Below are 266145 nucleotides of genomic sequence, written 5' to 3'. Positions count from 1 at the left end.
CTGCTGCCGCCACGCGCCCCGTTCTTCCAGGTGGTTACCCCCACGTGTCCATGGCTCCGCCCCCAGGCGCCGTTCTCTAGCACACTCGCCAGCGAGGCTACCAGTTGAATTCATAGCCAGTGTTTCCTAACCCAGGCCACGCGGCTGCTCATCACCGCGTGGCCACAGGGGGGTGACCCCTCGCTCTGGCATGGCCCTTGGTTTTTCCTGGAGTTTACAGCTGACTTTGCCTTTTGCCCTTGTCCCAGGTGCCACGGCAGGCACTCTGCTGGCGGTCTGGTTTCTCCCCGGGGTGGAGGGAGTATCTCCCTCCAGGCCTTCACCTGCCATCCCCTCCCGGGCCGGGCACGCGACCGTCCCTTCACAGCTGCCCCTGACTGCCCTTCACTGCCCAGTCTTTCTTGGGGTTTGTATTTCTCTCTTTCTGGGTTCACGTCCAGTTTTAGCTGAAGCACATTCCACTGTCTAAAAAAGGCCCCGTGAAGAACCAGCCTGTGAGCCCTCGAACGTCAGCAGGTCTAAGCCGCGTGGCCGACTCCAGAGTGAGTGTGCAGCCGTGTCGCGGTTCCTCTCCTGACCCTGAGGCCTGAGGTCGCGCCACGAATGTCCCACGTCGTGCCAGGCACTCGCCCAAGGGGGTCTCCAGCTCTGGGCAGTTCTCAGCGCCATTCCTCGGCAGCTCCCCTCTCGTCATCACCGTCGTCTGCTTTTCTTCCTGGAGTTTCCTGAGGCAGGTGTTGGCTCCGTGCTCGTCTGTTGCTCTTCCGTTCTTGTCTTTGTTGTTGTTGTTCTTTCTGGAAGGCTTCCTTGACCTTGGTTTCCAGACTTCCCATCGATTTCTGTGACTTCAGCAGGCCTATCTTTAGCTCCCGGGGCTCTTCTTGTTTCCTGCCGGCTCCTTTTTCATAGCACCCTGTTCTTGTTGTATGGCCCCCTCTGTCCCCGTGAGGACACCAGTTGGATTTCCCGTTTCCATCTACTCACCGCAGTTTCTGCTTCCTCTAGAATCATTTCCACTTTGTCAGCATTGGCACCTCTTCCAGACACCTGGTTTTCTGGTAGTGTTTACCAGGGAGGCATGGAGGCTGGTGGGGTGCTCTGTTGAGAGAGGGGCCGTCGACTGGTGGGTGTGGGTGATCAGGCAGGAGCCACTCTGCACGTCCCAGAGGCCATGGCAGAGACCAGGGCCGTCGCTCCTTGGGGTCCACCTTGGGCAGCCCACGGAGTGGGACGCTTGGGCTGAGGCAGCGGTGCTCGGGGGGTTGGGGAGCCCAGAGCCTGCGCTGGGCAGGGGGCTCGGCACTCGGGGGGTCGGGGAGCCCAGAGCCTGCACTGGGCAGGGGGCTCGGCGCTCAGGGGGTCGGGAAGCCCAGAGCCTGCGCTGGGCAGGGGGCTCGGCGCTCGGGGGGTCGGGGAGCCCAGAGCCTGCGCTGCGCAGGGGGCTCGGCGCTCAGGGGGTCGGGGAGCCCAGAGCCTGCACTGCGCAGGGCGCTCAGCGGCTCATCCGCCGCAGGGGCTGCTTCCCCAACAAGCTCTCTGGGTCCCTTGGGGCTCGGGGCCTGCCCTGGTCACTTGGTGTGGCAGGCGGCGGTCTTGCACGCTGTGCCCGGTCACCTGGTAAGCCCCTGAGCGTCCTGCTGGCTCCCTGTGGTCACTGCCCCTCCATCAGGCTCTGCGCCCACGTCTGAGGCGTGGGGCTGATGGCCATCTCCTCGCTGCACTGGAGACATGTAGCTTAGCCCCCAGGAGTGAGGGGTGTCGGTGCCTTGGGTGTTCCCAGGAGGCCCGCTGGCGCTGGGCGCGTGTAAAAGCTGGGTGCCAGGATGGACAGAAAGGGCCTCCCGCGACAGCCCTGCACGACCCACGGCCCTGGTGCGGGAGTGCTCGGGGCTGCCTCTCGTCTGCCCTGCGCTGGGGCAGGGGGGTCCCTCCCACTCCGGGGCTCGGGGCCGGGTCACACGGGCAGCAGGGCGCTCTCTGGCCCGCCAGCACCACGCACCCACTTGGTGGGAGGAGGGGACAGAGAGCCAGGTTTGACGTACTTCCCCCAACGTCAGGATCCAGGCTGTGGCTGACAGCTCTTCCCATTTAAGGACAAATAATGAAAGTGGGGCACCTTGGTCAGGAAAGGGGAGAGGCCGTGGCACGCAGGACCTCCTTGCCAGCAGGCCTCCCCGGAGCCTCCCGTGGACACACGGTCACCCGGAAGTGGTAGCCTTGGCCAGTGGCAGCGCCTCGGGCTGAGGGTCCGGGCCCCCCGCTTGCCTCTGGCCGGGGCGCTCCTTGGGCCTTGCCGCTGCTCCCCACCGTCTCCCTTGCTGGTTGCTGCCCCACCCGAGCGCTGCCGCTCAAAGCCCCCAAGCACCCTGCCCGGGGTAAGCCCGTCTCGGAGCGCAGACCACCCCGGTCAGGAGCGTTTGGGAAGACTTGGCCTTCCTGGGTCAGCAGGAGCAGGCTCCCAGTCCCGCTGCCCCTCGGGTCAGCGGTGACCGCAGCAGTCCAGAGCCAGGACAGGCTGATCCCCAGGGTGAGCGGTCCAGAGCCTCCAGAGCCCAGCGTTGTCTTCTCAGAGCTGAGTAAGTCCTGCTCTGCAGAGGCTGCCGCTGGCTTCCTTGCCGATGCCGACAAGGGCCGAGGGCTCAGGAGCCGCAGAGGCGGCAGCCCATCAGCTCCCACCACGAAGACCGGCCGACCCCTCGGCCCGGCCCTGGGGCTCCCACGTCTGCCGGCGCCCCCTCGCCACAGCAGCCCCGGGGCTGTCCAGCAGGCTCACCTCTCAGCCCAGATCACCCAGGCCCCAGCAGCACACGTCCAGAGAGGGCGTGTGTACGTGTGTGTGCGTGCCCACAGTGCACGCCCGAAGTGTGGGCCCCGGGCGTGGGCTCCCACGCTGCAGTGGCCCTGCCGGAGGCGGCCAACAAGAGCCTCGCGGGAACGGTCAGCTTCGAGCTGACCGCAGAGGCAAGGTCCCGGGAGGATGGGGGAGGGCGGGAGCCAGCTGTCTGCCCTGCCAGGCTCGGCATCCGGTCCAGGACAGGAGCGGGCAGTGGATGGCGGTGGGGTAGGCTGGTGGGCCTGGTGGTAGCTGTGTGGCAGCAGGGCCTGGGCCCTGGCGTGGGGCATGCCCCGCCTCTGGGCCCCCCAGGGCAGGGGCATGTCGGCCAGCAGCCGGTTCCTCATTAGCGTCCACTGGGGACGCGAGCCGACCGTGGCCGCTGCCTCACAGTAGCCCAGGACCCTGACAAGCCGGGCCATGCGGACAGAGGCCCCCAGGTAATTAGGCAGCCAGTGTTTGCTGGTGTGCGTGGTGGAAGGAGGAAGTGCCTGCTGAGTCCCTGCTGGGTGTCGGGTATGGCCTGCACCACGGTCCTGGGGCTGGACCAGGCTTCCGGTGTGGTGTCATCAGCGCCACCCCTCCCCCCCGCCGCCTGCCCAGTGGGGCCCCGGGGAGGTGGGCGCCGTGGAAGAGCAGGTGCCTGGACAGGGCGGGGTCCCAAGCCCTGCATGCCAGCAGCCCAGGCTCGGCTCCAAGGCCTGCAGCCCGCGCACCCCGCGTCCCGCCTGTCAGAGGGTGCTCTTGGGTCCTCGCTTGCGGCGGCTCCAGTGCACTCCGCACTATGTCTGCCTGCGGCCAGCTGGGTTCCACGGCCCCGGCAGCCCCCGACGCCACGTGGCGGGGTCTAGCGTGCGCCTGGACCACAGGGTCCAAGCAGGGCCACGCCCAAGCCACCCTCAGAGCACGCGGGTGGGTGCGCTCTGCACCCAGGCCCCCCGCTTCTGTGTGGCCAGGCCCCCTCCACCCACCCCACCCCCATCACCCTCTGGGTAACTGCCTCCCAGGTGCGTGTTGGCTGGAAATCGGGGGCTTGAGGCAGGGCTGCTGGCTGAGGCAGCGGTAGGAGCTTTGGCTCTCTGCGGCTCAGGCAGGCCTTTCAGTGCCCGGACCCCCGAGACTGGCACGCCTGCCAGTTCCTGGACTGTGAGCGGGTGCCCCACCCGCCACCCCAAAACCGCACCCCCTCGCCTGTAAAACAGGCAACACGCTAGTCCCCCGGAGACCGCCGGGCCCGTTCACCCCGGGTCTGCCCGTCACGGGCTCTGCCCACAGCGGGCCTGTCACCACCACTGCTCAACCCCGTGTCCCACACCCTCCTGCCACAGGGGGTCACCTTGCCCGCTAGGGATCGGGTCAGCCCATGCCCCCCCACCACCCACCCCCAAGCTGGGCAAGGGGCCCGAAACGGCCTGGCCACGTGTGCCGCACTGAGCGTGTCTGTGCCTGCCGGCCGGACGGAAGGTGGGCGGTGAGGATGAGAAACAGCGATGACCGAGGGGGACAGATGGACGTCGGGGGCGGGCGGTGAGCCTGTCGCGGGTGGGGCCAGCAGGGATGGGGCACGGGCGCAGCCACGCTGGGGAGCCGTGACCCTCTGCGGTGCGTGGACACCTCCCCCACCCGAGCTATTTCTGGCCTGGTTAAGCTGGCTGTGGCCTCCTGTTCTGCCTTGTAACCGTGGTTGGCGATGTGACCCTCCGTGGGACATTCTTGGTGCTCGAGAGGGTCCTGGGCGGATGCTGCCCAAGCCCGCCACAGACCACCAACCCCAGGCTTCAGGACCCGTGGCCAGCTGCCCACACCTCCGAGCCTGGGCCCTGCTCCAGGAGTGGCCACGCCGGCTGCCCTTTGGGCCGGGACTGCTGGTGCCTCCTGCCCCTCCCAGCCGTCCTGTGGCTCCTTGTTTCGCACGTGTTCCCCAGGACCTGCTCTGAGTGGCAGCAGGTCACAGCTTAGCCTCTCACTGCCTCAGCTTCCTAATCTGAAGGTGGGCTCACACACCGAAAAGAAAATGGGTTCTCGTGCGACTCCGACTCGGGCCTTTTGTACCAGCTGGTGGGCCCTCGCGGCAGCCTGCGGAGTGTGTGTCACAGCCTCTCCGTTGCCGCAGGGAGGCTCTGGGCCTCAAGGCTGGCAGCCCTGCGCCATCTCTTCGGTGCAGATGGCCTTGGAGGCCGCGCCAGGCCCGACACCTCCCAGCCTCCCAGCCTCGTCAGCCAGCCAGGAAGAGAGACCCTGAACAGCGTCTGGTCCCCAAGCCCCCGCCCCCAAGGCCCCAGGGGCTGGTCCTCCCCTGAGTGCAGCCCTGAGCCACGGACCACGGCTCCAGAGCAGGCCTGGCCTGAGCTGGAGGCGCCCCTCTGCGGGCAGAGCACCGGAGGAGACCCCGGCCATTCTGTGCGGAGGCCCCGGGACAGGAGGGCTTGGCTTTGGGGGAAGCTGAGGGGGCCTTGGCCTGGATGGGACCCAGGTCGTGAGGCTTGCAGGGGCCTGAGGGGGCCTGCTGGCCTGGCTGAGACACAGGTCGTGAGGCTTGCAGGGCCTGAGGGGGTCTGCTGGCCTGGCAGGGACCCGGATCGTGAGGTGCAGGGCCTGAGGGGGCCTTGGCCTGGCAGGGACCCAGGTCGTGAGGCTTGCAGGGCCTGAGGGGGCCTTGGCCTGGCAGGGACCCGGGTCGTGAGGTGCAGGGCCTGAGGGGCCTGCTGGCCTGGCAGGGACCCGGGTCGTGAGGTGCAGGGCCTGAGGGGCCTGGCGTGCCGTACCGTGGTCTCCGTGAATGAGGCCCGCGCACGGGGCGGTTCTCTCACCTTGTGTGCAGGAGGCCAGCCCCCACTGGGGTCCAGTGGGGCCAGGGCAGTGGGCGGCCAGCCGGAGCCTGGGGGGGATTGAGGGGAAAGAAAGGAGAGGCAGGTGAGCAGGGCATAGCCTGAGAGCATCTGATGGGGGCAGACCTGGAGGCCTGGGAGGCCAGGACAGCGGAATCCAGCACAGAGGGGCAGCGGGACAAGGGGATGGGCTGGGAGACAGTCTGGGGACAGCTGAGGGACGGGGGGTGGGGACGCCTTCTAAGGTGGGAGGGATTAGGTGAGTGGTGGGGTCCAGGCCCTGGGGCGTGGCCAGGGGCAGCCTCCCACTACCTGGTGGGGCCCCCCACGTTCCAGGGTGCCCGCCGTGATTATGAGCACATAACCCAAAGTTGGGCTTGATTATCTCATAAAGAGATGCCCCCTCTGCTTGCTCAGCAGAGGGGTTGCCATGGAGACCAGCGGGCAGGCCCCAAGGGGGCCAGGCCAGAGCCAATTACCGCGGCTGAGGCGAGGAGCGGGCCCACCGCCGGCCACTGTGCTGACAGCAGGGCCCGTGCAGAGGGACCGACCCTCAGAAGCTGGTTTCCAGAAAGCCGCCGGCTGGGCGAGGGGAGCCATGTCTGTGTGCCTGATGCCTGCCTCCTGGCAGGGCCCAGACACGTGGCCCGTGGCCTGTGGTCCTCTGGAGGCCCCTCATGGGGACGGCCAGTTCTGGTGGTGAGCCGACCTCAACCCAGACAACTTCACAGACCGTGGCTGCCGGCCTGGGAGCCCCGGGTCAGGGGGCGAGGGTAACAAATCTCAGTCGGCAGGCATGCGGCGGGTTGGTCACGCCGGCGGCCCAGCCGTGGTGGTGAGGTCCAGAGTCCGGCCTGATGAGGAGGACCTGCCCCCCGCCCGGCCCCCACCCCAGAGAGGCCTCTGCCACAAGGTTTTAGGAGCAGGAAGTACCGTTTTTATAGCACAGGCACATTCTGCGGTAACAGCAGTGAGAGGTCCCGGAGCTGGCTTCACCGAGCCCTGCCTCCCAAAGGGGGCCTGGAAGGAGACAGTAGGGAGGGGATGCCAGCTGAGATGTCACCCCGGGGACCTCCTGTGTGCTGCCAGCCAGGGAGGGGCATCCAGGGCTTGCAGGGGGTGGGCCTGGGACTTCCGTGTCCCCAGCAGCCAACAAACGGACCAGCCCCAGTGGACACACCCGGCCTGCTGGGCCTCTGGGCTTGGGGCAGGCGTCGGCACCTGCCCAGGCAGAGAGGACCCAGGAAGGGGTGGGAGCCCAAGGTCACAGTCCTGGGTGGGGGAAGCTGGCCCGTGGTCCTCTCCTTTCTCCTTCCCGGCTTCAACCCCAGCACTTTGCTGGCCTCGGGTCTGCAGAATCCTGCTCTTAGCTAGCTGCCAAGGAAGGTGTTAGCTGTCAATGCAGGTGTTAGCTGTCAACGAAGGTGTTAGCTGATAACTCAAGTGTTAGCTGATAAGCCGTAACCCTCCCAGGGGGATTCACATTTTAATAGACTCACTCCCGAGGCAGAAAGAACCTCTGCATTCAAAGCAGAGGCTCTAATGGTGGGGTGACAGGCAGGGAGCCCAGTGCTGGGCATGTGACCCTACCGGTGAGCCCAGCCTGGGGACAGCACCCAGGAGCGCTCTCCCACCCACTCCAGGTCTTGGGTGAGGCCCCCCGATGGGGGAGGGAAGAGGGGAGCTGCACCCCCTTGGCTGGGGCGGAACCCCTGGGAGAGTGTCTGGGCGGGAGGGTTGGGGGCAGCTGGACTGGAGTTAGCTCCTCGCCTGGGAAGGAGACAGAAAATGAGGCGGAGGGGAGGAGGCGGAGGTTCACCAGGAAGCATGCCTGCCTGGAGGGGCTCTCGGGAGGGGCTCTCGGGCGGGGCTGCAGCACCCCCAGTCCTGGACCTGCCTGCCCCCTGCCCCTGCCCTCAGGGCTCCTGATCCAGGGGCTGGTGGAGCAGGTTCCTGGGTCCGGCTGTGGGACCAGACCCCAGCTGAGGGCCGAGGGGCTGCAGCTCCCAGCTCCCGAGGTGGTGAGGCCCCCTTGGAATCCAGACAGGCCTTGGCTCCAGGGGCTCTGGGTCACAGCCCCACCCTTCCTGCAGCCCGCGAGGACCTTCTTGGGGTGGGTGGTGCTGCTGCAGAAGCTGTCAGAAGACAGGCCTGGACATGAGCGGTAGCCCCGGGCTTGAGGCGTGAGTGGGGCCCACCTGGTGCACCAGTGTTTGCCAGGGGCTTCTCTCCCCGCCTGGCCTGTGAGCTGCTGGTGCCGGGACTGCACACAGGCCCACGGGCTGTCTGGCATCTGCAGGTGTGAGTGTCCATCCCAGGAGGCCTTCCCGTGGACCCCAAGTGGTGGCTGCGGCGTGGCAGCTCGTGTCTTTGAGTCCCAGGTGGCAGTCAAGATTTCCCGCGGAGCTTGAGACCCCTGGCGGGTTTGGGGGTGCAGCAGCTTCCTCATGGCGGGTGGGGCAAGGATCCCCGCACTAGAGGTCCCGGGGCAGAGCCCCTCCTGCAAGCCCAGACCCAACAGGGCCCCGCCCACTCACAGGGACTGCAGCCCCTTCCGCACAGCCCCGCCCTCGCCGGCCCCACCCACTCACAGGGGCGGAATCCCACCTGCAAACGCTGGCCCCGCCCCGCCCCCCTCATCGCCCTCCCCTCTGCCCACAGGAAGCCAGCTGCTGGCCTGGGTGCTGTGGCTGCAGGCGTGGAGGGTGGCGGCGCCCTGCCCAGGCGCCTGCGTGTGCTACAGCGAACCCAAGGTGACCACCAGCTGCCCGCAGCAGGGTCTGCAGGCTGTGCCCGCCGACATCCCGGCCGCCAGCCAGCGAGTCTTCCTGCACGGCAACCGCATTGCGTACGTGCCCGCCGCCGGCTTCCGCGCCTGCCGCAACCTCACCATCCTGTGGTTGCATTCAAACGCGCTGGCCCACATCGACGCGGCCGCCTTCTCCGGCCTGGCGCTCCTGGAGCAGCTGGACCTCAGCGACAACGCGCAGCTGCGGGCCGTGGACCCCGCCACGTTCCGGGGCCTGGGCCGGCTACACACGCTGCACCTGGACCGCTGCGGCCTGCGGGAGCTGGGCCCCGGCCTGTTCCGCGGCCTGGCCGCCCTGCAGTACCTCTACCTGCAGGACAACGGGTTGCAGGCACTTCCCGACGACGCCTTCAGCGACCTGGGCAACCTCACGCACCTCTTCCTGCACGGCAACCGCATCCCCAGCGTGCCCGAGCGCGCCCTCCGCGGCCTGCACAGCCTCGACCGCCTTCTGCTGCACCAGAACCGCGTGGCGCGCGTGCACCCGCACGCCTTCCGGGACCTCGGCCGCCTCATGACGCTTTACCTGTTTGCCAACAACCTCTCCGCGTTGCCCGCGGAGGCCCTGGCGCCCCTGAGGTCCCTGCAGTACCTGCGGCTCAACGACAACCCCTGGGTGTGCGATTGCCGGGCGCGCCCGCTCTGGGCCTGGCTGCAGCAGTTCCGCGGCTCCTCGTCAGAGCTGCCCTGCAGCCTGCCCGCGCGCCTGGCCGGCCGTGACCTCAAGCGCTTGGCCGCCCCCGATCTGGAGGGTTGCGCCGTGGCCTCGCGGCCGGCCCCTCCCATCTGGACCGGCGGGCCTGCCGACGAGGAGCCTCTGGGGTTGCCCAAGTGCTGCCAGCCGGACGCCGTGGACAAGGCCTCGGTGCTGGAGGCTGGGAGGCCCGCCTCGGCCGGCAACGCTCTCAAGGGACGAGTCCCACCCGGCGACAGCGCACCGGGCAACCGCTCTGGCCCCCGGCACATCAACGACTCGCCCTTCGGGACCCTGCCGGGCTCGGCGGAGCCGCCCCTGACCGCGGTGCAGCCTGAGGGCTCTCAGCCCCCGGGCTCCCCCACCACGGGCCCACGAAGGCGGCCGGGCTGTTCCCGCAAGAACCGCACACGCAGCCAGTGCCGTCTGGGCCAGGCGGGCGGTGGCGGTGGCGGGAGCGGCGGGGTGGAGGGCTCAGGCTCCCCACCCGGCCTCGCCTGCGGCCTCGTCCCCCTGGCTCTGACGCTGGTGCTGTGGACGGTGCTCGGGCGCTGTTGACTGGCCCCTGAGCGCAAGGCCTCACTCAGCAGCTGGGTGTGTGTACATACGGGGTCCCCTCGCACCACCAGCCAGCCGGCCGCCCGCCCTCCCTAGCGGCGCTGCCCACCGTCCGCCTGCCTGCCCTCCCCATCTCCACCCGTCATGTTTACAGGGCACGGCGGGGCGTTTGTTCCAGAACGCCGCCTCCCGCCCGGAACGCAGTATATAGAGATATGCATTTTATTTTACTTGTGTAAAAATACTGGACGATGTGGAATAAAGAGCTCTTTTCGTAAGCTGTGGCCTCTTAGGCTAGGGGGTGCTGTGAGCCAGGGGAGGGGGGTGAGCCGGGAAGTGCCGCCCCGCCCCCGTCACGGCACCCGGAGGCCCAGGAAGGTGCGTGGAGGGGGAGTGGGGAGGGGGGCCTGCTGCAGGTGCTGTGGCCTGGGTGGGCAGCAAGACCCCTTTCAGCCCAGCACTTGTGCCAGCAGGGACCTGGAGCGCTCCGGCCGCCGCCCCTCCAAGCCCTGCTGGCCTTAAGGCCAAACCCCATGTGCCTTGGCCCCCTCCCTCCTGGCTGCCCTGACAGCAGTGTCTCCAGCGCAGACCACGCCCAGCAAGACGAGGCTGCCTCTGTGGGGCCATCTGCTCTGGGGTTGCACGGAGTCCCTAGCGGTCCCGGCCTCCCAGCACCACTTGGCTGCCCCCACCAGCTCCCGTGTGGGTTGGGGGGCCCCAGAGGACCCTGCAGGTAGGCTCGGGGGGCCCTGACGGAGCCCTAGGCCGCGAGAGGCCCACAGGGGCTGTGTGCCGCCCTCACCCCTGGGTCTGGGGGCTGATGGCAGAGCCGGCGCTGGGCCTGCGCGCCACACGCCCGCACCATTCTGTACACGCGTGCACTCACAGGCCGGGCAGGGACCACACGTGTGCTCACACGCAGCACCGGCAAAAATACCAACACGCACGTGCTTCCGAAACCTAGACCTAAGGACTGGAGCTGGAGGAGCCGTGTGGCCACCTCACCCTCGCCCGGGGCGGGGCCTGGGGAGCCGAGGAGGGAAGGGCGCAGTCCACTGGGGTGGGGGTGGGGGGTGGTGGGTGGCGAGCGTTGCCGTGGAGCCAGCTGGCTGCCTGTGGGCACGGCTGGGGCTCCAGAGCCCAGGGGAGGGGCAGCGGACCGGGTGTGCTCAGCAACCAGCCCCCGCTCCCCCTCCCAGGCCCTCCGCGCCCCTCACGGGGGCTCAGACCCCCACCCCTGCCCAGGCCCAGAGCAGAATCGGGCTGCTGTGGGGAGGGGATCTGTCTGTCAGGTCCGGCCCCTTCCCCTCCACGGCTGGGTCTTCCCACCACCTTCCTGGTGGCTAGGAAACTGCAGGTGCCCATCTGCACAGAGCTTGGAGGCACACCTGGGCTCCTTGCCTCGCACACCTCCTGGGATGGGGTGGACACTGCTTCTCACTGAGAGGCACCTGTCTGCCCTTGGGGCACTCCTAAGGCTGACTATGTCTGTTCCCACCAGCTGACCCTCAGGTAGGGGCTCCTCCCAGCCCCCAGGACAGAGAAACCCAGGCCACAGCGAGCAGGGAACCAGGACAGGGCTAGCCAGGCCTCCGAGGGTGAAGCTGGTGGACTGGGGGCGGGGGTGTGGTCTCGTGGACTTTGTCCCCATTCTGATTTCCCGAAAAAGCCCATCTGACCGCTGCGAGCACAGTGGAGACTCATGGGTGGGCGCACAGGTCTGGCCAGGCCCAGGTCAGATGGGGCCCAAGAGGGATGGGCATGTTTGAGCCGGACCCAGCAGAAGGCAGCGGTGGGCAGGGCTCCTGGCCCTGGTGCTGAGCAGCCTGCACCCGAGGCGGGGGTGCCCGGAGGAGCGGCCTCCGTTGTCAAGGCCTAGGAGACATCTGGGCGGGGGTGTCGCGTGGGCTGTGCAGGCTGAGCTCAGGAGAGGGGCCCGGGCTGGAGGACAATTTGGGAGTTGTGAGTTTGGGTGATATTTACAGCCCAGGAAGCAATGACATCACCAGCTGGCGCTGGGCCCGGGGCAGCAGGCTCAGCTCCTGCGTGTCCCACCCAGCCTGGACCCCCGCCCGTCACCGGGTCCCCAGGGGTCAGGCCCACTGGACACTGGGAGCCAGGTAGGGAGCCGACTCAGGCCGCGAGAACAGCACGAAATGTCCACCGCCCCAGGCTGGCTGCTGGTTTGCCAGGGCACTCCTGGCCCTCGTCCAAGGGTGGCAGGCCAGCCACAGGGCAGCGGCGCACGCGTCCCTCATGGCTCACAGCCCTTCCCGTCCCCACCCAGAGTGGTCAGGGCAGGGCGACCCCGGGGGCCTGGGCTGGCAGGGGCGGTGGGAGATGAGCAACCCTCTCGGGTGCTGGGTTCAGGCTGGGCCGCTCCCAGGGGTCACTTCTCTGCCGGCCACGAGCTCGGGACCTGGGAAGGACAGGGTGGCCTGCCTGCGGGCCTCTGGGGGCTGAGGGGCCCCGGGACAGCCCCACACTGCCGCCAACCTGCAGGGCTGGCCCAGGTCCCCAGACACAAGCACCCGCCCCCATCTGTCTGGTGCCCGGGGCTCCGCACAGTAATTGGAAGAAATATCAGGATAATCCTTGAATTAGTTCTGAAATAATAGAAGTAGTAGAACGTTCAGCAGCTGATGGTGGACTGATGTCCACGGAGATGGAGAACATGTCAGGAGCACCTCTACGGGAAAGAAGCGTTTGTTGGCAGGTAAGCTGGGCCCCAGGGCTGCAGGGCAGCTGCCCTCTACAGGCAGGGTAACCTGGTCCTGCCTTGGCCCCACAGAGCCTCTCTGCCCCCACACGCTGCCCTGAGGCTACCCTGGAGCCCTGCACGCCCGGCCCACCCTGTGCTTGTCCTGGGGGGGTGGCGACAACGGCATCCCAGACGCGGCCCTCCCCGCGTGGCCAAGCTGGAACCCTGAGGGGTGTAGTTCCCCACTGCTGCCCACCCAGTGCCCAGACAGCAGCACCTCCTCCCAGCACCCTCTGTTCATGTCAACACTCAATTCTGACATTACCCCCTCCTCCAGGAAGCCCTCTGGGATCGGCTTATCCCTCCCCAGCCAGGTGGTCGTGGAGGTCCTGGAAGGCACCCACAGGGCCCAGACCCAAGGGTCCAGGAGGTCCAGACGTGGGGCCTGGGCTGGGGCAGATTAGCACACCTCACTGGTCCTCGGTTTCCCTCCTGTCACCAGGAATGAGTAAACCCCCACAGCAGGGTCCCTGTGACTCATGGAACCTCTGTGAGGGGGGCCCAGGCCGAGCCAGTACCAGAAAGACTGACTCCTGGGCCGCTGAGACGGCTGCAGCCCCCAACAGAGGGTGGGCAGCCCATTCCAGCCACACCATCTGCGAGCTGTCCCCCCAGCAGACACCCCCGCCCCCCAACCCCACAGGCCTGTCTTCTGGGCCTTCAGCGCTCTCATTTGGATTCCCGGGCTGTGCAGGCCACAGTGGGGCTGCTGGGGCCGCAGCTGGAGCACCCACCAAGCGTCCCTTTCTTCCTGCAGCCAACGGCACCCCAGGCCAGGCAACAGGAAGTAGATGGACACTCAGCCTACAGCCCCCGTGGGAGGCCTAGGGTCCTTCATGCTGGCGTTTCCCAGGCTGAGAGCTGGGGGCCAGCAGGGGTGCGACTGGACTTCGGGCGCCTGCCCCTTTGGCTGCCTGGGATGGGTGAGGGGAGGCCAGCTGTGCAGTCTGGCCTGCAGAAGCCCCCCAGGGCGAGCCCCGTGCCCCCCCCCCCAGGAGAGGCCTGGGGCCCTGGCCCCTGCTCTGTGGAGATCGCTAATTAAACCCGCCGCTAACAACTCAGGAGGCAGGAGGCTCTGACCTGTTGTCACAAAGGGCTGAGCAGAGATTTGTGGGCCATAACGGAGCATCAATCTCGGGCAGGGAGGATGGGGAGGCAGACCCTCCCCTCTGGCGTGGGCCCAGGCTGCAAGGGCGCTCACCGGGGACAGAGGAACGGTGATGGGAACCATGTGGGGTGACCAAGGCTGGGCTGGGGAAACAAGGCCAGCCCCCAAGGAGGGTCTGGGGATGGGAGCCAGCGACCCCAGGTCAGGGGCCGCACGGCGCACACGATTATTTGTGAAAAATGATGAAACAGAGACGAACAGTGGGACGGATGCAGGTCTGCCAGGGGCTTCCAGGGCGCAGCTGTTGTGCTGAGTCGGAGGGGTCTCTGGGCCTCGGGAGCTTGGTGCGGGGGGGGGTCCGCCTCGGGACCACCAAGGCCTCTGAGAACCAAGGGGGGCTTCATGGCTGAGCCCCCCGAGGGGCCCCTCTGCCCACCAGGAGCAGCTGCAGCCGCAGCTGGCCACCTCCAGGCTCTCACCCACCCCCGTTCCTGACTCCTATCCTCCCACCCCAGGGACCCTGTCCTGTCTCCCCTCTGCCGGCTCCCCGGGCAGGGCCAAGGGCCCCTTCACGCACCCGTCCACCTGCTAGCCATCCCCACACACCGTCCATTCTTCCCTAAACAGGCCCCACTGCTGGGGCCAGGGAGGGGGCCCAAGGCTCTCCTCTCACCAGGCCAGTGCCACCAGGACACACATGGCCTCCAGCCCCAGACCCTCCAGCCCCGGACCCCCAGGCCAGCGGGGGCACAAAGCAGCCCCGAGGCCACGTCCTGGGCCAAGCCTGACTCAGAGTGACCACCCAGGCCGGGGCGGGGGTGCTGCTTTGCCCACCCCCATGCCCCCTGCTAGGTCCAGGCTGTTTGAGGGACCTGGCTGGGCACTCACCTGTTCTGCTGGGCACAGACACACCCAAGGGGCAAGATGGCGCCCACCTTGCTCTCCCCACGCGGGTGAACTGGGCCCAGTGGCGTCTGCGGGTCTCCCACCCATTAGGCGCAGTCTGTGAAAAGCAACCCCAGTTAGCACCACCACACAGAAGTGCCCAGTGCTGCGCTCCAGAAATAGGGCGTGTGCCCAGGTGAGAGCTACAGGAAGTGAGGGGGCGCCTGGCGCCCGCCGTCCCCACAGCAGCGTCCCCGGGAGCTGCTGTGTCCTCACCACTGTGCTGGGCACCGGGCAGTCGGTGCAGCGTCCGGCTCCCAGCGGTCTCCACCCCACGAGCCCTACCGATGCTCCAAGACCCAGATCAGAGGCCACCTCCTCCTGGAGGCCGGCCCTGACTGCACCCACCAGCCCCGGAGTCTGAGCCCTCATCTGCCTGCGGACAGAGCCCTAGCCGTGTTAGGTCTGGACTCAGCCCAATCCTCCATGGCTGGGGGGGATCCTAGCCTCCTGCCTGTGATGAGCCAGCACTGAGCCTCGGCTGCCTCGAGCCTCCCTGAGAAGGCCTTTCTTGGTCTGGAGGGGGGTGTGGGAGCAGTCATGCCTGAGCAGCACCGCCTTCCTGGGACCACGGGGCAGCCTGAGGCGGAGCGGAGCTCCCAGAACGGACAGTGCCATGCGGGGGGCCTCGGCCTCCACCAGCCACGCAACCTGCCGCCCTCCTGGTCATGGAGGGTCTGTCTCCTGCAGCCTGGCTGGGGCCCAGGCTCGCCTGTCACCTGTAGCCCGTGAGGGTGGGGCAGGGTCTCCCTGGGGAGCCTGGTGAGGGGTGCTGGGCAGAGGGAGGTGACTGGGCGTCCCTGGAAGGATGCGTCTGGAGGGTCTGCCCATCCCACAGCCTCTGGGGTCTCCAGGCCCCAAGACAGGCAGCTATCTTTCCCGAGCCATCCCCTTTCCCGAGCTCGGCCCACAAGCTAGAGAGACTGCAATGAAGCATCCGACTCGAAAAGTCGGCCAGACGGCACTGATGAGAGGGCGGGCTCGTGTGGGGGTGCGGGGACCTGAATTCGGGGCACCAGATCTGCCTCATCTGTGGGTGAGAGCACAGGAAGTGGGGCTCAGGGGAAGCCCCATTAGCCCAGCCCCTGCCCGCTCAGAGCCAAGGCCATGGGACGCTGTGAGCAGGGAGGCAGCCGGAGAGAAAGGTACAGTGCCCCCTGCTGCAGGCCTAGAGCCCAAAGAAGGCCCAGCCCTTCCCTGGGCCCCTGTGGGGGGCCTGGGTGGGGGTCTTATTCTGGGGGCCTCACAGACTCCCCCCCCCAGCTGGGACACCCCCCAACCCCATCCAGGAGCCCCCACCCCAGCCAAGACCTCCCCACCCCAGCCAGGACCCAGCAGCCGTGCTCTGTGTGTGGGCCCTCAGTCCTGAGAACAGCAGTTCGTCTCCCCTTCCAGGTCCCCGCAGGGACTCGGAGCTGGCAGGGTGGGTCCAAGTGGTCAGAGAGCTGGCACCTCGTCACAGCCAGAGCTGGGCACACAGGGGGTGGCCCGTGGGCAGAGTGGGGGGCTTTGGAGTCAGACATCCCCTTGGAACAGGCTGCAGGCACGCAGTTGGGGGCGGGCTGAGGACGGGCCTTGCCAGAACTGCGCCCACAGACCTCCAGGAGCCCTGGACCCCTCCTGCCGGATGGCGATGGAGGGAAAAAGGGTTGGGGCAGGACTCTGCTGAGGCCATTGCCTCCCCAGAGTGTCCCCATCACAGCATGGCCATGCCCTCCACGGTCCTGCCCCTGGCACCAGGGAGGGCACGGGCCAGTCTGGAAGCTGTGGCCAGCTGTTCATTAACCAGGAGACTCGCCAGGGATGGCTGGCAAGTGCGCCACCCAGAGGGAGCTGAATGGGGACGGCGCACCCACGAGCCCACCAGTGCTTTCCTGGTGACACCACAGGGGCAGAGGGGGTCCCTGGGCCCAGGAGGCCCCGGTGCCTCTGTGTCCTGGTCGGGGGCACTGTGCCCAGCACTCACCCCCTGTGCCCCTGGCTGGAGGCTGGGCCCCCAAACGGCACGCGGGCTGGGCAGGCGGGGTGGCACGTGGGCTCCCGGGGGACAGCTCGCGCCCCCCGCCCCCCAGCACAGTCACCACAGTGTGTGCTTCCCACCTGCCAGCCCGGAGCCCGGAGGGCGCCCCTGCCTTGGGTGGGCCCACCTGCCCTGCCCTGCCCCGCCCCACCCCACTCTCCCCTCTGTTTGGGCCTTCTCCCTGACACATCCACACGGGCACCTCGGTGCCCACTTGGTCTACGTCAGTGTGATCTTTGCTCACTGGAGCCTGGCACCGCAGAGGCCTGTGCAGCCCGAATAGCTCCTGGTCTCTGGGCACCAGAGGAGCACGGGCTCCAGGGCGGGGGGCAGCCTGGGGCTGGGGGAGCTGCCCCAACCTTCCCTGCTCAGGCTGCTGGGCCAAGCTGGCGTGGACGGTTATCACTGCGAGGCAGCAGGACACAAGAGCCCAGGTGCTCCGTCCGGCAGGAGCACAGCGGAAGGGAGGTGGCTGGGGTGGGGAGGGGCCAGCAGACTGCAGACCCAGGGGCCGCCCCGCCAGACCGGGCCTCGCCTTTCCCTTCTGTGAAATGGGGTGATAGGGAGACCTCCTCAGGGAGTCCCCAAAGGGCCTCCAGGCTGGTTCCTCCGCTCAGCAGTGGGTGCTCTCCAGGGACCTCGCGACGCGGGCCGGGTCTGCGAGGAGCCCCTTGACATGCAGGTGGACTCTGACGCACCCACAGCGTGCACGGCACCCACACGTCCCCTGCCCATCAGCGCGCCACCTTCTTGCACAGTTGCGTGTCTGGGGCTCCTCTCTTCCGTCCTAAGGCCCTGCCTGTCGCCCCGCAGCCCTTGGCTGCCCCTGGCACATGGGCTTCCCGGGCCTGACAGTGCGACCCTGGGCATAGCCCCCCAGTCTGCCGGGCACCATGGGTTCTGGCCCCTCACTCGTGCTCAGCCCTGGGCTATGGTGATGGTCAGGAGGGCCGTCCTGGTAGCCTGGCCCCCATTTGCCTGGCATTAACACTATAAGCTGCTGCAGAACCCAGGCAGATCCCTGCCCCCAAGGACAGGCGCTGCAGTGACTGTGGGGCATGGTGGAGGGGGGCCTGGGCTGGGAGGCCCACCAGCCTCCAGCATCCACAGCTGGAGCCTCCACAGGTCTTGGGGCTTCTCTGGAGAAGGAGGAGGAGGAGGCAGGAGGAGACCCCGAGTGTGTGCACACAGTCCTGCTTTCAAAGGCCCATGGTCCGCCACGGCCACGCTCCAGACCCAGGGAGTGTGCTCCAGATGCCTGCCCTGTGTCCACGCAGCTGAGGGAGGGGGGCACAGGCCTGTGGAGCTGGGCGAACTTGGGTGCAGCCCGCGCGGGCTCCAGGCCTTGCACCCCCACTGCATGCCCTCTGGGCACAAGCTCCCCCCTCATCTGGCCTGTGCTCAAAGCCCATGGCCTCAAGGGGCCTCCCCACCTCCCCAGGACGGGGCCCGGAGGCCTCAGCCTACGGGACCTGGACCTGGGGGCTGAGACACCTCAGGGTCACGGGCACAGCCTCCGTCCATCCTGAGCCTCACACAAAGAGCCGCAGGGAGGCTGGATCCACAAAATGGCCACCCCAGGGAGCCGCTCAGACACGCTGACTGTAAACAGCTGTTAGTTTCTTGGAGAGCAAAATAAATTGTTTTAACAGCAGAGCCGTTATTCTCTGTGCAACTTGGGGCCAAGGGCCCTGGGAATTCCACACCCTGCTCCAGCTCGCACCCTGGTCCCGCCCCTGACAGTGAGGCCGCTCAGCCAGCCCAGATTCTGGGTGAGCCCGTCCAGCCTGGGCTGCTTCCTGAGGCCCTCCGGGGCCCGAGCCCAGCCTGGAGCCCGATTCCCCACCTGCTGCAGGGACACGGTCACTGCCAGGAGCGCCCCCTCCTCCCCTCCACCTGCACCCCACCCACCACCGCGGTGCTGGGGCCTCTGAGCAGGCCCTGCCTTGGGGACCACACCACTAGGCCCACACCCCAGGATGCTGTGGGCTGGGGCCACGCCAGGCAGGCGAGCAGCTGCTGGGGGCTGGTGATCCCTGCTGCAGCCCTGACACCCACCCGCGGCTCCTGCAGCCCCTGCTCAAGGTTCACGGCCAGTTCTGTGTTTGTCAGTGAACACGCCGCATGAGGAACACGCCACATGAGGAACACGCCAAATGAGAGACACACCTGTGTGCCCCCGCAGTCACGGGGTTGGCCCGCCTAGGAGGGAACCCTGCCTCAGTCTCGACTGGAGCTCCCCTCCCCCCAGACCCTGCATGGCACCCTGGCCTTCAGGCACTAGGAGCACTCCGCCAGGGCCTGGCCGTGAAATGCTGGCCAGCCAATGACCCCTCTCCAGGCCAGCCGCCAATGCACAGTCCCCCATGGGAGGCTTGTGCCCTCGTCACCCCGCTCTGGAAAGGGCCCTGGTGTGGCGCCCTGGGCTGGGCAGAGGGTGCTGGCCGGGGATGGGTCTGTGCAGGGTGAGGCAATCTCGGAGCCACGGACAGAACAGCAGCTCAGCCCACCCACCCGCCCTCCTCGACTGAAAAACATCGTCGGGCCGGCCATACAGTCCTCAGTAAAGACGGGAAATCCATACTGGGCTGAGCGATGCTTCCAACGAGGTCAGGCCTGCTGTGGGGGTGGGGAGGCAGACAGGGGGGGCAGGCCAGGCTCCCGCCCTCACCGCTCAGAGGCTGAGCCCACACCCTCGTGCCTCGTGAGGCTGACCTGGGCCGTCCCAGGGCCAGGCCCCACCAGGCTCCACTGGCCCTTGGGGAACCCTGGGGTCAGGCCCTCGCAAGTGGACAGCAGGTCCTTTCCCCCACCCTGCCCCCGCCCACTCCAGCATGGCAGAGTTTCAAAGGCTGCTGCTGGGTGCCCCCCACTGCTGCCCGCCCGAGGGCACAGCTCATGCCCGCAGCGAGCTGTCACCGTGGACACCACCTGCACCGCCCGAGGCTGCCAGGGCCGCTCAAAGTGCTCCTCTGGCCCCGCACCCTTCGGCCTGGAGGGGCCGCTGGCAGGACTGGCATCCTGTGTCCCTAAGGACCCACCTGGAAGGTGTGAGGTCAGGCTGCATGGTGTTGGGGCTCAGTGGTGTTTGTGAATGAATTGAATGAGTCAGTGAATGAATGAATGAGTGAGAGAATGAGTGAATGAGTGAATGAATGAGTGTGTGAATGAATGAGTGAGTGAGTGAGTGAATGAGTGAGTGAGTGAGTGAGTGAATGAGTGTGTGAGTGAATGAGTGAATGAGTGAGTGAGTGAGTGAATGAGTGTGTGAGTGTGTGAATGAATGAGTGAGTGAGTGAGTGAATGAGTGAGTGTGTGAATGAATGAATGAGTGAGTGAGTGAGTGAATGAGTGAGTGTGTGAATGAATGAGTGAGTGAGTGAGTGAATGAAGGAATGAGTGAGTGAGTGAATGAGTGAGTGAGTGAGTGAGTGAATGAGTGAGTGAGTGAGTGGTAAGTGAATGAATGAGTGTGTGAATGAATGAGTGAGTGAGTGAGTGAATGAGTGTGTGAGTGAGTGAATGAGTGAGTGTGTGAATGAATGAGTGAGTGAATGAATGAAGGAAGGAATGAGTGAGTGAGTGAATGAGTGAGTGTGTGAATGAATGAATGAGTGAGTGAGTGAATGAAGGAATGAGTGAGTGAGTGAATGAATGAGTGAACAGGATAAAAGGGCAAATCCCCACGGGTCCTCCAGCCCCAGGTAGTGGCCAGAACTTGCGCTCCAGGCCCCACGCCCAGGGGCCCCATGGAGGGCTCTGGCTTCAGCTCTGTTTGGGGCTCCTGTGGTGCCTGCTGCCCGCTGCAGGGTGCCCAGGGCCTCCTGGGTCCACCTACTGCCCTGGGGGCAGGATGTGTGGTGCGGCCTCTGCAGGGCAAAATCACGCTAGCCAAGCATTCCCATCAGTACCTTCCCCGCCGAAGAGTCCAGCCCTTCTGACGCAGTGGCAGTGGGCAGTTCTGGCCAACGGCCTACGAACAGTGCGGCCGGGCACGTGGGGCTGGGCGCCAGGCCAGGGGCTCCCTCTCACCCTCAGCCAGGGTCCAGAGAGGTCCCAGCTGTCGGCTGCCCGTCGGCCTGGGTGGGCAAATGATTTTGGCCCGGGTCCCCCTGTAACAGCAGGGTTCGCATGAGCAGAGCAGTGGGAGCTGCTTGCTGCGGTGTCATCTGCCTGACACAGGGTCAAGCCCTGGACACAGAGACAGGAGACAAGCAGGGTCTGAGGCTGCTGGGGAGGCGCGGACGAAACGCCCCCTCCTGGGGCTTGAAGCCGGTGTGGCGGAATCTGATGGGCCAGCCGGCAGCATGGGTGTGCAGCCGCGGCCTCTGGGCCTTTTGGGGCAGGGACGGGCCTTGGGCCATGTGTCAGTGAGGTCAGCCTCTCCCTCAAAAGCCAAGGCCCCGTGGTCCAGCCTGGCTGGTACCGTGGGCAGTGCACCCGGCTGTCCTAGGGCCTGAGTCATCTGGCCTCCATCCCCCTTCCCTCCTGCCCCAGGTCAGGCCTCACCCCACTCCCCTGGCCAGGCTGCGGAGGGGTGGGGGGTCCTGGCAACCAGCGCCCGCCGGTCACTCCTCCAGGCCAGGCCGTCCCTCATCCCCTGCTGGGTCCTCAGCGCTCGAGCGGCCTGCCTGGCACACAGCAGGTGCTCACCTAGCAGCCTTGAGGGGGTACCTGGTCCCCCATTTTACTCAAGGGGACAGCAAGGCTCAGGCCCCCTGCCCCAGCCCTCGGGCCAGGCTTATCAGGGAGCCCCAAGACCCCACGGAGGGCATGTCGCCTGCAAACGCATGTTTTCATTAGCAAGAAATGAATAATTAATACCACGGCGCCTTTGAAACTGTTTTGGTTTTTATTTTAAATCTTTTTTCTTCTATGTATAGAAACAACACTTCCGTTAGAACCAAATTTATCCTTTCATAAGCACTATTTAATAGTTACTTACTCCTCCCTAGGCTCCCTGGGGTGGCCTGACAGGCCGGTCAGCCCCCACCCGCTGCCCAGCCTCCTGAGCACACAGTAGGGCTGAGTGCAGAGGGCACGGGCAATGGTGCACCCTTCCTGGAGCACGCCCCCCACCCCGGGTCCTCTCTCGTCGCCCTCCCCAGGCCTGGGCTGGGGCAATGGGTGGGTGGAGCCCAGGGCCAGGTGGCCCTGCAGAGTTCCAGGCACAAGCAGGTGCCCCTGGCAGAACAGCACGTGGCGGGCGGGCCCAGCGAGCCTTGAGGACGTGCGCCCCTGCTCCCTCCACCACTGTGAAGCCGCCCTCCTCCACGCACTGAGCTCTCGACTGAGCTGGTGGCCTGCACCATCAGCTCAATGAGCGGGGAGTCAACGGGCAATGACTTCTCGGCTCTGGGAGCCCATCTTCAGATGCTGTTACGAGACAACGATTTCTTCAACTACAAGCCGGGGAGCGTGCAATCAGTAGCACAGCCTCCGAAAGCACCTCCGCCGATCTGAGGCTCCACTGGCCCAGGGCACGATGCCCCGTGTGCCCACAGAGGGGTCAGGGGCAGGCGTCACGGCCCCACCTCCGTCCCGCCGTCTGTGGCTAGAGCGCAATGCTGAACAAAAGAATTGGGGCGTAGACATTTTTCTTCTTGCAAAACATGGTCATTAATTTTTTAGAGTGTGCGATCTTGTCCTCAAGAAAACACAGGAAAAATGAGTCGTCTGCTCCTAATAAACATTTTCTAGATTAAGTATCTGTAACCCTATCAATTATTTACCTCCATATATGGAGAATACACAATTTGTAATAAAACGCAGAAAGGGTTTAATTTTTCTGCATAATATATGAAATTGAGTTTTTGACTAATACACAAATAAATTGACTCTAATCCCTCCCTGTCACAGTGTACGGTAGTTTCAGGTGTAAATCTCTTAACTTTATACATGTTTTCAAAAAATTAATCTCCAATATTTAAGGACCAGCATAAATCTCCATAATGGGGCATTTCAGCAGATTCCCATTTGTAAAGCCTGTCGTTTCCCACGCCCCGCGGTCATCACCAGCACACGCCAAAGTCACACCAGGGCTCCCCAAACACTCGCAGAAGCAGAAGCTCACCATCTACGGAACACATGCCGAGCTGGCTGCAGAAGGCACAGGCCAGCCCCGCACTGGCGGCCGAGGGCTCAGCGAGAGTCCAGGCCCCGGCCCGGCCCCCGATGGGCTAACGGGAGGCCAGGCCACTCCTGCAGGCCCTGCACACGTGAGCAGGCAGCAGACGAAGAAGCAGGACTAACACCTGTGGCCCCGAGGAGACGTGGGCTCCAGAGCGCCTGCGGGGGTCGGCGGTGGGGGAGGGGCTTGCCTGGTCACTTCACAGTGTCGGGGTGCAGGGGGGCCCTCTGACCCCTGCCGGGCTGGACGGGGAGTACAGACTGGACTGAGGAGCAGAGCACAACCCCCCGTTGGACGCTTCCGTGGGGTTTCTCACCCTGAAGCAGAGTCGGGTCCACCCGGTCAGAGGGTACAAGCCCAACAGTACTGGGGCCTGGGGTCCGGCGTGGGGACTCCCCCGTCAGGAAGGTTCACCAAGGGGAGGCATGGTACCGGGGGCCCAGGCACTCAGTCCTGGGGCCACCTGGAGCCCAGCGGTTCTGGAAGGCGTCCCCGGGCCTGGGAGTTCACAGCAGAGCCTGCACTCCTAGCCCGCAGGACTCAGCGTGGCGGTCCTGCTGGCCCCAGGAATGGGCTGCGGGCCCCCAGGGCTCAGGCTCCGTCCAGGCGCCGTCCACAGCCTGCTCCGCGGGAGGTCGCAGGAACCCCTTCCTCACAAGTGCCCAATCCTTGCAGAACCAGAGAGGCTGCCGCGTGTTTGAAGACTGAGACTCAGCCCTCGAAATCAAAAGCAGGATGTCCGCCCACCCGTCGCTGCAGGACACAGAAAGGCCAGGTGTCAGGCGGCAAAAGGCATGCTGCAGACACAGGCCAGACACGGGCGGGGCGAGGCGGCGCGGCTCCAAGTCCCAGGAGGTCCCTGGGGCCTCCAGAGTCGCAGAAGCAGGGAGCAGGCTTGCCAGGCTGCAGCGGGGCTTCACATGTAACGGGTGCCGGCTTTGGAGGCGACTGCTGATGGCCGCAGGACAGCCTGAGCATCTGTGCTGCTGAGCCGCAAGCCTGAAAACGGCTCAAATGGCAAGCTTTGTGCTACATCTTACCACGTGAAGGGGCTCCCCTGCTGGCTCAGACAGTAAAGAATCTGCCTGCCGTGCAGGAGACCCAGGTTCGGTCCCGGGGCCGGAAGGATCCCCGGGAAGCGATCAGAACTATCCACCCCAGTGTTCTCCCCTGGAGAACTCCATGGACAGGAGAGCCTGGTGGGCTGCAGTCCACAGGGTCTCAGAGTGTCGGACGTGACTGAGTGGCTCACACACTTTACCACGCTAAAGATAAAAGAGCCGTCTTCCCTCCAGACACCGCCCTTCACCTTGGAAGTCTATGTGCCGCCCACGTGTTTAAAGTTCGTAAAAATAGTCCGGGCCTCCATTCTAGGCTGAGGCGCCGGGTCATCTGCTGAGAGGGCGTCCCAGTTACACAACCTCTGTCTCTGCATGCGGGTCATCGTGGCCGCAGGACGGAGGCCCAGGTGGGCCGGCGCCAGCTCTCCCGCAGCTGCTGGAAGGCGGGCGCCCCTGTGGGAAGGGCCCCACATGGTCCTGTCAGGGAGGGGTCGTGCCAGGGTCCCGGCTGGTTGGGGGTGGCGGTTAGCAGCCCCTGACCCAGGGCTCCCCACGCCTTCTATTTTCTGTGTTCTGATGTTTTGTCACGCTCCTCACTGCCCCTGGAGCGACCACCCCTCGCCCCAGGCTAGCCAGCTCCCAACATTTCATGCACAGCCAGCCAGTCCAGAGCCCCTCCGTGGGGTTCCCACGCTGGGGGCCACGTCCCCACTCCCTGGTTGCCCAGGGGAGGGGCCAGACAAGCAGGGACGCCCTGGCCTCCCGAGGCCGCTCTCCCAGCCTCCCGAGGCCACTCTCCCAGCCTCCCTGCCCTTCCCGCAGGAACAACAGAGGCTCCTGCTGCAGTGTCCCCACGTGGCCCCTCCTCTCGGAACCCAGGAAGAACAGCCCTCTTCCCGTCGATGGCAGTCTCCCGACCTGCTGGCTTTGCCATCGCTACTGTTCAGCCACACAGTCACGCCCGACCCCTGTGGACTGCAGCACGCCAGGCCTCTCTGTCCTCACCATCTCCGGACTTTGCTCAGACTCATGTCCACTGAGTCGGTGAGTAATAATACCTGAGTAATATTAGTAACAAGACCTACATTTAAAACAGGCAACCCGCCGAGATATGTGGGCCATGGAGGGGGTGTCATCTGCAGGGGTGAGCAGGGGTGCAGGGACCTCATCCCTCTGGGCCAGCCCCCCTCAGGTGGGGGCCCCCCAGGGACCACTGGCTCCCCAGGATGGTGTGTACAGTGGGCACAGGGCCCTGGGCACTGGGGGTGGGAGGACAGCCCTGGGCACTGGGGGCATGGGGCCCTGGGCGCTGGGGGCATGGGGCCCTGGGCACTGGGGACATGGGGCCCTGGGCGCTGGGGGCACGGGGCCCTGGGCGCTGGGGGTGGGTTAGATCAGGTGGATGCATTCCCCTCACCTCGGTCCGCTGGGTGGAGGCATGTTGAACAGCAGGGGACTCTGCCCAAAGCCCCAGGGGGCTGAGATGAGGAAGTGGGGGACCCCCAGAGCCTGGGGTCCAGGACGGGCAGGGTTGGACCAGAGCTAGGACGGAGGGGATGCTGGGGACAGGCTCCTCCTGCAGGTGCACCTTGCCCAGCCCAGGGGCCAGTGGGAGCTGGGCTTTCTGTGGTCAGCCCCTGCCAGGGGAAGGGGCGGGGGAGGGCGGGGGAGGGTGGGGAGGGGTCCCCCACTGCACAGCGGGCACAGCTCAGGAAGGCCACCAGGAGGCTGGGTTGCCAGCTGGACCTCAGGGGCCTGGGCGTGTCCTTGGGCCTGGTGGCCTCTCACCTCCGGGGCAGCCCTTGAGTCTGTCCAGTGGCTCAGACCTCAGGGCCCTGGCCTCGCTGGACACAGGCCAGGTCCACTTCCCGACGTCGCCTCTCCCGGGCTCGGGATCCACCACCAGGCCTGAGGCGCCTCCGAGACTCCTGCATCTGGGTGTGGGGCCCAGCTGGGCAGGGGGACAGAGGCTGGGCCAGGCCCAGGCTTGAGGTGACAGGCGCGGGCAGACTCAGCTGGGCCCCCGGAAGCTGTCATGCTACGGACCAGTCAGTCGGGGAAGGACAGGTGCATCCAGCGTGTGAGAGTGAGGTCCCACCTCGGAGGACAGCAGCCTCGCCCACCAGGGGTCACCCACCCCTAGATGGGCGTCCGGCCTGCCAGGTGTGGTGACGCGGGACAGGCAGCAGCTGGAAGCCTGCAGAGGACGGAGACGCCGCCCCGTCCAGGGAGGGAAATTGAGGTTCCAGGGACACGGGTCTTGACCGAGGAGGAGCCAGGACCTGCTGTGGAGCCTCAGAGGGGACCCGGCTCTCAGAGCAGGCTCCCTCCTCAGGGAGACGAGGTGGGCTGTGAAGGAACCCAGAAACGGCACAGTCACCCCAGCAGTGTCCTGGGGGCAGAGGGCTGCTGAGGCCAGGGAACTGAGAGCCCCAGAGGGCCCGGTTGCACAGGAGGTGGGGTTGGCAGGCAACTCCCCCCAGGCTCAGATCCACGCCACCAAGGACAGCCAGGTGCCCCGGGTTACTGCAAGGCCTGCAAGAAGGTGGGCATCGCCAAGTCCAGGCTGGACACACCTCCCCGTGCCAGGCCACCCGCCCCAAGCCTCAAGCTACCCAGTCCTCCTTGTCTGGAACCTGGGGACGCATCCAGACGGCAGCCACGGGTAGGGTGGAGCGCAGCCCAGCACCCACGCTGCGTGCTGGGTCCCAGCCTCCCCCACGGCCGCCTTGGCTGGACTCCCAGCCTGTGCCCGCCGATGCTGGCAGGACCCTGGGGCTGCAGGGTCAGCAGTGCCCTGGACAGCCGCCTGATGAGCCCAGCAGCGCCCTGAGTGCCCGGGAGCACAGCTCTGGGGAGGGTGAGGCTGAGGCTGAGTCGCCCTCCACCGTCTGAGACGTCTCATCGCTTGACTTGGGAATCACAAAGAGCTCTGCTTCCAGCCTCTTCAGCTGCGTCTCAGGAACTGAGGAGCAGGCACGCTGGCCAGCGAGGGCCTTGGACGTCAGACTCCTGGGTCTTCCCAAGCACGCCCGTGCTCGCACAGTCTTGCATCCTGGGGGAGCAGCCCCAAGCAAGGTTGGAAGGTGACGGGGGACGGCCTGTGTCTCCCCACCCGGAGATGCAGCTAGAGGCTGCAGGCAACACCTGGCAACAAGGTGGAGTCTGGGAGTGGTGATGGCAGGGTGGCTGCAACCCGAGGACAGGGTACAGGGGCCTGAGCCAGGCCAGGCCAGGCCCATGCGGGGCCAGGGGTCCAGCCCAGCTCCCAGCCCAGCCACCAGGCACCCACCAGATGCCCGTTGCGCAAGCAGAGCCCTGCCCCGTGTCCCCCAGCCCCATCCACCAGTCACTTTGCGCCCCCCACCCCCCAGCTGGAGCCGGTTCCCTGAGTGACAGCAATTAGGGCCGAGGCGGCAGAGCGGCCCGCGGCCCTCGCAGCCTCTGACGCGGGCAGCAGCAGCTCCCCCGGGGGACGCGCTTGGATCTGCTGTAAAAATGGAAACATCCCCTACGTGAGACACAAGCTGCCGGCGAGGAGCCTCCACTGCGAAATCTCGCACCGAGAAGGGCGGCGGTGGCCAGAGGTGTGCCAGGCAGGAAGGCAGCCTGGGGAGCCGAGAGCCCCAGGAGGCGGGGTGCAGGGGAGAGGCTGAGCCCCCCAGCCAGACAGGGGTGTGCCAGGCAGGGAGGCAGCCTGGGGAGCCGAGAGCCCCAGGAGGCGGGGTGCAGGGGAGAGGCTGAGCCGCCCCAGCCAGACAGCCCCACCTCGAACAGCCGTTTCCCCAAAACACCAATGGAGCCAGCTCCGGGCTTTCCACGCCTGCCTGGAGCTGCTGGAATAGTTGTGGTGGAGATAGGCGTGCTGGCACGGAGGGGCGGGGGGCATCCAAGCCTGGGAGGGGTGCTCCCCACCCCACTAGCCCCAGAGGCACGGTGTCCCCAGTCCAGCCCTGCCTCCCAGTGAGGACAGAGCTCAGCCACAGCGTCTAGGGCCCAGGGTGGGCTGAAAGCTGGCCAGGCTGTCCAAGAGCCGGGGGACTCGGAGGAAATACACACAAGCCAAGCACACAGGACCTGGGCCTGAGGCCCCCGGCCACTGTCAGGTTGGCCCAGGGCGCCCTGGGGCCCCCGCCTGGTAGCGCAGCCCTGGGGCAGAGGCAGCCCTCTCCCGGCCAGGGTCCTCTGTGTCGCACCCCCTCCTCCGAGCTCAGCCCCTGGCTCAGCGGCTCTGAGCTCCCTGACGGCTGAGTCGGTGCCAGTGACCTCCCGCTGGCTGATGGAGCCGTGTTGTGTGTGCGAAACTCCCCCCAGCAGGCTGCTCTCACCCGCTCAGGATTCACAGCTCAGCCCAGTGCCTGCTTGCTCTGTAGACGGTGGGCTGCAGGCCCTGGGTGGTGTCCCTGGGGGGCCAGCTGTGGCGGGCCTCCATCTGCCTTCCTTGGGGCGTGGGCAGGGGCTCACAGCAGGCCTGCCCTTTTGGCACTTTCCACATGAGACACCGGTTTTCACAAGACCCAGGGGAGGGGAGGGCTGTGTTCCCCGCACCCTGCGGCCCATGCCCAGCTCCAGGCTGGTGAGGACTGCTCGTCTGAAGGCCCCTGGCCTCTGGGCACATCACCACCCACGGCCAGGAGCCGGGCATTCCAGCCTCAAGACAGACCAGGGGCTCGGCCGCCGGTCCCGTGGGCTCAGCCAGCTTCTGGAGCCCACTCCTAGAGGCAGAGGCCATGGGGATGCTGAGGATCAGAGGTCAGGAGGAGGCTGCAGACAGGATAGGGCCCCTCCCCCTCAGATCTCGGCCCCCAGACCCCCAAGGCCTGGAGACACCTGATCCGTGGGTGACTGGGGCTGGGAGGAGACAGGCAGGGATCACGACCCACCCGCAGGATCCAGTGCTGGGGGCAGACGGAGGGGCGGGAGCTGTCCACAGGGCCCCTGCTTGGGGGGCACAGCCGGGGGCAGCAGGCCCCTCGCCAGCAGTCTGGGGACCAGGCGGGCCCTGCCCAGGGGTCCCCCTCGGGGCTCTGAAGGCTTCTGTGCCTTTCCAGCCAGTCTGACAAAACCCTGAGGGTGAGAGCACCTGGGAACCCCTCAGGGCTGGACACTGTGGTGGAGCGATGGACCTGGCGGGCCTCCCCTTGGGCAGGGGCTGCCAGCCCCTCCAGGCTCCAAGCAAGGCACCAGGCCGGGGGCAGCAGGGAGGCTGGGGGCCACGCTGGGCTTGGCTGTCTCTGGCAGGGCCCTGAGGGCAGCTGCGTCCGCAGGGGCCACTCGGGAGCCTGAACTCCAGGGGCCCATCCGGGAGCATGCAGCGGTGTCTGCTGGGGCCGGGGCTCGCTCCACGCCCTCTTCGGGTCGCAGACGGTCGGCCAGCCACCTGAGGGCAGCCCCTGTCCAGGCCCGCGCTTCCGACCGCCTCTCACCCCCGAGCCCTCGGTGCCCAACAAACAGGTTTGTGGATTTGCGCTGGGGCTGATCTGGGTCTGGGGCCCCCACAGCCGCCCACCTGCCTGTGTGTCCATCTGTCCGTCTGTCCTGGACACCAGCTCAGGTAGGCAGTGGGCTGTTGCCCCTGGTGCCCCATCCCAGAGGGCCTGGCCTCAGGGTGCCCACTGCCCTCCCTGTGACCCATGGGGCCCGCGGGGAACATTGGGGGCCGCAGTCCTGTGGGCCCCCCTGAGGACAGCGGGAAGGGGCTGCCAGAGACCACTGGGTGGGTTGGTGTTGTCTCACCCAGGGGGTTAGCAGCCTGGATGTTAACCAGGGGTCAGAGGGCTTCTGTGCTTCATCACTCCCCTGCGTTTGCTCTGCTGGTCGGCTTGCCAAACGTGGGGGAACCACGCCCGGGCACGCCCCACAGGCGCCTGTCCCCAGGCCTCACCCCGGCCAGCTGGGTCACCGCAGCAGGGCTTTACTTGGGGGGCAGTGGTGGAGGGGTGTCTGTGATGAGTTCAAACCTCAGAGGCCCCAAGGTCAATGCTGCTGACACCAACCAGCAGCCCCCCAGGCCACAGGGCCTTGGAGCACCTGCCCCCTGGACGGCCCCTGCCAGGCCTCCTGGGCCCTTCACGGCCTCCTGAGCTCAGCCCAGTGAGGTCACGCCCAGCCCTGGCTCATGTGCCTGTCCTAAGCCCATCAGGGAGGTTGGGCACAGTGGTGACAACACCCTGGCCACTCAGGGGCCGTCCTGAGCCCCAGCCTGGGTGCTGTGCCGCCCAGGGCCGCCTGACGGGCCCACAGCGCCACAGCCGCATGCTCAGGCCCAGAGCCGGGTGCGGGGAGGGGCCAGCCTGAGTGGATCCTCGCCGGGCCCCTGCCGCAGAGGGCGGCAGGCGGGATGGGCTCCGCGGAGAGGAAGACGTGGGTCCTGAGCCAGCCAAGGGCACGTGCTGGGCTCCACACACCCGGCCCAGACTGTCAGCGCCGCTGCCGTGCGCCCACGAGGACCGCCAGCCCCTGCCGCAGGGCCGGTCAAACGCGAGTCAGTGAGTGAGCAGACGCAGAGTCCCCCGCCACAGAGCACGGCCACCGCTCAAGGCTGGGGCCGGCCCAGGGTCCTCACCCAGCCAGAGGAGGGGGCCGCCACACGGCCGCAGGGCTGGAGCCGGCCTCTCGGTCCCCAGGGCCGCCCGGCCCGGGAGACGATCAGCTGATGGAGAGCAGCGTTTAAGTGCCCAAGGGAAAAGAAATCAATTCTCCCGGTTCCACTTTAATCCATCAGTTCCATTCCTGATGAATTTCCTGGTGCCCAGCAGACACAGGGGCCCAGGCTGTGGAGGCCTCAGCCACCCCCTCACACGGGGGTCCAGGCTCACAGCCACCCTCCAGCAGGGACCCCTCCAGCTGCCCACCCCAGCCTCAGCTGGGAGGGTGGGGGCCTGAGAAGCAGGAGGGTGCCCCTCCCTGACACCCTCCCCTCCGGCCCAGGCCTGGACACCACACAGAGCATCCAGGTCCTGGACAGAAAGCCGGGCCCACCCTGCCTGGCCTGAGCCCCTGCCTCCCCAGGCACGGCTGTGGGGCTCCAACTCGGGGTGAGAGTCAGACCCCAGCTCCAGCCCCCCACCCGGCCGCGGGCCCCTCACCGTGAACCAGCAACACTGCGACCTCGACGGGGCCCGGATTAAGCGTGTTGATTCAGCCGTCGCGCCCGGCACCGCAGAGGAGGACGCTGGCACCGGGGCAGGGGATTAGACTGCAGTCAATATTTGTGCAGTCAAACTGAGTCTCACCCGAGGGCTGTGTGTGCTCTGGTTAGCTTTGCGGTTTCTGCTGCGGGCGGACAGCCCAGCGAGGAAGCCCTTGAGGGGCCCGCCTGGAGCCTGACCCAGGCAAGGGCAGCTGGGCTGGGCTGGGGGAGGGGAGCGGACCCCAGGGTGGGGTGTCAGGCTGAGGGGCCCGCCCCATCCACCCTGCGTCCTGCTGGTCCTTCAGGAGAGGGGTGCGCTGGTCTCCCAGCAGGGAAGGGGCTCCGGAAGACCCAGGCTGGCCTCCTCCCGGGTGGTATGCTGGCCAGCGCTGCCCGCCTCCAATCCCCAAAACCCAAACGGGATTAGCTGTATTTGGACAGCAGCAAAGCTGCTCACATCTGAGCCAAGAGGGTGCCAGGCTGCGTGAAGGGGACCTGACGGGATGCAGCAGGAAAACGGTGCTAAGTGGCAGCAAGGTCGCCGGCACAGTCTGCCTGGCTCGGCTCGGCCCCAGGGACCCCAGCGAGCAGACACCATCTCCCTGGGCCGCCGGTGCCCAGGGCTACACGTGGGGCTGGGATGCCCGGGAGAGGGCAAGGTGGCTAGGGTGAGGTCCCCTACTGCGCCCAGGACCCAGCAGGTGGGGGCGGGATGCGTGCTTTCTTATGACGCCCCTCCAGCATCTGGGGAGGCGGAGGCCCTGCGGACCAGACCCGGTCCCTGGCCCTGAGCGCAGGCCTGGGCCTGGAGGGGACACTGGCAGGGCAGGGGAGCGCAGCCTGCGGGCGAGGCTGACCCTACAGTAGCGCTCGGGGGGGCCGTTCACCTCACCCTCCCGGCCCCCGTCCCGGGCGCCACAGAAACCCACCATGAAACGCTCCAGACACGTGGTCCCCAACAGCAGGCTCAGCAGGAAAGAGGGCAGGGCACGCAAGGACCTTGGTGCGGCCTGGGCTCCTAGAGGCCCCCATCCCCACCCGGTGGCTGCTTGGGGGTGCTCCGCCCTTAGGCAGGGGAGTGGCCCCCAGGCTGCAGGAGATGGTGGGGGAGGGGCAGGAGAGCTTGGGGATGAGGGCAGGGGTGCCCCGGGGGGGGTCTCCTCGGGGTGGGGAGGCGGGGGCCAAGACTGCCATCAAGGGGAGCTGGGGGCCCCACAACCCATCCCCACAGCTCACGCGGCCGAGAGCAGAGCCCAGGGCGGGCAGAGACCATGTCCAGGCCCAGTGGTCAGGGTGGGGGTCACCAGGCTGCCAGAGCTGCGAGGTTGCTGGGTGGTGGACGGGCGCCAGACGGAAGGGGCAGCAGGCTCCAGCGCTCTGAACTCTGCCCCAGGGGCCCCAAGTCGGTCCCCAGACCTCTAGGGTCCTCTGAGCTCTGCCCCGGGGCCCTGAGCCCGGTCCCGGCCCTCTGGCTGGCCTCCCCACTCTCCGTGGCAGGCGCACGACCACTCGCTCCCGCCCGGCCGGCCTCCCTTCAGATCCCAAGGCACCAGGTCGTCAATTATTCAGCTCCTGCCTCCCGGCCTCTCTCTGCCAGTGCCTCATAAAGTCGGGAAGATAAATCTCCCCTCCGCTGCTGGGGAGGCTGGTGAGACCCAGGGCCCCCTCCGCTCTTAGACCCGTCCTTCAGGGCGGGAAGCGCCGGGGGCTGAGGAGGGGTGTCCCTGCTCTCAGGATTGAGCCCGCCTCCCAGGAGGGTGACTTCTCCGAGCATCTAGGATCCTCGAGCGCAGGGTGAAGGCAGGCGCCCGGGCCGTGCCCGGGCCACACCAGGCTGAGCGCAGGAACAGGCCATGCCCTTCCAAAGGCAGAACCACGGCCGCCACGGCCACGACCACCGCCCAGGGTCAGGGTGCGGCGGGACACTCACAGCCCCAGAGCCCCGGAGAGCCGTGTGTCCCAGGGAAAGCAGACAGACTATGCTGACAGGGGGCTTCCATCGGCCCCATCCCTGCAGAGCCAAGGCCCGCTCCCCACGAACATCACTCACAGGCCTTGGGGTAGCCCAGCGGGGCGCTCCCGGACACCACAGCCCTGGGCGGGGCGGGGTCTGTGCCTGGGGGCGGTGCCTGGTGGGGGTGAGGGGCGTGTCCCGGGGTGGGTGGGGGCGGTCCCAGTGTAGGTGGCCGGGGAGCAGCGGGGGCCCACTCTCAGAGCCCCTCCCTGTGGACCGCCTACCTCTGGGGCTCAGGGCAAGACTGAGCTCCAAGTCATGGAGCTTCCTGGACAGCGGACCCTGTGCCTGCCGAGCGGAGCTGCCTGGCCACCCAGAACAGGGGTGGCCCCCACCAGAGTCCCCCGACCCCCCGGAACAGGGGCCGGGGGGCCGCCCCATCCCCACAGTTAGCAGCAGTGAGTGACGAGCCCCCACGACTGCCCAGCTTGCTCACTGGCCCCCACCCCGGAGACGGGGGACCCAGCCAGCCGTCCCAGGAACGTGTCACAGCCAGGCAGACATCGGACAGCCTGGCCCTCTCCCCAGGGCTGACCCCAGCCGCCGGCCACTGCCCGGGGCAGCTCCCTGTATCCCACGCTCAGGCGCACATCCAGCTTCGGGCGCCCACCCCTGAGTCCCTGCCTTTTCCTGGGCCTCGGGCCCCGTGCTGCCAGCAGACCGGCCCCCCGCCTCCCTCTGGGCCCTGGCCTGAATGCTGGGAGCATGCCCAGTGCTGGCATCCGAGTCAGCATCGTGCCACCCTGCAGACTCGTGGACTCGGGGGCCTCATTCTGGCCTCTGTCCTCATGACCTGCCAAGCCTGCTTCTCCCGACCCTGAATCATCGGGGTTTGGGGCGAAGATGGGCCAGTCCACCACACTCAGCCCCATCTTGCCCAGGCCACGCCCGGTCCCCTCCTCGTGGGCCGCAGCCACTCTGCACGTCACTGCCCTGAGGACGCCCCCAGCGCTGCCACCTTCCCCACTCCTGGCTCCCAAACGCCTGACCCGGGGACAAAGCGGGCCTCCACAGAGCACCACCCACCCTCCACCACCCAACCGGATGAGGCCCAGCAGGGGCAGCCGCGGCTCTGAGAGTGTGCGGGGGTCCCCGGCCCGCTCCGCGCCCCCCCACCCACTCCGACCGCAGCTGTCCCCTCAGTAGCCGAAACTCAGGCCGTGGGAGGCAGTTTCCTCTGAGACAAGGGGTCCCAAATCCTGGGGGCCCACAAACAAGGAGCCAGAGCCAACAGGCAAGCCTGACCGCGGGCCGAAGGGGAGGGGCTTCCTGAGGACAAAAGCGGGGACGCTGGGCGCTGGATTCAGGGGCTCAACTGGAACCACGTGCTGGAAGGCCAGCGATGAACCCGGCAAAGTCCCAACACTAACACGACAGGAAGGGAACACCTTGATGGTAGGAGCGCCAGGCGTGAGCAGACCCGGGGGGCGGGGCCTGCAGCCAGCAAACACCCACTGCCCACCCGGGAGCCCCAGCTGCCCTCGCCCGCCGCCCGCTCTCCAGGGGGGCCCATCCACAGCCTCCAGGGCTCGGCAGGCCGGACATCCGCCTCCCAGGTGGTCAGGGGCTGAGGCTTCACCCGAGGTTGGGGGGGCCTTTCCCCTGGAGGGGTGGCCAGGCCAGTGCCTGACTGGGGGGCACAGATGGAAGGAGGGAGGGACAGACGGCATGTGGAGGGGCGGCTGGTGGATGAATGGGGGTCGGTGCAGCCGCTGGCCCCTCCCCCAGCCTGTCCCGTGGCCCCTCCAGGAGCTCTGAGGGGCCCTCTCTCTGGGAGGCACACACTCCCTTTGCCGCAGCCACATCCCCAGTGGCTCCAACGGTGAAGCGTCTGCCTGCAACTCAGGAGACCTGGGCTCGATCCCTGGGTAGGGAAGATCCCCTGGAGGAGATGGCTACCCTCTCCAGCTATTCTTGCATGGAGAATCCCATGGATGGAGGAGCCTGGCGGGCTACAGTCCCTGAGTTGCACAGAGTAGGACACGACTGAGCGACTTCACTTTCCTACTTGCCTTTCCTACCTCAGCACCCTCAGCCCGGCCCCTTGCCTGGGGCTGCAGGCCGACCTGCTGCTGCCCACCCTCTGGTTCACTGTGTGGAAGGACAGAGCCCAGCGCGGCCTCCATGAGTCTTACCCCCGCCCTGCCGCTGGTCAGTCCCCACCCAACTCCCCAGCCCCTGCGCATCTCAGCCCCTGCCCGTCTCAGCACTCCACTGCCTGGTCTGGCTGGGGGCTACAGCCCCACTAGCTCAGGATGCCTCTGGCTACATATATTGAACCTAAAGCATCGGCTTACATGTTTGTTCAATAGCCATAAACTCCCAAAGTTTTATGGGGTCGTAAAACCGCTGCCTCGCTCCCGCTGTGGCAGAGGAAGTGTGGCGCACACAGTCTGGCTTCCCTGCTAATGGGGCTGTGCAAGTGATTTGGGCTTGTTGGCTGGAAACATCATGTTTGCATTTCCCTAACTGTCGTAAATAAAGCCACCCGTCAGAGCGCCCCAGACCTAGCCTCAAAGTTCTGGGAGAAGAGGGGAGGCCGAGAGCGCTGGAGGCCCCCCCAGAAGCCTGGAGGGGGGTGAGGAGGGTGGGAGACAGGGAGGGACACCGTACCCCCATCAGGTGGCCTGGAGTGGTCCTGCCCACCTGCGTCCCACCCTCCAGGATCGACTCTGAGTGCACCCTCTGAGGTCCGGCTCCAGGAAGGTGTGAGCTCAGAGGCCCAGCTCTCAGCTGGGGAACACGTGCACCACGGGGCCTGGAGCCAGCTGGGGGGTCAGACTCCTTGGGGGAGGAAGGGGCTGGGCTGGAGGGGCCAGGGCAGGCAGAGGCTGCCGGGAGGGTGCAGGCATTCGGGAGGGCGCCACATCCACGCCACGTCCAGGGCTGGGCCGGGTGAGTGCGGAGGGGAGGAGATGGAAGCCCCCTGTCCTGGGGGTGCCCTGTCCCAGGGGTCCCTGTCTCAGGGGCTCACTGTCTCAGGGGTTCCCTGTCTCGGGGGCTCCCTGTCTCCGGGGGCTCCCTGTCTCGGGGGCTCCCTGTCACACGGGCTGCAGAGATGGCCCCAAAGAGGGGTCTTCCACTGTGGCCTAGACCCTCAGCCACCAAGCCCACTACCCACAGGAGACACCTAGACGCGGCTGGCCTGAGGCAGGTCACTCAGCCTCGGCCAGGAGAGGGCTGCGGGTTGCCCAGGTCTCCCGCTCTGCAGGCAAATTCTCCACCGTCTGAGCCACCAGGGAAGCCCTAGCTCCCGCTCACAGAGGCACGGCCCCCGCACTGGCCCCTGGGTGGGCACACAGCTCCGGCTCAGTGGGGGTGCCCAGCGAGTGGGTGACTTTGCCCTGATCCTTGTAACTCTGCTATCGAGCTGGTCCTCAGAAACACATCGATTTGCCCGAATCAATATTTATTGCAGCTTCAAAGGCTGGGGTAGGGGAGCTGCGGGCTGATGAATGGACAGCTAAGCAGCCCACTGGAGGCCACCCTGCCCTGCGGGCCTTGGACGCTGCTCACCCCATCCAGGGATGGAGCAGGGTTGCTGTGCCTCAGACACCCCGGGGTCCCGGACCCTGGGGCCGTCTGCTTGCTTCTGAGAGCACCTGGGGAGCCAAGGCCTCTCTTGGCCTCGGCCCACGCGTGTGCGAGGCCTAGAGGCTCGGGGCGGCGTGCGCCGGCCAGGCCCGCGCGGTTGGTGCCCTCCCTGACCTCCCCAGGCCGCTGTGTGGGCGGAAAGTAAAGGCGCAGCAGGTGCTGCCGCAAGAGCCACCGGGGAGGTGAGCGCGGGTGGTGGAATCTGACGTCTTGAGCCCAGAATGCCTGTCAGAAACTCAAGGCGCTTTACTGGACACTCACCCTAAAACAGCTCGTGACAGCCACCCATAAAGACACGAGCTTCTTTCTCATGTCTAGCGCAAGAGGCTTCTGCCTTTACAAGCCCCTCTCTTCCCCAGAGAGCTCTGTTTTACCCCGATCTCTGTCCTCAGAGTAAACTCTAGTGTTTTGCGTCTTGGAAGCCCAGGTGTGGCGACATCTCTGGGAGGCTTCTTGGAGGAGGAGGCGCATTCCTGGCCACTCCCGGGATCCGACAGGTCAATCTTCAAAGAAGGATGAAAGCTGGGAGAAGGCCAGGGCCTGGCAGACCGTGACCATGTCCTGGGGTTCAGTCTCAGTGGCTCCCACCTCCTTCCGGACCGTGCCAGTCCCCAGTCCTGTGCGGTCCTTAGGGCAGGTCTCCGGCTCCTGCCTGCTGACCCATCAGCGCTAACACTGCACCCCAGCATCTCGGTCTTCCGGATTAAATGAAGCTGTGCCCAGGGCCTCCTTCCAGGAAGCCGGGAATTCTGACTCCTCCTTGGCGGGGGCTGGGAGCAGGGCCTGAGAGGCGGTGGTCCTGGGCTTCAGGGCAGTGAGACCCCCAGAGCCCAGCGTAGCCTCAGGCAGAGCGCCTGCCCCGGGAGAGGGGTCAGGCAGGCCCTGGCCCCCGAGGGGCGCACATGCGGCGGGATGCAAGTGACCCTCTGCTCCAAATACGCTGCAGGCCCTCATGCCAGCCCCTCCACCTGTGTGGGCCGTAGGCTCCGGGAGCAGCCGCCTGCCAGCTCAGGGCGCCCCAGACACCCCAAACACTCCTTTCCTAGGCGCCCTCTGGATGAATATATGTGCGAAGGTTAGCAGGCACATAACCAGCACACCTGGACACGGCTGAGGGTACAAGCAGACGTGAGGCCTGGGGGAGCCCAGGGCTGGACAGGCAAAGCCACGGCCACTGTCTCGAGCAGGAGCCAACGGGCCTCCACCTCCCGACAGTGGCCACGGAGGCCCATGTGCCGGGGCAGCAGGGGGTTCCTCGCCCGCCCCTCCCCTTCCCCGCCCCCTCCCACCCCTCCCCGCCCCCTCCCACCCCTCCCCGCCCCCTCCCACCCCTCCCCGCCCCTTCCCTCCCCGCCCCTCCCCTCCCCTCCCCGCCCCTCCCCGCCCCTCCCCTCCCCGCCCCTCCCCGCCCCTTCCCTCCCCGCCCCTCCCCGCCCCTCCCCTCCCCGCCCCTCCCCGCCCATTCCCTCCCCGCCCCTCCCCGCCCATTCCCTCCTCGCCCCTCCCTGCCCCCTCCACTCTCTCGCTGCCCCGCCCCGCCCTCTCCCCATCCCACCCCCGCTTCCCGCCCTCTCCCCGCCCCTTCCCCGCCCCCTCCCCACCTCTCCTATCCATCTCCCCACACCACCCGCTGCCTCACCATGCCCACCACCAAGGCTCACTCCACTCCATCCTGCATCCGCCCACCCGCTTCACTATTGTTTACTGGAGGGTTTTCTTCAAATGGACTTTTTTCACTTAAATGATTATATTTTGAAAGGAAATCTCACAGCACCACTGGAGATGGAAAACAAGCCTTGCAGGCGGCGAGTAAAAGGCGTCCGTACAAACAGAATGAACACACGCTTGTCAGGAAACTCCACGAGGCACAGACCAGCAGGTCTGCAGCCCTGGTCGGAGCTGGGGGGGACAGTGGTCCCAGCACGGGGGTCCCCACCTGAGGTTCAGAGGGCCCTTCCTTCACCCAGTGGGCATTAATGGGGCACCTCCTGTGAACACTGTCTAGTGGGCCCCAGTTCAGAGGAGGCATCTGGGGATTGGAGACCTGCAGCCGGCTCTTTCCTGAGCAGCTCTGGCCTCACCCCGAGCCCACACACAAGGCCCAGGACAGAGCTGGAAGACAGCAGGCCACACCTGGCAGCACCCGCCACAGCCTGGGGCAGAGCCAGGAAGGGGGGGGGTGGTGCTCCAGGTTAGACACAGTTAGAGGTCCCCTGTGCTGGGAGGGATTGGGGGCAGGAGGAGAAGGGGATGACAGAGGGTGAGATGGCTGGATGGCATCACGGACTCGATGGACGTGAGTTTGGGTAAACTTCGGGAGTTGGTGATGGACAGGGAGGCCTGGCGTGCTGCAGCCCATGGGGTCGCAAAGAGTCGGACACGACTGAACAACTGAACTGAACTGAACTGAGTCTGCACCCAGAGGTGGCCCCACCCAGCTCCAGCCATTGGCCATGCCCTCCCTCCAGGCCTTAGCAGCACCTTGACAGAAGCCCCTCTCAGTTCAGTTCAGTTCAGTCGCTCAGTCGTGTCCAAATCTGCAACCCCATGAATCGCAGCATGCCAGGCCTCCCTGTACATCACCAACTCTTGGAGTTCACTCATACTCACGTCCATCGAGTCAGCAATGCCATCCAGCCATCTCATCCTCGGTCGTCCCCTTCTCCTCCTGCCCCCAATTCCTCCCACCATCAGAGTCTTTTCCAATGAGCCAACTCTTCACATGAGGTGGCCACAGTGCTGGAGCTTCAGCTTTAGCATCATTCCTTCCAAAGAAATCCCACGGCTGATCTCCTTCAGAATGGACTGGTTGGATCTCCTTGCAGTCCAAGGGACTCTCATGAGTCTTCTCCAACACCACAGTTCAAAAGCATCAATTCTTTGGTGCTCAGCTTCCTTCACAGTCCAACTCACATCCATACATGCCCTCTACCTGAACCCAAAAGAGGAGAGAGGAGATGTCCCCCTCCTACATGGAGTCACTTCCTGGGTGGCAGGCTCTGTCCTTGGTGTCAACAGCCAGAGGCACGATTAGGGGGGCGGCACCAGGACCAACCCTCCCCTCCCCAGCCCTGAGCCCACGGAGGCCCCTTGCCTGAGGGGCTCACTGGCCTCACCTGCTGTGTGCCGCTCCGAACACTGGCAGCCCGTCACTGTGCCTTGCGCGGTCCCCAAGGTGCTCCCTGGATTGGTGGGGTCGGAGGTGGACCCAGAGTGCAGTAGAGCGGACACACCGGGAGCCAGGTGGGCCTTTGCGGTGCCATCCTGCAACCACGCGGACTCTCACCCCTCGGGTCCAGCCCCAGACCCCTGGGTTCCTGCTGAGTCTTTCCGCTTGTAATGGGCCCCACAGGGGACGCTCCAGGTGAAGGCGAGGCCAGGCTGCCGACAGCCCCAGGCGCACCTGTGGGGGCCCCACCTTAGGGGAGACGGCACAGAAGCAGCGAAGCTCTCACTTCCCAGAGGCGGTGTTGGCAGGGTTGTGAGCGCGGCCAGGTCCATGAGACCTGTGGCCTGCCGGGAACCAAGCACAGGAAGGAATGGGCATGCTCCTGTGGCCCTTCACTCCTGGGCCCAGCCCCCCCTCCCCGTGCTCCCCAAACCCCCAGTGCTCGCCCCGAGTCTCCCGGGGACCCTGCCACCTCCGGATCTCCCCTCTGGGTTCCCTGGAAGCTGTGCTCCATGCCAGCTGGGAGCAGCCAGTCATGCTGAGAGCCATCTGTCCCCCTCTGCACTGGACGCCCCAGGCGGGATTCTGTGCCAGGGACTCAGAGCAGCTACCTGTCTCCGTGCCCAACCTGAGCCCCCGAGGCCCTGCACCGGGGGCTCGGAGGCGGGCACTGCCCTGGGGACCCTCGAGTCTGCTCAGGGGAGGGCAGGGCCAGACACCGGGGTGAAGACCAGCGCCTCTCTGAATGGCTAGATCCAAGGGACACCGCCACCGGACCTCGCTGTGCTGCCTGACCGCCTCAGACAGGGCAGCTGTCCACAGCCATGGGACAGGTGGGCAGACCAGGGCAGGGACCGCCGGGTGCTCAGGACGCGTCCTGGCCCAAGCCCAGCCAGGTCACAGGGGGTGCAGCGTCCACGCGCCTGGATGAGCTCACGCGGCCCGAGGGCTGGGCGGACACAGACCCGCCTCTAGGGCGGACACGCGAGCTCAAGAAGGAAGGACTTTGTCACCCAGAGGAGCGAGAGGCGGAGGCTCGGAGCAGAGAGAAAGGGCTGGGGCAGCGCAGCAGTGGGAGCAGCCTAGGGGACCAAGGCTCATGGCCCACCGCTCGGAAGAGGGGCCTGCGGGCACAGGCCGGCTGAGCCCGGCCTCTCTGGGGCACAGGCCGGGCGCAGGTCTTCTGGGAAGGTTCTTTACGCTGAGCCTCTGGGAAGCCCTGCCTTCGCCCCGCCCCGCAGCCCTCCCCCTCGCCCCGCCCCGCAGCCCTCCCCCTCGCCCCGCCCCGCAGCCCTCCCCTCGCCCCACCCCTCACTCCCCTCGCCCCGCCCCATCACTCCCCTCGCCCCGCCCCATCACTCCCCTCGCCCCGCCCATATCCCGCCCCCTTATTCTCCATCGCCCCTCCCCCTCACCCCTCCCATCGCCCGCCCCCAGTCTCCCCTCGCCCTGCCCCTCGCCCCGACTCCTTGCCGCCCCCTCCAGGTCTAACTGGCCGAGGCATCTGCACGGCCGGTCTCACGGCCCCACCCTGGGCACCTCAACTCCCCGGAGCTCAGGGAGGGACGCCGAGGTCCAGAGACTCCCCAGGCCGCGCGCGTGAAGCTGAGCTGGGGCCCCGCCCGCTCCAGGGGCTCCGTCCAGGAGGCGGGCCCTCAGCGGGCGGACCCTCCTGCCTTTTGGACACCTCCCTTCCTGGGGGTGGGGTGAGCAGCGCCCAGGACACGCGCAAGTGCGCGAAGTCTCCGTGCAGAGTGCGGGCTCCTCCAGGCCTGCTGTCCCTGCTGCCTCCTGGGGGACTGTGCGCCTGCCCCTCTGGAGCGCGCTGCACCCGCCAGCCGGCGGGGCTGATTGATGGGCAACCTCTTCGTGCAGCCCGAGCCCGAGGACATAGCCCAGCCGCATAGATCTCAGCCCCGGGGCCTGGCTGGCAGGGGGCGACGCTGGAGTTAAACGGTGGCGTCACGACGAACAGCCTGTCAGAGGGTCCAGAGTGGAGCCCAGCCCAGCGGACACGGGGCTCTCTCCCCTCTGGGGGTCCTCGCTGGCCGCAGCAGGACCCCAGGTGCCCTGGGGGTGTCTCCCAGAAGGTGCCGGGTCTGCCTTTCCCCTCTCTGTCCCCCACCTGCCCCACCCTCCCGCACTTCACCCCCAAAACCAGCCCCCCACCAGCGTGGGGTCAGGGTCGCTCGGAGGACATGCAGCGAGACGGGGAAGTGTGCAGCCCGCATCTGCAAGGGCTCGTATGTCCCGGTGTCGCCCCTGAGGCCAAGCTCCCCATGTTTCCGCGTGCCCACCCCTTCCAGGCGACCTCAGTCACCCTGCCCCCTTCCCACCCCCCGGCCAGAGCATCCTCCACCCTTCAGGGCACCCAGACCCTGGGCTGATAGGATGAGGAGCAAAGCCCACCCAGTGCCCGCAGTGTGACTTGAGCTGACCGGTGCGGGGGGGGCACCCATGAGCCCCAAACCTGGATGCCAAGCTCCACAGCTTATGCTTTGAATGACAAGACCTTCTCCTGGGGGACACAGCTGAGCCTCCAACCCCGACATGGTCTGAAGATGAAGACCGCAGGGCCCATGGGAGGCCTACTGGCCTGCAGACAGACACCTCCAGGGCCCCGCAGAGGTTGCATGGGGACCCAGGCGCCTGGCCACGGGCTTAACACGCAAACCTCTTACTGGGGCAAAACAGAGCCCAGGTGGACTCCACTGGATCAAAAGCCCGGACCTTGCACCAGGAACAGTCAAATGGCTAGCCCCAGTGCTAGTTGCTCAGCCATGTCTGATTCTTAGCAGCCCATGGCCTGTAGCCCACCAGGCTCCTCTGTCCATGGAGTTTCCCCACCAATACTGGAGTGGGTAGCCATTTCCTTCTCCAGGGGATCTTCCTGAGCCAGGGATCGAAGCTGGATCACCTCCATCCCAGGCAGATTCTTGACTGTGAGCCGCCAGGGAAGCCCGAATGGCTGCTGTCTCTTAATTGCCCTGGAGCTCCCTGTTTTGTAACTCAGTAATTGTGATTTTGTTTTCTTATTAATGTCATTGTTTTAAACCTCCTCCACGCTCTCTGCTGGGCCTCAGGGTGCAGAGCGGAGGAGGCACCGCTAAAGGGGGGGGGGGGGAACACGGGAGCAGGATCTCAGGGGCGGGAGAAGCCTGGGTGGATGAGGGCTGGGGTGCTCAAGACATGGGGACCGCTTGGACAAGGGCGGGAGGTGTGGGCTGGGTCTTTCCTGAGAAAGGGTTTGGGTGCTGAGGGGTTGCGGGGCACAGAGTCAATGTTGCCAGTGGCAGGGACAGGGGGTGTGGAGGAGCATGAACTTGACCTTGGATGTGTCACAGTGAGCTGAGGGGAGGAGTGCCCAGTGGCCCAGGGAGGGGGCAGAGGAAGAACTCAGCCCGAACAGGGGCGGCGGCTGCCTGTGGGGGTGGCGAGCCTTGGGCCCACAACATTCCAGCGCCCCCCCCCCGCCCCCGCCCCAGGCCCCAGGGAGCTGCCTGCATTGGGAATTCGGGGCAGGTCCGGCCTGCTGCTGTGTCGGAGAAATGCAACACGATTAATTAGCCCCTAAAAAAAGCGTTTGAAGTGTTTATTGCAGGACGGAGCTCCTGGTTTTATAAGCAGATGGGGAAATAAAGTGGTGGGGATGACAAGCCGGGAACAGCTGCACAGGGACCCGGAACCTAATTCATAATTCAGCGGACTAATCAGAGAACATCTTCTGCCAGCACCGTAAGGAAGGGACGTGAGGCTGCAACTCATGAGCCTCCCGCGCCCAGCCCGCGCCCGCCCCGCCCCGGCGCTGCCCCAGGTACCCACATCACTGGGCCAGAGTTTTCTCTGCAACCCAGTTACTCATTCACTCTTTCCAGGAAGGGGAGCTGAGCCCCAGGGCGCCTGAGCCTGGGGACCGGGTCCTGGCAGGCACGCAGCCCCTCACCCAGGGCCAGGGTCCCCCAGCCCTGGCTGCAGCGACCACTGAGTTTGCCTGGCTAGCAGCTGGGGAGGGGACGGGAGTCGGGGTGGAGCGCTCAGAGCACCCCAGGGCCCGGGTAGGGGGACCCAGGGTGGGGAGAGGGCTGAGGTGGCGTCAGGGGTCTTGGGGTACAAGGGGCAGTTCCAGGGCTCCCACAGGGAACAGGACCATTGAGCATCAAAGGCCAGCTCCCTCTGCATCTGCCCCTCCAGCACAAGGCAGTGTTCGCAGCAGGCGAGGCTGGGGCGTGTGCCAGCCTCTTCGCTCCGTGACAGGCGGGTGTGGGAGCTGGGTGCCCCCGCCCTGCCGGCCCCGCCCCTTCCAGGGCTTTGCTGAGCACCGCCCCCTGGACCTTCACCAGCAGGCCCTGCATCATGGTCCATGTGCCCCTTGTGTGCCTGGCACGCGCCCTGAGCAGCTCATGGCCTCCCAGGCAGACAGACCAGCTCAAGCGAACGTCGCACGAGCCTTCTCGTGAACACAAAGCCACAAAGTGCTGATGCCGTAGCAGAGGAAGGCCCACTCGGGGGTCCTGGGGGCCTGTGGGCTAGGCTTGGCGGTGTCCGTAGGAGCTCACTGGTGAGAGGGGGCCCAGTCACCATCCTGCGTGCCAGCGGGCCTGGATCAGATCTGGATTCGGGTTAGAAAGTGAGCCGAGTCAGACCCGGGCCCCACCACTCGGGCCCTCTGGCCAGCCCAGCTAGGTCTCTCTCAGAAAGCCAGGCCCCTGGGCACCATCTCTCAGCCCATGGACCGCTCACCTCCCCTCATGCTTGAAGGGAGAGCAGGGGAAAGACAGGTACCCAGGTACCTGCCACAGGGCCAGACAGGCCCAGAGACCACAGGCTCTAGGGCTATGTTTTAGCCCCAGGCTGGCCCTGCCCCTCCTTGCAGCCAGGCCCCCAAAGCCCACATCTGGGGTCCAAGCTGGCCACCTCCCATTCTTCCTGTGCCTGCCAGGGGGTCGGGCTCCCTCCCGCAGGGAAGGGGGTGACTCCTCCAGCCTCGGGCTCAGGGCTGGGACCGTCCCAGGGCAGCTCAGAGCCCTGGTGTCTGGGCGGAGGGTGGGCAGCGACGGCCACTGGCTGGACGCCAGCTCTGGCCCCACAGTGGGGCCCCCCCTGCCACCCCCCCCGACCTCTGCCCTCTGCGTAGGGCTGCCCGGCCCCCACCTGGCCGTTGTGGGAGCCCAGCCCCAAGGCAGCCTGTGCCCACGAGGTGGCCTTCCCACTGGTTCACTCCTCTGCCACCCAGTTCCTCCTGGAATGGGACCAAGACTCAGGGGTGACAGGCCCACCAAGCAGGGCCCCCTCGGCCCCTGGCAGAATGCCCGTGAGGACTGCCGTGATCAGTGGGCCATCAGGGCAGGAATGCCTCGAGCCGGCTCCCAGCCCTGCCATCCCTGCCCAGGGGTCCTGCTTGGAATGGCTGGGTCCTAGGGTACAGGGCTCCCCACCATTGGCCTCTGTGCCTACTGCCTGCCCCCGGGACCCCCACTTCCAGGACCTTTTCCCAGTGATGGCTGCGGGAGTCCAAGACAGCGGAGGGGCACCTGTTTCTGTGATTTTGCTCTTCTAATTTTTCTGCATTTCCTGTTCTTTCTTACAGGGGCACGAATTTCTCAGGAAATCAGAACAGACAGTGTCAGCAGGGAGAAAACAAGTCCCCTCAGGAGGGGGGAAGCTGGCGGGTGCCCTCCAGGGCCCAAGGGTGCCAGGCTCCCTTGTGCTGGGCCCTCCAGCATGTGGGCCTGTGAAGGGCCACTTCCTGGGCCCAGGTTGGGTGCTGTCCCTGGGTGCGGCCACCCACCCATTCATCCCGCCGCCTGGTGTGGTCCGGGCCTGTCCCCAGGGACACGCCAGCCTCATTTCACAGCCACTGCGACGATCGCATTAACTTGTATCTAACAGGACACAGACGTGGAACAATTCCAGTTTAATTAGGCATCAGGAAGCTGGGCATTAATTAAAGTAACAGAGTCAGCATAACACGGGCTGGACCAACCGTGAAGGCTGCAGGCAGCGTGCAGGGTGGCAGGCTCAGCACAGAGAGCATGAGCCCCCGACCCCTCAGCCCTGCGTCCTCCACCCTTGGCCGCCAGCCAGCCTGCACTGCGCACTGAAGGCCAGCAGGTCCTTGCGTCCCGCACGCCAGGCCCCGCAGCGCTGGGGCCCACCCTGGAGGAGCCTGACCCCCGCCCTGGGCACAGACCATGCTCAGCACTCCCGCCTCCCACTGCCAGTGGGCACAGGGGTACAGGCGCGGGGATGGGGGCCCAGGACTGCAGACAGAGACGGGACCCAGGCAGCCAAGGCCCCCTCCTGCTCTGCCCAGCCCCTCACCTCCCGCCCCCTCACCCCTGCCCTAGTCGACAGTCTCAGCACGGTAAAGTGTTTGCTGCACGAATGAGAAGTGCGTTACTCGACTTTTTATTTTAAGGGCAGGAGAAGTGAGGGCTGATACTTTTTTCTCTAAGGACAAACAGAAACCAGATCAGGTGGTTTCCTTCCCGGAACCTGGCTGTCTCCCAGGGTCCCTCTCCACCGTGGGCTGCCCTTGAACAGGCCCAGGGGTCGCTGACTGCTTCTCCCACCCAGCACAGGGCCACCTGCTCCCTCCTGGACGTCGTGGATCTGTGGAAGTGCCCTGATCTCCATCCTCACTCCCCTGGGGAGGCTGAACCTGGCGGTTTGACCCAAAGGGCCCAGAGGCCCGAGTGTCCCAGCAGGTCACTGGCCATCGGCCATCTGATGAGCTCCAGGCCCCCAAACCTGCTTGAGTGAGAGGGTTCTCGTCAAGGCCACAGGGCTGACCGAGTTGGGGCCGTGGACTCCCTGTGAGATGACTCAGCCAGGGGTCCCCACTGCTGCCACCGCCCCCGGGGAGCCACCCCAGGAGGCACTCGTCTCAGAAGCTGTCCAGCCTGCTAGCCAGCCCCGCTTCTGTGAGCACCACGGGGATGCCAGCCAGGGAGCGGCAGGGCCACCCGTCCCAGGAGAGCTGGACAGGGCTTCCGAGCCGGCAATGGGTGGCCCCGGGCCAGAGCACAGGAGGGCCCCGGCCGGCTCTGCGCTGAGACGAACGGTGAATGCCCCCGTATCGACGTTTCCCATAATGATGACCGTATTTTCCCCATTGGTCAAGCCCCGAGTCGATGGCATTTGAGTAATCGGAGATTAATTTTAATTAAGTCTTAGAAGTTTTGTGACTGTGCCTGACAGAGGATGCCTGTCCATGGCTGCAGAGGGGACGGCAGGAGCCTGCCCGGGAAGGGGGCATCCGTGGGCCCTGGCATCCCCGGGGCCTGCCGTGTCCTCTGCCCTGGTCTGCAGAATGAGCCTGGGAAAGAGCCTGGAGGTGGGTCGTGGCCGGTGCTGGGGCCTCCCCTTCCAGCGCAAGTCCTCGACTGTGAAAGAAGGTGATAACGCCCCTGCTCCGTGTCTCAGGCCCACCCTGCAAGAACGGATGCCATTACTTCTCCGCATAACCTTGTGGGATCACCCTGAAAATGAGCTCCAAGCCTCCTTCTCCCCAGACCTCCTCTTCTGGGTTTGCCACGGTCCACAGGGTGGGCCAGCCCGGCCGCAGACCATGCCCACAGCTGCTGACCGCAGGACACAGACCCCTCACCTGGGTCCCCTGCCAGGTCCCGCCCACCCTCCAGAGTGTCTCACGTCAAGGCCAGGAGCCGAGGACCCTGCACAGGGCTCCACACCAGCCCCTCAGGGCAGCGCCCCCCAACCCCGGGGACTCCAGGTGCCTCCCACCACCCACCAGCCCACTGACAGTTTCAATGCCTCAGAGGTGGGAAGGTCATTAGCAGAAATGAATTATGAACGAGGAGGCCTCGTTAGAGAGACCAGTGAATCAGCTCTCTCACCCTGAGTCCCTAAGCACGAACAGGGAAGCTCTCAGGGGAGGATCTGCCAGGCTGCAAGGTGGGGGGGGGGGGGCCTGGGCACCGAGGACCCCACGGGTGTCTGAGCCCCAGGGCAGAGCCCCAGGACTGCCCACTTCAGGGCCATGGGGACCCCAGTGCCACCAACTGGCTGACACAGGTCCTACCTGCTGAGACTGTGCAGCTGGCCGTGGGCCACATCTCCCCACCCCAGACCCTGACCGCAGCCTGGGAGCAATCCCCCCGCAAGACTGACCCCCAGCCAGGGAGCCAAACGAGTCTCAGAGTTGCCGACACCTCCGGACAGAACCACGACAGGCTAACGGTGGGGCACTGGCCAGGGGTTGTTCAGAGCAGTGACCCTGGGCCAGAGGTCAGGAGAGTCTGGACCTGAGAGCTTGGGCTGTGGACAGGACATGGGTGGGGGAGCGGCCAGGGGCCAAGCTCCTGCCTTCGGGCCTCGGGCAGCCCCAACCCTCTCAGGGCCTCAGTTTGCCTGTCCAGGGAGCCCTTGGGACAAGGCTGATAGACCAACAGGTTGGATAGACCGAGAGCCTTCAGAGCCTGCAGCAAGCATGATTGACTTAATTCCTGATAAGGGTTTTCACAAGACTGTATCTTACATCAATTGAATGCAAACCAACCACTTTAATTAAACTGAATCCTCCCTAGATTGGTGGAGGGAGGTGGAGCCCCCCACAGCGGGAGACCGGTTTCGGGGCCGGGGGTGGGGGGTGGGGGGTGGCCAGGCCATGGAGCACCTGCTCACCCCCCCTGTGGCCAACTGTCTGTGCTGAGCAACAGGGGTCCCCGCCCAGCCCTGCCTGTGGGCTGCGGTCTTCTCTCTGTCTCTCCACCTGCTCTTAGCTTGTGCTTTGAAAACTGTGAACTCTCAGCAGAGCCTTAGGAGAAGGCCTGAGTGGCCATCCACCCGCCCAGAGCAGGGCCAGGGGCCTCCCTCTCCCACCACTGCCTTGGGGCTGGCTAAGTGGGAACCACTGGCTCTGGATGGGGGACTGGGTGCCTCTGAGGGCTCGGAGGAGGGGAGTGGCTCAGGTGAGCCTGCCTTGAGGCTAGGGTGACGGGGCCACACGGCAGCATCAGCTGGGAGTCTCACCAGGTGGGGCCAGAAACCAAGGTCGGGAAACACCGCCAGTGTCAAGGTCAGCAGGCCCCCCAGGGCTGTGGGCTTCCTGGCTCTCCAGGGCTGGCAGGGTCCAGAGACGCAGGCGACCAGTGCCAGGGCTCTGTCGCCTGGAGCTGCCCTCCTCCTCACCCTCAGGTGAAGTCTTCCGGAGACTGCAGGCCTGTTGTGTTATGGCAGCACTGAGCAACCACTCACACTTTAGTGAGAATCAGTGGGTTGATCCAGGAGACTGAGCATCAGCCTAATGGCAGAGGGGTGCTCACAGGGCCCAGAGTGGGAAGAGGCCCAGAGGCCGCTCCCACGGGGGCAGAGCGTGCCCCTGTCTACCGGCCCTGAGACCCGGGACACTCACAGGGCCCAGAGTGGGCGGAGGCCCAGAGGCAGCTCCCATGGGGGCAGAGAGCGCCCCTGTCTACCAGCCCTGAGACCCGGGACACCCACAGGTACTGGGCGGAGATTCCTGGGCTCACTGAACAGACCCGACAGCCCCTCCAAAAGCCCCAAAGGGAGGGAGACATGCTCCAGTCACCTGGCCTAGTGACTGGGCAAGACCCCTCCGCCAACCTTCTGCAGGCAAGCATGGGATCCTCACCCTATGTATGTGGGTAACACACATACCTGGGGCGCAGGCCAGGAAGTGGGCAGCAGAGGGTCCAGGGAACCATACCCGTGTGTCGTTCCAGGATGACTCCCCCAGCTCACCACCAGCACCGAGGTTCCTGCAGTGTGCAGGCAATTCTGATGGGCTTTTGTTTAACTTTTTCTTTACCACAATCACTTCGGAAACTATTAAGTGCAGCTGTTCATCACTAGGTAATTATTATCTGCTCCTATATTAAGCTTCTGGCCACCAAGAGTGTCACAAAGATTTAAGATCTTTACTTGTTAATAGTGTTTCCCAAACACAAGCGAGGTTTAATACCCCTCAATATGTCCCCTGCCACCGCCACCTGGGTGAGGCAGGGAGGGCCCCCACCACATGTGTGCTCTGGGCCCTGGGCATGACCCAACCCTCCCCAGGTCCACTCAGCACCCCAGAACCCTGAGCCGGGAGTGGGGCCCCCTCCCAGGCTCCACACCCACCACACCTGCCGACTCAGAGGCCTGTGACCAAGGTCGACTGCATAGTGGCTGTGCAAGGGCCCGGCTCTCCCCAGGTCAGCTTCAGCCCTGTGACCAGCAGACCAGGAGGAGCCGTGATGGTGGATGTGATGATGGTGGAGGTGATGGTGGTGATGGCGATGGTGGTGATGGTGGTGGTGGTGGTGGCGATGGTGGAGGTGATGGTGGTGATGGCGATGGTGGTGGTGGTGGAGGTGATGGTGGTGGTGATGGTGATGGAGGTGATGGTGGTGATGGTGGTGGCGATGGTGATGGTGGAGGTGGAGGTGATGGAGGTGATGGTGATGGTGGAGCTGGTGATGGAGGAGGGCACAATGGGGGATGAGGTGGTGAAGGTGCTGGCAATGATGGTCACGCCCATGGTGTCAGCAGTGATCGTGGAAGCGGACCCTCTGGGACGCAAGTTTCCCAGACAAATGAGGTTTTGCTGCTGTCCTTGCCCCAGCTGCTGGCCGGGTGCCTGCCTGAGAGCTGCCCTCGGAGGCAGCAGGAGAGAGAGCCTTGACAAGCCCTGACAGGGCAGTGGGCTATCCTGAGCTGACAGAACATTTAATCTTAGTTAAAAATAAATAAGTTCAACTATGGGAAAGGGACGTGCAGCCTAGTGTTTACTGCAAGTGAAAGGAAGGTGATCACTCTGGGAGAAGTCCACTGGGCACCAGCCCCTGCTGTCAGGGGCCCTGGGCCTGGCGGGAGGGGGCCAGGCCCCCCGCCTCTGACCTGGGGCCTCCCTCCACCCCTCCCACCCCTAGCTGGTGAGGTCACCTCCCCAAAACCAGCACCAGGGAGTGCCAAGACCCCGGGCAGCATGGCTGATGAGCAGCAGAGAGCCCCTGCTCATGGTAATTAAGTGAAACGTGACGCCTTCGCCAGGGAGGAAAATCTCATCTTGGAAACACAAGTCCAGAGCAGGTTCAATTTCACCCGAGGGGCCATAAAACCCTTTTCCAATCACCTGGAGCCGTGGGCTGCCAGCGCCGTTAATCCTGGGGATGTTATTTAAAGCCGAGACGTCACTCGGGGAGAATCAGGCCCAAGCCCCACAAGGAGCCCCTTCGGTTTCCACAGGGGCCCTGGGAGCCAGACACAGCCGCCCGGGGGTGTCCTCAGCTGCTCCGGGTTCCCCCAGCAGCCACCAGGCCGGCAGGGCCCCGCATGGACCCACCGTGGGTGCAGCTCCGCCCCGCCCGCCCCCCAGACTTCCACCATCCCAGACTCTTTAAAAGTCGTTTCCTTGATTACCAAGGGTAACAATGAAAACATGTAATTGAATCCCCGAGAAATTGCCATTCTTATAACCTGTGCCCAGTTCCTGGGGTAAATGAGTGGCTCCCTGTACACAGCAGGGGCCCCACGGAGCCTCTGCCAGGGGTGAGCCTGCCCCCTGTCACTGATGCGGGCCCCGTGCTATCTCCCGGTTGGGGGTGGCGGGGGCCTCCCCTGCTGGAAAGCCATCAGTGGTTGGAGCGAGCAGGGTCAGGGTGGGTCAGGGAGGGCCGCAGAGAGCTGGCCTGGCTAGGGGGAATGGGGGCTCCCTACCTGCCACCCCCTGCTGACCACCTGCCCCCAGGAGCCAACTGCCCAGCAGGCCAGGTTGGGCACCCAAGGGTCCTGGGGCATCTCAGGTTGGTGTCAGCAGGGAGGCTGGAGAGGTGACCAGTGCTGGAATGGTCATCAGCTGCTGGCTGGTGGGTTTGGTGGGTAAGGTAAGGGCCTCTTGTGGCTGCGTGGCTGCTAGGTGGGTGACTGGGTGGCTGGCTGGCTGGCTGGCTGGCTGGCTGAGTGTTGGTCCCTGCTCCCTGGGGAGGGAGAAACCCCCAATCAGCACGGAGCCTTAGCCATCCCCAGCCTGCCCACTTCTCTGACTTGTGAGGCCCACCCCAGAGCCACGATGGCCCACAGCACCCCCACCAGCGGTCGGTGCTGCGCCTCAAAACCCCACCTCACCAGGACACAGCCTGGCTCCAAGGAGCAAGGGCTGGGCCCCCAGGGCTGAGAGGTGCAGGCCTTGGGGCCTGGTCCCACATCCAGAGAGCCTGCCCTGAGCAGCCCCAGGCTCCGTGTCCAGCACACACGCCAACACCGGATGTGTCTGCCTGACCGGCTCTGAGAAGGATGAGGCTCTGAGAAGGATGAGCCCGCGTGTGGGCTACAGGTGGTTCCAGGCTTGTTTCTGTGGCAGGACCGCAAGGTCACCCAAAAGCAGTGGCTCTGCCCGAGGCCCGGCCGGCCCCCACCTCAGGCCCAGGGCGGTGGGCACTCAGCGCAGAGCACCCCCACACATACCCCACTGCCGCCTCAGGGGCTCCTGGCTGCCTGGCCAGCTTCCCAGGCACCTTGGAGACGCTGCAGGCGACTACCTCCTGCCCACTCTGACCCCCGGGAAGTCCTGGACACCGGCCTGCCCTGCCCCGAGACAGGCTCTCGCATCCCTGTGCCTGGGCCTCACAGGCTGGAACTGAGCCCCCCGCCAGCTGAGTGCCCACTGACAAACATGCAGCCCGGGGCCAGCCCGGGGCCACCAGAGGGTCCACACCCCGCGGAGTGGGGCGGGGAGCCCCACCACAGGCACCCGCACCCCGGGCAGGGAGCAGGCGAGGGGCTGAAGGAGGGGGGTGAGCCCCAGGGCGAACCCCGGGGAGGCGCTGGCAGGACACGGTCAGACCCCCACGGGAGCGCAGGCCCAGCTGCGGAGGGCTTTGTCCCCCGCACTGGCAGATGCAAGCAGGGGTCGCCCGCCGGGCCTCAGGGTCCCCGAGCCTGCAGCCCTTCTGTCGGCCTGTGCGGCCATCTGGTGGTGGATTCTGGGACCTGCACCTGGCCGGCCTAGAGAGGAGGGACTGGCCTCCAGAGCCAAGGAGCCTTGGCCACGCGGTCTCTGCCCCCCACCTGACTCCGGGCCTCACTCACCCCTCCACGTCCACTCCCCAGGGGCAGGGATGGACAGCATGGTGCCCACGCGTCCTGGAATCTGGCCCCAGGAAGGGTTTCGGGAGGTGACCCCAGCTTCGGCTGGCTGGGCTGGCTTTCCGGGCTCACTGTGGGCTAGCTCACCATGGGCACGGGTGAGCCCAGCTGTCAGGGACCCTGGCAGCGCAGGGGTCTCTGGGCAGGTTCTGCCCACCCGCCTGGGTGGGGCCTCAGCATGGCTGCCCCCAGCCTGCAGCCCTCAGCACCCTGCTGACAGTGCCCTGCGGCGAGGGTTTCCCTTGACACTTGTATTCTCTCTCTGATTCTGAAATAAAAGATGCACAGTGGCTGTCCAGAGGGCTCCAAGGGAGGGAAGAGGAGTGGGCTGCCCACTGCACGCCCAGGGAGCCGCTTGGTCACCCGGGGTGGGCAGGCACGCCCAACCCCCAGCCACGGCCTCTGAGACGGACCAGCCACAGGAGGACCCTACAGGCACCTGCTCGCCCTTCAGCTGCACCCCACTCCCAGGGCCCAGCCCGGCCTGCTCCCTCCCTCAGGCCGGGGCGGGGCGGAGCAGGGCCCCCCAGCAGGCAGTGGCCGGTGTCCACTCCCCTGCAGCGCGCTGGCCCTGGTTTGGGCCAGTCAGTCCACAGGCCACCCCCCTCACTCAGCCACTCCTTGTGGGCCCGTCTTCCTGAGGGTCTGGCCACTCCCTTGCGCCCCAGGAGGGCACCAGACCAGCCTTGGAGCCCACGAGGCCCAGCGTTGGGCCAGCAGTGTCCGGCACAGACTCGGACCCCCAGGCCCTGGGAGTGGCCTGAAGGGCCAGAGATGGGGGGGGTCCCCAGCCTGGGGCTGCCCCAGGAAGCCTGCAGGCCCAAGGATCTGATGAGGGGGCGGGTCTGTGTCAAGGGCCTGCCCTGGGGGTGAGAAGAGGGGGTTGCCCCTGAAGGCTGTGGCTAGCCCAGGGGCCCCGAGCCCCACGTGCCCCAGGCCTGTTGACCCACTTGGGAAGCAAGCCTGGGGCCCTGGACATCGGGGCCACAGAGAGGCCAGGCCGGGCAGCAGGTGTGCGGCCTCTAGGCCTCTCCCTCGCGGCCCAGCTCTGTTCACAGCGCCAGGCTCCCCGAGGCCCCCGAGCATCACAGCACCTTGGGCAGGGAGCAGCCGCCATGGCAACTGGCGTCCAGGGAGGCGCGCTGCCTGGTAACAAGGGCCACGGCTCCCCGTGATGCTCGAGCCAGCCCAGCTTCCCGCTGCGGCACGGAACTCGGCCACAGGGACTCACCCCGAGCCCCTAGTGAGCCCCTGGGGCCTGGGCTCGATTTGGGCGTGTCGGGGCATCCACACGCCAGTGAGATCTGCAGGGCGCTCTGCCGTGGGCACGTGCGTGTGTGCACACGTGCCCAGCCATGTCCAACTCTGCGACCCCGTGGCCTGTCTGTGGAAATACCATCATAGCTGGGGTTCTCTCTGAGAGCCCCCGCCCCCCGGGCCACGCCCAAGCTCAGGGCCGCACTGCGAGGACCACAGGGACGGGGCGAGCAAGGTTTCAGGGTGTGGGGTCTTCGGGGCTAGGTTCCGAGGCACCAGCAAGCTTCCCAGGCAGGGCACAGAGAGGCACAGGCTGCGTCCAGGAGCACGTTCCAGGCGGCTGGGGGAGGCTCTGGTGCCACTGGGCGTCCCAGGCACCCCCTCCTGCAGACCAGCCTGGTGGCCCAGGTGAGACGCAAGGCCGCTGCCAACAATTCCCAGGGTGTCTTTGCTGTCAGTACAGGGACCCCCGTCTCCACGAGGAGCTCCTCTCCCCCACATTGAACATTCCCCAGCACCTGCTGGCTCCTGACGGGACGGTGCCCCCACCTCACCCGGGGGGTGCCATCTTCTCCAGTGGGGTGTGGGCTCAGGAGGCCATGGGGGCCTGAGTCGGGGTCCGGGCCCGTCTTTCCCGGCCCCGTCTTTCCCGGCCCCTCCCAGCAGAGCCTGTTGCTAGTGCCCAGATGCACCCCCAGAAACACAGAGCAGCCTGCTGGGCCCAGGCCACGTGCGTCCAGCTGGGCACAGCCTGTGGACGGTGCATGCCCCTCCTCTGTGGGTGTTCCGCACTCAGCGGGGGCGCCAGACCACCAGCAGACGAGGGGTATTGACGGACTTCTTCAGACAGGAAGCGGGGGCTGGCCACACCTGAGTGTGGGCGAGGCAGGGCTGCAGACCCGGGCTGGCTAGGGGGAGGCTCAGGGGGCCGCCCAGCTCGTGGGAGAGTCAGCAGGTGGCAGGGGACCCACAGGCAACTCCCCAGGCTGGCCCCTCCAGACGTCTGCCCTGAGGACTCCCTGGCTGCTAATGGGGAGTAGCAAAACCCTTAACCATTCCTAGCAGGAAGGCCCTCCAAACAGAAGACCCTCAACAAGAAGCAGCAGGAAGTGAAATCTCCCCTCCTCCCCCAAAATCCACTTTGTCCCTAAAGGAGGACAGGAAGCTCTAAGAAAAGAATGGGGAGAGGCAGAAAACAATGGAGGCGTCCTGGAACGTTACAGCAGGGTCTCCCACAGGGAAGGGCCTGAGTCTGACCGGCCCAGCCTCACAGGCAAACAGCCTGAGGTCAGAGTGAGCTGCCGGCTGATCCCCAGGGCTCTCCCAATCTAGCTCCCCACACCAGAGGCTAAAGCAAACACCCGTCAGCCGGGCCTGGTCCACTTGGCTGGCCCCACCGTGTGGGTCTCTGTGGTCTCACTGGGCTTGTCAATCCCCTCCCGGGAGCTGGGGACCCACCGGACGACCAGAGCCCCCCCTTCCCCGAGACCTGGAATCCAAGAGCAAGGTCACAGAGGATCCAGAGAGCAGCGAGAAAGTCATCGCCCGACACATCAGCGTTGTTCAGACCTCCTGGTAAGAGCCCACAGGCCCAAGCAGGCCCCCTGGGTTCAAGCTAGCCCGGAGCCCAGGGTCACGTTGCCGAGGGTCAAGGACGCAGGGACGGCCAGGGTCTGCAGCTGTGTCCCCCGCACGGGCACTCAGGCTTCCACCAGCCCTCCTTTCTGAGGAAGCTGCCTGCGGACACACTTCTGTGAGGCGAGGGAGGAAACCAAAAGTGCGGGCTGTGAGCTGGGGGCGCCAGGAGTGGGGGCGCCGTGGAGGGCGGGGGTGCATCCATGAGGCTGTTAGGAGGGGAGGGGAATCCGGGGGGAGGGTGGGGTGCCGGATCTGGCCAGCGCTCTGCAGTCCCTGAAAAGACCCCTGAAGTGGCGAAAAGTTGGACCAGAGTCCAGCCACCGAACAGGCCGTGGCTGCAAGTGGGTGACTCAACTTTGGTTAACAGTCCTTGTGGGACCACGGAATGTTCGATAAATGACTTAAAAACAAAACAAAACAAAACAAACCTTGGAGATTCACAGGTGAAAAGGTCAGGCTGCGGGATGATCTCTTCTGGGTGGAGAGAGGCATGGGCACTGCCTGCAGGAAGGCCTCGGCGTGGGGCTCTCTGGTGGGGCAGGGCCACACTGGCCTCCTGCTGCTGTCTGACTTTGCTTTTAGCTCCTGTCTGCAGGACCTGCCGTGCAGCCTAGGACAGTAGCTGATGGGATGTGGCGGGAGGGGCCTGGTCAGGCCCGCTCCAGCCACCGCCCCAGCCCATTATGACCTCCCTGGTCCTGCCCAGGCCTTTGTGACAGCTGCCCCTGAGGTACCTGGGAGCCGTGACACCCAGAGCTCCCTTAGTAAGAGGGTGGCAGGACCGGCCAGGGACAGCCTCGACCTGGGGTCAGGAAGGGGTCACAGGGAGGAATGGAGGGGCCGAAAGCCCTGGGGCCCTGTGGCCACACTCGCCCCCAGTGCCTCCAGCCCCCAGCGCCGGGCAGCCGTGGGGGGTGCCTGGACCCACCCTGCCCGGGGTTCGCCAGGTGGCCCTGCGTGGCGCCTCTCAGCCCCACCCACTCAATGGAGACTGCCAGGCCTTTCTCAGCCCTGGGGACAGGGGGTGGGGGACCCAGGGTCGGGGGCGAGGTACCCGGGAACTTCATCACGAGCGAGGACGGCGAGCTGCAGGGACAGAGGCCGCGAGACCCAGCAAGGATGAGACAAGGACAGACGGACACCAGGCTGGGGTGGGGCTGGGCCCTGCACTCCAGCCACGAGCAAGAGCAGAGGGCTCCCCGGCAGGTGGCAGGGCCCACCTCGGGGCCCCGGCCCTGCCCGTGCCCACCCCTGATCCCGGGCACAGGGGCCTCAGCCTCACCCAGGGCAGACCCCCCCCAGCTTCAGGGCATTCCCCTGGGGCCCGCAGAGCCGTCCTTCCTTCAGCTGGAGCAAGAGAACCAGAGTCTGGTGAGCACCGGGCCCCAGCCCTGCCAGTCCCCGCGCCCCACACCCGGGCCCCGCCAGGCCCTGTGCCCCGGCCCCTCCCCAGACATGGCTGGCTCCATCTCCCCATCTCTGCCCCACCCCAGAAGAGGCAGAACCAGGATCTGCGGGAGCAGCTGGGGGCCCTCCTGGGGCCGGGGCAGCAGTTCCTGCCCTTGTGCCCGGAGCACTCGAGCTGCACGGCCCTGGCCTGGGTGAGTGCGGGGCGGGGCGCAGCCCCGGCAGGACCGTGGGTGGCACTGTGGAGAGCCCTGTGGCTCCATGCGCTCCCCCCACCCCACTCCCAAGCAGTCCATGACCACGGACGCTGCCGATAGCCTTGGGGCTGAGCCGGGGGCTCCTCCGCAGCCCCCTGAGCAGGCCTGCGCCCGGCCCCTGGAGGACAGGGCCCCTCTGCACCTGCTGCGGCAGGAGCTGTGCAGGGGCGAGGAGTCCTTCGTGCAGCAGTCCCAGGTGGGCCGGGGGGCCGGGGAGGGGAGGGGACAGGATAAGGCGGGGCCAGGGCTGGGAGGGGAGGGGACGGGGCGGTGGGGGGAGCGAGGAGTCCGTGATGCAGCCCCAGGTGGGCCCGGGGGCGGGGCCTGAGTGGGGCCGATGTGGGGAGGGGCGGGGCCGGGGTGAGGGGAGGAGTCGGTGCCTCAGTCCCTGGCGGGGCCGGGGGCGGGGCCGGGGGCGGGGCCGGGAGTAGTTTCTGCAATAGTCCCACGAGGACCCGGGGGCGGGGCCTTGGAGGGGCGGGGCCGGGAAGGGGGAGGAGTTTGTGCTGCAGTCCGTGGTGGGCCGTGGGCCCAGGGGCGGGGCGGGGCGGGGCCGGGATGGGGCGGGGCCAGGCACTCGTTCCGGCGGCAGTCCCGGGTGGTCCAGGGGGCGTGTCCAGGAGCGGCGGGGTCGGGGCGGGGCGGGGGGGCGGCACCGGGGCCGGGGAGGGGGAGGAGTCCGTGCTGCAGTCCCCGCTGGGCCCAGAGGGTGGGGCGGGGCGCGGTGGAGCGGGAGCCGACCGCCCTCCAGCCCTACCTCGGCCCACACTACGCCCCCTCCCCAGAACGAGCTGCAGCAGATCCGACTGTCCTTTGAGAGGAAGAAAATGGCTATCACCGAGGTGCCACCTGCAGGGGTGGGTGGGGGCGCCGGGCGGGGGCTCCACCTGTGGAGAGAGGCGTCCAGCACGGGTCCTGCTCCATCCTGAGGGCGTGACCCAGCCTCGCCCCTCCCACCAGGTGTGGGACGGCGTGGCTGAAGTGCACATGGCCCTGAACAACCAGGCCACTGGGCTCCTGGTAGGTCCCCAGAGGCTCGAGGCCCAGAGGATGAGCGGGCGGGGAAGGGGCGGGCGAGCAGGACCCCCACTCTACCCTCTCTGGCCCCCAGAACCTCAAGAAGGACATCAGGGGCGTGCTGGACCAGATGGAGGACATTCAGCTGGAGATCCTGGGGTGATGTGGGGCTGGAGGCCCGGGGGCGGCAGCTGGCTGAGCTGCGATGGTGTCTGGGTCAGGGTGCGGTGGACCCGTCCCTGGCCGGTCCCCAGTTCCCCAGCGCCAGGGCAGTGGTGCGGGCTGAGGAGGGGGTATACCTATGGTGCTGACTGCAGCACCCCCGCCCCCCCAGGGAACGGGCCCAGTGTCGGACCCAGGCCAGGAAGGACCAGAAGATGGCATGCAGAGGGGTAAGCCCCCACCCCCACCCCTTACCCTCCCAGAAGCCGCGCTTGGGCAGCGGGGGAGGAGCCGGGTGAGCAGGCCTGCCCTGACCTCACCGGCTCGGCCCCTCCTCCGCAGAAGGCACGGCTGCAGCTGGGATGCTCCGAGGGCCTCAGAGGCCAGCTCTGGTAGGTGGCGCAGCCGGCATAGGGACCGAGCCCAGTGCCCAGGGCCCACCCCCCCCGGGCGCCCCGCCCCCTGACCACCGCCGCCCGCAGGCTGCTGGCCCTGAGGCTGCTGCTGGGCGCCCTGCTGGCCTGCACCGCCGCCTACGTGTACGTGGTCGACCCCGCGCCCTTCGAGGGGCTGGTGCCACCCCTGCTGAGCCGCGCCGCCGTCTGGAAGCTGCGGGCCCTACTGGGCCCTTTCCTGCGCCTCGAGGTGGACGGCTTCCTGCCCTTCTAGGCCGGAGGCCCAGCGGCCCCAGCGAGGAGGAAGCCAGCAGGCCGTCGCGGCCCCCAGCGCCCAGCGGCCGCGCCGGCCCCCACCCACGGCACTGCGGCGCACCGTCCCCGCCCGGAGGCTTGGAGAAGGGAGGGGGCGGGGGCTGTCCTGAGGGCCAGGCCTGCGGCCGGACATATAGTCGTGACTCTGGGCCTGTGTGCTTGTTTCCGTGGATACCGGGGCTGGCGCCGGTGGCTGTGAGGCCTTCCCGGGCTGATCTTGCTGCGAGGGTCCCTGGGGAGGCACCCCTCTCTGGCACCTGCGGCGGGGGCAGCCTCTCCGCAGCCCCCTTTCCACCAGGAGAGGGGGAGGGAGCCCCAGTGAAAGTGAGCTCCCCAGGCCTCATCCCCAGGTGGGCGGGCCTTGGGGAGCAGGTTCTCTGCCCCACAGGCGCTGCTGAACCCAAGCACAACCCGTGTCCCTGCCTGACCTACCACCCACTTCCCACACTTGCCCAGCCACCACCCAGCGCCCTCCCCCCATTCCCGTTTACCTCCCCAACCCAGGACCCCGGTCCAGTCCAGGCTTGAAGGACAGGGGACCACGGTGGTGGACAGAGCCACGGGGGTAAAACACAAAGGTTTTATTTTCTGCATTAAACTGGGGCAAGGGGATCCTTTCAGAACAAGAGACCAGATTTGTGGCTGCTCGTGCCCACGTGGGAGAAACAGCTCTGCTGGCAAGAGGTGGGGGCTGGCCAAGGCCCTGCCCCACCCCTGGGGGCTTCAGGGGGGCCCAGCTGGCTGGGGACTGCAGGGCTGGGGATGGCGGGGCCCTCTGAGTACCCCAGGTGTGCAGAGAAGGAAGGAAGACCGTCAGGGCAGGGCTGGCGGGCTGGGGTCTCCTCTGGCTGGCTGCTGCAGGAGCTTAAGGCATCCGCTCATGTGCAGGGTGCAAGGGGAGGGGGCAGTGCAGAGGCCTGCAGGGGCTGCTTGAGACCCCCACCCGGCCTGGCCCAGCCCACAGAGGCCGGGCTCCCTGGGAAGGAAGGGACGCGTAAAGTGCTTGGTCAGGCAGGGGGTCAGGTGCAGGGGCAGAGACAGCCCAGAAGGCTGTGGTGGCCCCAGCAGCTCTGGGGCCCCCGCCTGGGGGGTCTGACCCTCTGCGGCGGGCGGGGGCCTCCTGAGCCGGGAGGGCGCAGGGTCATGGGCCCTGGCAGGCTGGGGGTCAAGTCTAGCTGTGGCTGGTGGAACGGAGGCCCCAGGGCCCCTAGGGTCCACAGCAGCCCAGCCCTCCGGGGCCCCAAAGTGGCCTACTTGATGTCCCGATCGGGCCCCGAGAGGCTGGGGAAGAGGCTAGAGGCAGCCAAGTGCAGCCGGCACACAGCCCCCCGGGGAGGCGCCCCTGGGGCTGGGCTCCAGGGGGCCCGCAGCGGCGGGTGGTCCTCTGGGAGGCCGAAGTGGCACAGGTGCAGGCCGGGGGGCGCCCAGGGCTGGCCGCGCCGCCCCCATCCACGGCTGCAGGTGCCGATCCAGCCCCTGCGGGTCGCAGCGTCCAGTGAGAGAGAAGCAGAAAGGCGGAGGTCAGCAGACCAGGCTCTACCCCAGGCCTCCAGTCCCCTAAAGGCTGTGGATTCCCCCCACCCTGCCCAACGCGTGTCTGAGGAGGGGTGTAGGAACCAGTCCAGCTGCCCAACATCCCAGCCCACGGGCACTCCCTGCTCAGGGGCCCCGGGGCGGCTCAGCCCAGCTGCCCCAACACCCTGTTACTTCCGGGGTGACACAGACACGGGAGGCCACACCCCCCTGCCCGGCCTCCAGCCTGGCATCGGTTCAGGAGCGCCCACACAGAGCACCCAGGCCCAGACAGGCTGCCACCCCTTCTCCCGAGGCCTGACCCCTATGCCCCGCCAGGAGCCTTGGTCTTGCTCAAGGAAAGGACCCGAGTGACTCTTTTTCTTTTTTTAATAAAATTATAGATATATAGATGTTGATACAAAAACATAGAACAGACAACGCAAGCGGGCGCTGCCGTGTGCTCACTCTCGGGCCCCTGGCACCAGGTGAAACTCCGAACCCTCCCGATGTGCTTCCCACGTGGGCCCCAGGCTCCAGCGGGGCCTGGGCTTTGCGTGCCTTGGGTGGGGGTCTCCAGTTTGCAGGGAGGGGGCTCGGCGTGGCCTGGGCCCCCAGGGGCAGCATCGGGCCTCCTGTCTGCTCCCCCAGCCCCCATCGCCTCCCACAAGAGCATAAAGCAGAGGTTAAGGCTTCAATTAAAGCGAGTTTCCAGGCGGGGCGGGGGAGGGGGACGGCAGGGGCCTGAGCGATGACACATGGGACGCAGCATGGCAGCTCAGAGCACAGACGTGGGGATGCGCCCACCAGCAGGGGCGAGACGAGACACACGGAGCCAGGACCCCACCCACAGCTGGCTGGCTGTCCGTCTGTCCACCTGTCAGAATAGCTGGGTGCCTGCGGGCTGGGCCCATGCTCCCTGCAGGAGAGCTGGCCATGCCAAGCTACAAGCTTGCAGCAGGTCCCTGAAAGGCAAGGGGTTTGGGGCAGCCGGGCGGCGGGGCCCTCGGCCAGGGGCTCAGGCCTCTCTGTCCGTCTCTGGGCCACGGGAACCCTCGCAGAAGGGAAGCGGGTGGGGCCGGCCAGGTGACAACCTCAGGGGCACAGGCGCGCTCCGCCCCAGCTCACAGGAACAGGACCGCCAACACGCAGGCCCTGCAGCCCCTCGGCCCGTGGCCCCACGGCGCCTGGTGAGCAGGTGCGGACGGGCAGCTGAGGACGAGGGGTGGGCCGCGGAGGCGTGGCTTTCCTCGCCGAGGCATCCGCGCCAGGCCTGGGCCTCCTCTCCAGGGGCAGAGAAGCTGGGAGGGGTGGCCGCGGGGGCTCGTGGTTCCCATGGAGCTCGGCGACGGGGGGCAGTCGGTCCTCACACCGAGATCTCGTATGTGGTCCCACCCACGCCGGACACCTTCTTAACCAGCGTGTGCCGGGCGGGGCTGGCGGAGGGCCCCGGGGGGCCGGCAGCCGGCCCCAAGCGGGTTAGACCCGGGGACTGCCCGTTAAGCTTACTCGGGGGGGTCTTCAGCTGAGGGTGGTCCCTGCATCGGAACAAGCAGACACACACACACGGTGAGCACGGAAACGCGGCAGAACACGGCCAGCGGAGGCAGTGGACAGAGGACACGGACAGACGGAGCCCTGGGCAGCCCTGCCTCAGCCTGGACAGTCCCACACAGAAATGGGGGGCGGGGGGCGGAGGGCAGACATCTGTCGGAACAGCCACCATCCCTTCCCAGGCTGCTCAGCACAGACCAAGAGCGCAGGGAGGCCAGGTGGACCCCGGCCAGTGCATCCATGTCCTGGCGCCCTGAGCTGGGGAACCCACAGTCACCCCCTGGCCTCCTCCTTGCTCCCCTGAGGAAAGCAAGGGGCTGCCCTTCAGCCCTGCAGCCGCTGGGCACTAACCGCTAACAGGGACCTTGCTGTCCACTGGGCCTGTCACCCAGCCTGCCTCTGCCGCTGCCCGAGCCGCCCTTTGCCCGTCTCTGAGCAGGGAAGGCCCTGGGGGGCCAGGACCGTGGTGCCCGCTGCAAGATGGCATCACCCTGACTTGGCCTTCTGAACATGGGCAGTTGACCGTCTCTAGGAGCCGGGATGCCCCACGCACTGGGTCTGTCAGCCCAGGAAGAGTGCGGGTTGTTGGCAAAATCACCTGCCCCCACCCCAGGGTGTCCAGGGCGTCCTTGGAGCCGGCAACCCTCATGCTGGCCAGCAGGAGCCTGCAGGCCGGGTGAGGCCCACACCCCAGGGTAGCCTCAGGCCTCCTGGGCAGCCTCCCAGCCAAGAGCCCCGCAGACCCCTGCCCCATGCCCGGTGGCCAGCCACACCCCAGCACCCACCTCTGCACAGCCAGCGAGGGCGGTGGTTCCGGGAGGTCCGCGTGGATGAAGGCGACGGCCTTGGGGCCGGCATAGGAGGGTGAGCAGGGGGTGCCAGGTGGAGACGGGGGCACCTGGTGCGCAGGCGACCTGTGCGGGCCGCTGGTGGGCCGGGCCCCTGGGCCGCCGCTACTGGCCAGGTCTGTCTGCAGGGAGGAGGAGGAGGTCCGTGGTGCCCGGCTCACCGCGCTGGACAGCGAGGACAGCGAGGTCTGCAGCGCGGGGTTGCGGGCGCCCCCGAAGCCAGGCCCGGCCACCAGGTCATCCCGGGAGCCGCAGCGCAGCCCGGGGCCACGTGGGCCCTCGGACAGCACGCCGGCCTGCTGCAGGCTGTAGGAGCTGGGTGTGTCATAGACACCCGAGTCGCCGAAGAGAGAGTCGGCCTGAGAGCGCAGCAGCCGCTCCCGCTCCTCTCTGTCCTTGCGCTCCTGGATGGAGGCCATGATGGTCCGGGAGAGGTTGTCGTAGCGCACGGGCGAGGGCTCCCGCGGCCGCGGGCCCAGCACTGGGCTGAAGCTGCGGGGCGGCGGCCGTGGCGGGTCGCCTGGTGCCCCCGCGTGCAGGTAGGGCGAGCGGTAGCCGGGGGCGCCGGCTGCGGGGTGGGCCGGGCAGGCGTGGCCGCCCGGGGAGCCAGGGTTCAGCAGGCTATCGTAGGACAGGCTGCCGTTGCGGTTGGGCAGCGCGTGGGGGGCAAAGAGGCTGCGGTGGGGCGTGGGGGGCCCACCCTCAGAGCGCAGGGGCTGCAGGGCCACGTGGTCCCCGCCCCGCCGACTGGCCGCCTTGAGGCTCAGGGAGCGCAGGGCGCCTGAGAAGGTGTCAGCCGCGCTGAGGGGCGGGTAGTCAGGCAGGTCCAAGCTGGGCTCGGACGCAAAGTCCAGGCTGTGGATGCTGTCCTCCCCCAGCGTCAGGGAGTCGGTGCCTGTGACCTGCAGGGAGAGAAGGCCCGTCCACGTCTGCCCACCCCAGGCCCTGCCAGATGCCCTGTGCCCTCTGGGAAGCTACCATCAAGTCGTGGCAGGTGCAGCGATGAGCTGTTTCCAGAAGCCCGCAGTCCCCTTGCACCCAGAGGGAAGAGGCCCAGGGTGGGCACGGCAGTGTGGGTGGCCTCAGGGCACATGGACAACCAGCCAGACCCTCCATGGGATCCAGGACAACCCCAGGAAGGAGGTAACCATCCTAAGGGCCACCAGACCCTGGCCAGGCATGCCATCAGTCCTGGGGGAGCTCCGTGGGGATCCGGGCGTGCTGGCCTATCACAGGCCTGCCCCCAGTGGCCATGAAGGAAGCATGCAGCCCGGGGACCTCAGGGCTCTGGTCCTCTGCTCAGGCCGCCCACTGCCCCACGTGAACGCAGAGAACAAATGTGCTTCCTCAAACAATTTCAAATTCCTCTGAAGTCTTCGCGGGGGGCCCTGAAGGCCTCAGGCAGTGACTAACGTGGAATTCCAGGCGCCCGCACACAGTGCTGCCGGGGGCAGCGCCCACAGTGGCCCGGGGAACAGCGCCGAGCCAGCAGGCAGGCAGGCCAAGGGCCAGAAGGACCAGGACACCCTGCCCCAGCTGGCACGCTCACCCTCTGTGACTCAGAAGGGGTCTTCAGGAGTGCCTCATGGGGGCGGGGCCTCCAGGGGCGGGCCTCCTCGGGTAGGAGCTCCTGGGGCGGGGCTTTCTCAGGCAGGAACTCCTTGGGCGGGGTCCCCTGGGGGCGGGGACTCCTGGGCGGGGCCTCCTCGGGTAGGACCTCCTGGGGGCGGGGCCAGGCTTCCTCACCTGCTCCGCCGGCCCGCAGAATGGCGCCTTGGGACCCGTGGGAAAGGCGGGCCGGAATTTGTACATGGCGGGTGTCGGGGGGCTGGTCCTCTGCGCCGACAGAGCGCTCTCTGGAGGAGACGGGCCGCGGTCAGGCTGGGATCGCTCGGCGCCCCTCCCTCCGCTCGGGCGCTCCCACCTCACCAGCACTGCCCGGGCGTGGGGTCTGCAGGTCGCTGCCAAACGTGCCGGCCTCCACCTTTGGGGGCAGTGGCGGCCCCAGGTCCAGGGGCTTCTCATCCAGCCGGTCCAGGCTGCCCTTGGACTGGAAGGGGACATGGTACAGGCCAGGGGCGGGGCTTTACTGGGGAACCCATCCTGGCGCCCAGGACCCTGACCCTTCCTTTGTTCCGCTCGGTCCTCTTCCTTCTACGTGGTCCCGCCAACCTGGCGGCTTCCCGCCGCTCTCCATCCCCCGCCCTCCCCTGGGCGCCCACCTTGCTGCGGCCCAGGCCAGCCTTCAGCCCATTGTCACTAAGCTTGACCTTGAGCGGAGGCGCTCGCTCCAGGAGCTCCGGCCGAAGGAAGGGCGGCTTCAGGCGAGCAGCCAGCGGCAGCCGGGGTGGCTCCACCACATACCTGCGCCAGGGCAGAGGGTCAGTGGCCAGGGCGGCCCCGCTTGAATGCGCGCCGAGGGGAGGGCCCGCCAGGCGAGAGCAGATTGGACGGGCTGAGAGCCTCACCGGGGCGCCAGAGGGCTGCACAGCACGTGCTCCACGTTCCCGTAGCAGCCGCGGGTGAAGGGGTTCACGCCCCCACGGAACTTCCCCGTCACCTGTGGATATGGAACCCCTCAGCCAGCCTGGCCACCCAGGGTCCAGCCAAGGAGGGAAGACAAGCAGGGACAGCAGGGTTCCTCAGAGGTCAGTTGAGCAGGGTCAGCCCAGGGGTGTTCCCCACCTAGGTCACCAGGACCTGCCCCTGTATGCAGTGGGACTTCTAAGTGGCCACCGATGGGGGTGTGGAGGGGTACAGGGCAGGCGCGACCCTACGTGCCAAACCCCACTGGGGCTCCAAGGCCGGGCTCCAGGGCTGGAGCCTCCCCCAGCACTGCTGCACATCAGCCAAGGGCCTCCAGGCCCCTGCTCCGACCACGCTCCTGCACGTCATCGTGTGGCCCGCGCTCCTCGCTCAGCCGGTTAAGGACCCGCCCACACCCATCCCTGTCAAGAACACGCGGCCCCCCAGGTCTGCACCTGCTCGTTGGTGGTGCGGCCCCGAGTGACCAGCACCACGTGGAAGCCCGTGAGGCCGACGACGGGGATGAAGAAGAGGCCGGCCACACACATGACGGCCATGCTGGCCCGTTAAGGCCAATGGCCAAGGACGAGGACGGAGCAGCTGCCTGTGGATAGAGGCTCAGGCCCTCCCCACCACCCACTCAGGGAAGGGGACCCACTCCCCGGGGGCTTCCGGGCTCCGCCCCAGCCCTCCGGGCCTCGACTTCCCCGCGAGATGTGTCCCAGGCCCACACCGCCTTTGTGGTCAGGCCAAGGATACGTAATGGTGGTGTGGGCGGCGCCCAGCCCCTCCGCATGGTTCAGCACGTAGACCAGCCCGAAGGCGACGACGCCCACCATGTGCGCGCTGAGCGACAGCAGGAACAGGAAGAAATAGCGGTAGTTGCGGCGCCCGATGCAGTTGTTGACCCAGGGGCAGTGGTGGTCGAAGTCCTGGGTGGGAACAGCGCGTCAGCACACGGGGTGGGGGGGGCGGGGGGGGGCGGAACTGCAGGCAGTGCAGAGGAGGGGCGGGGCCAGGGGTGGAGCAGAGCTGAGGCCAGGGAAGGGCGGGGTCATGGGCGGGGCCGGACAGGGGCGGGGCGGGACCAGAAAGGGCGGGGTCATGGGCCGGGGCGGGGCCGGGCCGGGGTAGGCGTCACCTCCACGCAGTTGTCGCAGACGCTGCAGTGAGAGCACCGCGGCGGGCGGTAGAAGTGGCAGGTGGCGCACCACTTCATGCGGACCTGGATGCCCCGCACATCCACGTTCTTGTACAGCGGGGCCCGGAAGTCGTCCTCCTTGTCCTCGTCCTCATCCGCTGTGGGCCGAGGGCGGCAGGAAATTGACCGCCCTGGCAGGAGAGGCCGGCCCTTCCCCAGCCAGTCCGCTCCCGGCCCGGCTTGCCCCCGTCAGCCGCCCACACTCGAGCGAGAGCGAGTGGGGAGCCGCCCCACACAGGGCCCTACCTCGGGGGAAGACGCCAGGGTCCATGAAGGTGGCCATGCTGAAGTTGGCCAGGACGAAGAGGAAGAGGACGCCATTGTAGACGGGGACGGCTGGGGACACGGCGCGCGTCAGCCACGGGCACCTGTGTGGGGCAGCAGGGGGCGCTCGGTCTGGGGTGTGGCAGGTGTGTGGGGAGGGGGCGTGGGGCAGCGGCCTTAGGCCACACACATGCGGCGCTCAGGGTGGCCACTGGAGCCAGCTCCGACCCAGCCACCCCCAAGCGCCTGCCAGCAACTCAACTCCCAGTTGAGAAAACTGAGGCTCAGAGGAAGGGCAGGAGGGGTTGCCCAGAGCCAAGCCTTGTCCTCCCACCCACGTTGGGCATCCTTCCTGGCTGGGTCCCTTTCCCCAGGAGGGGTGGACACAGACGGGGTGAGAGCCCCTCTCTGCCCATGCACTCTGATGGGCAGAGGCCAGTGACCCCGCTGGGCAGCTCAGGCCAGCCCTGGGCCTCACCCAGACCTGTCCCCAGCCTGGCAGACCCCTGCTTCCAGGGAGGTTCTGGGGTGTGATGTGGGGCGCTGCCTTGCTGGGTCTGTGAATGCATGGTGCAGAGGGCGCGTGCCGTCCCCTGCGGGTGCGGGCTCAGCGCCTGGGCCTAGGTGCACCTGCGCCCAGATAGCCTTGCCTCATTGTTTCACGTATTTGTCTGTGGCCGTCAGGCCTCAGTTGCGGCACACAGGATCCAGGCGTACCGGCTTCTCCCTTGTCGAGGCGCACAGGCTCAGTAGCTGCGACCCACAGGCTGAGCTGCTCCGCGGCAGGTGGGACTCAGCTCCCCAAGCAGGCGTCCAACCTGCATCGGATCGGCAGGCAGATCCTCAGCCACTGGACCCCCGGGGGCCCCAGCCCCTTCTTAGCTTGTCACCTTTCTCTCCGCAGGGCAGTACAGAATCCCCGTGGACTCTGAACGCACAGGCCGCGACGCTATCGCCATCTCTCATCACCCCTCCGCACTGGGCTCCAGGGCTGTCCCCTCCTCCAGTAAGCCTTCCCAGACTGCTGGCTCGCTGTGCGGGTCCCGCACACGTCCCCGGTGGACACCCTGGCACCAGAGTGTCTCCCCAGCTCTCACAGGACCCACCCGCAGCCCTCTCTGAGGATGTGCCTGGCCTCAGGCAGTGGCTCAGGGCCCCCTGCCCCCACCCTTGGGGGTTCCTTGAGTTTGCCCACCAGGCTACCCCGAAGCGCCTCTGGCTCCAGGCTCCCTGTCCCTCCTGTGCTGAGCAGGGGGCGCCCAGTGGGTCCGCTCCACACACCCAGGCCCTGCATGGAGGCCAGGAGCCCCTGGGATCCCTGACACCGGCCTCGGGGACAGGCCCTACAGCCACGCGTGAGCGAGTCGCGCGGGTGGCCCTGGCCAGCCCACTCTGGGCACACTGGCACCCAAGCCTGCCTTGGCCAGCCGCCAGCCCCACCACCCCAGCAACCACCTCCGTGCGGGTGGAACTTCTCTATTTTTAGTGGAAAGCGAGAGGCTATTTAAAGACTCCGCTCCCACGGCAGCACGCTGGGCGGGCTGGGAGCCGCACGTCACCCCTTCCTCTTCTCCGGGACCTGCCGTGGAGGCGACACTCAGCCCGAGGACACAGCGTCTGCGTGCCGGGCGGGCGGCCCGCCTCCACCGTGCCTGCCCGTGGCCGGGAGCAGACGCCTTCCCCGCGCCCGTCCCTGCGCGCTGGCCGGGCACGCAGGCAGCACTCGGTGCACACTCGTGGCCTCTGGTCCAGCGCCACTTGGAGGGTCGGTGGTGGGCCCCGGAGGCGTGCTCCGCCCAACAGGGTGGGAGGGACTAACAGCCCAGATGCCAGTGGAGACAGGTGGGTGAGACAGAGCCAGGACCGGCCGGAACCGGGGACAGGTGGATGCGGCAGACCCGCCCTGGCGCGGAGAGCTGGCTCCCCACGCGCCTTCTGGAGGCGGCTGGCCGCGGCCTCCGTGTGGAAGGAGGTGCTCTCCTGCGCTGGTGCCGGACGCAAGCTGCAGCGGGGCGGCGCGCCTGTCGGCCCAGCCTCACTGTCGGGGCTGCGGCGCCCCCCCGCAGCCCGCGCCGCCCTGTCCTCCCTGAGGCTCCGTGGCCCTGAGTGGCAGCGGGCCCGGAGCAAGAGCTGCAAGGCGGCGGAGCCACCCTTGCCAGATGGCCTCTGCCCCGGATGGGCACCACCTGCCCCCCAGTGCCCCTGGGCAGCACGTCCCAGGGAGGGCAGGGCGCGGCTTCAGCGAGGGCAGGGCAAGCCTGGGGGCACACGGGTTTTCTGACAGGGGCCTGAGCCCCCTCCATTCACTATCTCTAGCCCCCTAGGCTTGACTTGAACACAGAGTCAGGGGCTGCCCTGCACCCTGGCCCCTGTCCTTCCGCTCGCAACCTCCACCCCAGGCGTGCTAAAAGGGGTCTCAGGCCTGGGTCCCCCAGGGAGACCGGCTCGGTCACCAGTGCTGCCAGGGCCCAAGGACAGCTAAGCAGGGGAGAGAACAAAAGAGCACACGTCCCTGTGAGCACGCGCGCACGCACACGTGTGGACACTGCATAAGCGTGCCCACACACAGGGCAAGTGCAACGGAACAGCCGGGTGTGCGCTGACGTGAGTACGGACAAGCACACTCGTGCACACAGTGACGCATCCATACCTACAGACACGGACGCAGACACGTCCCCTTCTGGTGGACTCTCACCCCCGACCCTCTGTGGACCCCTGTCTGTTTTCCGTGGGCAGGGCAAGCGTGAGGAGGGAGTGAGGAAGCATGCGCTCAGTGGGCAAGGCCTGGTGGGCACTGCCCGGGCATCTGAGCCTGAGCCGGGTTCCAGGGGGACCTCTTGGTCCTCGGGACAACCCCCCAACCCCCCAGGGAACGGCGTGCTCCAGGCCCCCCCTGCCAGCTGGGGGTTGGACACGGCTCACCAGGGCAGCCGTGCTGTGGGTCCCGGCAGGCCCCCTCCCCCCAAGCCTCCCATGACCCCACCTGGGCCTACAGGAGGCCCCACCCAGCAGGATGGGGGTTCCACAGAGCAGCAAGCAGCCACGGCTAAATGCGGAATGGAAAATTTTAGCTCAGACGTTTTCATTTAAATCGGACTCTTCATTAACAGTGGCTAATGGAGCTCAGGCACAGGGCAGCCGGGACCAGAGGGTGGGCGGCCACTCTACCCTGGTCCGGCCAGGAGGGCCGCTGGCTCCCTGCACCCACCCCACGGGCCCCCGAGCAGAGGAGGGAGGCGCCTCAGGGCACCAGGGCTCCCCCGGCCACACGTGGCAGGTCACGGCAGGGGGCTCACCTCTCCCTGTACCCCCTGCCAGCAGGCTTGTCCGTGTCGGCCCACTGCAAGCTGGCTTGGTCCTAGGCCGGGCCTCATGGTCCAACTGGGCATAGGGACCACTCAGGTCCATTGTGCCTACCCCTCTGTGCGACATCCAGAGGGGAACCCAGTGGGTCCAGAGAAACAAGACAGCCCAGCCCCCACGTGGGTCCTGGCCCCACAGCCTGGCCCTCTGATGCTCACAGGGTCCCCGTCACCCTGCAGGGTGGCTCCAGGAGTTGGAAGGGGTGGGTCAGGGATCTGGCCTGGGGCTCTCAGACCCCCCAGCCCAGCACCTAAGCCGGCCTGGCACTGAGCCTTCTGGTGCCCAGGGGGACAGGACTGTTCTGAGAACCCAGGAAAGCTTCCTGGAGGAGGAGGGCTGCCAGGCAGCTCCCCTGTGGCATGCTACCCTTCCTCAGTGGGGGGACCCCACCTCTGGGCATGCTCGCCATGCCCCAGCCTCTCCTGGTGACAGGTCTGAATGTCCTCCCGGCCAAGCCGCTCAGCAAGCTGGCCCAAGGCAGGGGTCCCTGGTCCCCTCAGCCTGGGCTCCCACTCCGAGCCTGCCTCAAACAGTCAGCTCATATTTCCTGAGCACAGAGAGGGCCAGGGGCCCCAGTCAGTGTCCAGCAAAGTCCAAGAAGCGGAGAAGACAGAGTCCCATTCCTGCAGGGGCCCAAGGCAGGGTGGGGAGCGCCCCGGAGGGGGGTCTGGCTCCGTGCAGGGCCTGGGACCAGAGCTAGGGGGACACGAGGCCTGTCCAAGGAGGGCACTGCCCGGCCCCCTGCCCACCTGGAACGGCGCACTGCAGGCAGCGTCACTGGACCTGGGTGGCCTGGCAAAACCCCCGCAGAACCACACTGCCTTGGTGGAGCCCAGCAGGACCGGGCTGAGAGCAGGCCGGGGTCCCTGATGGTCACTCAGCCAAGAAGCATGGCCCAGGGGCACAGGGAGGGTCCCCGGGCAAGAGGACTGCTGCACCTGGACACGGCCCGTGCCCCCGTGCCCCTGTCTTCCCCACCGAGCTGCCCTGGGGTGCTGAGCACAGAGGCAGGCCAGGGACCCTGCATGCTCGCCCCCGGGGGTGGGGCCATCGGGACCCTCTGAAATCAAGGGAAGCCACAGGACAAGAACCCTTCCTTGAGGGGGTCAGGGTGCTCTGAGCAGGAGAGGGGATGATGCTGAGCTCAGCTTCTTGTTAAACTTTTCCCTTGCATCTCACAAGGTCTCACCAAGAACACGAATTCCTTTTAAAGTTAGAAGGACTAACGCTGAGTTGCTCTTGGGGGTGAGGAACCAGGACCAGCGAGCAGCTCCCCAGGGGACCCCCACCAGGGCCCAGAGGCCAGAGCAGGGAGCCCGCCCCCCAGAAGCCCCCGCGGGACGCGTCCTCCCTCGGCCCGCACCCGCTGCCCACAGCCAGCAGCATCTCAGCGACAAGAACACGTCTGCTCGCCAAAGCCAGAAATAAGCCCGTCCACACAGCCTTTTTTAAACACGCTCCTGGCAGCCTGTGGTGCCCACCCAGCCCAGCAGGGCCCACTCGCCTGCGGGCGTCCAGTGCAGCCTGGCCAGCCTCGGGCCGCTGCCCGCGTCCCTGCCGAGGGGAAAGGGTGCCCAGCTGGCCGCAGTCACCCCAAGCCTCAGGTCCTCAGGAAGGCCAGAGCAGTAGTTACCCTGGTCACCTGGCCATGTCTCAGTCTGGAAACCACGGCAGGAGGTGGCTGCAGACCTGCATGGCTGAAGCCGGGGTCCCCAGCCGCTCCCTGTGCCTGGGGTGGGGGGCAAGGGGCAGGGTCACGACAACGCGGAGGGAACCTTGTCATCAGCACCCGCCTGGTCTGCACCAGCCCAGGACCGGCCGGACCGGCTGGCCCCCTGCCTCAAAGGTTCCAGTGCCCACTGGAGCCAGAGTCCCTGGGTGTGGCCTGGTCGGGCCCTTTGGCTGTGACCACTGGGCCTTCCTGAGGAGGTCAAGGGAAAGAGGAGGGCACTGCCAGACCAGCGTCGGCAGTGGCCGTGGGGCAGGCACGTGGCAGCCAGGCCAGGCCACACCTACATGGGGACAACTTGGCTGTGGCCCGGGGCCGGACGGCCGGGAGGGCACCCGGGAGCCACCGTCCACTGCTTGCAAGGGGGGCTGGTGGCCCTGGGAGGCCGGCGTCCCCTCCTGGGCCCACAGGGAGGGCAGGGCTGCAGCCACAGCCTGTGCAGACCCACACGCACTCCGCTGCCCCGGGGCGGGCGCCTCACACCCGGCGGGGGGGGGGGGGGCCTGCCTGGGCACTCGGGGGGCGGGGGGGGGGGGGGGGGGCTTGCCAGATACCAGGGTCCTCACACCCAGGACTCACCTGGCTTTGCCTGGCTCCCGGCATCAGCCTTGGCCCAGGGTAGGGGCTCGCGGCGCCCACAGCCTTGTGCCCCCCACCCAGCCCAGCCCACTGTCCAGTCCCCGGTGGGGTCCAGTCCCACCGGGCCGCGTCCAGCGCCCTGCGCGCAGCCCTGCCCCTTCTGGCCCCGGCGCCCGCCGCGGCCGACTCACGTGAACACGAAGAACAGGGTGCTGGAGCCGACCAGCAGCGCGGCCGCCGTGGCCACCGGGATGTACTTGGCGGGTTTGAGGCGCGTCCCGGGGCTGCGGGGCATCCTGGGTGCCGCGCCGCCGCATCCCTCCCCGGGGCCGGGCGGGCGGGGCCGGCAGGACGGGCAGGACCCGGCGGCGGCGGCGGCCCGGGAGGAAATCCCACCCCGCGGGCGCGGCGGCGCGGCGGCGTGCTGATGTCAGCGCGCCCCTTAAGGTGGACCGGCGCGGGGCCGGGGGCCAGGCGGGGCCCCTCGCGACCGCCGCCCCGCCCGCCCTCCCCGCCCTGCGCTGGGGGCGGGGCCGGGCTCGGACCCTCCCGCCGGGGGGCCCCTCCCGGCCCCTCCAGCCAGGAACCGCGACCCTGGGGGGCTGCTGCGGGCCCGCGCGCCTGGGGTCTGGTTCACTAGGGTTCGCGCTGCCGCCAGGCCCCACGTCCGGCCCACGGGCCCTGCGCGGGGCCCTTCTGGGGCAGGCCTTTCCCTCAACACCTCTGAGCTCCTGCAGGGCAGGGCCAGGCCCCTCCCGCCCCTGGACATGTCCGAGGGTGGCGGACTGTGACAGGGCAGGGTGCCTTGGTGGTTTATCCCCTGCCCACTTCACAGCCCCTGAGCTGGACGAGAGGGCAGCAGCCGGCAGGGTAAGGAGGGCGGGGCGCTGGCCCTATCCTGTCCCAGGCTGCAGGCCTCTCGGGAGTGGGGTGCCCTGCCCCTGCCAGGACAGGCTGCCTGGGCAGGCTCACCCCCTGCAGGAAACCCCACCTCCGGACCCCGCGGCTGCCACTTAAGGTGGAGCTGACTACAGTGAGGTCGGGCCAGCCCGGGGCCCCTGCTCTGAAGCCAAGACCTTCAGCCCCTCCCCAGGTGGGAAACTCCCCAGAGAGCGGGGCTGGACCCCGGCAGGAATCCACGGGGGTTGTCTGCTGCTCTGTGGCCAGAACCCTGTGCAGCCGTGTGCCTGAGCCCCTCAGGCTGGGAGACCCCGCCTGGCCCCAGGGCCCCAGGCAGCTGCCAGACAGAAGAGATTGTGTGGGTGTCCTCCCACCACCCCTGGCCACAGCCTCTGCCTGGCGGGGAGCAGCCCCCAGGCCACAGGCAGGCAGGAAGCGGACACCTCCTGGCTCTACCCAGCTGCCTCTGCCTCCGGTGGCCCGAGGTCCTGCGGACACACTGCGGTCCTAGCCCTGCCCCTCAGGGTGTCTGGGTCTGTAGAGGGTGGGTGCAGGGCGTGGGCAGAGGGTCCCAGGGAGCTGTGGCCCAGGGGTCACCTCCCAAGGGCAGCAGGGAGCAGGCCTGACCTGCAGACCAGGGGCCGACATGGACGCAGCAGCCACTTCCCTTCCCCACCTCACCCTCTACAGGCCAAGCACAGGCATTCTCTGGCCAGGTCCTGTCGTGTTCCCCAAACCCCCACCCCCACAGGACTCCCTCGGAGGCAGTGGTCTGCAGAAGACACAGGGCCTCACCGGACTCGCCCCCCAAGGACGCCCCCCCTCCACCCAGACAAGAGGGCCCGGAGCCGCGCAGGACAGTCTTCTCTGAGGACGGTCACAGGGCTGCGCCCGGCTCCAGGTGCGACAGGCAGCTCCGCCAGGGCAGAGGGCCACCCAAAGATGCCTGGTCAAAGCCCGGGGGGCACTGAGGACTCCTGGTGGGCGTCCTCACGCCAAGGCCGGGGCAGAGCAAGGGGGCGGCGCACACACGTCCTGCCTCCATGCAGGTTTCAAACGTGTTGTTTATTTGCTATTTTGATGACTATAAATAAGTGTTTCCACTATGGAAAAGAAAGTTAGCACGGTACATTCTCGTGACCAGGGAATGGATTTTCTGAAGTTGTCTTCATGAGGGCAAAAACTTGGAAAAAAAAAAAACAACCTGGATGTTGGAAGTCAGTTCTTTATATAAAGTCCCTTGTAAAAACAAAACAGAATAAAAACAAACCGAAAAGAAGGCGCAGGGCAAAATTAAAAAAGAAACGGGGGAGACAGGGGCAAGCTGCCCGGGGCGCCTCAGCCTCACTGCTCCTCCTCGGCGGGCGCCGGGGCCACGTCCTGGGGCTGCTCGCCCTCCTGCACCGATAGCGCCTCGAGCTTCTCCGCCACCTTCTCGGCGCTGTCATTCTTGCCAGACCCTGGGGGACACGGGGGCGCGGTCAGAGGGAGGCGCAGCAGCCGGCCGTGCCCCAGCATCTCCAGGTGAGCGTGTGCCCGGGACTCCAGCGGCGGCACAAGAACCTCCCCAAGCCCCGGCGGCCCCACCCCCAGAAAGCACCCGTGTACCGGGGTAGCTGTGCTGCCCTTCACAGGGCAGAGGTCACAGCCCCCGCAAGTTCCTGTGGCAGACGGAAAAAGCACCCGCCGGGGGCTGCGGCTGGGTGCAGAGTGAGTCTGCAGAGCACCCCCACTCCGCCCCGCCCCGCCCCCCGGCACCTTTTTTTTCTTTCTCTTCAATCTCTTTCCGGCACTCTTCAAACTTTGTCTTGAATTTCTGTGCGTCTGCAAAGAGAGAGACGGCGCCCCAAAGAGCCCTGAGCAGCAAGGAGGACGCGGTCCCGGAGGGTCCCACAGACACCCCACTCCCATCTGGGCAGCCCATCCTGCCAGGCACTGCACTGGAGCAGACCCCACAGAGAGAGGCGAGGCCTCCTCGGCACCAGACGGCCAGCGACGGGGTGCTGCTCTCGACAACACCAGCGGAAGGACACCGCGGCCTGGGGGACAGGCGGGGCACAGCCCTGTGAGCGCAGGCCTCCCCGGAGGGCCCCCCGCCCCGTACACATCCGGGCCTGCTTACTCTCGGCATTGAGGAAGCGGATGGCCAGCAGCTCCTGCTTGGGGCACTCATCAGCGAAGTCAGCATGGGTGTTCCAGACCCAGGCACGGTCGCTGCCTGCGTTCGGCTTCAGCTCCATCATCGGCGTGACTGGAGGGAGAAGCCCCATGAGAACCGCACGGCTGCCAGGCCGGCCCCCACCCCAACCCCTAAAGCCCTGACTGGAGCAAAAGCCTGGTTGGGGGTTCGCCAAGCCAGGCCCAGACAAAGGCTTGTGGGTCTGGATCTTACCCAAACCCCTGCAAACTCCCCGTGCCCACTTAAAAGCAGGACTGTCCTGAATCTGGGAAGAAGGCAGCCATTCCCCGACCACGAGGACACCTCAGCAGGGGTCTCCAATGCCACCAGACCCATTCACCACCAGCCGCCCCGGCCCTGGCCCTGTCCGAGCAGACCCAGGGCAGATGTGGGCCGCAGCTGGGCAGGCCCAGCCTTCCTGAACAGGGTGCCCACCACGTGGCGGAGTCCATACCTGGCCACACATCAGGACCCAGCCCACAGCAGGCAGGGCTGTAGCCAAGACGCATAAGCCACAAGTGGGGTGAAGGAGACCCACCACTCTCGGCCTCACACTGCCCAAGCACATCCCAGGGAAAGAGGCCACTGGAAGTGGACACCGAAGGCCCGTGACCAGCTTGTACGCCACGGAGATCGAGCCGCACCCAGGAATCTGCATGGCCACCCATCCCTCCGGCCACGCAGGGACTCAAGGAGGCCAGCTTCCCAAGAAACGAGTGCCCCACGGCCACACTCGTCCCACGTGCCTGACAGAAATCTCCCAGGACCAGTCCCAGGAACACATCACACTCAGCACCGAGACTACTCATCCCAGCCCAGAACCCCGCTGAGCCCACGTGCCTCCTGGGCACTCAAGGCCCCTCTCTTGCCACCACCCACCCACCTGCACACCAGGCCGGAAACCCGGTGACCAGCCAGGCTCTGAGAGAAGCAAGGTCAGGGAAAACCTCTGGGAAACACCTCAAACGGGGCTGGAGAACAAGGACCAGGCCAGAAGCGACAGGGTGGGCTGAGCGGGGCGTGGTGGGAGGACCTCGGAGCGTGGGCACAGGAGCTGGCCCAAGAGAGTCGATGGGACCGTGGTACCGGGAGGCCGGTCCCTGCCCGCCCAGCCACAGCACCCTCCCGGGCCCTCTGGTTCTTGCGGGTCACCTGTGCGCCCCCTCGCCCCGCCCACTGCAGTGATTGGTGCAGAACTGGCGGGTGCCCGCCCCTCGCCCCGCCTACTGCAGTGATTGGTGCAGATCTTGCGGGTCCCCGCCCCTCGCCCCCGCCTACTGTAGTGGTTGGCGCAGATCTTGAGGGTCTTGTCCCTGCGCATGAGCAGGCGAATGGTCCCCTTCTCCTTGTGCTTCAGCAGCTTGACGTCCCCCGTGCCCCTCTCCTTCCACTCCGGAAGGTCGTTCTCTGAAGCAAACCGGAACAGCTTGGCCCGCCTGCGAGGAAAGCCGTGGGGAAAGGCGTTAGGCAGGCGTAGGAGGGACGAGGCCGGGTCTACACCCGAGGCCTCGCCAGACATCCCTGCCTTTTACTCCAGAACTGCAGGTCAGGACATCACCAGAAAAGCGAGGAGGCCCAACAAACCCCAAGTCTTACAGGAAAGCCTGACGTTTCAGAGGGCGCACTGCACTGCCGGCCAAGGCGGCCGTCACGGTGCGGGGGCTCCCTGGCGCCACGGATGCGGGCAAGGGACGAGGAGCCTTTCCTCCGCTGGGAAGACAGGCTGCAGGCCTCCGCTCGGGCCACAGGTTCTGGGCCGAGTCGGCCTTCCCACCCACAGCAGCTCGGCCGTCTGCCTCGCCATCGATCCCAGCTCTGCCGGCCCCTTTCCTGCGGAGACTGCTCTCTGCGCCACACGCAACCACCAAGGGAGCAGTGGGCCCACGAGGAGGCCCCTCCCGCTGGCCCGGCCTCCCTGGGGAGGCTGGGAGGCGCCCAGGACTGGTCTCCAGCCTCCCGGTCTTGGAGGAGTGATCCCTTCTGCTTCCCTCCTCTGACCCACAGCGGAGCACTCAAACTGTACTCTCGTGTTTCCGAGGGAACCTGAAGCGGCGGAGAGTCGGCCCCTCCTTTCCTCGCGCCTCCCAGCGATTCCCACTAACTTGCAGCTGTGTCTCCCGGGCCCCCCTGCCGCGTGGTGCCGGCACTGTCACACGTGCCTGGCCACGCGGCTTCTGCGAGCGCTGCTTCAAGGTGACCTGGCCACCGCAACCTCTTGTTGAAGGCGCCAAGATCACAATGATTTTTTTAAAATATAACTTCGATGACTAACCACCCACCTTTTATCTGTAATTCCAAGCATCATTTTGTACGTTAAAACCAAGTCTGAAATTCAGGAGCTTCCAAGGATGCCAATGTTGAAGAGAAAAAGACAGTGCTGGTAAAGGCCCAATGCCCAACCAGACACGGGGCTGTGGGAGTCTTAGAGCGAGGTGGCAAAGATAGGGGTCTGTGAAGATGTCAATTGTGGGCACAGTGGGACAGGCCTCAGGGCAGTGTGCGTCCCAGGGGCCAGGAAAGAGTGTATTCAAGAGCAGCTTAGTTTCAACATGGGAGGAACCATCACAAAATCCTGTGGTTAAAGGTCAAGCCAAGATCTTAACACCTGTATAAGAAAAACACTTTGGACCTCAAAGTGAACGTGCCTACTTCTGAAAAGATACCAACTTACATTTTAAAAAGTTCCTCTTCATCTTCTTCCAGCGTTTTAATTTCTTGCTCGGGAAGAGAAACTATTGGCTCAAACTGGGGGTCGTGGTTGGACTCATCAGCATTCTCGGTGGAGGTGTCATGGTCCTCGTGGGTGTCCTGCAGTGGTGGGTGGAGACGTGAGTGACCCTTCCAGCTGTGCCAGACTCCGCCAGTGCCCAGAGCGAGGCATTCCCACTAGTGAAGGGCCTATCACCCCCAAAGCCTTTCTCCAACCTGCAGTGAGACACTGGACTCCGATATCCTCTTTCAGATGCAAGACACCATCTCACAGCCTCCCCAAACTCCCCCGCGCCCCGCACTTCATCTGTAAGATGGGAACGCAGATACTGCCACGTGCAGATTAAGGGCGCAACGACGGGGTGGAGGGTGGGAGGGAAGGGCCTCGAGCCGAGCACTCCTCTTACAAAGCCTTTTGAGTTTTTACTGGGTGAGAAAAATCTGTGCTCTTGCTTAAAAGTTGCGGCGGCGTGCTACTATGTATGCAGAATTCAGTTCTGCCAACAACTTTATCTCGGTTGGGGAAATGACGCGTGTAAATCAAGAGGATTCACGCAAATAAATGCCACAGCGTTCGATCCAGCGCAGAGGACTAAATACAGGGCACAAAGAAGCAGGTTTTGGGTTGCCTCAGGGAGCACGTGGCTTGGAGATCCATAGCCCCGGAGGTAAGACGCCAGGACTGAGCTCCCCGGCTCGGCCCAGGAACGCAGGCCTCCGCCGGCCACTCGGCCGGACGGCACCTCCCTCCCCCAGCCCAGGTGGCCACGGGCCGCCCGCCAGGCCGCGCGGGCGCGGAGGCGGGTAGCGGCTCGCGGACCGGCACCGGATGAATGGGGAGCCGAGTGGACCGGCCGCGTCCGCGCGCCGGGGGCCGGCGGCGGCCGGGGGCGGGCGCGAGGCCCGGCCGCCCCAAGGTCACGCGGCGCGGCGCCCGGGCCCGCGGGCCGGCGGGGGTTGGAGACGGCGCGGCCCGCCCACGTGGCCGGCGGCGGCGGCGGCCCCGGCGCCCCTCGGCGCCCGCCACGGCCCGCTCGCCCGGCCCGGCCCACCTTGGCGGCCGCCATGGGCGCGGCGGCGGCTCGGCGGGCTCGGTCGTCGCGGGCTCCGCGGCCTCTCGGCGGCTGCTCGCAGCTCCTTCCTCCGCGTCTGGCGCCGGCGCCTCCCGCCAGCCCGCTCGCTCGCTCGCTCGCTCTCTCTTCCCTCCGCCCCGCGACCCGAACCCCGACCCCTGACCCCGGCGGCGGGAAACGCGCCGCGATTCAAAACCGGCGCAGCTTTATTGGGCTCGTGCGGCGGACACTCGCATTGTCCGGCCCGCCCCGCGCTTCCCGCCAAAACGCCCGCGGCGCATGCCCGGCCAGCCAGGCCGACTGGGAGAGGGACGGGGGTGGGGGCGGGGAGCACGCACTCCCGGCGGCCCTCGCGCGCACTTCCGCCCCGCGGCCGCGCGCGCGCGCCCCTGGAGCTAGAGGACTGGGCTGGGGGAGAGGGGCTCGAACGGCGCGTGGTGATTACGTCACAGGAAGCGGGGACGATAGAGACGCCCCGCTTGCGCTGCGCACGCCGGGCGGCCTGGCGGGAGAGCGGGGGGCCGGGGCAGTAGGTGGGCGCGGGCCCCTGGCGGGCGGGCGGCGCAGCGCGTGGCCGAGGCCCGGCCCCGAGCACCGCGGGTTCGAGTCCCGGCCCCTCCCAGGCCGCAGCTGGACGGTGTGCGCTCCAGGCTCCAGGCGAGGCGACGGACGCTGCAGACGATGGGAGACCAGCTGGACAGCGAAGTATGGTGCGGGGGAGCCGGCGGGTTGGGGGCTGGGGCGGCGATGGGCTGGGGAGGCCGGGGCGGGGCTCCGGGCGCGCGGGCCGTTGCCAGCTCCGCGCCTGCCGTCTGCACGCAGAGCCGGGCGCATGTCGGGGACCCCGCCCAGGACGGTACCGAGGCGCCAGGCCCGCGGCGGGAGGAGGAGCCGGCAGCGGCGGCCGGGCCCGCGGGGCCGGGGCCCTACGGCTACATCCGAGCCGGCCTGTTCACCTCGGAGGTCTTCAAGCTGGAGCTGCAGAACGTGCCGCGCCACGCCAGCTTCAGCGATGTGCGGCGTTTCCTGGGCCGCTTCGGGCTGCAGCCCCACAAGACGAAGCTCTTCGGGCAGCCGCCCTGCGCCTTCGTGACTTTCCGCAGCGCCGCCGAGCGCGACAAGGCTCTGTGCGTGCTGCACGGGGCGGTTTGGAAGGGCCGCCCGCTCAGCGCGCGCCTGGCCAGGCCCAAGGCTGACCCCTTGGCCAGGAAGAGGCGGCAGGAGGACCGTGGGGAGCTCCCCGCTGGTCCGGCCGCTTGCGTCGCCGACGTGGTGACCCCTCTCTGGGCCGTTCCCTACGAGGAGCAGCTGGAGCGGAAGCGGCAGGAGTGTGAGCAAGTGCTGCAGAAGCTGGCCAGGTGAGGGTGGGCGCGGGCATCCCGGGCTGGGCGCTGCGTTCGCTCAGCCCGCTCCCTGCACCTCGCACACAGGCTCTTAGGGGGCTAACCCGGTAAGAGCCGTGTGTTCCTGGCTCGAGACAGCAGGGTCCTGGACGCCCCCAGGGCTGGGGGGTGGGGTGTTTGGAGCCCCACCGCCGCCCTCCCTCTGCCCGCAGGGAGATCGGGAGCACCAACCGCGCCCTGCTGCCCTGGCTGTTGTCACAGAGACACAAGCACAACAAGGCTTGCTGCCCACTGGAGGGCGTCCGGCCCTCCCCCCAGCAGGTTAGGCCTCGGGGTCCCACTTGGTCCTCCTGCTCTCTTAGAGCTGCTTCTGGTTCTCACCAAGCACCCATCGGCATGGTGCCCTTGGCTGCCAGGCCGGTGGGGGAGCCTGGGCCTCGCATCACCTCTGCACTGCCAGTGTTGGGCAGTCAGAGGGAGAGCCGGCGTCTGTCTCCGTTGGCCCTTCCCATAGACCGAGTATCGGAACAAGTGCGAGTTCCTGGTCGGCGTCGGCGTGGACGGGGAGGACAACACAGTGGGCTGCCGGCTCAGCAAGTACAGGAGCGGGACGTGCGCCGTGGCAGCCCCCTTCGACACCGTGCACATCCCTGGGGCCACCAAGCAGGTGGTGAAGGCGTTCCAGGAGTTCATCCGGTGAGGTCGCTGGCAGCCTGGGACGTCCGAGGCCGAGAGCAGAGGATGGGGTCCCGCCCAGGATGGGGGCTCTGGTGAGGGGGCTGGAGGACGCAGACTGGGGGGCAGACGCAGGCGCTCAGGGCCCCCTGTGGCTCCCTCAGGTCCACCCCCTACTCGGCGTACGATCCGGAGACGTACTCCGGCCACTGGAAGCAGCTGACCGTGCGCACCAGCCGCCGCGGCCAAGCCATGGCTATCGCCTACTTCCACCCACAGGTCTCTGGCGGGCAGGGCGCGGGAGGGGCGTCGGGGCCGAGCGAGCGTGGACGCAGTCTCACCAGCCCTTTTCTACCATCTGCTCCAGAACCTGAGCCCAGAGGAGCTGGCGGGGCTGAAGACGTCTCTGGCCCAGTACTTCATGGAGGGGCCGGGCAAGGCCAGTGGGGTGACCTGTCTCTACTTCGTGGAGGAGGGGCAGCGGTCAGTAGTGGGGATAGCTGGGGCGGGGGTCCGCATGAGGGCTGTGACTGAGCGCTCTCTCGCGCCCACAGAAAGACCCCCAGCCAGGAGGGCCTGCCTCTGGAGCACGTGGCCGGGGACCGGTGCATCCGTGAGGACGTGCTGGGGCTGACCTTCCGCATCTCCCCCCACGCCTTCTTCCAGGTGTCTGGAGCCCGGGCTCAGGAGGGCGCTTGGGGTGGCGGCCCAGGGCGGCCGTGGGGCAGAGTGTCTAGGGGGAGCCCGGGGCCGCTGGTGGGGTCCGTGGCGCTTGCTGCCGCGGGGCCCGCAGGGCCGGTGCTCGGGAGGAAGCGGGTTTGCAGCCGCACGGACTGCTGTTGAGCCGGGAGCGGTTGGAGGGGCCCTGGGGCGCCCAGGGAGTCGAAGGCGAGGAGGCAGTTAGGGGCGCAGGGTGGGGGCTGCTCTGACGGCCCAGCCCGCACGCAGGTGAACACCGCTGCGGCCGAGGTGCTCTACACGCTCATCCAGGACTGGGCCCAGCTGGACGCAGGCAGCACGGTGCTCGACGTGTGCTGCGGCACGGGCACCATCGGCCTGGCTCTGGCCCGGGTGAGCCCCCCACCCTGCTCCTGTCGTCCCCCTTCCTATCGGTTGTGAGACCCCCACCCCATACCAGCCCCTCCTTTGCTGCCCCAGGAGGCCCGGGCTGGGCAGTCATCAGTGCCTCCTGTCCCCGCTCCAGAAGGTGAAGAGAGTTGTTGGGGTTGAGCTGTCCCAGGAGGCCGTGGAAGATGCTCGGGTGAACGCCCTGGACAACGGTGAGGGCCCGCGGTGGGGGGTGGCCCTGAGCCGATCATGCCCACGGGGTGTGGGCCCCACTGCAGACCCACGGTGCACCACGCCGCCGGGGACGGCCCCACAGGGAAGGGCTTTCCTGAGGCATCTTGGTCTCGGGGCTCTGGGACACAGGGTGGCCCAGCAGGCCTGTAGGAGGGGTCACAGGCCCCCTGACACAGCTGACCTGCCCCTTGCAGAGCTGAGCAACGTGGAGTTCCACTGTGGTAGGGCTGAGGAGCTGGTGCCCGCCCTGGTGAGCAGACTGGCCTCCCAGCAGCTCGTGGCCATTCTGGACCCACCCCGTGCTGGCCTGCGTGAGTGGCCGCCTCCCCAGGGGCTGCTGGGAGGCAGAAGGCTGCCCAGGGGCTGGCTGGGCCTTTCCCTCAGGGGGGCGCCTTGGGGACCCCCCGTGAGGCTCTGTGTCTCCCCAGACTCCAAGGCGGTCCTGGCCGTGCGCCGGGCAGAAAACGTCCGGAGACTGCTGTACGTCTCCTGCAACCCGCGGGCAGCCATGGGCAACTTCGTGGAGTAAGTGTGGGGTTGGGTGGGCGGCTGGAAGCCAGGTTTACCCCTGCAGGGTGAACTGACGCCCCCACACTGACCGTGCTCCGTCCTGTACAGCCTCTGCAGGGCCCCATCCAACCGCGTCAAGGGTACTCCCTTCCGGCCAGTCAAGGCTGTGGCCGTGGACCTGTTCCCTCAGACCCCGCACTGTGAGATGCTCATTCTGTTTGAGAGGGTGGAGCACCCCAATGGTGCGGGGGCCCTGGAGCCCAAGTCTCCGGTCCAGACCCCACCAGCGGCCCCAGGTGACACCCCACCGGAAGCCAGGGTCTCCCCTGCTTCTTAAGGGCAACAGAAACCAGCCCTTTCTGGAACAACGCCTGGATGGCCACAGGCGGAGCCTGGGGTCCTCAGGCCTGCCCGGGGACAGCCAGAGGCCACGGAGCCCGTCCCTCACACCCAAACAGAATAAACAAGTGTGGAACTGCCAGTGTTTGTGATGTGAACCTGGGGGGCAGGCCCTGGAAGGCACCTCAGAACTGGAAGTGGCTCTCCCAGCGCCCCAGGAGTCCCAACGGAGCCTGCGCTGCTCAGAGGGTCAGGGCCTGGGGGCCCGCCACACTCTGTGGGGCACACAGGGCACAGTGCCAACCCCCTACCCATCTGTCTCTGCCCCAGGGGAGGCCCCTCCTGGTGGAGGGAAGCTGGAGACCCCCGCCCTCTGGGAGGCTGCAGCCTGTGCAGGACCCGCAGCCGCAGGACTAGAAGGCAGGCCGTTCCCTTGGGACAGCTCTGCTTCCTGCCTGTCGAGGCTCACGCCTGTGGCTGTGACCCAGCTGCCCCCACAGGCCCTCCCTGCCCTCTGCCCCTGCAGCAGAGCCGTGCGCACACCCGGGGAGGGGGACAGAGGGAGACTGGACCACGGCGAGGGCCCTGCTTTAAGGGCAAGAACAGTCCAGTTAGGATTCACCACCACAGACGGGACAGGACAGAAGCAAGCGTATAATTACAGCGACTTGATCCGTGGATCGTTTCACAAAGGTCTGGAGGGGCTGACCTCAGTCACGTGGAGGGGCGTTCTGAAGGCTCCATGGCTGAGGCTGGGACAGACCCGCCCCATCCCCGGGACCGCCCAGACACACCACACGGCCGCAGGTAAAGGCGAGGGCCACCCGCGCCAGCATGAGCATCTTCAGTTCCTTTTTTAAGTCCACGAGCTAAAATGCATCAACTGGTCACATCCGCTACGTGATTCCACACCTATCTTCTACCCTCACTGTAAAAGCTTCTTTCCAAACGCTAAAATATCATAAAAGCTTTAAAAATTGATGGGTTGACAGACTGGACTGTGCAAAAACTTAGTAAAAAATTACCAGAGGCCAGCAAAGGTGAGGGGCCTCTATCTACGAAGGCGTGTTCAGGGCACTAAGAACGGACGCCAGGCTGGCAAGCAGGCAGGGCAGCGCCTCTCTGGGTGAAGAAAGATCACCGTGGTGGTTTGCCTGCAACCTCTGACAAACAGCTGTGACACTGAGTCCTGTTCATTTTAAATAGTCCCTCCTACTGTAGCTCTTTCAGAAAAAAGAAGGGAAGCCCAGGAGGCTGGGAGGGGAGGGTGCCGGCCTGCGCCTTCTGCTGGGTCCCTACATGCCTGTGGGGGCCAGGGGTGCGTGGCCTTCGCATTTCACGTCATCAACTATCACTTCCAGTCAGTGCACGTCACATAGAAAGTTCATGAAAACCTTCAGAGCCCGTCCACACGGCCAGAGCCTCACGGCGATCTCCCAGCTGTCTGCGGCCGCCTGTGTGGCAGGTGGGTAGAGGCCAGGACACAGCCGCCCGGCCTGTAGGTGGCCTCCGGGGGAGCTGCGTGGCCTGCCGTCAGGCACGTGGCGGGGGCGGGGGCCAGAGGCCTGGGCCGCAGGGTTCGTGGGGAGGGCCCCAGCGCGCTGGCAGCCCTGGCCGGCCGCCCTCACACGTCCACGGTGCAGAGGGGCTCGCCACCAGGCTGCGCAGATGCCACGATGGACATCTTGGGCTTCCTGCGCGTCTCCTCCTGGAAGGACACTGAGGTCAGGTGGGGCCACAGGGACCGCAGCTTGAGGTCAGGGGTGGGGCCACGGGCACTGCGGGGCCCCGGGGAAGGGGTGAGCCCAGCACGCATGCCCAGCAGAGGAGGGTCGAGGTCACAGCCCCCGGGGCCCGGGGCCGCCGCCTACCCGCTCCTCCGCCAGCCGCCGCATCTCCTCTTGCAGCTTGCTCAGGATGTGCAGGTTGGGCTTGTTCTTGCGAGCAAACTGCTGGAGCTCGATCACGCTCTTGTCCGAGGTCTCCTGGGGAGCAGAGCCTGCTGGCAGCACCAGCCGGGGCCTCCCCTCCCACAGCCCAGCTGCCGTCTGCCCGCTCCCGCCGCCTCGGGCGCAGGGGGTCTGCTGGCCCCCACAGCTGCCAGCCGCCAGCCAGGCACGCACCGTGCCCAAGCAAGCTTCTCCCCAGCTCCCGGCCCAGCAGGACGCTCTCCACACACAGACAGGAAGGCAGCGGCTCAGCCACACAAGGCCCAGCGCCTCAGGGACCCCCACACCCCCAAGCCCAGAGCCAGGAACTCTCCAGGAACAGCTGGGGTGTCCTCCACAGTCCTCACCCTCCACACCCACCACTCACTGGGGACTGTTCCTGAAGTCGGGGAAAAAAATCAAAAACCAGATGTCACTTCCCTTCAATTTCCCCTAAATGCACAAAAATTCAGCAGTTGCGAAATCTCAACATCTTGGCCAAAACAGAGGACACACACGGGCTGTTGTGAGGCGCGTGGTGCTGGTGCCCGGGGCAGCGCCCACCTGCCCGCCGCGCCCCCCCCAACCCCGCTACCTGCTTGGCCATCTTGCTGCTCTCGCGGCCATACATGCGCAGCAAGGACCCCCAGTTCCTGACGTGCGGGTGCAGCAGCTGCAGGATCTTCTGAGATGCTAACTGCTTTCCGACGCGCTTGTTCTTGCCTAGGCGGAGACGTGGACACAGAATCAAGACACCCATGTCCACAGGGCACCGTATCAAGACGGGCACACTCCACACAGGCCCACCCGCCAGGGGCTCAGGGAGGGCAGGAAGCCCCCCAGGCTGCGGCTCTCAAGGGCCCCTGCCCACAGCTGCAGACACACAGATGATGCGTCCTGCAAGGCAGGCTGGGGCCTGGGGGGAGTCCTGTGCGGCGGATGTTTCTAGATAGAGAAAGGAGAGGCTGGGGTGCAGAGCAGGCTGGAGGGGCGCAGGGCCTCTACCCTGGGTGGGTCTGTTCCCACCCTGCCCCCTGCTCAGGGCCGGACTTGGCAAAGCACTGGCGTCCGTGGGGGACGGCCTGGTCTGCACCGGCATGACCTTCTCCCTTACCCAGTGCTGGGCTGTGCTTAGACAGTCCCACAGTCTCTGTGTGAGGCCACCTCCAGCCCTGGGCGAGGCGAAGAGCAGCGGGCCTGCTCCCCTCCCAGGGACCCAGGGCTGGGCAGGCCGTGCTGGTAGCAGGGCCACGGCCCAGCCAGCTGAGCAGCTCAAGCCCGGGACACTAGCCGCCACAGCGGTGTGCAGGCTGGCTGGGTCTCAGGGTGACGTGCGGTGCGGCAGGCACACCTGGGAGCCATCAGCACGTGGCTGAGGCCCAGGTGAGCCCAGGCAGCGGACCCCACGGTCACGGAAAGCAGGTGTGCGGGGGCCGGGGAGGGGGGCTTACACCAGCCTCGCACTGTGTGCTTGCCGCACGCCATGACGTATTCGCTCTTCTGGTTTTTACCAGGAACCACTTCAAACTTGATGGAGGTGTCTCCCATCCCGTGGTTTCTGGGGGACAAAGCAGACAGTAGGCAACATCGCCCCAAGAAGGCCCTCACCGTCCTCCCCAGACCGCGGCTCCCAGCCCAGAAGGGCTCTCCCAGGCCCCGTGGGTCCCCTGGGGAGGCCCCAGGAAGGGACACCCCACCTTTTAAGGCACTCGTGGAGGATCTGGTAGGGGGAGAGCAGCCCGGCCTTGCTGGTCAGCTCGTAGACCCGCGAGTCCTCGATACTGATGTGGTTGAAATACTACAAAGGGAAGTGGCCGTGAGTGCCAGCCACGCCCAGGGCCCATCCAGCCGCCCCCGCCCTTGTCTCAGCCTCTCAGCGACACTAACCACACCTCGGGCCGGGCCACCCGAGACACGCCTGCCTGCTGGCCTCAGAGCCTGTCCTGAACCAGAGTCTGATCGGACGACTGGGCCAGAAAGCTAAAGACACACGACCTTTGGAGAAACCTTGAAAACCATCGTAAGTGAGTTTAGGATAGAGAAAGTGATCGGACACAACAGAACAGAAGCTCAGCCATGGTGACGAAGAGGCGCCCAGCCAGTTCACAGAGAAGGAAACTGGCAACAGAGGCCTCGCCAGCCCGGAGCCGGCTGGGACCCTCAGGAGCACAGCCCCTCCCCCTGGCTGTGGCCCAGAACCACACGCTCTGTCAGAGCTTCTCAGGGAGGCCCCTCCCTCTACTGCCCAGCCCCTGGGGGCCCAGCCCCACCGTCTTCATGCGGAACTCCAGGAACCTGCTCCTCCAGGAGCGAGGGAGCTCCCTGCCCCACAGCGTCAGGAGGTGGCCCTGATCTCAGCGAGCGGAAAAGCACCCTGTCTGAGCGTGCCCCGCTCCCAGCACCTCTGGGTGTTGGCCAGCCAGGGCACCCTGAGCCCCACAGTCAGGGTGCTGCTCAGACTGCCGGCCACGAGGGAAGAACCCACCCCCGGGCACAGGGGGCGGAGGATGGGGCTGCAGGTCCTGCCCCCGACTGCACAGTGGTGCTCCCGGCAACCAGCCCCCTGCCTCGGGCCACCTCGACGTGAACTCAGGCGGAGGGAAGGGGTCAGAATAAAGGGTTCTCTTCACTTAACCTGTCTGTACTTTCTGGTTGCACCTCCTGGCACGCAGGATCCCAATTCCCCTGCATCAGAAGTATGGAGTCCCAACCACAGGCCTGCCAGGGAAGTCCCAAACACCCCTTCACTCTTCTCGAAGGGAGCTGCTTCAGGGACTGGGGGGGCAAGAGCCAAGTGGCAGTTTCCCTACCTCAGTAGCTCTGTGCAGGGACCAAGGACAGAGGGCAAACGTCTCTGTCTCTTTATCACACGATCACAAAGACACATGCGCCTAACAGCCCCAGATGCAGGGAGAAAACCTGAGGGCAGTGAAGGGACAGCTCGGCAGCAACTGGGGACTCAGGCCGCTCACTCCAGGACAGACCCCCGGAAGGGGAGCACGCCCCTCACCAGCTCGGGCTGTTCACTCCGCCAGCAAGCACACACGCCTAGCCTTTCAGGCAGGCAGAGCACAGCCTCGACATACGGTAAAGGACCGACTGGAATCACACAAGCTGTGGTTCTGAATCACAACAGAATTAGGTTAGAAATCAGTAACTGGAGACCTCCCTGGTGGTCCAGTGGCTTAGACTCCGTGCTCCTAACGCTGAGGAGCAGGGTTCGGTTCCTGGTCAGGGAACTAGATCCTACATGCTGCAACTAAGACCTGGGTCAGCCAAATAAAGAAATATTTAAAAAAAATAAAAAAATCAACAACTGAAGGAAACTGGGGAGACGCACAAATATATGAAAAGTAAACGGTCCTAAAATAACAACTGGCTCAAAGGAAAAAAATCACAAGGGAAACCAGGACAACACCGAGCTGCAGGTCAGACCACAACACACCTGTATCAGAGCAGGAGTGTGGGTGTAAGGGAGTACGGAGGGAAGGGGCGGGAGAGTGGGCGCAGGCAGCACAGAGGGAAGCTGACAGCTGTAAGCGCCACACCTGAGGAGACCTCAAGCCGACACCCTAACCCCTAGGAAACTAGAAGAAAGGACAAGCCAAACACAAGCCTGGCAGAAAGGAAAAATAAGGCTGGAGCTGAAACAGAGAAGGACGAGAACTCCCAGACAAGCAGCAGCTCGTGTGTGAGGACCAGCAACACGGGTCGCACACTGAGAACGGCCGAAAGCAAACAAAGGCTCAACCCGCTAAAACGCAGGCACGGAAGCAAGGACGCACAGCCCCGCTGAAACACACAGGGCTACAAGAGGGCACTGTGAGTGCCAGGCCCCTGGAGGGCCTGGCCAACTGGGAAAACTCCTGCAGACCCAGGATCCCACAGCCGGCTCGAGCAGCGGCAGAAAACCGGAAAACGCCTAACGAGTAAACACTTCGAGAGCAAGGGGAAGCCCAGGCCCAGATGGTCTCACTGGTGAATTCCACCAAGCATGAAAAAAATTAGCACCAATCCTTTGCAAACTATTCCACACGATGAAACAGGAAGGAACACTTTCCCACTCATTCTATGAGGCAAGCACTGCCCTGATTCCAACACCAAAGACATCATAAGGAAAAAAATGCAGACCAGCACCCCTTAAAAACACAGCTGCCGAAATCCTCAACAGAACAGCAGCGAGCCAAGCCCGTCCACACAAAGGAGGCTGGCTGCAGCACAGCTGAGGGGGACTCACCTCAGGAAGGCGAGGTTCGTTTTATATCCAAAAGCGAAGCAGCACAACCCCATACCAGTAAAACCAAAGATAAAAACCATGTGATCATCTCACAGAAGCAGAAAGTTCAAAACCCAACACCCACTTGCAGACAGTCAGCAAACCAGGAGCGGAGGGAAACGTCCTCACACCGATAAAGCCCCAGCTCAGCAGCGAGAGCACGTGGCTCTGGCCCCACCGACTGCAGGGGTCAGAGGTGGCGGGCCCAGCACAGAAAGCAGCCAGTGCCGCAGGGCCAGCGGGCGGGTCGAGCCTGGGCTCAGACGGCGGGCCGGGGCTTCCTTCCAGAGTGATGAACACAAGCTGAGCACACAGAACCCACTGTGTTGTGTAGCTTAAAAGGGAAAAACTATGGTACATCTAAGGTAAACTTCAATAAAGGTGTTATAAAAAAAGAGTGCAGGGCCTCCCTGGTGGGCCAGTAGTCGACAGCATGCTTCCAACGCGAGGGGCCTGGGTTCTGTCCCTGGCCAGGGAACTAGAGCCCGCGTGACGGAACTAAGCCCGGCACAGAGGGAACAGAGACAGCCTGGTGTTTTAAAACAAGGGCAGGGAGCTCCCCTGGTGGTCCACTGGTTAAGAGCGCTGCCTTCCAGTGCAGGGGGTAAGGGTTTGATGCCGGGTCCAGGAGCAGAGATCCCACATGCCTTGCGGCCAAAAACACCAAAATAATACAGAAGCAGTGTTGTAACAAATTCAATAAAGACTTTAAAAATAAACAAATAATTAATTTTAAAAAAGGGCACATCCTTCAGTGTGGGCAGCCCTTGCTGCAAAAACCCACGGAAGCAATCTACCCAAAGCAGCTCACGAACAGTTCTAAGCAGTTCTCAACAAAGAACAGTCCAGCTTTTGCAGCCTCTGTCTCAAAGGCTCGTCCACCGCACGCCTGTCAGTGCAGAGTGACTTCCTCCCAATACGGCAAACGCAGCCTCTCACACCCACAGCAAGACGGGGCGGAGACCCAGCAGGAGACAGCCCCCGCCCACAGAGACAGGCGGCCTCCCCGCCCGCCCGAAGCCAGCGGCGGGCCGTGCTCACCTCCAGCTCCTCACTGTCTCTGGGCTTCTCCTCCGATGTCTGCTTGACGAAGTCGGGGATGAGGATCTCCAGCGTGGCGCGGGCTGTGGGGAGGAGCACCAGGTGAGCAGCCAAACTCAGACAGGAGGCGGGCCCCAGGGGCGGAGCGGCACTCTCTGCAGGCCAAGCATGGGTGCCCTGGGCACAGCCCTGGGCATAGAAGCGTGCCTGCAGGGGCCGGCCTCACCGGGGTGGGCTGGGGGTGTCGAGGACGGCTGCACCTCACAGCTTTCTGCCCTGAGAGCCCGCAAACAGCCCACTGGTGGGTGGAGCCAGAAGACCCTCTGGAGGCTCTCTAAAGTGGAGGGGCCTCCTGGAGGGAGGAGATCATATGACGCCGGCAGAGGCTGGCTCAGTGCCTCCCCATGAGAGGGGCTAGCCGGCTCCCAGAAGCACGCTGACGCGCCGGCGGGGGTGCAGCCAGCAGCAAGAGCCCCCGTAGAGCCTGCCCGGCTGTGCTCGACCGGCAGCCCCAAGCCTCACGGGAAGCACATGTCAGGACCCCCGAGGAGCACGCCCGCTGTGCGGGGTCTACACAGATGGCGCCCAGGCTCAGGCAGCGCAGAGCACTGTGTGTGTGGCGGTAGGGGGGTGCATGGAGGGCCGGGGCAGGAGGCGCGGGCCCACCCGACCGAGCGGACAAAGGCCCTCTACGTTTGCTTCTCCCATTCTGCCTCTTGGTGAGCCCTTCCCAGTGAGTGGGTAAGTGGCCCACCCCGCCTCCGGCCGGGGCGGCCACGTGCCCCCAGCAGGCGCCTTACCTGCTCTGTTCTTGGCCAGCTTCTTGCTGCTCGCCGTCCCAGAGCCATAGGTCACACCGTCAATGGTCACCGAGGCCCCGAAAGGCTCGCTCGGATTCTCTTAAATCAGAACGACCCCTTTAAAACACATGTGGCCAGGACGCTCACAGCACACACACACACTCTGCTCACTGCGGAGGGTGGGGCAGGGCTGCTGCAGGAAGGCAGGGTGGGGGTCCCTGGGGCACTGGGCAGCCACCGAGGGAGACAGGCCAGAGGCAGAGCCTCCAGGCACGGAGAGCGAGGTCTGAGAGAGGAGGGCAGGCGCGGGGTGCACACAGAACGTGAGGGGCAGGAACACAGACGCGGAAAGCCGAGAAAAAAGGGAGGCCACGGTGGACCTGAGCTTCCAGCCTTCACTCAGGAGGCTGAGGGCGGCCCAGAGGGAGCCGGCAGCCCTGCGGCTCCTCCACCCCGAGGCCTGGTGGGCTGTGGGGAGGGGACGGCAGGCAAGGATGACCCCCTCCGTTTCCTGTCTCATCCAAGGTGGAGAAGGCAGGCCGGGATAGGGAGGCCTGGACGGGACGGGAGCTGGGGACGGGGGACGGGAGCTGGGGACGGGGGCTGGGGCCGGGGGCCGGGGGACGGGGTGGGAGCTGGGGACGGGGGACGGGAGCTGGGGACGGGGGCTGGGGACGGGGGATGGGGGACGGGGTGGGAGCTGGGGCCGGGGGGCGGGAGCTGGGGACGGGGGCTGGGGCCGGGGGCCGGGGGCCGGTGGGCGGGCGGGCGTGCGGGGCGCTCACCGCACTCGAAGAAGCCGTAGACGGGCCGGACCTTGAGCACGCGCTGCATGTACTCGTGCAGGATGCACACCTCGGACTTGCCGTTGGGGTTGATGACGAACTCTGCGCGGGGCGACAGGGCCCGTCTCAGAGCAGCTGGGACCCCCGCCTACGGGGCGGGCTCGGGGCCGCGGGGCGGGCTCGGGGCCCGGCTCACCTTTCTTCGTGGGCGCGTCCTGCACAGACAGCGTGATGAGCTTCTGGTTGGCGGGCAGGATGGGCCTCTCGGACTCGGCCTGCTTTCGCTTCATTTCTCGATTGAACTGCCGACGCTCGGCCCACGTCCTGAACTTCTTCACGGTCACTTGCTCAAAGTCGAAGCGCTTCTCCAGGTAATTCCGAAACTCCTCAAGGTCTGCACGGATTGACCAGACACCCGAGTGACGGACCCCCAACCAGAGTCACTCCCTCGGTGGCAGGCCGGGGTCCAGCCACACAACGCCCCTCCCGCTTCCCCTCAAGGATGAGGGGCCAAGCAATCAGGCTCCTTAGCTCTGCCAGGTCCCCCAGGGAGAAACTTCTGGGCTATCCTTTTAGTTTATTTAGAACAGAAAAACAAAAAATTAAGAAAGAGGAATGTTTAAAAAAAACACCACCATCAGCCTCCAGGACCTTCTCCCCATCCGGAACCAGGTGCCAATGGCCCGCAGCGGAGGCATCGAGCCCAGCACAGCCTCCTGCCCCCGCCTCTCCCCCAGGACCCCCAGGCCTCCCGTCAGCCCCACCCTGCTGTGTCCTCCAGAGGCCTGGACGCCATGCACACGCTTGCACACTTAGGGACGGAGCAAAACCACAGAGCTCCCCACACAGGAGTGTGGACCAGTGGGCACACGCTGAGGATGGCGCCACGGGGAGACCATCAGGCAGACGGGGGGCCCTCTAGCTGTGTCTCGAGAATACCCCCGTGCCCGCGGAGCACCAGTGCACTCCCCGGAGGTTTCCCCGCCAGCCCCAGACACGGCCCCTCCTTGGGAGCAGCCCCCAGCCCCTCACGGGCAGGAGCACGCAGACAGCTAGGGATGGAACACGCACCACCCTCTAACAGGGACTGGGCAGGGGCCAAGAGAGCCGCCCCCACAGAACAGATGCGGGCGGGCCAGGGAGAGGTTACCCAGGACCAAGGGCGCCCGCGGGGCTGAGGCAGTGGCTGCGCCCACCCCAGCAGGGGGACCCAGGACCAACAGGCACACACCCTGCGCCAAGAGGCCCCACAGTCGTGAGCAAAGGCCGTCTGGACAGTGGCGCCGGCCAGCAGGCGGGTCTCCCGGGCGCAGGGGGGGGCAGGCGCAGACGGCGCCCTCCTCCTTAGGGGCCAAGTTCACGCGAAGCTTACCGACCGACTCGTCCTTGCACACCTCCACCTTGGCCTTCACCTGCCCCAGGGCCCCGGGCGCCGCCTCGGCCCCCAGGGGGTCCTTCTCGTCTGGGGGCCCCGCGTCGGCACCCAGGGGGTCGGGCTCATCCGGGGGCAGCTCCGGCTCCGGGGGGGCAAGCCCCGCGCCCCGCTCCCGCTCCTCGCTGTCCTTCATCTTCCGGTAGTGCAGGCAGGGGATGCTGGTCAGAGGAGGGCCGTGTTTCTGCAGGTGGGAAGACCACAGAGGTCACCAGGCCGGACGCGCGGGCCTCTGACACCCCCACCAGCCTGCCTGGCAACCACCTCCCTCTGCAGCCTGCGAGACCACATGCGGGACGGACTCGGCCCCTACCCGGATGCTCCCCGTGCCCAGGAAGTAGGGCCTGGACCAGGTGACCACCCGTGACTCCCGGTGCAGGTACACGGGCACTCCGGAGTTGTGGAACGTCATGATCCAGCCGTCGGGCAGCGGCTCCGTCGGCGGGCGGCCGCGGCCTGCGCGGGGCAAGAACAGTTACGGTCACGGCCGCGCGGGCGCCATCAGGACAGTCACAGTCTGCCCCCGGGCGGAAACAGCAGCACGCTGGAGCCCGCCTTACAGGAAAGCTCTGAGCAGGGTGGGGATGGCCCACCCCCACCAGGAGAGCCCAGCCCCGCCTGCAAGCCCGCTCCTCTGAGTGCTGGGCCCGAGCCTCTGGGACCCAAGGGCGCCAAGACCCTCCTCACCTGCTCTAGTCCCCGGACACACCACAGAGCCCTGAGCAGCGCTCCGCAAGACACACGGCCTCACTGCAGCTCTGCCGCCCTGACGCTGCCTCTCTGCCCGCCTCCCGCGGGTACAGCCACAGGGGCTGGGTAGGCTCCGCTAGGAACCGCAGACTGTGGGTCACTGCTCCCTGTGACCCGGTGGCAAGCCTGCACTGTCCCGAGCTGCCACGGACAGGCCTGCTGCTGGGAGATGCACAGGACCAAGGCTCAAGGACAGCTTGCTTTTCTTACCAGTATTGGGAGCAAGTGAAAAGGTCAGAAACAAAAGTGAAATGCCACGTGGAATCTAAAAAAACACACGGACGAGATGAAAACAACCCCACCAGCTCTTATGGAAACGGAACGACTCCCTCGTGCCAGGCCTGACACCCGCACGCAGCTGACGCCAAGCGACCGCCAGCGTCAGGACGGCCCTGGGACGGCAGGCAAGGCTGGGCACGCACAGGCCCCCTCGGGCACCCCTGCCCCACAGGCTGGGCCAGGAGCTGCCTGCAACCAGCCCCGGGTAACCAAGGGGGAGGAGGCGTGTTGTCACCGCGAGCAGACCAGCGCGCAGGCGGCAGACACGCGCCCGGCCCTGCCGACGGGCCCGCTCTGCGGCCGGGAAACGGCGCGCCGGCCATGCCGCGGTTCCTGTCATGCTGGCCACCTGCGTGGTGCTCAGCAGAAGGCATCACCTGCGTGCCCGAGTCCCTCCAGCCCCTTCCCGCCGCCCACCCGACACCAAGAGGCACCCCCAGGCCAAGACAGAAAAAGGGGGCCCGAGAGGGCCCCGTGTCAGCAGGTGGCCGCACGGGGCAGCTCTGAGCACCCCAACCGCTCTTCCCGGTATACCCGTGACCCCTCCATCTCTGTCCACACGGGGCCACGGGTCGTGCTTTCACAGCAGACTGTGGAATGAGTCCTGCCTGCTTCCAGTGGTTTCCCCAGCACTCGGCACAGAGCCCTGAACTCAGACGGGGGCCGCGAGCAGACCCTACGCTCAGCACCGCCCCGTCCATGGCCTCCACACCCCGGCGCCCTCTCCCCGCACCCCGGCAGTACACAGGCTGTGTCCTCACGCTCCAAGCTGCCGGCCCCGACGGGACCCTCCTGCCTGCAGACGCACACAGCCGCCCAGACCGCCTCCCGGCAGCCTGAGCGCTCTCCCAGGCGCCTTGCTGCTTCCCGGCCCGACTCACTCTTGAGAACGGTCTTAATCTTGGTCATCATCGGCTGCACACTCGTCTCCCCGTCCGACGGGTGGTCGCTGTCTCCGTATCTCTCCTCCGTGCGCCTCTTCTTGGGAGCACAGAGGCCCTCTTCCAGAAGAGCGTCGACATCGTTGTCAAAATCGTCCTGCAAGACACGCCGTTCAGAGGCCGCGGCCCCTGGCACCGCACTCCCGCCCGTGGGCAGGCGCCAGCAGCAACGCAGAGAGGAGGCGGTCTCAGGGGCCTAGGTGCGCCTCCGGGTGCGCTAGCACCTGAAAAGCAAAGAGGGTGAAACGGCCAGCCGAAGCACACGCTCGTGACCAGCAGATCCTTCCAAGTCGGCTGAGACAAGGGCACAAGGCAGACCTGTCACCCAAACTGTGTTAGCAGAGCTGGGACCCCGGGACGCCTAACGGCTCTCTCTCCGCGTAGACCTTTCCGCCTCCTGTGGGTTTTTTCCTCGGCTACGTTGCAGCACGGGCTTCCCAGAGATGCTGCAGCTCCCAAACACCTCTCTCTGGGTTTTGCTAAGAGTGCTCCAAAGGAGGGGACGCCGACATACCTCGTAGGAGAAATTCAAGGCCTCTTCGTCCACTCTGTCTCTCTGCACGATCGCTTTAGCCGTGAACCCGCCTGCGCCTTCTTCATCTAGCTCCACATTGTCAGTAAAGTCTTCTAACTCATCGAGCACTGCGTACTCCACTCTCCTTTCCTGATCCAGCTCATGCTCCTCGTCCCTCTTACCCGCGCTCTCACCCCCTGCGCCTACCCCGTTCCCCACACTCCCGCCAAAGGGGCCAGCATGCACGTCCCCACTGACAGGGCTGAGGGCCAGGCCACACTCTGCCCGCACGTCGCGCTCCGCTCCCGTGTACAGCACCTTCCTGTCCTCACTCCTGCAGCTCTCCGTAAAGCTCACGCTAATCTTTACATCCTTAAGCAACTTAAGATCAGGGGAGAACTTCCGGACCGCAGGTGCGTGCCGCGCTGTGCGCGGGCTGTGGCCACTACAGTTCGGGTCTACGAGGAGGCGGGCCTTAGAGGAGGATCCTTTGGAGAGAAGAGAAGCTCCGTAGAAGTTGAGCGGGTCCTCGGCAGGGGGTTCGGCCTGTCCATCACCACCAGAGCCAACGTCCATTACGTCTGCATCACTGGACGTTTGCAGGGGAGGTGGTGGAGACTGTCCACGGGGCAGCGCACGGAGGGGGCGAGCTCGGTCCTCCATCGCCACTCCTCCTGCGGGCTCGCGCGGGAGAGGAGAGGGGCTCCCACATGTCTCCATAGTACAGTGGTTAGGACTACTTTAAAAGACCAGCGCTTTTAAGAACCTGACATAACTCTAGACAGCTAGCATGCACAAGTCCGCCGAGACCCGGGTGCGTCTGCCCGCGCTGCGCGCGCTGGCGGCTTAGCCCAGCTGGCCACATTGCTCTTTTCATTAATGTAGACAGCTTTCAGAACCACTGCCTCAATTATTGGAAATCACAATGCACTCAGCTTAGTGACCGGCGGCCGCGCGCGTCTGTCCTCGAGCCGAGGGGCACCCGTCCTCCTCCACCTGCAAGAGACGCAAAGGCGCCGTCACACAGCGGCCGAGGCCCCCACCTCCCGGCACCCAGAGTCCAGTGACACTGCCTGAGGAGGGTGCCTTCCACGCTCCAGAACAGGCAAACCTGACTCCCTTCTTCAGAGCCTAAATTATAGCTTAAGTCCTGAGTCAAGTATTTTGCTAGCTGTCCACTGTATTTCCAACTTCAGAAACACAAAAAGCATATTATACTTAGGTTCAAAAAGGATTAAAAAAAACCGAAACTCCTCCACTACGCTGCACCGCGGCGCTCCCCTGGCTCGGCTCACGCGGCCAACCTCCCACAGCACACGGGGGCGTGTGGCTTCCATCTAGCACCAGTGACGGGAGTCCACTCACCTGCTCGGGCCGGTCAGTCAGAGGGCAAGCAGGCGGCCCTCCGCTCAGCTCTGCGGCACTACGGCCTCAGAGGCGCGCCCGGGGCTCCGCCCCCAGGGACCCCAGGGCACGGGGGCAGGGGCAGTGATGCGGCGGGCTGGGCATGGCTCTGCTCCCAGGAGGAGCGCTGGGAGCCACGGGGACGAAGCCCGGCCAGGCGGGCAGGGAGGGGCCACGGGGGCCAGCTGAGCCCAGGCACGGGGGTCCTGGCAGCCGCTTGGAGCCTGGCTCCATGCTGGGGCAGCAGGGAGGCCCAGGGTGAAGGGACCCTCAGGCCACAGTTCAGTCCCTACGCAGAAGGGAGGCCCACACCCACGAGAAGAGCGGACACAGAACTGACCACACTGCCGAGCGGTGGAGGCGGAGAGCGGGACGAGGCAGCCCCGAAGACCCACAGGGCCTCTCCCCAGGGGACACAGGCAGGGCCCACAGAGGAGGGTGCTCGGAGCCTCTGGGCAGGCCCGGCCAACAGGGCCAAGGCCACCAGGACACATCGGCCAGGCGGTCACCCAATCCACAGGGGAGGCCACCCAGAGAGCGAGGGCAGACCAAGAAAAGGGCTGGGGATGCAACCCTGGGGAGTTCACGCCAGAGGGAAGACACCAGGCTGAGAAGGCAAGGCGGGACGTCCAAACACAGGGCCGCGGCAGGGAGGTCCCAGCACAGCAGAACACGTGCACACACACACACACACACGTGCACACACGCACCCCACACCGTGCAGACACACGCACGAGCATGCCATGCACGTGGATGCAGACACACATGCGTGCCCACACCCCGCGGGGCGGCTTGCGGGCTGCAGACAGACAGGAAACAGCAGACACCACATGTTTGAGAGGCTGCAGTGGGGGAACAGGACACAAAAGACAGAGGCTTGTCCGGGGCGACCGACCCACCGACGACTGTTCACTGACCACCTACTCTGACGGGGTGTCAGCATGAGCGAGAGGGCAGCAGCCACTGACCTGTCTTCTACTTCCCGGGTCCCAAGGTGTCCTCATGTTTCCGAACACAAGACCTCCCCCGCAGGCACGTCTGCCAAAAGTGCTAAGGACCAAGGAAACAGGGCACACGGGTGGGGACGGACGCGGAGCCGGGAGGCCACTGAGGCGGCACCGGACACGCACGAGGACCGCCGAGCGGGGCGAGGCCAGTCTCCTGGCTCCAAGAAAGCTCATTTCAGACAGGCAGGCCGGCACGCCCAGCACTACAGGACACAGACACGACCAGGACCAAAGCCCTGGGCGCCAGGCAGGTTTGCAGAGGCCCCAGCAAGAGCCCACCCGCGATCCTGGAGGCCACAAAGGCTAAAACGAAGAGACGTGCAGAGACGGGGACACCTCCGGCCACGCTCGGAGCCTGAGAAGCTCAGTGCAGAAGCACAGAGCCAAGATGGTAACGATGAACCTGAAGGGAGGCCTTGAAGAGGTGCCCAGAGTGCAGACTGGGAGCCGCAGCGAGGGGTCCTCGGAGCTTGGGGAGCCGCCGGGCCCCGGGGGCGGCAGTGCGCTGAGGGCTCCGCTGCAGGCTGTCCCGAGCACGCTCCTGACCTTCCCTGTTTGCTATCTGCACCCGTCAACGCCTTCCACGGGGCGCACACAGAACACTGCAGATGCCGAGGACCGGAGGCAGACACAATCCCCAGCCCCAGAGCTCACACATTAGCAGAGAGACGGACAAGTAACCACTAAGAAAAACTGAGACGCGCTCAAGAGAAAGCAAAGCAAGGAGCTGAGGAAAGGGTGGGCAGCAAAGGCCTCACAGCCAACACCCCCTGAAGGTGGAGGAGGGGATATTCCAGGCAACACCGAGAAGAGCAAAGGCCCCGGGGTGGGAGCACGGGGTGGCGGATGGCAGCAGTGTGCCCGCGGGAAGAGGCCAGGGCACTGAAGGCAAGCGGAGACAGGCCCCTGGACGGGAGGGTCCGAGCGGCGAGGTCACACGGCCCAAGGTCAGCGGTCGCCCCAGCCCTCGGGCAGGCCCTGCTCTAAGCACCTCACGCAGTGTCACACCAGTGCTCACACAGCACCGTGAGAAAAAGGTTAGGGACAGAGACGGCAAGCAACTTGGTCAAGGTCACACAGCGAGAAGGTGGTGGAGCGCTTTACCACCCAGGCAAGGTAGCTCCAGTCTGTACTGCCTTGGTATTAGACTTACGGTTGAAAAGAACAGCTCTGTGTCCTGAAAATCCCTAAGTGAGTAGATAATAGGAGGCACGAGGGTGAGAGCAAAGAAACAAACAAAGAGGCTCACCAGGCAGCCTGGACCAGCATGTCAAGGTGGAGGTGGTGAGAAACTGCCCTGAGGAGTGCATGGAGGCCGAGGAGACTCCACACTCAGGGACAGAGGTGTCGCGCGCAGAGGTGGTGAAGGCAGCGTGGGGAGTGTTCGGGCGGGTGAAGATCATAGCCTAGGTTTAGACACGGCTACTTGGCACCAAAGTAACACGTGGAGGTGTGGAAGAGGCAGCCGGAAGCGTGCAGCTGTCAGAAGGGAGGCCGGGGCTGGAGACGGACATGCAGGTGTCAGGAGAGACGGAGTTAAAATCAGGGACTGGACGAGATCGCCAAGGAAGGGAGTGCAGATCCTACGAGAAGCCAAGACTCACTTCCCTACCCTGAGGTCACAGTCAGGTCATAAAAGCCCGGAGACATGCCCCACACGGTGGCTGGGGCCACGGCAGGCTCGGAGGCTGGCCCTCCTGCCATCGCTACTGCTCCAGCTGACGGCACACACGGATGCAGACCCGGCTCGCCAAGTGGACGGTGAGCCAGCAGCGGACTTGCAGCAGGCAGCCCAGGGTCCCAGCACAGCGGAAAACCAAGACACTCCGACAGCGCCCTTCGCTTGGGTCCACTTGCTGGGCTGGCGTGGAGGCGCTGTCTCCAACGGTCCAGTGCTGTGGCTGCAGCCTCCCGCCCAACCCAGCGGCAGAATGACCTCACCCCGCCCTTCTGTCATCTTCCGCCCGCCTCGCGTCCCACATTCACAGGCGCCACTGCTGACTGGCCTCTCCCCCGCTCCGGTGGGTGACCACCTGCGGCAGGGTTTCTGGCCCACTCTACCCGCCGCCCAGGACTGGAGTCCAGTCTGCGGCCAGGACACCGGACACCCGCCTAGCATTCGGGGCCTGGCAGTCCCCGGCCCTAGGCAGGACGGCTGGGCGCCGGGGAACCGCGGTACATGCAGCAAGCAAGCCAGTCAAGCTCCTGCCCCGAGCAACCCAGGTCCATCGGAGGGCACCTGGCGGGGGCCACTGTCAACAGGTGGTCCCCTTCCACTGGTTTCTACCCCGGGGTCATTGTTACGACAAAGCCACATCCCGATCGTCTACGTGACCCTGGGTCCGCGAGCGTGTGGTGGAAAAGACGGGAGGCTTCTCACGTTTCCCAGGCTCTCGCGCCCGGCAGGGTCCCGGGCCGGCACCGCCGCGGTCGGGACCTTGCCCGCCCGAAAGCCCTTTACGGCTCTGGGCCCACCGGACGAGGGGGGGGGGGTCTCCTCACACCCCGGGGCCGGCCCGCGCGGAAAGCGAGCGGCGCGGCGGCCCCCGGCCCCGGTCCCGACCGCGGCGGGCCCCGCGCCCGCGCCCTCGGCGCCTCACAAAGGCGGACGGGGACTCGGCGTGGCCGGGCCCGCCCCGCCGCCCGCCGGCCCCGCGGCCTCGGCCCGGGAGCGGAAGGGCGCGCCTCACGCAGGCCACAGCGCCGCCCACCCGCCCGGCCGCGGGGCGCCCCTCGCGCCCCGCACCTACCTCCGGCGCCCGCGGCCCGCCCGCAGCGCAGAGCCCCGCGGCCCGGCCGCCGCCGCCACCGCCGCCCTCCAGAGGGGCCGCGCGGGCGCTCTTCGCTCGGCGGGACCCGCCTGCCGCGCGCGGCGAGCGGAGGGCGGGCCTTGGCGCACGCAGCCAATCCTGCGCGCGGCCTGCCCGCATTGGGGGAGCCGCCGGGCGGGCTGCGGAGGCCGCCAATCGGCGGCGCGCGGCGCTCGCGGCCGCGGAGCGCGGCCCAATGAACGGCGCGGCTGCGCGGGCGCGACCGGGCGCTGAGGCCGCCGCCGCGCTAACGGTCGCCGCCGGGGCGGGGCTCGGCGCGCGGAGGGCGCCGGGAACGGGGGGAGCCCGGGGGACGCCGGGAGCGAGGGCGCGCGGGGGACGCCGGGAGCGGGGGCGCGCGGGGGACGCCGGGAGCGGGGGGTGGCGCGGGAGCCCTGGGCGCGGCCGCAGGCACGCCGACCTCCACGCTTTCCGTGTGAAAGCGGTGAGCGTAAGGATAAGGGGGGCAAAGACAGGAGGGCGCTGCTGTCCGGCCCTTCTCGGCTCGCTGGTCCTGCGCGGAGCCAGGACTGCCCCTGCCGAGGCGGGAGCTCCCCCGGCACGGAGACGGCTGCAAACCAAAGCCGGGGGCCGGGCGGGGCCCGTCGGTTTGACGGTGTTACAGAGCCCCCACCCCCCCACCCCCCACTCCCTGGCTGCAAGGCCAAGGCGGTGACTTTGCAGGAGACAATTGGGAAGACCGCTCCGCCAGGCGCCCCAGCAAAGGTGCGCACGTCCACCATCAGAGCGGATAAAGACGTGTTGCTTTGTGTCTTCAAGATGCCTCGATTTAAAAAAAAAAAAAAAAAAAGGAGGGGAAAACGCCAGTAGAGGGACATACGGAGGGCCTCCCGAGAAGGACATACTAACGCCGCAAAGGCAAAGCCCGCGTGTAATCACAAAGACCCGGCAAACCCACAGGAGGGTCCTTCTACCCCCAAAATGGCCGGTACTTTTCAAAAAACGTCAAGATCATTCAAGTCGGAGAGAGACTGGGGAGCCCTCTAGGGCTGGAGGAGCCACAACCAAGTGTGATGAGGGGGTCAGGCAAGGGTTATTAGTGGGACAAAGGTCAGCAGATTTGTTAACAATATTGTATCAATGCTAATTTCATGGTTGTAAATGTTTACTGTGGTTAGGTAAGGTGTTGAGATTTGATCTTGGTGAAGGATACTGGATTCTTTGTTCCATTTTTCAAGTTTGTAGCAAGTTGAAATCATTTCCTAAAACCAGCCAGGGGAGGGGTGCTGCAGGTCACTAAGCGGGAGGCCCACCTATGCCTTCCCTCCCTGCCTGCCCTCTGCTTGCCAGGCTGTGCCATGGGGTTGGCACCAGGCACCCCACAGCGGGCACTGAGCCCTGTGAGCGTCTGGCTCTTGGACTCAGCCAGCTACTGCCCTTGACCAGTGCACTCAGAGCCCATGGGAACCCCCAGCCCACCACCCTCCATCTAGCCGCCTCACCACACTTCATTGCCACGTGAGGTAGGGACCCCACCTACCCAGTCAAGCCTGAGACCTCAGCCGTGCACACTGCAGCCACCTTTCCACTTGGCCTGGCACCAGGCAGCTGACAGACAAGGACCTCACCACGGGGCTGCCCCGCTGTCCTCAGCTGGCTCCAGCATCGGAGTCACAGAGATCAATGCCTGGAAGCTGGAACTCCAGCACAGGCTGGGGGAGGAAACCTTTCCCTCTGGGCTTCTGGGTTTCCACCTCAGCCTGGCTCACTTGAGGGGGTCTCTGCCAGCACGGGAGATCAAAAGACCCGGTGGGGGTGGGGGGGTATCTCTGCAGACAGGAGCCAGGCGCCCAGGCCCAACAGACTGACTAGACCTGAGGACCCCTGCATCCCTCGCTGATGGTGCGCTCACAGGAGCCGGGCGCCCAGGCCCAGCAGGACTGGACCTGAGGACCCCTGCATCCCTCGCTGATGGTGCGCTCACAGGAGCCGGGCGCCCAGGCCCAGCAGGACTGGACCCGAGGTCTCCGAGGCCCCCAGCCGGCTGTGTGCTCACAGACGTGTCTCTGTGCCTGCACACCTCCGCTCGGCCATCCGGGGGCCGGAGGACAAGCAGCTCATCGGGGAAGGGGCACGAGAGACCCCAGCAGGGACTCAGGGCTCACAGAGGCCTCTTCTGGGCACGTCAAAGGCCCTTCCAGGAGACAGCTAACCCGGGTCCTGAACCCTCCAAACAACAGAGACCTCGCTTCCAGACACTGGCCTGAGTCGGGAGGGCGTGCAAAGGGCCAGCACGGCCATCCTTGGCTCTCCTATCTGCCTGGCTGGGGCATCAGGACACAAGGGTGGGACAGATGAAAGGTCTTCACGCTCTTGTTCCGATCGGAGCCACACTCAGTGCACAGCCTGCCTGTCAAGACAAGGGCTTTCTGTTGTGCGGCAGAGACCAAGACAGGGAGACTGCCTCAGACAGGGTGACGGTCAGGACTTGAGCAAAGACCGGCAGGGCGGGGGAGGGGGAGCCCTTCAGGCAGAGCAAAGGCCCTGGGGCAGAAGCAGCAGTGAGCGCTGGGGCAAGCCAGTGAGCCCAGCATGCTGGACCCCGAGGGCCACCTGGCCTCACCTGCCCCCTCCTGGCCTAAGGGCTGCAGGGATGTCCCTGCATCTCCCCAGGCCTGTTTCCTGGTATGTAAAACAAGGTCACAATTTTTTATTTTGCTTGGCTGCCAAGACAAAGTATGCCAGTGAGGGGCTTATTCTGGTTCGAGGCTGGCCGTCTTGAGGTTGGGTTATCCGTCACAGGCCCTGCTCCCTCTGAGGGCTCCAGGGGACAGCAAGCCCACCTCCCTGCTTCTGGGGCTCCTTGGCAGGAAGCAGCTTGGCCCCAGCCTTCGCAGGCGTCTGTCTGCATGCCTGCCTGTCCCTGTGCCCATGTGGCCCTTTTTATAAGGACACCGGTCCTACCGATTCTCTTCTGATTATCTCTGGAAATACCTGACGAGGTCACCTGAGGGGCCAGAGCCCAGCGCCATCTCCCAGGGGGCACCCAGGTCAGCCTAGATCCACAGAACCAAGTCTGGAGCTGCTTCCTCGGGCCCGGGCTACCAGGAGCGCAGGGCAAAGGGCACATGGGGAGCGCAGGCAGCAGACATCTGAAAGCCTCTCCGGATGGCCCTGCACCAGCACAGCGGCGCCCCCAAGGGCGGCATGGCTGGCCGGGGGGCCTGTGACGCAGGCAGAGGGCACTGGCCGAGCCGGAGCCGGGGGCTTGGCCAATGGCAGCTCCGCAGGACGCGGTGGGCAGGGAGCGGCACAGGCTGCCTCACATGGGGCCACTTCCCGCTGGGCCGTGAGGAGTGAAGAGGGGACAGAGGAGGGCCAGGGAGGCAGGGCGGGCCCAGGGTGTTCCCAGCCCACCCAAGCCATCAGCACACTGAGGAAGCCAGGTCAGGGGTCGGCCGCCGAGGCGGAGGGAAGCTGGGTGCCCGTGCTGGATGCACGACTCCGGGTGCCCAGCCCCAGCTGGGGAGAGGAGCGCCAGGGTGCTCATCCAAAACCAGGACCCAGGGCTGCGCAGAGGACGGACGCCACTGCCCCCTTGGCTGGTGCACAGCCCCCCAAGCACCCGCGGGCCTCCGGAGACCTGACCCCACGGCCCCCGGGGTGCAGGGCGCCCACCTGCACTGGAGTCTGCGGACCGGAAGGGCAGCGCCCCAGCCCACACAGGCACCCTGTCTCACAGTCAAGGCGTGGAATGCACCGGCCTCAGTTTTATTGTCAGCATCCCCCATTCACGCACAGAGTCCTACGCCGTGTAGTTTCTCGGGAGGAGAACTGCAGGGGCCTCTGTGTGCCCTCCCTGACACGGGCCTGCCTGGAGCCCGGGAGCCCCGGGCAGCGCAGTGCGCAAGGGCACCCCTCAGGGACGGCCCCAGGCTGCATCTCTCTAGGGAGAGGCTTCCATCCCTCCAGACGCCCTGTCCCCTTCCAGGAGCAGGGCTGGGGGCAGCGAGGGCCATGGCCAGGACAGGAGGGGCTGCTCCGAAGCGGACGTCCACTTTTGTGTCTGGATCGCGGCGAGACTCACAGGACGAAGCACAGGAGGGTGAGAGGCACTCGCCGCGGGGCCGGCTCTCGCGGGTGGCACGCCTGGAGCACGTGTGCGTCCGAGCACGTGGGCACATGCCTATGGTCTGCGGTGTGTGCATGCCTGCATGACGTGTGTCACATGGGGCTCTGCACACGGGCAGGGGAGGCCGGGCACCCTGACTGCAGGCAGCTGTCATTTCCAGGGCCTAAGACTGGACCCCGAGCTAGACCCAGGGACGCAGACGGCTCACACAGAGGGCTCTTCCCTGGGGGACGCTGGCTGGGTCACGGGCAGTACCTGTGGCAGGGCCTCCCGGGAGCCCCAGCCACAGCGGCTGCGGGCTAGCTCTGCAGCTGGAACTCATGGGTAACGGCCTCCCAGTGGGTGGGGTCTGAGCCCAGCATGCTGCGCTCCGTGAAGGTCACGTGCCCATCGGCATCCACGAGGATGACCGTGTTGGTCCTGAAAGAGTGCAGGGCCCATGTTCAGCCCCGAAAGGTGCAGATCCAAGGTGGGAGGGGCCTCGCTGGGCCCCGGCCTGGCTCCGGTCTCGGGGCGCTCAGGCCCAGTGCCTCTGGGCCTGGGGGTGGGGGTGGGCACTGAGCTGGGGGCCCGCCAGGTTTCTGCCCAGCGGGACCACCCCACCACCACTCAGCAGGTGGGCCCTGGGCTGACGAGGCAGAACACCCAGGGCCCCCAGCCAGGGAGGCGGCGGGAGGGGCTGGGGAGGCAGGCCCCCCAGGGACGGAGGCGACACCTGTGCCTGCCTGTCCTACCTGGTGCCGTAGTCCGGGCAGCGCACGCATACGGCCGCGTACTTGCTGAGGATGGGCCGCACGTACTCCCTGCCCTGGGCCTCGATGGCCGGGTCTGGCAGCTGCCTGAAGGACAGAGGCGGTGTTCTTGCTACCAGCTCGGAGCCCTGCAGCGCCCAGGAGTCCACCAGACTGGGTGGGGGAACCACGCGAGCTGCTCCCTGCACGTCCCAGGTCAGGGCCCGGAACCCCCACTCAACCTGCGACTCGGGGCTCCTCCGCAGGGGCCACGAGACAGCGACTGCCAGCCTGTCCCTGTGCCAGGGACCCCAGGGCTGCCCGGGGCCCGACCACGCAGGCCCCACGGGCAGAAGTGGCCGGCTCGCAGAGCCTCGGTGTGTGTGCAGGGGGCACTCACGCCTCGTCGTTGCTGAGCACGTCTAGGAGCTGGGCCACCAGTGCCTCCCTGGGGAGCTCCCGGCCCCGCTCCACGGCCTCCAGGAAGAGCTGCTTCCCGAAGCACAGCTTTCTCCAGGGCGTCTCCAGCAGCGCGTTACTCAGCCCATAGGTCCCTGCAGGAGGCCGGGCGTTCTGCCAGCATGGGGGTGGGGGACTGAGACCCACCTTCCACCCACCCACCCCTTCTCTGCACGCCTCCGTCTCCAGGAACTTTTCAGGCCTGGCTGTGGGGAGGGCTCGGGTGATCAGAATCAACACCAGGGTAAGGTCTGTCCCTAAGTCGGGGGAGCCCGAGGTGGGGTACACCTGAGAAGGTTCAGGCTGAGAACCCCACAGCCTCAGGCCAGGAGGCTGCCCGCCAGGGTCAGCCGGGGTCAGGGAGCCCAACCCTGGGAAGCCCCAGGTGCCAACACGTAAACAGGACATCATCAAAATTTAAAATGACGCGCCTCAGAAGACACCAACAAGAAGGCAGGAAGACAGAATGGAAGAAAACAGTAGAAAAATCAAGTATCTGATGGGAGACTTGTATTCAGAACACACAAAATGACTCTTGCAATTCAGGAACAGAAAGATGACCCAACTGAAAAATAGGGAGAGGACTTGAGTAGACATTTCTCCGAATAAGACCCAAGAATGACCAACAAGCAGGTGAAAAGTTGCTCAGTATCATTAACTACCAGGGAAACGCAAACCAAGGCCACAGTGCAACCACATCACGCCGGGGACAGCTGCGATGAGAAGTCGGCCAGTGACAAGCCCCGGCCAGACTCGTAAAGTTGCTGCTGGCAATGTAAAATGGTGCAGCTGCTTTGGGAAACAGCCTGGCAATTCATCAAACGTCCAGGTACTTTACAATCTGCCAACTCCACTCGAAGTACCCACACAACAGAGATGAAGGTACCCACGCTAAAACGTGGAATCAACATTCACAGCAGCCAATAGCAGGGACAACCAAGTGCCCTTCAGCGGGCAAGGGATACACGAGGCAGAAAACCCACAGGACGGAACACTGTCAGTCACAAAGAGGAACGGAACCCACACACCACGGAAGGATGAGCCTTGAAAGCGTTCCTCAAAGGGAAAGGCCAGACACAAAAGGCTGGTACTGTCTGCGCCTGTCTATGTAAGTTGTGCAGGGTGGGCAAACCCACAGCGATAGAAAGCAGACGGTGGTCTCCAGGGCTGGGGGTAACTGCCAGCTCCGGGGGGTGAGCGTCCCTTCTGGAGTTGGAGTCTGGTGACGGCTGCACCACTCTGGAGACAGTGAAAACAACTGAAGACATGCTCCAGCGGGCGGGCTGGATGCCGCGTGGCCACGGCTCGATGGGGCAGTCCTTTCTTTCTTTTAAAGTAACACGGAGGGCTTCCCTGGTGGCTCAGGGGTGAAGAATCCACCTTCCAGCGCAGGAGACAGGTTCGATCCCTGACCCGGGAAGACCCCACGTGCTCTGGAGCATCTCTGCCCCTGCGCCACGACCACGGGGCCTGCCCTAGAGCCCCTGCTCCGCGAGGGAAGCCACCGCAGGGAGCAGCCCTGCTGGCCACAACTAGGGCGAGCCCAAGCAGCAAGGGAGACCCAGCACAGCCAGAAATGAGTAAATAGATAGATACAATGTTTTCAAGAAACAGAAAGAGACAGGGATGGGGGGGGGCGGGGGTAGTCTCTGGGCGACACAGCAGTGGAGAGGCGACAAGAATTTTGTCCCAGCAGCAACTCACAGACAAGCAGCCTCTCCGGGCCTGGCTGAGGGCAGCGTGGGGGTCCCGGCGCTGCCACAGAGGTCACAGAACTGGGAGCACCAGGGGCTCTGCACGGGCAGAAGCAGCCCACCTGTGCGCCAGGTGAGGCCACAGCCACCACCGGCCACAGGGGGCACGAATGCTGCGAACAGCCGCAGGAGAGACACTGGCAGAGCCCGGGCCCGGACAGCAGCAAGGGGCCCCCAGGGGAGCGGCCCACCCTGCGCCACCCGCCGGGGCGGCCTCACCTGGCGCCAGGACGACGGGCTCCCGCTCCCCCCGGTTTCCATAGTAGCAAATGACGTCTCCCTTCTCTGCACTGCAGCCAAAGGCAGAGAGGGTCAGCTGGGGCCACACCCTTCTGCACAGGCGCCCCTGTCACGAGCTACCTGTGCTCAACCAGCCCAACGCCTCTCTGCGCGTCAACACAGGCCTGCCCACAACCCAACCGCCTTGTCCCCAGGGCCCCTGCAGGGCCCAGCAGCCCGGCTCCCGAACCTCACAGCCAGGGTGGCCGCCCAGGGCTCCAGGGACTCAGCCTCCCTGGGTGAACCGCTCCTCCCGCCCTGGGGACAGGCCCCCACCCCTGCCCCTCGCTGCCCACTCCACCCGGGGCAGGGAATGCCCCTCGCCCACAGGGCCCACGGCTGGCTTGGCTGGCATCACGGCCCCTTGGCAGCTCCGGACAGGCCAACAGACAGCTCCCGAGCCCTCAGAGGACCTGGGGTCGCCTCGCTGTCCTTGGCCGGCCCCGGAAGGTGTTGGGGCGTCCCCGCCTGAAGACTCACCTCAGGTCGCCCGCGATGAGGTTGAAGCCGTTGTACAGATGGCCCTCGGCCGAGACCTTCTTCAGGTAGGACAAGCTGTCCATGTCCGAGGTCAGGAACTGGGCCACGAGCTCACCTGTGGCAGGGGACACACGCCCAGGGAAGGGCGGCAGGACTGAGCCCCTCCTGGGAGACAACGGCCACCCAGGCCTGCGCCCCCTTCACTGACCGGCAGCCTAGGAGGTGAGCGTGGAGACTTCCGACTCTGAACATCCTCCTGCTGAGCCCCCACGGGGAGGTCCAGCCCAAGGGGACGTCCAGACAGCGTGTGTCCACAGGATGGGGGGTGACCACACAGTGGTCGGGGGCCAGGCCGTGGCCAGGCCAAGGTGGCTCCTGGCGTCACCAGCCAGGGGGCTGCAGGGCCCCCCTCCTCGCCCCGCCTCCCGCCCCTGCAGGCGTCCTCGAGCCCCCAGCCCTGTACCTCGGCCCCGGGCATCATGGTTCAGCCGCGGCTGCAAGTAGTTGGTGAGCGCGGCCAGCTTGCCCCGCGTGCTGATGCCCAGCCACGTGCCGCCCTCCTTGCCTTCCTCCATGTCCAGCCCTGCAACACACAGCAGGGTCACCAGCAGCCCTGGGGCTGGCCGGGGCTCAAACGCCATGGGACGAGGCAGCCTGCAGGCCCACTGATCTGTGGGGGGACCTCCATCCGGGACAACACCTGCTGTCCCCGGGACCCCCGGCCCGCACACACATGCCGGCACCTGGGTGGGCGTCAGGCCGGGGCGCACACAGCACCAGCTCTGCCGCGGAAACCGTGCTGGGCCCCAGTCAGGTGCAGGGACGCTGGCTGCCATCCCCGGGCAGGACCAGGCTTCACTAGGAGCCCTCCTGCTACAGCCCTCCATGACCACGGGCCCACCCTGGGCTGGCAAGGTGGCCACAGCCACCAGCAGTGACCTCCGAGGCCGGCGGGGTCGCTTTGCTTGAAGACTGGGGTGAAAACAACTACGTCATTAGCACGTTACTCTTACAACAATAATAAGTTGCTAGAGTACAGGCTACATCGCTCAGTCATGTCCGACTCTGCGACCCCATGGACTGTAGCCTGCCAGGCTCTTCTGTCCATGGAACTTACGAGGCAAGCACACTGGAGTGGGCTGCCCCATCCTCCCCCAGGGAAATTACAATGGTGGGAAAACTACAGGGAAAGATCCGAAAAAAGGGCTGAAATAAAACTGCCCGGATTTGTATGTGAAGAAGATCCAAAGAGAATCTACAGAAAAGAGGAAAAGTCTTCCATAACTAATGAGTAAATACTAGTAAGAACTGGAAAATGGAAATTTAATTAATCATTCACAACAGCAGCAAATGATTTTCAAAACACATAGGAAAACGTGACAGGAAAGACGTTACTGAGGACGCACGTCAGGCAGACCTGGCTGAAGGAAGAGCCCCGCTCGGCACTCGGACGGTCACATGGTCAAGAGGGGCCCCGCCAGGGCGTGGACAAAGGGAGCCTTCCAGCACCGCAGGGGGGTGCACGCTGGTGCAGCCACTACGAAGACCAGCACGGAGGCTCTTCGGAACACTAACACAGAACTTCCATACGGTCCCACAAGCCCACTCCTGGGGTGCGTATCTGGACAAACAACAAGGAAAGATCCACGCACCCCAGTGTTCACCTCAGCACTATTTACAGCAGTCACAATGAAAAAGCAAAGCAAACGCCCATCCCCAGATGAATGGACGAAGGGGCGGTGCGTTTATACAGCAGAATACTCTCCAGGCGCAAGAAGAGCAAAACAGTGCCCCTTGCAGCAACGCGGGTGAACGCAGAGACTGTCATGTTGCGTGAACTGAGTCACACAAAGACAGACAAACACCATACTGTATGGCTTACATGTGGAAGCTAAAATATGACCCAGTGCCCAAGACTCCTGGTCCCAGTGTAGAGGGACCAGGTTCGATCCCTGGTCAGGGAGCTAGAACCCGCATGTGGCAACTAAAGCTCCCCAATGCCACGACTAAGACCCAGCAGAGCCAAACAAACCCTCTAAAAATAAAACGTGTCACAAACGGACGTGTCTCCGAAACAAGCAGACTCACAGACACAGAGCGCAGACCTGTGGTGGCCAAGGGGGAGGGAGAGGGAGTTTGGGGTCAGCAGAGGCAAACTCGTGTACAGAGTGCGGATACACAAGACGCTACCACACAGCACAAAACACTACGCTCGACGTCTTGCGATAAACTGTGACAGAAAACACGACGGAGAGCATACGTGCACACGTAAACCGGGGTCCCTGTGCTCAGGGGAAACTGACCCAGCTCTGTAAGTGAACTGTGACAAAGAGGCTGACGGCTCTCTGCAAGCTACCGAGCGACCACAATCAAATGAAGACCTGGCAGGCTGGCACTTTACAGAAACCACAGACCTGAGCATAACCAAAACCAGAAGCCTTCCAGAACCACACAGAGGAAGGTATCTTTGCAATCTCACGATAGGCAAAGCCTTCGGGTAAGACGCAAAAAAACCTATGACCAACCTAGACAGCATGTTAAAAAGCAGAGACGTCACTTTGCCAACACAAGTCTGTATTGTCAAAGCTATGGTTTTCCCAGTAGCCATGCATGGATGTGAGAGTTGGACCGTAAAGAAGGCTGAACACCATAGAATTGATGCTTTTGAACTGTGGTTTTGGAGAAGACTCTTGAGAGTTCGTTGGACTGCAAGGAGATCCAACCAGTCCATCCTAAAAGAAATCAGTCCTGAATAGTCACTGGAAGGACTGATGTTGAAGCTGAAACTCAAATACTTTGGCCACCTGACGCCAACAACTGACTCATTTAGAAAGACCCTGATGCTGGGAAAGACTGAAGGCAGGAGCACGGGACGACAGAGGATGACAGAGCTGGAGGGCATCACCTATTCAACGGACATGAGTCTGAGCAAGCTCTGGGAGTTGGTCATGGACAGGGAGGCCTGGCGTGCAGGAGTCCACGGGGTCACAAAGAGCTGGTGACGACAGCAACAGCGAGCCCAGGACGGTCCTTGGCCACGCCCACGGGCTCCCCTCAGCCCCCCTCCAGCGGCGCCCAGGCCTTTGGGAAGCCAGGCGAGCCCGGGCAAAGACCCCACACAGGACTGCCGTGCCCAGAGCTCAGGGTGCAGGGACCAGCCCACCCCACCCCGCCCCCAGCGCTCTCCCCGCCCCCCGCAGCACCTGCTCCTTCTTCCTGCGCCCAGCCTCCTCGGCCCGGCTCTGCACACAGGAAGCCTTCATGGATGTCTGAGGGCCCTGGCCCGCGCATGCGCACATGCCCTCTGGGTGGGCCTGCCCGCAGTGCCAGGTGCCGGGTGCTGCTCGCAAGGAGCCCATCTGCTCCACAGGCCCCCCATCGGCCCCCAAACTCCGGCAGCCCTGCCTGGGGCCAGGGGTGGGCGAGGGCACCATAAGCACGTGCAGCTGCACACACAGGCACGTGCGCCAGGCGCAAGACCAGCCCCAGCGGAGGGTGGATCCGGGTACAGCCCCCACCCTCCGGCGCTTCCCCAGGGCACCTGGGTGCGTGGAGGGCAGGGACACTCACCGCTGAGGACCTCGTTGTTGCTCCCCCAGAAGTCCGCGGCCCTGGCCGGCCGGTGGTAGAACTCGTCCCTGTTGGCGGCCAGGATGAGCCTGAGGAGAGAGCAAGGAGAAGGGGCTCGGGGGCACTGGAGCGTCCCGCATGGGACGACGGCCGCGGTTTTCCTCTCGTTATCAAGACGACGGCGCCAGGATGCAGTCAGGATGCACCCCCACCCACCCCGGAGGGAGAAAGCGGACTCGGCCCAGCCCTGGTCCCTGTTCTGCCCGCGGGCCCCTTCCCTGAGGACGCCCCGCGAAGCCCCAGCAGCGCTGAGGGTGTCCCAGGGCTGCTCCCTCCTGCACTTCGGGGCGTCTCTGGGAGGGGGCAGCTGAGGACTTCTCTGTGTTTCCTTCCTGTTTAGTGTTATGAATCAAACAAGTATTTATTTGGCAACTAGAAAACACAGTGATGTCTTCAGAGCACTGGTTTTGAGGCACAAAATGGTTTTGCCATTTAAATAACTGCGCGGGAAGAGCCCCTGGAGAGGGGCATGGCAACCCGCTCCAGTACTCGTCTGGGAAACCCCGACACGCCACGCAGCTGCAAGAGAGTCCCACGTGACTTATGACTGAAAAATGACAAGCTGCTCCTCCGCCTCCAGTTTCTTGGCTTTCGATTTAGGAAGTCTATGCAGACACGACCTCCCCAATAGGTCGAAACATTCAGACCTACCCCGAGCTCCAGCGGGACCTCCCCGGCTGCCCAGAGGTGCCGACTCTGTGCCTCTGCTCTGGGGGTGTGGTGGGACCCCTGATCAGGGGGCTAAAGTCCTGAGTGAGGCCTGGCAGGGCCCAAATACCCCAAAAGCCAACAGCAGGAGCAACTACACACACAGGCAGCGATCAAGTGGGCAGGCCGCCCTGAAGGCTCCCAGAGACCAGTGCCTGTCTCTGATGAGGGGCCCTCCCAGCAGCACGGCATGGGCTGGCGTGGGGCCAGGGTCCAGCCCACACTCGGTGGTCAGATCCTCAGAACTCTCCAAGCATACCATTCACGCGGACGCCTGATGCCGTGAACACTGGCTTGTGGGGAACGCTGGCTTGTGCAGCCCGACACCCACCCGTCGTCTCAGCCAGGTGCTCAGCTCGGGGCCCCGGGGGCGATGCCGCTGCTGCAGGGGTCAGTCCCCTGAAGCCACAGGACCGGGCCGCCTGGTCTCCCCTGTCGTGGGCCAGGGCCACTCTCGTCCCGGAGGCCCCCCACAAGCTCTGGCCATGGGCCTCTCCAGGAGCAGCAGGGGTCAGACTGCCCCCCAGGACACAGCCCCTGTGAACTCGGGGTCACCTGATTCAAGGCTTCCATCATTTGTCAAAACATGGAGGTTCCGAGAGCTGGACGACAAAAGGCAGGGGTACAGAGGCCGGGGCCTCCCGGGGGACCATGCCCAGGCAGGGCATGGGGGTGGGGCGGGCGTGTCGCGCCAGGGACGGTCCCAGGAGGCTCCGACACCCGCGCACGTGGCCGAGTGCACAGCCTGTGAGGCAGGCCAAGCCCGAGGGCACCTGAGGGGTCACGCCGGGGGTGATGGCAATGGGAGGTGGTGAGAGGAGGGCTGGGTGCCCCAAAACAGAGCTGCGGGGCGGCAACCAGGGGTGCAGTGCAGGGCGCAGACGAGGGGCCCGGGCGGCCTCAGCCTGGAGCTACTCAGCTGAGCCACTCACGCCCCAGGACCCCGCGTGCACCTCAGCTCCCCCACCAGGCACCTGTCTCCCTCCCCCCACACCTCCAAGGGCGCTCCACCCAATGGCCCACAGGACACGCACTCTCGTGCGGCGGGCCTGGATCATAGGAGAGCTTGGCAGTGCAGCACCAGCGCCCACCACCACCCTACCCAGAGCTCCGCAGCGGCTGCGGGCCCAGTTTTGTCAGCAGAGGGCACCGGAGGGATGCTGCTGGGGAGAGGTTTTCGCTCCCTGGCTCGGGGCACGGCCCAGACGGTGGCCAGTGCAAGCGGGCAGACTTCCAGCAAGTGCCCAGAGAGCTCTGGCCACCCAGTGTGCCAGCCCGGGCTGGGGCTCAGCCAAGGGTGGAGGGCGGGCTCTGCCCCTGGGCACCCTGGCCCCGCAGTAGCTAACCATCCCCACACTAGAGCTCCTGCTATAATCACAGCCCTGGGGCTCTGTCCACTGGCTGGACCCCGACTCCCAGCTCGCTCTGCTGGGGGCTGTCAACGGCCAGCTCCCAGCCCTCAGCCAGGCCCTGCAGCCCCCTCCCCTGCAGGAAGGAGACACTGGGCACCGCTCACTCCCTGGCCTGGAGCGAGTGACCTCAGCCACATGTCAGGCATCAAGAAACAGCTGAAATGACCCAGGTCCTAGGACAATAGCAACTTCACAGCAACGGCACCGGTGACTCGTCTGGTTGGGGGTCACAACCCAGCCTCCCTCTCCGTGTGTATCAGTGCTGGGGGGGGTCTCCACCACGGACCTGGAGGACGGAGGGGTGCCCCCCAGAGCCGGCAGCCCTTTCCCAGCCTCAGCCTCCTGCCTGCTCCGGTGGGTCCCCCAGATCCCCCGACGCCCGCACAGGCAGCCCTCAACACGCAGGCCGCTTGCTCACCCAGGGCTCCAGCCCCAGGCCAGCCTCCCACGCGGCCACTCCGTCCCGCTGCCACCGGGCCCCAGCTGGGAGCACCGGGCTGTGCGCACGCCCACTCCACCCTCTGTCCTGCCCACGCGGCCATCTCCAGCGTCTGAGTCTGAGGGCCTCTGCACATCGACTCGGGGTCCCCGCCCCTAGAGGAACCCCATGCGGGGCCCACCTGAGCAGCTGCTGTCGGGGGACCTGGGCCTGTGCCCCACCCCCAACGCGGCGCCCACGCGGGCTCCCGAGGCCGAGTGGGACAGCGGGTGCAGCCCGGGGGGTTACCTGTACGCATTTTTGGAAGCAGGGCGAGGGTCGAACTTGAAGAAGACGATGCACATGGGTCCCAAGGGGCTTGGCTCCGGGGCACAGGCTCTGCAGGAGGAGGAGAGGGGCCGAGTGAGCGGTGGCGGCAGGCCCGCCTCCCGCGCCGGCACAGCGCCCTGCCCTCCCTGGACAGGGGCCTGCGCGGCGCATGCTGCAGTGCTGCCGTGCTCTGGTGCAGGGGCCAGACACGCCCCCGAGGCCGGTGGCCTCGCTGGCCCTGGTGGCCGGCGGCCACTGCCTGGTCTGGGGCCTGAGACACAGCATCTCCCGTCTCAGGACCCACAGGAGGACGTTCCCAGCACACCGGCCCGCCTACAAAGCAGGCAAGCGATGAGGGAGCCCTGGCCGCCCCGCACGGAGATGCCGAGGGAGGCTGGAGCCCACGGACAGCATCACGGCCACGACCGCGACGCAGAGCCACGCGGCAGCCACCCGGCTTGCGGCCTTCTGCGCCCCCTCCCCGCACTCTGCTCCCGGGTCTGGCCGGGGTGGTCACCAGGCTCTGGGTGCACCCGGAACTCCCCCTGGCGGTGCCCACAGGCCCGGCGGGACCTCCAGGACTCAGCCTCGTGCTTGTCCAGGCACAGGTGCGTTGACGGCACAGCCCACCAACCTCTGCCCTCAGTAAGGCGCCGTGGCCATGCAAGGGAGGCGGGGCCGAGGTGACCAGCGCCGTGTGCACCGCACCACACGCAGCGCCCACACAGAGAGGCCTGGGGGTCGTGTGGACGGGCCGGGTCCCCGCCCATCAGGGGCACTGGTGCCCATCATCCCGGGAGCGCCTGGCAATCCCCATTCTGTGGGCAGACCATTGGGACCAACCTCCTTGGTAAAAGTGACTCAAAGCGCTTGAAAATACATGGAAAATCCTCAAAGCCAAGAGCTGACAAGGTCATGCGGGATTTAGCTGACATCTGAGAGAACAGAGAAACCCAGAGAAGAGAGCAGGGAACAGTGCCCATTCCCGCCCCAGAGGCCGCCCATGGTGCAACCTGGGCTCTGGCGGCCTCGGGGGTTTGTGGGAACAGGGACCCACTGTGTCTGCAGGGCCACACGGGGGCTGGGCAGGGAAGCTGCACAGAAGTGGGGGGTGGTCTCTAAGGAGCTCCATGTGCAGAGCCAGGGCCACCTGGGGTGCCCAGGGACTGGGTCAGAGGGGCATCTGCACTGGCAGTGCCCCTGGGCACACTGAAGTTTCCGTCTTTGTCCCAGACTTCCGAGAGTCTCTGGAATGATTTCCAGGACAGAGAGCAGCGCGGCGAAAAGACCCCTATAACGAAACGGAGCAACGCGAGCAACAAGCGGCAGGGTTCCCCGCGCCCCACGACCCCTCCCGTCTGAGCGCAGGAAAGGGGCTCGGGAGCACTTGTGCAGAGAGGACACCGGGGGCCTCCCAGCGCCGGAAAGACCCTCCAGAAGCAGCAGCCTCAGGGGCCTCCCTGCACGCCCAACACAGGGGCGCGGGCTTGATCCCTGGTCGGGGAACTAAGGTACGGTGAGACCCGCAGCAAGGGCAGGTCAGACATGGAACATGGGAGTCAGCGGGATCACCCACGAGGCAGGGCAGGGTGACGGGCAGCCGCTAGGTGCCTCAGGACCCCGGCATCCCACCTGCCCCGTGACCAGCGTGCAGCACCCAAGACACAGACCCCCGCCCCCCGGGGGGCTTCTCACCCCTAGACACACGGATGCCCCAGGCGGGTCAGCCAGGGCCATCTGCGGCGGCCACGCTGGCCGTGGGCTGCGGGAGGAGCCCCTCCAGGACCGAGGGCCGCCTTGCCAGGAACACGCCACGCCGAATGTGCAACCCCTGGCCTGCCCTTGCCCGCCACGCCCAGCCCAGGCTGTGTGCGGGGGCCCAGGGGCCCGCCAGCCACTGCTGAGCACGGGCAGAACGCAGAGCCCCTCTGCTACAGGGCCCCCACGTCCGAGCCGCCCGGGGCGCGGGTAGACCAGCCCCCAGGATGTGGCGGTGAGCAGGGCTCCCGGTCCCAGGAAGGCCGCCGCGGGTCTCCGGGCAGGTGTGGGCGCCGGCCCAGGGCTGCGGCCTCAGTGCAGACGCAGTCATCGGGAAGGAAGGGCCAGAGGAAAGCCAGCCCCTGGGGAGGGGACCATCAGGAACTGCCTTTCTCTCCAGCCCCTCACCCCCCACTCAGCAGGCCTGCTGCCCTCGGCCCCTCCCCACCCCTCCCCCGCCCCTCCCCACCCCTCCCCACCCCTCCCCCGCCCCTCCCCCGCCCCTCCCCGCGCCTCCCCGCCCCTCCACGCCCCACCCGCGCCCCTCCACGCCCCACCCGCGCGCCTCCCCGCCCCGCCCCTCACCCCCCAGTCAGCAGGCCTGCTGCCCTCGGCCCCTCCCCACCCCTCCCCCGCCCCTCCCCACCCCTCCCCCGCCCCTCCCCCGCCCCTCCCCGCGCCTCCCCGCCCCTCCACGCCCCACCCGCGCCCCTCCACGCCCCACCCGCGCGCCTCCCCGCCCCTCCCCCGCCCCTCCCCACCCCTCCCCCGCCCCTCCCCCGCCCCTCCCCGCGCCTCCCCGCCCCTCCCCGCGCCTCCCCGCCCCTCCACGCCCCACCCGCGCCCCTCCCCGCCCCGCCCCTCACCCCCCAGTCAGCAGGCCTGCTGCCCCGGCCCCTCCCCACCCCCGCGCCCTCCTCCAGGGCCTCCTCCCAGCCTGCCCCGCCCAGGCCCAGCGAGGGGCTCCACACCCCATCTGGGGTCTGAGTCCTCCCTGGCGGCCCAGGGCAAGCCCTGAACGCTGCACCGGCGTCCCCCCGACAGTCCCGCGGCGGGGCACCCAGGCGCTCCCCTCCGCTTGCTTCCTGAGACTTGTGAGGTCGGGCCGGGCAGTGAGCTGAGGGCTCAAGGTCTTGGTGCTCCAGGTGAGCTGGGGCTCCTCCTCGCCAAGCGACACCAAGGCCGGAGTCAGGACAAGGTCATCCCGAAGGGCGCCGGGCCGGGGGCGCTGGGGGATGCTGTTCCTGGCCCTCTCGGGGGGTCCCACCCCGCCCGGCCCAGCTCCGCCTGCGGCCCAGGGTGCCCACAGACCCAGGGCAGTCTGAGAAGTCGGAACTCTGCAGTCCTTGCACAGCCCCGAGGGCCGGGTGGGCAGGAAGGTCCCAGCTGGAGTGGACGCATGGAGGTGGGCGACGCTGGGGGCACCGGGCGCTGGAGGAAGCCGCCCAGCCCAGCGGGCAGGGGGAAGCCGCGGTGCTGACAGCCCCCTGCCAGGGGTGCCAGCCGTAGTCGGACACCAGCTGCCCACCCTCTGTGGGCGAGGGGGCTTGGCCCGTGGCAAGCAGGGTGGCTGGGGGGACCCAGGCCGGGGGGCAGGGTCCCCACTGATGGGGCGGCCGCCACAGAACTTAGCTGTCTGGGCTCGGGGACGCGTGGGCCCGGAGCCGCAAGGGCCCCAAGGCCGCAGGCGGGGCAAGGACAGCAGCACTGCGTTCCTGGGCGGGCTCCTCCCGCGCCAAGTGCTCAGCGGCGTCATTGCTGAGGCCACATGCATCCTGCTGGGGGTGCAGCCAGGCCCCAGAGCGGTCCCTGGGGAAGGAAGCCCCCAGACGGCAGCCTGGGCTGAAGAGGGGAAGCCGCCCAGGACCACAGCTTGGAGACTGAGAGATGGCTGAACACCCGGGGGAGGATGGGGAGGCCTCCCCAGGTCACCCAGGAGTTTCCGGTTGGTTGTGTGCTTCCAGACCTTTCTTGGCAAAGTACAGGTGCACACCGGGGCCATCACGCACAGGACCCCGCCACCCCGTCTTCCTGCCCGCTGGCCGTCAGTCCGCGTCCCCCGTGGCAGGAGGTACTCCGTGCATCTGCTGGCTGCTGTCCCCCGGCACGGTGGCCGGGGCGGGGCGCTGCCCGCTGCCCGAGCTGCCCCCATGCGAACCTGCCTGTCCTCCCAGAGCATGTCTCTCCATCCAAGCTGCACGGGACGTGCCCCCTCGTCCCAGAGCAACACTCCTTTCTCCTGAGCTCCACGCACGGCTGCCTTTGGGCTCCATTCTTGGACGTGTCTGCCTGGGTGGAGGCGCGAGCCAGGGACCCCCGCACTCCCCAAGGGAAGGCATCCCATATGTACCACCGGGCCTCCCCGGACGCCCACCATGCAACCCTTTGGGCCCCAAGCTTCAGCACACGCTGAGCCGTCTCGAGCAGGGGTCTCCTGCTCAGCGTTCCACAGAAGCCCCCGGCACTGACAGATCGGGCACACCAGGCGCCCATGTTCGTGAAGTCACACGGGCGAGGAAGTCCGCTGCCAGAGCCGGAGGCCAGCCTGCCTGTCCGGGGACCCACAGGTGTTCCCAGTCTCGTGCTGGGGCAGGTCCACACCCTGATCTGGGCAGTGGCCGCGGGGCTCGCTCTGCGCCATCCACGTGCTGGCCGCTTGGAACGGGCGCCCTTCCTGGGGGAGCCGGAGCACCCTCCCGGAAAGCTGCCCACAAGAAGACCACGACAGACCCCACTCTCTTCCCCACAGGCTCTGAGCTGTTCCGGGGGCAGGCAAGAAGAGGGGTTCTCAGCAGACCAGGGAGGCCAGATCCAGCCCCTGCTCGGAGCGGCCAGCAGCCAAGAGTTTGGCACAAGGACCTATGTGCTCAGGTGGCCGATGGCTGGGGTGCGGGCCTGCACTCTCCGCTAAAGAGGCAAAGAGGCTCTGGGTCAAGGGGGAACACCCGAATAAGGGGGCACACCAGGACATGGGGAAACACCTGGACATGGGGAAACACCTGGACATGGGGGGCACGCCCGGACACAAGGGGGCACACCCGGGCACAAGGGGGCGCACTCGGACAAGAGGGCACACCCGGACACGAGGGGAAACACCCAGACTAGAGGCACACCCGGACACAAGGGGGCGCACTGGCCAGAGGAGCCAGGAGTGGGGGACTCAGGTCTGCAAGCGGCGGGGTTGGTGGGGGGGGGGTGCGGGGGAGGGACCCAGGGCCTGGCAGTCAGCCTCCTCCAGCTGCTCCACGGGGCTCTGGGCAGGGGTGACCAAGCCCTGGGGTCGGGAGGTCCACTCCTTCTGTTCGGCACCGCACACTCTCGGGCGGAAGGCGGTCAAGGCCAGCCAGCCAGCCCATCTGGCCTGGAGCCAAGGCGCCCGGCATCCCGCCCACCGTGCGGGGCGGAGCTCGGAGCTCCAGGCAGGAGCTGCTCGCAAGTGACAAGTGGCGCGTGACTCCGCGGCGGCTGCCAGCACAGGACATAAACACACAGGGCCACGAGCCCTGCCAGCCCAAACTAATCACTCAGACCAGCCGGCTGCCCACCCCGCCCCCGCCCACCACGCCCCTCCCCACCCAGGACTCCGCAACCCAGCTCTGCAGCTCTGGCTGATAAGTAGCATTGCAGGACGACGCGTTTTCTAGGACGACAATGTTTCCTGAGATCTTAGAACCGTTTGAGGGGCATTCATGCAGCCTCACAGCGAGTGCCATTGTCCCTTCAGGGTTCAAAAGAGCAACACCAACAAGGGACACGGGGAGTCACGGCGCACGCTGCACGCTCTGCACTCTGGTCCCCATCCCCCCCCAGGAACAGGCTTTCCCACAAGCCAGGGGCTCGCCCTGCAGCTCGAGGGGTCAACAGGGGAGGAAGGGGGCGCTCCCACCAGCCCCTGAAAGGAGTGTGGCAGCAAGGGCTTCTTCTGCGCATGGTCTTGAGGACCCGGCAGACACACCAGGTGGTGGGGCCTGGGCCTCTTCACTGTGAAGCGTGTATCCATCACTCTGCAACCCAGAAAGAAAGCCAAGAAGGAGGAACACAGCTGCACCAATACCCAGAAAAGGGAAGTCAGTGGCCCAGGGGCGACCTTGTTCTCAGAGCCCATCACCAAACCCCAAGGTCCAGACCAACCAACTGTCCTCACACACCCGGGGTGTCAGTGACGAGTGTGGCCCCACTTGCAGTGGCCTCCCTGCCCGGGGCCACAGACAGACACCCTCAGAAGCAGCACGCAGGGCACCAAGCGGCCAGGAGGGGCCTTCTAGAGCCGCAGCCAACACAGGACTAAGTTCCCAGGACGCCACACGTGACTGTACCACGGTGAAACACAACCTAAGTGACCGCCCAGGAACGCACACACAGAGGACGCACAAGGCCGTCCTGACAGCTCAGGGACAGGGCAGTGGGCCAGAGCAGACGGCTGGAGGCCTGGTCCGAGGGGCCTGCATCCTGCCGACACACCAGTGACACGAAGCCGCAGCACCACGGCACGCGCGCCTCTGCAGCCAGTGGTCAGGGGTCCCAGCAGGCGGGGGCACCAGGACAGCACGCTCTGCCCACCAGGAGCCCTGGGCCCCAGGGAGCAGGAGCGGAGGCTCTGCTGTGTCCACCTGCCAACGCCCACCCTCTCACCCCACCCCACCGGACAGGCCACCCAAGGCAGGAAGGCTTCTGGGAGAGGGGCTCAGGAGGACAGGCCAGCCTGGCTCTGAGTGACCTTGGGGACACCACTGGCCCTCAGCCTGAGTTTTCTTCACTGTGAATGCTGTCATCTGGCCTCAGACACTTGCCCTGAAAGGCTGCCCAGAGCACAAGGAGCAAGCAGCAGAAAGCAGTTCCCACAAGCTCCCGGCTGTAGGCACCCCTCACAGCTCCACCCCTTGTCCACCGAGACCTAAACAGCAACACACCGGTAGACAGGCCCGCAGCAGGACAGCAGGGCAGGCCTGGCTGACCACGTGACTGCCCCAGCAGAGGCTGGCTGGGCCTCAGGAGCTGTCCAAGGGCAGAAGGCCCACGGCAGATCTGTGGCCCAGAGGCGCACGGGGCAGCTGCTGGGGCAGGAGTGTCTTCAAAACCAGTGGCTACAGGGCCTTACCCAGGGTGCAGCCCTGCCCAGCTCCTTGCCCTGAACTCCCGTGAGGAGGTCCTGACGACCGAGCCAGCCCAGGAAAGCTGTGTCGAGGCGCGCTTATGACCTGGCCCCGGCTGCCTCTCCGGACAGGCATCAGCTATCCCCTGCAGCGTGACCCAGGGCTCCCCGGCCCACAGCCGCGTAGCCCGCCCACCCTGGCAGGGACACCCGCCGGGCCTGCGAGGCCCGCGCTCCGTCCAGGCGGGGACACTGGAAACGTGGTTTCAGGAACGCGAGGGACGCTCCGTCGGCCGGGGTCCGCTCGGTCTCCGACCAGACCAGGCGCTGGACGGGCAATCACGGCTTCGAGAAGGGGAAATCGGGACGGGCGCGGTGGCCACTGCTGAGTCCGAGTCCCGAGCCCCGCGCCCCGCAGGGAGCGCCGCCCGCCGCCCGCATCCCGGCTCGCACTCACCGCCTCCGCCGCGGCCGCCGACTTCCGGGTGCCGCGCCCGCGCGCCGCAGCCGCCACCGCCCAGGCCCCGCCCCCTGCCGTCCGCGCGCTCGCCATTGGGCAGCCAGGCCAGGGGGCGGGGCGGCAAGGCGCGAGCCCGGGCACCAGTGGCTGCCCAAGCCGTCGCTCCGGGCTGCAACTCCCCGCGCCCCGCCCCCGGGGCTGCGCCAAGAGCCCGGAGGCGCCTCGTGACCCCCGCGGGCAGGAAGGTGCCGGCCCCCAGCCCTACCCTCGTGGACACGTCCCTGGCCAGCGCTGCACGGGGCCCTGCAGGAGGGTCCGCAGGGTGCGCACCTGGGGGCTGCCTCCCCGCCTCCCAGTCCGTGCCTCTGGACTGGCCATCTTTCCCCGTTGCAGCTCTGACCGCGGACATCCCTGCTACGGTCAGGACAGACGTCGGACCGGTCACCTCAGCCGTTAACCCGCCTCGAAGCTGTTCGGCAGGGCCGACCTCAGGATGCAGGGCTGCCGGCCTGATCTCCACACCATCGCAACTGAGCAAAAGCCACTGACTAGGTCCCTTACCGGAGGACAGAGGTGTTCGCTGCGGCTCCCTGCCCACAGTGGCCTCTGGGCTGTGTCTGGGGTCTGAGTGGAGATTCAGAGGCCCAGGGCTTGCTCCAAATGGGCCCTCAGCAAACTATGACGAGGATGACGATTATAGCAAGCTTGCTAATAATGGCTCTTCCCAGGTGGCACAGTGGTACAGAATCCGCCTGCCAACGCAGGAGATGCAAGAGATGCTGGTTCGATCCCCGAATCCGGAAGATCCCTTGGAGGAGGGAATGACAACTCACTCTGCTCCTGTATTCTGGCCTGGGAAATCCCATGAGCAGAGGAGCCTGGCATGCTATGTATAGTCCTTGGGGTCAGAAAGAGGCAGATGGGCCTGAGCCCACACCCAACAAGGTGCTTTGTTGTTGTTCAGGGATTAACTTCTGTCCGACTCTTTGAGACCCCATGGACTGCAGCACACTAGGCTTCCCTGTCCCTCACTATCTTCCAGAGTTTGCTCAGATTCATGTCCTTTGAGTCGGTGATGCCATCCAACCATCTCATCCTCTGCTGCCCCCTTCTCTTCCTGCCTGCAATCTCTCCCAGCATCAGGGTCTTTGCCAATGAGTTGGCTCTTCACTTCAGTGTGCTAAATGCTCTAACCCAGCATTCCAGGACACAGCGCTCATTTTTCCACTTTAGAGATGCAAACATTGATGCTTAGAGCAATTATGTGTCACTTGCTTGAAGTCAGAATTAAGTGGCCAGTGGCAGTGGCTGGATTAATTCCACAACCCCACAGTGAGGATGTAGGTGCCTGATCCTTTCTTGGAGAGCTGATGCCCTGTGAAAACTGGGACTCAGAGAGGGCAAAGGCCTGACTGGTATTAACCCCAGGCAACAGTCCAACTTAAAGCTGCGTGACACCCCTAAAGCCCATTCCACTCCACTGCTGTGCCGTCTCATCTGTGCTGCTCCACAGAAGCCCTTTGCAGGCAAGGAAAGCAACGACTCCCTGTGTCCCGGGGCTCTCCCTGTCCCGGGGTTCCCTGGGTCCAAGGACTCCATGTCCCGGGACTCCCCGGGACTCCCCAGGCCCCCCGTGCCCAGGGCTCCGCCTGTCCTTGGGCCCCCCGTGTCCCAGGCCCCCCCCCACCCCGTGTCCAAGGTCTCCTCCTGTCCTTGGGCTCCCCGTGTCCGAGGACTCCTGGCCAGCAGGTGGCAGACCCAGCAAGAGACACTCAGTCCTCCTCCTGCCACCTGGCAAGAGAGTCAAGCTGGGTGGTGCCGGTGATTCCCCTCCGGGCAGCTGGATTCTGCAGTCCAGCTGAGAGGTGGTAGTGTTGGATAAGCAGAATCCAGGGCTTGGAGGCAAGTGGCAATGCCCAGGGGGACAACAGGCAGCCGCTGCAGAGTGATCTGGCCCAAGCCACTGGGCCCAGAGGTGCGGGACCCCTAGTGACCAAGCCCTCCTGACCAGCACCTTCCCATTTTCTGCAAAAGGGGTGCAGCCGTGCTTGGGTTAGGGAGGTGGAAAACCCACTCCGCTGTCGGCCAATGAGGTGGGTCAGGGTGGGGCCTCAGGGCGACCGCGGGTTCCCTGTCACCCTACCTCTGAACACATACATTCTTAGATGGGAGCTCGTGACCTCGTGTGGTCGCCCTTTTGACCTCAAGCATCTGCAGCTGTTGGGAGCTTCTAACATCCAGCTGACATCTGGCTCTCCCTGCAGCATGTCACACGTGCCCCAGGGATGGCCCTACAGAACTGGCCAGAAGCCAGGCAGAGGGTGGGTGAGAGTGGGGGGCGGGGCTCCTGGGCCCTGTGGCCATGGGCCAGGGGCGGAGGCCCCCTTCCCTGAACTCTGACTCCTTCCAGCCCCCATCTGCAGCCTGGGTCAGGGAGGGAGGCCAGTCCCGCGGGCCCTAATGGGTGGGCGGAGCCCACGGTGTGATAAATTCACCCCTGAAGGAGGAGAAAAGCCACCGTTCCCGAGGGGTCCCACCCATCGGGCCTCCACAGTGGGAACGCTGGGGCGATGAGGGTGGGAGACCGCCCAGATGGACTGGGTTGGAGCCCCACCGCCTCCTCCCATGACCTAAAGCTGGCGAGAACCTCTCAACGCCTCGGTGGGTTTCCCGTCTGTAAAACGGGAGGGCAGCAGAACGCTCCCTCGCGGACTGTGAGAAATATAACTGGTGCCGTTGGGCGGGCGCGGCGTGCAGCCAACAGCAGGCGCTGGAAGAGGATACCCGGGAACTTGGGGGTGGCGATAGAGCCGACCGGCCCAAGTCCGGGGATGGGGCGCCAGGCCTGCCCCGCTTCCCGTGCGAGCCGCATGGCCTGGGCACGTCCTCGAAGGCGGCCGGGAGAGGGCGGCCAGCTGCCCGGGCCACAGCCGCATAGGTCCCGGCAGGTGCCCTGGCCTCCGTCGCTCCACGAGGGGCCGTGATCGGCAGAGACGGACACCCCCAGTGGCCAATGGCAAGCCGGCGTCTGCCCGCGCTCGTCCAGTCGGCGCCGGTTGCCGGGCCTCCCGACCAATGGGAACAGTGGCGGCGGCGGGGAGGGGCGAGGGTCGCGGCGCCGGCAGGCCGGCTTTGCGCACGGGCCGCGCAAGGGCGGAGGGCTGGCCCGGGTTGCGCGGGGCGCTGAGGGTGCGCCCCGCACCGGCGCGATCGGAGGCCCCCGGACGGTCACCCGCGCCCGCCCGGGGACGCCGCGCGCCAAGGGACCGGCGGACGCCCGTCTGGGGCGGGGGCCGTTCTGCGGCACCGCCCACAACCGCGCTCCAGGTAAGCTCCGGCCGGGAACCCGGGTCGGGGTCGGGCCGGCACCCGGGCTGCGGGCCGGGCAAGGGCCGGAATCGAGGTCTGGGCAGGGGTCAGTGCCGGGGGTCCAGGCCGGCCCCGCTCCACCCGCACCGCCCCGCGGTGCGCGAGATCCCGGACCGGCGGGGGCGGGTCCCTTTGTGCGCGGCCTGGGGTCCTGCCCGGCCGGCCGTGCGCCTCGCTCCGCGCACCCCTCCGGTCGCGGCACAACCTGAGCCGTGTCCGCCCTACTCGACCCGGCGCCTTGGGCCGGCGCCACGCAGCCACGGAAACTTTCCATCGGCCGAGCGGATCAGGGGCTGGGGAACTTTCCTGGGGCGGCTAGCCGCCGGGAAGCACCCGCACGGCGGGGACGGGGAATGCCCCGGCGCCGGCGCCGCGCCCGCCGCCCAGAGGACGAGGGAGGGAATGCTGCCCGGGGCCCCTGCCCGGAGCCCCAACCTCGCTCCCCATCCTCGCGTCCCCTGCGCCCCGCTGGTGGGTCCCCAAACCGCTGGTGTGAGTCGCGTTCCCCTCGGGACTCGGACCAGATTGGCTGTTATCCTGAGCACGCAGCAGGAGATCCCCAGCCTGCTTCTTTTGATCTTAAATAATTAAATATTGGGTTATTACAACATGTCTCCATTTCTAACCTCTGCGCAACGTGTCACAGTGAAAGCAGGAATTGGAGGCTCCCGTGCCCCTTTAACCCAAACCCAAAGGTGTTTAGGGACAAGGAGAAAAGCTGCTCCAAGGGTCTCATTCTGTGTGTGACCCGCTCTCCCTCGCACCCCTTTAACAGGTCACCCGAGTTGCCGCGCAGGGCCCACGCCAGGTGAGGGTCTGTGAGCCCAGGGGCGTCCTTCCGATGAGGACACGCCCAGCCCCGCACTGGGAGCCTCGGGGTCCAGGCTTCCGGAGGTCCTGCCGGCCCAAGCAGGTCCCACCTGCCCTGTCTCAGTGTATCTGGACCCGCAGCAGTCAGTTCCCGAGCAGGTGGTCTGGGTCTGGGGCTCCGCCACAGCGTGTGGAGCTGTGAACCTGGCACTCGTGTCTTCCCGCAGCCTCGCCTGTCCCTTCCGCAGCACCCTGTCTCTCCCCCATCTTCCTCACCCCCTAGTCTGAGGTCCTCCGGCACCCAGCCCAGAGCTGGGCATAGAGCCCGTACTGCACTCAGGACTCTGGTCTGGCCCTGGCCTGGGGAGGAGGTCCTGCAACCACAGTCCGGCTAGCCCCCACCCCGCTCTCCACGTGGGCACGATGCCTGCTACCCACGTGCCTCCTGGGGGAGCGGGGCCCGCCCTCAGTCCTGCCAGGCTAGAGCTGCCCCGCCCTCCGCCCCGGCCTGGGCCACATACCTCCCCCCAGGGTGGCCCCTCAGGTCGCTTCTTGGTGCCAGGGTCCCTCTGCATCTCCCAGTTTCCCCGGGGGCTGCACCACCAGCCCCATCTGTGCTGCGCAGGATTCAGACGGGCTCTCTCTCCTCCACCCCCGGGCCACCAGTGAGATCCTCCACCTCCAAGAGGACCAAGGGGTGGATGGAGACACCAGCCCACCTGAACCAGCGGGAGGGAGGGAGGGAAGGAGGGGCAGCTGGGGCGGAGGTCCTGGGGTAGGTGCTGTGGGGTGCCAGGGAGGCGGCCGGGTTCCCGGGGCTTGCCCCAGCAGCAGCTCGCTCTGCTGCCTCATCCGACAAGACTCAAATGAGGTGTCAGCCACTCCGCAGGAACCCCAGAGTCAGAGCGTAAGTGGGAACTCGGGGTCAGAGAGTTACGGGGGGCACTCGGGGTCAGAGAGGAACTGAGGGGACTCAGGGTCAGAGAGTTACAGGGGGCACTCGGGGTCAGAGAGTTACGGGGGGGCACTCGGGGTCAGAGAGTTACGGGGGGCACTCGGGGTCAGAGAGGAACCAGCGGGACTGGGGTCCAAGAAGAATGAGCAGGGGGACTCGGGGTCAGGAGCTCCTTCCTGGGGCTTCGCCTGGAGGCCGGCGCAGCCGACCGGCCCGGAGCTGCGGGGCATCTGCATTACTCGCCAGGTCCCTCCCCCTTGCCCCTCCCCGGGTGGTGGGGGGCGGTGGGTGTGAGGCACAGCCCCCCCCCCCCCCCCCCCCCCGCCCTGGCCGACCCGGAGCGCCGGCGCCCTCCAGCAGAGCAGGCACAAGCTGAGTGCGGCCACCAGAGGGCGCCCGGGGCCGCCGCAGCCAGCAAGAGCGGCTCCACCCAGCCCCCCAGTGCGGGGCGGGGGCGGGGAGGGGGGGTGCGGGCGGGGGGTGGGCCGGGGGGTGCGGGGGGGGTGGGCCGGGGGGTGCGGGGGGGGTGGGCCGGGGGGTGCGGGGGGGGTGGGCCGGGGGGTGCAGGGGGGGGGTGGTGGTGGTGATGATGACCCCTTCCCCAGGCGCCCAGAGGCACTCACTGGAGCTTTGCTCTGTCCGGGCCCCCTGCCCAGGGCGGGGAGGCTGGAGACAGCACGGCCCCTGGGTGCTGGACACAGCAGGAGAGCAGGCTGGGGCCGGGCTCCCAGTGGCCATCCTGTCATGCACGGCCCCAGGGCCCAGGCCAGGCCTCAGCGCCAGCCACTCAACACCAGGCTGTGCCTCTCTGCCTCAGTGTCCTGGGTGGCACAGAGGGCACAGCCAAAGGGGGGCCTTTCAAGATGCACGGAGTGACCAGTGGCCAGCAGGGCTGGCCAGGATTTCCATGGTGGAGCAGGATTCCAGGCTAAGCACAGGGCAAGCTTGGGCTCCTCACCACCCTTCATGGCCCAGAGCTGCTGGCCCATGCCCCCAGCCCCCAGCCTGGGCCCCATCCCCCGGCCCCCCAGCCTGGTCCCCACACCCCTCCAGACTGGGGTTGTGCCGTGGGGGCTCCCTCACGCTGCCAGGTGTCTCTGATCTGTGCTTGCTATCGTGGCTCTTGGCCGGCCCCTGCAGAGGGTTGCTGCCAGCCGGGGACATCGCAGGCCTTTCCGGGGCAGGAGCAGCCCTCTCAGAGCCCGGGCTCTTGGTGCAGGGTCCTTGTTTAGCTGGGACCCCTGAGCCCGCCCACCAGCTCTGAGGGTTGCTGAGGAGGGCCCCCTGAGCCAGGCACCCTCAGCCTCATGGCACAAGCCCCGCCGCTGCTACTGCCTTCATGCCTCAGGCCTGCCCGTCTGTCTGTCCATCCACAGCCCCAGGGCTCTTAAGAGGCTCTGCTCCCAGCACCCAGGGTACAGTGCTGCCCAGGCGAGGCGCCCTGGGCACGCAGACCCTGCCCAGGTCCACGCCCACCACGCGCCATCCAGACCCTCCCAGTTCTCAGTCCTTCTCGCCCTCACGATGCCCCCCACCCCCATACTGGCCTGGACCCTGGGTCGCCTGTTGGCCCACTGGAGCCCACTGGAGCCCCCGAGGTGGGAGCCGTGTTCTTCCTGCGGTTGGGTCGTTATCAGGACTGACAATAAAGGCACATTCTTCTCGTGGGACGAGGTCTTTGTCAACGCTTAAGCCAGAAGCAGCTGTGCCCCAGACATATCACATTCGGAGCAAACGCTGATTCCTGACCTCGGTGGGGGCCACAGGTCCCGCCACAGCGGGCAGACTCCCAACCATACCTCCCTCCCAGGCACACACGTGGACACGCGTGCACACGTGCCTGGCTCGAGCCCCCTCCCCCCCACCCCACCCCCCGCCTTCTTTCTTAGCTCTGGCCCTAGCCTCCTGCTCTCCCGTCACGATCCTGCCCCAACTGGAAGCCCTTCCCCTTGTTGAAGGGGCTGCCAGGAGGCAGAAGGCCGCACCCTCAGGCCCCAGAATGAGCCATGTCCACAAGGAAAGTTTGGATGGAGGCTTGAGACCACGGGTGACAATGCAGAGTAGGGGGGAGATCTCCCATCACTGTGGTCCCTGGGGGGGGGCTAGCGCCTGTCAAACCACCTTGCTTTTCGTTTTTCAGCAGTATCGCCAGGCCTAGCTGCAAGCAGAGGGGAGGCGTCCCCAGGCCTGACACAGGTGGAGGGGAGGCATCCCCAGGCCTAGCTGCAAGCAGAGGGGAGGCGTCCCCAGGCCTGACACAGGTGGAGGGGAGGCGTCCCCAGCACCCTGACTGAGACAGGCAGCTGCAAGGTCCTCGGTCTGGGCCTGGGAGGCTCGCTGTCTCCCTAGGAGGCATGCGGACGGGGCCAGCCTCAGGGGACTTGGGGGAGGTGGGTCGTGGACCCCTGCTCTGGCCCTGGTGTGGGAGCATACCACAGCAGAGCGCACCCAGCCTCGGGAAGCCGGAGCGGTTATCTGCTTACAACTCTTACGCTCCAGGTTTTGAAGGATAGTCAGAAAGAAGCGTAAGAAACACCCAGGCAGCCAATGCTAAGTGTGGACGCGACAGACCCAGTGCGAGAGGGCACGAGAATGTGCTCAGGGTCCTGTGGGGCGGGCCCCTGTCAGCGCGCCGTAGGATGCCCCTGGGCTGGGATGACCAGCCGGGGTCTGACCCTGTCCAGTAGGGACTCAGCCCCACAGATGGGCCTCAGCAGGTGCCCTCTGGATGAAGAGCCCACCGATGGGTGTCTGGATGTGCTGACCTCCCCGGGGACGTTCCGTCCTCACACGGGTAGAAGGCAGGGCGGCTTGTGGTCAACAGAAGGACGGACTGGGGCCTGAGTGTGTGTGTACGTGCCTCTGGTCAGCCTCAGCCCAGGTGGGCACAGTGCCCCAAGCTGGACAGGGCTAGCCGTGAGGCCTCCTGCCAGCCCCGCTTGAATTCACCAACGGGCTGGGCGTGGACCACAGATACTGGCTTGTGGGACGCCCCTGCGTTGGGGACAGCCCACCAGGACATCAGCCGGGCAGGTCTGTGCTGCCCTGACGTGGACGTCCGGCCAGTCGGTGCCCACGTGTTGCACAGGCCGCCAGCTCTGATCCTGCTCGGGGCCGCTCCCGCAGAACCAGAGAGGCTGGAGCCACCAGGAGTGACGGGCCACAGGCCCAGGCGCCGTGGGAGGCTTTGGCCAGCGGGGCCACGGTCAGAGGGGGAGGAGCTGTGCGCGGCGTGTGCCGGCCCTGCTCTGTGGCGACAGCTCCAGGGGCACAGGGCGCGGCGTCCGGGGAGGGAGGCGGGGACGGAGGCAGAGGGGGCCCCGGGCCCACATGGCCGGGCAGTCCGTTTGCCATGCCAATGGACTCGCGGAGGGTGGCGGACTCTGAGAACACCAGCCCAGCGTCTCAGTGGCCAGGCTGCGGGGCCGTGCGGGGCCTGCTGAGTCGGGATGAGGAGGCGCGACCCGCATCCAGGCTGTGGGGCCTCTTGGGGTCAGGGCCGTGCGCAGTGGGCACTGAGGGCTTGTTACAGCCTTTCAATGTTTGCCTGTGGTCGGTGACTTTCTGTCTGAGAAAGTTTCAAACTTTGCATGCTCTACGCGGAAGCTATGGAAGTCTTCTTCTTCCGACGGTTCCATGTCCCACATGTGTCCTCTGAGCATGGCCGGGCGAGCACACGTTCGTCCACCCCACCGGTGTTTCCAGGTCGGCGTCCACGCCCGAGATTTCACCCACCTGGAGTCTGCGTTGACGCAGATGGGGGACGAGGGCTGAGCTTGGTTGACACAGTCATATCTGAACCATTACCTGGCCGACATGTCCTGTCAGCGGAGACTGGAAACAGGACCCCCGGGTCCTCGTTGGACACTCAGGCCAACCAGCCTCTGTGTGGGACAGTTCCGGGCGGCCTCGAGCTGGCCCCGCAGGTGCGGGCCGGTCCAGGCTGTCGGGGGGCCCCTGCCGCGCTGGCCCTGTGCACGCGGGTCCCACTCTGGTCTCCCTGAGTCTCCAGCCTGTCTGAGCCCCCTTGGTGACCGAGAACAGGTCCGTGCTGTGGGGAAGCCTCTTGGAAGCCCCCAGAGTGTTTCGGGCCCCCTTTGTGGCGTCCCGCCTCTGAGCATGCGGCTGCCCGCAGCTGGGTGGGCCTGGGCGGTCCCCCGAGGCTCTCTCGCTCCTGGTGGCCTGCAGGGAGTGTGTGGGCCCCCTCCAGGTGTGGGCTTGGCACGCTTGTGACCTCCAGTGGACGCAGCACCAGCAGCACCCACACCTGCCTGCTTGCGTCTCTGCTCGGGATGGGGCCTCACCAGCCTCGTCAACTCCTGCCTGTTCCCCGGCTGTTCTGGGCCAGCCTGTCAGCTTCCTTCCCCAGGCCCTGAACCTGTGCCCCAGCCCGGCCCGGCAGGACCCTCCGTGGGGCACCCCGAGTCGTCGGCTCCGCCCTGACTTCGGTCCTGCGCTCCGATCTGGGGAGGGCCGCCTGTTGTCAGGTGGAGCGAGGCCCCCACGCCCCCCTACCCTCCCGGCACACACTGCCAGGTTGACGTTTGCAATTGATGACTTTGGTATTTCAAACATGCCTTTAGTTAAACTTTCCCTTTTCAAAATATTTTCACTCTCCGTGAAATCCTAATTAGGCCATTCATTCATCTGAATGTACTTGCTGCTCTCTGCGTTTTGCGAGATAACGAGACTGGGAACCGGCTGGCAGCCCGTCCTCTGGGCCCTCCGCCTGCTCGTGCCCTGCAGGGAGGGCCTGGCGCCCCGCGGCCGTGGATGGGGCCGAGTGTGCAGGCTGAGGGGCCTGGGCGGCACATCGGCCCGACAGTGGGGAGTCTGCCTGACGCTCCCTTAGAATGTCCAGAGCTGGGTTTACCCTCGGGATGTCGGGATGTCACGAGAAGGGAGAAAGGGAGGCGCCCGGTTTGCAGAGCTGCCAGCCGGTCCTCGCCATACAGGAGCGTCTGTCTGCAGATAGGGTGGGTGGGCCCTGGGAGGCTGAGCCAACATCCCAGACTGCCTGGTGGCACCGTGGACGCCTCGGTGCTCCCTAGGGCGGCCCAGCGCCCGGGGCACAGAGCCCGGGGAAGGCGAGCCATGCAGGCCCAGCCTGGCGTGAGCACAGCCTTCCCGGCTTCCTCCTGGGCCAACAGCTCAGGCCCGCCGTGACCCCGCAGCCCTGCTGGAGGCCGCTGTGTGGGGCGGCTCCCGGCCAGATCTGGGGTCTCTCGGGGACCCCCGTGCCAGCGGCAGTGGCCCGGCGCCCCGGCCTCACGCTCCCGCCCTCTGTCCCGCCGGCTCTGGGCTGCTTTATGTGGTTCGGCCGGCCCGCCTCTGGCCTGTGTCTGTGGCCTCGACAGTGTCCCGGCCGCCAAGCCTCCACTGTGCTTTTCTTCAGATCCCTGCGGGGTCCACGACTGGTCCTTCTTAAAGTTTGTTCCCAGTTCATCAGATCAAGGTCCTCCTCCACCTCTCAAGGACACACATCAGCAGCTCTCTTAGGCTTGTGCCAGTTAACTGCAGCTCTCCGGGGCCCTGGGGCAGCAGGCGGCCCGGGCGCTGGGGTCTCTGCCGCCCTAGGGCTTCTGTCCAGGGTCCTGGCCCAGCCACACACCCCCTCCCGTCACAGGGACCTCCAGTGTGGACCAAAGCTGGGCGCTGCAGGCCAGGCCTCACGGGTCTGCCCGACCCTCCGGGAGCCAAACTCTTGCCTCCCTCAGCACACAGATGTCAGACACCACCCACCACCTATTGCCCGGGGCAGGCAAGGCCACTCGAGCCAACTTGGTGGGCTCACAGCTGCACGGCGCGGATGGGTGTGTGTGCGCGTGACCTTGTGGGTGGCTGCAGGTGTGTGCCCGCGGGTGGGTCCAAGGAGGCCCCCAAACTGCCAGCCAGCCTGCCGCAGCGATCCACGTCCTGCTGGTGGGGCCGGGGCACACGCCCCCTTCGGTCTCACGGGATGGAGGGGTCGGGGAGTCAGGCAGGGGCACTGAGGCGGGGCGGGGGAGGGTGTGGGGGCCGAGTCTGCACTGGGTGGGGTGGGGTGAAGCCCCTGCCGTTTGCACATAAAATATGAGACTGTGCTGTTGGCTGGAGGCTGCTGGTGTCTGGACCTGTTGCCATGGGCACCCCTGGGCTTCGGGCACCAGTCTGGCTCCCCGCGGGGTGGTGGGTTGGGGGGAAGGGCAGTCTGGAGCAGAGGAACTGGCATCTGGCTCAGCTTCTGGGAGGAGGTGGGGGTCCCGGGGCCTCCGGGAGGGGCCGGTGCCAGCTGGAGGCCACACGGGACCCTGGGCAAGGGCAAACCAGTGGGGCCCTTAGATGCTGTGGGCTGGGGGCGAGGCTGGAGGGGCCCGGGGCCCCCTTCCCCGGGCGAGCTTTGCTTGGTCACCCGCTCATTCAGGCCCGGGTGACCCAGCCGCCCTGCCTCTGCCCACAGCCACTGGAGGGTCTTCCTGACACCGTCACCCCCCAGGCTGTGGGCTCTGTGTCTGCAGGGCCCCCGTTATTCCCCACCAAGGGGATGGGTGACCAGTTTCCCACTCTCGTGCTTCCCAGGGAACCTCCTCGAAGCTGAGCCACAGGCCCGCGAGGCCCTGGGCTGGGCTTGGTGGGGGGAGGGCCCAGGACTGCTGACAGCGGGACGGCTGGTCCGTGCGAGCCCGTCCGGGAGCCCAGAAGAGTCAGCAGCTCCCAGGAATGCTGGCGGGGCAGCCGGCCAGGCGGGTGAGGAGCCCCCGCCCCTGACCGTGAGGGCCGCCCCTTGGCAGCCTGCGCCCCTGCTCCGTGTGGGTCTGCCCGTAGAGAACCGGCCCTCCCGGACTAGCACAGCCCCGTGCTGCCCCCGAGGCCGAGGCCCCTGCTCCGGGCGCCGGGTGAGCAAAGCTGCAGGGGTCAGACTGAGGTCACCCAGGGAGGGCCGCCGGGCAGGGTGCCCGGCACACGGGGCACTGCCAAGTGCCTGGTCAGCAGTGGCCGGGGCCCACGGGGATGGGGGGCAGTAGGGACCAAGCAACACGCTGGGGGGCTCCACGCTGGGCCCACACCACCCCCCGGGTCCCATCTCCCCTCCCCGGCAAGGGCCCCTCCTGCCCCAGTCTGTCCTGAGGTCCTGGCTGCAGCAAGCCTGCCCCAGGCCGCCCGGCTGGCCCAGCTGCACGTCCTCAGGGCAGGCAGGTGAAGGTGGGGTGGGACGGGGGACAGGGCCAGCCTGGCCCCAGACCTGCACCGTCCCAGCCGCCGTCCACCGCGTCCTGAACCCGACTTCCTGTCTGGCAGGGGGCTTCCATGCTGCCTCCGCCCCCTCCCCTTATCCAAGAAGAGTAGGGCTCCTGTCAAAGGCAGGGAGGCCGTGGGAAGTCCTCAGGCCCCCGCAGGGAGCCCCCCTGAGGACAGGGGCTCACCCCAGGGACCCTTGTGTGGGCAGGCGGTGCTGGGGGAGGCATCCCAAACCACCAGACTCTCCGGCTTCCTTGGCTCTGCAGCCTCAGGGCGGGGGCTGGGCTGACAGGCCCAACCGTGTCCCCCAGAGACTCGCTGGCCACAGGCTCCCCGGGGCTGAAGCCCCTCAAAGGGACTTTGTGCTTCCACAAAGAGCCTCTGTCCCTCTTGGGGAAGCTTGGGCATTGCCATGGTGACAGAGGGGGCCTGGGAAGAAGGGGTCCTACCTCTTGGGGGGGAGGGGTGTTCCAGGCAGAGGGCACCCGTGCACGCGGGCCGCAGCCCTCGGCCTGGACAGACAGCTGCCCGGCTGCGGCTCACTGCTCTCCCCGCAGGCTCAGTGACCTCTTGGCTGCTGGGCAGGAGCTGGGCTTCCAGGCCTGGGGGCCAGCGGGACCCCCCGTTTGGTCCCCTCTTAGGAATGCCTCGGCCCGGTGTCCACCCCAGAGCACAGTGCGGAGGGGTTCTCAGAGGGTAGAATGGGGGTGGGGGAGCCACCTCCCAGGGGGACCCTGGGGGAGGCGGTGCAGACAACAGGCCACTCCCCCACATAGCCCACCATGGGCTCCCCTTTCGTGGCTGGGCTGGAGGGGGTGGGCTGCTGGCCCAGAGAGCAGTGTGCCCGCTAGCCCCATGCCTCCCTGCCCTGCCCTCCCTTGGGGCGGCCCTGGACTGGCTGCTGCAGACACCATGGTGGGGGGGTCCTCGGTGCCCAGCCCCACCTCAGAGCCTGTCGGGCTTTGCCCTCGGGCTGTGACACAGCCAGAGTCTGGGGCAGGGGCGGTGGGCAGCCGTCCGCCGAGTCTCCCCAGAGCGGCAAGGCCCCGTGACTCAGAGCACGTGTCTGTAACCCGCCCCGGCAGGAATCTCAGACCAAGATCCTTCTTGAGTCTGATGGGGGCTCCCTGTGGCCCAGGCCTCCCATCCCAGCAGCTGGCATGCTCACCCACCCTCTGGCCAGGGCCAGGCCTGTCCCTCCCGTGTGCAGCCTGCGGCCACCTGGCCTTCCCTGGGCCCCGGCCCTGGGCCCAGCCCTAGGCTGTTGGATGCCTGGCCTCAGGCTCCACATGCCCCGGCAAGCATTCCTGCCTTAGCCTGCCCCCAGGCCTCCTGCAACTGCCCCTCACATCCTCCGGTCCTCCCGGACTGCCCGTCCAGCAGCCCCCTCCCCTGCGGCTGGCCAGTGCTGCCCAGGCCCCGGGCACCCCCTCCATGTGGGGCAGGAACCCCTTCAGGAATTGCCCCTGCCCAGAGAGGCCATCCTCTGTGCGGCCAGTGGGTGCTCCTGGGTATTCACGGGGACGGCCTGGGGGCAGGAGAAGGTCACCGAAGGGCTATCTGTGTCCACCTCTCACCCCCGCGGTGTCTGGCCCAGGTGACAGCGGGGCGCCTCCTCTGCTGGGCAAAGCTGATGTCCAGCCTGGCGTCCAGCTCCCTGAAGACGTGGCTGCTTCCCTCGGGGCCCCTGGGGTGAGTTTCCAGCCCCGCCCTCACCCACCAGGCTGCTGTGGGGAGGGGCACCCACCTTCCCAGCTCTTAGCTGCTTCCTGCCTACACCAGTGGTCCGTGCACCCCTCCACCCAGAGCCCCACCACGGCCAACGTGCCCTTCTTCCCATGTGTATGTGCTAATGTGCGCACGCGTGACCATTTCCACACTCACCCTGCGCACACCGTTGCTGGGCCACACACCTGGTCTAGTAGGGTCTAGTGAAAGTCACTCAGTCGTGTCCGACTCTTTGTGACCCCATGGACTATATGCAATCCCTGGAATTCTCCAGGCCCTTCCCTTGTCCAGGGGATCCTCCCAACCCAGAGATCGTCCGGGGTCTGCATTGCAGGTGGATTCTTTACCAGCTGAGCCACCAGGGAAGCCTAGCACCCCTGGTAGGAGCCCTTTTCACTCCTGGGCTGGGTGTTGGTTCCTGCAGGCTCCTCCGGGCACCGTGTAGATGAAGAGGGTCACTTGTCTCCTGGACGTTGTGAACCCTGGGTTCCTGCGTGTCCATAGTATCTCGGTTTTGTTGTTTTTTTCCTACTGCCTATCGTGGAAAATTGGCAGCACGCAACAGTGCAGGGCGGTGGCGTGTCCCACAAGCCTGCCTGGCTTCTGCGGTGGTGGGCGTGCGGCCCAGCGGCTCCCATCTGAGCACTCGCTCCACCGAGGACAGCCTCGGCCAGCGGCGCTTGCTCTGCATGCTCAGAAACCCTTCTTTCTCGCAAAGGCGAGCCGGTCCTTCCTCCTCTGCAGTTTCTTCCACGGCCTTATGGTCGAGGACAGTCTCTTCCCGCCCAGACCTGCCCCCAGCCCTGCACCAGCTCCGGGTGACCACGCAGGCCTCGCTGTGACGGGCGGGGTGCAGCTCTCCCCAGGGCTGAAGGCGCCCTCTGATCCCCGGAGGGCGGGGAGGTGAAGGCAGGCCCTCGCGGCGCCCTCCCAGGCGGTGGGCTGCGGCCCACTCCCCTCGCGCCCAGGGGGAGGGGCCAGTGAGGAAGCAGAGCCCTGTCCCCTCGCGGAGGTCGGAGGTCGGGGCACTGGGGAGCGCGCCAGCAAAGGGCCTGCAAGGGGAGGGCCCTGGAGCTCCGGCCTGCCACCCGCCTCCCCGCCGGCCTGACCCATCGGAAATTCCTTTAATTCCTCAGCCCAGACTGGACTCTGTCCCCACAATTTGATTTCTGGAGCCGGGTTTGGCCGGGCCTGTGAGGAGGAGGAGTGGCTGGCTCAGCACAAAGATGGACGCCCGAGCGCAGGCATGGCTTCGGGGACGGTCAGCCCCCCGCCAGTCCTTCTGGGCACCCGCGCCCTCCTGGGGGAGCAAGTGCTGGCCACAGTGCTGTCTCGGCCGGCTGGGAGCCGCCGGGGCGGGGGGGGGGGTGTCCACCTCACCCCTGCCCACCCACTCAGGCCCCCGGCTGCACGCCCCGCCCCATGCCACGGCCGGCCTCCCTTCCTCCCCAAACTGCCCCCTGCGGACCCACTCACACCCCTGCCCCCCTGCAGCATCCTCGTGTCCCCTCACTGCTCTCCGTCCTCCCCTCAGTGCTCCCCCTCACCACTCAATGTGCTCCCCTCACTGCTCCCTGTGCTCCCCTGTGCTTTGCTCACTGTTCCGCGTGCTCCCCTCAGTGCTCCCCTCATCGCTCCTCGTGCTCCCCTCATCACTCCTCGTGCTCCCCTCATCGCTCCCCGTGCTCCCCTCATCGCTCCCCGTGCTCCCCTCATCGCTCCCCGTGCTCCCCTCATCGCTCCCCGTGCTCCCCTCATCGCTCCCCGTGCTCCCCCTCATCGCTCCCCGTGCTCCCCTCATCGCTCCCCGTGCTCCCCTCATCGCTCCTCGTGCTCCCCTCACCGCTCCTCGTGCTCCCCTCACCGCTCCTCGTGCTCCCCTCACCGCTCCCCCGTGCTCCCCTCACCGCTCCCCCGTGCTCCCCTCACTGCTCCCCTGCGCTCCCTTCCGCCTGCTTCCTGCCCTTCCATCTCTCCACCCACCCCGGGCTCTTTGCCAGGGGGCTCAGCCTGGTCACCTGCCCTGGGACAGGCGAGATGGGCTCTGGACAGTGCGTCTGTCCCTGTCTTCCTGCTAGACACCCCCCTCCCCGTGAGCAACCTGCACCCAGGACTCAGGACGCTGGGGTCAGGGTCTGGGCAGGGGTGTGCCTGGTGGGCAGTGCGAGGCCCTCACTGGTGGATGGGGGCAGGAAAGGTGCTGGCCAGGCAGTAGGGCGAAGGTGACCACGGTCCCACGGGGCACACACCCCCAGCCCCCAGGCCTCCCGGGCCAGCAGAGAGGCGAGCCTGGCACCTACCTCTCCCCGGAATCTGCCGGGGGAGGCATCATCACAGCTTCTCGGTCTAGCTTAAAAACACATGGACTGCAGTGGCCCATGACCCATGCCAACCACTGTCCTGGTAGTTCAGCTGGTCGCTGTGTCGTTGGTTTGACAGGCGCTGGGCAGGCAAAGGCCAGCTCTGGGGCCCTGCTGGCCTCTTCCCTCGTGGGGCCGTGGGGCTGCCCATCTGTCACGGGCATGGGGGGTTCTCTGAGGTGTGCCCATGCCCCCAGCCCAGCCGCGCTGGTACAAGCCGAGCCCAGGGCTGACCCCACTCCTTAGGCTCCGTCCTTGCGGCCGGCACAACCTGGGCGTGTAAGCAGCTCATCTGACTCTGCGGGGGCACCCAGCGGCCGCGGGGCAGCTTCCCACTCCCTGCGCGCTGGCGCCCTGGACCCGCCAGGCCATTCCTGTGCCCACAGAGGGGCCTCCCATGCTCTCCGGGCCCCAGCGTCCACCTCTGAGCTGGGCCTGCGCGGGGGCCGCGAGGCTGGGGTGAGCTGGCAGGTGCCGCGGTCAGCGGAGGGCCTGGGAGGTCTGAGAGCTGGTCACGCCTGCTCCTCTGTGCTTTCCCTTCCCTCCCCGGGCCTCCCCTGTGGGCTCAGGGCCCGCAGTTCTGCCAGGCCTGGCAGGAAGCAGGGAGCCTGGGTCAGAGCCCGCACGCCCCGGGGAGGGAACCGGCTGCTTCCGGCCAGCCTTGGATTAACGGCTTTTAATTTAGAATTTAATCAATGTGGCGTCTCTCCAGAGGGTTGCACGCTCTGGTTCAGCTGTCACGTGCTCTGAGAGTGAGGTGGGCAGGGGGCCCGTGACGCCTCCCTGGGCCCCTGCCCTGGCCGCACCCTGACTTGCTCTGCTCTGCCCGCAGCTGGCACCCCGGTCATGGAGGACTGCAGTGTGCGCTCTGCCGCCACCATCCTGGCCTCGGTGAGAGAGCAGGAGGCCCGCTTCGAGCTGCTGACGCGGGCGCTGGAGCAGGAGCGGCGCCATGTCGCCCTGCAGCTGGAGCGAGCCCAGCAGCCTGGCACAGGTGGCGGGCAGTCCCTGCCCATGGCCTGGCAACAGCTGGTTCTGCAGGTACTAGCCCCGGGACTCGGCCCAGCGGGAAGACAGTCACGGGACCCCGGCAGACCACAAGCCCGCAAGCATCCGCTTATTTTGAGGCCTCCTGGGGCCTCGGGAGGGAGAGGGAGTGGGTTCCGGCCCCCCTGGGTGTGCAGGACACCATGTGACAAGGGGTAGGACTTGGCCAGACTCTCAGAATGGCACTTTCCACCTGGGGGAGCCCCCGGGGCCCAGGCGGCTGGCCAGGGTCCACTCTGGGCGGCTCAGCACTCAGCCTGGGCACGCAGAGGGTTCGGCTTCCACGGAGTCCCCCTGCCTTTGCTGCTGCTGCGTCCGTCAGCGGGCCAGCTGCCGGAAGGGCTCAGGTAAGGCTGGGCTCTGCCTGCTGCCTGGAGCATGACGGCCACCGCCCCTGCGCAGCCCCAGGAGGAGTGAGTCTGGTCTGCTCCTGGCCTGAGAACTCAAGTGGGAATGGACAGTACGGTTCGGCCTCCTGGGCTCCTCCCCATGTGAGCTGTGCCCTACTGCCAAACCCACAAGTGGGGGCTGGCTCCTGGAGTGTCGGCGGAGGAGGGAACGCTTTGCCTAGAGGTCGCTGTGATGGGCTGAGGTGCAGGGCAGGGCGCTGGCAGGGTTCAGCGGAGCCAGACTCACGCTGGCAGAGTGGGGACCCGGGGCCCCTGTGGCTGGAGAGAGAAGGAGCAGAGTATGGGTCTGGCCTGAGACTGGCCCAGCAGGCTCGGCTGCCCAGCCTGGGCATGTGGGACTCAGAAGCAGTGGCCCGTGGTCAGATGGGGGGCATGGCCAGTGACTTCCGCAAGCCTTGATGTCTTCATCTGATGGTGGGCAGTCCGCACGTACAGCCCAGCTAGGTCTGTGGTCAGAGCCAAAGACACCTCTCCACAGACCGGACACATTGGGCAGCTCTTTCCATGCTGGCTGGCACTGACGTGGCTGCACAGTTGGTTCACAGAGGCTGGAGCTGAAGCCAAGTGGGTCTAGGTACAAGGGCCACCCCGTGGCCCCCTGGACCCTGGCCACTCCAGACAGTGAGGCCTGCACCCCCAAACTTGGGGAGCAACACAGCCGGCTGGGCCTCATGGGGACAGCAGCAGCCCTTGACCCCAAGGTTACTCTTTGGGCGCTCTTTCCAGGCTCCAGTCCTCCCAGTCCGGAAAGGGCTCTGGCGTCCAGCCCAGAGGGTGCGCTGAGGGTCGACGACCCCGTGGGAAGACGTTCCCATAGCCCGGAGCTACCCTGGCCTGAAAGGCCACCACCCTCCCCGGCCACTGCCCCTCCCACCTGGGGCCCTCCAGGCCTGCCCCTGGTATTCTGTCTCTTGGCAGGAGATGCTTTCTCGGGCTGAAATCAGACTAGCAGGACTGGTGGGGACACTGAGGAAGCCGGGCCCCATGCAGCCAGCTGGGCCGGGCGGCCTCCACGCCACACCTGCTTCCGAGCCCCGTCTCAGCAGGAGGTGCCTGGTGAGCCGACTGTGACCCTCAGCTGCCTGGACCCGGCCCTCGGAGTCAGAGCCCAGGTCTATGAAGCTTGAAAGCCGGTGGCCAGGCAGGCGGCTGGGGCTAGGGAGCCGAGGGGTGGGGGCTGCCGTGACCCCGAGGCTGTGCCGTAGCCCTGACTGCAGGCCTTTCATCGTCCAGCAGAAAGGGTCGACTCCTCCGGACACCTGGAGCAGGCTGGCTGGAGCAGGGCTGGCCCTCACCCAATGTGTGTGTGGCGGACCTGGCCAGCTGCAGGCCAGGCTGAGATGGGGGTGTGGCCGTGGCACTAGCAGACAGTGAAATTTGGGAGAAGGAACACAGCAGCGTCCAGGTTCCCTCAGGGCAGTGGCCCCGTCTTCTGCTCCTGCCTTGCGTGGCTCCGAGTTACAGGGGCCAGTGGTGAGGAGCAACTCAAGGAAAACTGAGGCTTAGAAGGACATGCGGTGGACACCCAGAGAGGTTGAGCATGCTGGCTGCGTGGCCCGCGTGCTGGTGTGACTTGGCAGGGACAGGGGGTCTGGGGAGAAGGGGGTGGAAAGCAGAGAGCCCCAGCCAGGGCCCCTCTTGTGCCCAGCCCCCCGAACCTCCCCCAGGTCTGTGTTCCTGTAGGGGGAGCCAGACTCCCGGGTGTGGCAGTCAGAAGCCCTGATAACCGCCCCCCCAACTTAGTACGTCAAAGGAGGGAGGAGAGGGTCTGAGGCCAGCTAGGCCCGCCAGCCTTCACCCAGCCACCCGACAGTGATGCTCCCTCCCTGCCCTCTCACACAGCTCAGCGGCTGGGGAACCCAGAGCGGAGGACCTCAAGTCTCAGAGGCCTCTGGGCCACCTGCAGGGGTGGGGGGCACTTTCACTGGGAGCAAACCGAGGCCGGGGAAGGGCTCAGCGGGAAAATGCGAGCCCCGCGGCAGGGGCGTGGGGACCAGGAGCCCTGACCGGCCGCGGGGGCGGAGGGCGACCCCGGCCCGGCCCCGCCCCGCCACCCGCCGGGCGCCGCCCCGCCCGATTGGCTGCTCGCCGCCCCGCCCCAGTTTCGCTCCGCCCCGCCCAGCTTGGCCCCGCCCCATTGGCTGTTCGTCGCCCCCCCCCCCCCGCCCCAGCTTGGCTCCGCCCGATTGGCCGCTCTCCTGGTCGCCCCGCCCCGCCCGTCGGCCGCTAGCCGCCGCTCAGCCAGGTCCGCCCGCCGGGAGCGAGTCCGCCGAGCCCGAGCCGAGCGGCCGAGGCACCGGAGCCGATCCCGGTCCAGCCGCCGCCGCCGCCGGCCCGCGCCCCCCGCGCTCGGCCCGATGCCGGCCGAACTCAGACAGGTTGGAAGGAACTTGGTCCCGGGCGGGGGCTCCGTCTCGGGGACCGGTGGCGGAGGGCGGGGCGCTGGCCCTCCGGGAGGACCCGCTTTTGTTTGTGGAGCCGCCGGCCGGAGGCAGCTATTGTCTGCGCCCCCGGGGCCGGGGCCGGGCGTGGGGGCTGAGTGGACGCACCGCCGCGGGTGCGGAGAGCGGGCCGGGGTTGGGGCCATGGAGGCGGGGGGCCGCGGGCGCACCCCGGCCAGCGACCCGGACAGGTGCCTGGGACAGGGTGGTGGGCAGGGCCTCCCGGAGTGGCACCTCTGCTGCAGGAGGGAGGCCGCGTGTGGAGAGGGCGGCGCGGCTAGGCCTCCCCCACGTTCCCAGGGCCCCGGCTCGGGGGCCGCGCGGGAGCTTCGGGATTCTAATGGAAGCCAGTCTGCCGAGGCAGCGCACGTGGATCGAGGGCTAGGGGCCTGCCCTGCCCACGTGCAGAGGCGGAGGGGGTGTCCTCCGAGCACCACCAGCACCGGGGAAGGCTGGTGGGTAGCCTGCACGCTTGCTCAGAGTGTGTGTGTGGGGGTGGTGGTGCACTTACAGGCACGGAAACTGAGGCAGAGGGGAGGGGCAAGAGGGGGGTCTGGACACCTGCCCAGCTGGACAGCTAGGTGCCTGCTGGCTCCAGAGACCGAGGGGCCAGTTCAGGGGAGCTGAGGGCATCTGGGGCCACTTCATGAAGCTGATGGTTGTGGGCTGGGCTTGGGGAAGCCGGGTTAGGGGAAAGCCCCCCCCCCTCCCCCGCTGTCTCCCACAGACTCGCTCCCCTAGTCTGCAGGGCGCCCACCCCCCCGTGTCCTTTGGTTACTTGGCCTGGGGCTGTGGAGTGCTGCTGTGGAGGGGTGAGCTCCCAGTCAGCCAGGCTGGGCCTGCCGCTCTGGGCAGCAAGGGAGAGGGCTTCTGTAGTGGCCAAGAACTTGCTCCCTGGGTGCAGAGGCTTGCGCGGCCTGGCCTAGACCCTACCAGGATGGCCACGCTGGGTGGGGGCTGGCGTTCTTCCCCCTTCCATTCACTCACGCAGCAGCCATCTCGCACTCCTGGGCCTGGACACCGGCCGTAACCCGTCCCGTGTGTGCCCGTGGGGTCTTCAGGACGGACACTGAGTGCTCCTCTGGGGAAGGCAGGCAGTTGGGGTGGATCCGCGCTCCTGGGACCCCTGTCCAGGCTCCCAGCTGGGCCTGCGCTTGCCTCCTGTGCCCTCCTGCCATTGCCGCACGCGCCCCTAGAGGCTTCTCTGGGCTTTTGCCTTGTCCCCCAGGTCACCTTTCTATGCCCCGCACACCCTAGATCTGGTCACAAAGGCAGGACTGGCACTATCCCCCTGTCCCACAGCCTAGACACCTGGCTTCCTCCTGTGTCCGCGTGAGGAAGCTGAGCCCAGGTGTGTAGCCGGCCAGGGCCCTCTAGCTCTGGGCCCCGGGGACCCTCTTGAGAGCAGTGGGGTGCTGGTCACTCCGGCCCCTGGCTTGGCATCTTGGGCCAGGCCCTGTGCACAAGCTCCAGGAGCTCATGGGAAACCCCAGGCCTGGACACAGCCCCCTGCTGGGCTGGGCCCAGGGCTGTGGACCCAGTCGCCATGGGTGGGAGGACCGTGGAGCTGATGTGGGCTCAGGGGAGAGGTGACGGGAGGCTGGAGAGTTATCCCAGCATGAGAGGCAGGGGTGGGGCCCAGGCCAGGATGGGGTGGAGAGGCGGTGGAGGGGACTGGCAGGATGGGGGTGGGGGGCTCCGTGTCTAGGGTATGAGGGAGGTCTGGGGCTGCAAGGCTGGGGGTCCCTGAAGCTCAGCTGGCTTGGGTAGGTGGACACGGGGCCCAGGGGCAGGGCCTGGAGCCAGACGGGGGTGCAGGCAGGCTGGTCCACAGCCTCTGGTGAGCGCCAACCTTGTCCTGGAGGTCAGGCAGTGACCCCACGTCCTCACCCCAAAGCTGTTTCGTAGGCACCAGCCATGGGTTGACCTCGGGCCCCCGTGGCCCCCAGGCCTTGGTTCCCCCACCTACCGGCTCCTACCTTCCCCGTGGTGGACGCCAGGGGTGCTGAGGGAGCCTGGAGGCACAGGAGGAAGGCGGGGGTGGTATCATGGGGGTGTGAGTGATGGGTGCGCTTGGGAGAGCCTGGGATCCGGGCTGGATGCTCTTGCACGCGCGTGTGAGTGCACATGTGTGTCCAGGCCCCTGTCGGCATGTGTGTGCCCAGGCGTGGGTACGGGGGCCGGGCCTCCCCATGCTCCCTGACTGACTCAGGCTTCTGCCTCCCTGCCCGCCTGCCCCGGTGAAGTCATCGCCATTTTTAGCTCCCTGAGGTCACTTGCCAGCGGGGGCTCTCGGGGCCTCGGGATCCCGCTGCCAGGCTGCCGGGGCTGGTGTCAGTGGGAGCTGCCACGGGGCCGCCAGGCCTTCCTGGTCTCCTGGCTCCCCTGGACCCCACACCCTCGGCCCCCCACGGCACTGTGTCTGCAGGCTGGGCAGCCAGGCACCAGTGGCACTGAGACCCAAGGGGCGCACCCCCTGTGCCCTCCCAGAAGCCCGAGCCCAGTGGGGCGGGGCTTCTTCTGGGAGAGAGTTAATGTATGCAAATATACGCACGCCTCCGCAGGGCCGTCCCACCACAGGTCCTGGGCTCCCTGCCCTCCCTCTTCCCGCGGCCACAGCCTGTGGCCTTGCTGCCCGGCCCGGCCCCTGGCACCCCCAGCCCCCAGAGCGCCCACTGCCTGACACACCCATGCCCCTCACTTGACCAGTGCAGACGCGGGGGCCAGGGGTGCTGAGGGTCTGTGGGTCACCCCTGCACCGCCCTGGCTCCCCAGGGCCTTCAGACAAGAGCCAGGCCACTGCTGGGCCGACTGCCTGTGTCCCCATCCCAAGCCTCCATCTGCTTCTCTTCCTTGGGGGGCGGCCTCCCTCCTCCAGGCCGGGACCCCAGCGGGCATGCTACCTGCCCTCTAGGACTGTGGAGGTGCTGCCAGGCTACAGCCCGCGAGGGGTGACCTGTGGAGGTGCTGCCAGGCTGCAGCCCGCGAGGGGTGACCTGTGGAGGTGCTGCCAGGCTGCAGCCCGCGAGGGGTGACCTGTGGAGGTGCTGCCAGGCTGCAGCCCGCGAGGGGTGACCTGTGGAGGTGCTGCCAGGCTGCAGCCCGCGAGGGGTGACCTGTGGAGGTGCTGCCAGGCTGCAGCCCGCGAGGGGTGACCTGTGGGTCCTGTTAGCAGCACACACGTCCTGCTCACGCTCTGCCCTCCGTTAGGCCTCAGCATCACTTTATAAAACCACACCTGTCCTCGGGGCCCTGCTTCTGGAGGAGGGGCGCATTCCATGGCCCCTGGCACCGGAGCCCGCGGGCTGGTCCTCCAGGCTCCCCCTGGACCCCGAGGAGGCCCCGACCCCAGCGCTGTGTGCAGCTGGGGGACACGTGTTCCTTTAGGACGGTACCCACCCGTCAGGCACAGGCCTGGCTGTGGAACAGGGCCTGGCCTCCTGCTGACCCGGGAGTGTGCGCCCCCGTGCCACCCACTAGGGCTTGGATCTCAGCGGCTGCCCCTCCTAGCCAGAAGCTGGTCCTGGGGTGCTGGTACAGGCAGGGGGGACCTCGTGCTGCTTGGCACGGCAGGGATCCGGCCCAGCCGTGCTGGGGGCTGGCCTGTCCGCTGTGAGCCTGTTTACCCTCAAGAAAGTCTGGCTTGCAGGCCCGTGGCCTTCAGAAGCGCCCCTGTGCAGCGGTGTCTTGTCTTTGGAAATGTTGGCAAGGGGGGCCAAGAGCAAAGGGCCCAGCTGGGGAGACCGGGGCAGGGTGCGGGGAGAGGGTTAGGGTTAGGGTTAGGGTCTTGTCTGCGGAGATGTTGGCAAGGGGGGCAGAGAGCAAAGGGCCCGGCTGGGGAGACTGGGGCAGGGTGCGGGGAGAGGATACCAGGGCTCCCTTCCGGGGTCGGCTGGGCCCCGCTGGCCTGGATCCAGCCTCTTTGGGCTCTGACCTGGCACCAGGTCTTGGGGAGCGGGCACCGGCCCCTAGCCCGAAGGAGGCCCTGCCCACACAGCATCCGGCCGGAAGGACCCAGGGTATTTTGTTGCTCTGGGTACGCAGGGCTTTCTGGGAACTGGGTATTTCTGTCCTGTGAGGGCGTCCGCGGGCCCTGGGGGTGGCAGGAGCCTGGGTGTGGCCTCCGGGAGCCGGTGAATGGTGCCGAACCTGCCACCCCCTGCGCTCAGGGCTTCTGAGGTGGGCAGGGAGGTGACCCTGCCAGGGATCATGAGTGTCCCGCGGGCGTCTGGGCCTCCAGGAACAGCCGCACAGCCCCCAGGAGGGCCCCCCCCAGGCTGCCCAACGTGTGGGGAGCCGGGCTTTACCCACTCGCTCAGCCCTCGGGAGCCCCCGCTCTCCGGGAAGGGAGGGACCAGCCCCTCCGCTGTCAGAGGCAGGAACTTGCCGCCCCAGCTGAGATGGGCCTGGGGCGGGAGAGCGGGGAGGCGTCCGTGCCCAGGGATGGTGAGTTCGGGGCTGTCCTGCCGATACCTGCCCCCTCACCCAGGAGCAGAGCCCGGGCAGCCAGGCCTCGCTGGCCACAATGCCGGAGGCGCCCGAGGTGCTGGAGGAGACCGTGACGGTGGAGGAGGACCCGGGCACACCCACCTCCCACGTGTCCATCGTCACGTCCGAAGACGGCACCACGCGCCGCACGGAGACCAAGGTACGCGGCGCCTCGCCTCCTGCTTGGCCGCCCGGCGTAGGGCGCAGGGCCGAGCCGCCCTGGCCTCCCAGGCTGCGCGCCCACCGGCCGCCCCCTTGCCCACCAGGTCACCAAGACAGTCAAGACGGTGACCACGAGAACCCTGCGCCAGGTGCCCGTGGGCCCCGACGGCCTCCCCCTGCTGGACGGCGGGCCCCCGCTGGGCCCCTTCACCGACGGCCCCCTGGACCGGCACTTCCTGCTGCGCGGGGGCGGCCCGGCGGCCACGGCCTCCCGCACCTGCCTCGGCGGCGGCGGCGGCTTTCCCGAGGAGCCCCGCGACGTCCCCGGCTACGGAAGCCTGTCTCGAGGGCTGGGCGTCCGGCCCCCACGCGGAGGACCCCCGGGCCCGGGCCCCGGCGATGGCTGCTTCACCCTGCCCGGCCGGCGGGAGGCCTTCCCCGCGGGGCCGGTGCCGGAGCCGGGGCCGCCGGCCGTCCGCTCGCAACCCGAGCGGTTCCAGGCAGAGCCGTATGGCTTGGAGGACGACGCTCGCAGCCTGGCCGCCGACGAAGAAGGGGCGCCGGAGCTGGAGCCGGAGTATGGCACCGCCGCGCGGAGGAGGCCGGACTGTGGGCGGGGCCTGCGCGCCAGGTGAGCCCTGTGCCCTGCCGCCACCTCCGGGAAGTCCGCCCTGCGCCCCCTGCCAGGGTACCGCCCGGGCAGTCTCGCTGCGGGATCGGCCTTGGCTCTTCTCGGGGACAGCGGCAAAGGCGGGCTCAGGCCTGGGGGGCTGCACTGGGTCCCTTCGTGCGGGTCTGGAGCCAGAGAAGCTGGTGACGCACCGGCACCTCCCGCCCGTCTCCAGCTAGATGGCCCCGGAGATACGAACTCAGGGCGTCTGTCTGAGCTTGGGCCAGACCCCTGCCCGTGCACAGGGGTGCCCAGAACCCAAGCCCCGGCCCTTCCCTTCCCGCCGGCACCTCTGGTTCTGTCTCTCCGCTCTCAGCCTCTCCATCTGCGAGTGGGAACATGCCCACAGGCGAGACACTTGCCCAGCCGCAGCCCTTCACTTGGAAGGGCGTTGGACATCTGCCCCCGGGCCTGGTGGCCCCTCACGTGGTCCTACCAGCAAGGCTGTGTGCAGGGGGTGCACGTGGGCCTCACGGGAGGTGGGACCCCATCCTGGTGATTCACAGAAACATTCAGCTGGGAGTTGGGGGTCTGCCTGGTGGCGGAAGTAAGCAACTCCCCCGGTCTGGGGACAACCTGCCAGACAGCCAGTGCGATTGCTTGGGGGCAAGGCCGCAGCCTCGAGGGGATGGTCACGCGCGTGCTCGCTCGCCCAGGGCCTACGAGGACGTGGCAGACGACGGCGGCGACCTGATGGAGGAGCGACCGCCCTTCCCGGCCACCGCGGCGCCCCTGGCGCAGCCGGAACGCGGCAGCCTGGGCAGCCTGGAGCGGGCGGCGCGGCGCTCGCCCTCGGCGGACAGTGCCCGCAAGGAGCCGCGCTGGCGGGACCCCGAGCTGCCTGAGGTGCTTGCCATGCTGCGGCACCCTGTGGACCCCGTGAAGGCCAACGCGGCCGCCTACCTGCAGCACCTGTGCTTCGAGAACGAGGCCGTCAAGAGGCGCGTGCGGCAGCTGCGGGGGCTGCCGCTGCTCGTGGCCCTGCTGGACCACCCGCGCGCGGAGGTGCGGCGCCGGGCCTGCGGGGCGCTGCGGAACCTCTCCTACGGCAGGGACGCGGACAACAAGGCCGCCATCCGGGACTGCGGCGGAGTGCCCGCCCTGGTGCGCCTGCTGCGGGCCGCGCGGGACAGCGAAGTCCGCGAGCTCGTCACAGGTGAGGCGCCCGCCCCGCCCCCCGGCTCCCGTGTGCCCACCGCGACCCCTCCGGACCTCCCTCCCTGGTCCTCCAGGGAAGGGGTGGGCCTGTGGCTGGGTGCAGGTCGCTTGACGACCACCTCTTGGCCCGAGAGCACAGTCCCAGCTGCCTGGGTGGCTGGGAAGGGGAGCACCTGCTAGCCCCTCCGGTGTCCCAGCCCCTGGGGGCTCCGTCCCCTCCCCCCTACGCCAGAGTGCCCACAGCCTCTCACCATGGCTGGTGTGGGCTGAGCTGAGCGAGGAGGGGCTCCCTGAGCGGCCCCTCTGGGGAGGAAGGGCGGACAGAGCCTGCGGTCAGCCCAGGGGGGTTGATGGTGCCCGCAGGCACGCTCTGGAACCTGTCATCCTACGAGCCCCTGAAGATGGTCATCATCGACCATGGCCTGCAGACGCTGACCCACGAGGTCATCGTGCCGAGCTCGGGCTGGGAGCCGGAGCCCAATGAGGACTCCAAGCCGCGGGACGCCGAATGGACGACCGTCTTCAAGAACACGTCAGGCTGCCTGAGGTGCGGGCCCTCAAGGCTGCCGGGCGCTTCCCTGCCCAGGAGATGGGAGCTGGGCGCCCAGCTGGCCTGTGCCCCGGCGACATCCTCGCGTCCCGGATGACGTGCAAGGTGGCTGGCCACCCAGGCCTTGGTCTCAGAGCTGGTGACAGCGCCTGTCTGGGTCCGAGAATGGGCCTGCTCTGCACGTCTGTGTTCCTCCACGTAGCCCTGCCACAGCCAGGCGGCGAGCTGGGACTCGCAGATCCAGGTCCCCTTGGTCCTGCCTGTCCGTCGGGGTAACCCCGTGAGGTCCCTGAGAGGTAGAGCCCCGAGCTGCACAGACTCAGGCCTCTGGGAGTCCGAGGAGCCCCCACCCCACGTGGGTGCAGCCAGGCCCCCGGCCCAGGTCCCGCAGTCCGCCATTCACTGCCAGGCTCCCTCGTCTGCTGGCAGACCTGACTGTGGGGGCATTTCTGCAGACAAGACCCCAGGGCTGGGGGGAGAGTCCCCACAGGAGCCGGCCCACAGGCTCGCTCTCGGCCTCCCAGGAACGTGAGCTCGGATGGCGCAGAGGCCCGACGGCGGCTCCGCGAATGTGAGGGGCTGGTGGATGCCCTGCTGCACGCCCTGCAGTCGGCCGTGGGCAGGAAGGACACGGACAACAAGGTAGGGAGGGAGCCCCAGGAAGGGCCGGACTTGCAGTCCACACAGCGGGCTGGGGTCTGAACAGGAGCCCGGAGCAGTCGGGCGGCAGGGGCTGCACACGTGGTCCACGACTGGGAGGGGCTCCCCTCCCCTCAGACGCGTCCCTGGGCCTCACCCCTGGGGGCCCCGGCCCTCCCCACCTTCGTGGGCCGCGGCGTGCACCCGAGAGGGTCAGCGCCCCACGCCCCCTCTCCCCACAGTCGGTGGAAAACTGCGTGTGCATCGTCCGGAACCTCTCCTACCACGTGCACAAGGAGGTGCCGGGGGCCGAGAGGTACCAGGAAGCCGAGCCCGGGCCCCCGGGTGGCTCCGGGAGCACCCAGCGCCGGAGCAGGGAGGACGCCGGCTGCTTCGGTGGCAAGAAGGCCAAAGGTGTGTGGGCAGCACCAGGGTTCAGCTCTCGGATCCCAGCCCCACCGAGCTGAAGGCCCTCCGCGCCCACGGGGGTCACAGTCAGGGAGCCAAGCGGGGCACCCAGGGGCAGGCAGGAGGGAACCTGTGCGGTGGTCTCCTTTGGTGCCCAGACCCAGACCTTCAGCTCCAGGAAGGGTTCTGGGGGCTCACATTTAGACATCACCGGCATTGGCAGGGAGCCCGAGGACCCCGGCGGGGGGGGGGGGGGTAGCACCCACCCACCTCACTCCATCCCCGCCTCTGGTGCGGCTGCCGGGGGTCTGTGCCGACCTCGCCCACCCACCACGTGGCCTTTCCTGACCCTGTCGCCCGTGGGGTCACTCCCCTAGGAGTGGCCGGGCTGAGACTCCCCGGCCCCTGCCCGACCCTGGGGGGGCGTGGGGTGCTGCCCGCTCAGGCTCCTCTCCTCTCTCCCGTGCTTCCTCGGCCGCCCAGAAGAGTGGTTCCATCAAGGTGAGTCCCTGCTCGGCCCGCAGGCAGGCCTGGCGGGCGCAGTGGGTACCAGGGACCCCCCCATCGCTCAGGCAGCCGTCTCCATGACAACCGCAGGACCTGCGTCTGCAGGAAGGCCCCTCCCTTCTCCGGGCAGCCATCTCCATGACAATGGCAGGAATGTTGGCCTGGGGCTGGTTGGGAGGCTGAGGGGCTGTCCCTCCGTGAAACCTCAGCCGCAGCCCTGGGTGGGGGGAGCCCAGGGTGGACAGGGCGGAGCTCGTCCATCCCCAGGGCCCTGGGGAGAGAGTCTGCCCTCCAACGGAGCAGCTGAGGTGTGGTGCAGACAGGGAGCACCCCAAGGCCCGAGGAGGTTGGGCAGAGCTGGGCCTGGCCGTCTGATCTCAGCTCTGCCTTCCACGAGGAAGGGGTTCCTGTCTGGGTGGAGGGGCTGGGAGGTGGTGAACTGGCCCTCGGCTGGCAGGTTCGGGGGGCGTCTCCTGGCCCCCAGAGCCCAGGGCTGGGCCCGGCCACCCTGAGTGATATTGTTGGCCCCAGGCCTGCTGCGCCGCAGCCCGGCGTGCCCTGCCCCTGCCAGGCCTCACTGCCCAGCCTGGGCTGCTGGCCCCTCAGTTCATGCCCTGGGACCCCAAGGAGGCTGTGGGGTGATCTGAAGCGCGGCTCCCAGCACCCAGTGGGAGACGAGTGCTGGCCACCACAGCACTCTGGGCCAGCGTGTCTGCCTGAGCTCAGGACGGCGCCCTGCTCCCAGCCTCCTGGTGCCCGTCTCTGACGCAGGGGTGTCTTCTGGGCCCCACCTGATGCACGCCTGTGCCCTGCAGGCTCCATCTCACCCTCCACTGCCCTTTTGTTCCAGGGAAGCGGGATGGGGAGATGGACCAGAACTCGGACACCCTGGACCTGCCCAAGCGCACTGAGGCTGCCAAGGGTGAGTGCGGGGAGGCGGATGCCAGGCCGGTCTAGCTCTGTGCCACCGAGCTGGCCTGAAGGGCCTTGGGGGCCAGTGGGGAAACTGAGGCCCACAGGGGTGGGGCTCCCAGAGGACTGTGCCAACTTCTGGCCATCTGCTCAGGGATGGGAATCAGGGTCTGTGCCAAGGTAACTTCGGGCAGGTATGGGGGTAGAGGCATGGAGGGGCGGGTGGGGATGGTAGCAAGGGTCTTCAGCGAAGGGCAGGGCTAACCGGCAAGGGTGCCTGTGCCGGCCGAGGCACCCAGGGGTGTGGTCAGGCCCAGTTCCGAGGCTGGTCCAGAGTGCCCTGGCGCGTTGGGGCAGGATCAGGGAGGGGGTGATGACATGCAGGATGAGGGACAGGGGACGGAGGTGATGCCCAGGGACACAGGCCGCAGTGTGGGACAGGCCTGGAGCACACTGGAGCGACTCTGCTGCTGGGCTGGAGCCTCCACTGAGGTGGGGCCAGGAGGGGTTGAGCGGCTGCGGCTTGGAGGGAGGGCTTCTAACATAGGATGCAAGAGTGGGGGCTACTGCTAGGTATCTGAGTCCTGTTGCTAGGGGAGCAGTTCTGGCTGCTGCCCACGCCCCATCCCCCCTAAGCCGGGTCCGTGACCTCTCCCAGCCTCCGTTGCTTCCCCTGTGAAATGGGAAGGCTTTTCCTCTCAGGCAGCTAAGGGGTGAACACGTGGCTTCGCTGCCCCGGGAGCGCCGAGGAGGGGGAGGGTGACGGGGCGGCATGCGTGACCGCGGCGGGGGCACTCCGTGCCCAGGCTTCGAGCTGCTGTACCAGCCCGAGGTGGTGCGTCTCTACCTGTCCCTCCTGACGGAGAGCCGCAACTTCAACACCCTGGAGGCCGCGGCCGGCGCCCTGCAGAACCTCAGCGCCGGGAACTGGGTGGTGAGAGGCCCCGCGGGGCAGGGAGGCTTCAGGGTGGAGCTGCTGGGGCGGGCTTTGTCCGCAGCGGGAGGGCGGTCCGGCTCGTGACGCGGCCCCAGCTGAGCACGCCGCTCCCCCCCCCCCCCCCCCGCCGCAGTGGGCCACGTACATCCGCGCCGCGGTGCGCAAGGAGCGCGGGCTGCCGGTGCTCGTGGAGCTGCTGCAGTCGGAGACCGACAAGGTGGTGCGCGCCGTCGCCATCGCCCTGCGCAACCTCTCGCTCGACCGGCGCAACAAGGACCTTATCGGTGAGCGTGGGCACGGGGATCTGGGGCCCGGGTCCCCCAACCCCGCCGGTGTGGCCTCACTGACCCTCGCCCGCTGCCCGCCGCCTGCAGGGAGCTACGCCATGGCCGAGCTCGTGCGAAACGTGCGCAGCGCGCAGGCGCCCACCCGGCCCGGTACCCGCTTGGAAGAGGATACAGTGGTGGCCGTGCTCAACACCATTCACGAGATCGTGTCCGACAGTCTGGACAACGCGCGCTCCCTGCTGCAAGCTCGCGGCGTGCCCGCGCTGGTGGCACTGGGCGCCTCCAGGTGGGTGCAGGCGCGGCCGCCGGAGGGGCGGAGCAGGGCCTGTTGGGGCGGGGCCTGGGTGGGTGGAGCCTCGCGTGGGCGGGGTTGGGGGCGCCCAGGTGGGTGGGCGGGGCCTGTGGGCGGAGCCTATGGCAGCGAAGTAGGAGGGGCCAGGTGGGTGGGCGGGGTGGGCGGTCCGGGCAGAAACTGATCCCGCCTGGGCCGCAGCCAATCGGCGCGCGAGGCGAAGGCCGCGTCGCACGTGCTGCAGACGGTGTGGAGCTACAAGGAGCTGCGAAGCGCCCTGCAGAAAGACGGCTGGAGCAAGGCGCGCTGGCAGGTCAGGCCGCCCGCCCCTTCCCCTCACTTCGCCAGGCCGGGTCTCCTGTGGCAGCGCCCGACCCGGGCCGTCTGGTGTGTGTTCTCCCGCCGCAGTCAGCCGCTGCTAATGCCAGAGGCCCCAAGGCAGCCCCGAGTCCGGGAGGCTTGGACGACAGCACGCTGCCGCTGGTGGAAAAGAGCCTGGGTGAGTATGGGGCCGGAGCCCATCCCGAGGTCCAGCTGTGCCCCTCCTCCCGGCCGAGGGCTGCAGGGAGGTGGGCCTTCCTCCGGGAGGGTGGCCCCCACTCCTCTGGCACCCCCGACCCCCAGGGCGTTCATCTTGGCACCCAGTTGGGGGCAACTTTGCCAGGGAGCAGATGTTGGTGACAGGGTACCCAGAGGGGCTGAGGCCAGGCCTGGGCCCCCGACACCACCTGCAGCCAGCCACCCACCCGCTCATGCCTTGCAGACGGTGAGAAGCCAGGCGGCCAGGACGTGATTCCCATGGAGGCACTTGGTCCAGGTGCGGGCAGGTGCAGGCTGCTTGCTCCCTGTGTGGGGAGGGCCTTCCAAGGAGGTGTGGTTAGAAAAGTGATTTGGTTTAGGGGTGCTCAGGGAGCGAGGAGCGGGGCAGCCAGGGAGGCGTCACTGTCCAGCCAAACTGTTTGGTCTGCCACTTGAGGGGTAGCTGGAGGGCTCTGAGCTGGGCGCCGGGGGGCCAGCAGGGGGAGTGGGGACAGGTGAGAAGACCTGGCTCAGCGTAGTCCAGGCGGATGCCCTCCCCAGACACAGGCTTGGCGCTGAGGGACAGCCACACCTCGGTGCCTGCCTCAGGGTCCTCTCTGCCTCTGCCCAGCAGACGGCTACTCCACCATGGACAGGCGGGAGCGCAGGGCTCGAGGCAGTGACCCCGCGGGGGAGGCCTCTGAGAAGGAGCCGTTGAAAGTGAGTCACCTTGGGCAGGTGTCTGGAGAGGTGGCATGTCCGGGGGCCAGGGCTGTGGCTCTCCTGCCTGGGGAACCGTCGCACACGCCAGGAGGGCGGCCCGATTCCAGGCTGCATCTGCACCCTCCCTGCTCGGTCCCGCCCCCACAGCAGCCCTGCAGCCTGCTCTGCACCGCTCCTGTGTCCCCCAGCCCCGCTGGTGCTCAGCCCTCCTCTGGCACACACCCCTGCCCTGCTGACCTGCCCAGCTCCCACCTGCTTGCTCACACTAACCTGCTGTGTTCTGCTTCTAACGCCCGCCTGCCCGCTGCAGCCCGACCCCAGCAGGAAGGCTCCTCCGCCCGGGCCCAGCAGGCCTGCGGTCAGGCTGGTGGACGCTGTGGGGGACGCCAGGCCTCAGCCTGTCGACTCCTGGGTCTAGCTTGCATGCCTGGTACGTCCCCTCCGGGTTCTGCGTCGGGGTGGGGCCTCCTCCCCGCACCCCTGCCTGCCTGCCCTGCTGTCCCTGCACGCTTCCCGCAGGGCCACCCGAGCTTCGCGGAGGGAAGCTCAGGTCGGGGGAGGGTAGGGGCCTGGGCCATCGGAACCTGGTCACAGGGCGAGAGCAGGCTGATCCTCCAAACCTTCCAACACCCCAGCGCAGGGCCCCCCAAGACCCACCTTCCCTCAGCGACCATCATCAGGCTTGCTCAGGCGTCCCTTTTCCGCCCACAGGGCCTGGGCCTGGCCGTTTGCTCTTAGGGTCTGACCTCTGAAGAGACCACAGGAAGGGGCCTCTGGGCGCCCGTGCAGAGCCTGCTGCGGAGCTGGGAGCCCTCTGGCGGCAGGGTGGGCGGCACCCTCCCTCCAGCCCTGGCTCCCTGCTCCTAACTCCCAGGCGAGTCAGCTTCCTGACATGGTGCTGTGTGCGGCGTGCGCCTGGGAGACCCAGGCCAGGGTGCCCGGCGTTGCTCTGGGGCCAGCGGGCCCCCCCCCCCCCCGAGGAGCACGGACGGGCGAGGAAGGGGCTCAGCAGGGAGTCTGGCCCCAAGGCTGTAGGGGCTTCCCTGGGCCCTGAGCGGGGGTGGTGCCGGGGGACAGTCCCAGAGACCCTGGAGGCAGCGAGCAGGGGCTGGCTGTGCGTGCCCTGCCTGCTGCCTGCAGCGCCGGGAGCCCCTCCCTGGGCACTGTGGCCCTCGAGTAGCGCCTCTGGGACTGGCCTTTGGCAGCAGTGGAGGACCGCTGTTGAGTGCCTGCTGTTTGTGACTTAAAAACCAGAGAAACACTGATAAAAAACATCAATAACAAAACCAAACTAAGACAATATTGGTAAACATCTAAATTTTTGTAAGAAAAATTAAAAATTATAACCAGCAACAAAGGAACTTCCCGTGTCTGTCTCCACAAGCCCCTCCCCTGTCGTCTGCTGGGTGGGCCACTGCATCCAAGCCCCTGGGATGTGCCTCCCACGTGGCCCCTTTCTACACACACAGGCATAGGGTCGATCCTGGGTGGTTAGTGGGGCCCCGAGGTCTGTGGCTGGTCTTGGGCACAGGTGGGCTAGGCTAGAAGGGGTGATCTCGGGGTGAGGGACCCAGGAGAACCTCCGAGGTGGCTGGAGGTCCAGCCGGCCGCTTGAGGGCCTTGGGGCTGGAAGGCCAGCACTGGGGCTGGGGGGGCCTGTGGATGTGAGTGGGTGCCGGCCGGTCACATCATCACAAGCAGCCGGGTCGTCACAGAAGCACCTCAGCTGTTCCAACGGTGCTGTCTCACCCCAGACCAGGCTGAACAGGATGGGAACGTGGTGCACCCAGAGCCACACCAGGCCCAAGGCCAGGTGCTCGGCATTCCGCACCTGACCCAGCACTGCTTGCTTAGAGTGGCCTGCGGGCCGCCCAGGATCCCAGAGGGGCTCGGCCCAGCCCGCAGACATCCCTGTGGGGCTGAGCCGGGCGGCTGGTCTGCAACGGCTCAGGGGAGCGGTGGGTGTCTGGTGCGAAGCTGGGGCGTGGGGGGAGACTCGGGTCCTCTCTCACCTAAAGAATCAGGTCCTCAGTTTCTACCTCAGTATTCTAAACAGGGTGTTCCTCTGTGAGATTGGTAGTGGCTGATTGTAGAAAAGTTGCATTTCATTCTTAAAAGGAGGCGAAAGGAAGTGGGGTGTTTTGGGGGCAGGGGGGTCGGTGGTGATCACTGAGGCACTGCTGCCACCTGGTGACGGCAGGGCGCAGGTGCAGGCGGCGCGGGTGCGGCCCGCCCAGCGTGCTGATTGGAGAGAGGGAGGGAGAGGGAGGCGGGGAGAGAGAGAGGGGGGAGAGAGGGGGAGGCAGGGAGAGGAGGGGGGGGGAGAAGAGAGGCAGGGAGAGAGAGGGAGGGGGGAGAGGGAAGGAGGGGGGAGGGGGCGGGGAAGGGGGAGGGGCAGAGGGGAGGAGGGAGGGGGAGAGGGTGTGTGAGACAGTGTGTGACTGACACTGTGCACCTGTGTGCGTGTGACCCTGTGCGTGCGTGTGTCACTGTGCACGTGTGTGCGTGTGCGTGTGTGGACACGCGGCACTCAGCCACTGCTCGCCTAGCTGGTCTTCGCAGGCAGCCGCCTTTAGATGGCCTGCCCCGACTCTGGAAGGGGAGCTGGTCGTGCTCGGGGCAGGCCAGCGGGACAGCCTGGAGCTGCAGGGGGCTGCCGTGGGGCTGCTGCCCTGAGGGAAGACCAGCGCTGGGGCCGCCTCGCCCTCCAGGGCCAGGCGTGGCGGGGACCCCGAGCAGGGCTCAGGGCCGCGCGGGGGCGCTCGGGCCCCTGTAGACGACCTTCTCCAAGCCGTCCACCACCTTGGAGTACTCCAGGTACGAGCTGAAGTGCGAGCACTCGAAGCGGCTGCTCCCGCGCACGTACTCCAGAAAGTCGGGCGCCCCAGGGAAGATGACGTTGTCGGCCAGCAGCACTGTCCCCTTCCGCAGCAGGCCGCACTCCTGCGGGGACAGACGCACGGCTGGAGGGCATGGGGGCGGCCTGGCCGGGGGCGGCCCCGCCCCAGCCCCTCCCCGGCAGCGGCCACTGCAAGGAAGGGCTGAGCAGGCATGAGGACATCGCGTGGCACACAGAAGGGGCTCACTGCGCGCTGGGGGGCGTGAGAGTGCGGACGGCGGGAACCAGACTGCGGCCAGCGGGTGACCGAGGAACATGGGCTCCCCCGGGTCACCGAGATGCCTGGTGACCCATGCAGGGGCCACTGGCATTGGCCGCTGGAGGCTCAGTAGGGCCCGACCAGGGGGACCCTGCAGGGCGGGGAGGCAGACCTCCACACCCACAAGCCTGCCCCTCAGTCTACCCTGAGGCACCCCAGTCTCCACCAGCGCCTGGGCAGTCGGCCAGCATGTCAGGCCTGGCTCTACAGACGGACGGGCAGCTGCACTTCCATGCCCCCCGACCTCATCCCCAGTCCCTCTAAGCCAGAGGAGAAGCTGCTTGGTGTGTGTGAAACTTGCTCAGTCGTGGCTGACTTTCTGCAACCCCATGGACTATAGCCCGCTGGGCTCCTCTGTCCATGGGATTCTCCAGGCAAGAAACTGGAAAGGGTTGCCGTGCCCTCCTCCGGGGCAACTTCCCAACCCAGGGACGGAATCCAGGTCTCCCACGTTGCAGGCAGACCCTTTACCATCTGAGACACCAGGGAAGCCCTGCTTAGGTTGCTTCAAAAAGCGAAAGGAAATGTTTCCCTGGGGAAGGGGTGAAGGGACAGCCTAGCTGCTGTGTTAGATCAGTTTTCTCTAATGATTATTAAAGTGGAAAAAAAAATCCCCCAAAAGGAAGGCCAAGTCAAGCAGGGGGCCCCAGGAGTGTCTTAAGTTGCCAGTGAGACCCCAGGGATGGACGGGCACCCCGTGGTGACTTAGGAACACAGGGGACACTGCAGTGGGCGCAGCCTTGAATCTTCCTGGTAGCGGCTGCCTCCCTCCCATCCCTGGGCCCTGAGGCCGGAGTGGAAAACACAGCTGTGAGGTCAGTGAAGTTGGGACAACCCATGAGCCAGAGTCTGAAACAAGTGGGCCTCTGAATCGAGGAGCATTTCTCTTAAAAAAGGAACTTCCCCGTGATACTGATGAGGAAGGACTGCTGCAGCGGCCCAGCCTGCCCAACCCCGGGAGCAAACACTCAAGGTGAGCTGGGGCTCAGCACGTGGGCCACTGAACCCACAGGTCAGCCTCGGAGGAGGTGATGCAAAGGCTGGCCGCCTGCCCGGGGACGGAGCCCTGGAGTGTCTGACCAAGGCCGCGTGCCGGCACTCAGAGGACCAGAGTGGGGTCCCCTGTTCCCGAACCCTCTCCTTCCGCCCCGGGTGCAGCTTCAGGTCACGAGGGTGCCAGGCCTCCCGCTCCTTCATCTCCGGCCGCCCTGCTGTAAGAACACCAAGCAGCCCGTGGAGAGCCCTGAGTGATGTGGACGAAGGCCACCTGCCCTGCCAGCCCCTGGCCCGACCGAGGCGGTGTGGCCAGGCCAAGGCAGGGCCAGCTGCAGAACACGCCTTCCCTTCTCCTGAGATAACGACCAGCCGTGAACAAGTGGTTCTGAGAAAACTGTTAGGTTCCTAGTTGGCAAGGGCAGCAGGCCTTCCCTGGGGGCTCGGGTGGTAAAGAACCCAGCCGCAGTGCAGGAAAGCCAGGTTCAATCCCTAGGTCAGGAAGATCCCCCTGGAGAATCTCATGGACAGAGGAGCCTGGTGAGTACAGTCCGTAGGTCACAGCCGGACACGACTGAGCAACTGACACGCCCACTTCCAAGGGTGGCATCTGCTGCTCTCCACAGATGCAGGCCACCCAGCGGTGCTCCCTGAGGCCCACCCGCCCCAGCCCAGGCCCCCACGCCCGTGTCCCGACTGCGCACAGGCCAGCCCACGGCTCCCCAGCCGCCCTCTGCAGGGCCCGACCTGGGCAGCAGACACAGGCTCACCTCCAGCAGAAGCGTGTCCGGCAGGTAGCGGTCCTTCCAGTGGTCGATGAAGACCATGTCCAGTGTGTCCACGTCATACTTCTCCTTCAGCTGGGGGATGATGTCCTGGGATGCTCCAAGGATAACAGTCACCTGGAGCAGCAGACCCCGCCCAGTGAGCCTGGGGGTTCCGGGAGATGGCCCTGCTCTGCCCCACCTCTGGGAGTCTCACGCCCTGCAGACGGGGCTGCCAGCCAGGTGGGTGAGCATGGCCTGGAGCCGCTGGGGTATGACCCCAGCCCTCCTGGCCCCCGGAGCCTGTGCCCACATCCGTCCACCACCTCAGGGACAGCACCACACCTTGTCCTGTAGGCCTGCAAACTCCACCATCCGCTGGGTGATGGCGGCATAGTCGGGGTTGAGTTCGATGGTGAGCAGCCGGGCGCCCGGCAGCAGCAGGCGGGCCATTCGCACCGCCGAGTAGCCGCAGTAGGCGCCCAGCTCCAGCAGCACGGATGGCCGCTGCTCCCTCAGCACAGTGTCCACGATCTCGCCTGCGGAGAGGGCGGGGGAGGTGAGCAGGGAGCTCTCCACCCGCCCCCCCTCACCCCGCCCCCCCTCACCCCGCCCCCCCTCACCCCGCCCCCCCTCACCCCGCCCCCCCTCACCCCGCCCCCCCTCACCCCGCCCCCCCTCACCCCGCCCCCCTCACCCCGCCCCCCCTCACCCCGCCCCCCCTCACCCCGCCCCCCCTCACCCCGCCCCCCCTCACCCCGCCCCCCTCACCCCGCCCCCCTCACCCCGCCCCGCCTCACCACGCCCCCCTCACCACGCCCCCCCTCACCCCGCCCCTCCTCCCGCCCCCTCCTCCCGCCCCGCCCCCTCTTCCCGCCCCGCCCCCTCCTCCCGCCCCGTCCCGCCCCGCCCCCCCGCTGCCACCCCGCCCCGCGCTCAGCCCGAGCTCCCGCCCGCAGGCCTCTGTGCTTCTGCTCACGCCGGTCCTCCCCTCCCAGCATTCCCGGCTGCCCCCAGCCTGGCCCCGCCCAGAGCGGCCCTCTGCGGAAGCCCCACCCCACTCCGGCCCCGGGCTGCACCGAGAGCCTGCCCCGCTCCCTCGAGCTGGACACGGTCGGAAGGTTCAAGGCTGCTGGGCCGCTGGCTGCCCTGACTCCAGGGGTGCCACGCATACCGGCTGGAGTCCAAAGGTCGGGAAGCGGCCCCGGGGGCGGGGCGGGGCCTGGCGCCCGCGCAGGACGCAGTCCAAGGGTCTCCATGCACCCCAGGGCCAGCCGGGACACCCAGGGACCCACGGCCCGCCCCGGGGAGCACCCGGCTCTGCCTGGCGGCTGCGAGCGAGAGAACCATACAAGCACTCTTCTGTTCCCCGTCCCCCCGCAGCACTGGCCGGCGCTCCCTGGCGGCACCTCCGAGAGTGGGGGCGGGGCTTCCCCTACAGCGGTCCTCCCGCGGGGCCCGCGCCCGAGCCGCCCCGCCACCCACCTTTCTTCTCGCCCACGTGCATGGCCCACTCCTTCTCCGAGCTGTAGCTGTCGATGGCGGCCACCACGCTCTGCGGGTCCCCGGCCTCCGCGTGCTGAAGCACGTGCTGCAGGATGCGTTGCTCCTTGCTGCTGCCCATGAGGAGGTTGCGGACGGGGTTCACGATGAACTCGTTCCAGCCGATAAAGGCCCAGCCGAAGAGCCGCAGGTCCGGTGGGGCCAGCCACCGCAGCGCGAGCAGGGCCAGGCCTACGGCGCCAGCGGCCAGCAGCAGGGGCGGGGCCTCCAGCATCTGCGGGCAGGGGGGCGGGGCTTCAGGGCGGGGCCTCCAGCATCTGCGGGGGGCGGGCGGGGGCGGGGCTTCCGGGCTCTGCTGGGCCCCGCCGCCCGCAGGACCCGTGGGAGCACGTGGTCACCACGAAGTTAGTGACCTGCCCGCCTGGCTGACCCACCCAGGAGGTTCGAGAGGTCAGCCCCATGCCCGGTGGCCAGACCCAGGTGAGACGGCCGGGGACACCTGCAAACCACGTCCCCAGGGACTCTGCCCTGGGTGGAGAGATGGGGTCTCTGGCAGCCCTGGGCACGGCTGGCCCGAGGCTGGACAATCCCCACAGGGGTGGCCAACCGCACTCACAACCCCCTGGGGCACACACTGGGGAGAGCCCAGGAGCTCGTGTGGCCGGTGAGCTTCCGGGGACGGACACAGGCAGCCCCAAGCCGGCTGTTCCACAGAAGGGCAGCCTGTCCCGTGAGGAGGCTGCCTACCCTGCCGCCCACCCTGCCGCCCGCCTGCACCACGATGAGCAGGAGATCGGCCCTCCCCCTGGCAGGCGACCCTTTGGGCGGGTAGCAGGGGTCCCCAGTCAGAGGAGGGGCCCGGGGCCCCTGAGACAGAGCCAGGCTGAGCCGGCACAGGGCAGAGGCCTTGAAGTGGGAAAGCGTGGGAAGCTTCCAGCAGGGCTGTGGTCACTCGTGGGCCACGCACAGGGAGGGGCCGCACAGGACCGGCTCCTCCAGAAGCGCCTGCTGGGAAAGGCACGTGGGAGAGCAGGCGGGCTGCGTGTCCTGGAGGGGTGACTGCCCCTCCCTGGATAGCTCAGGACTGCAGCAGCCTGGGCCACAGCGAGGGTCTCAGCAGGCAGGGCAGGGAGGGACAGGGGAGGGTCTCGGCAGGCAGGGCAGGGAGGGACAGGGGAGCATGCACCCCAGACTTTCCAGTGGTCTTGCATGCACGGCCTGTTTACACCAGGCACCCGAGCCTGAGCACGTGGTCAGCAGGTCAGGGCCCACCTGACCCGCCTCCCTCACAGCCACGCCCCACGCCCCTCCTCCGAGCTCCGCTGCAAAGCAGACCCAGCTTGTGTGGCTTTCTCCTGCATACAGACAGTTAATCCATAGCGTGGGAGGGACCAGAGTCCTGGCATGGGGGCCTGCCACAGGCCAGCCCTGCCCTCAGGGGAGAGCAGACAGGCAGCGAGACGTTGCCTGGAATGTCCCCCCAGCCCTGGACGCCACGGACGGTCTCCCTGGTCCCTGCAGTACTGCCTGCAGGCCAGGCCAGCATGTGCCCCATGGGGCAGGAGGCAGGTGTGGGGAATCTGGGGGTGTGGTGGAGTGGGGCCGACCGCACTTCCTGGACAGGTGACAGAATGCAATGGCGGCGCGTGGCCTGAAGTGGCCGGCACTGCCCACTGGCTCCGTTCTGCCAGCTTAGGTCCCCCAACCACACACCCGTGTGACTTTATCACAACTGTGTTCAGCAGCAGTGGAGAGAGGCTGGGCCACTTTGATGGATTCTCTGGGTTGATGAAAAAAAACTAATCAATGTTACACATAAATATAAAAAAAATAAAAAGTAATATTCCATTTAAATGCCAAAGTCCTTGGTGGACCTGGAATTGTGAAAGATAACTTGTAATTCCCACAGTGCCTGAACTGTATAAAAATTGGGTGAGGACTCAACCACCTGACGGCCCAGGTCTGCCGGGAGCTTCCTGCGGTGCCGGGAACCAATAACAGAGCCGCTGACTGAACCAGGCAGACGTGCTGGGAGGCAGCCCTCCAGGCAAGGGCCGGGCGGACCTCTCCTCGGGGAGACACAACCCGGGGGGCCCCTTGTGCTGGGGGTCCCAGTACCAGAGCGCCCACAGCTCTGCCCTTTGGAAAGGCCACAGTGAGGTCGCTCAGTTCCCCCGGCAGTGGCCTGAGGTTCCCACCGCCTTGCGTGGCTCTGGGCCCCGGGAGGGTGAGGGGCCCCGCTGCCCTGAGAGGACGACAAAGGAGCCGCCAGCCGGAGGCGAGGGCTGGTGGCCAAGCGGCTTTGCGTGTCCCACGCGCATCCCCCTGCTTCCGTGTGTTCCACTCGCGTCCAGAACCTAATTTTAAGAAATAAAGCCCTAAAACTCATAGAAAACACAGGATTAACTCTTCATGACCTTGAATTTGGCTGTGGGTTCTGGGCTTCCCTGGTGGCTCAGACGGTAAAGCGTCTGCCTGCAGTGCAGGAGACCGGGGTTCGATCCCTGGGTTGGGAAGATCCCCTGGAGAAGGAAATGGCAACCCCCTCCAGTACTCTTGCCTGGAGAATCCCATGGACTGAGGATCCTGGTAGGCTACAGTCCATGGGGTCACAAGGGGCCGGGCACGACTGAGCGGCTTCACTTCTGCTTCTCAAATGCGACTCCAGAAGCACAGGCGGCAGAGGAAAACAGGGCTGCACCAACACGGAAGCGCTGCGCGCCAGAGCGCGCCCTCGAGAGGGCGAAGGGCAGCCCAGGCGCGGAGGAAACACTTGCAGACCACCTATCTGAGGAGGGTTTAAAATCCTGAGTGCACGTGAGAATTCCCAGAACTCAGAAACGAGCCAGTTAGGAACGAGACGGAGAACACGGACAGACAGTTCCCCGAAGAAGACACACCAGTGACCAGGAAGCGCGTCACTCGGAAGTCCGACCAGCGCCGCAGGCACCGCTTCAGCCCCGCTCGGATGCCCCGCCCCGTGCTGGCGGGGCCGTGGGGAAATCGGAGACTCAAGCTCGGCTGGTGGGAACCCAAGACGGAGCAGCTGCTGTGGAGAACAGTTAGCGGTTCCTCAGAAAGATGTACACAGAGTGCCCGTATGGCCCAGCAATCCCACCTCTGGGAGCGGACGCGGGGCGCCCGAGAGCAGCGGCTTGAACCCACACCTGTCCTCCCACGCTCAGGACAGCGTGAGGCGCAGCGGCCACGAGGGAACACGGACCACGGCCAGAGGCGGTGTGGCCTCTCCGCACACTGGGGTACCCCTCAGTCACACTCAGATGCCTGCAGCCCCGACCCCGTCCCACTGGGAGGGACATGTGGACGCCGGCGGCGTCACGGAGGGACCGGGGGGACGTCACGCTCGTGGATGAGCCGGAGGCGTGAGGATCAATTCTGAATGATCATACCCGGGTGGAACGCGCACCAGGGCCAGTCTCACAGAGACAGCGTGGAGAACAGGCTGCCAGGGGCTGGGGGCCGCGGGGAGTCACTGCTGAAAGGGGCAGGGCTTCTGCCTGGGGCGGCGTGGGAGTTCTGAAGACCGTGGAACAGCTAAACAGCCACGTGGGCGCTCGATGCCACCCAACTGTATGCCTGCACGTGCTTAGAGCGGTGAATTTCAACTTACGCCTGTCTCACTTCATCAGAAACGGTGGAAAACCAAGAAAACAAGCAACCCTGTTTCTAGTCCTCTCTGTCCCCACAAAAAAAAAAGGAACACGGCCCCCGCACTGGGAAGCAGAATCCAGAAAAACCAGCCCAGCTCCCCATCTGCGTGCCTGCCCCCTGAGCCTGGGCGACTGAGCGCCCGCCCCACCCACCCTGGAGGCGCACACTCAGGCCCTCTGGGAGGAGGGGAAGGCCGCGGGTCCCGCGCTTCCTCCGCAGGCCCGGAGTGTGTTCCCCGAGCCCTAGAGATGGAGCATAAAACTGGGGGGCCCTCTCTCACAACAGCAGCAACAGCCCACCCCCAAAGCTTCCTTATTATAAGCCCGTTCTTAAGTGGTCTCCTTGCAACCCCATACCTGGGATTGCCACCTACCCTCCTCCTGATAAACCCCCAAGGGGCTGATGGAGATGCCGGTGATAAACCCCCAAGGGGCTGATGGAGATGCCAGCCAGGGCCCCAGCCGGCGGGCCCACAGGCTCTTCAGTCCCGCGGTGCTAGGGCGACGTGTCGGGGGTAGGTGGGTCCTTGCCAGGAGTCACACAGGCCGCCCCCGCCTCCCCGCTAAAGGCAGGCCTGAGAGCGTGGGGGCGGGGCATGGGGGGCAGGAGGGAGAGTCCTCAGGAAGGGGGAACCGGGCGGCTGCCCGAACTAGGGATGTGCCTGGGCCAGGGGCCTGTGCTCTGGGGTGGCGTGGGGCACGGCGTGGGACACAGAGGCCCAGGGGCTGTGGCCTCGTCTCCTGTCTGCCCCGCAGACGACAGGGAGGACAGCTCTGCCGATCCTTGGTGGGGGGGGGGGGGTCCCTGCAGCCCCAAGGCAGGAGCCGCCCGGCTGGCCCCGCCCACTTCACTTCCTCCGGGTCAGCACAAGAGCATGTAGCCTCCGCCTGCCCTCCTCCCCCAGTCCCTGCCTCCTTGGCCCTTCTCCCCAGCCCCTCAATTCCACCAGTCCCTGAAACCTTGGGCCCCCTGGTGCCTCTCCAGGGACTCAGGGATCCCCCAGGAGCAACCAGCTGATGTTGAAAAGGAAGAACAGTGAATTGGAAGCATTTAGTCTATGCCTCCCTGAGATGATACATCAGGGTCCAGAGGGGCTTTCAGGTGTCACAGCGCACGGGTGTCGACCCCAAGCTGAGCAGAGACAGGGAGCAACGCTTACCTAGGCTAGTGGGTTTTATGTAACTGTTCATGACTGAAGCATAGCTAGGCACAAATTTTTATGCCTACGCTCATTCCCCACCTCCAGATGGTATGACCAGAGTTCTGTGATGCCTTCCTGGGACTCTATCCTGACTGGCTTCCAGAGGAACAGACACTTACGTAAAGTAAACCTTCCTAAAACTCCCAAAGATGCAAGCACCGACTCAACTGTTTTTCTAGCTCGTGTACTTGGGTCAATCTTTGCTAAATAAAACCAGCTTAGTAAGTATTCATCTCATCAAATAGGTGTATCTTTAGAGTTGTCAGCATGACATACGTTGCAACACACGTAAGTCTCCTTGGCTGACTAGTCAAATAAGCTAGTATCGTACCGATTGGACATTCTGCCAGGGGCCAGCACGGGAGATCCCACCCATGACAAGGTCATGTGGAGACACCTGATGGGCAAGGCGAGTCAGGTCTCAAGGGGTCCTCTGTCTGAGCATCTGCCCCGAATCCACAATCTGTTTACTGTCTGCTATACTATACTCTTCTGACACTGCTGCTGCTGCTGCTGAGTCGCTTCAGTCGTGTCCGACTCTATGCGACCCCATAGATGGCAGCCCACCAGGCTCTGCCGCCCCTGGGATTCTCCAGGCAAGAACACTGGAGTGGGTTGCCATTTCCTTCTCCAGTGCATGAAAATGAAAAGTGAAAGTGAAGCCGCTCAGTCGTGTCCGACTCTTCGCGACCCCATGGACGGCAGCCCACCAGGCTCCTCCGTCCATGGGATTTGCCAGGCAAGAGTGCTGGAGTGGGGTGCCATTACCAGCGGCTATCCCCGACCACCTTTCTCTGGAAAGAGTTAACTCAGAGCTCCAGTTAACAGTCTCCTGCATATGAAAGGATGTCTGAGGGCTCTCTAACTTGCCTGACAGTTGGAGACTTTTAAAACTTGTGACTGTTTACAGCCCCCCAACCCGAGAGGCACGAAGCTTAAAACATCTTAAAGATACAGGGCCTTTTAGAGTTAAGAATTAGTTTGGTGAAGAGTTTGTTGAGTTAATGTTTGCTGCCAGGCCTCCATATCCTTTATCTTTTAGGCACCTGGGAGGATATTAATCAATGTAAACGGGATGCAGAAATAGGAATACAGTAGTTTTGATGTTAGCAACACTAGACTTTTGAGTTAATTACTTTTCTCTTTGTTATAAATCACTGTACTCCTCTTTCATTGTTATGAATTGCTGTGTCCTTGCTGTGTAACAATGTAACTTTATTTAGTGCTTTCTGAGAGTGGCACCAGACTTTGGGAAGAACAACACTTTTAAGGTTTTCTGGTTGACAGACCCTTATCAGAAAAGGGCCATAAAATGTTACTTGGCCCTCTGGCCAGAAGGTGATGTAAATCACCTAAGACTTGTGTATACAGCTGGGTATGCAGAGAGAAAGCCTGGTCTCGATAGGAGTCAGGGCTGCTGACGCTGCACAATTTTGTATTATCCATTGATCTCTATGTACAACCAAAAGTGTAAAAGGCCTTTCCGGACAATAGAGGACGGGCCAGTCACTGAAAGACTGGTTCCCCCCGTGTCAAATCTCTCTCTCTCGTTCTCTCTCTCCTTCTCAGGCTGAATTCCCATCTGGGGCGTGGAGGCTTGCCATGTCTACTTACTTGCCCCGGCTTCCAAGACCCACACAAGAGGGAGCCCAAGGCGGGGCACCCTCCGTTATTCAAACGGGCGCTGGTGGCCTAACGTAGACGGTGCGAACCTCTTGTCTCGAGGTTTGCTTAGTTCTCCACGTAACCCAAGTTATCCAGCCTCTTTTCTCCACTAAATTTTCCTACTACACTATTTCTTCCTAACCTCTTTTTATATTTCTAAATAAATAAGTTTTTCCTCGCCTACTCCGTCTCCCCTTCGAATCACCCTGGATCCACCAGGGCCGGACCCCAGCAAGTTAAGATTATAAACTTGATTTTAATCAAATCCAGTCACTATTCTCTCTCTTAATATTCACTTACGTACTTGGCTGCACCAGGTCTTCGTTGCAGCGTCTGGGATCCAGCTCCCCGACCAGGGGTCAAACCCGGGCCCCCCCACTGGGAGTGCAGTCTTAGCCACTGGGCCACCGAGGACGTCCTCCCGTCACCATTCAGATAAGCTCTCTTTCCATAATGACTGTGTTCCAGTCTGACTAAAAACCGTTCCCAGATTCTTTTTGGTAATTTGAAACCTTAAGAGTTCTACCAAGTTAAGTTAAACAATAGATACCCCGTTGTTTTGCCAAAAGTTTTCCTTTCATTTTAGGTTTGAGGCATTTGTCAAAAAGAGAAAGCACTCCTTACACACAAACAAGCAATCTCACTTTTTAACAGAAGATTATCCAACTTAATCTCAGTATCCAGGGACTTCCCTCATGGCCCGGCGGTCAGGAATCTGCCTGCAAACGCAGGGGACACAGGCTTGGTCCCTCGTGCGGGAAGACTTCACAGGCCACGGAGCAGCTAGCCCTGTGTGTGCGGCTACAACCACGCTCTGCAGCCGGGGAACCTCCGCAGCGAGCAACCTGCGCGCCTCAGCTGGAGAGCAGCGCCTGCTCGCCGCCACCGGGGAAGCCACAGCAACAAGGCCCAGCTCGGCCAAAAGTGAATAGATGAGACAAGTTTTAGAAATTCCCAAATACAGTCAGTAGGAGAAAAGAAGCAAGAGAGAAGTAATAGTGCACACACCACCAGACTGAGCCGGCATCCACACCCCGACTTGAACAGCGTGGGGAAGTCCTGAGCCAGCATCCACACCCCGACTTGAACAGCGTGGGGAAGAAGTCCTGAGCCAGCTTCTACACCCCGACTTGAACAGCGTGCGGAAGTCCTGAGCCAGCTTCCACACCCCGACTTGAACAGCGTGGGGAAGTCCTGAGCCGGCATCCACACCCCGACTTGAACAGCGTGGGGAAGTCCTGAGCCGGCATCCACACCCCGACTTGAACAGCATGGGGAAGAAGTCCTGAGCCAGCTTCTACACCCCGACTTGAACAGCGTGGGGAAGTCCTGAGCCGGCATCCACACCCCGACTTGAACAGCGTGCGGAAGTCCTGAGCCAGCTTCCACACCCAGACTTGAACAGCATGGGGAAGTCCCACGTCACAGCAGTCTGCGGTCCCAGAGGGGAAGGGTCCTGGGCGGTGTGTCCACCGCACAGGCGAGACTCCAAATTGCAGCTCTGGGGGCTCCCGCTCACAATCCCAGGCAGCAGACCGACAGCACCGTCGGTTTGTGCACAAAAAGGCTGCAGTTGCGGTTTGACTTTCACGGTGCTGTCTGACTCGCCTTGGGAGTCGTAAGATTCCTTAGGCCTCAGGGGGCTGGCTGAGGCTCAGGGGCCTGGGGCTGGCCCGGTCCCTTTCTTATCTAAGTGCCACCTGACTTGTGGGGCTGATGTGCTTGTGATCCAGGCAGGGTCAGAGGTCGGCCAGAGGCCTGCTCCTGTGCTCCTGGAGCCTGAGCAAGACAACCTCCATCTAAACTCCCCTGTCACCACGTGTCTGTATAATTTCCACATAAGATGAAGTGCTGAAACACTCATGATCAAGAAGGCGTGAGTTTAAGTTTCTTTACTTTGGCTTCTGATGTTTATATAACAAAGAGGTAAAGACATTTGAAGGTGAAAACGTGGGTAGATCCATCATGTCCGACTCTGTGCGACCCCATGGACTGTAGCCCGCCAGGCTCCTCTGTCCATGGGACTCTCTAGACAAGAACGCTGGAGTGGGCTGCCATTTCCGCCTCCAACCTTACGGATTATGCGCACCTATCTTCACAAAATTTGCTCATCTGCCACAGAATACTGGGATAGCACAGATACTTTGCAGTCGTCTACTTCCTCGTTCTCTCTATAAAATAAAGGCTGCTAATGGTTACAAACTTTAATCAACACGTGAGAATAAAACTACTCCTAGTCCGAGCAAAGGGAATCAACTTTGTCCACGAGGCAGGGAAGCGGAGATGTGTTCTTAGGCGAAAAGCACGCAGAGAACGTGGAACATGCTTTTGTTGAGGGAGGAGAGTCATTTTTGTCCTCAAGCAAAATAATAAGGGGAGACAGGGCTCCCCTGGCGGCTCAAGGGTGGAGGGTCTGCCTGCCGACGCAGGAGACACGGGTGTGGCCCCTGACCCGGGAAGACCCCGTGTTTCGTGGAGCAACCAAGCCTGTGCGCCCTAGAGCCCGCACTCTGCAACGAGAGGCCCACGCGCCAGAGCTGAGAGTAGCCCCTGCTCGCCACAACTAGAGGAGGCCCGCGCAGCAGTGGAGACGCAGCACGGCCAAGTAAAAGGTTAAAAAAAAAGAGGGAGACAGATCCTGGTCAGTTACAAACTCGCCAGCTGCTTTCCACAAGGGTTAAGTCACGTGCCCCTGCAGCTGCTGACCTCCAGCACACCCTGAAGGAGTTCAGGGAAAAGAGGCCCTCCGTGCTCAGGAAAAACCAGCAGGACAGGTCTTCAGAGAGTCAGTTATTCTCAGGAGCTGATTTTATGAGCCCAGTGTTTGCACCTTCTTGTATCTAGAAAAGCACTAGATTCCTTCCGGGCAACAGCTGCTCTTTGTACCAGCAACCTTCCGCAGACTTGACTGCAAGCGCTCCCCTTCGTCAAAATCACATGTACACTGACCTTTCCCCTTCCTCTTTCGAGCGCCTTCCCGAGAGGCCTGAAATGCTGTCTCCCAGGCTATGGTCCTCATTTTACCCCAAATAAAAGGTAACTCGCAACTCCTGTGTTGTGACAGAGGATGAGATAGTTGGAGGGCATCACCGACTCAGTGGACATGAGTTTGAGCAAACTCCAGGATTTGGTCATGGACAGCGTGACCAGGCGCACTGTGGTCTGTGGGGTCGCAAGGAGTCGGACACGACTTAGCAAACAACAAAGTGAGACCAGAACCAGTCTGTAAACATGAATACTCTTCACCACCACTGATCAAAAACGGAAGTGCCCACAGAGAGAAACTCTGTCTCAGAGGAGAAAACAACGCGCCTTGTGGGTCATCAGAGTCCAGTCCTGCCCAGCGGATGCCTTTGAGGTTTTACCACCACCTGCACGTTCCGTCATCGCCGGACCCTCAGTCCTTCCCGTTTACTCAATATTCAGTGCAACGCTCGGAACGTCAGTTTTTCCCATTTTCCTCCCTCCCTCCTGGCCTGGGACTCAGTCCTGTCACCGCCCGTGTCCTCCTCGGTCTGACAGAGCCCTGCGTGTCCCAGGGAGACACGGTGGTGGGAACTTTGATGTGGGCCACCGCACAAGCCACGGGGGCACCCACATCTCCCGAGCTCTGCTCCAGATGGAAGTGGCCTTGCCACGCGACCCTGATGTCTCCACAACGCTCACTCACACGGCAGATGGCCACCGTGGCCTCACGTCACCATCTAGAGACCTGAGAACTCGATGTTTAAAATCTTCTCAATTGACCTCCCTCAGGGCTCAAAACCCCGGGTTACTGCGGCCTCCGATCACCCACTGAGGAGACTTGGTCCCTGCCAGACCCAGCCACGAGGCCTCATGCAAAGACTGGGACAAAGAGCTGACTGTGTGTCACGGCTTAGGGCCACTTCCCTACAAGGCCCCATCCCCCCAAGGTGTCCACCCAACAAGCTCACAGCTTCCGCAAGAAGGGACACGTCCAGCAACACTGCCCAGCTCTGCAGGAGGGCAGGAGGCCAGGTCCAGTGGGCAACCTCGGGTGGGGGTCCCGGGGACCTGTGCCTCCCCTCTGACTCCCTCGGGCCCCGACACCCCACCCACATTTTCCCTTTCCAAGGCCTGGCGGCCCCTGAGCCAGTCCAGTACCAAGCCGTTACCAGTGTCCGCCATTGTCTATCTGACCCGACAAGCCCAAAGGAAGCTGCTGGTCAAACCTCAAAGGCAGCAGCAGGCCAAGGGGCCCAGGTTTCTTCCTGAGAAGGCTGCCCAGTTTCACAAAACGGAAGGCCCAGGAGGCCCCAGGCCTGCCAGTGGGACGGGGGCACGGCTGAGCCCTCGCCTGGGCCTCGGAGTGCTCCCTCCCCGGGGCCCCGAGGCGCTCAGACTACTCTGCAGCCTGGTCCCAGGTCCACACTCTCCCAGAAACCGCCCACCTGGGAGTCTGGGTCCCAGAGCCCTGCGGTGGCCCGCCCCCACCCCCGCCCCGGCCGGTGCCCAAGGGGACCTTCTCCTGAAACAGGGCTCCCTTCCCTCCACCAGCCTGGTGTCCCTCCTGCCACCACGTCAGAGGCCCCCAGCCCAGGTCAGCGTCCCCAGCCCAGCTTGGAGCCCCCCATCCAGGTTGGTGCCCTACCCAGGTTGGAGCCCCCAGCCCAGGCCAGAGTCCCCACCCAGGTCAGCGTCCCCAGCCCAGCTTGGAGCCCCCATCCAGGTCGGAGCGCCCCACCCCAGCTCCAGAGCCCCCACCCAGCTCCAGAGCCCCCACCCAGGTCCAAGCCCCACCCCAGGTTGGAGCCCCCACCCAGGTCCAGAGCCCCGACCCCAGGTCCAAGCCCCAGCTCAGGTCGGAGCCCCCGCCCAGCTGGGCGCCCGCGTCCCGGGAGGATCCTTCCCTGGGGTCCTAGACGCCCCCCGCTCCGTGGCTCCGGCCCCGCGCGGGCCCCGCGGGCGGCCCGACTCCGGCCCCGGCCGCGCGCACCCACCTCGGGTCCGCGGTCGGCGGCGCAGGCAGCGCGGCGGGCAGCCCGGCCCGAGGCCCCCGGGGCGGCGATGGCGGCGCTGCGCGGAGCGGCCGCGCGTTTCCGGGGCCGCGCGCCGGGCGGGGCGCGGGGCGCCGCAGGTCAGCGGGCGCGGGCCGGGGCCGCGCGGGGGGCCGCCCGCGCCGGGGGTGGGTGGCCTCGCGGCTCCGCAGGGGCGGTGGCCGCCGGCCGGGGCTCCCCGCGCCCCCCGCGGCCCTGCCGCACCGCTGCACGTGCGGGACCCGGGCGGGCCCTTCCCTGCGCCGGCGGGCGCTCCGCGCTGCGCTGGGGCGCCCTGGGGGCGGGCGCTGGCACTGCGGGCCCCTGGACGGCCGGGGGTCCTGGCCCCCCCACCCCCGGCAGGGGCCCCCCACGGCCACAAGCAGGGGCGCGGGGCGCCTCCAGGGTCCCGAGCGGGGGCGGGGCGGGGCACCCCAGAGGGGGCCTCGGGGGCACCACGCGCCCCGACCTCTCCCGGCACATCCCTGCCCTGGGCGGGCCCCCTAGTGGAGAAGGCGCCCTGGGCGGGGCACCGCGCCCTGCAGGCTGTGTGTAGCTGGCGCCCTGGGGCGAGGGGCCGGGGAGGCCGCCGGGGTCTGGCCAGACGGTCACGGCTTGTTAGGCGGGGCGCGGGGCGCTGCTCCTGGGGGCTCTGCTGGCCCTGTGCAGGCCCCAGTTCAGGGATGAGCGGAAAGCCTGGCGGGGGAGGGCTCAGGACACAGGGCGGCAGAGCTTGCAGGCCGAGCAGAGGGGCCAGGCTGTGAGGCGCCCTGGGGTGCACGGGTGCGTGCCCAGCCGGGGCTCTGGTGCCGGCCCCTCTCTGGGGTCCAGTGAGGTCCTTCCTTGCAGACAGGCTGCTCAGAGCCCACAGGTCTTAAAGGCTGTTTCCCGCAGTGGGGCCTACAGAGGCCCATTGGCCTGCCTCCTCCCCACTTATCAGGCGGAGGGGGCTGCTGGGTGTGCCCCCTGGGGAGAGCAGACCATCGAAGATAAGCCCACAGTCCTGGCGCCATCTGTTCACGTGAGCAGGGAGAGTGGGGCTGGCGGAGGGGCTCTGCGGGCCAGGGAGACCCCACGGACACTGCACCGTGGCAGGCCGGCCATGGATGGTAGGCACCTCTTCCGGGTCCCCGCCTCCCTGAGCAGGGGAGAGGAGAGAGCCCCCGGACTTGTGCTGATCTTATTTCTGTCCCCGGGCGGCGGGCCGAGGCCCGGTGCTGGGAGTCCCTGGCTCAGAGCTGGCTGCCCCTGAGGGCACACCCCCCTCCGCCCTCCCTTGCAGACCCCAGTTCTGCTGTCTCTGAGCTGCTTTCTGTGGCAGCATCTGCAGACAGGGCCTTCTACGGGGAGAAGACGGGGCAGCCAGTCCTCCAGGGGCAGGGGTGGGGGCTGCAAGCGGCCTCCTGGGGGCCCAGAAGCGTTTCAGAGCCGCTGCCCCGCCAGGCTCTGTGGGCACTCGGAGCGGCCGAGCCGCACGGCCCAACAGGTGGACTCGAGAGAAGCTTTCCCGCCCGCTCCTGCCAGGACATCGGGTGACGCTGAGCTCAGGGCAGCTCACTTGCCTTCTTGATGTGGGTGGCGGGGGTCAGTGCGTGCTGGGGGACGCGTGCTCACCCCAGACTGTCACAGGGCCGGATGTGGCTGCGGGACCGCCCTGGAACGTGGGCACCCTCCCTGGTGGTGCCTCCTGGCTGGTCCCGGTCCTTCCTTCTGACGCCCCCCTCACCCCTGCAGGCCGGCAATGCTATGACCTCCTGGTGATCGGCGGCGGATCCGGCGGCCTGGCCTGCGCCAAGGAAGGTGCGTGCCCTGTGTCCCGCATGCGGCTGGTGCGGCGGGTCCTCCGGGAATGCAGTGGAGCTCTGGGGGCTGAGGGTGTGCCCTGCATGCGTGCTCTCTGCCGCGGGCCTGGTCCCCCTCCCCAGGCAGCCGGTGGCCCGCTTTCTCTCACTGTAGATCACTCTGCATTTTATGAAATTTTGTCTCAATGGACTCGCGCTGCAAGTATCCTCACTTTCCGGGCCTCTCCCACGGGCCCCGTTATGTGGAGATCGTCCGTGTTGCTGCGTGAATCCGGAGCCTCGCCTTCTCACACGGCTGTGTGGACTCGGCGTCCATCTCACCTGTGGCTGCTCCATTCGCCCATGGGCTGGGTTGTTTCCTGTTTGGGGCTGTTGGAAACAACTGTGTGTGTGTGTGTCTCTGTGTGGACGTGTGCTGTGCGTCTGCTGGAGGGCCGCCTGAGAGTGGAGCAGCTGGGCCGAGCGCTGTGCCCCCGTCCAGGCACGGTTCGCCTTTCAGCGGCGTTTCGCCCGTTTGATGAGCAGGTCTTCCACGTCTGTGTCCGTTTTATCCCGAGTGTTTCGTGCTTTCAGTCTGCTTTGCTGAGGCGTGAGTCACACGCTGTGTAGATCACTCGTCTCAACCGCCTGACGCGGTGCATTTTGCACCCGCGGGGTTGTGCGGCCGTGACCGCCAAGTGTATCTCCTGTTGCTTTCTGTTTGTGCCGGTCTCTGTTGCCCGGGCTTTCCCTGGTTGCGGGAGCGGAGCTGCGCTTTGCTGGGTGGCTTCTCACTGCGGTTGCTTCTTTGCTTGTGCAGCATGGGCTCTAGGGCGCGTGTGGATTCTTCCCCACTGGGAGACCGTCACCAGAAGGGAACATAAGGAGACATAAGTACCCCTGCCCGGAGGCGACGACTTCACCCCACGCCCTCATGTCGCCCCACAAGGCACCTCGGACTCTGCCCTGTCTGCGCCCCGGCATCCATTCTGATGAGAATCTGCCGTCTGTATCTTTGTTTCTCTGCTGTGTGTCTCTCTCCTCTGCTTGCTTTTAGGGTTTTCTCTTTCCGTTACTTTTGAGCAGTTTAGCGATAGCATGCCAATTCCGGTGCATGCTGAATTCCCTTCGTGCCGGAGTTCGTCGAGCCCTGTGGGTCTGTGGATCAGGGTTCCCCATCCTCTGGGCCCTCACGCCTGAGGTGGAGCCGATGTCACGGCAATAGAAATGACGTGCACAGAAGTGTGATGGGCTCGGATCACCCCAACACCATCCATCACAGAGTTGTCTTCCACAGAACCGGCCCCGGGCTCCAAAAAGGGCGGGGAAACCGCTGGGTCACAGTTTTCATCGACCCATGGCGCTGTTCAGCCATCAGTTGCTCCTCCGCGTGGGCAACGCTGGTCCCGCGTGTGTCAGCTGCCCCGGCTCCTCTCCAAGCGCGCCTGGCTCTCTGCATAGTGGACGGTCTCCATTCCTGCCTGCAGGCTCCCGAATAAAGGCGCCTGCAGTGTCTGCTCCACCGTGAACCCCACTCGGTGCCGGTTCCTAAAAGCACGTTTCTTGGAGCACAGTTGCTTTACAGCGCAGTGTCCATCTCCACTGCCCAGCCAGGCGCGTCGGCCGCACGTGTGCACAGAGCCCCCCGGTGTGGCTTTCCCGCTGCTTGGCGCGGTGTCATCTCTGCAGTTTGACGTGGGCGCCTTTTTCTGTCTTTCACACGGCTTCTTAGCTCTTCGCACACGTGGAGTGCGGTTGTGCCCCCCGCTCTGCTTGCTTTTCCGCTGATCCTGACGTCACTGCCAGTTCTAGGCAGCTTCGTGGACTGGCTGCATCTTTCTGCTCCTTTGTGTGCCTGGCAATTTTTGTTAGAGCGCCAGACACTTTGGACTCTACCCTGCTGGCTTCACTTGGTAAAGAGTCTGCCTGCAATGCAGGAGACCTGGATTTGATCCCTGGGTGGGGAAGATCCCCTGGAGGAGGGTATGGCAACCCGCTCCTGTCTTCTTGCCTGGAGAATCCCACGGACAGAGGAGCCTGGTGAGCTGCAGTCCACAGGGTCACAAAGGATCGGACACAACGGAGCAACTCACACTCTTTCACTTTCGTTTGCTGGGTTCTGGGTCTTTTTGTACTCCTAGAAACGTGTCAGAGCGTGTCCTGAGATGTAGGTAGGGACAGCCTGGTCTTTTCGAATCTTCTGCATGAGGTCTGTTAGGCAGGCCTGGTGCGGGGGCCCAGTCCGAGCCTGACTACTCGGAGACACGACCTTCCTGAGCCCACCCACCGCCCCGGGAGGCTGGGCAACACTTCCACCGCACCTCCTCGGGAACGCGCAGCCCCTCCTGGGCTGGGTCCTCGGGACCCCTGTTCCTGGGGTTCACATCCGCCCGCTCCTGCTCCCAGAGACCGCTGCCCTTCGTTTTCTCCTGTTCTGCTTCTTGACACCAGTATTGTGCGTATTGTGTCAGGGTGTTCAGTGGTTTTGAGCAGGAGGGTAACTGGTGCCTGTTGCCCTGTCCTGGCCAGACCCAGAAGCTGGGTGTGGTTGTGTCTGAGGAGCCCCCTCGGCCACAGCCTTTAAACCCAGTGCTGGGTCCCGTCGGTCGCCGCTGAATGAAGTGGTCTTGTCGATGAAGACTCGCACACTTGCTTCTGGTCGACGCAGCCCCGAGTCGAGCGTGTTCTGCAGTGTCAGACGCTCGCGGCCTCGGGGCGCAAGTCCGGGGCCTGGGGCTAGCCGGCGCTGGGCCCCAGCAGGGCCCCTGGGAAGCCTGCAGTTGTCCCTGGGCTCAGAATGTAGGGCTTGCGGCTTGGAGACCTGCAGACAGCAGAGGGGGGTCTTGGGGAGCAGGGCATGGGGCAGAGGGGGCTCCAGGCGGGGCTGCAGTGTGGGGTCTGGTCCTGCTCCCCGTCTTGGGGCCTTGCTGACCTGCCATCTGACTCCTGCGCTTTGCTTTCCTGAGAAGAGGCAGCAATGCCCAGCTGGGAACTCTGAGCAGATGGACTGGGACCCTCCATGGGGTCCAGGAAATAGGGGTGTGAGGGGGGCCGGGGGCCTGTCTGTGGTGTCCTGGGTCTGACCTGCCCTGGAGCAGGGTGGCGGGGTGGGCTGGGCAGCACTGCTCTGGTGGGCGGTCAGGGAGAGAGTCCGGGAGCCTGCCCTTAGGCAGTGTGGCCGAGGCCAGAGGCCTCCTGGGCACCCTGAGTCCCCCCGGGTGGACTGGTCCCCAGCGTGCTCACCTGCCTGCTCCTTGTCCTTAGCCGCCCAGCTGGGGAAGAAGGTGGCCGTGCTGGACTACGTGGAGCCTTCCCCCCGAGGTAGGCCAGTCCTGCGGGTGGGGGCGGGCATCAGTCCTGAGGGGCCGAGCCCAGCCCTCTGGCCGGGAGAGTTGGAGTCAGCAGGGTGGCGGCTCACCCAAGCTCCCCCTGCCCCCAGGCACCAGGTGGGGCCTCGGCGGCACCTGCGTGAATGTCGGCTGCATCCCCAAGAAGCTGATGCACCATGCAGCGCTGCTGGGGGGCATGATCCGCGACGCCCCCCACTACGGCTGGCGCGTGGCCCAGGCCCCGCACGACTGGTGAGGGGCAGCGGGGGGACCAGGGTCCCCGCAGCCCCCGGGCAGCCCCTTCACCCCCATGTATGGGCCAGGCTTCTGGTTGTCTCCCGGGGCGGGTGGCAGAGGCCGCCCGCCCCCTGGGTGGGGCCTGGGCCCTGTTGCACCCAGGCCTGGCAGGTGGCGGGTGATCTGCTCAGGGCCCCCAAGTCGGGAGCCCCTGGCTTGGCCCAGGGACGGCCTCCACCCCCACCACCTTGAGAAGCACGTGGCCCCTGGGTGTGCCTGTGAAGGGCCCTTAGCAGCCCCGTCCTGGCGGGACCTGCCCCTGAACCGTGCGGCCGTTCAGCCCCGCGCTGCCTGTATCACCAGGGCAATAATGGCAGATGCCGTCCAGAACCACGTGAAGTCCCTGAACTGGGGCCACCGCGTCCAGCTGCAGGACAGGTACCGCTGCTGCGCCGGGCCCCGGGCGGTCCTGGGCACTGAGGACTCCCCAGGCTGGGACGGTGGGGAGAACTGCGGAGAAAGCCCAGTCGTCCGGCGGACTCCACGCTCCCAACGCGGGGCCTGGGTTCAATCCCTGGCCGGGGGACTAGAACCTGCACGCTGCAGCTGAGACTCGGCACAGCCGAATAAATAAATATTTAGAAAGTAAAGACACAGCACCATTGGGAAGTTTTTTTTTAAAAAAAAAAAAAGCCAGTTTCTGGGCACCAGGCGCCCCTCACCCCTCCTGGGGCCTGGCCTCATGGTCCCCTGCCTGCTGGCCCCCTTCCTTGGCAGCGGAACGTTGGTAGGTTTTGGGGGGACAGTACTGGTACAGTCCAGTACTGGGAGCCTCCTCTTCCTGGTGGAGCACGTCCAGGTGATAGGACTGAGCTCAGCAGAGGCCCGGCCACCTCTGTCCCCACACACCGGAGCTGCGCTGGGCCTTGGGACATCCCTGCGTGGTGGCTGTGGTCCCTGTGTCCGGGGAGGCCCAGGGAGGTGGCAGCCATGCCCCTGCCCCTGAGCCGTGGGTGGCCTGAGGCCACATTTGAGCGCCCTGTTTTTATTTCGCAGGAAAGTCAAGTATTTGAACGTCAAGGCCAGCTTTGTGGACACGCACACAGTTTGCGGTGTCTCCAGAGGTGGGGAGGAGGTGAGCACCTGCCTCCTGGGCTCCCAGGGGCCGGTCTGGGCAGATCCCAGGTTTGCGCAGCCTCTGCGCTGTCCCCAGCGATCAGCGCCGCTGGGGTTGACACAGCATCCCCCGGGGGCCCAGGATGGCCCAGTCCTCTGTGGCGGAGGAGGCGAGCACGCCAGGCTGCCCGTGGCTCAGGCGGCCCAGCCCGGCATGGCCTTGCGGGATTCTGGAGACCTTCTCCCTGGGGACGCTGTGTAAGCTGGGAAGCTCTCCTGCCGGTGCTCAGACCGGTCTCGGGGCTGCTGCGGGGCCGGCGCCACAGGCAGTGGCTGTGACTGGATACAGTGGAGCCCTCGCGAGGTGCCTGAGGGCGCCCGTGGGGTGCCTAGGCGACCGAGGCTTCCTCGGTTTCTTCCCAGACTCTGCTTTCGGCCGAGCACATCGTCATTGCCACCGGAGGTCGGCCGCGGTACCCCACGCACGTGAGTGTCCCCGGAGCACGCGCCCCAACCCCTGCGGTCCACCCAGCGGGAGCTGCCTCTAGGGCAGGGGACCCGGCAGCTGTGACTGGTGGCTCTGGACAGGCCTCCAAAGGAGGGTAGGGAGCCTGTCCTAGTGACCACACAGGCAGGGCCCATCAGTGGCCACCAGTGACCCCCGCCCGCAGCCGGGCCTGCCAAGGCTGCGTTCAAAGTGCCTGACAGCCACGGTCTGCTCCCGGGACCTGGCGATGAGCCCGGCTGCCCGGCTGCCCACATGGGGACCGGCCCACTCCCACCGGCCCGCTCCCACCGCCCCTTGAAGGGTGTAGACGTGGGAGCCGCGGGCCCTGGGGAGGCCGCTCGGTGGCTGCCCGCCCCGCTGCCTGCTGAGTCTGCCCGTGTTCTGATCCCTGGTTACCCAGACCTGTCGGGCTCCCTTGAGCAAACTTACGAAACTTTATTTTTCTTGCCGACTGGAACCGTAAACTGTTTGGAATCCATTTCCTCTCTGCAGCGCTTCTGACTCCCGAGGGCCACGGGGAGGGCACACGTCCCAGGCCCCCACCTGCTGGGGCATGGGGTGACCTGCACAGCCCGCGCGTGCGGGGCCCACCGCACTGTCCCTCGGGGACCGCCCCGCCTTCAGCCCAGAGCCCTGGGGACCGGCCTGCCTGGCCTCGCCCCTCCCGCCTGCAGCCCTGGGTCTGATCCGGGGGTCCTGGAGAGCTGGAGGAAGAGGCTGCGGCCCCCCCAGCCCCCGGCCCAGAGCCGCTCCTGGGAAGGTGCAGCCACACGCAGGTGGTATCTGCGAGCCGGCTTCCTCTGTGGGCACCCTAGGGGCCAGAGACGCCGCCTTACATCGACCCTTCTCCTGGACAGATCGAAGGTGCCTTGGAATACGGGATCACGAGCGATGACCTCTTCTGGCTGAAGGAATCCCCTGGAAAAACGTAAGGCCTGAGGGGTGTCCGGGGCCCGCTCCCCTGTGCACAGGGCGTGTTCCTTCCCACCGAGGGAAGGCGGAAAGCTGGCCGCACCATGCGTTCCGGGCCGTGCCCGCCCAGGGCCATGTCACGGGGTTGGCTGTTGTTTGCAGGCCTGGTGTTCATCAGGGTTCCCGCGGGCCCCCGGGGGGAGCCCCGCCGCTTTCCAGCGCTGATCAGATGTCCCGCTTTCACCTGGCCCCTAGTGTCCTGGGCGCCCCTGAGATCGGCAGGGCCCAGGGGCCCAGCTCACTCCCAGCCTGGGGTCCAGCTCTGGGAGCTGCTGCTGGGCGTCTCGGGGACCTGTGTTTGCAAGGACCAGACAGGCCACCAGAGGGCGGCAGAGGGGACCAGACAGGCCACCAGAGGGCGGCAGAGGCTCGGCTGTCACAGTGCGGGGGCTGGGGAGGCCTGCTGCCCGAGGCCTGCGGGGGCAGGGTCTGCGTGTGGGTGTGAGCGCATGTGGGTGTGAGCACGTGTGTGAGCGTGTGCGTCCACACGTGTGTGTGCTTGTCTGTGAGCACATGAGCGTGTGTGCGTGCCCGGCTGTGTGCTCTGCGTGTCCTCGCTGTCCTGGCCTCACAAGGCATCCCTGCAGGCCCAGGCGCAGCCCCTCGCGAGGGGCCCCCTTCCTCTTCTCTGGCCAGACTGGCTGCAGGCGAGCCCGGCCTGCGGGTCCTGACCGTCTCTGGCTTCTTCTGCGCCGTGTGCGTGGCCGGAGCTGTGTCCAGTCGAGAACCGTGGTCCCGGCTGGGCACTGTCTCGTGGGCCGAAGGGGCCGGGCCTCCGCCGCCGAGTGGGGCCCCTCGGCCGCTCCCACCTGCAGCCTGGGCCGCGCTGCCGCGCCTCCACAGGCTCCGGCCGTGCGGGGCACTTCCCCCTGGAAGTGGGGTGCGATTCTACGTCGCGTTTACCACACTGTCGGTCTCCCCGTCGTGTCTGGCTGACTCTCTTGTCTCTGCCTAGCAGGCTCGGCGGGGTCTGGCTCCTGCATTTGCTGTTACGGCATCGTTGGTGTTCACTAGCTGTTTAAAACGAGTGTGGGCGTCTACGTGTGGGTTTGAATGTGTGGCTGTGAGTGTGAATGTGTGTGGCTCTGTGTGTGTGTGTGTCAGTGTGTGTGTGAGCATGAGCGTGTGTCTGAGGGCACCTGTGAGAGTATATCTGAGCATGTTGTATGAGTGTGAGCGTGTGTGTCTGTGAAGTGTGCAAGTGTGTGTGAGCATGTGTGTGTGAACATGTGTGTGTGTGAGTGTGTTTCTGTGAATGTATCTGTGTAAGTATGTCTGTGAGCTATGTCTGTGTGTGTGTGTGAGCATGTGTAACTGAACATGTGTATTAGTGAGCGTGTGTGGCTGTGAGCGTGTGTGTCCGTGAGCATGTGTGTGTAAGCGTGTGTGGCTGTGAGTGTCTGAGCGTGTGTGGCTGAAAGCATGTGTGGCTGTGTGTCTGTGTGTCTATGAGCGTGTATGGCTGTGAATGTGTGTGTCTGAGTATGTGTGTGGCTGTGTGTGTGTGTGTCTGTAAGCGTGTGGCTGTGTGTGTGTGTGTGTCTGTAAGCATGTGGCTGTGAGCGTGTGTATGTGTGTGTCTCTGTGTGTGAGCGTGTGTGTCTATGAGCGTGTGTGGCTGTGTGTGGCTGTGAGCGTGTGGCTGTGAGCATGTGTGGTTGTGAGCATGTGTGGCTGTGAGCGTGTGTGTCTGAGTGGCTGTGAGCGCGTGTGGCTGTGAGCGCGTGTGGTTGTGAGCGCATGTGGCTGTCAGCACGTGTGGTTGTGAGCATGTGTGGCTGTGAGCGTGTGCCTGTGAGCGTGTGTGGCTGTGAGCATATGTGGGTGTGAGCATGTGGCTGTGAGCATGTGTGTCTGTGAAGTGTGCAAGTGTGTGTGAATGTGAGCATGTGTATGTGAACACATGTGTGTAAGAGTGTGTTTCTGTGAATGTATCTGTGTAAGTATGTTTGTGAGCTATGTCTGTGTAAGTGTGTGTGTCTGTGAGCATGTGTGACTGAACATGTGTATCAGTGAGCGTGTGTGGCCGTGAGCATGTGTGGTTGTGAGCATGTGTGGCTGTGAGCGTGTGCCTGTGAGCGTGTGTGGCTGTGAGCGTGTGTGTCTGAGTGGCTGTGAGCATGTGTGGCTGTGAGCGTGTGTGGTTGTGAGCGCGTGTGGCTGTGAGCACGTGTGGCTGTGAGTGTGTGTGGTTGTGAGCGCGTGTGGTTGTGAGCGTGTGTGTCTAAGTGGCTGTGAGCATATGTGGTCGTGAGAGCGTGTGGCTGTGAGTGTGTGTGTCTGAGTGGCTGTGAGCGTGTGGCTGTGAGCATGTGTGGTTGTGAGCATGTGTGTCTGTGAAGTGTGCAAGTGTGAGTGTGTGAATGTGAGCATGTGTGTGAACACGTGTGTGTGAGTGTGTTTCTGTGAATGTATCTGTGTAGGTATGTTTGTGAGCTATGTCTGTGTAAGTGTGTGTGTCTGTGAGCATGTGTGACTGAACATGTGTATCAGTGAGCGTGTGTGGTTGTGAGCGTGTGTGGCTGTGAGCACGTGTGGCTGTGAGCACGTGTGGTTGTGAGCATGTGTGGTTGTGAGAGCGTGTGGCTGTGAGCGTGTGTGTCTGAGTGGCTATGAGCATGTGTGGCTGTAAGTGTGTGGCTGTGAGCGTGTGGCTGTGAGCATGTGTGGTTGTGAGCATGTGTGGCTGTGAGCACGTGTGGCTGTGAGCGTGTGTGTCTAAGTGGCTATGAGCATGTGTGGCTGTAAGTGTGTGGCTGTGAGCGCGTGTGACTGTGAGCGTGTGTGGCTGTGAGCGTGTGGCTGTGAGCGTGTGTGTCTAAGTGGCCGTGAGCACGTGTGGCTGTGAGCGTGTGTGGCTGTGAGCGTGTGTGGCTGTGAGCGTGTGGCTCTGAGTGGGGCTGCCCTGCCCTGGGGCTGCCCTCTGCTTTCCTCTTTCTCATCTGCCCGCAGGCCTGCTGTCAGAGCTGAACCTCGTGTTGTTTACCACTGCAGGTCTTTTTGGCTTGCCCTCCTTGGCCCCAGCAGCGCGCCAGTGTCCGGGTTTCTAAGTGTGGTTCAGGCTCTTTGACGCTTAATTGCTGTTAGATTCATTGCATGTTGAGGAGCGCCTCTCCCCCCACCCCTCGCCCAGCAAGATGGTTTTTGACAAAAGCCCTGGATTTCCTGTGGGTCCCAGAGCCTTGGTGGGCGTCTGCAGCTTGTCTGCGTGAAGACGGGGCCCCAGGCACCCACCACGAGCGCCTGTGGTCGGCCTGGAAACTCCTCTGAATGGGGCCCGGTCCTGCTCTGGCCCTGTTCGGGGTCCCATCCACCGGGCTTTGGACCTGTGGCGTTTTCTTAGGCGTTGGTTTCTGGGGGTGACACAGGTCCGCGGGGGCCCGTGGAGACCGTGGTGCCGCTGGCCTTCACAGCGCAGCCACCTGGATGCTGGCTCGCGGCCTGGGGCCTGTGTCCTGGCCGAGGCCGCTGCTGCGGCTCCGTCGCGTCTGCCCAGCCGCAGCGCTCTCTGAGCCTTGGTTTTTCGTTGACTCTGTTCCCATGTGTTCATTTTCTTTTGTTGGTTATTCCCGTGTTGCCTTCTGAACGCCGAGTCCAGCCACCAAGAGGGGCCGCTGTCTGGTGGCCCTCACTGCCCGTGGCTCGCCTGGGCCGGGGCCCAGGAAGGCCGGGCGCAGGGCCCCGTGTGGCTGCCCTGCTGACCACGTGCTGGGCCCGCGGTGTGCGCGGCTGGGGAAGACAGCCCCAGATATCGGGGTCAGCAAAGTGTTTATTTTTTTCAGAAAAAAAAAAAAAAACCATTTAGAAGACTTTTTTTTTTTTTAGCTCTTTCGTTTAGAAGGAATCTAGGTATGTTATTGTTTAAGGAAAAAAAGTGTTTGCAATGTATCAGTCACCCATTCCGTTCTGAGCATGATTTATGTGAGGAAATGGTTTTTTAAAAAAATTAAGCTGGAGATACATCCCCGAACGATGCTTCTGTGAAACGCAGCTTTTGTGCCGAGCTGTGAATGCAAGTTGGAACAGTGCGACACGGGAGGCAGTGTTTACTCCCTGCATTCCTGTGCGCAGTCAAAATAAGCCGGAGGGCCGACAGTAGCATTTCTGTATTTTATCAGCTCTGGCCGGGCTGGGGGCCTCCACTCACACTCCGAGGGGCTGTTTCTACCAGATTTATTTGCCTTATAAATATTCCTGGTGTTTATTTTAACTCGCCTTTAAAACGGAGCTGAAATGAATATGGGCCCAAGGGCTGCCCCCACCCTGGAGGCCTCGCAAAGCCGGGCGGGCCGTGCCCCGGGGCCCATCCAGGAGGCCAGCCGGCCAGCAGGGTGCCCAGCATGCCTGGCCTCGCCTCAGCCTGCAGCTGCAGGGCCTCCGCTGGCCAGCTCCCCGCAGCCCGTGGGCTCTGGGGCCGTCCATCCTCCTCCCAGTGTGGACCGCCCTCAGGATCACCTTCCTGAGATGGGTGGCCAGCAGCCTCCACGGGTGACCCACCTGCTTTGCCCCAGGAGTCTGGGAGCCCTCTGGACAGCCCACATACAGCTGCTCCCGGAGCCCCTGCCTGCAGGGGGGGCTGTGCTGGTGGGGTGGCCATGGGCCCTCGAACTGTGTGGGTGCCCCCCGGACCCCCTGGGAGCGGACTGGGGCCTTCAGACCCGAGAGGCAGGTGGAGAGTTCCTTAGACCAGGGCTTCACGCCTGGGGAAGCTTTGTTGATGCTTCCTCCGCCTCCAGATGTGAGGCGGCAGCCAGCCCGTGATCAGGGTAATCCTGCGGCAGCTACACCTTGGCGTGCCGTGTTGGCGGCACCCAGGGGCACGCGGTGGGGGCTTCCTGAACACACACACACACACACACACACACACACACGCACGCGCAGCTGCAGGGCCCGGGGGCGCAGGCCTTAGAGGCCGCCCCGCCCCCAGGGCCTGCCGTGGGCGCCTGCCGGGCACCAGCCGTGGCCCCACCCGGGCCAGGGTCTCCTCGGGGGCCAGCAAAGCCCACCCACAGCTCAGACTCACCGACAGAACTGCAGCGCTCCGCCAGCCCCCAGCGCCAGTGTCCAGCCCTGACTTGGGTGTTTTCTCATGGAGTCTGCCTGAAGGGAGTTCTCTGGCTAAGACCTTGGATCCTGCCTTTTTCAGATGATTGTTGTTTGATAATGAATTGCTTATTTGATGAACTGGGGGCCGGGGAGGAGTGAAAACCAACCCCGTTGAGGAGTCCAAGGTGACTGTGGGCACCAGCACACGCCCGCCCCCCAGGAGGTTTCACCCGCCCGCGCTTGGTCAAGGACGTGCCCTCCTGATGTTCCCACTGTTGGCGGCTTGGAGCCAGCAGCCTAGGGGTGGGGCCCCGTGACCTTGAGGTGGGGGTGGGACACCCAGGGCTTGGGGGGACCCTCACCCACCCCCACTCCCCACCCGCCTGTGCAGGGTTTGGGAGCGTGCTCAGGGGCTGCAGAAACAAAACACCTTTGCCAAAATCAGGAGACCACGTTGCTGCTGTGCCTGGAGCTGGGCTGTGGGCTTCAGGCTCTGTGGAGACAGGAAGACTCGGACAGCAGGACCGCACAGTGGGTGGTCAGCAGGCTCTCTGGGCCTGCGTGCCTCAGCTTCACGGGCCGTGGGCGCCCTGGCGAGGCACAGGGCACCACCACAGGTCTGCACGCACGCCCTTTGCTGGTTCTCGTGTTGGGGCAGGATGTTTAAGGCAGCCCAAGCTGCGCAGATTCTGTCTTGAAGGAAGGCTTGTCCCTTCCCTGTTCACGCCCAGACGAAGGGAGAGCAGGCCATCTTGTGTTGTGTGTGCCCACGTGTGGCCGTGTGCGTGTGCCCCGTGTGCGTGTGCCCCGTGTGCGTGTGCGTGTGCCTGCGTGTGCCCCGTGTGCGTGTGTGTGCCCCACATGCCGAGCTCTCCCCACTCACCCACACAGACGCTCCCGGCCCCGACCCGTCCCGAGGAAGCTGGGTGCCAACAGCTCCCCGCAGGGCGCCAGCGGCCGTGCTCCAGGGACGAGTGTCTGTTTGAAATGGAATTATATCATTAGTACCTGCCGGGATCAAGCTGACATCTGCTGATCCACCCCCGCGCCCCCTCTTCTCGTTCAAAGGCTGAGGGTGATCTGACAAGCCCACCCACACGCTGCCTGGGCGGGGAGTCTGTGCTCAGGTTCAGTCCGGTGCACGTGTGCTCAGGTGTGCGTGCACGCCGGGCGTGTAACGGGAGGTCTGCTGGGTCCCATGGCCCCTTCCTGCTGGCCGCGCTGACTCTCCCAGCCTCCGCGTGCAGGGACGTGGGGCAGGCAGGCATGGGCCCTCCACCCGGCCTCTGTATCCCCGGAGCATTCTGCCCACAGCCGGCACCTCCCTGGTTGTCTGCAACCTGGCGTCAGGGGTCCAGTGGGAGTCAAGGAGAAGCTTGCAACGCCTGGGCTTGGTCCACGTCGGTCCTGCCTGCGGGCCCGGCCCTGGACACGCTGCTCTGTCTCCAGCCATCCCTCCCTCGCCACCAGGCAGTTCCGCGATCTGGCAGCTGGCTGTCACTGTGGCGGGAGCCCTGGGGGGGCTGTCGTCCCTCGGGGGGGCTGTGGGACAGCTCGCGGCAGGTGCCGGGCGCCCGCACGAGGCCCGGCCCTCGGAGCCCCAGGGGCTGCTCGCGGCCGGTGGCCGTGTGACCCACGTATCTCTGTCTGTCCCTCCCACAGGTTGGTGGTCGGGGCCAGCTGTATCCTTTGCTGCACGCGGGTGATGGACAGACGGACGGCGCTGCTCACCGTCCCGAGAGTGGACGCTCGGGCCCGGCCCCCGCCCTCGCCCCTCCCGTGGGGGCTGCCCCCTGCGACCTGTAAAGGCCCAGTCTGTCCTCTGTGCTCAGGGGACACTCTGAGGTTGACCTCTGAGTCTGGGGCTTCCGGGAGGCTCTTCCTGAGCCGCTCACTGGCCGGGCAGCTGGACACAGCCGTGAGGCAGCTGGTCCTCCCTGGAGACCAGCCCCCTCTGGCCGGTTCCTTCAGATGGAGCAGTAAGATTGGGGGCCGGGAGGAGCAACTGCAGGGGAGACGGAGGCGTGAGGTCCGGGTGCCGGCTCCTGACCGTCCCCATGTGGCCTGGGTGAGCCTCCGGGGCACGTGGAAGGCGCCTGTGCACCGAGGCCCCACGTGGCCCTTGACGTGCATCTGAGATGGGCACCGGGGGGAGTCTCCACAGCCAGGTCGGAGCCTCCTCTGGGCTGGTGGGGACGGGTGGGGTGTGGGCTTCTGGGGGGGCACAGGGTCTTGCTGCCCGGTACCAACGTCACCATCGTTAGCACTCCTTAGCTGCCTGGCAGACGTAGCCCTGGAGTGCGCGGGCTTCCTCACCGGGCTCGGCTTGGACACCACCGTCATGATACGCAGTGTGCCCCTCCGGGCCTTCGACCAGGTAACGCCGGGCCCGCGCCCCGACCCGTGTCCCTGCTGTCGTGAGGGGGCTTACCCGCCCCCTACCCGGGCGGGGCAGGTGTGGGCTTTCAGCAAGGTGTCCATCTTTAGAAACCGGCCCTCGAGCCAAGGGAGGAGACCGTTGGCGACATACACACCTGTTGACGGGTGGCAGCAAGGGTCAGCACGTGGCGGACGCAGCGGCCAGCCCCAACTCGGGAGGGCAGCGGCCGGCGAGCGTGGGCAGCCGTGCCATCCCAGCCCCTTGCTGAGCCCCTGGGGCCCGAAGGGTGTGTCTCTCCAGGGCCAGCGTGGCGGGGAGCGAGGCCCTGGGTGACCGTCGTGGGTGACGGCAGCCCGGCCACTGTAGACAGGACAGACAGGACGCCAAGCCGAGCCAGGCCCTGCGGCCCCGCAGCCTCCCCGTCCACCACCCAGGCAGCCCCAAGGCCTCCCAGCCCCGGGGCGCGGGCACCCTTGCTGACAGTGGGCGTGCCCACGTGATGAGCGCGTGTACTTCTTGTTAAGCCACAGTCCCTCCGAGATGTCGCTTTAAAGCCCGGGTCTGGGCTGTTGCTGTCAGAATACCAGGTGTCTGCACAGCGGGATGGTGGGTGGGCTCCGGGGCAATGCACCCCCCGAGGTCCTGTCACCCCCTGGACAGACACACCCGAGCGCCCGCCTCCAGCACACACGTTCAGGGACGGCCTCAAGCCTCGGGCTGGATGCAGGCAGAGAGGGCCTGAGAGACAGAGGCCCACAGGAATGAGAAGGCGGGCAGAGAGGTGCCCACGTCTGCTCGCAGCTACCTGGCCACCACGCCTGGCAGAACCTGGCAGACAGAGCCCTGGGCGGGTCTCAGCCCCTTCAGGGAAGCCTCGGTTCATTACCGTCAGAGAAGCGTCCAGAGGTCACACACGCCCCAGCCCAGGGGCCTGGGCCCGCAGACTCGGGGTGGGGGCAGGGGGTGCCAGAAGCTCTGCCGGCTTAGTTCCCAGCTCCGCAGAGAGCAGGGTCCCCAGACGGCCCGCTCAGGCAGGCCTCTCTGCGGGCCGCCCCCCCCAGCGCTGGGCGCTCACCCGGCACCCTCTCCACCCTCCGCAGCAAATGGCTTCGCTGGTCACCGAGCACATGGCTGGTCACGGCACCCGGGTCCTGCGGGGCTGCGCCCCCGAGAGGGTGGAGAAGCTCCCAGGCCAGCAGCTCCGCGTCACCTGGGTGGACCTTGCCTCGGACCGGAAGGATGCGGGCACCTTTGACACCGTGCTCTGGGCCATAGGTAAGGGCCCCAGGCGCCCCCTTCCCTGCCGTCGGGCGTCTGGACCCCTCCCCGCCTCTCCTCACGCCCCCCGGACGGCGACGCAGAGAGCTCGTGGGTGACCCCCCGGCTGACACTGCGGAGGGCATGGGGGCCCCTGCGGGCCCAGGACCGCCAGCCTGGAGGGGAGAGGCCCTGAGGGCACAGCCTGGAGCCCAGAGCCGTGGGGGTGGGCCTGCCCGAGGGGCTCCCTGCACAGAGGGCGCTGGGCCCGTCTTCCAGGACACCCTCGCCTTGGGGCCTGTGGCCCCTGCGTTTGGAACCCGTTTCCCTGACCCGTCCGTGTGCACCTTACCCCTAGAGACAGGCACGGTCTTCCCTCTGTGTTTCCAGCCTGCGGGCCTCTCATCCCCCTCCCCCTGGGCCTGGCTTCTGAGTCTCTGTGCCCATCAGACCCCACATCTGGCTACGCAGCTCTCGACGTGTCCACTGAGCCCTCAGAGGGCTTTTCCACGCCAGTTGCCCAGGTCCCCACGTGCCCCTAGGTGGGGCCGGGGTGGGGGTGTCCTTCTGAGAAGCCTACTGCTTTCGAAATGCTCAGACGGGTGGAAATCAGAAAATGAAATAAACCCCGGAGCAGTCAGCGCCTGGCCGTTGAAGCTTGATGCGAACAGGTTTTAGGAAAGAGGCAAAGATCTGAGACGCCCCGGAGCGAACTCTTGGCCAAGATTCGCTCAATTACCAGAGGAAATGCTCTTAATCAAACCCTGAGCGTAGATCTAAGGGGGTTTGTTTTGATGAACACTGTGAAGGATTGTCCATGTGTTCAGACCCGGGGAGGTAAACTGATGGCTGTCCTTTTCAGCTCAGTTCTAAAGGCCGAGGTGGCGGCCCCCACCTCCTGCCTGGGCCCTTGCCTGCACCCCCCGGGCCCTCGGGGTCCTCCCTGAGTCCAGACGGCCCTGGTGGGCTACAAGGCGAGGCCCTGGGAGCCCTCCCCCACCGGGAGGGAGTCCGTTTTGTTTTCTGTATTTTCAAAATGAGCATCCCCCAGACGGTCTGCTGGTGTGATTGATGCCGGGGGAGGGGTGGGGGCTTTTCACAGTCCTTGGCCTCTGACCTTGCTTCCCAAGGCGGCGCTGCGGTTCCCGGCACGCCTCCCAGCCGCGGGCAAGTGCTGGCGGGGCATGGCTCGCGGCGGGTTTTGTAAACAACTAGGAGCCGCGTCCCATTTCAGCAACCGGAACGTTCTCTGCCCTTTACCTGGAGAGCTTGGAACCGGGCATTACTTCTGCGTGGGATAAAGGGTGGTCCCAGGGGTCCAAACACCATGCCGGCCGGGAGCTGGCAGACCTGGGTCTGCCCAGGCGCCCACCAGACCCAACATGTCACGGATGAGAAGGGCCGGCCCCGGCTCGTGCCCGTGAACACCCGCGGACACCAGCGTGGGCCTGGCCTGCAGCCTGCCAGCCTCTTCCGCGGCGCGGCCTTGATCCCCACGAGGTGGATTAAGCACATTAGCAGCTAAAGCAGTTAATTGCTGTGCAGGGGGCCGGCTCATTGTTTGTCTGTGAATCACCCGCTCACACCAGGTGTCTTAGATAACAGGCCGGGAGCTGGGGAGGAGGATTTCCTGTCTGCAGATGCGCCGATTACTGTGATGAGTGAAGACAGTCAGCCCGCCCCGCAGGCTCAGGCTCCGGCCGCCGCAGTTAACCACTTGTGGCCTGGATCCCGGCTGGGGGTGGGGGGTGCGCGGAGTGGGACTGGCGAGCCTAGTGGGCACTTCTCAGCAGGGACCCTTGGCTTCGCTGTGACTTCCTCTTGTTTTTAAAAACAGCCTGAGCGCCTTGGCCTTGGGAAAACCCGGAGCCAAAACAGTCCCCAGCACCCTCCCCCCTGCCCCCCGTAATCAGCGGCCTCCAGGCAGGGCCCGAGCCCACCCACGGGCGGGGAAGCAGCGGGGCGTTGTGGGCAGTCAGCCCCCGAAGCCGGCGCTTTTTCAGGCTTTTTCTTCGCAGCGGCTGCTGCCATTCCCCCATGTCACGTGGGAGCCTCCAGCGTGGGCGGAAGCAAGCCCAAGGGTCCCAGGCTGCCCACTCTGGCCGACCCCCGTCCTGAAGGCCCCTGCAACTCTGAGCACCATGCCCACGCTGGTGCTCACGTGGACCGCAGCCCAGGACGAAGGCTGGCCCGGGGAAACCATGCCAGGCCCGAGGGGCCCTTCCATGCAAGGCTGCCCCCTGGAGGCCGTAGAGGCGCTGGCGGTCTGAGCAGCGACGCAGCCTGCTGGGGCAGCCGCCCGTCCTGCCCCCAGAACTGCGTCCTGCTGTGGCTGCAGGACACCCGAGTGGGGCTCTGTTCTCCAGGCGGGGGCCCCACCACGGCCTGAGCGGGCCGCCAGCCTGGGCCCTTGCCCAGCCTCCCAGCGCCTGCCCGGGACTGCCCGTGTGGCCTCCCTGCGCTCACCTGTCGTGACCCTGCCGGCCCTGAAGTCCACCCTCATCGCGGGATCCCCTGCACACCAGCACGTGTGCTGCAGGCAGGCCCGTCTTCCTGTGACGGGGCGCGCCTGGTCCTCTGCTTCCCTGGGTGCACAGAGCAGGTCCTGACAGCCAGCAGGTGGTTCCCGCAGCGCCGCCAGGGGAGGCTGGCCTGGCCCGGCCCACCAAGAGCTCTGTCCTGGGTGGTCAGCGCTGGATGGGGGCCGTCCAAGCTGCGAGGGCCACGAGGTCCCCCTGAGGGACTCTGGCCAGCAGGCGAGGGGCGGCCCCGAGGCAGGGGGGCTAGGGTCTCTCAGCGCACTCATTTGCTGCAAACGCAGCAGCAAGTCACGCACGTTCTAAGGAAGACGCTCGTGGGGTCATGTAAGCGGGTGGAAAGGGCAGGATCGGTCACTCTCAGGAGGAAGCCCAGCTCACTGACGTGTGGCCAAAGGACGCTGCGTTTTACTACTCACTGAAGAAGCGCGCCTTGAACCTTCACAGCTCCCCACCCTGACAGGGAGCAGCGTGCACAGCAAGGGGGCCGCCTGCCCGGAAGGGCCTCCCCCAGGGACCAGCTGCCAACCCCACTCCGGGGCGAGGAGCGGGCGGCCTGCGGGCTGGACGGGGCGGCATGTGAACCGTCATTGGGGAGGACTGCCTGCCCTCGGGGAGGCTGTGGAGGACGGCGTGACCGCTGCCGTTCAAGCCCAGCCTGGTCTGAGCGGGCGTCTGAGTGGCCGGCCGCTGGGCCCCCCCGCCCTACCCGTTCTCCGTCTCCGTCTGCCTCTGGGGCTCCAGGCCTGTTGGACAGGGAGCGTGACCCCCGGCTCGGAGAACACGGGGCAGTGTGGCGGAGGCCGGGGCCCGTCCACCCTCCGTGACCCCTGTCCAGGGCCTCCCTTCCTCCACTGTCGGTCCTGGAAGCCTGCCGCCCGGCATCGTCCAGCCGCTTTTCTCTGCACCCGTGGCCTGGCTCACACATTCCACGTACTTTCCCGCTTACGTAGGCAGCGCGTCCTGTAAAATCCTGGCTTCAAAGTGGACCACGGGCCAGCATGGCCGCCGTCTGCTGCCTCCGCCTTCAGGGTCGTCTCTGTCTCCTCGGGGACCTGAGATGTGGTTTGCTAGCCTCTGCAGGGTGTGCAGTTACCACAGTTAGCACAGGCGCAGGCCCGGGAAGAAGCGCTGTTGACCTCCTGTGACCAGCCGGGCGGGGTGCAGGGGTGAGCTGGGGACAGGTGGCCGAGTCGGAGTGCCTGGCCCGGCGCTGCCGCTTTGCCTGTGGCTCGACAGCCCGGCCCAGTGTACGGGGAGGCTCAGGGCCCCGGACCTGGGGAGGAGCCCAGGGGCTGATCTGGGGGCCCCTGCCTGCAGCCCTGGTGTCCCCAGCACACGGCCCCCCATCCCACCCATGGGGCCCGCTTTTTCCTTGCTGGAGCATGGCCCAACCCCTTCCCAGGTGCCCGCTGGGCCCCAGACCTCGGGCAGGATGTTGGCGGGTGGCACGTCACACCCTGCAGGCTCGGGGGCCTCTATCAGAGCTGGAGCGCCAGCATCGGTGTGGTCAGAGGCGGGGCCCTCCTGTCCTAGTGGGCCCGTGTCTGGTCTGCTGGTGAAGGGCGCCAGCCCTCAGCCCCTGATCCCTGGGGCCAAGCCGCAGCCATCACTGAGAAGGAGGTTTAGCTGAGCTGTGTTTTGACTTCCCGCGGGGAGAGCAGCTGGAGACTTAAGGCTCCCCTTCCCGGCTCCACCAGCCCCTGCCGACCCCGGGGGCCTGAGCCGTGGGAGCCGTGGGATCTGTGCCTTTGAAGCCAAGCCTCCCGCCTCCGGATCCCCCGCCCAGTCCCGGGAATACGGGGCGCCCACTGCCCCCCTACCGCCACCCCCGCTCGGAAAGCCCTTGTCGTCTGAACGAGGCCCCAGGCTGTGAGCACACGGGCTGGCAGTGCCAGGGTGTCCGCCCAGCAGTGCCCCCTCCAGGCCTCTCCAAGGGCGGAGTCCACAAGCCGATGGCCCCCCAGGATGAGCGGCTGTGCCTGCCAGCACTGGACGCCTCAAGCTGGGGCTGTCGGCAGAGGGGGTCTGTCCTGGACCCTGGGAGGACGCGGTTGAGGACGCCATCTGCCTCCTCTGGGTCGGCTCACCCTCCTCGGGCATCGGCGGGACGTCCCTGCCAGGGGCTGGGGACACGGGGCACCGCCGGTCCTCACATGCAGCCTTGTGGCAGGTGGGGTGACCTGACAGGTAGAGGGCAGGGGCCCCAGGAGTGTTGGAGGGGCGCCCCGGACCAGGGAGGCCACCAGAGGGCCCGAGACGCCCCCACGGAGGGGTGCACGCAGGAGCGGGCAGAGTTTCCAAGATGCCCTCAGGTGGATGCCTCGAAGGCTGCGTGGCCCCGTCGGGCTGTGTGTGCAGCCGAGCTGGCCCTTCTCCTGCATCGCTGCGCCGTGTGGCCTGGGGTCCCTGGCCCTTGGAGCGCAGCCCCGCCAGCGGGGAGGGGCTTCGGGACCCGGCCAGGGGCTGGGGGCACGTCGCGCTTGGGTGCTGCTTCTGTCCCATTTCTGTTGTCAGAGCCAGGCGCCTTTGGAAGAAACCACGGCTCTCCCACACAGAATCAGCATTATGGGGCTTGAACGTCCTCTTTGAGTGACATGTGGGACCTGTTGGCATCTCACTTGCTGAGGCGTGACCTGCAGGGGCACAGTTCCAGGGTGGGACCCCCGGGTCTCCCAAGCGAGCTACCTGTTATCACAGGCACCTTTGTGGACTTACCTGGTGGCCCAGCGGTTGAGGACCCACTTGCCAACGCAGGGGACACTGGCTTGATCCCTGGTCAAAGAACTGAACCCCACGCATCACAGCCAAGGTGCTGCGCGCGTAACTAAACACCCCGTGTGCTGCAAAGACAGTCTGGTGCAGCCAGACAGGTACACGGATGTCTCTGAAAACAAAGCGAAAACCAAACACCAGTAAGCCCTTTGTTTCCAGTTGTTCACCGGTTATAGCTTTTTCCCACGTTTATTTTTTGAACACGTATGACTATTAACTGCGTGTAATTTAAAAACCAAACTTGTATCGTAGGCTGTGTTTAGGGTTCCGTATTCCAGACTCCGCACGTGCGCCGCACTCCCCCCTGTTCCTGCACCGTCCTTCCATGTCCTGTGCAGGTGTGTGTGCACAGATGCGTGTGTGTGCGTGGACTCGTGCACGTGCACATAAACTGCGTGTGCCCATTGCATGTGCGTGTGCGAACCGTGTGTATGGGCACGGTGCGTGTGTGCACGTGTGCAGCGTGTGTGCGTGTGTGCACGCCCGTGCGTGTACGCGTGCGTATATGTTTGAGGCCCTTGGCGCTGTCCGTGCTTGATACCTCACCAATTCTAAGTGGACTTTCTGAGAAGAGTTTTAAATCAACCCGGAATCTTGATCAGAACCTCTCCACCTTGCTCTGTGTCTTTCAGGCCGAGTTCCAGAAACCGCGAGTCTGAATTTGGAAAAGGCTGGTGTGCGTACAAACCCCGTCACTGGGAAGATCCTCGTTGATGCCCAGGAAGCCACCTCCATCCCCCACATCTACGCCATCGGCGACGTGGCAGAGGTACGGCCGGCGCCCACTGCTCCTTGTCCCTCTGACCCTGGCCACCCCGTCAGCCCAGTGCTGCGGGCGAGGCTTCATGCGTGCTCGCCGCCCCAGGGCCCGGCTGCGTAGCCTGTGCTGGGTGTTGATCAGAACACGCGTGTGTGCCCAGCCACTAAGTTGTGTCAGACTCTGACCCCATGGCCTGCAGCCCGCCAGGCTCCTCTGTCCATTGGATTCCCCAGGCAAGAATATTGGAGTGGGCCGCCCTTTTCTCCTTCCTGACCCAGGGGCGGAGCCGTGTCTCCTACGTCTCCTGCAGTGGCAGGCGAGGTCTTTACCACTGAGCCACCGGGGAAGCCCATTGATTGGAACAGTCGTGACTAAAAGTCACTCAGCAGTCAGGAGCATTCACCCCCAGGGTCCAGCAAGGGCGCCGTGGTTCGGGGAGATGTGTGTGCTGTGTGGGCCACGTGTGTGTCAGTCAGGTGGGTGGGGTGCTTTCTCGCTGCCGATCCCTGTCATTTCCAGACCGTCGGTCGTCAGCATTTCCCGCTGCTGTGGGAGGTCAGCCCCCAGTCCCAGGCTGGCGTGTGCGGGGACACAGGGCTGTGCCAGCTCTGCTCCTGGGCAGGACGCCTGGAGCAGGGGCCTCCACGGAACGCGGTCCCATCCAGGCTGTCTTCGGCTTGGCGTGCCGAACCAGCTGTGTGTTGGGGCCCACGGGTGCTCCTTGGGCCTGTCTTAGCCCGAACCCCAGTCAATGGGAACTAGTGAATGGCAGCAAGTCTCGCTTGGGCTTTGCTATGGGAACGCTCTCCAAGGGGACTAGCATGAAGCAGGGTCCCAGGAGAAGCCCCCGGTGGATGTGGGAGGTTTCGCTGGTCTGGCCAGCATGGCTGGCGTGGCCAGGCTCGTTAGCAGCCCTCCCCCTCTTCCAGGGAGACTGGCAGCTCTCCAGGGTGGGACAGAGGCAGCCTGCACTGGGGGTCTTGGGAAGGCGGTGCCTCCACCATGGGCCATGCTAGAGTAACCCACGCTCCCTGCTTCCAGGGGCGGCCGGAGCTGACGCCCACGGCCATCATGGCCGGGCGGCTCCTGGCCCAGCGGCTGAGCGGCCGGACCTCAGACCTGATGGACTACAGCAGCGTGAGTGCCTCTGCTCGCCACAGCCATGCCCAGCCGGCACAAGGCCGCAGCTCGTTCTGGGGGCACGTGTGTGTGTGAGCGTGCGTGTGAACATGTGTGTGAGCGTGTGTGTATGTGTGTGCATGTGATCGTGCATGTGCACGTGTGAACGTGCGTGTGTGAGCGTGCACATGTGCATGTATGTGAGCGTGCATGTGAACGTGTGTGTGTGTGTATGTGATCGTGCACATGTGTGTGAGCTTGTGCATGTGTGAGCATGCATGTGAACTGTTTGCGTGTGTGAGCATGCATGTGTGCATGTGAGCGTGTGTGTGTGTGAGCTTGTGCATGTGTGAGCATGCATGTGAACTGTTTGCGTGTGTGAGCGTGCATGTGTGTGTGAGCGTCTGCATGTGTGCAAGCATGTATGTGTGACCGGACACTCTCACTGTCCCTGGGGGGTCTTCGCCCTGGGCCCCCAGGGGCCTGCCTGACACGGGCCTGCCCTCCAGGTCCCCACGACCGTCTTCACTCCCCTGGAGTATGGCTGCGTGGGGCTGTCAGAGGAGGCAGCCGTGGCTCGCCATGGAGAAGAGCACGTGGAGGTGAGTTCAGGCCCCGGGGGGCAGCATGCAGGCCCGTGTGGCCCCCACCCTGGTGACAGCCGCCCCCACAGACGCTGGAGGGCAAGCGGGAATATTGGAGCCTTGCTTCCTGGGGCCTGGGGCTCGGCAGGGCAGCATGGGGCCCCACACAACAGCTGCGACGGGTTGGGGGTGTTGGCAGGCATGGCAGGGACCAGAGGGCCTTGGAGCAGCGGCCCCCTCAGGGGGGCATGTGTCTCCCTCCATCTGGAAAGCCTCCTCCTGCCCTCTGCCCGCCTCCCCGCTGCCCTCCTGCCCACTTCTGGTCCTCACAGGCCTCTGCCAGCCCAGCATGGGCCTCACCCGGAGGAAGGGCTTGGTCACCAGGCGGGCGCCTCTGGGGTCTGCTTTGACTGCAGCGTGTGCCCCAGGCAGCCTGGAGGCGGGCCGGGAGGCACTGGACCCCACGTGGCCACCAGCGCGGCCAGCTCCCCTCTGGGAGCGAGCCCTGGGCTCCGGGCCTGCCCGTCCTGCATCAGCTGTGCTCTGTCTGCTGTTTCTGTTTAATTTATCGCGAGGGCCCTGGGACATGTGTCCGTGGCATTCCGCGACGTCGCTTTGCGTTTCAGGATGTTGGATGGCCAAACACCCTCTGTTTGTTTTCTTTTCAATTCCGTCTTCGTTAGAACAATATTCTCTGAAGCTGCATTAATTAATAATGGCTGTGCAGCACATGTGAGTGCCCTGCTCATTTTTTACGCGGCCGCAGCCCCAACCACGCTGTCGGCCCTTCTCGGGTGCTGAAAGCCTTTGTCCGGCAGTCAGTGGGGGCTGTGCCTGCCCCCCGATGGCTGGGGTGAGGGTCTGGAGAGCACTGGGGCCCCCAGGGAGACAGGACAGACGGCCGGCCCCCTCCAGTGCCCAGCCTGGGCAGCGTCCGCCTGGGTGGTGCCCAGGCCTGCTCTGCACCCCGGGCTCTGAGGCAGGTCAGAGGGCAGCCTGCCTCGCTGCTGCTGCTCTCCGGGGTCTCGGGCCTGTCCACAGGCTGCCATGCCCAGGGGCGCAGGCTGCCTCCAGGCCAGCGGGGCCTTGTCCTCGGCCCGGATCACAGCCTGCAGGCCCAGTGGGTGGTTGCGGCTCCCCCGCCGCACCCACAGCCTGCCCAGCTCGAGGAGGTCCCGGGGTTTGTTGTGCTGCAGCCGCTGACCCGGGAATCTGTGTCTTGCCGCCCAGGTTTACCACGCGTTCTATAAACCACTGGAGTTCACTGTCCCCCAGCGGGATGCATCTCAGTGCTACATAAAGGTGAGTGTCCTGTGGGCCTGGCCTGGGCGCGCAGGCCCCTGCCACCCCCGCTGACCACGTGCCTTTCAGATGGTGTGTCTGCGGGAGCCCCCACAGCTGGTGCTGGGCCTGCACTTCCTCGGCCCCAACGCAGGCGAAGTTACTCAGGGATTCGCCCTGGGGATCAAGTGAGTCCACAGGAATATCAGCCGATACGCCACTCGCAGGCCGCTCGTCCATGGGGTGTTGTTTTCAGAGAGCGTCTACCCGACGGGGCAGGTCCAGTCACCTGGGGTGTGGCCATGTCCATCTCTGGGACAGCCTTGTGTCCTCGACCGGCCAAGGGGTCCCTGTGGGTCTTCTCTGCTCAGAATGAGTGCCCAGGCGGTCGGGAGCAGCTTGGCAACGCGTGTACCAGGAGGGCTGCCTGGCAGGCACACATCCTCTGGGACCAGCCCTGGCCGCAGGCTGTGCACAGCGGGGTCCTGGGGCCCGTGCTGTGGCCGCTCCAGCGGGGCTGGGAGTGAAGGGGCCAGGCAGCTGGCGAGGGCTGTCAGAGGCAGGAGGGCAGAGGGGAGCGGGCTGGACTCACTGAGGGCCATGTGGGCCTGGGGGCAGCAGGGGGCAGCAGGGGGCCAGGCCGCGGGTAGGAGGTGGAGATGGCAGGTGTCCTGGCTGGAGAGGAGGGTGGGGGCAGGGCTGGAGGGCAGTGAGGAGACTGACTTCCGGGCCCTCCCCCAGGTCCTGCTACTTGTCTGGGGGGCGGGTGGGTGTGCGAACACGCCTCCCTGCACTAACTCGCCCCCCTCCCGCGTCCTGGCGTGCAGGTGTGGGGCCTCCTTCCAGCAGGTGATACGCACAGTGGGCATCCACCCAACCTGTGCGGAGGAGGTGGCCAAGCTCCGCATCTCCAAGCGCTCAGGCCTGGACCCCACGGTGACCGGCTGCTGAGGCTAGGCAGCCATCCGCAGCCCAGGGCGCTCGGCCCGCTGCCGCCCCTGCGGCCAGGTGCGCATGCGGGGCCGGTCCTGTGTTTGAGGGGGGCTGGGTACCACCGCCAACTGCTGCAGGTGACCCCCACCCCCACTAGACCTCCAGACCCCAGCCGGGCTGCCCTCGAGCATGGGGGTCTGGAGGCCAGGTGCGCCCACGGCCTGTCCCCGAGGGCAGGGCTGGGGCACAGGGCGGGGAAAGTGCAGCGGCCTCCCCGCGCGTGCCCCATCCAGGGCCACCCCAGGTCCCTTCCCTCTGCTCAGAAAGCAGACTCAGTCTGGTTCTGTTGGGCTTGGCACAGCCAGCGGGTGGGTGGCCGGAAGCCCTGGTGTGCCGTTGGTCCTGAGCCTCCTCTTGGAGGAAACCCCTCCTTGCCCTTGGCCAATGGGGTGCTTGTGGTCCAGGCCTTTCCGCCTGTCAGCCAGAGGGGCTTCACCCGGCCCTCACCCCCTCCTGGGTTGGGGTCCCCAGGGACCCCGGGGGCTGTGGACAGAGCAGTGAGCGCCCATTAGAAGCCTGCAGGCATCTGATGTGTCAGGCTGAGCCGCGGTTAGCGGGCCAGACCCCGGCCTCTCCTGGTCACTCAGACACTGGTGCCTTCACAAAGCCCTGTGACAGCCTCTGAGGAGCCTCAGCGACTCAGGGCATTTCTAACAACGATGCCCCACCTGATGGTGCAGGGCCGCCCTTGCCTGCTCTCTCATCCGACCCCCCAGGGGCCCTCCGTGTGGGTGGGTGTGGGGACACAGGCCGCCCCACACTGACCCTCGTCTTGGGCAGGACACTGGACTGACGCCGAGCACCCGGCAAGGATGGCGCAGGCCGGCACCGCGCACCCCGGACACTGCCAGATGATGAGGACCTGTGCGGAAACCCCCCGCGGGCTGCCCATGTCTGAGCCCCTGGCGTGACCTGGCGCAAATAAAGAGACTGTCTTCCGGAAGCGTGCCCGGCCTGTGATGTCTCCCACAGGCCCGTCACCTCCCCGGCGTGGGCGCAGGGGCGGCGGCTTGCGGTTGGGGGCGGTGGGCCTCTGGGGAGGGGGAAGGCGGGGTCGGGGGGCCTCGCCCCGCGCCCGGGAGCACGGGCTCTGTGCAGAGCCACCCGCCCGCGGCGTGGCCGGTGACAGGCGGTGGCCGGCGCGGAAGCCCCGTCCCCCGAGCGGCCCGCTGCCCCGGGGCCCCAGCCAGCTTGTCGGCTGGGCTCAGGCTTAATCCCGCGCACGGAGGCCGACGGGGAGCGAGGCCCCCGGCACCTGTCAGTCAGGCGGAGAGCCGGCGCTGACAGGCCGGGCGGGGCCCTGCACTGCGCTGGGGCTTTAGCGGCGGTTAATCTCGTGTCTTCCCTAAGAAAACATCATTCAGTCTGCCGCCCGGGAGCCCTGGGTGGGACCCTGCTTGTCAGCGAACAAAGGAATGTCTTTGCGCCTGGATGGGCTCGCGTGAAGCGCGCGCGGCCGCCTCAGACGCCCTAGCGAGACGCCGAGGGCCGGGCCTCGGGCCAGAGCTGCAGAACGCCCGGCGGGCGGCGCCGTGGGAGGGGCTCCGGTGGTGGGCGTGGCCTCCGCGCCGGGCGTGGCCTCCACCGGCTCGGGTCTACGAATCAGCCGACAGGCTGGGCGTGGCCTCAGCGCCGGGCGTGGCCTCCACCGGCTCGGGTCTACGAGTCAGCCGACGGGCTGGGCGGGGCCTCTCCTCTGGGCGTGGCCTCCGCCGGCTCTGGGTTGGCTGAGTCCGGGGCGCCGGGCCGACCGCGTGGGGCCGGCGAGGGACGCAGGCGGCCTCACCGCTGCCCGTGACTCCGGGTGACGCAGCCGGGCGGCCGCCTCACCGCGGTGCCCACAGCCCCTTTCCCCAGCTGGGCGGCCTTGAGCTGTGCCTGCGGCATCCTGGTCCCGACGGTTGACGTGGTTGGTGTGGCCGCCCAGTGGAGAGCAGAACCCCCCGTGGTGCTCGGGCCAGCCCTGGGGCGCCGCCTGTTGGAGGCCCCTCCCCAGCGCGGGGCTCAGCCGCGCCCCGCCACCCAGCGCGGTCCCGGGCGGGGGCCTAGCCCCTTCGCAAGCCGCAGGGCCGCAGAGGGCCTGGTCCTGTCCTAGCGCACCCTGCTCTGGGGGCTCCAGCGGGGCGGGCCGCTTGGACCCAGGCCCCCCTGCCCGCGTCCCGGGCTCGAGGAGGCTCCCACGTACTCTCGGGTCTCACGCCTGAGCTGGGCCGCAGGGGGTCCTGTGCTGGGCGTCCCTCAGGCCTGCCTGGCTCCAAAGTTGCTCCCCGGCCCGGCCCAGCCCTCCCCCCGGAGGGCGCAGGGAGGGGCCAGAACCCCGCAAGCCAGGTGCTCTCCTGCGCCGTGGCATGCTTTTATGGTGCAATGAAAATATGACTTTAATTCCTCGGTTGTTTCATGTAACCTACAATTACCCCCAGGACGTCCTGCGCTCCTCCACTTAACGGCTGCAGGTTGTGCACAGAGAGGAGTTGCCAACGCCGCCGGCAGCCCACCACTCCCCCCGCCAGCCCTCCACTGCCAAGCCCTCCAGCCACCACCCCCCCCCCCCCGTGCTCCTCCAGCCCGCTGGGGTGCTGTCCCCAAGGTTCTGGGTCCCTGGGGAGGTAAATAATAAGACAGGAGAGTGACCTGTTCCCCAGGGCTCTGCTGAGGACTCATAACCTCTGCAAGCCGAGGGTGCCCCCATCATCCCTGGGTGGCTAGCAGGGAGCACGCAGCCCACACGGCATGCTTCAGACATGCTTTCCTGTGCCCAGAGGCCTGGCTGAACATGTGCCCGCCAGGCGCGCCCAGGGTCCCTCCAGATGGAGCTGTCCTGTGACAGCAGCTGGCATCAGGCAGCACCTACAGGTCAGGGTGTGTGGCCACACACCAGGCAGCGGCTCAAGAGACATGGGTGATGCCCTGGCCTGAAGCAGGCCCCCGCACTGGGCCCAAGACCCTCACCCACCGCTCATCGCCTGACGCAGAGCTGCCAGGCGGCCCCGGGCCCTGCAGGAGGGACTCGTGAGTTGGCTGAGCAGTGTGCTGCTCCAGGGGCCAGGGTTGCCAGGCCATGTGACTGAGCCTTGCGGACCCTGCTCAGGTTTAGGGCGCCCTGCTTCAGTCAGGGCCCGTCCCGCTCACGTCGCTCTCGGAAGCATCTGATCCTTGACGAGTCCTCCACGAGAAGCTCCTGCCAGCTTGGGGCTGTTCCCACGTGTCCCTGAGTCCCCTGGAAGCCACTTCCCTACCCTGCCTGGCCCAGGGTCCCTGGGTGCCCTCACCTGGACCCACGCCCACTGGTCCCACTCAGAACACCCTTGGGTCCAGGTCATTGCCAGAAACGGGTTGGGAGGTGCCTCCGCCCCAGCGAGCAGGCCAGCAGGCTGTCTGGGCCTGAGCTGACCGAGCCCAGACATCCCCATGAGTGTCCCTGTCCTGCCCCCGCCGTCGTGCCGAGGTCCCGCTGCGCACCACACCACTGGCCGGGCCCCGTCAGGAGGCGTCTCTGCTGGAGCCAACACCCTATCCCCACGGCCACAGACCGCACCCCTTGGACCTGACCTCCTGCAGTGCCTGGGGACCAAGAGGACAGCAGTGTGCGGCCTGCCCCCAAGGGTCCGGGGTCCTCCTCCTGCTGACCCGTTAGGTCTCTGGGGCAACCCTGGGAGGGAGGAGACCGTGAGGTGCCCGTCCTTAGGACAGGTGGGCCACAGCCTTCAGACCTGGGTCTGATGTCTGTCAGGGAGCACAGCGGGTCCGCCCCCCACTCCCACCCCCCACCCCCATCTCCCCGTCTGCCCTCCCCCAGCCCACTCCTCCATCACCAGCTCCTGGAGGGCTCTCGGGTTTCCAGGCCTGCCCCAAGGGCTCTGGGAGCTCTGCGTGCCCTGGGCCCCAGCCAGGCACCTGTGCCTCCCCGGGGCTAGCAGAGCCTCTTAGAGCTGAGCCTGCCTAATCCCTTATGGTGCTCGGGTGTCCCTGAACCCGAAGACCAAGCTGGGGTCCCAGCGCCGTGGAACCGGCAGCAGGAGGATCCCCCTCCCTCCACGTGCCTGGTGCCTGGAGCCGACCGCTGATGGGATCAGGGCACCTGTAGGGTGAAGACCCAGCCCTGACGGACCCAGGTGAACTCAGGAACCGTGGGGCCCTCGCTGCCTGGCGCGTCCTGCCCCGTCCACTCCTCAGGCTTCCCGGGTGGCCCAGTGGCAAAGAACTTACCTGCCAGTGCAGGAGATACAGGAGGGGCGGGTTCAATCCCCGGGTCGGGAAGAGTCCTGGAGGAGGGAACGACAGCCCCCTCCAGCATTCTTGCCGGGAGAGTCCCATGGACAGAGGAGCATGGTGGGCTGCAGTTCCTGGGGTCGCAGAGCAGCGCACGGCTAGCGTGCACAGGCCTGTCTCCAGCCTCGAGGCTCTGGCTCTAGGGTTTCACGGGAAGGTGATCCTGCCTTGCAGTTCCACAAGATTATGTTTGTTGGTTTTTTTTTTCCTAATAAAATCAGGATCTTTATGGCATAAAACTGATGATCAAATAACACCAAAAGCTTGGGAATAAAGTGGGACCAAGAACAAGAGGCTCTATGGCCTAGCTACGTAGCAGCTGGTAGTCAGGAGCGTGCAGGCCCCACTCTCTGGCCCAGCTGCCAGTCACTGACCCAGTGAGGGCTCCAGGCACTGGGCATGCCCCCCACGGGCCCCATTTCATAGCGAGGTTAGCGAGGCACGCAGCCCATGACAATGAGGATGGCTAAGAGGCCCTGGTGGTCTTCGTGTCTTTGAAGACTTTTTCACACCAGAAAACTTCCCCCAAGCAGACCTAAGTCGCTCCTGAGGTCCCAGCACGGTGAAGACGTGCGACAGGACAGGAAGCAGTCAAGCAACACCTGGACGTATTTCCTTCGGGCTCCACCTGATGAGATAGACCGAGTAGCAGACCTCCCCTGGGCAGGAGCCCCGCGAGGCGCATAGGTACAGCCAGGGCCCTGCCTGTGGGCAAGGGTGGGCAGGAGGCGAGTCCTCCGCACGGCCTCAAAGGCGCATTGTCCTGCCACGGTGGCTGGAATCGGGCTGGGTGATTGTAATAATAACGTCCTGACGCTCAGCCAGTGGTTGGGTTTCCATAGCTCAGGGAGTATCTGGTTTTCAAAGGGGAGACGTCATACAAGTCAGTGTTGTTCCCATCAGCCGTTCTCTGCAGGTCAGAGGCACGCTCGGCGCCTGCCTCCTCCCAGAGGCGTGTGCCCATCAGCGCCCGGGCCGGGCACGCCAGGGGAGGAGCTGCAACGGGAGGCCCTCCCCCCCGCCCTCCAGGGCTGCAAGTCCCGGGTCCTGCCAGGGAGAGGCCCACACCGGGGCCTGGAGCCTCTGCCCGGCCGTGCGTGTCCCTGCTTCCCGGCTGCCCTGGCTCTAGGGAGCCACAGACCTGACACCAGCTGAACACGTGAGGCTGACCACTGCCTCCGGGCCTCCCAGTGCAAACACACAGGAAGAGCACAGGCAGCGAGGCTCAGCATCGCTGGTCACCAGGGAAATGCAAATCAGAACCACAAGGTCCCATTAGGCCAGCTATTATTAAAAAAAAAAAAGAAAGGGAAGAACACCTGTTGGTGAAGACGCAGAGAAACTGGAGCCCTTGTGCACTGTTGGTGGGAATGAAAAATCATGCCACCTCTGTAGCAAAGTTTAGCAGTTCCTCAAAAAGTTAGACATAGCATTACCATGTGACCCAGCAATTCCAGTCCTTGGCATACACCCAAAAGGACTGAGAACAGGGACTCAGATGTTTGTGTACCCACATTCACAACAGCATCAATCACAACAGCCAAAAGACGGGAGGAACACGAGTGTCTACCAACAGATGAATGGATAAGCAAAATGTTGTATACACGTACAAAGGAATACTATCCAGCCCTAAAAAGGAACAAGAAAAAAAAAAGAGAAAAAAAAAAAGAAAAAAAAAAGAGAGGAAAAAAAAATTAAAAAAAAAGAGAAAAAAAAAGGAAAAAAAAAAAAGGAACACGAGTTCTGACAGGTGCCACACCGTGCATGAACCCTTAGTACATTCTTCCAAGTGACATGACAAAAATGTGACACCACTTGCGTGAGATACCTAGAAGAGGCAAAGTACCACCAAGCAGCGCTGAGGTCCCTGGGGGCCTGGGAAAGGGGTGGTGGGGAGTGTGCAGCAGGGACAGAGCACCCGCTCGGGGTGATGAAAAATTCCTGGAGCTGGCGGTGGTGAAGTGTGCCTAACAACGTGAGTGTTCTTAATCCTACTGAATGCATACTTAGAAACAGTTACGATAAATTTTAATTATTACATTTCACCACAATTAAAATACATATACATAGATCACCTGAACAACAAAGAAGCGTTTTGGACCCAAGAATGTGACGGCATGGCCCAGCTGCATGAGTGCCTTGCACAAAGCCAGCTGCCGGCTCTCTCCACTGACCTCCCTGAACTGCCGAACAGTCGGGAACTCCCCGTCTCCTCTGAAGCAGGAAGTTTAAATTATCAGGTCAATTAGGAAAGACACAACCGAAAAATACAAGTTTCATTCACACTTCCAGGAGGCGTTTCCTGGCTGGGTGCCACCTCTATTATTTTTGGCGAGGCTGTTGAAAGGCCCATAGACCCTGAGAAGGTACAATGTAACCTTTGATTCCGTTTCAAGGATCAAAGCAAGTAAGCTTGGGTGCCAAGGCAGATAACATTTCAGGGACGGTCTCATGAAAGGAGTCGCTAGACCAGGGCAGAGAGGGGGCTCGTGTGACACCACTCCCGGTGACCTCGGCCGTGGTAACCCGCCCGCATGGGGCGGCCGCCGCGGCTGCGCTCCCGGGGTCCGTGCCGGCTCCCCCCGGCTCGCCCCCGGCGGACGGTCCTCGGACGGCCCCGCCCTGCCGCTCCGGGGCGCAGGGGCGCGCTCGGCCCTGGCCGGGCCTCCGCGACGGGCACTCTGCGGACACGCCGTCCGGCGGGCGGGCGACGCAGCCCTTCTGTGCCAACCCTCCCGGTACCCCTCCTGGCGCTCGGCAGGAACGGAGGGCAAGGGACGCGCCCTCAGCCCGGGGCCTCGTCCGCCGCCGGACTCAGCCCCCGCCGAGCGCGCGCACGCGGCCCCCAGCGCGAAGCGCTCCCATCAAGCCCCGCGCCGCGCCGCCCGCGGGCGGGGCCGGAAGCGCCTGCGCGTTCTCAGCCCGCGAGCGCAGGGCGCAGGCGCGGGCGCCGCCGGGAGACCGGCGTGGGGCGTGGCCGCGCCCGGCGCGGGGCCGTGGGGGCGGGCGCGCGCACGCGGGGGGCGGGGCCCACGGCGCGGGGCCGGCACCTGGCCGCCCGGTCTGCGGTCCTCGGAGGGCCGGCGGGCTGGGTCTGCGCCCGTCCTTCTCTCCGCGCGCGGCCCGCGCGGCCGGTCCCGCCGCTCGTGCGCGCCTTTGAGGGGGCGGCGCCGCGCGGCCGCAGGTAGGTGGGCCTGGTGTGGCGGCGCGCGATGCGGCGGAGGGCCGGGCCGGCCGGGCGCCCGGCTCCCCCAGGCAGCGCGGGCGGGCGGAGCGGGCAGGGGCGCGGCCGGAGTGCTCCGTGGGCGGCGCGTTGTCCGCGGCCGGTGGGACTCTGCGTCGCTGGGCAGGGCCGTGCTCGGCGTTCACCTGCCGCCCCAGGGTGTTAGTGTCAGGATGGGGCGGGCTTTCGGGTGGAGGACCTCCCACCCCAGCACGCGCACACAGAGGAGTGGGTGCGGACGGAGGTACGGGGGCCACCCTGGGGTGCGGAGCGGAAGGACCTGCAGGCCGTGCCCCCTGGAGGAGCTCCGGCAGACGGGGGACTGGTGGACTCGCGGGGGGCCGCCCCGAAGGTGAGTGCAGGCCGGCGTCTGTGGGCGGCGGGTGGAGGGGGCGGGTGTGGAGCCTTGCGGGCGAAACCGCCCCCGGAGGGGTGAAGCGGGAGCGCCGTACCGACTACAGGTGGACGTCCTGTTGCAGGGAGACTGGGGAGGGGGTAGCCCTCAGGCAGGCTCCGTGCATCTGATGGGAACCGCCCCTTCTCTGCTCTGTGCGTCTTTGGCCCGCTCAAGCACGTGGCCCTTTGCGTGGTGACCTTGGAGTGAGTGATCAGAGCGGGCGGAATTAAAGCTGTCGGCGGGAGGGGCTGGACTGGACGCGGGCTGTTGACAGGGCGGGGGATGCAGGGAGGAGGCCTTTGGGGTGGGGGTGGCTGGCCTGCGAGTAGGGACAGTGGTCTGGACGGGGGTGGGGGTGGGCTGGAGGGCACACGGGTAACAGCTGCCGCGCTCTGGGGGTCTCATGACACCGAGCGCCTGACAGTGCAGGGTGGGATGGGTGACGCGTCGTGGGTGCCTGGGGGTGCTGTGTGCTGGAGCAGGCCAGGGTGGCCTCAGGCCAGGGTCAGCTGCATCTTCACTTAGTGGCTGGCGTGTGGCCACAGACGAGTGAGTTCACTCAGCACCGCGCCTCAGGCACAGCGAGAGGACCGGCCTCTTTGGGGTCCGTGTTCGCCGAGCATAGGGCCCCCGTGGCGATGCTGTTGTCAGCCTTCTGAAGTTCCCTGACAGCCGACCAGGCTGCCCGAGGAAGCCCGGGGGACCTGCTTGGGCCCTCCTCCTCCTGGGTGGATGTGGCTGCTTCACCCCCTGTCCTTGAAGGGGCCAGGCGGTGTTTGCCTGCCTTCTTGGCCTCCCCGGTGGGCCTCCAGGCCCCTCGCACGGAGAGGTCCGGTGGGGCCCGGGGCCGGCCGCCCAGTGGCTATGGTGGGGCCTCCTTCCCACCTCTCCTGCCTTGTTTTTGGACAGGTTGTCTCGGATGGTGGCCTCCGGCTTTCGGTCCCGTTGGCTCTCCTGGGCTCTCCTGAGGTGGCCGCGGTCAGCTGCCCGCTCAGCGCTTGGCTGGAGCGCCCTCTTCAGCCGCCTCTGCCCTTGTGTCTGTTGCTTCTGCCTGCTCTCTGGGCCCCTCTCCTCGCGTCCTCTCTGGTTGGTGCTGCAGCTCCCGTCCGTTCCCAGCGGGCCTCGTCACCGGTGGCAGGGCCCTCGCTGTGCTGTCCGGGTGGCGGCCAGCTGTGCCACGCACACGCCTGGTAGCAGATGTACGGAGCCTCTCCCGGGGTCGTGGACGCACCCCCAGCGGATCCCTGGATCGAGCGGTCCAGTGTGGGGACCCCGTGTGTGTACACGACTGTGGAGCGGACGAGCTCGGCGCGCGGTGCTGTCGCAGAGAGGGCCCCCGTACGTGCTCGGCTCGGCCCCGGGCACCTGCGATGGCGCACCTTGGCTGCTGGACCGATTCCTGGCGCAGCTGGACAGTTACCCGACCTCCCGCTTAGAGCACCGCCGGGACAGCCTCAGGCGCCTGGCGGACCGAGCCTGGGCGTGGGCAGCCCCCGGCCTCGATGGGGAGGGGACGACCGTGGGCTTTATCCCCAAGGTCTTGAGGAGGTTCTTCAAGCCCCAGACGGCCCTGCCGAGTGCTGCACTGCAATGCTCTGGGCCCTGTCTCCAGCCTCGAGCCGGCCACTGGTGGCCCCACAGCTGCCCGTGGTGAGAGTGCTCACTTAGGTTCTCAGAGGCCCGGCTTGCAACACGGGCGCTGTGCCCAGGCCTGGCTCCACTGCTCTGGGCCTCTGCTGTTTCTAGTTCAACTCCATGTCCAGAAACACTCGCTCTGAGCAGCTGCTTGCCACGGAGGGCAGCCCAGGCCCATGGGGCCTCTTGCCTTGTCCAGCTCTGCACACAGTCCTGGTCCTGTGGGGCCAGCCGCCCCCAGCCAGGGCAGGCACCCCCAAAGCTTCACCTGCGTGTACAGGATCAGCCGAGCCCCTGCCCAGAGACCAGGTCCCTCTCACCCAGGATGTCCGGGAGTCACCATTAGGTTCCCCCCGGGGGGCGGTGAACACCACCAAGACCCCAGGAGAGCCCCCATTCTGTCTCCACCCCCATCTGCGGCCCCCATCTGAGCACAGGCCGTGCAGGTGTGGCGGTGCCCCCAGTGAAGCGGCCTACGTGCCCCCGTCACGGTGGGGTGGCGCCTGAGCGCTGGGCCCGCTGCTGGGCGGAAGGTGCGTGTGTTCGGGTTGTCTGGGCGCAGACAGCTCCCCGTGAGCCCTGCACCTGCCCCAGGGGGAGCTGCAGCGGCGTGGTGGTCCCTGCCCTGTCCCCCTCGTCCTCCGAGCCCCCGGACCTGGCGGGGGGCGCTGCCGGTGGGTGGACCGAGGTCCCTGGGTCATCCCTGTCGCTGTCCAGGCGGCCGGGTCCCCACCCCTTCAGTGCTGGGGTGCCCGGGCCTGCACGCAGCCCTTTTGGCCCCTGTGTGGCGTCTGCTCTCACCGCTGCCCCAGGCTTTGCCCCCGCGCACCAGTCAGTCCTCGGGGCAGGAAGTTAGGAAGGCCGCCTGGAGGAAGTGGCTGTTCTCAGTCTTGGGGAGAAGCGGGAGGGCCTTGGTGGAGACGGGTGCCCCTGGGGCTCACAGCTGCCCGCCTGCCAGGTGGGCCCTTGCCAGGTCTGGTCTCCTCTGGGCCCCACTGCCCTCCCCGGCTGTCCCGCCCACCGCGCCTCTGCCTCAGCCCGCATGCCCATGCTGTGACGGCCGCGTCCCCGGCAGACAGCGAGCCCCGTGGTGGGGCCTCCAGCAGTCGGCCTGGTGTCCCCGGCACACGGGCGGGGCTGTTAAGCGGGCGGGGGATCCCTGGCTGACCGTGAGTCTTGTCACTGGCGTCACAGGTGAGGCTCCTGCTTGGGCCGCGGGGCATGCGAGGTCCGGCTGAAGGAGTTGGGGCTGAAGCAGGGGGCGCAGGGGAGCAGTGTGGCCCCGAGGACCGGCTTCCAGGCCGGCGGCGAGGGCACGAGTGAGCCGCAGACTGGTTGTGAGGCTCGGGGCCAGGGTGGGGGTCCTGGTAACGCGCGCTGAGGCACCTCGGGCGGGTCAGCACAGACGGGTGGAGGGCCGGCTCCTGTGGGCGGCTGGGCCAGCGCTTCAGGGCCCTGTGGGTCTTAGAGTTCTGAAGAAGACGGAGGAAGGATCGGTCGAAACCTAAGTGCAGCTGATAAGGCATTCTAGAAAGCACGAATAACCCGCTGGTTAAGCGTTTTAAGTAGAGTGGACGGGCATCGTCTGGCCCTCTACCGTGACGGAAAAGCCTCTGGCTGCACGTGTGTTAGCTCGCGGCACAGACACCTCGTGAGCAGAGCAGCTTCGAGTCTGCAGGCGGGGGAGCCTGCTGTTCGGTCCCTCAGTCGTGTCCGACCCTTGGACGCCCTGGACTGTGCCCCCCCAGGCTCCTCTGTCCGTGGGATTTCCTAGGCAGCAGTGCTGGAGTGGGTGGCCACTTCCATTGTTTCCTGCTCCAGGGGACCTTCCTGATGCGGGGCTTGGACCCACGTCCCCTGCACTGCGGCGCATTCCTAGCCACCGAGCCCCTGGGAAGCTGGCAGGAGGAGGCTGGCACAGCAAAGCAAGCACGCAGGCAGGGAGAGTGTCGTCTCGTCTCTGATCGGACGGAGGAGGCTGGATGTTCCCCGCCTGGTCACGCTGCGACCCCCGGCTCTCCTCTGTCCAGCCCGGTCAGCCGTAGCCTGGCCTGCTGTGGGTTGGGAGGGCAGCAGGCCGCTGACCTGGCCTTTCCGATGGGCATGGGCTTGGTGGCGCAGCTGGCCTGTCGACACCCGATGTGGATTGCGTGGTCTCGCATCCCGGCCACCTCGAGGTGCCGGTGTGAATGTCCCTTCGGCATCGCCCCGTGTGCCGCCTGCTCAGCCCCCGATGGTGGTGTCAGGACATCTCCCTGTACCCTAGTTTGAATGCCCTTCCTTCACATGACTCGGGTCACCTGGCCTGCAAGGCACCCTCACCAGCCCCTTCCCTCCCTTCTGGTCCAGTCTCCGCGTCACGGGCCTGCCCCTCCCTGTCCCCCTGTGTGTCTGAGCAGCACTGGCCCGGCCAGCAGCAGGGGTGAGCCTGCACCCCAACACCTGCCCATGCGGGAGCAGCCTGCTCGGGCCACCAAGGGGCCCCGAGTGGGCACGCCCTTTACCCCCACAGATGTGGGCCCTTCCGAGTTCCCTGGAGCTTCCTGGTGCCAGCCCCTGGGTGTCGGCCGCATCCCAGGCCCTGCAGAGTGCCGTGAGGCAGCGTGGCCAGCCCTGGGCGCTGTGCCATGGGGGGCGGATCTCCTGGTGGGAGTGGGGCCCAGAGGCCTGTGCCCGGGAATGGGTCCACGTCCTGGGCAACAGGGGGCTTTTCCACGCCCGCACCAGGGACACACAGGCTGGCGGCCCATGGCTAGCTGGGGTCGCCCCCTGCCCTTAAGCGTGCCGGCAGCCAGCCGAGGACACCTGCGTGGCCCGCCTTCCTGCCGTGTCTGACTCCCGGGGCAGCGGCCCCTCACCCTGGCATTTCCTCCTGGACCATCCCGCCGTCCCAAGGGATCCGATGGGCAGCTGCACGCCCACGCTGCCAGTCGGCCCTTGCGGCTCGTGTGGGTAAGACCACTCTATGGAGGCACGCGGGGAGTGGGCCGTGCTGCGGCGGGCCGCTGGGCCGTCAGGCTACTCCTGACCACCCTCCCCACACATAGCCACGCCAGGCTGGGAGGCAGGGGTGGTGGGTCGGGGACGGGGTGCAGGTTGGGGCCCCTGGGTGCCTAGTTCCTGCCCCCCGATCCCTGAAGCCGCCTGGGGCACTGGCCTGGCCCCCACCCCCTTGCGGCCCTGAGCTGCCTGCCTGAGCCCCTCCCAGGCCTGTGTCTTTGAAGCCACGGATACTGACAGAGGCTCCAGTGAATCCAAGGTCGCCCGGCAGGCGCTGACAGACGGCCGGCCACGATACTATTTCTGATTTAATAAGCAAATGGGGGCCGGCCCTCGGTAATAATTAGGGCTAATTACTGAGGAGGTGTTGACAGACTGGCTGAGAGGAAACAAACTACCTTTATCCCGGAGCTTAGAGTCGGGTTTCGCGGCGCTATCTGCCCTCCGAAAGGAGACGCTTCAATCACTCACCGAGGCTTCAAAGGGGCAGGGGCCCGGCGGGGAGGGCTGTGACGTGAGCCTTTGACTGCACAGCCAGCCGCCCATCCCAGAGACGCTCCTTTGTGCGGTTGGGGTCCCGGGCAGACCCGCCATTGCACCGGCCCGGGCCGGGGCTCCACAGGCGCGACGGGCAGCCAAGGCTCTCCCGGGTGGGCAGGGAGGCTGGCGCGTGTCCTGGGCCCAGGGAGCGAGCTGCAGGGACCCGGCCGGGCTCTGCCCTGGACCCTGGACCAAGGCTTCCCTGCAGCGTCGTTGGCAGGCCCGGCCTCCCTGGCTGCTCGGGGCGGGGCCGCCCCGACCAGTGAGCCAGCGCCGTGGACAGGACGCTGACGCATGGGCCTCAGCAACAGGAGCGCCGTGGCGTGTTGCGGGCTCCCGCAGACCTCCCCGCAGCTCCGAGCCGGGGGTGGTGGGCAGACCCCCTGTCCAGCCAGGACGGGTATGACACGGCTTCCGGGAGCCAGTCCTGGGCTCAGGCTTTGCCGTGGTCCAGGCTGATCGGGACAGTGAGGATGGCGGCCTGTACAGGTGCGGCCTGCAAGGCCCAGAGGGACGGGTCTCAGGTCCCCCACCTGCAGGACCACAGGGAATGCCCCGGGGCATGCCCGCCGGCAGGGCCGTGTCCCATGAGGGAGGCCTGTTGCTTCCCGACTCCCCTCTGTTCGGGAGGAGCCGCGAGCGTGCTGACAAAGGTTCCCAGGCAGCTGGTTAGCTGACTGCGGACTACCTTCTGTGGGGCAGCTACTGATGGATCTAAGTCTCGGTTCAGTTCAGTCGCTCAGTTGTGTCTGACTCTTTGTGACACCATGGACGCCACATCTCCCTGCCCATCACCAACTCCCAGAGTCCACCCAAACCCATGTGCATCGAGTCGGCGATGCCGTCCAGCCATCTCATGTCTCTCCTCTGTCGCCCCCTTCTCCTCCTGCCCCCAGTCCCTCCCAGCACCAGGGTCTTTTCCAACGAGGCAGCTCTTGGCATGAGGTGGCCCAAGTGCTGGAGCTTCACTCCAGCAACAGTCCCTCCAGTGAACACCCGGGGCTGATCTCCTTTAGGATGGACTGGCTGGCTCTCCTTGCAGTCCAAAGGACTCTCAAGAGTCTTCTCCAAAACCACAGTGCAAACGCATTAATTCTTTGGCGCTCAGCTTTCTTTATGGTCCAACTCTCACATCCATACATGACCACTGGAAAAACCATAGCCTTGATGAGATTGACCTTTGTTGGCAAACTAATGTCTCTGCTTTTTAATATGCATTTCATGGCTGCAGTCACCATCTACAGTGATTTTGGAGCCCCCCAAAATAAAGTCAGCCACTGTTTCCATTGTTTCCCCATCTATTTGCCATGAAGTGATGGGCCCAGATCCCATGATCTTACTTTTCTGAATGTTGAGCTTTAAGCCAGCTTTTTCACTCTCGACTTTCATCAAGAGACTCTTCAGTTCTTCACTTTCTGCCATAAGGGTGGTGTCATCTGCATGTCTGAGGTTGTTAATATTTCTCCCAGCAATCTTGATTCCAGCTTGTGTTTTTTCCAGTCCAGCATTTCTCATGATGTACTCTGCATATAAGTTAAATAAGCAGGGTGACAATATACAGCCTTGACGTACTCCTTTTCCTATTTAGAACCAGTCTGTTGTTCCATGTCCAGTTCTAACTGTTGCTTCCTGACCTGCATACAGATTTCTCAAGAGGCAGGTCAGGTGGTCTGGTATTCCCATCTCTTTCAGAATTTTCCACAGTTTATTGTGATCCACACAGTCAAAGGCTTTGGCATAGTCAATAAACAGAAATAGATGCTTTTCTGGAACTTCCTGGCTTTTTCCATGATCCAGCGGATGTTGGCAATTCGATCTCTGGTTCCTCTGCCTTTTCTAAATCCAGCTTGAACATATGGAAGTTCATGGTTCACGTATTGCTGAAGCCTGGCTTGGAGAATTTTGAGCATTACTAGCATGTGAGATCAGTGCAATTGTGCAGTAGTTTGAGCATTCTTTGGCATTGCCTTTCCTTGGGATTGAAATGAAAACTGACCTTTTCCAGTCCTGTGGCCACTGCTGAGTTTTCCAAATTTGCTGGCATATTGAGTGCAGCACTTTCACAGCATCATCTTTCAGGATTTGAAATAGTTCAACTGGAATTCCATCACCTCCACTAGCTTTGTTCGTAGTGATGCTTTCTAAAGCCCACTTGACTTCACAGTCCAGGATGTCTGGCTCTAGGTGAGTGACCACACCATCGTGATTATCTGGGTCGTGAAGATCTTTTTTGTACAGTTCTCCTGTGTATTCTTGCCACCTCTTCTTAATCTCTTCTGCTTCTGTTAGGTCCAGACCATTTCTGTCCTTTATCGAGCCCATCTTTGCATGAAATGTTCCCTTGGTATCTCTAATTTTCTTGAAGAGATCTCTAGTCTTTCCCATTCTGTTGTTTTCCTCTATTTCTTTGCACTGATCGCTGAGGAAGGCTTTCTAATCTCTTCTTGCTATTCTCTGGAACTCTGCATTCAGATGCTTATATCTTTCCTTTTCTCCTTTGCTTTTCATCTCTCTTCTTTTCACAGCTATTTGTAAGGCCTCCCCAGACAGCCATTTTGCTTTTTCGCATTTCTTTTCCATGGGGATGGTCTTGACCCCTGTCTCCTGTACAATGTCACGAACCTCATTCCATAGTTCATCAGGCACTCTATCTATCAGATCTAGGCCCTTAAATCTATTTCTCACTTCCACTGTATAATCCGTATAATAAAGGATCTGATTTAGGTCATACCTGAATGGTCTAGTGGTTTTCCTCACATTCTTCAATTTAAGTCTGAATTTGGCAATAAGGAGTTCATGATCTGAGCCACAGTCAGCTCCTGGTCTTGTTTTTGCTGACTGTATAGAGCTTCTCCATCTTTGGCTGCAAAGAATATAATGAATCTGATTTTGGTGTTGGCCATCTGGTGACGTCCATGTGTAGAGTCTTTTCGTGTTGTTGGAAGAGGGTGTTTGCTGTGACCAGGGCGTTCTCTAGGCAAAACTGTTCGCGTTTGCCCTGCTTCATTCTGTACTCCAAGGCCAAATTTGCCTGTTACTCCAGGTGTTTCTTGACTTCCTACTCTTGCATTCCAGTCCCCTAGAATGAAAAGGATGTCTTTTTGGGGTGTTTGTTCTAGAAGGTTTTGTAGGTCTTCATAGAACTGTTCAAGTTCAGCTTCTTCAGCGTTACTGGTTGGGGCATAGGCTTGCATTACTGTGATACTGAATGGTTTGCCTTGTAAACGAACAGAGATCATTCTGTCGTTTTTGAGATTGCATCCAGGTACTGCGTTTCGGACTCTTTTGTTGACTATGATGACTAGCCCATTTCTTCTGCGGGATTCCTGCCCGCAGTAGTTATAATGGTCACCTGAGTTAAGTTCACCCATTCTAGCCCATTTTAGGGTCTAAGTCTATTAGGGCAAAACTAGGGTGGGAAATCACTTTAAATAGGAAAAGCTCTTAAAGCTGGCAGTGAGTCTGTTTAAAGTCACCTTAACTGGAGTGAGAAATTGGATCTAAAACCAGAAAATGTAGGAAGGAAGCTGGGTTTTCAAAATATCTTGGTGGTAAGTCACTTGAGAAGCAGTCCCCAAATACTCCCTGAGCCACGTTGTTTGGAGATCGGCCTCCTTGGGGATGGCAGGAGGGTGCTCACCCCCAGGTGGCGCGGCCGTCCCGTGCAGGATGAGCGATCTCACGCGCTGTGGCCCCCGAGTCCTGGGCTTATTCCAGTCGTCGCGTCCGTGGGGGCTCCTGTGGGCTGTGGCACCCGAGACAGTTCTGAGCAAGTGCCCTCAGCTGGGACTTGCCACCTGTGTTCCTCAGGACAGGCCTGGGGTTTGGGTTTCGGGGAGCAGGACCTCCCACATAAACGGCCATCGCACGTACCCCGGGAACGTCTGTCCACACGGGCCCCGTCTCCCCAGAGGAAGGCAGCCTCTGGGGTGGGGTTTGGCCCACCTCCTCGCGGGTCTCTGCCCGCTGGCCCATATCTTCAGCTGTTTTTTCATCACCGTGGCCTCAGGCTGATCCTTGTGACACATGCTTACGGGGAGTTCCAACACGCAGGCAGAAAGCCCCTCAGAGGCCCCTCCCCTCCGCGCACCCCCGATCCTGACCCCCGAGCCCTGGCACCCGCCGTTTCCAGCATGCGCAGTACACCGGGCCGTGCAGAGGGTAGGCTGGTCCTTGCTCCCGTTCCCCTGGATGCGTCCACAGCGTTGCGCTCAGTCCTGGGTTCCCGCACTATCACTCAGGGTGGGTGGCTATTCGGTCAGCTTGCATTTGAGAGATGCTGTGAGCAGAGCTGGCCGCTCAGGCACGGTTTCGTTTCTGCAGAGCCGATGTCCTGCGGTCGCAGCGCTGGCGACGCTCCTCTGCTGCTCCGGCCCAGGATCTCCCAGCTGGCTGTGGGCCTGCGTGCGGCTCCATCCTTGCAGCGGCTCTGCCGGCCTCCCCTGAGCCATGGCGCTTTTGCTTGCATTTCCCCACGGCTAAGGGCGCTGAGCTGCGTGTCCCCATCTGCGCGTCTTACAGGCGACGTGTCTGCCCGTGCCGTTGGCTTCGGTGCTGCTCAGTGGCTTTCAATGACACTGACGTGCAGTGACACGCACACACTTGAAGGAGGAAACCGGGTCAGTTCCAGCACCCATGTGCGCCTCGCCGCCCCGGAGACACACAGGCCCCGGAGACACGCGCACGCCGTCCTGGGGGAGTGCCCAGGGCCTCCTCCCGACCCCCGGCCTCACACAGCCTCCTGCTCCCCGCACCAGCCCTCCCCAGGTGCCCTCAGCTGCTTGCTGTGGCCGCTGGGTGTCTTGCCCTTTCTACAGTTCCGGCTAAACAGCGTCGCGGTGTCCCCTCTCCTCCACCGGCCGCTTTTCCGCGAGCTTGAGGCTGACCCGTGGGGAGCCTGGTCAGCCCTGCTTTGTTGGGGTGTAGCGGCCATCACTGTGTGTTCGGCCTCCGTGGGTGTGAGGACCGTCCCCGGTGGGGGGCCTTTTTCTAGAGACGCAGCCAAACTGTATTCTGAAGTGACTGGACCAGTATGCTCCTAGGAGAGTTCCCCCGCTTCACATGCGTCCCAGCGGCCGGCGGCGTGGCCTGTCTTTAGCACTGGCCACTCCTGTGAGCCTGCAGGGCACATGGCTGCGTCTGTCCCTTGATTCCCCTGAAGCACAGGGCCGGTGAGGCTGTTCTCACGTCCTGATTGGCCACTTCATATATTCTTTTTTTAGGTTCACACACGCACAGATTTATCTGAATTTACTAGTTGCCCGCACCAGCTCTTAGCTGCAGCCTGTGTGACCTAGTTCCCTGACCAGGGATCAAACCTGGGCCCCTGCACCGGGACTGTGATGGCTCAGCCACGGGACTGCCAGGGAAGCCCCAGGAGCCTGTCTGCTGGGAACTTCCCTTTGTTCATTTCAAGTGTTTCCCTTTGCCCACGGAGTACAATCATAAAAGCCGCTTAAAGCCCTTATCTGATGTTCCCAGCTTCAGAACCGTCAAGGTTGGCATCTGTAAATTGTCGTTTCCTGCGAGAATTGATCTCATTTCCTGGTTCTGTGTGTCGTACCCTGGACATACCCTGGACGGGCTGTTATGTTGGGTCCCCTGGAGAACGTTAAGTGTCATGTCAGCAGGCCATCACCCCGTCAGACAGCCTCGCCCCCCGCGCAGACCGCAGCTTTCCGCTCGTGTGTCCGTCTCCAAAGCTTCCAAGGCTCTGCTTTGGGCCGTGCACCAGCCACTCGGGTCAGCCTGAGCCCTGGGCAGCGTTCAGAGGTCCCAGCTCAGGTGTTGACGCTGGCGCTGCTGTGGGTCCGTCCCGCCCTGGGCAGCGTTCAGAGGTCCCAGCTCAGGTGTTGACGCTGGCGCTGCTGTGGGTCCGTCCCGCCCTGGGCAGCGTTCAGAGGTCCCAGCTCAGGTGTTGACGCTGGCGCTGCTGTGGGTCCGTCCCACCCTGCACAGCTCAGAGGTGAGCGCGGGCTTTCCGGGGTTCATACCATGACCGCCTGTCTGTCTGTAGCCCTCTGCTCTCTGCCGTCTGTCTCACACACAGGGTCTGGCAGGGCGCTTTCTGTGCAGTCCCTCTGGCCACAAAGTTGGGGCAACCTCAGAGCCACTTCTCCCGCGAAGCTCCCTCTCCGGGGCCGCGCCTGGGGCAGGGCCGAGAGAGGGGAGAAGCAGATGCCATCCCAGACTCCATCGGGGACTCAGACCCAGACTCCAGAACCCTGGGTCCTGGTGGCTGTATGACACTCTCTCTGTGCCACGTGTTACGCTTTTAGCTCAGTCCGGGATTCAGACTTTTCCCTGCACTGAACCTAGTTCCTCTCCAAGTCTTAGCCACCCCTGCCTCACAGCCCTGCAGCCCGACCCAGCCTGAAGGCAGTGCCCCAGGACGCAAACACAGAAGCAGGAAGCTCGTCCCCACTCAGCTCAGCTCTCCAAGTTCCTGCCTGCCTCCAAAGTCTGTCTGCCGCCCTTCACTTCTCCATTTCTGTTTTGCCTGGAGGTTTTCTCTGCAGTCGCCGGAGAGAGAGGCGAGAGGCAGCATCGAGCCCGCTCCATCCGGGCCAGAACCAGCGCCGCTGGGGCGGCATCGGTCCCGGGCGGGAGCGGCTCTGCCCACCTGTCTCGGCGTGCGCGTTGCCCGCTTCCGTCTTTCACCCAGCTTTCTGTCTGGCATGCAGCTCTCCCTTCATCTTGAAGACTGCCGCGTGTTTTAAAGATGCTTTAGGTTTTCAGCTCTTTTGATGTGCAACAGGTAGACAATTCCTGGTTGAGTCTTTTATCTTCTTAGTTGGGGCTGTGATGGAACTTTCTCTGATGGGTTGCTGCTTGTGTCCATGGAGCCTGTTGAGTTCTGACTGCTGGTTTTCTTTGCTGCTGCTGTGCTGAAGTTTCCTTTGAATGTTTGAGTCTGTTTTATCCTTTTCTATCTTGGACTCTCGATGTGAACCAGGACCTCGTTGAGGCCCACATGTGGCCAGTGTGCTCTTTACTCTGAATTCAGAAGAGCTGCCCTGCCATTTCCCCGGACCTTGACCTCTGTCCTGAGTCTGAGCTGAATGCCCTCTCTGGGCCCCTGTGGGTGCGTCGGGAGGTTCCTACAGGCCTGGGTGGACGGGCTCCTCCCGCCGCCCCTGGGAGGTGGTGGATGGGGTCCTGCCCGCTCCTGTCCCCCTGGAGGTGGTGGATGCCTGTCCTTGCGTGTCCCCCATGACGAAGCGTCTCTGCTGCAGCCCCAGCTCACCCCCTGCCCCCAGTAGCCTCCCCCCACCCGGGCCTCTCCGGATCTGAGCGGGCCACGCTCCATGTAGCTCAGGCCGTCTCGGGCCTCAGAGCCGCGCAGCGTCGTCTGCCCCAACCCTGCCCTCTGCTCGGTCCCTCCACACCTGTGGCCCCTGCAGGGCCCCTGTTGACGGGGGCCTGCCCTGGGCACTTCGAGTGAACCGCCGAGGCCTGGTGTCGGGGGTCCTCGGGAATGACTCTCAGGCTGCGGTTTGGGCCTGAGGTGGCTGAGAGCTGCGGGGCAGCGTCAGGCAGCTGTGGGCGCAGCTCCAGTTCTAGCTCAGCCTGTGAGATGACCTGCCCCCAAGCGCCCTGGGCCCTGTCCGTGGGCCGGGACACGAGGCTGGGGTCAGCCGCAGGCTCCTGCCCCTCCTGCCCCATACTTTGCCCACACGGGGTGGGAGTGGGGGCCCCGCAGAAGGCCAGGACCCCTGCACAGCGTCAGCCCCTCGGCTGCCTCACCTAGGGGCCTCTGGGGCCGAGTGTCACAGTGCTGGAAGAGCCGTCAGATTCTCCCTTTTTAATTTTTGAAGGAATGTGTCTCGCAGACCCAGGCCTGTGCTTTGTGGATTAGCTGTCGGACTCCTCTGCTTGCCGAAGGGGAGAGTGACAGGCCAGGGTCGAGGCCGCCGGGCGGCCGTGTGCTCACCGCTCAGGGCGGCCCCCTGCCAGGAGATGGGGTGATGTGATTATTCTCAATTAGATTAATAAAGAATAATTAGGCATCATAAATCAAGTCATCACGGGTATTGTCATGGGGAAAATATGTAGCTAGAATTAATTAGTGTTCGAATAAAGCGTTCACTTTAATCGCCTGAAACGCTGGAGCCCTTAATTGCTGAGGCTTTGTCTTGGCCTGAGCGTCCAACAACAGCGTGACAGGTTTGCTCCCCGCGTCCTTCCGTCGGGAAGCGGTTGGCGGGGGGCCTGATTCACCCGCTGGAGCCAGCCCCGTGCAGGTTCTGGAAACTCCCGTCAGGCCGCGGGCGATGGCGAGCGCAGGCTGGGCCTCTGCGGCGCTGTGTGTGCCTGGGGCCTGCATTGTGGGCGCCCTCAGCCCTGCCCCATGGCACTGACGGCTGTGTGCAGACTTGGGGGGACTGTCCCGGGGCCCAGCAGGACGGCCCCTCAGCCGCACCGGGCTCTGCTCCCTGCCGTGCCCTCAACCTGGCTCAGGACCTGCAGGCAGACGGGAGGCCGTGGCTTGGCCTCCAGCAGGACTGGGGCAGGGTGGTCAGAGGGGCTCAGAGGGGCCCCGGCAGCCCCTCCTCTGGGGGGCCCACAGGCCTTGCTCACGAGACACGTGCTCTGTAAGAGCAGCCCCCCTGGGCGGTGGCAGGAGACCGGCCCGCGTCTTGCCCGCACACCGTGGGAGCCGCTGCTCCGCCCCTGGGTGGCGGTGTGCAGGGTCCAGGCTGGACAAGGCCATCGGCTGGCTCGTTGCTGGGGCGGGGGTGGGGGGCCGAGCCCACAGCCCTGTGAGGACCAGGCCTGCGTGCCTCTGACTACGCGGGGAGGGCTGGGCAGGAGGGGCCCCCTGGGGGACATGGAGGGCAGGGTGGGGGCTCCAGGCAAGGGGGCCTGTCGGCCGGGAGCCGTCCCAAGGAGCCCGCGGCCATGTAGGCCCCCCTCCTTCCACAGGCAAGCGCATGGCGGCCCCCGCGCCCGACCCGCAGTTCATTCTGCGCGGTGCTGGCTCGGCCGTGCGTGCGCTGCACTTCTGCAGTGGAGCCCAGGGACGCCCGCTGCTCCTCTCAGGGTGAGTGCCCCGCCCGGGCGGCCAGGAGGGGGTGTGGGAAGGGCCCAGGCTGCCGCCCGCTCGGCCGCCCCACAAGCACGTAGGGCACCTCTCCCAGCATCCGCTCCCCAGAGGAGAGCTGCCCCAGGCCGCCGCCCTGCCTGGAAGTGGGTCGTGTCTCCTGGGCGCCTGTGGCCAGCCGTCCCCTGCGAGTTGTTGGCTGGAGCGCCTGCTCACCGGCCAAGTGGTGCCCCCTGGCCCCCACCCCACACCCAGGCCTGAATCCAGCCCACCCCCCAACCCCCGGGCCTGACTGCAGGCGCCCCCCCGACTTGACTCCAGACTGCCCCCCAGGCCTGACAGCAGCCTGGCTTCAGCCCCCGACCCCCCAGGTCTGGCGGCAGCCCTCCCTGGCTCTGAGCCTGAAAGCAGCCGCCCCCGCCCCAAGGCCGGCCCTGACCGCGCCCCGGCCCTGACCGTGCTGTCTGAACAGGTCGCTGCGTGGGCTGGTGCACATCTGGAACCTGGAGACACGGAGGCCGCTCGCTGCCCTGGACGGCCACGGGGGCCAGTGTGTGACCTGGCTGCACACGCTACCCCGGGGCCCCCAGCTCCTCAGGTGGGCCGTGGTGCTGACCTGGGGCGGGGAGGCCGCAGTGGGCCTCGCCTGTGTGTCCCAGGAGGGGCTGGGGGCTGGCGGCAGGGCAGGGGCCTGCAGAGGTGATGGGACAAGCCCCAGCTAGGCGGTCGGCCAAGAGGCGGCCAGAGGGCGCTGGGGGGTGCAGGGCACGCTGGGGGCCTCCGCCTTCCCCTGGAGACAGGCACGGTGCAGGCAGGGTGGGGACCCCGCTGCCAGAGTGCCTGCTGTCTGGGGGCTCTCTGCCCATGTCCAGGGGTCTCACCCACAGATAGCTGAGACGTCAGAGGGCTTTTCCGGGCACTCTCTGCCCCGGAACTCCCAGACAGGGCAGCTCTGGGGCTCTGGACTTGAAGCCTGGGCACTGGAGCACCATGGAGGCTGGTCCCCAGAAAACAAGGCCTGTAGGCCCCAGGGGCCTTCAAAGCACTTTTGTGCTGGACACAAGCCTCTCGTGAGCCCTGGGGCGGCTGAGGCTGGCCGAGTCTGGGGGCCGTGCCCTGGCCGTGTGCTCCTTTAGTCCCCGCAAGTCCTCGACCCGTCCCCCGAGCTGCGCAGACTCACCCCTTGCACATGGCCCTCGCTCTCTCCATGATGGTTGGAGTAGGGGCCGTGTCCGAGGGCCCAGCTGAGCCACCGCAGCCTTCCTCCCAGGTGTTGAGTGGAGGTGTAGGCCTTTCCGGGCCCCCTGCTCCCCCAAGCACCCTGGGCTGTCCTGGGGGAGCCCCCACGGGAGGCGGGCCCCTTGGAGAGCCAGCCTGCGGACGCGTGCAGGGCAGTCGTGGGGGTGCTGGCGTGCATGCATGACAGCTGGCTGCGGTGCCCCGCTGGGCAGGACACAGAGCACACAGGTGCTTGAGGGGCCAGGTGTGCGCTGCTGCAGTGGCGGCCGGGGCCCAGCTGTGTTTGCACGTCCAGCCTCCTACATGGCCCTTGAAGGGAAGGTGCCCTTTCATGTCAGGCTGGAGGACAAAGCTGGGGCCCGGGCCGGCCTCACCAGGCCCCGCAGACCCCCCGGCCCGGCCTGCACACCCAAGCCTGCACCTGTGCCCGTGGGCGGGCCCTTCCTCCTGCTCTGGACCCCCGGGGTCCTCAGGTCGGACTGCTGAGGCAGGCCTTCGGGAGGAGCCCCTCCGCATCCATGCCTCATCCCCCAGGGGTGTGTACATAGTCCCCCTCCTCCTGGGTTCCTCGGACGGGAGACCCGAGGGCCAGCGAGGGGCTGCTGCAGGGACACAGGCTTGAGCTGTCTGAGGGCCCAGCCTTTCTGGGCGTAAATGCCAGGCGGCGCGCTGGGTCCTCGGTGTCGGCCCCCCGTCTGCCGTGGACCCCAAGCTGGCACGTCGGGGCCGCAGGTGTGAGTGTGGTCCTTGTCAGCGCAGGAGCCGGGGCCTCCCCGGGAGGGGCCCCCGCCGCCCCGTGGCCTCCCCGGGAGGAGGCCCCCGCCGCCCCGTGGCCTCCCCGGGAGGGGCCCCCGCCGCCCCGTGGCCTCCCCGGGAGGGGGCCCCCGCCGCCCCGTGGCCTCCCCGGGAGGGGCCCCCGCCGCCCCGTGGCCTCCCCGTGGCCTCCCCGGGAGGGGGCCCCCGCCGCCCCGTGGCCTCCACCGGGAGCCCCAGCCGCCCCCTTTTGCAGCAGCCAGGGCCGCGACCTGCAGCTGTGCGTGTGGGACCTGGCGGAAGGCAGGGGCGCCGTGGTGGACGCCGTGCGCCTGGAGAGCGTGGGCTTCTGCAGGGCCTCCGTCCTGGCCGAGGGCCCGCAGCGCTGGACGCTGGCCGTGCCCGGGAGGGGCAGTGATGAGGTGAGTGAGCCCCAGGCGGCTCCGGGGTCTCCGAGCAGCCGTGGCCTGGTCGCCTGGGTGTCCCTGGTGGTGGGCTCGGGCAGGGGGCCCAGGTAGGCTGGGGTCTTCGGGAGGCCCTCAGGGCGTCAGGAGCGGGCAGGCCCCGTGCGGTCCAGGTGGGCCTCAGAGCCGGGCCAGCAGGGGAGGCGGCCTTTCAGAGTCAGAACTGAGCGCCGACGTGAGGCCTTGGGCAGGGCTGGGATGCTGCTGGGGGACACACACCAGGGTGGCGACCGCTGGACAGAGGGGACGTCAGAGAGCAGGGCCCCAGGGTCACTGTCGGGGGGCGCAGGCTGAGCAGGGCTGGGTCAGGGAGGCCTGGGGGTGGGGCCTTGGGGGACTGGCCAACTGGGCCTGGGGGTGGCACCCTCTCCGTCCCCCACCTTGTCCCTGCTCCCTGAGGGCCAGTTGGCAGGCAGGGCTGGGCGGGCACTCGAGCCCTGCACCCAGGAAGTTTGGCCAGCGCCCAAGAGGAGCCGCGAATCTCAGAGCAGACCCAGCTCATAAATAACGAGGCAGGGACAGGCGTCTGTTTGTTCGCTGAGGCGCTTAAATCTCCAATTAGGAGCTACATGTGCTTTTGTTGCCAATTTGCCAAAAACCTGTTACGAGTTTTATTAATGTGAAGAGAGAGGGCTCCATGGTCTCCCGCGGCAGCAGTGAGACAGTGCTGAGCCTCCTCCGTGCCTGCCCTTCCCGAGCAGGCGGCGGGGTCTGGGCCTGGGGCTGGGCGCCTCCTGGGAGCGGGCCGTTCCCTGTGTTCCCGCCTGGACTCAGGCCTCAGGCCCAGGACGTGATCCCGCCCCGCCTGCCCGGCCGTCTGGGTGGCCACGCTTGCCTAAACCAGACATCCTTCTGGAAGCAGAAAGTGCCCTCGGATGCCAGGCGGGAGCATCGGTGTGTAGGAGGTCCCCCTGCACCTCTGACCACAGGGACCGCAGCCAAGTGCTCTCACACCAGCACCGTCCCCGCCCCAGCCAGTCCCCCTGAAATGCAGGCGCTCGGCCCCCGGGCCCTGCCCTTGGCTGGGGTAAGCCTGGACGCCTGAGGCCTGGGGGACCTCTCCCGAGAGGCCTCCACGTCCTCCTGGTCTGCCCAGTCACTTTCGGGCCACACCCTGGGCCTCTGCGTCCTCCCAGCGTCCTTTGTCCTGCTGGCGCCTCTCCTGAGCCTCGTGGCTGCCGTGGGGATGGCTCGCTTTTCTAGCTCATGGCGGGGCGGCCCTCTCACGGCTCAGGTCCTTTTCTGCGTCTTTGGAGCAGTGAGAACAAGGTGTGCGGGGCAGAAGCTAGCCCTGCAGGCGCGACGGTGTGGGGGGCATCACGTTGTGTGGTGTTGGTGAGAGCGTCCCCCCCGCACCACACCTCGGCACCTCTGGTTCACCGGAGTCCCTCCCGGGGGTCCTGCGTTCCCAGCAGGCGTCCGTCCTCTTGATGCCGCAGACCATCTACACCACGGCCTCGCCGTCTGGAGACCCCTGTGGGCACACTGCCCATGGTGCCTCGCCCGCAGGGAGGCCACCAGTCAGGGCACCCAGGAGGGTCTGTGCTGGCCTGGGCGACTCTGAGCACAGGCTACACGCGGGCGGAGCAGCGGGCACTGGGCCCAGGACAGCCCGGAGGCTCCAGGCCGTCCTCATGTGAGGCCCAGCCGGGCGGGGGCGCCAGGAGGGCAGGAGCGCCAGGCGCTGAGTCAGCATGTAGGGCCGAGCCGCCCGCCCAGCTGGGAGGTCAACACGAGGGAGGCCCCAGGCACGATGCCCTCGAGGGCCCCGCGGGTCACCAGGGAGTGACACGTGCGCCCTGCACGGCCTGGGGCCCAGGGGGTCGTGCGGAGGCGCAGACAGGCCCGCAGCGCTGAGCGGAGCCTTGGGCCTCCTGTGTGTGCGGCCCAGCCTCGACCCGGCTCCAGCCCAGACGCGCCTGTTTTCTTACCGTCAGGTCCAAATTCTGGAGCTGCCGTCCAAGACGTTGGTGAGCTGCCTGAAGCCCGAGGCGGGGGCCAGGCTGGGCATGCCCATGTGCCTGCAGCTCTGGCAGGTAAGGCCCTGTGCCCGGCCACGCCCCAGCCACGCCCCCGGGCGTGAGTCATGCCCGTTGGGGACGGAGCTCCTGGTCCCCCTCCTCCTCTGCCTTGCCATGCCCAGCCTGCCCAGCTCCTGCTGTGAGGGCGCCTGCAGACCCTGCGGGCGGTGGGGGTCGGCGGCCACCTCCCGGGGAGCCACGTGCTGCCCTCTGGTCTGCGTGGGCTAGTGGGGGCGGTGCTGGCCCACTGTGCAAGCCCCGTGGCCTCCGATCGCTGGACGAGCTGCTCAGCCCTCCAGCCCGTGGGGGACTCAGCGCTGTCCAGCGGCCGTGTCCTCCTCACTCAGCTGATCTGCTGACCACACGCGGGCGGGAGGCATCTCCGAGGCTGCGGCGGGGGTGGGGTCGGCCTCGGTCACCACGGCATCTCTGCTCTGGTGGCAGCGAGTGGACGGCCCAGGGCACGCACTCCAGGGTCCAGGTGGTGTCCTTGCTGTCACAGACGCCGCGGGGAGCGGGCCACTTACTGGGGCCGCTGGGACCAGGGGAGCCGTCCAGCCCTGCAGTTAAGACACGGCCCTGCGGAGTGAACGGGCCTGTGCACCCCACTCCTGGCCCTGCCTCACACTCGCTGCCCCCGCAGCTTCTGAACTGAGAGCAGCCCTCGGGGGCATGGGGAGCTGTGGGCCCCGAGATTCTCCTGGACAGCGAGGCTGTGGGTGCGGGCTGGTGGGGGTGGGGACGGGGGGCGTGGGCAGCTGTGGGCCCCGAGACTCCTAGACAGCGAGGCTGTGGGTGCCAGGCTGGCGGGGGGACGGGGGTGCTCACAGGCCCCAGAGGGGACGCAGCACATCCGCTCACTCTCCCTGGAGACGCTGTTAGCGTCGTTGTCTAATCATGTAAGAATTCCATCAGAACCACGTTAGAAACAGGATGTACAAACTCGTCAAGGGAACCGACACGGCTGACAGGACCCGCCGAGCTGCGCTGGCTGGTGCGGATCCAGCCCAGAGCCCCTGGCTCAGAGTTGGCCCTGGACGCATCTCCAGGCCTGGGCCTCGGACTGCCTACCGCTGACGGATCCAAGTGTGGCGGGGCCCCTGACCAGTCAGTCAGAGGCCTTGTCCAGCTCCTGAGAACGGACGGCCTGTGTTGTGAGGAGGATGGTCACGTGGGAGGTCAGGGCTCACGCACACCCGACCTGGAAGCTGGCCCTCCAACGCCCGCCGTCTGGCCAGCAGGCTCCCCAGGAACCCTGAGGTGCTGGGGCCCCTGTGGCCGGCACACCCAGGGGCTGGCGGGGATGCTGAGTGAGTGGGGTGGGCCTGCCCGCGCGGTCTTCGGGCGGCGGGGACCCTGTGTGCGGTGGGGGTCCTGGGGGCCTCAGCACAGGGGGTGTGGGCCCTGGGCCGGGAGCTCTGACTGGTGCCCCCACCACCACGTGGGGCCTGGACAGGTCAGCAGCGTGCAGCCCTCACTCAGCCGGGCACCCCAGCCCAGGCACGGGGCGGCCCCCAGTGCAGGGGGAGCGTGCGGGCGGGGGCGGCAGGGTCCCAGGGCAGAGCCCCCGAGGGGTGGACCCAGGCCCAGCCATCCTCACGGCCGCTTCCTCGGACTTTCTTCCTGTCTCTTCTGGGTGCTCCTGTGGGCGTCGGGAAACCAGGCGCACGGGTCCTTCCGTCCCTCCAGACCCCGGGTGGGCCTGTGCGGGGCTCCCCGCCCCCTTCGCTCCCTGGCACCCTCATCTCACCTGCGGTGCAGCCCTGGGCCCAAGGGAGGGCCATCTCCAGCACGGCCCAGGCTGCGTCCAGCGCCAGCCTCCCTCCTCGGGGCTGCGGCAACCCCGGGCCAGGCCCCCGCTGGCCTTCCAGGGCCCAGGGTGGCCGCTGAGCCCTTGGTCAGGGAAGTCCCGCGGCCCAGCTGAGGGGCGGGCATTCTCAGTCACCGCTGAGACCCGGGAGCTCGGCCAGCGGTCCCGGGGCAGCCACCAGGCGCAGGGCATCCACTCCCGGTTGGTGCCAGGCTGGCCTGGGGTTCATACGCCCCCACCCCCACCCCCCGCGGCCGCTGTGCAGCCTCTGACCCGCACCCTCATCCATCACGCGGCGGGCGGGGCACTGACTCTGTGGGCCTGGCGGTCGGAGGCGGGGGCTCACGGCGACGTTGACAAACTGCAGAAGGTTCATTTTTCATGGAGACGGAGCTCGCGATTTTCTTTGGCCGGCTTGCCAGACAGGTGGCCGGCCCCGCCCAGGGGTGGGCGCGCATGTCAGCGGTGGGAAGGAGCCGGAAGGCCGGTGTGCCCCTCGTCCCCCGGCACTGGCCCAGACTGCGTGTCGGGCGCCTGGGTCCGGCGGGGCGGCCGGCCCGTCCCCAGCCCCTTCTCCACTGGTGCTGACGCCCCGCTGTCCCCGCAGGCCGAGTCCAGCCCCCGCCCGCTGCTCCTGGCCGGTTACGAGGACGGCTCGCTGGCCCTGTGGGACGTCTCCATGCGGAAGGTGTGCAGCCGCGCTGCCTGCCACTCGGAGCCCGTCATGGGCCTGGCCTTGGACCCGCGGAGGGCCAGGGGCGTGTCGGGCTCCGCGGAGAAGGCGCTGGCCGTCTGGAGCCTGGAGGGACAGCAGGCACTGCAGGTCAGCGGGCCAGGCCGAGGGTCCATCCATCCTGCTCTGCGCCGGCGGTCTGATGGGCTGAAACAATATTTAGGCATGAAAAGGACTTGGTGCAGGCCCCCGGCTAATTAATCATCGGGGCCGGCTCAGGCAGGCGGCGGGCGAGGGGCCGCGCTCCTGAGCTGCACACAGAGCTTGGGTTTCTCTTGGGCTGTGGCCGACAGCGGTCACGTCTCGTCCATCTAGGGGAAAGGCATGTGGGATCCGGGCTGTGCAATCCAGTTTGAAAACTCAGAGGAATTTGGTCAGTAAGGAACTGATTAATCAAAAAAAAAAAAAAAACCTAACCGTACGTGGAGAAATCCCCTGGTGAGGCGCCTGTAGCCGTCTGCACGCTGCCCGGGGGGTGGGGGCCTCGGGGCAATGTGACCGGAGCCTCGCCCGCCCTCCACGGCCGCTCAGCCCCGGGGAGCACGTCTGGGTGCCCAGTGCCCAGCCCTGCGGGGAGCCTGGGTGCATGCTGGCTTCTGCGGGGGCGGGAGCCCTGGTTAGCCAGGAAGCCTCCGGAGGCTGAGACCTGTCCACGGCCGGCTCTGAGGGCCCGGGTGTGGGGACGCAGGGCCCCAGGGCAGCCGCGTGGGACACTGGCTGCACCCTCTTGGGCTGTGTGTCCTGGGCTTCCTCGCAGACTAGAGGCCACAGAGGAGGGGGTCTCAGACCCTCCGCAGGGGGGCCTCGCGCAGGAGCCCAGACCCCCACGGCCAGAGCAGGCCCTGCACTCGGGGAGGCGGGCCCGGCAGAGGTGGAGACAGGCCTCTTGCCTGCAGGCGTTGCCGCCCCCAGGGCAGGGCTGCCAGGGTGGAGCCCCAGGTAAGAGCGGAGACCAAGGCTGGACTCCAGTGGCTGGAGGGGCACCGGCTTCCGGAAAGGCGCCCCCTCGGGAGGCCTGCGCTGGAAGCAGAGTGAGTGGCCGTGGCCGCGGGTGGTGCCTGAGCCGGGCCCCGTGTCCCCACGGACAGGGTGGCGCCCCTGCAGCCCTGCCTCTGTCACGCTCACGGACCAGCACAGCGGCTGCCCGGCCTGTGTCCCAGCGAGCCCTCGGCCCCGTGCGGTGGGGCAGACCGCCTCCCCACAGGGACTCTGCTGTGGGGTGCGGATTCTCCAGTCACCAAGGCCTTGGGGTCCCGGCCACGGGTGGCGGGAGTCGACACCCCCGAGGTGGGCGGGGCCGTGCCGCGGTCATCGCTCACCGAGGGCGGAGGGCCCGCCAGGTGGGTGTGAGGGTGCCCTCCGCCTCTGCTCCTGCCTGGTGGGGCCGAGGCAGCCCCCCCAACACCGTGGGGTGCTGCTCCCCTCCGGGTGTCCCCTGCACTTCAGCCCAAGTGGCCGAGGTCTGGGGACCAGGCCGCTGCCCGGAGGGCCCCACCCACTGCGGCCCCAGGCCCCCCCCTCCCGCTGTCTTCGCCCAGGTCCTGACCTGGGCCGCGCTGTGGGGGGAGCAGACACAGGAACTTAAGCCTTAGAGCGCCTGCGGCACGTGCAGCGCAGAACCGAGGTGCCGCTCGCCCACGAACGGGGACCCCCGAGGAGAGGGAGGCAGGGGGCTGCTGGGCCTCGCGCAGCGCTGTCCCAGGGGCGCACCACCACCCGGCCACTTGCTGCTGCGTCTCCAGAGCCGCGGGTCCCAGAGGCCTCGGGGGCCTGGGCACGCTGGTGTCCACGGGCGAGTCGCGGGCCCTCGGTGTCGCCCTGGAGCCATGTGAACAGAGATGTGCCTCACCTCGCCTCCTGGCTACAGCTCTAACGAGCCCAAATCAATCTCCCCGCGGGCAGGCGGGCGGGCCAGCGCTGCGGACGCAGCTGGGGCTCCGCGCAGAGCGGAGCAAGGTAATGGGAACCAGATGGGCCCAGCGCATTCCTGGCACCTGAGGTCACGCGCCAAGTGAGCCCTGTTGGCCGGGTCCTTCCCCAGGGTCCTGGTCCGGGTGGGCTCAGCGAGGCTCATGGTGCCTGGGCCCTGGGTCATCCTCACCAGGGCACTGGGTGCCCACCCGCCTGGGAGTCCCAGCTCTGCCCCTCAGGCGGGCTCTGGGCCGCGGCCGCCCTCAGACAGGTGGTATGCAGACCGCCCTGCCTCCTTCCTCGGGCAGGTCCACAGCCTTGAAGAGCCTGATTTACGCCACCCAGGTGGCTCTCCCACCATGCCCGGGCTGGTCGGCCAAGCGCTCCCTTGCCCTGCTGCTGGCCGCAGCCCACCCACCTACTCCCCGACCCTGCTGGGGGTGCCCTGCCGAAGCTGGTAGCAGGCTGCACAGGCCGGGGGGCGGGAGACGCTGCCCACACACCCAAGGACAGGGCCCTGCCCCCTTGACCATCCCCGGTGCCGGCAGGAAGGGTAGCCCATCTCTTCCAGCCCGGGCATTCCCAGCTTCCAGGAGGAGGAGGAAGGTCCCCCCTTCGCCCTGGGTCCCTCCCAGGCAGTGACGTTGGCCTGGACGCACCCTGCCCTGCAGGGACCCCCTCTCGGTCCCCACTGTTAACAGCCCCCCAAAGCAGGCCACATGGGTTCCAGTGAATCCACGGCTCGGATTCCAGGGCTAGAGCTCCCGGGAGAGGCAGGGGCAGGTCCTTGCCTATGAGTTGGGGCGCAGGCCTGCTCTGTGCACTCTGCCTGCTCCGCAGGGCCTTGCGTTTGGAGCAGAGGAGTGGCTGCTCTGGTGCTGGGGCACTGAGCCCTGAGCCTCAATTCCTGGGCAAGAGGGGCAGAGGGCGTGGGGCACACAGGGCTGCTGGTCACCATGGACAGGGAGGAGGAGGGGCGTCCCAGACGGCGGGGGCAGGCCGTCCAGGAGTAGAATGTCCTAGGGGCATGTCAGGAATCGATCTAAGGAGCCGCCTGACGTCTCCCTGCCTCTCTGATCACAGGTGCGTGGGACCCACGAGCTCACCAACCCTGGCATCGCCGACCTCAAGATCCGGCCAGACAGCAAGATCCTGGCCACTGCAGGCTGGGACCACCGTGTCCGCGTGTTCCAGTGGAAGACAATGAGGCCGCTGGCCGTGCTGGCCTTCCACAGTGCCGCCGTCCACTGCGTGGCCTTCGACGCCACGGGCCTGCTGGCCGCAGGCTCCGGGGACCAGCGCATCAGCGTCTGGTCGCTGTACCCACCCACGTGACTCAGCACGGAGGGGGTGCGGACAGAGGCGTGGGTCCTGGGCCCCCCGGGTCACTCAGGCCCCCTCCTGCCGAGGACCCATTCCCCGTGACGCAGCGCACGTGGGCCCTGGTGGCTGATGTTCACGGTGTAACCAGGCTGGACACGGGGCGCCTGACATCCAGGCGAGAGGCCACCCCGCGCGCCTGACAATAAACTTGTTTGCAGGCCTGCAGCTTTGAGGTGTGAGCTCTCCCAGGCAACCCCTGCTTCCCTGGGGCGTCAGAGGCAGGGCCATCCCCCAGCAGGTGGCCGGTCACACAGCACGGCAGGGGGCGCGGTCCCAGGCTCCAACCCCCCGCAGACAGCCGGGGCTGAGAGCGTGCCCCAGCGAGAGGAGGCCAGTGGGGGTGTGGGGAGGGGGCCAGGCCTGCAGCAGGGTCCCAGGAGGAGGGCTCAGCCCAGGAGTGAGGCTGAGGTGGCCACCAGGCATGGGGCACGGTGGCTGAGCCGGGCGGACGGGGACCCGGGGCAGCTTCTGACCCTCCTCACTGGGCTGCGGGCTAGGAGGAAGGAGGCCCTGGCGCTGAGGTGGGGGCTGTGGGGGCCCCGGCAGAGCCCAGGCCACAGGCCCTTGGTTCCACGCGCTCTTTCGTGAAGGAGCCCCCGGCGCCTGGCCAGGGAGGAGTCCTCGCTTTGGCTGTGGCCTTGGAGGCCTCCCCGAGGGGCCCAGGACCCCTGCTCTGCACTGCACTTTACCCGGCGGCTCCGAGAGGGCGGGCCCGCGGTGGCTGCGCTCCAGGGGAGCCGCCGGGCCTGCAGCACCTGGAGCCCCCGCGTGCACCCAGGTGGCAGGATGCGGGCTGCGAGGGCAGGGCCCTGAGGAAGGTCTGGCCTCCAGGTCCAGCACGGGGCCAGGGGACGGCAAGCTTCGGCCAGTGGGGTGAGGCAGGGACGCGAGTGCAGTTCACACGCCAGCACCGCGTGGGGCGTCAGCAGGATGGCCCGAGAGGGTTGGGGGGCTTCACGTGAGACTGGCCCCCACCCCCAGAGGACGCAGCTCCTTGCAGCCCTGAGGGGCGCCCGCGTCCGTGAGAGCTCTGTGGTTAGATACTGGTGAGCACCGTTACTGAACTTGCAGCCAGCGGCGTGTTGGGGAATTCTGGGCTATCACGGCCGTAAGCTGATTTATGAGCGGAGGTGGGGTGTGACAGCACGGGGAGTTATCACTGCACAACATCCAGCTGATCAGTCTGGAGAATAAACAGCTGACATTGTTTTCATTTGGAAATTTCAAGCATAGATCAAAGTGAAGGGGAAAAGCACGGAGCCAGCGCCCGGCTTCAGCGTGAGGCCTTGGCCTTCAGGTGTCAGGCCAGCTCTGGAGTCCATCCGGGGGTCGTGGGGAAGCCAAGGCCACGGGCCTTCCCTGGGTCTCGACACGCCTCTCAGCTCAGTGCCTTGGAGAAGGACGGCAGGAGGTGGTTAGGGGAGTGACGGCCCCCAGGCTGCACCCGAGCTCAGGGATGGGAGGAGGGGCTGGGGGAACACGGGGTGGGGTCGAGCGGGCCCGGCCCAGGGCGGGGGCAGGCGGAAAGCCGCGGGGCGCCCGGCGCAGCCCCCAGCCCCTCTGCCCTGTCCCTCCCGGCGTCCAGCGCCGCCTCTCCCAGCCTGGGTGTGGACACGGTGCCCAGCCATCCATGCCACTGTGGCCCTCATCTGGCCCGGGCCCTATGGAGGAGGGACCCCCCACGGGGCGCGTCCCTGGCTGCCTGTCCATCCCTCGTGGGGGATGTACCCCCTGAGGCCCCCTCCCGCCCGGCCTGGCTGTGTGCAGCCCTGAGCACTGGGCCTGGCCCTCCCGAGCCTGTCCTGGCCCCACTCTCCCCAGAGCATGGCTACCCCCCATCCTGGCGGACGCTGCTGTCTTCTGGGCACGTGCTGTGCTCGAGCGCAGAAACTCTCCGAGGACACCGTGGGGCTGGAGGTGCCACTCTGCCCACCCCCCCTCCCCCGGCCTGGCCCTGAGGGTCCAGGGTGGGAGCCCCACACCGGGGGAAGACGCTGGGCGGGCCAGGAGGGGGCGGGGTCAGCAGGACCCCCTGCTCCCAGGGTCAGGGTCAGGGGTCGGCACAGGCTCTGTGATGCTTCAGCGACCTTTCTGGGGCCTTTCTCAGAGTCCCCCCAGGCCTGCCCCACAGGCGCCTTCTGCTCCAGATCCCGCAGAACTGTCCAGGCTTGGGCTTTCGGAGGGGCCCTCTCCTGGGGGTCCTGAGCCCACACCCCGCTAGAGCCCACAACTGGATGGCCTGCCTCATGGCGAGTCTGGGCCCCTGGGCACTGGAGGGCTTGGGGCGGGGGGCCGGGTGGACCCGGCCTGGGGGCACACAGCCAAGAGGGGCGCTCCCACAGGAGGGACATGCGCCCATCCAGCTGCGTGCCAGCTGCATGCCAGGCAGGCCATGGGGCTCAGGACGTCGGGCCACACTGTGAGCTGACCCCGACCCTGTGCCCCCAAGATTCCTGTGCCCGCAGCGGGCTGGCCTCCAGCCACCTAGGGTGACAGCCACCAGGCGTCTCCAAACACGAAACTACCCTAGGAAACACTGCCGGTTTGCAGACACATGAGGCCTGACTTGGGGCTTCCCAGGTGGCGCAGTGGTAAAGAACCCGCCTGCCGATGCAGGAGACGCAGGTTCGATCCCTGGGTCGGGAAGATCCCCTGGAGGAGGGCATGGCCACCCATCCTAGTGTTCTCGCCTGGAGTCCCACGGACTGAGGAGCCTGCCGGGCTGCAGACCATGAGGTCGCGGGAGAGTCGGGCACCACAGCGTGCACGCGTGTGAGGGCTGACGGGACCAATTCGAGGGGAGTAACGTGGTTTCAATAGACTGCGGGTGAGCCAGGGGTTATCAATCGTTAAACATACACAGACACACTGAAAAGTCACTGCCATCTTGGCTGGTGTTCGGCGCATGGCTTGGCAGCATCGGGGACCCACGCGGGGTCCTGTAGCGGTCAGCACGCACAGCTCCGGAGCTTCCCGTCTTCCCGCGCTGACGCTCTGCCCCGTCCCCCGCCCTGGTCCCCACCCTCTACTTCGCCCTGTGACTCTCACGACCCCGGGGCCTCGTGCAGGGTCTGTCCTCCTGCGTCTGGCGCTTCACCAGGCGTCCAGCCCTCGGGGCTCATCCGTGCCGTGGCCCCCGTGGCACCAGGACGTCCTTCCTTTTCATCCCCGTGTGGACAGACCGGGCCTTCTGTTCGTTCATCGGCTGAGCCGTTCCAACCCCTGATGAGCCGTCCGTGGGGGTGCGGCTCCCGCCGCTCGAGGGCGGGGCTGCCCTGAGCCTGGGTGGACACGTGTGGGCTCGGGGCCCGCTCCCAGCCCTCCTGGGCCCACACCGGGCGTGGGGTTCTGTCCACCAGCTGTGCCCGCTGCCCGGCTCTGCGTCCCGCCAGCGCTGTCTTCTGCTGGCTGCTGCCGTCGACCGCGCCCGTGGGTGTGAGCTGCTCCTTGCTGTGGTCTGACCCGGTCTCCCGCTCACCCTCAGTTACTTTCCGGGTGTGCGTGTGACAGGACCTCTGTCTTCTGGGAGCTTGCTCCCGGGGGTGGCACACTTGCACGGCAGCCGCTGACCACTGGAGGGACCCAGGAGCAGAGAGCAGGCCCGGGCCAGCTTCCCGGGGTGAGCCTGCCCTGTCGGCGCGGGAACGGGTGTCCAGCCCACCCCAGACCGGGCCCCTTCCCGGCATCCACAACGCTGGGCGGCCAGGATGCCAGGGCCCCCGCCTGCAGCCCACCTGCAGCGCGGAGGACCAGCCCCCGCGGCCTCAGGCCTGGGAGAACACAGGTGGGCACAGCTCCCAGCTCTCCCCAAGCAGGTGCCGACAGCGTCCCGGCCCTCTCGCTGAGGGCACCCTCCCAGCTGGCCACCGAAGTCACAGGGCCTGCCTGTCCGGGCCACGGAGAGGAAGCGTGCTGGGACCCCCAGCCCCAGGACCATCTGCCTGCTCGAGGAGGGGTCAGCTCTCCAGGAGTGCCTCTGGTCCAGCGGCACGGGACAGCAGCCTGTGTGGGGCCCGTGGCCCCCACTCAGCCATCCCACGGAGATGGGGCTTCACCTTCAATGGCCGGAGGCTTCTTGCTGGCACAAGGGGGGCACAGAGGGCCACGGGGGGGTGGGTAGAGGGGTGAGGACCACAGGGGCAGGGGTTGGGGGGTTACGGGGGGTCGGGGGTGGATGGTGGGTAAGTGGGTACCATACGGGTGCGTGGAGAGTGAGGTGGGGGTGGGGGTGGGGGTGGGGGGGGCGGGGCCCCAGTGTGGATGGTGGGAGTCGGCCTCCTCAGAGGGCAGCCTGGAGGCCTGAGGCCCCTGCGGCCATGTCCCCCCCTCACTGAGAGGCTCTTGGGCAGGGGTGCAGCTGGCAGCCCAGGGCCCCGCAGGCTCTCCCAGGGAATGGCCGCCCTAGAGCCCCCAGATCTGGCCAGCTGCCTCTCAGGGAAGCCGCCTGATTCCCTTCTCAAGTTAAGAAGCCCCACTCGCTGTTACCAGGAGGGAGGCCGCTTGCACACACCTGGCAGCTCCCATTTATGCTGCAGACTCTCAGCTGGGACCCTGAGCCCCGAGTGCCGCCTCAGGGCGGGGAGGCGGCCTCTGGGTGCCCAGTCACCTGAACCAGGCTGGTCAAGGGCGCACGGCCTGTGGGGCTCCTGCAGCCAGGACCCGACGGCCAGGTGGCCCGTGGGCACAGGGCATCCCAGGGTTGAGGCATGTGGGAGGGCCCAGTGAACTAGGCTTCCCCACCATGGACCGCCTGCCTGCCCGCGGCACACAGCCTGCTCGGGGAAGGCCCGAGTGCATCCCAGGCCGTAGGGAGGCGTGCCGGCCCTGCCCTGCACGAGGCCCCCATCGTCCTGGCTGCCGCCACCACCCTCACTGGGCGACAAGCTCGCGGAGGTCCTGGGGAAGAAGCTGTGCAGTGCATCCGGGATAAGGCTGTGTTCAGAGGTAGGACGAAAGGGACAGGAGTTGAGGCCAGGATGATGAGGAGGAGCCGGGAGGGCCAGCGTCCTGGAGGGGCCAGTGCGGGGGCGGGGGGGGTGTCTTCCAGGAGAGAGGGCACCGCAGAGCAGGGGCCCGGCCCACCACACACAAGCACGAGAAAACGAGGCTCCAAGTGGTGCCGCTGAGGCAGGCTGAGGCCCTAGACACTGGCGATGGCACCTCAGGACTGCTGCTGTCCAGGGCCGTGCCACAGGCGCGCCTGGCTGTCCGCGGGCCCGGCCGGGGGCGGGGCACGGTGGTGGGGCTGGGAGGAGGGGTTGGGCGTGTGCTCCCTGTGATCAAGAGCTGATGGAAAAGGGATGTCAACATTCCCCTTTATAATTAAGAAGATCGTTTAATCACTGCTACTAAGACCTAAGCTCCCCAAAGTGGGCTGCGCTCATCAGAGCCCCTTTGGTTCTGCCGACTCCCACACGCAGACCTGGCCCCAGTTGAGTGGAGACTCCAAGAGCCCAGTTCCATCTCGCAAACCCACCTGGTTTGAAGAACAGCACGCAGGAAAGGGAGCTGCATCAGAGGCGCCAGCGGTGCTTCTCTGAGCACAGGGCGCGTGGCGGGCAGAGCGGCCCCACACCCACCTGGCTGCTCCCGTCTGGGAGGCGGCTCTCCGGGCCAGGCTTGGTCAGAGGCTCCACCCTGGGACCCGCAGAACCTCACGGGAGACTGAGGCGCAGACTCACCCCACACACCCCCTCCCCAGTCACACAGAAGGGAGACCGAGGCCCCGGCCTCAGACCCAGGTGCCCCCGCACCCAGCCCAGCTGGGCCACTCTCCTGCCTCCCTGGGATCACCGCTTCAGTCCGCGAAGCAGCTCTGGGCCCATCTTCCCCAGCGGCCTGCACACGGCTTTCATCTGCGGCAGACCTGCCTCACGCTCCCCCACGATGTTGCCCACGCACTCTGGGGGCCTCCCCGGCCCCAGGGACGGGCCTGCGGACCCCAAGAGACCTCTGTCGTCCGGAGGCTGCACCGCCGAGGCCTCCCTGGGAGGCCACATTGCCAGCCCCCGACCCAGAGCACAGCCACCAGAGGGACCTCCCCGAGGGCCTCACTACTGAGAGGGTCTTGCCTCGCATCCTCACGCAGTGGGGTCAGGGCAGCGCCGTCTCAGGGCTCCTACAGCGGGCCTCTGGGGACCCAGGTGAAGGGGTGCCGGGTGAGCCACTGGAACCGCAACTGTTGGGCTGGGGCGGGCGCTTCCTAAACACTCCAGGAGGCGGCAGGACCAGGGAGCCGCCCGCCCCGGGACATGGTTCCCACACACCGGGTGCTCGGGCTCCGGGGCTCCCCCTCCCCACCCGCCTTTACTTCCGTCACACGGTGGGCGTCGAGGTTCGAGGAACTTCGGGCCTGAAGGGTCCGGAGCCCCTGGACCAGGTCTCTGAGAGGTCCTTCCTGGCCCTGGAGACATAGACGGGGCCGGAACAGGGTCTCTGGGCCAGCGGGGATACAGGGAGGATGCTGGGGGTGTCCGACAGGTGGGAGGGAGCCCCCGAGGAGGACCCCAGCCCCCTCCCAGAGAAGGGCTGTAGTGGGAAACGGGCCAGGGGGTGAGGGGGGAAACGGCCTGTTCCAGGGAGGTGCCTGCGCCTGGGGACGAGTGACCAAGAGGCCCAAGTGCCCTTCAGAGGCCTGGGGACCTGAGCCAGGCCTCCCCCCGGCCCCAGGATGAGAGGCAGGGTGACCGCAACGTGGGGGGCCCAGCACAGCCCAGCACCCACCCGAGAATAAGTGAGCGCCCCTCCCGTGAGTCCGGACATAGGTCTGCAGTGGCCGGCGGGGGCCCCCGACTCGCAGCCAGCCTGTGACAAGGTCTCAGCCAGAACAACTCATCCGCGGGTGCAGTGGAAGAAAACACAGCTCTGGGGGCCGGGGTCACGCCCCAGGGCGGGCGAGCCTCTGCGGAGCCCAGCCGTGGGTGCCCGGCTCTTGAGCACGGCTGGTGGGGGCCCGGCGCCCACCTTTATTCCGCCCTGCTTGGTGTGGGCACGCCCCGCGGCGGGCGCAGCAACCCTGCCTCTAGTCTGGGGAGGGGGCGGTCTCAGGAGGCGCCTCTCATCTGCCAGCGCTGGGCACCAGGGAACACGTGCCTTCACTTCGCGTCTGAACAAGCCCAAAACAGAGATTCCTACACCTGCGGTTCTCCCTGGTCTGGACGGGGCGTGGGAGGCCAGAGCGCCACGCGGAGACCGGCTGGGCAGAGCAAACCGCAGCGTCTCTCCTCCCAGGATGAGGAGGGCTGGCTGGATTTATGGCCCCAAGTGAGGAAGCCAGGGGCACAGCTGGCTCGCTCAGAGGCAGACCTGGGGTTGGGGCACACTGTCCACCAGGGCGGAGCCCCTGGGGTGGCGCCCAGGGCCGTGTTCCTGAAGCTCTGCCCCCGAGCCTGCTGGCCACTCGGGCAGACGCTGCGGGAGTCTTCACGGCCAGCGCCAGGTGCCCCTGCGCCAGGTGCCCCGAGGATCTGGGGGCCCTGGCTCCACCGCTCGCTCCTCAGCAGCCGTGATCACCACGTCCCGACCTAGACAGACGGGAGAACGGCTCCTGCCAGCCACGTCTGGAGAGAAAGGGTCGGCGGAGGGCAGACATCAGAAACGCCCAGCCGTGGCCCGAGGTGGCCCAGGCCCACAGACGCAGCGGGTCAGGCCCGGAAGGGGGATGGGGCCCCGGCCACCAGCACTTCCCGTCCCTCTCACGGCCGGGCCAGCAGCCTGGACGCTGACCGGCTGTCGGCTCTTCCTGCCTGGACTCAGGAAGGGACCGCATCAAAGGTCCGGTGTGGCGCTGATGGGGAGAGGTCCCACGCCACCTGGCCTGGGAAAAACGCTTCCCAGGCAGGTTTCAGGATGACTCATGCCCACTGTCATTGTGTTCCTGCTCAGGCCACCCCATGGGGACCCTCGCAGCAGAGAGAGTCGACAAACGGGAAAAACACAGGCCCGGGCCGCGACCGCCTGGAGCGCTGCCCCTCGCGTCTTTCCGGATCGGAGCCAGAGTTTCTTCCCTTCCCAGCCCCCAAAGGACAGTGTCCATCCTGCTCGAACAGGACTGTTATCCCAGCCTCCATGGAAAATCAGGACAGACACCGGTCCTGAAAACGGGCCAGGGGCGGGGCCCGGGCCTCAGGCAGAGGGGCAGCCGCCAGGGCAGGAATGCCAGCAGCGAGGCCGAGGCCGGATGCACACCTGGGACCAGGAGCTCGGGCCGCGGGGACCGCGAGGCGGCAGCGGGGGGCGGGGCGCGCAGACCGGAGGGCCGGGGCGGGGCCGCGCGCGGGCTCGGGGGCGGGGCTGGGAGCCGAGGCAGGCACCCCCCGGCCCTGCGGCCGGCCTGGCCGGGGAGCCCGCGAGTCCCCGGGTCCGGCTCTCCCCAGACACCCCGCGCGATGTAACCCGGCGCAAAGAAACGGACACTCAGGCAGCTTCCAAAAGAGGCGAAACCGTTTATCAAGGCGGCGCCGGCGCGGTATCTACAGTTTATCTACAGATATCTACAAGTATCTACACCACACCGCCTGCAGACGGGGGTTCTCGGGCCGTCCACGCTGCAGCGGCCAGCCGGGCCGGGGCCGTCGCGGCCTCGCCGAGAACAATAAATACCACTTCCTTCCCGCGCGCAGCGCGCACTTCGGCGCTGGCTGCGCGCCCCGGGGGTCCCAGGGCCGGGGAGCGGGGTCCTCGGGCCGCCCTGGGGCTGGCGGGGGGCGGCCCCGCGGCCCGGGCCCCGGGCGGGCGCGCGCACTATCTGGGGCAGTAATCGTAGGAGCCCGGCGGCGCGGCCCCGGCCGACGAATACATGCTGGCGGCGGCGGCGGCGGCGGCGGCGGCGGCGGCCGCGGCGGGGCTCACAGCCGGGTGGTGGTGCGGGTGCGCGTGCGGGTGCGCGTGGAAGCCGTGGCCACGCAGGCCGGGCAGCGGGTAGGGCGCCGGCCGGCTCTTGGCCCCGAGGTAGTGGTCGTAGGCGGCGGCCGGGTACTTGTAGGGGTGGTGGTGCAGTGGCTCCGACGCGCCGGGCGCCTCCAGGCGCAGCTCGGGGTGCGGGGGGCTGGGCCGGCCTCCGGGCGCGCCGGGCAGCGGGACCCCGGGCCCGGGCAGCGCGGGGCTGAGCACCCGCGCCAGCAGCTGCGGCGGGTGCGCCGGGTCCCCGAGCCCCGCCGGGCCGCCCGCGTCGCGCTCGAACTCTCGCCGGGCCTCGGCCGTGTCTGCGGGGAGGGCCGACGGCTGAGCCGCGGTGAAGCCGGCGAGAGCGCGCGGGTCCCCGCCCGGCGCCCCTGCCCAGCTCCGGGCCCTCCCCAGGGGCCCGCGCCCGCCGGCGGGTGGGGCGGGGCGGGCGGGCGGGCGCAGCCGTCGGGCCGGCGGGCGAGTGCGCGCTTGCCCGGCCGCCGCAGTCCTTGTGCAACCGCGAAGGCCGCGAGCGCCCCTGCGGCGCGGGCGAGGCCGGGCGCGGCCGTCCGCCCGGATCCCACGACCCCGGCCTACCTTTCTCCGCGCCGTTGGGCTGCGTGGGGGAGGCCACGGGGTTGCGCGAGCGAGCGAACGCGCTCATGAGCGGCAGCGCGCCGGGCCGGTGGTTCCGGGGCCTGCGGGAGGGAGGCGGGCGGGGTCAGGGGGACCAGCGGGGCGCCCACGTTCTCGCGCTCTCCTGGGGGACACTCACCAGTCCTCGGGGTCGCAGTCTCGGAAGCCTTTGGCGAAGGGATTACTGGCGATCTTGAGCTGCGTGATCTGCGGGAAGCGGGCACTGGGCTCGCCCTGGGGGCCGCGGGACTTACCCGGAGCCGAGGAGCGCCGGCCACTCTCCCCTCTGCTCCTCCCCCATTCCCGTTCTCCACCAGAAACGGCTGGAGCACAGCCGCTCCCTCCCCCGCAGGGCGCTGCACCTCTCCGGGGCTGGGGAGCCCTCCTTCTGGCCGAAGAACTCCCCCTCTTTAGCACCCGCAAGTGCCCCCCAGGCGGGGCTAGCGATGCAGTTAGGTCCACCCCCCACCCGCTGAGGTCTGGAGTGGAGGGCCCCCCAGGAATCTGGGTAGACCGCGCATCAGGCCCCCAGTGGGAGCTTCCGGAATGGTTTGGAAAACAAACTTTCAGGCCACAGTGATAGTTGCTGCTTGAGGGGTCAACCTGATAGGAGGCTGGTCCCGACAGGACACAGAGGGGAGGGGGATGGTCTGAGGCCCTGGTGAGGGGGGGGCGGGCTCTGAGGCCGCAGGGGCAGGGGGTGGGCTCCATCCTGGCTGGGTTTCCCCAGGCAGCCACTGAGAATCACCCCTTCCCAGGGGTGCAGAACGGGCTGCCCGGGGCCTCACCCGGTGGTTCTGGTAGGCAGTGACCGCGGTGAAGCGCGTCTCCTCAAACACGAAGGTTTTGAAGTTCTCCTCCGCGTACTTCTCGCTGTCTTTGCGTGGGTCCACGTAGACCACGTGGAAGCGCGGCTGGTATCTGTGCATGGAGTTGAGAATGATCTGGAAGAGAGGTGGTGAGGTCCGAGCTCAGCTCGGCGGGGCCCAGACAAGCAGCGCACTTCCCTCCCGACACCCCGGCACAGCCCTGCGCTCTCCCAAGGAGGCCGGCCTCTTAGGAACCTCACTGCCAGATTCCAAAGGCTGCTGCCCACCGCCCCGCCCCAAGGCCCCCCATCCTTTCCAGGGAAAACCTTTCCAGGCTTTTGCCTCCAGCAAAAGCCCAGCAGTGGGGCAAAGGGGCCAGTGTGGCCCTCTCTCCCAGGCCCAGGCCCCTGACCCAAGGGCTGGCTCTCCCTGGCTCGCTGTCCGTCCTCCACACTCTGCCGTGGCGCGGGTCAGCAGGAACCCCTTCAGCCTGCCAGGGGTCAGCAGGGACCCCCTTGGCCTGCCCGGGGACGGGGCAGTAGCCCGGGGGCACTCACATGACCGTTGTCGTCCAGCAGGTTGTTGGTCAGCTTGAGCTTGTCGAAGGAGACGATCTGCTTCATCCACTGGGCCCCCTTGGCCGGCGAGTCGGGGTGGTAGTGGACACGGCCCGGCGTGGCGGGGTCTGCCTTCCCGGCCACCAGCCAGGACGAGCTGTGGAAGGCGTACCTAGGCCGCGGGGGGAGGGGGGCAGGGGCCACGACACGCCGGGTGAGGGCCTTGGCCAGGGAGCCCGAGGTGCCCGAGGCTCCCACGGGCTGACGGGGGGCTGCCCAGGGGGCCTCGAGGAAACAGGCGGCAGGAAGCGCCAGCAGGGAGGCGGCCAGCCCTGGCGCCACAATTCGCTGCATGCGGGTCCCGCCAGCCTGCAGCCTCCTGAGTCGCCAGCCAGCCGGTGCGGCGGGGAGGGGGGAGCCTGGATCTGGCCCGCCAGGGCCTAGGGCGCAGGGCGGACCGGGCTCTCTTTATTAATTGCTGTTAATTGTCCAGGCGGCCAGGCCCGCCCTGCGTAATCTCTCCCGGCCACCCCACCTTTCCTGCCGGCTCCGGGGCCCGGCGTCCCGGGGGAGGGGGGAGGGACACGGACAAGGCTGGTGGGGAGCCCCAGCATGTGTGAGCCCCCCAGGGCCAGTCCCCAGAACTCCTGGGGGCGGGGATGTGGGGCTGGGGGCTGGCGGGACCGGAGAGTTGGCCAGCGGTCACGAACGCCCGCCGGGCTGGGCCGGGCTCTCACCGGTATCGCTTGTCGTCCACAGGCACAAAGTCCATGAGCAGCATGTAGTCAGCCATGGGGTCCATGCCGAACAGCTTCACTTGGAAGGTGGGAAACATGCGCCTGGGGGCAGCGAGACCCCGTCAGCTCGGGCCGCGAGGGCAGGCCGCCCGCTTCCAGCGCCCAGAACGCAGCCTCCTCTCCGCCGGCCGGCCAGGGCCCTGGTCATATCTCCCCTCACCCGGCTGCCTGACCGACCTGACAAGGCCCCTGCCCCACCAAGGGCAAGTGGACAGCGGGACAGCCCCTTGCCCCCGCCCCACCAACTCTGGTTAGAAACACAGGAACAGCTAACTCAGCGTGCCAGCTGGGCCTGCAGGCCCTGGCCTCGGCTTCTAGCTTCTTACTGAACCTCCACCCGCGCAGACCCAACCTAGCTGACTACAGTTCCTGCTGTCCGGGGCCGGGTAAGCCCAGGGGGCCACAGCAACAGCAGTCCGGGTCCTGGGCCCTCAGCAGGACCGCCCCGCACCGCCTGATCTAAGCCATCGCTTTAAGCTCCCGGCTCGAACAAAGCGAAAGCAAGGCAGACTAACCCAGGGATTCCAGGAGTCCCGGGCGGCCTTGCGGCTGAGACTGCGCCTGCTTCCCCGGTTCTCCCCCGAGAGGCTGAGCTGTGGAGTCCACAGCCCTGGCCCTGAGGCTTCTAGCCGGGTCCTGGGGTTCTCCCCACCTTCCCCAAGGACGCGGACAAGTTCCCCAGACACAGCTACTCCAGGCTGGCCTGGCCTCTGTTCTTGCGGTCCCCTGAACTCCCCGTCCCCTGAGCTCCAACTCGTCCTACACGCAATCCCAGCTCAGGCCGATGGCCGCCGGCTGGTCCAGTCCCGGGTGCTGGCTGCCGGCTGGGAGGACAGCGTGCCGCCTGGCCCCCACCCGCCTGTCCTGCCGCTGCCTCTTACAGGCACCTCGTCTCGGGTGGTGGGCTGACGCCAGCTCTCCTGGACAAGCCACCCTTACCCCCTGCCCCTGCAGGCCAGAGGGGGCTGCAGAGTGCTGGCTGGGCTGGGTGGGAGGAGGCAGGAGAGCCGGGGCAGGCAGGAGAGCCTGCAGAAGGCCCCGGGCTCCCCGGGGAAGACACTGAGACAGGGCAGGAGGAGCCCCGGGCGGGCTCTGCAAGCAGGCCCTGAGCCCTCCCAGGCCGTGCGGACGCAGAGCTGGTGTCTCCTGTGTACGCTAGGCACCCGCCTTTGTCTGCCGGTCACATCGGCTGCGTCGCAAAACTTGTTCCCCTTCTCTCCGGGCCCTTCAAACAAACAGGCCAGCGGAAGGCGGCGGCCCCAGCAACAGAGCCAGGCCCCGCTGTCAGCAGAGACGCAGGCCTGAGAAAACGGGGTGGCGGCCTCCCCGTAACACAGCCCAAGCGGGAAGGTCTTAACTGTCCCAGAGCGGTTCCGACCCACTGTCCCGTTGCCCGGCGCCGCCTCCAACTAGCCTGGGTGGACTGAACTGGGGAACCAGAGACGGGAGTCTGCTCTGAAAAGTCGGGATCCACTGGGATCCGCCTGTTGGCGAGGCCCGGAAGAACTGAGCCGGCCCCCCGCCTCAGGCCGCGGGTGTCCCGGGGAGGCGGGAGGACTCCCGGCCCCCACGCGCCTCCCCTGACCCCTCCGCCGGTTCCCCAGGCGGCTGTCGCGGGAGCCGGGACCAGGAGCAGAGAAGCCGGCCTTGCCCCCCACCCCGCCCCACTCGCCGGCCCCTCCGGGCTGGGGCGGCCCACGGCCAAGGAGGGGCGCCCTGACCTGCCGGCCTTGGTGACGATCATCTCGGTGCCCAGCTGGTTGAACTCGTCCCACAGCGCCTTCATCTCCAGCTGCACGCTCACGCTGGCCACCTTCGCGTTCTTCTTCACCGGCGCCTTGGCGGCGGCCACGCAGCTGGACCCGGGGCCCTCGGGCTCCGCGGCGCTGCTGGCAGCCCCGGCGGCCGGCGCGAACGGGTAGGCGTGCGGCGGGCCCGGGGCGCCCGGCGCGGCGGCGGAGCACGGCTCGTAGCGCGGCGGCGGGGGCTCGCGCGCGCCGAACGGGTCGGCGCCGGGCGACGCGGCGCCCGGGAAGCCCCCTGCCGCCCCCAGGCCGCTCAGGCTGCTGGCCGTGAAGGCTGCAACGTCGCAGAAGTGCGAGAGCTGCGTGAGCCACGGGCTGGACACGGCGGAGATCATGGCCCGCGGGCCGCGCGCCCCGCCGAGGTGAGCGCTGCCCCGCGCCCCGGGCCGAGTGGCGGGCGCGCGCCGCCCCGCGCCGCCGCCCGCGGAGCCGCCCCGCCCCGCCCCGCCCCGCGCCCCCGCCCCCGCCGAGACAATGGCCTCCCGGCCCCCTCCCCGCCCCCGCCCCGCCCGGCCCGCGACCGCCCGGACCGGCTCCCCGGCGGCGGGCGAGCGCGCGAGCGCCCGCCGGCCGGCCTCCCGCGCGGCGCTGCCCGCCCGGGCCGCCGCCGCCCGTCGCCTCCTCACCTTTGTTCCCCTCGCCCGCGTCTCCCCGCCGCATCCCCCGCCGCCCCTGCACTGTCTGCCTCGCGCCTGTCCTCCCGTCTTACTTTCCGCCTCTCCCTCTCTTCCTGCTGGTCCCTCTGCGCCTTGCCTTCGCTTTGAGGAGGCCTCTCCCCCTCCTCTCTGTGCGTCTCTCTATTATTCGTGGCTTTTAACTTTTTTTCTTTAAGGCCGAACTCCTTCCCTTGGACCTACTCCTTTCCTTAAGACTCGACTTTCTTGACTTCTCTGCGCTTCTCTGTGGTTCTGGCCCTCCTCGTCTCCTTTCCGTCTTTCCCCGCTCGGGTGTCCTCTTTTCCTCTCCGTTTCTCCAGCTCTTTTCCTCCCGCCGTCCCCTCCTGCTTTCTCTCGCTGTTTCTCCGAGTCTCCCGGCTCTCTGGGGCTCTCCTCCTGTCCCCCCACTTCTCCGAGCTCTCCGTCCCCCGCTGCCGACTCCCTCGGGTCCCTCTCTCCTGTCCCACGCCCTCTTCTGCTCTGGGCTCAACTGCACCGGTCTCTGCAGCGGGGTCCCCAGGCGAAGGGGGCACAGGATTGGGGCAGGGTGCCGCCCTTCCTCTGCGCCCCAGAGTCCAGGCTGGAAGCCAGGCACTCACCCCGCCAGTGCTGCCTTTCCGCCCTCCCCCGATGCCGCCAGCCCTCTTCGCTTGGGCCCCAGGGGCAGGGATCTGGCGGACGTCTGCCCAGACGCAGTGGGGAGGCTCACCTTCCATGTCCCTGGTGACCGTGCTGAAGTGCATGCCGGCCGGGGATCCCAGCGGCTTCACAGGCTCGGAGGACCCAGGGGCCAGATGCGTGGTGCGTTCTGCGGCCTCTGCTGCAACCAGAGAGGCGATGCTGAACGCGCTGGCCCGGGGAGACAGCGGGCCCCGCGCGTCCATAGGCGCCCGGCGGCCTGGCCGGCGCCGCCTCCGACTGCATGCACCCGGCCCCACGGAGGCCGGCCCAGCCCACGGCCCGGGGGCGGGAGCCCGCGGTGCCACTCACCGCTGCGGCCCCGTGCCCAGGGGACATGGCGTCACGGCCCCCCACCCCGGGCCGAGGGGGCCCTGGCGGGGTGGAGAGCCCTGGGGGTTGGTGCGGGCCCTCCTGCATTTCAAGCTCCCGGCCCGTCGCCTCAGCTCCCAGGGGCCTCTGTGGCCAGCACCCCTGGACCTTCTCCGGCTCCCCGAGGCCTGGCCTTCCTCTGTACAGCGAAGCCACCGGCTTCCACCGCCCCAAGGGCAGGCTACAGCAGGCGGCCCCGGCCCCAGACCCCGGCCGCAGGGTTTCGGCGGGCCCTGCCCTGTGCTCCTCCCGCCTCCCCAGCTGCCCCTGCACCTGGGCGTGGAGAGGACCGTCCAGGCTCTGGCAGCGGCCACGGGCGGAAGGCCCCAGGGCTGCAGGGTCGATCTTTCCTCGGTGCCCAGGGACGGGACCTGGCCCCGCGGGCGGCTCCCGGGCCCCTGTGGGCGGCTCACGGTCGCGCCCGGGGACCCTGAGCCGAGAGACACCGCCCAGGCCGCCTAGCCCGGGAACCCGAGTGTCACGCGCACCCGCGCGCCGCCCGCCCCTGGCCGGGACGCTTATACATCCGGAGGGTGGGCAGTGCCCGCTCCTCCGACCTCCCCAAGCACCGGCCGGGCGCAGGGAGGGCCAGGGGCGGAGCCTGGACTGGCCGAGGGAGCCGAGGACACGTCGGAGGAATTCAGGCCGAGGCCGGGTCTGGTTGCTCGCTGCCCCTCGCCCGCCCCGCGTCCGGCCTGCCCTCCTAGAAGGCCCGACTGCCCACTTGGGCCTGCAGGCCCAGGCTCCCCGGATGCTAAACCTGACGAGGCCCGCGCCTCCCCGCACCTCCTGCCTCTGGGGCCGCCTCTGCCCAGTTGGGGGCATCCATGGCTGCCCAGCCCAGACGCCCCCCTTGCAGGGTGCCAGGCCTCTGCGACCCAGGACTCGCTTGGGCCCTGGGCTGAGCCTCTGGCCCTCAGGCCTCTCTCCAAGGCCTCTGCAGCTTCGGCTGGATGGGGCGGGAGGCGGCAGCCTCTCTGGGGGTTGTTGGACCCTCAGGGTGGAGGGCGTGCTGGCCCAGAACCAGGCTGGGGGGGGGCCTGGGAGCCGCTCCAGCTAGAAGCACGGGGCTCCCGGGCCTGAGGTCCAGGACTGGCGCGGCCTGGAGTGGAGGCGGTGAGCACATGGGCCCTGCTGTGTGCCGGGGTGGGCAACCGAGACCTCGTGAGCGCTGGGCCCCGCCCCTCCCCCCGGACGGCCCCTGCAGCGCCATGGACCAAGCTGGGAAGGCGTGATGTTGCCAGGGGGTGCCCTCCCCGCAGGGTGGCAGCGGCCGTGATCTGTGCGGCCTGGAAGCAGGCCCAGGGAGTCCGGTGATGCAGGAGCAGCTAGGCTTGAGCTCCCAACCCCCCCCCCCTCGCCGACCGCCCCCCGCAGCAGGGCCAGCCCGGGGCCTCCAGGAGCCCAGGTCGAAGACCAGCTGGCGGGGGGGTGCTGCTGCAGGAGGCGAGCGTGTGCTGGCAGTCAGCACCCAGAGGGGGGGCGCGCGGGGCGTCCCCAGGGGTGCTGGCGGGCGGCTGGGTGGGCTGTGCACGGTCCTGGTGTGTGTGGGTGCCCGTGGTGGTGTCCGGTGCACCCAGGGAGCCTCCCCGTACACCTGGGCGGACGCCGGAAGGCAGTGGGCAGGTGCTGAATCCGAGGGAGAGGCCGGCGTTGGGGAAGGAGCAGAAGTGAAAGTGAAAACCCCGGGGCCTCTGGAGCTGCAGGGTCAGCCTCCCGGGCTCTGTCCTGCCGGCCCTGGCCCTCCGAGGAGCCCGAGGTGGGAGACGGGAGAGGGATCCTCTCGGCCCTCGTTAACCCCTTGGTGCCTGAGCTGGGACGTGGGCGGCCAGGCCAGATGGGGAAAGCGCAACGGGCGAGGTCCGGGCGCCCCTCCTGCAGCTCACAACTGCTTCCCCCCCGCTGCGGCTGCCCACTCCCACCACCACAGGCCCCGAAAGCAGCGGCAGTGCCGGCAGGAACGCAGCTGCAGGGGCCAGAGAGGCCTCAGAGGCTGCGACACTCTGGCCCCTGATGGGAAGGGCCGGCTCATCAGCAAAGACCCTGACACCGGGCAGGACTGGGGGCAGGAGGAGACGGGGCGACAGAGGATGAGATGGCTGGATGGCATCACCGACGCGATGGACACACGTCTGGGTGAGCTCCAGGAGCTGGTGATGGACAGGGAGGCCTGGCGTGCTGCCGTCCGAGGGGTCTCGAAGAGTTGGGACACGACTGGCTGAAGAACAAAGGGGACCGACCCTCGGAGTTGCCGCCTCCCGCGCCTCAGGGGTGTGCTCGCCTGACCCTCCCAGGCCCCCGCCACCCTTCACTGCGCCCACCCCAATGCCCTCGCCGCCCAGCCAGCGAGAGCACGTGCCCTGAGGTGCCCCCTGCGCGCTGCATCCACACTCCCTCACCTGGACTAGCGTGGTTCCTTTCTGCCTCGCTCCCTCTGCCGGCCACGCCTCCAAGAGCGAGAGGTGGGAGTTGGGCTGGGCACCACCGGGGCCCAGAGCTGATGGGGGTTCTGCCTGCTTAGGGCACGACGAGCCCCTCCACCTGGGACGCGGGCTAAAGACAGGACCCACCTTTCCCCACGCCAGTCAGCAGGATGGAACCAGGATGAAACCACGTTACAGGCCCTAGAAGCAAAGCTCGCGTGGACCCCCAGCCCGAGGTGGGGGTGCGGGCCAGAAGGGCAGCCGAGGCGGGAGGGAGCAGGCGGCCACCCCCTGCTTCTCGGGGCTGCTCTGGGACGAGCCCCAGCCGCACTCACCCTCACCCTCAGTATCGTAGCTGGGAGGCTCAGTCCCCAGCTCGCGAGAGAGGCAGCCGGGGGCCTCTGGGTGGCACCCAGCTCCTCCCCAGAGAGCACGTGGGTCCCCAGGGGAGCCGGTAACACCGGGGTCCACCCGTCACTCCTGCCACCGAGCAGGCACGTCCGCGGCATCCGCCTGGCGCTCTGCGCGTCCAGCCCTGGAAGGACCGGCGGGCCCGTGGGTGTCGCTGTGCTTGAGTGCTCCTGGAGACACGGTGGGCTCCACCTGCGCCCCCCCGCCTGGGTCTCCGGCCGCCGCGGGGCCCAGGGGCCAGGGCGCAGAGTGGGGCAGTGGCTGCCACAGCATTCCAGAAGAGCTGGCCGGACTTTCCTCCACCCGGCTCCTCCGTTTCAGGACTGGTTCACTGGAACGTTCCCCACGCCTGCAGTTCTCCTGGCCCCGCAAGAAGGCCGACCCCAGAGCGGCGTGCAGAGTCAGTCCCCCGCTGGGGCGGTGCGGGGTCTCGAGGGGGGGGCCAGTGGGGACCGACCTTCGCTGGAGCTGGGGTGGCCCCCTCACCCTCCCCTCGCGCCCTCCCGCGAGTGTGTGCTCAGGACCTTGGCCCTTGGGCACGTCCCACCTGCCTCCCTCCAGCCAAGGTGCTGCGGCTGCAATGCCAATAGGCGGCTCTCTGGGTGGCCCTCGTGGGCACGAACGGGCAGCGACCCAGAGCCCCGGAGGCGGGCGGGAGGCCCCCTTCTCCCCTGGCGCGGCCGAGGCTGGAGGAGCGGGAGAGGACTCTGGGCTCTGCTCGAGTAGCGATGCGGGCGCAGTCTGAGCCGGGCTCCCATGTACCCAGCTCAAGGCCTCGGGTCGGCGGTCAGGGAGGGGAGTGCCACCCCTCCCAGGGCGGGGCTGGGGCTGGGGCTGGGATGAGAGGCTGGCGGGCAAGCTGTACCATTCATCCTGGTGAAGGCGGCTTCCCTGCCCAGCACCCACCCTCCCCCCACACCCTGCCCCTCCCCCACCCTTTCCCCCCACTCCATCCCCTTCCCCACCCACCCCTCCCCCGCTCCATCCCCTCCCCCCATCCCGCCCCATCCCCCTGCCCCCTCCCCCACCGACCTGGTCTCTTGTGACGTCACCTGCGTTTGGAGGAAGCAGCGCACTTAACCAGCCTGGCGGCTCCTTGCACTGGGACCAGGGAGGGGTGGGGTGGGGGGCTCTGTTGGCCCCTAACTGCTCCCAGGCCCTTCCCGCAGAGTGCCCCCAGCTGAAGCACATGTCCCTGCCAGCCCCCCGGGGTGGGGAGCCCTAACCCTGAGGTCTGGGGTGCCCTGTGATGGGCCCTGAGCCCCAGGTGTACACTGGGGTCACATGCGAGGCCTGGGCATCCGAGGAGGTGCTGGTGAAGGCTGGCTTGCAGGTGTCTGAGTGGGGTGAGCTGAGCTCCTGTGGCTGCCCCCACCCCTTCTGCGGCATCACCTGGAGCTCTTCCTGGCCGCTGGGGGGCGGGTGACTACGGCCTGAACACAGGGCAGTGAGTGGGGGACGCAGATGGCGGGGGACGGACGAGGCAGCAGGGGGAGGCTCACAGCGCTGTGACCCCAGCCCCTCGGTGCCGGGAGGTCGGCTGGGTCTGCACGGCTGGTTGCACCTCTGCCCCCTCCCGGAGGGTGCTCCTTCCAGGCCCAGGAGGACATAACGAACCTGGGGAGACAGTGAGGAGGGGCTGGGCCCCGGCCCCCCGCAGGCTGGAAGTCCACCCCCGAGAACAAGCAAACAGACGGCCACGGCCGGGCCCTCTCCGATTTCTGGGCCTGTTGACTTAGCTGCCCACTTGGCGGGAGGACCCAGCTGCCTGGAGAGCCGGCTGTCCATCTGTCTGTCCATCTACTGCCACACCGGCCCCTCCACCCCAGGCGCTGTCAGGCAGAGACGAGGCTCAGAGGCCCCGGGGACCTAGACTGAGGCCCCGAGGTTTCCGCCTCTGTGGTCAGGGCGGGGAGGAACAGGCCCCGCTGGGGGTCTCTGCCGAGGGCGAGGGGCAGGGAGCTGGACGCCTGAGACCGTCTCCGCAGGCCCCTCTGGCGGGTGGGGGACCTCGACTGCGTGACACTTGCCACACACGTAACACGCCCACAGATGCGCGTGCGCACCGTGCGCACCGACCCGGGCCGGCATGCACACGTGGGCTCGTGTGGAGCGTGGGTGTGCAGGTGTGTCCCCCACGGGGCCCCCGTGGAGGATCGTCACTGTCCAGGGCGCTCAGCTCAGTGAGCTGGGGGCCTCAGCCTCACCCGGCGTGGATAAGGTCCGCGTGGAGCCCCGGGCACCCTGCGGTGAAGGAAGGTCCAAGTGTCTCAGCCTGCTCTTTCGGGATGATTTCCTGAAGGTGACGCCCTCAGACTGTACCCTTCTTGAGGGCAGGTCCGACGGCAGGGATGATACCCCGGACGCCGGGGACAGGAGTGGGTCACTCTGCGGGGACCTTGCCAGGCAGGTCCCCAGGAGGCCAGCCTCCCAGCTCAAGCCGCAGGCCTGAGTTGGGCTTGGTGGGCAGGTGGGCTCCGGGAAGCAAGACTTGGGGCAGGGCCAGAGGTGATGGCCAGTGACCCCCCCCAGGCTGGGCCCAGCACCTCTGGTCACAGGGCCGTGACCTAGGGCTGCAAGTCTACGTTTCGAAGCTTAGAGCAGTTAGACTAACCGAATATGTCAGGCTGGGCATTTTCATGAGATGCGAGACCCAGTTGGTGATTTAAATTCAAGCTGTTCTCGCTGCGACAGCCCCAGCGGGAGTCGGTGAAGGGTCGGCTCCAAGCTTGAGCCCCCCTGCGTCCCCCAGGGCAGCCTTTGGCCCAGAAGCTCAACTGGCACAGAGGCCTGGCTTCCGAGCACTGTGCCCACCGCCCCGGGCAGGCCGCCTCACGCTCCCCTCACCCGGTGCATGGGAGCTGACGGCAGCAGGCAGGCCAACTGGGCCTCCTGGGGGGCACCGTGCAGGTGGCAGGGAAGCTGCTGTCACGGCGGAGTCGTGTGAAGGCAGAGGGGCCTGGACCCTTGGGCGGCCGGGCCTGGGGGGGCCCGCCCAGGAGACGGTGTGGTCAGCGTTTGAAGGGACGGGCCTCTCGAGCTGGCCGAGCTGGGGCGGACGGTGCAGCCCCAGCGTCACGCGGGGTTAGGCACACGCCCCACCCTGCAGCCACTGCGGCCCCCACACGGCCGGGTCTCTGCCCCAGAGGCCGGCAGAGCTGCGTGCCCACGTGTGCTGAGCCAGCTCCCCCGGCTCCCGAGTGGTGCGGCCGGCCCCCCGGGACCGTGGTAGGGCGGCCGCTGCGTCTGTGGGCCTGGGGACGGGCAGGGGTTCGGGGAGGGGGCGCCTGGCTCTACCCCCAAGGCCCACTTGAGTCCTCTCCACCCGGCTTCCCTGCCCAGCCCAGGCGTCCACAGCGGCCCTGGTCTCCCGTGTCTGCAGGCCCCGCTCCGCCCCGACGCAGCCAGACAAATCTCTTTCCTCCTCCGCAGCTTTGCCGAACCAGGTTGGAATTTCTCAAAAGCAAACAGCTCAGAGCTGTGGTTTTGGGAGCCGAGATTCCTCCTGTCTTGTCTGAGGCGGCATCAGGCAGGCTGGACGGGGCCCACGGCCGAGCCCCTGGGACCCCACGAGAATGGCCCAGGGCCGCGGCACGCGCGGGGGCAGAAAGGACCCCGGATGTGGACAGAGCCCGCGGAGGGGCCGCCCGCGGGCCGGGGCTCTGTGGGTGAGCACAGGGGCGGGGCTCATGGCGCCACGGGCAGGGTGCGTGGGAACGTGGGGGTGGGGGACCCCCGGAGAGCACCTCGAGGGGCCCGCAGGCTGGGCGAGGGGGGGAGGGGGCTCTCGCCAGGTGGTCGTAATCTCCTCAGTGAAATAGGAGTCGGGGTGGGCGGGGGCGGCGGGCGCCTGAGGGGCAGGAGACAGCTGCGGGGAGGGGGCGGCCTGGGGCCCTGCGCACGGGTCCACTCCCGCAGGCGCAGGCGGCTGCTCCCCCCGCACAACCGACCCTGCGGCCCACGAGGCTGGGAGGCTCTGGGCTGCCCCCAGGGCTGGCCCTTCCCGCGGTCGCCCCTGAAGCCCCCCAGCTCGGGTCGTCCGGCCTCACCAAAGTCGTTGGGCCCCTCAGGGATCCTCGTCCGGGTGCAGGGGGCAGGGCGGGCCTGCAAGGTGGGCACCCTGAGCCCGAGGGCCCGGGCAGGGCCGGGTGGATGCCCCATCCAGCGAAGTGGGTGCTTGGCACCAGCTGTGCAGACAGACAGACAGACAGACGCAAGCTTTCACCAGCTCCTCCCGCCGGGGTGCCTGCCAGAACCCAGCGCACGGGCCGCCCGCGCTGGGCGGGGTGTCAGCGGGCGCCAGGCTGTCTCAGGCCCGGCTGGGATCGGCCGGGCCCCAGGGCCCGCGGGAACCTCCGAGGTGCCGCCTGGGGAGACTGAGGCAGCCCTGGCCGAGCCCGCATGGCGTGCGGGCACCATGGCCCCGGCCTGCCCCTCTCCAGAGTGCCTGCCTGGCGGGGTCCCCGCCCTGTGTCCCCCTTGCCCAGCTCTGTGCCCCCAGCTCCGTGCCCCCAGGCCCTGCCCTCCCAGAACCTCGGGCTCAGCACCCTGGCCGTCCCCTCACGTGGCCGCGGACATGGCTGCCCCGAGCGCCTTGCCCTCCCTGCGCACTCAGGATGGGACGCTATTAGTCATGCTCACCTCACCGTGGAGGGGATTTTGTAGATTCTTTCCCAACCTTTGCCTCCGGCAACAGAAGGAGGGGGTGTCCTGCGGAGGCTGCCCAGGGCGGGTGGGCGCCCCGGGCACAGTGGAGGAGCACGAGGGAGGGAGGCACTGCTCCCGGAGGAGACCCGTCTGGATGGCCGGGGCGGGCATGGGGTCTGGGGGGGGGGTCTCTCCCAACTCCAGCTTTCGGCCTCTGGCTTCGCAGACACGGCGTGTTCTCTGCGAGAGGCCTGCCCATGGCATGCGGCCCCAGCACTGTGGCCTCCCGAGCCTGCCTCCCTCATCTGCCAGCTCTGGGTTGCTCCCTGGGGCGCGAGCCGGAGGAAATGGCCCTTCTGCCTGGGCGGGCGGTGGGCAGCTGGGGCCACCGTGGGCAGGGCCTCGTCCGCTCTGAGCCTCATCTGCAGACCCAGGCCCGGGTGGAGGGTATAGACAGCGGGTGCGGGCAGCCCCAGGCGGCCCCAGGGACGGACGCGTCCCAGCTCGGCCTGCAGGGCCCTCGGGGGTCGTTGTGAGGAGTGACGGCTGGCCGCGGGCACTGCTCACCAGCACGAGCGCTCCGCCGGGCCACGGCGGCCACCCCGAGGGGCTGCGGGGTCTGGACGCCCCCTTGGTGCGGCATGTCACCGCCTCCAGTCCACGCGCGTGGTCTCTTCTGAAATGGCCCCGGTGTTCCTGGCTCTGATCTTGGCGGACATCTCCAGAGAGCTGCCTAGGCCCTTCCAGACCAGCCCGTCCCACCCTCCCTCTCCCTGCCGGTTGGCCTACGGCCTGAACCCAGGCCCAGAGCGGCTGCAGCAGCCGGTGTGGACGTCCAGCGTCAGGCCTCTTGGATTTCTGAGCAGGGGACCCCCCACCTGGGGGCAGCTGACACCTGAGCCCCCACCCAGTGGCAAGGGCAGGGTGAGCGACCTGACTGCCCACGGCCGCTGCGGGCAGAGAAGCCCAGCGCCCCTCGCCTGGAGCCTGGGGGGGGAGACTGAGGCTCAGAGCAGATGAGGCCCTGCCCACGGTGGCCCCAGCTGCCCACCGCCCGCCCAGGCAGAACGGCCATTTCCTCCGGCTCGCGCCCCAGGGAGCAACCCAGAGCTGGCAAAGCAAACAGGCCGCTGCTCCTGCCGCCGCTGACTGATGGCTGGAGGGGCTGGCCGTGCTGATGGACGGCCGCCCGTCACGTGTGGGCCAGGGGCGGGGGCCCGCAAGGCTGCGGACACAGACACATCCTTGCAAGCTGGGGGCTGGCCTCACCCTACCCTGAGACCCTCCGGGGCTGGGAGACCCGACGGACCGAGCCCCAGGCTGGCCAGTGCCCAGCCGTGGTCCCCCAACGTGCGCCCAGCACAAGGCAAGGTGCCCGCTGGCAGGGTCCTCGTGGCCTCTCAGGGAGCACCAGGGCCCCCTCCCCAGCGTTCTGCACTGAGGCCTGGCTGGGCCAGCCCCTCAAGGCCATGGTCAGCCTCTGTGTGTGCCAGAGGATGGCCACAGGGCCCGGCGCCCACTCCTGGAGCCCGCTCAGGGCAGGTGCGGCGTGCACAGCGACGGGGGCTGGCAGGGGCCCGGGTGTCTGGGTGAGACGGCCGGGTCCAGGTGCTGCCCGCAAGGCCCTGGGGCATCTGCCCGCATCACTCCGGCTCCGGCTTCCCTGGCAGCGCCCGTGTCTGTGCCCGGGCAGGATGGTTACCTCGTCTTACAGACAGGGGAGCCAGGGCTTGGGGATTCCAACAGGAGGGACCACAGGCCAGGCCAGGGTGGGGCCTCCCAGGCACAGCTGATGCTGGCCACTCCCTCTGATGGTGACCCGCGGGCAGGGCCTCGCAGAGACCGTGGCTGGCACACCTCCAGCCTGGGCGGCCCAGGGACCTTCCGGCGCTGACCGCAGGCCACCTGCAGGGCATAAGGGACCCCCAGATCCCCGCCTGAAGCCTGCCGTGGCCCAGGCCACCCAGCTGATGACCAGCCAGAGAGGAAGGGGCAGCTGGGGCCGGGCCTCTGACCCCCGGCCACCTGGCCCACCGGGAGCTCGTCTGGCCAAGAGGAAGTTTCTGAGACCCCCGTTTCCTGCACCTCAGGGTGGGCTGGGCTGGGGCTGCCCACTTCCCTCCAGAGCCCCCAGCCCTGCCCTCGACGCCTCCAAGCCAGCCTGAAGCCCCCGCACCTCTAGCTGCGTTGCTTCCTGGGGCGGAGGGGGGCAGGGTGGCCCAGCGACTTGCCCTGATCTGGGGTCAGCAGGGGCAGGAAACCCCTTCGGACGGGGCGTGAGGGTCCTGGGCAGAGAGAGAGAGAGGGCTGGGCCAAGCTGCCCTCCCCCCAGGGGTGAGGCTGCCCACAGGGCAGGGTCATGACCTTTTCCTTCATGCCCTTGGGACCCAGGCAGGCCCACTGGTTCAGAGCCAGCCCTGTGTGTGCCAGGCGGGCCAACCTCCGCGGTGTCCAAGGAGATGGTCTGAAGCAGCGGGCAGCCTCCAGGGCCGGGCCAGGGACCACTGAGGTCAGAGCCGCCCCAGGAGGCAGGCTGCGTGCCAGCAGGTGGTGCCAGAGCTGGGGTGCTCAGGCCCGTGGGCTGGGGAGTCTGGTCTGTTCCTGCTGGGCCTGGGGCAGGAAGTGGGGCCCCGGGCTCCAGCATGGATGGGGTGGGCTCCGCAGGGCCGTTTCCTCCCCGGGAACATCCTGCCAGGCAGGCGGCAGGAGGGAAAACGGCTCAGTCCAGGCTGCAGGAAGGGCCCAGGGCTGGACGTCCCCTCAGGCGGGGCCATGGGGGGTCCCGGGGGGAATGGCCTTGTGGCCAGCCGAGCCCTGGAGCTGGGAGGCACGCCGGGCCTCCCCCAGCCAGGAGCGGCCAGAGCGCGTGTGGGCAGCAGCACAGCCACTAGCAGAGCCCGGGCAGGCAGCCCAGCCCGCTGCCCCACTCCGGGCCCCGGGAGGGGCTCGGCAGCCCGCCCTCCACTGCCCCCGGCCCACAGCCTAAATATAACCTGGGCCGGCGCCTGCCCGGGAATAGAGACCTCCGTCAGCCCCCAGCAGGTGCTGGTGGGGAGAAGGTCAGCCTGACAGGCAGGGTGCCCTGCGGGCGGGCCGCCCAACGCAGGTCATGTGAGCGTCCGGTGGTGAGGCTGCGGGGGGCGGCGTGTCCTCCCGGGACAGCTGGGTGCCTGGGGCTGGCCGGCCACTGCCTTCTTCTCCCGCACCCCACAGCTGAGGGACAGGCCCCAGGAAGGCCCCTGGATGAGGGCCCAGCGTACGGGGCTCTGCCCCTGGGGCCTGGGCACCTTCTGGCCCCACACGGTGGCAGACTGCCCGCCCGGCTGCTCATGGTCACATGGAGCCTGCAGGGTTCCCGTGCCCCCCACCCCAGGCCCACCCATGTGTCTGCCCAACCCCCAACTCCTCCAGGCTCTTCTGAGCTGGACCCCTCCGGACCTCACCCCCTGCCCCAGCCTCGAGCTGTTCCAGACAGCGGGGAGAGGTCCTGGCCCCATGCCCAGGGGTCAGGGCTCCCGGGGAGGCAGGGGCCTACCCCTCCACTGCCCTCCCCAGCCCCTCAGGACGTCCTGGGCCCCAGGCCCTGCCCTGGCCCGGTCCCGAGCCCAGCACCACGTCCTCGCGCCAGGCGAGCCCCGGATCCCCTGGAGCTGGTCGGGGGGCACCGATCAGGGGCTCAGCATTCTGCACCCCCAGGGTTGACCCGTCCACCCTGACCCTCGGGGCCCCAGGAGGGCAGGACGCAGCCCCACGGCCAGACCTGCGCGGGTGGCCGGACACGCTGGAGGTGAGGCTGCGCCCGACCCTGCTTGTTTGCTCTGCGTCTCGTTTTTCTGGTTTGGAGCCTGGGAGCCCAGGCAGGGTCGGGGGCCTGGGGACAGCGGGTGGGACAGGAGGGGCCCCCCGCAGGCAAGCAGCAAGGGGAGGGGTGGGCCCAGGGGCAAGGCCATCCCCAGGCCCCACCCGCCTCCCCCCGCCCCGTCCGCGCCCACGTCACCTGCAGACCCGCCCTGAACCCCACGGCCACCGCGTGGGCGTCCCCGTGCCCCGCCAGCCCCCTTCCCGTCCGGGGTCCCCGTCTCCAGGGGGCTTCCGGGTTACAGGGGTCAGGAGAACCGGCAAGCTGCGGAAAGCAGGTATTTGGGTCTTGGCCCCTCAGGGACGGCAAGCAGGGTGCAGTGCCTCAGGGCCCTGGAGTGTGGAGCTCCCACTGGGGGCCTCCCACCCACGTGGCATCTGAGCGCTCCTGGGGGCTCCTAGAGCGGTGGTGGGCACCGGCTCTGACCATCCGGAGCCAGTGGCTTCCTGGGAGGGGCGGGTCTGTGGGCTTCGGCCCTGGTGGGCACAGCCCCTCAGCCACAGCCTGGTGGGGCCGTCAGGCAGGGTCTGCCCGCTGGGCCTGGTAAGAGGTGGGAGCCCTGAACAGCTGGAGACCCTTCCTCCAGGCAGCCCAACCAGATCTCTCCCTGAGCACCCAGGATACCCAGGGATCATCACCATGGACTCTCCACCCCCGAGCTGGGGAAACCGAGGCAGGCGGCGGTGTGTCTGCCCCACAGCAGGAGTCCGGGCCTGGCAGTGAGGGCAGGCTGACAGGGCAGGGAGGGGGTGGTGGGGCCAGGCCTGGGGCCGTTTCCATGCCCAGTGGGTCCCCAGGGCACGGGGTTAGGGGTGTGGCCGAGCCCCACCCGCGGGGACCAGACCAAGGACTCAGTACAGGTGCCTGGAGGGCTGGGGGCCCAGCTGCACCAGCACCCCAAACACGCCTTAGAGCCAGGGCCCTTAACACCTGTCCTCCCTAGCAGGGCCCGAGCCCTCCACCCTGCAGTGTCCCACCCCCACCCCCCGGGTGCTCCAGGCACTGGGGGCTCAGAGGAAGATGGCTCCTCTGAGCTCAGAGGGCCTGGGGCCTGGACCCATCAGCATCCAGGCCCTGGGGGCCCCTTCTTGTGCTGAGGTTAAGAAGAAAGGGATTGAATCGCCCAGTTCCCTCTCGTTGCAAAGCAGGTTCTTTAACCAGTGGGCCCCTGGGGAAGCCCCAGGCTGCTCCGCACCCCCGGATGCCCTGTTCTCATGCCTGCAACCCAGGCCGGCACCGCCGTCCATCCCAGATCTCCCCGCCCCGCAGGCCACGAAACCTGGGGTTCCTCAGCCCTGGGCTCTACCAGGGGTCAGAGCAGCCCACGGGCCCACTACCCTGACGGCGAGCAGGCAGGGCAGACCGTAGGCACCCCCCACTTCCAGGTCAGGAGATGCCAGTCCTTGGGGATCCAGGGCTCCTGGCTGGCCTCACAAGGCGCCGGAGGCCAGCGAGAGGGGCCAGCATGCTGGGGGCCCATACCAGCCCCCCACGTCCTGAAGCTGCCCTAACTCTGGCCCCTCAAGGGGGCTCCAGGCTCAGTGACCCCCGTCACCAGGAACTGTGGCCGGGAGGGGCTAAGGTTGGCTTGTGGGAGGGGGTGACCTCCTCTGCGGCCGTTCCCCCTCCACAAGGCCTGGGCAGGCGCCTCAGCTCAGCTTGGGTTCCAGAAACATTTGCTTTAAGTCTTAAAATATCAGGTTCCCACATCACGGGCTTCCCTGGGGGCCACCGGACAGGCAGGAGGGACTGAGGAGTGAGAGGGTCCCCCCGCATCCCCCAGGCCCCACCCCAGCAGCCTCTCTGTCAGGCCCTTGGCCGAAGCCAGCTGAGCATCAGGCCTGTTGGGGGGAGGGCCTGTGGAGGAAGCCCCCAGGGTGCCCACAGCAAACCCCGCCTCTCTGGGGCCCCTCTAAGCCACAGAACCCTTCACTGGGGGAGGTGTGGGTCCCAGCAGCCCCACAGTCCCCCTGGGACAAACTCCCTGCAGCAGGGCCCAAGGAAGGGTGCAGCCAAGGACGGGCTGGGTGGGGAGAGGGGCCCCGGAACCAGCCTTGTCCCCTCAGCCATGGAGCCTGACCCACCCCAGGGCCAGGCGGGAGGAGCCTTGGACAGAGGGTGGCGCCTGGTAGGTGCTGGGCTCATATCCGGGTGGCTCCCAGAGACAGGGGCGCTCATGTGGGGTCCTGAAGGATGAGTAGGAGTTCTGGGCTGGGCCTGGTTCCGGTTGTCGGGCTCCCCACACAGAAGGAGCAGATTGGAGGGTCTGGGCTGGCGCCAGGCTGGTGGGGCTGGACGCAGGCAGCCGGTGACTTGGACGCTCAGGTGAGCCAGGCTCCGGGGCCCGGCAGGCGGGGGGACAGGAGAGTCCTCCGGGGTGACTGCAGCAGCGTGAAGGTGGCTGCCTCCCCTGCGGCCGCCCCAGGGACCACCGCCTGAGGAAGGCCCAGGCCCCACGGCCCGCCCGCCCAGCCCGCCCCCGGCAGACCACCGGCCTCGGCCCAGGGGACCCGCCTCGGCACGGAGCGGGAATTGGAGCCAGGCAGCAACAGCTGGGCCCACTCGAGCGTCCCCCGGGGCCCCCGCCTCCATTCCCAGGCCCCCATCCCAGCTTGTTCCCAGGCTGCACCCCACCCCCCAGAACCCTGCTCAGGACCTGGGTGGACGCGGCTGCAGGAGGGCCACCAGCTGGGACCTCTTGCCTACCCGCTGGCGACCCGGGCACAGACCTGCCCTTGGGCCAGAGGGTACTCCTGGGGCAGCGGGTGACAGACTGCCGCAAGCCCTCCCCACCTGCCCTGTCCCTGCTGTGGCCCCGGGCTCAGCCTCCCCGTGGCCACACAGCCCGTCCGGACCAGCGGCAGGCCCCAGGGGGCGTGGCAGGCAGTGGGGCGCTGTGCAGGGCAAGGCCCCCAGCGCCTCTTGGGCAGGCCTGCGCAGGTGCAGACAGACGCCGTTTTGGCAGCTGCAGGGGGCGCCTGCCTCTGCCTGCCTCCCCTGGAGCAGGTCTCGGGGACCCCATGTCTCTGTCCTCATCCCCACCACCACGCACGGTCTGGGTGCCCACTACCACGGTGAAGGCGCCACCGCGTCCCCCCAGAGGACTGGCCTCGGCCACTTGCGGGGGCGGGCGCCTCCACTCGGGCTGCCCATCTGTTAGCAGGGCCTCCTGTACCCAAGCCGGGCCAAGCCTCCCATTTTACAGATGGAGAAACTGAGGCCACGCAGAACTGCAAGCTGGAGGAGCCCCGTGCACGTTAGGCAGGGCTGCCAAGGGAGGCGGACAGATGAGGGAGGGGGAGGGATTGGAGGGGACCAGGGCTCGACCCCTAGATCCTTGCTGCCCAAGTGGTCCTGCCTCAGGGCAGGGCCAGAGGAGGTGGGGCCTCAGCGGCTCCCCCCACAACTGCAGGAACCGAGCTGGGGGGTAGTTACTGCCTGGAGAGGATGAGGAGGTCGTTGGCGCCCCTGAAACTCAAGCCGGCACCAGCTCTGGGAATGGACGTCTGACCCCTCTGCAGCCCCCAGGGCCCCGGAGAAAATCCTGGAGGCCAAGTTAATACCAAGACCAATTTTTATTTCAACAAAGTTAATTCTCAACAATGTGATACTGAGGGAGCGGGGTTTCGCTGCCTGGGGGAGGGGGCTGGAGTCCTGGTGCAGCACCGCCCCCCTTGCCGGCCCCTCCCCCTGCAGGCCCCTCCCCCAGCTGTCCCCCTCTCCCCGCTGCCCTCTCCCCTCCGGCCATACCCCTCCCCCAGCCACCCCCTCCCCAAGCACAGGCTTGGCCACCCTGAGGACACAGCTCCTGGGGACAAAGGGGTCCAGGCTGCACATCCAGGGTGAAGATGGACCCCCAACGCTGCTCGTGGGCCTGGAGTGACCTCCCCACACCCCACCCCTGGCCCCTGAGACAGTGGGGGGACCCCCAAGCCCGCCCTGGTCCCACTGAGGACGAGGCCCCACCCTGAGCCACCCAGCAGCATGGGTCCCTGGGCGGCACCAACCGAGTGGACCGTGACCACGCGGGCAGCCACCTCTGAGGGCCTGGGCTGGGACAGGGTGCTCCCGGGGGGCGAGCAGGCCCCCCACCCTGTCTCTGCCCACCTCCAGGCGCCCAGAGAGAAGCGGAAGGGCAGGGCGAGGGCGGAGGGGCTTGCCGACCTTGCTGCCCCAGCCGAGCCCGGGGCTGGACCCGGAAGCCGCCGTGCAGGGATAATCGATGGTCTGGGGGCCCGAGAGGCTTGGCAGGCCTGTCAGAAACCCCTTCTGACGAGGGCCACATGCGCTGCCCGTGGGCTCTGCCGGCCCCCACAGGCCCCTCCGCCGCCCTCCGCCCGGTGCCCACGGCTCTGCGTCGGCAGAGGGGACAGCCTGCTCGGGGTGTCGCCTCCCCACGGCCCCGGCCAGCGCCCAGTGGGCAGCAAGGCCGCCCCGTGGGGCCCTCTGGCGGAGGGGCGGGGTCTGCAGAGGGCTACCCACGCAGCCCGGCTCTCCCTGGAGGGCAGTGCCCGAGGGCAGGGATGGGCCAAAGTCAAACCAGATGGGCTAGGGGCCCCGAGGGGCAGGCGGGCCATTCGTCACCGTTATCTGCCCCGCCGCCAAATCACAAACACATTTTTAAGTGAAGGACTGGCTGCCACTGGCCTGCGGGCCTTGATGCCGCCCAGCTGTGGCCACTCTGCGTGGGGGTGGGGGTGGGGGGGTGGGGGAGGGGTGGACGGGTTCGGGGGCAGCGGGTGGCCTGCAGCAGGAGAGACGGGCACCCCTGCCGTGCCCACACACTGCCCTGCCTGCAAGCTGAGCCCGTGCCAAGCCCCCACGTCCACGTGACACCTCCCCTGCTCGGAGCTGGGGCGCAGGGCGCAGGGCACCCCTCCGCCTGCCTTCTCCCCAGAGCCTTGGCATCAGAGACTCAGCGTCTGGTCCACACACCATGGGCCAGGGCTGCCGGGAGGACAGAGGCACCTTCTCTATGGGGCTGGGGGCTCCAGGGCTGCTCCGGGGAGTAGTGGACAAGACCAGAGGCGAGACAGAGGCGGGGGCCAGTGGCCGTGAGGGGAGGGGGCAGGGGTGTGAGCTGGCACCGCCACGAGCCCCCCGAGTGTCCCCGCGAGACCAGCCTCACTCTCGCTGCAGCTTGACTGTGTGCAGCCCACAGGGGAGGGGGTGCGGGGGAGGGGCTGGGGCGGGGCTGTGCCGTGTGTGTGCGTCCCTGGGAGCTAAAGGCCGGTCCTGCCCGGCACCCTGGACCCCCGGGCGGGCCCACAGGGGTGGGGGGCGCCGAGAGAAATGGCCTGTGACGGGGTGGGCTCCCAGGCGGGAAAGCAAACAGTGTCAGCAGCTAATGAGCGGGAACCGGCCTGGGGCTGCCGGCCGGGGTGGGGGGGTGCGGGGGGGGCCACCACCATCGCTCATCCTGACAGGCGGGCGGGCGGGGGGGAGCTGGGGGCCAGGGCGGTGAGCGCGAGAGCCCACAGAAGGGCCCCTGGAGGCCCGGCCCGCACGCAGACGACGGATGGACGGACAGACAGACAGCCCCCTGCCCCTCCCCCACGGCAGCCCAAGGGGGCCCGGCTCCTGCGATCTCCGCCAGCCCACAGACTGGTGAGGACAGGGACTGTCCGGGGCGGGAGGGGGCTGCACCAGGACCCCTGCGCTGTGAGATCTGGGTCCTGAGGCCCTGTGCCTCCGCGGGCCTCTGTTTCCCCATCTTTACTGGGGGCAGGAGGAGGAGGTCCCATGGGGTTCCCGCCCTCCCCGAGAGTCCCCGCTGCCCACCGCACCTCCCACCAGCCTGGCAGCAGTGGGCTGAGTCCACGGCCAAGGGAACGGCCCCTCCGTCCTGCCTGGGTCACTGGTGGGGGACTGAGGTGGGCGCTTTGGCAGCCCCCGACCCAGCCTGCACCCGGCAGAGCCCATCCACCCTGCGCACTGCCGGGCTCCTGAGCGGCCTGGCCTGGGGGCGCCCCCGGAGGTGGACGCCCGTGCGTTGTCCGGGCCCCTGTCCCACCTCGGCCGGGAGGGACAGGCAGCCATAAATTCACACCGCCGGCTGCCCGCGGGATAAATGTGTCATCGGCCGCACGATTTACGAGCACAGCCCTGGCCCGTGAGGCAGGGAAAACAAGCCTGTGTACACACAGACGGGCGGGTGGGGAGCGGCAGTGGCCGAGGGCACGCGGGGGCATGGCCCGCGGCAGCACCCACTGGAGGCATGAGGACTGTCCTGCCCCCAACACACGCTCCCTCGTGGGGAGGTGGCCGCCGGGCTCTGTGCCCTCGAGGCGGGTCTTGGCTGAGGGGCCACGGGCCGCTGCACACAGAGGCAGAGGCAGGGCGGACCATTCTGGAGGATGCAGGGCACCCAGGGGCTGGGAGATGGACGGGGCTGGGCCGGGTTGCCTCTGTCCCGCCAGGCCCACCTGCTCCACTATCTCGGAGGCCTGGGGGCACCACACCTCCCGCCGCTGAACACACCCTGGACACTGGTGCTCAGGGAGTTGAGGGAAACAACCGAGGAAGACCCTTCAGAGTCTGGCCGCCATGCCGGAGACAGCCATGCCCGCCACCCTTGTC

The 266145-nt window shown here is 66.4% G+C and overlaps 12 protein-coding genes, 1 long non-coding RNA gene and 1 other non-coding gene across 55 annotated transcripts in view; 6 read left to right on the top strand and 8 right to left on the bottom strand.

Annotated features, from left to right (window-relative positions):
- The window catches only part of RTN4R (reticulon 4 receptor), an 18492-nt gene extending 8492 nt beyond the window's left edge, over positions 1–10000 (top strand). The window contains exon 2 of the mRNA XM_069556925.1: positions 8323–10000. Within this exon, the coding sequence (XP_069413026.1) occupies positions 8323–9722 (1400 nt within the window). The 3' untranslated portion in view covers positions 9723–10000. The remainder of the gene's footprint in view (positions 1–8322) is intronic.
- Positions 10001–55295: 45295 nt separating this feature from the next.
- CCDC188 (coiled-coil domain containing 188) lies at positions 55296–59365 on the top strand. The gene is made up of 10 exons (XM_069558526.1): positions 55296–55601; positions 56247–57035; positions 57158–57265; positions 57420–57524; positions 58114–58170; positions 58289–58348; positions 58440–58504; positions 58680–58737; positions 58850–58899; positions 58990–59365. Exons 2-10 carry the CDS (start codon positions 56496–56498, stop codon positions 59174–59176), a joined length of 1230 nt encoding a protein of 409 aa, XP_069414627.1. The 5' UTR covers positions 55296–55601; positions 56247–56495; the 3' UTR covers positions 59177–59365.
- A 418-nt stretch (positions 59366–59783) lies between these two features.
- ZDHHC8 (zinc finger DHHC-type palmitoyltransferase 8) lies at positions 59784–73194 on the bottom strand. 3 transcript variants are annotated; one of them, XM_069558516.1, is made up of 11 exons: positions 72985–73194; positions 67105–67226; positions 66799–66956; positions 66417–66589; positions 66113–66215; positions 65600–65691; positions 65354–65495; positions 65061–65181; positions 64878–64987; positions 63069–64033; positions 59784–60693 (listed from the first exon to the last, which is right to left on the bottom strand). In XM_069558516.1, exons 1-11 carry the CDS (start codon positions 73086–73088, stop codon positions 60468–60470), a joined length of 2316 nt encoding a protein of 771 aa, XP_069414617.1. In that variant the 5' UTR covers positions 73089–73194; the 3' UTR covers positions 59784–60467. The 3 variants fall into 3 exon arrangements, with proteins under 3 accessions (XP_069414617.1, XP_069414619.1, XP_069414618.1); XM_069558518.1 differs by lacking the exon at positions 72985–73194 and adding an exon at positions 67840–67940; XM_069558517.1 differs by lacking the exon at positions 59784–60693 and adding an exon at positions 61102–62267.
- Positions 73195–74739: 1545 nt separating this feature from the next.
- Positions 74740–80093, bottom strand: RANBP1 (RAN binding protein 1). Its single transcript, XM_069558525.1, has 6 exons — positions 79634–80093; positions 78544–78680; positions 77151–77308; positions 75816–75944; positions 75452–75517; positions 74740–75153 (listed from the first exon to the last, which is right to left on the bottom strand). The coding sequence occupies exons 1-6, from the start codon at positions 79646–79648 to the stop codon at positions 75038–75040; spliced, it is 621 nt and encodes a 206-aa protein (XP_069414626.1). The 5' UTR covers positions 79649–80093; the 3' UTR covers positions 74740–75037.
- On the bottom strand, positions 75292–75413 carry LOC138422976 (small nucleolar RNA SNORA77). Its single transcript, XR_011250088.1, has one exon. It is a non-coding gene; the product is annotated as a small nucleolar RNA SNORA77 (small nucleolar RNA).
- Positions 79634–83965, top strand: TRMT2A (tRNA methyltransferase 2 homolog A). 2 transcript variants are annotated; one of them, XM_069558524.1, is made up of 12 exons: positions 79634–80364; positions 80477–81012; positions 81210–81318; positions 81512–81693; positions 81837–81951; positions 82040–82155; positions 82227–82338; positions 82621–82743; positions 82877–82952; positions 83169–83285; positions 83403–83499; positions 83593–83965. In XM_069558524.1, exons 1-12 carry the CDS (start codon positions 80362–80364, stop codon positions 83819–83821), a joined length of 1815 nt encoding a protein of 604 aa, XP_069414625.1. In that variant the 5' UTR covers positions 79634–80361; the 3' UTR covers positions 83822–83965. The 2 variants fall into 2 exon arrangements, with proteins under 2 accessions (XP_069414625.1, XP_069414624.1); XM_069558523.1 differs by having other exon boundaries at positions 79989–80359.
- A 487-nt stretch (positions 83966–84452) lies between these two features.
- Positions 84453–102078, bottom strand: DGCR8 (DGCR8 microprocessor complex subunit). 3 transcript variants are annotated; one of them, XM_069558521.1, is made up of 15 exons: positions 101731–101858; positions 98942–99023; positions 96570–97565; positions 95996–96152; positions 94399–94541; positions 94026–94269; positions 92850–93047; positions 92654–92755; positions 91869–91967; positions 91069–91151; positions 87449–87549; positions 87203–87309; positions 86347–86474; positions 85695–85808; positions 84453–85531 (listed from the first exon to the last, which is right to left on the bottom strand). In XM_069558521.1, the coding sequence occupies exons 3-15, from the start codon at positions 97287–97289 to the stop codon at positions 85448–85450; spliced, it is 2280 nt and encodes a 759-aa protein (XP_069414622.1). In that variant the 5' UTR covers positions 97290–97565; positions 98942–99023; positions 101731–101858; the 3' UTR covers positions 84453–85447. The 3 variants fall into 3 exon arrangements, with proteins under 3 accessions (XP_069414622.1, XP_069414621.1, XP_069414623.1); XM_069558520.1 differs by lacking the exon at positions 98942–99023 and having other exon boundaries at positions 101731–102078; XM_069558522.1 differs by lacking the exons at positions 98942–99023; positions 101731–101858 and adding an exon at positions 100230–100480.
- An 820-nt stretch (positions 102079–102898) lies between these two features.
- LOC138422906 (uncharacterized) lies at positions 102899–105212 on the bottom strand. Its single transcript, XR_011250064.1, has 2 exons — positions 103292–105212; positions 102899–103013 (listed from the first exon to the last, which is right to left on the bottom strand). It is a non-coding gene; the product is annotated as an uncharacterized lncRNA (long non-coding RNA).
- A 289-nt stretch (positions 105213–105501) lies between these two features.
- On the bottom strand, positions 105502–138314 carry TANGO2 (transport and golgi organization 2 homolog). Of its 10 annotated transcripts, none has more exons than XM_069558509.1 (10): positions 137631–138314; positions 116064–116153; positions 113157–113245; positions 110050–110169; positions 109587–109701; positions 109047–109117; positions 107015–107168; positions 106618–106722; positions 106139–106303; positions 105502–105961 (listed from the first exon to the last, which is right to left on the bottom strand). In XM_069558509.1, the coding sequence occupies exons 2-9, from the start codon at positions 116117–116119 to the stop codon at positions 106183–106185; spliced, it is 831 nt and encodes a 276-aa protein (XP_069414610.1). In that variant the 5' UTR covers positions 116120–116153; positions 137631–138314; the 3' UTR covers positions 105502–105961; positions 106139–106182. The 10 variants fall into 10 exon arrangements, with proteins under 10 accessions (XP_069414610.1, XP_069414604.1, XP_069414612.1 ...); XM_069558503.1 differs by lacking the exon at positions 137631–138314 and adding an exon at positions 123392–123458; XM_069558511.1 differs by lacking the exon at positions 137631–138314 and adding an exon at positions 123392–123458 and having other exon boundaries at positions 105502–105944.
- On the top strand, positions 126506–157341 carry ARVCF (ARVCF delta catenin family member). 15 transcript variants are annotated; one of them, XM_069558478.1, is made up of 18 exons: positions 126535–126721; positions 140667–140875; positions 148222–148380; positions 148487–149013; positions 149709–150208; positions 150574–150757; positions 151285–151402; positions 151642–151813; positions 153165–153236; positions 154033–154160; positions 154297–154447; positions 154538–154736; positions 154944–155055; positions 155151–155241; positions 155506–155559; positions 155896–155981; positions 156295–156414; positions 156696–157341. In XM_069558478.1, the coding sequence occupies exons 2-17, from the start codon at positions 140681–140683 to the stop codon at positions 156400–156402; spliced, it is 2856 nt and encodes a 951-aa protein (XP_069414579.1). In that variant the 5' UTR covers positions 126535–126721; positions 140667–140680; the 3' UTR covers positions 156403–156414; positions 156696–157341. The 15 variants fall into 15 exon arrangements, with proteins under 15 accessions (XP_069414583.1, XP_069414579.1, XP_069414589.1 ...); XM_069558488.1 differs by having other exon boundaries at positions 126541–126721; positions 155893–155981; XM_069558477.1 differs by lacking the exon at positions 126535–126721 and adding an exon at positions 127557–127571 and having other exon boundaries at positions 155893–155981.
- On the bottom strand, positions 157287–174418 carry COMT (catechol-O-methyltransferase). Of its 2 annotated transcripts, XM_069558515.1 has the most exons (6): positions 173902–174155; positions 165303–165451; positions 162385–162676; positions 161245–161438; positions 160906–161037; positions 157287–158927 (listed from the first exon to the last, which is right to left on the bottom strand). In XM_069558515.1, the coding sequence occupies exons 3-6, from the start codon at positions 162674–162676 to the stop codon at positions 158727–158729; spliced, it is 819 nt and encodes a 272-aa protein (XP_069414616.1). In that variant the 5' UTR covers positions 165303–165451; positions 173902–174155; the 3' UTR covers positions 157287–158726. The 2 variants fall into 2 exon arrangements, with proteins under 2 accessions (XP_069414616.1, XP_069414615.1); XM_069558514.1 differs by lacking the exon at positions 165303–165451 and having other exon boundaries at positions 173902–174418.
- On the top strand, positions 173905–201555 carry TXNRD2 (thioredoxin reductase 2). 8 transcript variants are annotated; one of them, XM_069558496.1, is made up of 18 exons: positions 173905–174038; positions 175672–175737; positions 178983–179039; positions 179158–179299; positions 179648–179722; positions 180341–180419; positions 180824–180886; positions 181766–181836; positions 188589–188608; positions 189212–189303; positions 190407–190581; positions 196508–196644; positions 197677–197772; positions 198264–198356; positions 199569–199640; positions 199710–199807; positions 200447–200627; positions 201393–201555. In XM_069558496.1, exons 1-17 carry the CDS (start codon positions 173969–173971, stop codon positions 200568–200570), a joined length of 1530 nt encoding a protein of 509 aa, XP_069414597.1. In that variant the 5' UTR covers positions 173905–173968; the 3' UTR covers positions 200571–200627; positions 201393–201555. The 8 variants fall into 8 exon arrangements, with proteins under 8 accessions (XP_069414597.1, XP_069414595.1, XP_069414601.1 ...); XM_069558494.1 differs by having other exon boundaries at positions 173932–174038; positions 181724–181836; XM_069558500.1 differs by having other exon boundaries at positions 173951–174038; positions 175894–179039; positions 181724–181836.
- A 6258-nt stretch (positions 201556–207813) lies between these two features.
- GNB1L (G protein subunit beta 1 like) lies at positions 207814–233198 on the top strand. 4 transcript variants are annotated; one of them, XM_069558023.1, is made up of 8 exons: positions 207901–208065; positions 209411–210151; positions 222602–222719; positions 223192–223317; positions 224968–225133; positions 227113–227211; positions 229614–229829; positions 232734–233198. In XM_069558023.1, exons 3-8 carry the CDS (start codon positions 222610–222612, stop codon positions 232983–232985), a joined length of 969 nt encoding a protein of 322 aa, XP_069414124.1. In that variant the 5' UTR covers positions 207901–208065; positions 209411–210151; positions 222602–222609; the 3' UTR covers positions 232986–233198. The 4 variants fall into 4 exon arrangements, with proteins under 4 accessions (XP_069414125.1, XP_069414124.1, XP_069414126.1 ...); XM_069558026.1 differs by having other exon boundaries at positions 207907–208065; positions 224971–225133; XM_069558024.1 differs by lacking the exon at positions 209411–210151 and having other exon boundaries at positions 207814–208065; positions 224971–225133.
- An 8259-nt stretch (positions 233199–241457) lies between these two features.
- On the bottom strand, positions 241458–248626 carry TBX1 (T-box transcription factor 1). 3 transcript variants are annotated; one of them, XM_069557011.1, is made up of 9 exons: positions 248500–248626; positions 247886–247996; positions 246437–246794; positions 244656–244757; positions 243919–244090; positions 243341–243496; positions 242692–242759; positions 242514–242614; positions 241458–242236 (listed from the first exon to the last, which is right to left on the bottom strand). In XM_069557011.1, exons 2-9 carry the CDS (start codon positions 247917–247919, stop codon positions 241776–241778), a joined length of 1452 nt encoding a protein of 483 aa, XP_069413112.1. In that variant the 5' UTR covers positions 247920–247996; positions 248500–248626; the 3' UTR covers positions 241458–241775. The 3 variants fall into 3 exon arrangements, with proteins under 3 accessions (XP_069413112.1, XP_069413113.1, XP_069413111.1); XM_069557012.1 differs by having other exon boundaries at positions 247886–247993; positions 248500–248625; XM_069557010.1 differs by lacking the exon at positions 248500–248626 and having other exon boundaries at positions 247886–248108.
- Positions 248627–266145: the final 17519 nt, after the last annotated feature.

Source organism: Ovis canadensis, chromosome 17 (genome assembly GCF_042477335.2).
Source record: "Ovis canadensis isolate MfBH-ARS-UI-01 breed Bighorn chromosome 17, ARS-UI_OviCan_v2, whole genome shotgun sequence".
NCBI lineage: Eukaryota > Metazoa > Chordata > Mammalia > Artiodactyla > Bovidae > Ovis > Ovis canadensis.
Note: the sequence above shows the minus strand (reverse complement) of the source record. Positions and strands in the feature narration are given on the sequence as shown.

Coding starts and splice junctions, on each gene's coding strand:
- ZDHHC8 (XM_069558516.1), bottom strand. CDS start 73,088: ATGCCCCGCAGCCCCGGGACGCGCCTCAAACCCGCCAAGTACATCCCG. Junction 65,692..66,112: donor GCCGCACCACCAACGAGCAG/GTGCAGACCTGG, acceptor CCATATCCACAG/GTGACGGGGAAGTTCCGTGG. Junction 64,034..64,877: donor TCTGCGGGCCGGCGGAGCAG/GTGAGGAAGCCT, acceptor CTCTCCCTGCAG/GTCACAGGCACCGACTCCCT.
- ARVCF (XM_069558488.1), top strand. CDS start 140,681: ATGGAGGACTGCAGTGTGCGCTCTGCCGCCACCATCCTGGCCTCGGTG. Junction 151,814..153,164: donor CGGTGGCAAGAAGGCCAAAG/GTGTGTGGGCAG, acceptor CTTTTGTTCCAG/GGAAGCGGGATGGGGAGATG. Junction 154,161..154,296: donor TCAGCGCCGGGAACTGGGTG/GTGAGAGGCCCC, acceptor CCCCCGCCGCAG/TGGGCCACGTACATCCGCGC.
- RANBP1 (XM_069558525.1), bottom strand. Junction 75,518..75,815: donor CCGCTTCCTCAATGCCGAGA/GTAAGCAGGCCC, acceptor CTCTCTTTGCAG/ACGCACAGAAATTCAAGACA. Junction 75,154..75,451: donor TGAAGAGAAAGAAAAAAAAG/GTGCCGGGGGGC, acceptor CGTGTCCCCCAG/GGTCTGGCAAGAATGACAGC.
- GNB1L (XM_069558023.1), top strand. CDS start 222,610: ATGGCGGCCCCCGCGCCCGACCCGCAGTTCATTCTGCGCGGTGCTGGC. Junction 223,318..224,967: donor CGGGGCCCCCAGCTCCTCAG/GTGGGCCGTGGT, acceptor CCCCTTTTGCAG/CAGCCAGGGCCGCGACCTGC. Junction 229,830..232,733: donor AGGGACAGCAGGCACTGCAG/GTCAGCGGGCCA, acceptor CTCTGATCACAG/GTGCGTGGGACCCACGAGCT.
- COMT (XM_069558514.1), bottom strand. CDS start 162,676: ATGCTGGAGGCCCCGCCCCTGCTGCTGGCCGCTGGCGCCGTAGGCCTG. Junction 161,439..162,384: donor GCACGTGGGCGAGAAGAAAG/GTGGGTGGCGGG, acceptor CCCTCTCCGCAG/GCGAGATCGTGGACACTGTG. Junction 161,038..161,244: donor TTGCAGGCCTACAGGACAAG/GTGTGGTGCTGT, acceptor CTGCTGCTCCAG/GTGACTGTTATCCTTGGAGC.
- TANGO2 (XM_069558505.1), bottom strand. CDS start 116,119: ATGTGCATCGTCTTCTTCAAGTTCGACCCTCGCCCTGCTTCCAAAAAT. Junction 113,246..116,063: donor GCTTCCAAAAATGCGTACAG/GTAACCCCCCGG, acceptor CTCTCTCCTCAG/GCTCATCCTGGCCGCCAACA. Junction 109,702..110,049: donor CCATGATGCCCGGGGCCGAG/GTACAGGGCTGG, acceptor CCCCTGCCACAG/GTGAGCTCGTGGCCCAGTTC.
- TXNRD2 (XM_069558494.1), top strand. CDS start 173,969: ATGGCGGCGCTGCGCGGAGCGGCCGCGCGTTTCCGGGGCCGCGCGCCG. Junction 181,837..188,588: donor AAGGAATCCCCTGGAAAAAC/GTAAGGCCTGAG, acceptor TCCCTCCCACAG/GTTGGTGGTCGGGGCCAGCT. Junction 189,304..190,406: donor CCCTCCGGGCCTTCGACCAG/GTAACGCCGGGC, acceptor CACCCTCCGCAG/CAAATGGCTTCGCTGGTCAC.
- TBX1 (XM_069557010.1), bottom strand. CDS start 248,060: ATGGACGCGCGGGGCCCGCTGTCTCCCCGGGCCAGCGCGTTCAGCATC. Junction 246,795..247,885: donor GGTCACCAGGGACATGGAAG/GTGAGCCTCCCC, acceptor GCGACGTTGCAG/CCTTCACGGCCAGCAGCCTG. Junction 244,091..244,655: donor GTGGACGACAAGCGATACCG/GTGAGAGCCCGG, acceptor CCCGCGGCCTAG/GTACGCCTTCCACAGCTCGT.
- DGCR8 (XM_069558520.1), bottom strand. CDS start 97,289: ATGGAGACATGTGGGAGCCCCTCTCCTCTCCCGCGCGAGCCCGCAGGA. Junction 92,756..92,849: donor GGACGCGCCCACGAAGAAAG/GTGAGCCGGGCC, acceptor CGCCCCGCGCAG/AGTTCGTCATCAACCCCAAC. Junction 86,475..87,202: donor GCACACAGTGCGAGGCTGGT/GTAAGCCCCCCT, acceptor GTCTCCGCCTAG/GCAAGAACAAGCGCGTCGGA.
- TRMT2A (XM_069558523.1), top strand. CDS start 80,336: ATGGGAGACCAGCTGGACAGCGAA. Junction 81,694..81,836: donor GCGTTCCAGGAGTTCATCCG/GTGAGGTCGCTG, acceptor TGGCTCCCTCAG/GTCCACCCCCTACTCGGCGT. Junction 82,953..83,168: donor GGTGAACGCCCTGGACAACG/GTGAGGGCCCGC, acceptor TGCCCCTTGCAG/AGCTGAGCAACGTGGAGTTC.
- CCDC188 (XM_069558526.1), top strand. CDS start 56,496: ATGGAGGGGCCGAAAGCCCTGGGGCCCTGTGGCCACACTCGCCCCCAG. Junction 57,036..57,157: donor AGCAAGAGAACCAGAGTCTG/GTGAGCACCGGG, acceptor GCCCCACCCCAG/AAGAGGCAGAACCAGGATCT. Junction 58,900..58,989: donor GGCCTCAGAGGCCAGCTCTG/GTAGGTGGCGCA, acceptor CGCCGCCCGCAG/GCTGCTGGCCCTGAGGCTGC.